This window comes from Poecile atricapillus, chromosome 1, assembly GCF_030490865.1.
Source record: "Poecile atricapillus isolate bPoeAtr1 chromosome 1, bPoeAtr1.hap1, whole genome shotgun sequence".
Lineage (NCBI taxonomy): Eukaryota > Metazoa > Chordata > Aves > Passeriformes > Paridae > Poecile > Poecile atricapillus.
The window spans coordinates 167,371,632-167,659,989 of record NC_081249.1 but is presented as its reverse complement, the minus strand read 5'-3'; the positions used below and the strand labels follow the sequence as shown (position 1 = coordinate 167,659,989).

At 38.2% G+C, this 288,358-nt stretch overlaps 6 protein-coding genes across 24 annotated transcripts; 1 reads left to right on the top strand and 5 right to left on the bottom strand.

Annotated features, from left to right (window-relative positions):
* Nucleotides 1-97,581: 97,581 nt before the first annotated feature.
* PAPOLA (poly(A) polymerase alpha) lies at nt 97,582-141,203 on the bottom strand. Of its 9 annotated transcripts, none has more exons than XM_058833296.1 (22): nt 141,068-141,203; nt 132,253-132,423; nt 131,566-131,632; nt 130,196-130,277; nt 129,616-129,725; nt 127,652-127,705; nt 124,377-124,488; nt 123,136-123,225; nt 122,903-123,041; nt 121,332-121,404; nt 119,759-119,879; nt 118,789-118,873; nt 114,298-114,351; nt 113,414-113,533; nt 111,899-112,008; nt 109,184-109,305; nt 108,019-108,161; nt 106,620-106,720; nt 103,933-104,153; nt 103,497-103,562; nt 101,853-101,927; nt 97,582-99,772 (listed from the first exon to the last, which is right to left on the bottom strand). In XM_058833296.1, the coding sequence occupies exons 1-22, from the start codon at nt 141,073-141,075 to the stop codon at nt 99,677-99,679; spliced, it is 2,220 nt and encodes a 739-aa protein (XP_058689279.1). In that variant the 5' UTR covers nt 141,076-141,203; the 3' UTR covers nt 97,582-99,676. The 9 variants fall into 9 exon arrangements, with proteins under 9 accessions (XP_058689279.1, XP_058689288.1, XP_058689296.1 ...); XM_058833305.1 differs by having other exon boundaries at nt 103,497-103,559; XM_058833313.1 differs by having other exon boundaries at nt 106,620-106,717.
* A 1,672-nt stretch (nt 141,204-142,875) lies between these two features.
* Nucleotides 142,876-171,306, bottom strand: AK7 (adenylate kinase 7). Its single transcript, XM_058848985.1, has 18 exons — nt 171,232-171,306; nt 170,505-170,681; nt 169,350-169,458; nt 168,274-168,368; nt 167,441-167,551; nt 162,666-162,749; nt 162,063-162,151; nt 161,453-161,543; nt 158,992-159,069; nt 158,080-158,229; nt 156,510-156,638; nt 156,059-156,209; nt 153,055-153,183; nt 151,959-152,030; nt 151,076-151,273; nt 146,962-147,182; nt 144,676-144,834; nt 142,876-142,962 (listed from the first exon to the last, which is right to left on the bottom strand). Exons 1-18 carry the CDS (start codon nt 171,304-171,306, stop codon nt 142,912-142,914), a joined length of 2,169 nt encoding a protein of 722 aa, XP_058704968.1. The 3' UTR covers nt 142,876-142,911.
* An 851-nt stretch (nt 171,307-172,157) lies between these two features.
* GSKIP (GSK3B interacting protein) lies at nt 172,158-176,041 on the bottom strand. Of its 3 annotated transcripts, none has more exons than XM_058829925.1 (3): nt 175,844-176,041; nt 174,641-174,899; nt 172,158-174,033 (listed from the first exon to the last, which is right to left on the bottom strand). In XM_058829925.1, the coding sequence occupies exons 2-3, from the start codon at nt 174,896-174,898 to the stop codon at nt 173,872-173,874; spliced, it is 420 nt and encodes a 139-aa protein (XP_058685908.1). In that variant the 5' UTR covers nt 174,899; nt 175,844-176,041; the 3' UTR covers nt 172,158-173,871. The 3 variants fall into 3 exon arrangements, with proteins under 3 accessions (XP_058685908.1, XP_058685907.1, XP_058685906.1); XM_058829924.1 differs by having other exon boundaries at nt 175,848-175,980; XM_058829923.1 differs by lacking the exon at nt 175,844-176,041 and adding an exon at nt 175,731-175,805.
* A 258-nt stretch (nt 176,042-176,299) lies between these two features.
* Nucleotides 176,300-229,573, top strand: ATG2B (autophagy related 2B). 7 transcript variants are annotated; one of them, XR_009276630.1, is made up of 44 exons: nt 176,300-176,693; nt 180,151-180,313; nt 182,137-182,289; nt 183,256-183,358; nt 184,234-184,396; nt 184,878-185,057; nt 186,033-186,129; nt 187,197-187,379; nt 188,037-188,194; nt 188,858-188,969; nt 189,123-189,384; nt 190,250-190,400; nt 191,004-191,096; nt 191,264-191,452; nt 192,738-193,011; nt 194,133-194,238; nt 195,266-195,458; nt 195,650-195,792; nt 196,880-197,037; nt 197,302-197,474; nt 197,779-197,929; nt 198,770-198,969; nt 199,655-199,735; nt 201,395-201,501; nt 201,757-201,849; nt 202,638-202,708; nt 203,686-203,762; nt 203,993-204,163; nt 204,628-204,769; nt 205,557-205,759; nt 206,680-206,903; nt 207,520-207,628; nt 209,348-209,542; nt 210,119-210,220; nt 211,835-211,913; nt 212,699-212,903; nt 213,861-213,930; nt 214,874-214,956; nt 215,448-215,569; nt 215,751-215,905; nt 216,936-217,085; nt 217,856-218,570; nt 223,575-223,721; nt 227,921-229,573. XR_009276630.1 is itself a non-coding variant. In XM_058829922.1 (42 exons), exons 1-42 carry the CDS (start codon nt 176,532-176,534, stop codon nt 218,084-218,086), a joined length of 6,234 nt encoding a protein of 2,077 aa, XP_058685905.1. In that variant the 5' UTR covers nt 176,300-176,531; the 3' UTR covers nt 218,087-222,274. The 7 variants fall into 7 exon arrangements, 3 of the variants coding, with proteins under 3 accessions (XP_058685905.1, XP_058685904.1, XP_058685903.1); XR_009276632.1 differs by lacking the exon at nt 223,575-223,721 and having other exon boundaries at nt 227,924-229,573; XR_009276631.1 differs by lacking the exon at nt 223,575-223,721.
* An 18,363-nt stretch (nt 229,574-247,936) lies between these two features.
* On the bottom strand, nt 247,937-286,982 carry BDKRB1 (bradykinin receptor B1). 2 transcript variants are annotated; one of them, XM_058851390.1, is made up of 2 exons: nt 286,911-286,982; nt 247,937-250,712 (listed from the first exon to the last, which is right to left on the bottom strand). In XM_058851390.1, exon 2 carries the CDS (start codon nt 250,656-250,658, stop codon nt 249,573-249,575), a length of 1,086 nt encoding a protein of 361 aa, XP_058707373.1. In that variant the 5' UTR covers nt 250,659-250,712; nt 286,911-286,982; the 3' UTR covers nt 247,937-249,572. The 2 variants fall into 2 exon arrangements, with proteins under 2 accessions (XP_058707373.1, XP_058707384.1); XM_058851401.1 differs by lacking the exon at nt 286,911-286,982 and adding an exon at nt 253,252-253,297.
* Nucleotides 257,075-287,975, bottom strand: BDKRB2 (bradykinin receptor B2). 2 transcript variants are annotated; one of them, XM_058851375.1, is made up of 2 exons: nt 287,960-287,975; nt 257,075-259,968 (listed from the first exon to the last, which is right to left on the bottom strand). In XM_058851375.1, exon 2 carries the CDS (start codon nt 259,964-259,966, stop codon nt 258,824-258,826), a length of 1,143 nt encoding a protein of 380 aa, XP_058707358.1. In that variant the 5' UTR covers nt 259,967-259,968; nt 287,960-287,975; the 3' UTR covers nt 257,075-258,823. The 2 variants fall into 2 exon arrangements, with proteins under 2 accessions (XP_058707358.1, XP_058707349.1); XM_058851366.1 differs by lacking the exon at nt 287,960-287,975 and adding an exon at nt 286,911-286,988.
* Nucleotides 287,976-288,358: the final 383 nt, after the last annotated feature.

Genomic DNA, 288,358 nt, shown 5'->3' with positions numbered 1-288,358 from the left:
AGTGGATTTTTAAACAATGCAGTATTAACTCTTTTCCTTGAAAATAGAAAAAATAGCATCTTTCTGCACACTTTGAAAATGTATTTGCGTGTTGGGAAAAATAAAGAATCACCACATACTTGTTACTTCCTCTAGCAATCTATTCCATTCTTTCCAGAGAAAATAAATGAGTATGCTACCTTTATATATTTTTTATCTTTCACTTTATTCTATTAGATTGCATCTTATTTGTGTATTTTTGCCATCTATACCTTGCCAAGAAGCAAAGTTTATTGCATGTTACCCAGATACAGAGGAAAACATAGCACTTGTTCAAAGATATTAGAGTCAGTAAATACCAAATAAATTCAAAAGCCTTGTTAGTTGCTCTACCCTGTCTCCTTACTCCCCAAAATAGAACAAATATAGGTAACCTGGTTTCTGACATGTCAGTGGTTATACACTGTTAAAAGGGAATAAAATCTGGGTCGAGGGAAGAATATTGGCCTAGAATGGATTTTGCAGTTGTAAGGGACACATTTGAAAGGACAGTAAAACTTGTGGAAGAGATGTGCAGGCAAAATATCAAGGTTAGCAGATATCAGCAGAACCATGAAGAAACACAGTTTTGAGTCAATTATATTGTGTGGCACCTTGAATTATTTAAATCTAGGAAATAATAACTTCTTATCTCTGCATTTATCCATCAGTTTCATGAGAGAGAGCACTAAGAATTTATAATTTAGGTAATATTTGTTCTTCTAAAGTACATGCTAAAACATGTAAGATCTTTATAAGACTGGAGACAGCAGTTTTTGTCTGAGGAGCATGTTCAGAGAAAAAAAAATGCTAATAAAAATTATCACATTTCATCCTTCTTTAATATCAAAAGTTAATCCATATTCACATAAATAGTTTTTCTGGTGAACTAATTGTCTCATACAAACTTCCTTTGAGGAAGTAAAAGGGGCAGAAGTCACTGACTGTTTCCTTGGAAGGAGATGTAATACAATGAAAATTAAAAATAAACCACTGCAATTCCTTGTAATTCATACTTGTCTGTCTTCTGGCAAGTTTTACTATACAGAAGTAACTGTTTGGAGAAGAAAAAGTACTTACAGAGCTGCTATTCTATACTTCAACATTGCATGGAATCCTTCCTGTCATGCCACTGTACTCCATTGTGTTGGTGTTCATGACCATGCTAATCTACATAAAATTTACATGGCATGTAACAAAATATATGATTTGCATAAGAGCTGGTTTTCCCCAACATCTAATGGCACTAAGAAACTCTAAAAAAATGCTACCACTAGGTGTCTCATTGGTTTCAATGTACTGCAACCCAAGAACAAGAAATGCTCAACAAAATTTAACAAAAATACAGTTAATTACCACTGACATTCCCTCCTTCATTACACCAGCACACCCTGAATTTAATCACATGCATTATTGTAATCAAGCTGTCAATCAGATTTTGAAATATTTCATTTTTTGACATAATTACAGCAGAATCCCTACAGCCCGTCTAGAACATGGGTATGGCAAGATTGATACTGTGTTACAAAATGTGATCTGACAAAAAAAAATATGCTTCTGTGCAAAAATTAAGGAAACACTAAACTGTTAATGCATTTTCCCTGAAAATGTGTTGCATAAGGTAGATTGTAAAGAGTTAATATTACTGCCTGCTCATTCACAGTTCTTGTGCTTTAAGATTTAAATGTTTAAATGTTTAAATGTTGTCTGTGTCATTTTTATTTTTGTTTAAAAATATATAGCTTTAATTTTCTTAATTGGAATCAACTGTATGAAGAGCTTTCTTGCTTTTAGGCTTACAGCAAAAGATTTAGAGAACCAATCAGAGGAGAAAGCGGATGCCAAGGAGAGACTTGGGCTGATGTTGATATTCCTCTGAGACAAAGCCATCTATGAAAAGCCACAAAGCCAATGGGGCGTTTCATTAGCATTTGTAAACAGCTCATTGATAAGACATCTATAGTATATATTGATAGCTTTTCCAAGAATTTCATGTTCCTGTTTTTTGATGTAGAGTGGAGAAGGTAATTTTTGTTGTTAACATTTCAAAACATGAGAGATGCAAGTGGAGGTGGAAAGGGTCTCTAGATGGAAATCCATCTGTCAGCAATTACAAGGGTTCCCCCAAACGCATATGTTACAAACTTCAGCCTGGCTCAGGTGAGCATTAGTCAGATAGATCTCTCTCACTTTTGGGACAGCAGTTTGTGTTTTAACCAAGAAGGTAATTTTTACCATCTGATGACTCTTTCATGTCCTCTGTGAATGAGTTGCAGACCCCAGCCTGATTTTATGTAGACAGATGTCCCCCTTCATAAAAACAACTGTCACAATTGGCAATGGCTGTCGCACGTGCTGGCAGCAGCACAGGCTCAGGATGAATGGAAGGGAGACAGGAAAGCATCCTCTGGCTACACAGAGGCAGGTGAGGATGGTGGATGTTTACAGTCCCACAGACAGTGCTGCCTTTTCAGTGCACAGTACCATTAGTGCTGGGATCTTCTGTGTGACCAGTGCTCTTTGCTTTAAAGGCCACTAGTTCGGAAATTTGTAGACAGGCATTCCACTAGAATAACTTGATGCAAATGTGCTTAGATAACTTAGGACAGCTTCTTGTCTGATAATAAATTAATAATTGCTTTCTTTCCAATGGTAGGTGGGGAAAATTGCAAACACATTTTTCACTGAAGAGTTATGCAAGTCTTTTAAGAAGCCGCAGAAACACACATGTAGTATCACACACAATCTCAGCACTTTTCCAACCTCGACTTCAGGAGACACAGTGCAACTCTGCTCCTTCTCTCCATCTTCTTTCTGTCCTCGGGGTCTCATTTGCTTATTTTCCATATCACAGGCACTGGCCCTGTTATTCAGAGAACTACTGTTTTACTTGAGTATTATCTCACCTCCTAAGACCTCTGTTTTTAAGATCTGTTTTTTCAAGTTGAGTTGCTGTATTTTCATGCAGACATCTGCTGAAAGCATTGAATTAATTAATATAGTAGTAACAACTAGGAAAACATGATAATCAGTTTTGTCCTCTGCCACAGTGAAATTACCAGGGCAGAGAAAAATTGTGTAGAATCTGATGGGCTCTCTGTTTTACGATTTGTTATTGGAACAATAGGTTAAATTTCTGCCTTTTCCTTCCATTCCTCCACCTCCTTTCACTTCACATACTTGAACCTGACTCCATCCACACATAAGAAAGATGACCTTGCATATCTCATGGTGGAGGTGAGGAGTTCCGCATTCCCTGCAGACTGGCTGCTTTTGGACAGGAGATGCTAAGCTTTGTCCCTGTCCAGCTGCCTAGAGCTCATATTTGGTTGAAGCACACTAGGGGGAAAGTGTTTACCATCTATTGTTGAAACAGCTACTTTTTTCAGTTATGACGTGGCTTTGAAGATATGTAAATGCTATTAAACCTACATCAGTGATATAAATAAAGAAGCAAGTTCAGCATTTTTTGTGACACTGTATACTGTGACAGTATTCTAAACTGTCCACTAAACATTTTTCATTCTCCCTGGAATATCGACATTCTGACTGCAATATTTCTATCAGTGTTCTTTTACTTGCTAATAATCAAATTGAAGCCATCAACCTTTTCATTTGGAACTACTTGCTCCAAAAAGTAAGCACAGCCATTTGAAACAATTTTGTAGCTATGTCAGATGGAATGTAAGCTTTAAATTTTTGAATTGTAAGACTGCCACCTCGTAAACATATTATAATGTATATTGGTCTATTTTGGTGAACAGCTGAATAATAATGTACTTTAAAAACAGTTTGAAATGCATCTTCTGAGATATAAAGCAGAGAGGATGACTAATATGAGAGCATGGCATTTCACAGCAAACCTAATGAAAGCTTGTGAAAACTACAGTATCTCATCACCACACTGGCTGCATTGGCTGCAATACAGTCAATACTATATATTGACTGCTAGAAAGGCTATGAGTATAAAGCATTCCATCTCTCCTGATGAAAGTAACTTAGCTGGGTCAAAATTGATGGGTAAAAGAGTAAATATTCCAGCTTCATGAATTTTATATAACATATTCTTGAATATTTCTTAGAATTGTGTCCTGTCTCCCTGACCAAAGTAAACTTTGCTTTTCCTTCATTTTCAAAGAGCCTTTTGAGAATGATCGTTAAAGTAGGAGCATATTTTTAATACATAATTTATCTGCAGAGCCCCAAAATAGACCCTGCTTTGCCTGCATTTCTAGTTGTAAAAAGTTAAGAGAGTACAACTACTTTTAAAAGGAGCAGATTGCCTGATGAGGTGTTTTACCCTTTTTATTTAAAGTTGAAAATGTTTCCTGGGTGCTTGCTATTTACTTGGCTTTATATTGTTTGTGTGTGAGATCGCCTTCTAAGCAGAGGGACAGTGGCTCAGGCATGAAATCATTGGTGCTGTTTACTTGACCCTGCATGCAGACAGCTGAATTATCCCAAAGTGCACATGCTGTCTCTCTCTCCTGCTTGTGTAGGATGTTATTCAAGCACTTGTTTGGGGATGAAAAGCTCCTTTCCTGTAGTCAACTATCATGGAATACCTATTCAACATAGATGACCCATCTCCTCTCACCCTTAATCAGGACCCCATGGTATGGCACTCAGCACTCACGCCCCAGACATCAACAAACAAATACAACTGTTCTAGAAATTTAAGAAAACCCCTAACAATATAACCAATATAACCTATATAACTAAAAACAATATAACCTATATAACTAGCTATAGATACACTTGCTGCCACTTCAGCACCAATATCTTTGTTCTGATGTTTAGATGAAGCTCAAATTTTAATTGTTTAGTTACCAGTTTTTGTGTCATGTGGAAGAGAGAAAGGAATGTTTGGGAATGGTCAGAATGAGTTGCAAGAAAAATTTCTTATATAAAAAAATGAAAGGGGTAATCATGTGCATGGAAGTTTACCATTTCTGTATGCAATTGGTCAGAAAGGATATATAACCTTTTCTAGCAAATGTTGTTTGTCACATCTCTGAATTGCCAGAGCATCTGCTGGAAATAATAAAACTATTATATCATCATAGAATCACAAAGGTAAATGAAAGGAAGAGGGATGCATGTGTAGGTGTGTACCTTCCTAGGGGTGTCTTGAAAAACCCCTAGGTGAAAAAATTTTTACCTGGTCTTTAGAAAAAGCCAGTTGTGAGCAATTAATTCACATTACAGGTATAATCTACTTGGTAGAAGTATTTGAAATTTTATTACTGATTAAGATTCTAATTTATTATGTATAATAATCTTTAGTTACTAAACACTCAAAAGATGGAAAGCATAAAAGACTGAAAGGACATATGGATAATTTTCTTTATAGAATGACATATTTAACTCACAGCCTCAAGGTTGTTGGTTTATTTTTCCCCCAGTGGAAAGCTAAGCATAAGGTAAGGAATGCAGATTATTATAAAGCATGTGAAAGTTCTGTGTGAAACCCCATTTTTAGAGCTTAATGCAAATCAACCTATCTGCCCTTGTGTGGTCATTTGTACTAGGGCAATACGATCCTGGATTGAACATGAATCATTAAAAGTGTGGTCCAGCAGTGTTTTATTCACCTTTGATACATTGTGAATTTATATTTCACATCAATAATGAGCTGCTAAACCTTTCAGGGTACTAATGAGCAAAATAGAACATTAAAATAGTCTAGTTCCCTACTGTATAATAACAGAGGAAGTAACACCAAAAAAAAAATCAAAACTATCATGAGAAATATACACACAGAAATATTCAGAAAACCCAAAAGAGGTGTTCCAAGAAAGAACCAGAAGGGACATTTGCCTAGGAATAAAAGAAGCCTGGGGATTTAACAGATGAGTGACAGAGATGACAGCAGGTAGGAGTGGGCAGCTGAGGGGTTTGGTCTGGTGGCAAGGAGAAAAGAATTGCACCTGGTGTTCTGGGCACAAAAGTTGTTGGGAAATAGATAAAGCACAAAGAGGGCAGAGAGTCCAGACAGAAGAGGGCAAGGAGAACAAAACTGGAGTTTCTGGAGAGAAGACATGGCCAACTGAAAAACCTTTTCAAATTAGCACAGATTGTGAAGCAATGGACAAGCAGAGGCAGGAAGAAGAATCAGAAAACAAGACTCTTGCAAAGATATCCACTACTCTAGTAAGTAAGATTTTTCCAGCTGAGGAAATAGAGAAACTGAAGCAGACAAGGCAGCAGGTAGAAGATACTTGCCAACTTCAAGTTTTGCAGCCAAGTTTGTTTAGCATGGTCACACATGCTACTCTTGGCACCTGCCAAGTTGACCATTTATAATGGTTCAGAATTTTACTTGTTCCCTTTTCAGTGCTTGAAATGATCCTGGGTCACTTGCATCAAAATGTAGTTTAGAATGTTATATGATGAGTATCTGTAAAAACGTGAATTGTACAAGTAAAATTAGGTATGTATTAAGGAACAGCTTTTTGCCTGCTACAATGCAGCTCTGCCAATGCACTTCAGGCTTGACTTGCAATACCCTGCATAAAAATCAGTGCTGTCTCTCTTCAGAGCAGTGACTCAGTCATGCTGAACTATGCCACCTCTGTGGCAGAATATAGTCTATTGTATCTCTTTTATAACCTTTATGACTCAGAATCCAACACAGTTATCACAAAAAACAGAGGAGCTCCAAAAGCATATTTATAATGCAGACAATTTAATACATCATCATTCAAAGAGCAGTTTCATGCTGGTACAGCAAACTATATCTTAAATAAAGACTTACATTATTAACAAGCTGCATCATGTTTTCCAAGGTCATGGCAGAGGACAGGAAGGGGTAAGTTTGGTTTCTTTTTCCTGCCATCATTACTAACCAAAACACATAGGACTAGACAGCTCTGGGACCTGAAACATGGGAAGTTTTACTTTCTAATCTTGGGCTGGATTACAGCTATTGACCTCAGTAAGACTGGTAAAAAAAACAATGATTGCCAACTTATGTAAGCAACTGCAAAGAGTTTGGTTGTTTCGGTACATTTCCTAGAGGAAAACAGGGTACAAATAACAAAAATATCCCTATCTGTTTTGAAGTCAGTGTTGCAGACTGAAGAGCAGCAAACTTCTAGAGTTTGTCTAAGCAGGGAACTATTCTGAAGTGTGTCTCTACTTTTATGGTTTAATTTCACACACAGACACATGCTCCAACATACACCTAACTTGGTCCCTATTTAAGCCAGTGGTAAGGAGCAGCCTTAACATTTCTTGCCAAGTCCATGAATAGGCACATTTTGAACCACCAAGTTAGTGTTTACCTACTGTTCTTGATTCCTTAATATCAAAAAGCAAACTCAGCTGCCCAAATCCATTTTTGCTCTCCATGGAGAAGAATTTATATCCATCTTTTACAGGAGGTTTTGAAAATGGTATTACAGAATTGTAGATAAAGGAAACTTCACAGTTCGCAATAACATGGCTGGTGTGATCTTCATACCTTTAGCAAAATATATTCAGATCCTCCTGGAGAAGTAGCTTCTTCACAAACTGAATAACTGAATTTAACTTATACTGCTAACAGAGATTTCTTTTGTGACACATTGAGCCATCCAGTGGCACAGGCTGAAAAGACTACTGCATGTATTTGTCAATGCATTTCTCCAGTGCCTTTCTTTATATCAGAGATGTATCAGTGATTAAAAAAGAAAAAAAAAAAAGTTACATATCCCCCACCAAAAAAAACCCAAGCCAACAAACACAAAAAAAGCTACAAGAAAATATCAAATATCTGTTTAGTGATAAGTGAAAAGACCCAAAGGTAATGAACATTTCTATTCATTTGAGGTCAGACAGAAGTAGTCTCTTGACATTGATTTAATAGAGAAGGGAGATAGGGGAAAAAAGAAAGAAGCAATGAAAAATTCCAAAACATAAAATTTTAATTTCCAGGTTGAGGCTGCATATCTGCCCCCAAGCCACCTCTTTACAGATCTATGCTTTTCCAAGGAGAATAGTTAAAATCAGATCTCAGTCTTTGGTCACCTGCATATTCTTGTCATACCAGTCTGAGTTAATTAATTTACCCTGTATCACCACACTTTTTTCAATGCCAGAATCTTATGATTGCAAAACAATACTTTAGTATTTGAAACAGGTAGAGATAAGTATCTGTACACAGGAGAACCAACTATTGAGAGTTTAAATGAGCAACTAATTAAATATAGAGTAAATTTTTTATTATTTTTCATTTTTTTAAGATTGTAAGAAATTAAATGCTGAATAATGGTGTTATAGCAGTAGTTGGTAGAGCTTGGCTTAGTGTGGGCAATGAAGAACAATCATTAACAAATAAAATAGGGAGCACCTCAGGGGACACGCCTACAAACAGTCTGTCACCCACTGGTTTTAACATTTCATTTCAAAATTTAATTAGATACCAATTTCTGAATGCCTAAATAAAACCAGCCTCTTTCCATTGCACCAACATGCATCAGCTTTTAGTGATAAATTTAAGGCTGTAACAAAATTCCTCTTTCTAAATTTTGAGGGGAAAGAATAACAACAGAGGAATAGCCAGAAATTACATTCCAGGTTCTAGCAATCAACAAACCATCCAACAAAAGTAAGCAATTTTAATACCACTAGTTAACTCATTACTGATGCACTAGAAGCAGTAGTAAGGCCTTACAAAAATACATAAGAAGCAATGTATTATTTTTCACTGACTTCAGAAAGGACAGGACTGGTGTCCCGGGTTAATAAGGAAATGCTTCATTGATCACAAAAGCAATGTGAGTCTTCTATCATTCTAGTAAAATTTATGACATGTAAGTCAGTAAGAACTATTGTAGACTTCATGGGACTCCCTACTGTCAAATAGATCATTGCAGAATCTGGCTATAGCTACTTTAGGATGTCATAAAGAATGAAAAGTGTTCTATTCTGGAAACAAAATAAGCACTAGTCAGTGTTTCCTTTTCTAAAGTAAGCAAGCCAGTTCAATGTCCAGATGATGGAGCAGGTGTACTCCATGTCACAATGTAGTCTTGACATCTGTTTTCTTACTGAGTCAACCAGTGTTTGGAAGAGACCAGCAGCATGGATCGTATCAGTATTTCAAGTCTTTGTGTGCTAAAAAATTGACATAGCCACATCTTTTTTAAGTAATTGCTAGCTAGTGGGAAATATGAACTGTTGTGCAAATGTGAGATCTGCCTTCATTACTGCTGTCATTGCATTTTTCACTGGGGTTTTTTGGGCCAGCAGTTCCTATGCTTTACAAATAACACAGTTGTAGTAGGCTTAGCTGTGTTCTGCAGCAGGTGGGCAGGATGGGACTGTAAACCATCTGTCCATTCATCTATCTTAGACACATATCTCCCCTATTTTGGTTATACTCAGAAATCGTTTCATTAGATGACTGATAAAATCATCTCCATGTATGCATAGGGAATGAAAGGCCTGGGTGCTTCCATGCTTCCTTCAGACTGCAGCTCAAGTCTGTAGTGTCCATTCATTCTGCAATAGTGTTCCACTCACTGGACATCACTTCATCCTCTACAGCATCTTTCCCTATCTGAGGCTCCCTATTTACCCCTTTGTGTGGGCTGCACACAGAGTGAGTCAGTTTACAGAGTTTGCCTCTTCATGTTAATTCACTTTATTCTGGATATTCAGCATATAAGGTATTCATAGACACGTTAATGCAAATGGACTGATCCAGTCTCCAAGTTTCATAGTTGCACTATTCCCATTTCAGTGTAATCATACCATTACTCCAAGTATTGCGGTGAACTACACTGAAGTAGCATACAGTATCCTGGGGTGATGTTAACTGTGGACTGTGTCAATCTAAAGTGAAACATCAGGGGGTTCATGCTCCTTCCAGCACAGGAAATTTTACACAGGGTTGTTGAGTTCCTGTCAAAGAGCAGATAGCTGTGCCAGTAGTGGGAGGAGTGGCTGCATGGAGATCCAAGGGTGAGCAACTGCTCCCTGGGGCTGCAGAATCTGAGCCTGGGGCAGAGGCACCTTCCTACTGCAAGGGTGGATGGAGCTGTGCTGAGGCTGCTGGTTCAAACAGGCTTGAAAGCTGTGCCTGTGCAGCCCAATAGCCCTGCCGTGCCTCTGCAGAAGAGAGCTTCTAAGAATCATATGTCTTTTTTTATTTTTTTTTTAATTTTAAATTATCACAAATATTCCTTACCTGATTTGAAAGCAAAAGGAGGACAAAAGGAGAATCTTTTCAGTAATGCTTACTGTCAAGTACATATTCCTACAAAAAATTGCAAAATTTCCACATGGAGCTGAACATGTTTGGACAAGGTCTTACCAGGAAAGCATCCTGTCTGCAGGCAGCTGACTGTGCAGTCAGAACAGGAGCAGTCAGCTGAGAAGCTGCACCTCCTCTGATTAGTAGTGCCCAATATGACCCTGTTCCTGAGCAGATCAGCAGTGAACATTGTGTCTCTGTCTTTCCCATAGACGCTGCAATGTGCTAATGCGAGGAACATGTATGTCTTATTTGCAAGAAACCTTGCAAACAGAGAAATGATTAAACTGCAGAGGATAGGCACTAGGCTCAGCCCCACAACCCTGTTAATTGCTTAATATGGTGTCGTGTGTAACAGATTCTCTCTGCCATGGTAAGGGGCTCTTTGTTGGGCACTTAGCCCAGTAGCAAACACAAGCTGGTTCAGCTTCACAGGGCCCATGGTACAGTGCAGGGGGGCTTCAAAGTCTTCAGAGAGATTGCTTCCAAACAAAGTTTCTGCCTGTGTTCTGAATCAGAGGGAGGTTTCTGATGGGAATTCCTGTGGGTAGAAGGGGCTGCACGTTCTCAAACAGACAGTGGACAGCAATAGCCCACTCACGCTCTGCAGCAGCAGTTGTGGTTGCAGCATTGAATTGATCTCTAAATTGTGAGACACTCTGAGGGTGCAAATCCTACTGCTGGCAGCACCTGCAGCCACTTTAAGGCCTCTGTTTTACTTAAACCTGAGCAACCTGCTAATGCACAGTGAGAAATGTCACCTGGCCTTAGACTATTGCCACATTTCCTGGTGTCCTCCTTAGCCTCTGCCCAGACCCCTCACCAGACACGCAGAGAAATCGAGGCCCCTTCACGCAGCGCGAAACTCCTTTATTCTGGCACAAGAACAAGAGAGCCCTGTTGTTCTCAAAGCAGCACAAACACACCGTACCAGTGGAGAAGCCAACAAGGTGTTTCCCGGGCCGGCAGTGCATCCGGAGCTGCGTTCCCCGGAAGGCAGTGGGGTCTCGGCGAGGCGCAGACCGCCGGGAGCGCCCGTGGGAGCGGAGCGATGAAGAGGAGGGTGAGCGGAGCCTCAGCGAGCGCTGCCCTGAGCGCCGCACCGCTGCAAACGCTGCATCCTCCTGCTGGGAGCGCGCTGCTGCTGCTGCTGCCAGCCTTGGGACCGAAGCGAAATTAAATTAAACTCTCTTCCTAGCGAACGGGAAGGTGAGGCAAACTTGGAGCTGGAAATTGGATATCGTGCACAGCTCTCGCTTGCGGATGTGTTACGCACAGGCACACACAGGCAAAGTCACACTCACCTGGGGGTCACGCAGCAGTAACACCGACACTCCATCTGCTTACCAAGAAAGCCAACATAGTGTTAAAAAGCAGCCAGGATGCTCAGACCAGATTGGACTTTAGACAGGAAATTATCTTTTCAAATTTTGGTTGAACGATAAGAAGCTTTTAAAACTAAAGAAATGAATGATGTATGCAAAGCTGTACTTGAAATGATTCTGGTGTTGCAAATTGCCATGCTCTTACTGTGGAGCTGATGAAAATAAATGAAGCTCTGCGTTGCTGGGCTTTTTCCTCCCCCTTCTAATAAATGAAATGAAAAAGCCCCATTATTGAGCCACCTGCTTCAAATTCCTAATTGTGGTAACTGAATTCTGAAATTATTTGTTAGCTGTGTAATATCACAGGCATTAAAAATACTGAGAGGCTATTAAGTTCTTTAAAACCCAGCACTGGATAAAAAGGTGCAGCTATCTTCAGATTTTTATTTCCATGAAATAACTTTTCCAGTAGAGAAATATGTTCAAATCCTACAAGTGCACCCTGAAAAAATCCCTGTTATTTTACCAGTTAGAGAAGCTGCAAAGTAAGGACCCAGAAGAGGTCCATTGGCATATTTAAATATTTTTTAAATAGAGCTGTATGCCTTTCTGTTCATATTTTTCTAGCATATAAATATAAATGTTTCAGAACACAATAGAAATCACATGAAATATAAATGTAATATTTCTAATTAGCAGGTGAGTGCTGTGTATCATAGGAGCACGTATGTATCTCTAAAGTGTCTATAATAATTGAATCTTTTAGTATGCTTGAACTATTGCTGCATACATGTATAAAGCATCTCATTTAATTCCTAACAGTTTCTCATTTTAATAATGTTCCAACTTAGATATCTATTTAGGTATTTTTAACAAATTAAAAAAATATATAATTATCAGGACAAACTGGAAAGGGTTGTTTCTTGAAATATTTTTTTAATCAAAATAATGTTTCTAGTTAAAACTCATTGTTTTGATCTTTTGAATGTGACAGGACTGAAATCTTCTAAAAAGATCTGCAAAAAGTTGTTCCACACACATCCTATATGGTCTTTTTTTTTTCTCCTCACAAATATAAATATACACACACAAATTTCTAGACAAGATGCAACCATTTCTCTTAGATTAACATCTTATATGTAAAATCTCAGCACAGAAATGAGTAAAGGGTTAAAATAACAATCTCAGAATTCAAGTCAGCTGTGACAATATTCAGCACATAGAACTGCTGAAATCTACATGGAATTAGACATCCCTTTGCCCATCGAACCAAATTAACTGGTTTGTTATTGCCTTGCATAAGCAGTATTTTCGAGGACAGGGCACAGGAGGAAAAGGGAGTCTATTGCCTCACGCTTATCACGGGCAGCTCTCACAGACTCGCCCACTCGCTGCCTTCCTCACTCCCCAGCTCTGGAGCCAGAAGTTACCAAGCAGCCTGAGAACAAATCCCAGTAACAACAATTCTCTCTCAGCTTTACACTGGCACACGGAGGTGTCCTGTTGGCAGGAAAACCTGGCTTCATCAAACAAGAGGCTATTTCAAACACAAGTGCAAACACTTGTAATCTGAATATTTTAAAAAGAAACAACAACATAAGAGGAAGGCAGCAACCAAAGGGCTTCGTCGATAAAAGTGGATTTAACAAAAAAAGTTAACTCTAAATTGATTAAAACAGAGTAATTGCAAGTGGAATATAGCAGATGCTATTTAAATAACATTGTAAAAATGCTGCAAACAAGGAACAAATACAGATCTTGTGAGGATTAAGAGGAAAGGAAAAGTTACACATTCTCAGTTAATTTATTTGATTATTTTACCTCTTTGTTATATACAGATTGACAAATTCAGAGTTGTGTTTTGATTGAAATTTAAAATGATATGATGATTAATTTGTACGTACATATTTTAGCTCTTGACTTGCTTGCAAACTAGTTATTACAATTGCTGATTTGATTATGTGCTGGTTGTACTTCACAAAGAGCCTGAACCAAGGTGCTGGCAAATCATGCCTGGCTTGGAAGCTGTGCTACCACACTGCATGCTTGGCCACCTAGGCCATATGCTGTTATTCCTGCCCCTCAGTTGGAAAATGTTCTCCACAAAGAACTCCCAGAATGGCCACACAAAGATCTGTGCACTTTGACTTGCTGGAGCTGAAGATTTCCACGCATGCACATCTAGAAACATCGCACTATATTAATTTCGGAGCAACATTTTCAAACAAAATTTTGGTGAGAAAGTATTTGTGAAAAATGTACAGAAGAGGGCAAAAATGTGAGTGATCCTAGTCTTGTGGCTCTTACACAAACAAATGTTTGTGAGTATTTCTGTAAAACTAACCACATCTTGTTTATAATACACTGCATGACATTAGAAAGAGAATATTTAAAAATACAGGCTCACATCTGCAGAAAGAGCAGCGCTAATTATGAGAAAACTCAGAAAATGGACATAAAATGCAGTAATACATGCAAAGGGTTTTTTAACTCCTCTAAAAGTAAAAGAAATGAAAAACTGGTAAAAGGGGAATAAACCAAGCATTAAATATAAACATGCGTGACTATCTGTCCACAGTATCTTATTTAGATTTTTCAGCTATTTATTGTCTGTTAATATCCTGTGTTCCTGTTCTTCTATTGAAGCATCAAACACCAAAGCACAAACCTTCGAACTGCTTCTGCATATTTAATAAATACACACACACACACACACACACACACTTTCTCTGTGCTTCGTTAGATGCTAAGGGTATGTGCTATATGTTCTGAAATATCTACATTTTGGAGAGTGGCTAACACAGATCAGCAGTCTTTTTAATTCATCTCGTGTAAAAGCCAAACTTTTCCTAACATGATTCCCTTTCAGTCTTTTGTAACGAACTTCAACAGAAAGCTGTAGGTAGCAAGTTTCATCTATATATCTAAGGCTCAATATGATTTTTTGTATTAAAAATAAAGGGAAAAAGCAGGGGAAATATTTTGAAAGTCAATTAAAATTTTGTGTACGTTTTCATTTTTTAATGATAAATTAAGTTACTAATTTTGTCCGTGCTCTTTGTAGACACTGCAGGTTTAATTGCTAATTGTTAACTGCGAATGAATACATTTGCATATTAATTAGCTCCCAATTTACATTTTTAATTTGCTTCCTTCAAAAGGTGCAAGATAAAAGGTCGTGTTATTTTAAATAATTTATGCTTTATTGCATGAAATACGCTAATATGAAATGTGCCTACTAATTTTAACCCCTTTTCTAAGAAGCAAAGTGAAGAACATTAAAAAGAAAGACAAATCTGGGGGTGTTTTGAAAAACAACATTATGCCATGTTGTTCTTCAGCATTAGAACTTGCTTTTTTCCTGAAGCCCAATCTGGTTGAAAATTAATGCATTCTTTCCTTCACCATCAGTTTAAAAAGTGATAGGATATTTGAAGAACAAAACAGCTGCCGAAGGGGGATTGATTGTTGTGGTTTCCTGCAGAGGATTAACAAAAAAGGTTCTCTCTCTCTCCCTCCCCCCCATCCCATTCCTCACCCCAATATATTTTCCAAGGAAATGAAAACATATTCAGCAAAAGGATAATTTCCCAAAAGTGTCTTGCATATTAAGAAAAATCCCACATTTTTAAATGAACATGTATACTTAACATGTCAGGCTTTTGATTTTAATAGTCTAGGATAAGCAAACAGGAGAAGGATGTCCCACCTTGCATGATCACAACAAGATAAGCTTAAGGAAGAAAAGTCTGTCTGTGTATTTGTTTGTTTATTTTATGTGACCTCAAGCATCTTCATAGAGGGAAATTTCAACACGCTGTTCTATACATATCAATACAAATATGGCTAGGCAAAGATGTTATTACAAGTGATCCTACTGTTTCATAAGAAAGTGTCAAATGGAAGCCTAAAAACACAGAGGCACAGAGCTGATCACATATTACCACTGATTACATAAATATCTTCTTTTATTTTGATTTCCTTTTGTGTGCTACAGCAAATTTACTCTGAAGAGGGTTGTGCTTAGTAAGGCTTTTGTTCCCATAATTGTTGTACAAGTACAAAAGAATACTATTACTTGTATAATGTCACAGAAAAAATATATATATTTACTTAGCTTGAGAAATAATCTTTCTTGTTAGGAAAAAAGCAGGTATACAGCCTGAACACTGTAATGCCTTTGACAGGAAGACTAGACCTGAAAACAAGTTGTGTGTCATGCTTTCTCCTGAACCAGTATTAAATACTCATAACTGTGACCAATATATACGTGAGAGATATTTGTGTCCTACATGGCAGAAGAAAACATAAGAAGCCTGAGGAACAAAATTTGCAGCATAATGGAAAACACCTGTTTCCCTCAGCCTCCTAACCTGAATCCCTTTTCCTTTCTAGATTAAAAAGTCTTCCAGCCATATTCAGTAAAGTAGCTTTGATTAGATTTCCAGTAGTATATCAACTGCATTAGAGAATTTTAAACAGAACTTGTGGTTTTAGTTGCTTGACAAGTATAAAAAAATCTCCGTAGTTCTACCACACACAAAATACTGGGAGAAATAACAGCAATGAAGTATTATTCCTGCTAGATGTGTCAGCTGCATAATCAGATCTTCAACTGTATTGGTACAGTTCTTGAATTTGTGGAACTCTTTCCTTATATCTACACTAGCATAAGTAAAGCACTGCCAATTTGTCCAGTTAGAGCAATCAAGGTAACTATGAAAGTCTTAATATTTTTAATTTCAAACGACACTGACATTACATGAAAACAACCGAGACCGTCAAAACCCATCAGATTCCAACAACCATAATCTGCTAAAAGTAAGATTCTAATAACTGGAGATAGCTGGAAAGAAATTGCCTTTACTAAGGAAGGGTGGAAAAGGAAGAAGAGAAAGGGAAGAAGACAAGAGAGCTGTGTTAATACATATCCAGTTACTTGGATACAGCTGATAGGGACTTTTCATAATGTACATAAAGCATGTAGTGAAGTTTGGAGCACTGTGATTTAAGAAAATCTCGGAGAACATCTTCCTTTTATATGTCTTGTTCTTATCATATCAGCATGATTGATGCTTCAGTGCATTGTACATAACACAGTGCTTCCAAAAATCAAAGACTAACTGTAATTCTTTTAGATTTGTTCTTTTACCTTGATCATAGATACAAAAAAATTCTGAAATGCACAAAAAAATGTGCAAAACTATAACTGTGGAAAAATAGCACAGTGCTCTTTGCCACTGTTTACTTTTGAAGTTTTCCCAAACAAGCACGGAAATTTAGCAGTCAACTTCAGTTAATAAAGCTACTTATAAACAGCATAAAACATGCAGCTATGGATTTGTGCACGCAAGGATAATCTATGACATCCATCCTGATTTTGCTTAGAGTAGTAGTCAAAACATTTTTGCTTCTTGCAGGTCATGCTGATCTGTGGCATAATTTGAATTCTCAAGCTGTTATCCATACATCATTCCCAACAACTTTCCAAAATAGAAAATAATTTCCACTTCTTTAATTAAAACAGGGAGCTACAGTGCACATTTGGCTGGGTCCTGAGTTGCTGCTGGGGAGAGACTTGAGTTTAGGGGTCAGATCCTCAAGATCCTCAGCTGAGATAAACTGGTAAGGCTCAGCTGGAATTAATAGGGCTATCCCATTTCACCTAACTGAGGGTATCGTCATTCTGTATTTCTAGCACCCAGCACTGCCAACTGTTTTCAAATACACCTGAAGTGCCTGAATGTCATTATTGCTAATTGGTATCTATACAGCACCTTTGATGCAGATGGGTATAGAGCTCTTTACATATTTTTTATGCCAGATTCCACCCACAGGAAAACTAGACTAAATCAGGAGGAATGCCACAAAAAAAAAAAAACAGAGTGAAGAGAGGGAGCAGCACATCTTGAAACAGAAAGTGCATCTGGCTGTTAGTGGAGTGATTTTTTGCACACTGTTTGCAAATATAACCAGTTCTAGGGTAGAACAAGGCAGCAGTTCAACTGTATCCACGTACAACTAAACAAGTTGTGCATGGTAGTAATTCCTTGATTTTACTTATGACAAACAGTAATTAGCTCGTGATTATGTAAATATATTCTTATCCAGGTAGCATTTTTCACTGCTTGTATTACAGACAGCAGCTCTGCAGCTAAGAAATGTGCACAATTAGTAGGAAAAAAAAAGTTTTTAAATTATGATAAAGAGCTTCTCAGATTTACCGTGTCACAAAACCTCCCAGTGTTTCTCACAGTTTCCTGCTACCTATATAGTTAATCAAGCAATAATTGATCTGTAAAAAAGCCACAAGGCATGCTGCAGTACAATCAGAGTGAGACTTTCTGCTGAGGAAGACTGTTCTGTCCTGGGATAGAGGTTCTCCATCATAAGCCAGAATGGTTATGTCCATTTCCCACACAATTCATGCAGAGGGAAGTTGGCTGTATGACTGAGGAGGTGCATGGCTCTCACTCACCAAGAGGTACTTCTTCATATAGAGGAGCATTAATCAGTTGAGGATTTACAGATGAAGAGTGGCGGTACAGAGCCCTGCTACATGTTCCACACTTGTCCTGGTGGAGAACTGAGCCACTGTATTCTGCAGCGCCATAATCTCTGTGTTGCTACTTCATTTAGCTTTGCATGCAATGAATCAAAGTTATCCACTTCAGATTTGGTAGACTAGTTTCAGTGGCCTGAATCCAGGTGGAAATACCCTTATCCATGGTGGAAGAGGTGCAGGATTTTGGCAACGTTCTGGGTATGTCTGTATGGCACATGTGCTAGGGCTGCTGCCCTGTGAGCCCTCGCATCAGCACAGTCCTGCACATGAGCCAAGGGAGTACAGCAAAGAACGCAGTATAGTGTGTGTGTATGTGTATACACATATTTATGTGTGTGTGTGTGTGTGTGTGTGTGTGTGTGTACACAAGGATTAGTTCAGAGTTTAATCACCAGAGTCCACAGAAGCATTTGGCCAGACACCCTGTGTGGAGGGTCTGGTTAACCCTCCAGAGTTCTTCCACCCCTGCTAGTTGCATAAACAGATTAGCAACATTTTGTGGTCAGCTTGGCAGACATTACAGAGGTAGAGCAATGTAGTATAAATGTCTGAGAGCTGATATTTGTACTACAATTAGAAGAAAGAGATAAAGAAGTGACAAACATGCAACAGTCAAGAAAAGCTTGAGACAAGAGCAGAGAAGAGAAGGAGCTGCAAGAGATGGAGTGAAAGTTATTTCAAAGCTGATATTTCTAGTGCTATTTTATTTTTATGATATATAAATGGAGCCTGACATTTTAGAATACACTGTGACAGTAATGGCTGTCAGAGTATGCAGCTGACCATTTTCAATCTATAAGACCCTGTAGCATCTGTGACTAGTTTAAAAGGCCCATTGTAGTGCGTAAATGTGGGACACTGTGACGAATGTGTGTCACTTATGAAATGGTGGACTAGCCGTGAGAAATTATTTCATAGCAGAGGTTCGTGCAAAAGAATCACAGATGAGTAAAGGGTTCCTTTCTTGAACTGTTGAACTGTCACTTGCTCCAGCATCCTTCTGGGACACAGAGGTAGGTTTACTTCCTCGTGAAATTGCCTTTTTTCAAATACTTCCCAGAACTCATAAAGAGCATTACTTTTAACAAAATGCTCAATGATATTGAAAGTAGGAAGCCTGATTCTCCTTATGCTGGGTTGAGCCTTAGGACTAAAGCAACAACACAAAACAATTTGTCTGGTTTGTAAACTGAGAACATTTTCCATGTGACTGACTGGAACAGGAAGCACATGTTGAGAGCCCCCAAGTACCATTTCCGCAGAAGGATTCTGTTCACTGCAATGAGACCTTTAAAAAATATCCAAGATGTGAAAAGATATTTGAGAAATTTTCATGAAGAATTTTTAGTACCCTCTGCTGTAATAAGCAGAAGGTGTTTAATAAACATGATATGCAGCAGTTGCTAAGCAGAATCTGATTTATGTACAGTAGCAGTTAGAAGCATCTACACATCAGGGTTGTACACTTTATTTGACTGTGAATTCTGATTTTCTGATGGAAGCAATTCTGCTGAACTTTATTTATAATCAGCTTACAACATGGGTAGCAGTATTATAAATGCTTCTCAAATTACATAGCAAATCTTGTTGTCTTCTTGGGCAAATAATCATGAGCTTTAATTTTAATACAGGTCACTGTCAAGGGTATAACACTTTCAAACCCTTCTGATAGTTGAAATCATACAGCATTTTTAAACAGAATGCATGTCAACTCAGTGTACCTGAGATGGCATGGCATCTGCTCAGTACTTATATTTCAAAACAAATTGTTCCTAATTTTTAATTCCCCCCCATTAAATTAATTATTAAAATTTAATTAATTCCTGTATGGATCACATTTGGGTTTGTGCAAGTGGAGAAGAGGGAGCCAGGAGCCCTAGTCTGTGCTCCATCAGTGTAAACAGAGCACAGTTTCCAAACCAACATAAACCTGTTAGCTGTGGATCAGGGAAACAGAGATCAGGGCCTGACCCAGAAAGAGAGCAAGGGACACGAGTACAGGTTCACTTAGTGGTGTTCAAGAATCAAATATACATTTTGTCTGTAGGCAGAACAAAAATGAGGATGCAAGCTGTGCCTCATATGGCATTATATGATTACCGTGCTCTGTCTTTATCTTACTAAAAATCAGTAAAATCAATGGAATAATGTTTATTTTCATCAGATGAAAAACTTGACAAAGAGAAAGCAGACATAGTATAGGGAAGTCTCCAAACCTGTCTTCCCCTTCCACTTCTCTTTCCAATTCCCTTTTCCTTCCTCAATATATTAGAATTATTTTTAATGAAAAGAGACTTAATAGAGCCCCACAATGAATTTTCAGTACCAGCAAGTAGATAATGACATTCATATCATTCAAGTCAAACAGACAAAAAAATCCTGCTTTAGAATGTTTCCTAAAACAAATGAAAACATTTCTGGGCATGAATCTGTCTGCCACATTGAAAGTAAAGAAGCAACAGAACCCTGTCAAGGAATAAGCTTTACTTTTATCTAAATTAATTTGATGTTATCAGGTGGCTATCATAATAATATTATATATAAATATATATACATGCTTTTTTACCCTTCTAAACTGTCTGATTTATTTTTTTTTAAGTTTCTTTCCATTCATAAGATTCCCCTAATTTTCCAAGTAGGCCACTCCTATAAGCCATTTGATGCACAGACCCTAGCATCCCTCTCCCATTGAGGGATTCTTCAAAGACCATGGGTTCTGCAGCAGAGCACGTGCACACGGCTATTTCTTGGGGTCAAAACAATATATGCATGGAAAAAAAAAAAATAAAGGGACTTCAGGAGACAGAACAAGAGGGAGTCGAAAGGATTCTTGCCTGAAGTGAGGTGGGATTGGATGTTGGGTCCTTGGCCAAATATTCTGTTCTCCTTTGTAGATGCAGAAACTTAGATTTTCCCTGCATCATGCAGGTTCCAGGAAAATCTGTTACAATGCAGTGACATAAATAAACACATCCATGGCCATGGGAGGACAGCACTCAGTCTAAACCCAGCCAGACCTAACTTTGGCACATACACAGGTATCACACAGCCCTCTCTGGCAAGGGCTACCTGAGCTACACCAGTGCTGCCACAGTGTACAGAAGCCAGAGAAGGATCTTGCCCCATATTTTTGCTGAATTAGAGGATGTTTATTTCTAGAGAAAATTTTTTCCCTTGTCAAAATCTGCAGAATGACCATTGATGAGGACACCTCCTTCTTGCACGTGCCAAGTGTGCTGGTGTTCCACCTGTGCACACACAGTGCAATCCTCCCTGTTGGTGTCCCACAACAAGACAGATCCTGCACTACAGCACACAGTGGTCGTACATAATAACCTTCAAAGTCTACTTTGTTTACAGTGTTCATGTGTTATGTCAAGCTAAGTTCTCACCCTTTGTCCTACCAGCCTGGTCTGTGAGGTTTGTATTTCCCTCTCTCAATCAATAACTGCTTAAGTAGCAAATAGAGTTCCCATCCCCCAGCACTAATAGACTCTCATGCAGCCAGGAAGCATCAAGATGAACCCTCAGTTACCACTGTGGACCCTGTTTAATGTATGCATTTTTATGGCTTCTGATGTATATGGTTCCATTACTGTCTATGAATGCAGAGTGCTGGAGCTAGTTAATGTATTATTTATTTTATTACCCCTTTGTATAAGCTGGTATTTGCAATTTGAAATTTTATATACTTTGGTTCTATAATGGTTTCATAATGTGTACACAGCTCAATAATTAAAAAAATATATCTTACCACCTCGCCTCCAGAGCCAAGTGTGTTTGTGCTGCTAACTGCACATTCCGGCCAGCACCGGTCCCTCTGCTGGCCCCCAAAGCCTTGCCAGTCCCCATGTCAGGACCCAGCCCTCTCCTGACCCTGAGAAATGCAGCAGCATTTTGTTCTTCCTCTATAGGACCAGAGGTAGGCTTTTTAGACTTTTAGAGTTTTCAGATTTTTTAGAACTAATATGTGGTTGTCTGGCATGTCCTCTTCATTCCCAAGGATGGAGCCCCATGAGCTCAAGGGCTGCCTGTCTGCCCCAGGCTCAGCCCCATGCTGGATTTCACCTGAGCAGCAGAGGCAGAGGCTTCCCTCACCAGCAAAGCAAGTTCCTGCCAGTACAAGCCATCATGCAGCACACTGGGCAACAGGAGGGACTGAAAAGAGGACGTGATTTCTCTCCTGACAGGGTGATCAGCATGTCCTATATCCAGCTCCACTCTTAGCCTGGACATCCTGCAGCTCTGCTGATTCTCCTGCTGGCTCACCATGAGCTTGTCACTCCTCCAAATGGCCTGGAAGTTTACTTCCAAAAGTTTACAGCCATATGCCTTGAGATATCACAGCCTTGCTGCATGACTGTGGTTATGAATTTGATTAAGTACTTTTTGCCTGGTTCAGATTTTCAAGCTCAACTATGATCTATCCAAATACATAGGTATAAGAAAGCATAGCACACTATTATTTTCTATCTTCCTCCTCACAGATGCCAGACAATCCACATGGCACCTGCACAGAAACCCTTTGGTTTCAGTACTGGGTCTGCAAAATGCCACTCTGCTGCTTTGAACCTCAGTTCCTTGGCTGGTAGAGGGCCTGCCCTTAAACTGTCTTGTCCGCTGGACAAGAAGATAAATGTTGGGGGTTGTTTGATTGTGATTCTCTGCAGCAGCACAAGCACATGTTGGTTTTGGCTAAAAAGGCACCAGTAATTCAATGTCTGCAGAGGATTGTGTCTTACTGCTGCTGGGAGCAATTGGAGGCATTGTGAAGCTCTGTGACAATATATTAAGGAAGTGGGGGAAAAAAAGAAGTTATTGCACAGAAATAATTGTGGCATAAGTAATTGAGGAGTAAGAATATGTGAGAGGAACAGCTCTGCAGGCACTCAGGTCAATGAAGAAGTGGGAGGAAGGGCTCCAGATGCTGGAGTGTGCTTCCCCTGCAAGGAAGCAGCTGTGGTGCATGGTGAAGCAGCTGTGCCCCTGCAGCTCATGAAGGTCCACGGGGATGTCTGCATCCCCTGGAGAACAGACCACAGAGATCCACCCACAGCCCCTGGAGGAGCCCCACCCCAGAGCAGGTAGATGCCCAAAAGGAGACTGTGACCCTAAGGGGAACCCATTCAGCCTGTTCCTGAAGGATTGCACAGAGCAGGGGGAGAAAAGAGACCACACTGTAGCAGTTCATGAAGAAGTGTAGCCTGTGGGAAGGATTGACAGTGGAGAAGTTCATGGAGGACTGTCTCTTGTGTGAGGAAGCCCATACTGGAGGAGGGGAAGGACTCCTGAGGAGGAAGCAGCTGCAGAAAAAAACATGTGATGAACTGACCATAACCTCCATTCCCCTGCACCATTGAGAGGGGAGAAGGTAGAGAATTGAGAATAAAGTTAACTCTGGGAAGGAGGGAGGGGCAAGGGGAAGGTGTTTTTAATAACCATTTTACCTGTCATTATCCTGCTCTGGTTTGATTGGCAATAAATTCAATTAAATCAAGTCTGTTTTGCCCATGATAGTAATCAGTGAGTGATTTCTCCCTGTCTTTATCTCAACTCATGAACCATTCATGAAATTTTCTCACCTCTCTCCAGTTGAGGAGGGGAGTGGTAGAGCAGCTTTGGTGGGCAGCTGGCCTCCAGCCAGGGTCCAAGCACCACAGACAGATGCAATCCTAAAAACACCAAACTGACACAGAAAGCATTAAGGCAGCATCAGGCAGCCTGACACAGGTCCTTGCACCCAGGCAAGTCACCAGGGGCCACCTTGCCCCAACAGAGACATCTAGCAGTGACCCTGTGCACACAGGGAACAGGGGCCAGAGGAGAGGAGCTGAGGTGCTCAGAGCACAGTTCAAATCTGAGGAAGAACTGTGGGAAAATAATTACCTGGGAAAGACTGAAATGAAGAAGCCTTAATCATGTCAGTGTTCATCACACAGAGGAGTGTGAACACTCACTTTTTTCTCTCCATTGAATAAAATATCAAAGTAAACAATACTCGTACGCAAGGGAAAAAAAAAAAAACCAACCAAACTTAATTATGCAGGTCTTTAGGAGAAAGAAAAAACAAAGATGAGGTGAGGAGAGTTCCAGGTTGTATGGCATCAAAACAGGGAAAGATATGAATCCAGACCCCCTAACCCACAAAGACTGACAACACCTGGTAAAGAGGGTTAGACACTAGAAAAGATAATGGTGTCCCAGACTGTCAGCACTTATATCCAAAATATTTGTGTCAGCGTGTTAGGTGGACAGAGGACTAGATGAAACCCCTGGGTTCAGTTTCAGTGTCTCCTGTAACCTTTCTGGGTGAGCCTGGCCATGTTCTCCCTCCACTCACCATCTCTGACTCAGATGGTGAGTACCACACCACAGAGGTTGCCTTGCTGTGTGTGTTCACATTCCTCCTGGCAGAGCCCACTCTGCTATCAGGTGGGGCCAACAAGCAACTCAAAGAACTATTGCCAGTCATAAATTGTTTTAAACCAGTTTCTACCCCACAAAACTGAGTTGTTATATATAACCAGTGCTAGTAACAGGTGATAGAAGCAGCAGAGTGTTTCAGAAAGAGAGCAGCTTTCCCTGTTTAATTTAACCAAGTACACACACACACATGCAAACGAGACAGTTTTTCAAAAATGAGGATGCAGATGAGAGACTCAAGGACAGTTCTAACTTGCCCTCTGTCAATTTACAAGAGAATTTATTCCAGACTATTCATACATGAATATTTAGCATGGCAACAATTACATCCAATGACACCCATGAGATGCAGAGTACTGAAGACCCTCTCCAAGGAACACACACAGTGCTTTAACTGGACTGAACATTTGATTTTTAAGAATTATTTTTCTTTAGACCTTTCAATAATATTTCCTTTAATTATTATATTAATTTCATATATATTGCTGCCATATGTTATAAATGAGAGGTATGATTGATTCACATGAGTAGAAATGGATACGTGACAGGAAGTAAAGGGGAGAGACAGTGGCTGCTGAGGCATGTTAAAGTAGCCTGTGGTCAATCTTATTCTTAATGCAAAGACCTTGTTTTTGTTGTATAAAGGAAAAAGGAGGGGGAAGGGAGAGAGTCAGTTAGGAGCAATCACTCAGGGCTTAAATAGCACAAACCTGAAGACACATAAAAAAGAAAAGTCATTTCAAGTCCTCAAATAAGATTTAACACCAAAACCACAAAAAGAGGGAATATAAGGTCTATATATGGATGGGCAGAATGCTCTTCTATATGGATAACTCATTTATTTTCAGTATGAAGCTCTCTGGTTATCATGCTCTATTATAAGCTCTTGCTGTGGAACACATTATTAGTTAGGGAGAAGAAAAAAAAAGGCAATGAATATTCATGCCACCATTCCAGATAAAACCTCTGACAAATCCAGTAAAATGGAAGCCTGGGAATACTGAGGTCACAACACATGCAACTAGAGTTGTGACAACTTATAATTCAAGGTCTACATTAAACTGGACATCATTCCAAAGAAAATGTTTACCCAGGTTTGAGATGACTATGGAGCGTGCTTCCAAAGCAGGCAGTTCAGTGTCTGTGATCTTAAATTCACATGGATGCTGACTCCACTGCAGAAATAAATGCAACAGGCAAAGCCTCAAACCAACACCTAGAATCAGCTTTCTAGTTAAAGTAGAACCTTTCTCACTTCCAACATCTTTCTAGTAACCCCTAAAAGAGCCATCCAGAGCCTGGATGACCACCCATCTCTTCTGCTTTGTGCCAAGGAGAAAATCCTTTGCCAGGAGCAGAGTGGATTTTAGCAGTTTTACTAAGTGTACTGACATGCAGTGAAAGAGGCATCTTAGCAGGTTAGTGTTCTGCTGGCCCACATTACTCAGTAAAGGACATTTATGGTAGTCCACTTAATGTTTTCCACAAAACACAGAAGACTATATAACAATAATCCTTGGTTTAGAACAATTAAATTTCATTAAACACTCTAATGAGGTTTTACAGCCTTCTGAAAATGTGTTTTTTAGGGGAATGACAAGTTGCTTTACCTAAAAAAGTGGTCCTGGAATTCTTTCACAAGGCATGGGAGTGTATCTGCATCTGTGGCCTGAGGAATACAATCCTCAGAGAAATCCACTCAAAACTCCACCTGCCAGTTGCATGGTTGGATTTGATAGTATAAACCCCAGACACTATGGGACTGTCTTCTAGGCAAAAGTATTAAGTTGCAGCACATTATTCACTGAGTTAGAAAAGAACAAACATTTAATTATTGCAAATTTAAAAGCAAAATTCTGTAGGACTGGGATAAGGAGATAAACCATTAAGGGATTAGATACTGCTGAACAGAGTAATGCAACAAGGTCAGGAGATGAAACTAAGCCTTTGGCTCATCAGCATTCCCCTAAAAAAGCAATGGCACTTCCTCTCTGAAATTAATTTAGCCCTGTCCATGCCACCCCTTAGACATTGTGGGAAAAGTCAGATATTCGCCTCTGTTCACTCATTTCTAAAAGAGTTTGTGTGGTAAAAAGTCTGCATCTCTGTCCTGTCTGTCCGAGAGCTATGAGATTGGTGGCACTATTTACCAAAATTATTCAGTAACATTTTATTCACATATTGCACCTAGTTTCTTGTTTTCCCACTAAAGAGTCCAGATGGTGACTGCTCTTTGTAAGAGGACTGTTTCATAGTTTTCTACAGGCAAAGGTTTCATCTGTGGCAGGCATTTGAATTTGGGACTATGTCTCATGTAGACTGTTTACCACTTACAGTTTAGCCAAGGCAGCAGGGACAAACATGAATATTTCAGGATAAGACTTATCTCCTGTCTCTAGTATAGGCCTCTCCAAAACCCTGACAACTTATCCTACAATATGAAAGCCTTAAAAACTTTAATACAGCAATAATCAGGACCAGCTGAAGTCTCATTTCTTATTGGGACAATACCATGAAGTCATACCATGAGGCAAAGGAGCAGCTGATGCTGATTTGGACTCAGCAGCAGCACCACCACCCTTTCCCAATCAGCTAATAACAGTGTTAATAAGGTCAGAATACAGAGATAGCAAATTATATAAATTTAAGGAAATCCTATCTGAAAGAGAATGATGCAATTCTGCCCACTCTCTGTAAGGTTTATCTTAAATAGTTATTGTTTTCTTGAGTAGGCATTAATCCAAGATTGGAAAAAAGATACAAAATGCAGTTTATTTTTAATATGCATGTTTTTCTATCAGTCAAACAACTTTCCTCTCAGGTGAGACTCTTACTAATACTTGCAACTCTTTCTGTGACGAGCCATGCACATTGTGGCTTTTGATATCCTGACAGAGTCCAGGGAGGATTAGGCATTTTGAGCCTAATTGAAGATTTTACAGAAAAGCCTAAAATAAGGCTAGAGCCTATTCCTGGTTCACTCTGGGTTGTCAAGGGAGGGGAGAAGCCCTCCCAAATGTAATTTATCCCTTGAGATCTCAGCCACTCTGTAGAAATGTGTTTCTGTTTCCACTTGGTTACTTAGGGTGCCTTTGGCAATTAGGCTCTTTCTGAAACTCAGATGTGTAAATTTAGGGACCAGCTCAAGGCTTTGTGCCTTAGGGAAGAAGGTTAATGTATGCAAATGAGATTTACTTGAACTGTTTTGTCATTGTATTGCCAGAATTTTCATTTGGGCAATCAAAGTGTAATAAGGTTTTACTGGGCACTTAGGTTACAATACCAGGAAGTTTACAACTGCTTGAATATAGAGAAATAGTTACATATTTGTGCTATTATGGCATACAGGAGCTTTCTGATTTTGTTGCATAACCCTGACCCTATGACACCATTTTCAGGTTTTATCTCTCTGCTCAGCATTTCTTCCTCTCATGGAGTGTTATCACTCTTGATTCATCCCCCTCAGCGACAGCTCATTCTGCTCAGTACAATTCCTGGTCTCGTACACTTTCTATTGCTTCTTCATTCTTAACAGGACTTCTCTATTTATTTCTAATCCTGAATAAATTTGAAATAACTTGAGCTATTCTGGACAAATAAACAATGAAGTCTTTAAAAATCAAATAAAACCATCTTAATCTCTCCATCTATCATTGTAAGGAAATTGAGATTTTAATTTTTGGAGCTGCAGTCTGAGAAGAAAATAATTTTGTGCTGTACTGACAACCATCTTTCTCAACTATGTTTGAAATACTGATTTCCTTGACTGTAAGCCACAGAATCAGATCCTATTGAATTCATTTAGAGGAGTGGCTGAGGGAACCATTTGGTGCCGTGTCTTTCATGACTTATGCCAGGTCACCCTCCTCCCAAGTTGTAACCACAATTCTGCAACTACTTAGGCAGGCTCCTTAATCTTCATGAAAGCTCACTGAAGACCTGTTTTCAAATGAAGCATTTTCCTGTGCACTGCTGTTTGTAAGACTGGGGCCACTGTGAAGCCAAACAAGTCCTATTCCCTCTCTGTGCTTCAAAATTTCCTGGATTTATGTTACCAGATAGAGAACAGCTTCTCAAGTATACCTCTTGTATGTTGTGAAATTATACACACATATGCAGAACCATCACTCATACATTTAATTCAGGAAAATTATGATTTAAAAAAAAAAAATCTTCTCCAAAATATTTTGACTACACAATAAAATAACAATACCACTGGTAATAGAGAGATCATAAAGCAGGGCGGGGATTCAAGAGTCAAGAAGTAAGAAATTATACAGTTGAATTCAGAGGTTTACATATGTCCCTGTGAATGCAAAAATTTACATCCAAATTTTTTTTTTAAATGCAGCATACTGACAAGAACAGGTATTTCAACGAGCACATCAGTCTCTTTCTCCTCCTTTTCTTAAGAAACCATTCAATTCAGGAAAATTGCACAAAAGTTTTTACTTTTGTAAGAATTATCTATTATTATTATTATTATTATTATTATTATGAAAACAATCCACCAAACGGCTGATAGGGAATCAGAAAGGTAGGATCATTTTCCTTTGGCTCACCTCCCTCTGAAGGTCCATCAAAAGGCCCCTTATTTTCCATCTCACTTCTCAGCAAATCCACATCCACAGTCACTCCAGTCCAACACCACCCTGGCTTCATCCCTAGCATGAAGTTCCTGTCCAGCTGCTGTAATTGAACATACACTCCCTCCCTTATTTCAGCATTAAAAAAAGATAGCCCTCCAAAAGCACACCCTCTGCTTTCTTTAGGTCAGGTGGACAACTGGAGGTTTGCTGGTGATATTTCCAGCAAGTCCCCCCTCTCCCAATACTGTGAAAACAATTACCATTGTACAAGAGGTACCAGCCAGTTCACACTGAAACCTGTGATTCATGCAAATAGCATCCTTCCAGAAGTCTATGGACTTTAAAAGCACACGTGCAGTGACTCAATAGAGCCATGCTGTGAATAGCTGGCATTGTAAATATGGAATTTATGGCCTTTCTAGCTGTGATTTTTCTAACAAGCCTTTAGCCATGGTTACTCATTCTTTCTTTGCATCTTTCAGTCTGGATTTATCTCAATGGCAGAAAAAGTCTGGGGAAATTAAAAACTGGGGCAACGCTAGACAGCCTCTAGATCACAGGTTGGAAAGCCAGGTGCAAAGCAGTGGGTGGAAGCATTTGCTGTGTGAGAGGAGAGCTGGATAAAGCAGCTTTGCGTGTCAGAGGTGGGGATGTCCCCACTGCCATGAGTGGCAATTATCCCAATAATGGAAAGTGAGGCAGAGATACAGAGTGCTATTTCTTGCCCTGTCCTTTGTATGAGTCAGGTAGAAAAATTAGTTCTTGCAGATATATTTGTGCTAAATCTGTTTCTCTGTAGTGTTTTCTTTCTGGCAGGAGCCCTGGCAGTCATCAGCAAGAGGAATTCCTCTGGCTCAGAGGGGCAGCAAGCAGCAGGTGCCACTCTGAGAGACCTGGATGTGTCCCCTGTGCCTCCCTACCTGGCTGCAGACCTGCAGGCTGGTGCCTGGCTCAGGCAGGGCTCTTCATTGCTCCACGTCATCCTGCCCTCAGCTGGGAGCTTGAAGGCCACTCCAGGAGTTTAGGCCACCTTCTTGGCATGTTTGGCCAGAGGTCTTGCTGTGTACAGGCAGCATGTGGCACCTTCAGTTTCATCCCAATCCCCTAGATATCTACCCAAATCTCAAGGCCCTTTAAATTCCCTGTTTGCCCAGCCCTTTGCTATCTACCTCTTTTCAGCATCACCAAATTTCCTCCCGTTTCTGCCAGATTTGTGTCAGAAAGGGAAGGAGACAAGATTTCTGAGTCCCTCAAAGTCTCAGTGGTTGATGCTGCAAAAATCTTATTAAAAATAAAAATGTGTATTGCACATATATTCCAAATGTTGTCCAGCCTGGGATCAATAGAAGTATTTTTTTCCATATTAAAATTATTGGGAAAAGAACAGCCTTTTATTGGAGCTATGATAATTTACACCAACTGATGTTCTGTCGCTTTATCCTCTTCTTATTTTCAGAACAGCAGGGAAAATTTCACTATTATAGAAAAACCCCACAGATGCTGTTATTAATTTCCTGTAAGTTCTGGAGGCTAGTAGTTGTGTTTTCTTCTCTTTTGCTCTCTCATTCTCTCTCTCCCAAGAACAATCAGAATAATAGAAAAATATACAATGTTGTTATGATTACATCTTTTTTTCATGCCTTGGTCTAATTTTTTCTACACTTTTGTTTATACTCTTCTAGAAGAAGGAATTCTTTGAGCAAGAGTCCTTACAAAGAGAAATTATAGTCATCTTACACCTAATGTATCACTGAAGAAGAAAGAGGATTTATTATCCTTCAAGTATCTTTTCATGAAGAATTTATCTCAGCAGGTGGACTCAATCTATGTAGGGTAGGTAAGCATAAAATATGGTCCACAGATTTTAGAACTACTTTAAAATAGCTATTTATGCTGGTACCTTTACTAATAAGTGTTTCACTTTATACTGAAAGAGATTAAATTGAAGTTCCTCTACTCCTTGATGAAGTATACTATGGCAAATAAGTGTTAAAACTATTCTGTGGCTGGAAAGGTTTATTTTCTTGCACAAAACTAATACATTAAAAAAAATAAAGTCCTTTTTGTGTTTCATTTTATTCCTCCATTCCTTCATCTTTCCTTTCTTTCCTCTTAAATCTTCCCCTGCTGTAATTTTCACACACACTCTATTAGCTTCACATTTTTTAGATTATCATCTATAAGCAGAAATAGCTTACATGTTTGCAATACTGGTCAAGGATAACATTCATACCCTTGACAAGAGACTCTCTCAGTTATAATCTACTTCAATTCTAATTGCTATGTTATTAAAGCCAGAGACCCTCTTGTGCTCTGTCAGTACCTACCTTGCTGCTGAAATACCAGCAGCGATGACAGTGCTGCTGCCAGCTTTGGGTTGCATCACATCTGCCTTGGAATCATTTGGTAAGGGTCAGTAATTTCACATGAGCATGAAAAGAACCCCTTTGTTTGAACCAGTTAGGGGAAAAATTCTGTGTCTTCCAAACAGTGTGTCTGATGTGAAGGAATAGCTGTTGCAAAATATTAAGTACTCTTCAGCTACCAAAAAAAAAACCTCTTATAAGGAAAATTGAGCTATCTACTTACTCGGGCTATTAAATAGCCTCCTCATTGATTTGAAAGTGCCTGACAATAAACATGAACGTCTGAGGATACACCATGTCCTTCTCATATCCAAGCAATACTCAGATGGGCCCAGAACTGCAGCATCTGGGACATGGTCAAACCTGCTTTTCATAACCAGAAGAGCCATTTCTCGTTGTGCTCTTGCATGTGCACTGGAGTAAAGCACAGACTGGAAGGAAGCCAAGGGGCTGAGGTGGGGCCATGGTTGCATGTGCCACTCCTGCTGCCCGCTCGTAAAGACCACTGCGAGAGCTCAGACTGCACAGCATTTCCTGGCTGCTCTGCCTTCATTGTTTGCAACTGATCTCAAACAACAGAGACCAGACAGTGTGATTTGTTTGCCTGGTGCCTGACTTTCAGTCCCTTCTGGACCCATTCATGACAGCTGGAACAGCAGTTCAAGTTGTGATATTACATTATCTGTAGGCATTGTAGAGGAAATGCGTTTGTGCCATGGTATTGTGTGGCAAGCACATTCTCACCACCCTGGTGACCTTTTCAAGAGCAAACCAGAATTACCCTAATCTTAGCAAAGCTAATGTTGTTATTGCAAAGGCTGTATTGAACTTATTGTTTCTATGTTTATTTTTTACTTTTTTTTAAATTGTTTTCTGCTGGCCTTAGCGCCAGAAAACACTTTTTGGCTTTTTTTAATGAAACCTGTAATTTGAGTCTAATTTGACCTGACAGAGTCAACTGACCATGCAGTTACTTGGCACCTGCTGAATGCCTCCCCATTAAGCCAAATTTACATTAATAAACAACAGTCATCACCATTCACTGTCACTGGCATAAATGAGTTACCTGAGACACCTCCCAGTCAACATAAATCTCGATGAGGTACATTCCAGTTAAGAGCCAAATTCTTCATTCTCATCCCTTTTCACTGCTCATGCCTTTAAGGCCCAGCTGCCCACCAGGCACGTGGGCCGCTGTCGTCGCGCCTCTCGCGTGGCAGATCCGCGGCAGAGGGAAGGATGGGCCGCGTGCTGCTGACACACGCTCACTGCCAGCTGGGATGGCTCTCTGGCAGCCTCATCTGATTGAAATCATGATGATTTCAATCAACATGCCCAGCAAGTTGGGAGGCACACCTCAGGCTTCTATTTTCTCCGTCCCCACCGTGTTCAGGAGAAAAGCAGGATCGATTGCGGACCTAGCTGAAGCCTTCGTTTTCCTATGTTTTTAATTTGCTTTTATTTTCTATAGATGTATTTTAATTTATGTTTCCAAAAGTTCTGAAACATACCTGCTTCAACCACTGTAATATTTTGTTTCATTTTAAGATTGTTTTCTGCATTACTTTAGGACATGCCAGAAGTAGAAATGCATAATATGATTTATACAGTTCAAAGCTGTTGTGCTGTATTCTGTCCAGACATGACACAAATATTAAAATATTAACAAAATTTTTTTTATGGTTTATTGATTTTAGCTTACTGTAAGAATAATTAAGTCTAACTACTCCATAGTACAGTTTGAAATGCTGTCATTTGCAGATGAAAGTGTGTCTTATTGGATGACAATGACATTGCCTGACAATTTGCTTTTATTTTGTTTCAGATGTGTTCTGTTTTCATTGAAGTCAAATGAAATTAAATAGTTTGTTGAATAAGTTAATGTAAAACTTCTCTTTCAACACAAAATTTTATGTTGGAAAGAAATATTTATATAGGTATTTTATAATTTAAGTTGCCTTAAATTATTTAGAAAACAAAATACAGCAAAATATAAAGAATGTTTCAGCTATCTTCAAGTTAATATCAGAATTAGTAAGGAACAACTATGACTTAACAAAGTGACAGTACATTTTAGTGGTTGTTTTTTTTTCCATAAAACTAAGTCCTATGTCCTAAATTTTAAAAAAAATTTAAAACATTAACTTAGGTGCAAAACTTTGTTGGAAGTGACACCACACACTCAGAAAACGTTTTCCAAAATACTTTTTCTTCCAATCAAAGCTTTACAGGCACCTCCCAAACATTTCCCTTACATCATGATCTGGATAGCTCACATGGAGATAGAAAGAAGCTTTTTACTTTTACTCTTTACTAATATTCTTATGTTTTGATTGAGACATCCAGTGGTCCAGGCCCACATCTCCCTCCTCCTAGGTGATAGTGTTGGAGTTTGCACCATCTACCCCCTTCAGCAACTCAGTGAACTGGTTTGAGTTGAAAACACTCATTTTTCAATCGCATACAGCAGGGGAGATGGTTCACTGAGGTGGGAAAAAGCAGCTGGAGTCAAACACACGTAAATTCATCACGTGTATGCAGGAGGGGTTTGCTGGGTTGTGAAGGCACAGTGACGAGCATTAAGCATGTGGTCTCTGGCCTTGTGGAGTCATTGAATGGTTTGGACTGGAAGGAACCTTCAAAGGTCATCTAGTCCAACCCCCCTTGTCGCTCTATTAGGAACGGCGAGAAGAACGACACAGACTCTCTTGGGAGTCGATCAGGAGAATTTCTCTCAGTTTATTGCCTCAGGTCTTTTTTATAGACCGATACGTGAAAAGTACAGAAAAGAAACTCTTATTGGCTAGTAAACTAACACATCACCATCATTGGTCACTGGGGTACACCACCCCTCGACTTTCTCTTACAAGAAAACAAGGAACAGACAAACAGCACCTGCAAGGCTGTTCTCTATCTTTGAGGATTGTTTTAATTTCTCCTTATGAATTCCCAGGCCACTTTCCCAGGCAAGACTGAGAAAGCTATGTGGCCTGCAATTTCCACAGGCACCGTGCTCTCTGTTTCAGAGTTAGCATCCATACCCTCTGATACATGCTGGGACACCTTTCACTAGATCATGTTGCTGAAAGTCCCATCCAATCTGATCTTGAACACTTCCAGCTATGAGACATCCACAGATCCTCTGGGCAACCCATTTCAGTGTCTCCCATCCTCATTGTAAAAAATTTCTTCCTTAAATCCAGTCTAAATCTACTCTCATTTTAAATTTATTGTCCCTTGTGCCCTGCAGGCAGTAGTATAAAATCCCTCTCCATCAATCCTGCAAGCCTTGCTTAAGCCTTGGAAGGTCACAATAAGTGCTCCTCAGAGTCTTCTCTTCACCAGGCATTAAAGACTTCAGCTCTCTCAGCCTTTTCTTCACAAACAAGATGTTCCAGCCTTCTGACAGTCATCATCAAATCTGTATCTCTGAAAGTTAGAGGCAAAAATCTGGGGGACCACATCAAAGGCCCTGCAGAAGCCAAATTATCTGATATCAGCTGGTAGTCCTTTCTTTGTCCAGTGGTGCAGTCACTCCATTCCTATGCAAGGCATGGGAAAAACAAACCCCAAATTCTTTGTCAATATGTATCTTCAGATATGTGGGAGAGTTTTTTTATCTTGAGTTTGAGGAACTTTTTTCCACTTATCCAAGATTCCCATGGGCTAGCCAGAGGCATAGGTGTTGTGTGTTCACTAAAAATGTGCAACACTTCTTAGAAACACTGAACCTAATGATGTGACATGGGCACATTTTGTCCCCAGGAAATCTTTACTGTAAATATGGAGGCCTTAGCACGTGCATGTTTCTAGTAGCAGTCATCATGTTTTTCCAGGTAACCAAGCAGTTTGAAATGACAGACTAAGCCTCTTCCCCCATGACCCAATTAGCACACAGGACCACATTAATCCTACAGCAAAACACAGGCGCCACTTGTATACACAAATTTAAATCCTTTCAATATTAGCGATGGTACCTGGCTCCTAGGACATGAGATCTGAATGCTTTACAAAGGAGCAGTACCTATCTCACAGCTTTTTAGATGGAGGAACAAAGGTATCACAGGGCAAGATGACTTGTCCCAATTCACCCTCAAGGCCAGCAGCAGAGCTGGGAACAACAATTCAAGTCTTTCTGATGCTAAAATTCCCACCTTCTCAAATAAAGCAAATGTTCTCATTGCCATTTGTGATGAGTAACCCATTTATCATATACAATGAATGGAGCATAACAGCAGCACAAATCTGTCATTCTCCCCTGTAGTGGATTCCTTTTTGGCTGTCATGAAGTGTCACTTGAAAATGCCTTTTTTTTACCCAGATGTATACCCAGGGTTAAAATTCTCTGTATGCAGATGTTTATTTTTAGGTATCATCTGTATTAGTTCCTAGTGAATGCTTAACTTTCACAGAGGGTCAGAAAAGGTCATCACTATAGTAAAGCTTTGTATAAACTAACAACTCTGTCTTGGTTTCTTATTTAAAGGGAATAATATATTGCACAAAAAATACTCTGAAAATGTTCTATTGAAAAAAGAGATGAAAAATCTATGTTTATGTAAGCCTGCAGCATGTCATAAAAATTTGGGGGTTTTGAATATGCTGAATGACATACACTCATAGACATATCAGATAATTTACACTGTATCTAATGAGAGCAATAGTGATCTTACATCCTCAGAAAAAACCTTTGTTAAAGCAAAGTAAACTTCATGTATACAAAACAATTAAACTGAAGAGCAAACGTGGCTCTGGTTCTAAAAAGAAAATATTAGCATACATGGAAATTCCCTGTTAATGCCAAACTCAGATTTTTAATACCTGAAAGACAAGGATTTCATTCTTTATGTTCTGCAATCAATGAGTATCCCTTCCTACCTGGCACTGATCTCGACCAGCTGTTTAGCTCACTGTAAACGGAGGCCATACCTTGACTTTGCTAATCCAGAGTATCACAATCACACATAAATTTGATTCCTACTAACTGCCTGCTTGTTTCATGTTACCTGATATCCTTACAATCCCACCAGGAGGATGTCTTGAACTGCTGGGGGCATGGAAAACCATTTTGTTGACATATCCTCTTCCAACATGTTTGGAGAAGGACTTTACACCTTTCTTTAGAAAAGAAATGGAAAACGCCATTTGTGTGCAAGCTTATTTGGAACCCACAGGCCCTGAGTCTCTTCTTCTAGAAAGGAGCCCTGTACTGACCTGGAGATTTCTATCCTCTTCTCTTCTATATGTGTTGATTGGGCTTTCTAGACCATTCTGGATCTTGAGGTCAAAGGCTTCAAGTTTTCAAATAACTGGCTTAGATATCTGTGCACACTGTAACTTCATGCACTGACATTCTGAAGGATAAAAAGTGAATTATTAGTAGCAGCTTAAGTCACATCAGGAACTAAAATATGAACATGATTTTGTGGTCCTTGTGTGAGACAAAGCAAGAGACAATATGGTTCTGTGGTCTGGATGATGGTTATTGGGAATAAGTGGGAAAAAAATCATGCTGGTTCAGGATTAGGCAATCCCTGGAGTTCAGCCTATGTATTTGCAGGTTTAATGTGCTTGTTCAGGGCATTGCTTTTGAAGAGGCTTGAATGACTAACAAGTTAAGTTTAGGCAACATTTGTCTGAGCAGCGCTATGTCAGCTTGGAAGGAACAGGGACAAAGGTACAGAAAGTCAAACCAAGGAGACTTATTTGGCGTAGGGTGTCACTTGCACTAGAGTTACTCAGATAGAGGGAACTTTTGGAATTTTGTCCAGTCCTATTCTAGTCCCTCAGATTTCCCCACTCAAAAGTGTTTTATACTGCTGAAGCCGAATGCCTTTTAGAGTAATCAGACAATTTTGGACACAGCTGGACAAAGTCATTTTCTGGCTTATATTTCTGTACAAGAGTGCATGAAATGTACATGACTTACAAGAAAACATGTTGCTCAGTGTTCCCTGTAAGGAAGGAGGGAAGAAAAATAAACCCTGTCAGTGCTGAAGAGTTTAAAACACTTAGATTTAACTGACAAAAACAAGATATTTTTAAATGTTGCCTTTTGTGAAGTTTTTTTCTTCAAGCTGTGTCAAGTGGCGTAATAAAGTTGCCTAAGACATGAGAGGTTGTAGCAATTTCCCCCAGCTTTTCTTTTCCTTTCTATAGCAGCCCTGGGCACTGTTAGTTGTGCTCATTTTGTAGCAAAGCTTCTTGCAGTGGGAGGGAAATTGTGGGAGAGCACTTGTGGAACGAGAAAATTAAAATAACAATGGAGTCGTGTTGTGAGGTGCAACCTTCTGTCACTGACTCCGCACGTTCTTGTACATGTGGGTGATGGTCTGCGTGACCTGTACTGACCTAGTTGACTCAGTCAAAGAATTTGAAATGAAATGGTGCTAACAACTTTGGGATTTCAAGGGTTATTAAAAGTGTCTACAAAAATCTTGGGCACATTGGGATAGAAAAGGAAGGACACAAATGTAGAAGCAGGATGTGAAGGAAGAATTCAAGATAGAATTGTAAAATAAGCATGAATACTATTTAGTATTTCTAATTTTAAAAGTTAGAAATACTGGTTAGAACTAGACAAAAACTGGTTAGAACTCATAATTTTAGTATGGCTTAATGTGTGAATTTTTTTGCCAAGGATTAGGTTCTTCACTTGCCTTTAACAGAAAGTATGGGGCAATGGACACCTTTTCTCCACATCAATTAACAGCAGAAAAAAACCTTGGGGGAACATCTGGGATGCTGAGACTGTCAAGAAGGGATGTGGTATTAACAAAAGACAACAAGCAAGCACATGGTCTAGGAAAAACCCTCCATCAGTTTGAAAATGTGATGAAACAAAGCAGCAGGAGACTATTGGTTTTGGAATAGTCTTCTTATCCTGCCTTCTTCAGCATTCTGACTTTGTCCCTGTCTCTCTTGGTCCTTTTTCTATTACAGTGCTGCATTTGTCTGACTTCAGCAGGAGGTGCATGGAGATAAAAAGGGAGTTTACCCTGTTCCATGAAACCAGACATTCATCTGTCCTCAGCAGTCTAGAGAAACCCACAGTCCAGCACACTGCAACAAACCTAAATTGTATGGCAAAAAAAAGATGGAAATCACACTTCCCAAGTATCCCAAAATGAGTGTGGGTTGGCATGGCCATACCTCGTAGCAGTGGCAGAGGGGTGCTCAGTCCCATTCAGGCCTGTGTGATGTTATGGGAGAGGGCAGAGGGCAGGAGGAGGGAGTGCAGTAATAGCTGGAGCTGGGGTGAGCGGGAAGGCTGGGCCATGGCTGGAGGCACACAGAGAGATGGGCAGTCCAGCTCTCACAGGTGCTGCCACACTGACACCTGCCTCCACCTGCCTTTGCTAGCAGCCCACTTCCTCACTTCCATGAGCAAGACAGTGCCACATCCTGCTGTGCCTATGCACGCTGGGCATGAGGACTGAAATCCTGAGGCATTGCATAGGGCAGCATTAGCCAGAAAAGGGAATTTTCAATTGTCCTCTGAAAACTTCCTCACTTGCCTTGAGGAAATTGTCTGTAGAAGCATGCACGGTATATACACCTGTCTCCTTGTTCAGAGAGAATGTGTAGGGAAGGACGTAGGATTTGTGGGAAGGAAAGCATCAGTATGACTTTATCAGCGTGAGTTAAAAGGGAACAAATTTGGATTAAATAAAAAAAATATTCAGGTAAGGGAGAAATGTACCTTTCACCAAACTTAGACTATTGTTAGCTGCACTTAGACTCAATTCTTAGTTTGTCTGGGACATGTGAAAACATAAAGAGATGTGTGACACATACTGAGGTGTGTCCTCAGTTCTGTCTGTAAGGTTTCATTGCAGCTACCAGGATTAGATTTTTATTGTTGTTGGAGTTTCTTTTTTTGTTTCTTTTTGTTTTGGTTTGTTTTTTTTTCTTTTTGTGTTGTTGTTGTTGTTTTGGGGTTTTTTTGGGGGGGGAATTGTTTTTGTTTGTTTTTGGTTTTGTTTTCTTTTTTGGTAAGGAAAAGAGAAACACTGTGGAAAATTACTAGGCTTCTAAGGAAGTGCAGCTAGTGGAATACAGTTATCAGCAGATTGCATGCTTTGATTTGGTCTGAATAAGTTAGGTGCATGAAAAAAAATGTGATTTACAGATTTCTCTGCAGTTTGCCTCTTTTGTGAGGACTAATGTGCAGCAGATCAGATTGGTTTGGAATAATCACTCTGGGAAAACATGTTGCATTTTTAAATGGTCTCCCTTTGAAGAAACACTGTACAATGTACAAGTTGGATCTGAAGTAAGTGTTCATTCTGAGTAAATCATTCTTGATTAGATATATACTTTATTTTTGTGGATTAGTGACCCACAGAAAACCACTTCTCTTCATACAACTTTTTGTTAAACTTCCCTTTTTTGCAAATGTATTTCAATCTTGATTTTGCTTCACTGAGATAATTGCTGTTAGGAAGCATTTGATAACTGCAACACTAAATTCTAAATTGGGCTGTCAGAGGCTCAGGCTATTGTTTTTATTCTCTGAATGTAAAACAGCACATTTAAAGCTAACCTAGTATTCTGTAACATTCATGCCCTTCCCTCTTCTGCATCCTTGTATAAAATGGATTATTACTACGTACATGTATTTCAGACTTTTATATGTTCTGTGGTCCTTCCAGCCATTCCCTGGCTTCCATCCTCATCTAGAATCTTTCCCTCTGTGTTGAGTGGCCAAACAATTGCATTTATGTTCCAATTTTTTTGTTGCAATGGCCGACTCTTAGACTGATACACCAGGAACTATAAACAGGGGCCTCCAAGACTAAATTAACTGGCTCAGCATATGGCTGAGAGCTCAGACCTTGCCAATTCCCATCCTCTACAGATCTCAACAGGGCTTTCAATTCACCAGAGGGTTTTATTCTCCCTCATTCCACTTTCAATATCGTTATTCTTGGATATATCTTCATTGTCTCTGAAAATACATGTGGTCTGTTTCTATTAACAGGAGCCTTGCACGACAGGTGCCTTCCACCACATCTGCCCTTGTGTATTTCTGTGGTGAATTGACCCTGGCTGCATGCCAGATGCCCACCAAAGCAACTCTGTCAGCTGGAAAGCTCCTTCCTCAGTTGGATAGGGAAGAGAAAATATAAGGAAATTATGATGGTCGAGATAAGAACAGGGAGAGATCATTCACCACTTACTGTCACAGGCATAGCAGACTCAACTCAGGGAAATCAGTCTAATTTATCAACAATCAAATCTGGATAAGGTAATGAGAAAACCAAATCTTAAAAGCAACTTATTCCCACCCCTCCCTTTTTCCTGTCCTTAGCTTCATTCCCAAATCCAATACTTCCCCCACACCAGTGGCTTAGGGGAACCAGGACTGGGGGCTGTGGTCAGTCCATCACATGCTCTGTGTGCTGCTCCTTCCTCTTATGTGGGATGATCCCATTCCAGCAAGGAACCCCTTCTACAGGAGACAATCCTCCACAAACTGGCACAGGTCCCTTCCTCAGGATTTAGTCCTTCAGGTACAGGCTGCTCTAGCACGGGTCCCTTGCACAGGATTCAGTCCTTCAGGCACAGGCTGCTGCATTGTGGGTCCTTCCACAGGATTCAGTCCTTCAGGCACAGGCTGCTCCATTGTGGGTCCCTTGCACAGGATTCAGTCCTTCAGGCACAGGCTGCTCCATTGTGGGTCCCTTGCACAGGATTCAGTCCTTCAGGCACAGGCTGCTCCAGCACGGGTCCCCCACAGGGTCACAAGTCCAGGCATCAAACCTGCTCTAGCGTGGGCTCCTCTCTTCATGGGTCTGCAGGTCCTGCCAGGAGTGTGCTGCAGTGTGGGCTTCCCATGGGGTCACAGCCTCCTTCTGGACACCCACCTGCTCTGGTGTGGGGTGCTCCCCAGGCTGCAGGTGGATCTCTGCATGCCATGGACCTCCATGGCTGCAGGGGCACAGCTGCCTCACCATGGGCTGCACCATGGGCTGGGGGAGAGTCTCAGCTCTGGTGCCTGGAGCAGCTCCTGCCTCCTCTTCTCCATTGACTTGAGTGTGCATGTTTCTCTCACAGATTCTCACTCCTCTCTTTGGCTGCATCTATGCAGTGTTTGTATCCAGCACTGGTGAGGCCATACCTTGAACCTCTGGACTCATTCCACTGTCCACCCTGGGCCATGGAATGTGTCCAGAGAACGGCACTGGAGCTGGTGAAGGGAGTTCCTTATCAGAAGCAGCTGAGGGAGCTGGGGGTGTTTCTCCTGTGTTTCTGGGGGACAAAAGGAGGCTCAAGCGGGGCCTTGTCACTCTCCTCAATCACCTGAAAGAAGGCGCTGTAGCCAGACAAGGATCAGTCTCATCTCCCAAGTAACAAGCAATAGAACAGGATGAAAGGGCCTCAGATTGCACCAGGGGAGGTTTAAACTGGATATGAAGAAAAAATCTTTCACTGAAAGGATTGTCAAGCATTAGAACAGGCTGCTCAGGGAAATGGTGGACTCACCATCCCTGGAGTTATTTGAAAGATCCATGGGTCTTGGGGGCAAGGTGCTTACAGACATGGTTTAGTGTTGGACTTGGCAGTGCTGGGTTAATGGTTGTACTTTATAGTCCTAAAAAGTTCTTTTTCTAAAAATTCTAAAGGATTCTATGAGTCTATTCTATATGTGATTTTATGATATCTTGGTTGTGCCTTAAAGAAAAGAAAATTATGAGACATTTTTCTAAGACAAGATTCACCCTTTGTGCCAGAAGGTGAAAGTTGACCTTTGGATGCTAGAAACTTCATCCACAAATAACATTCATATTGTATCTGCCCATGAACAAGTTTTCCCTATTTGGAAAAAAAATCTTTTCTATCTCAGTATTTTCTGAATTTATACAGTTCTTTTGTTAATGTGAAAGCTTTAGCAGGGGCTCACACACTCTAGTGTAAACACTCAGTGCAAGTGAGGACCAGAAGTGTATGCTTCTATGAAACTGCCCTCCTCAGTTTTCACTTTATCAAATAAATTAAAGGTGTTTCATCTATACTTATAAGTACATCATTACTTCTAAGTGCTATATTATTACTATCGAAGTGTTCTTACACTGTCACAGAAAGACCTTGACATGCTGTAAATAACTTTGCCTCTCGCTTTGATACTACATAGACTCCTGCAATTGTGTTTATTGTCTGCAGGCATTATGGAAACCTAATATGAAAGAAGTGGAGAGCTCACACTCAGAATGAATGGATATACATTCTCTTTCTATTTAAGCTGATTTGCTAACTCAAGGAATGTTTGATACATCATCTTGGGCTTTGGGACTGAAAAGGCAGAAAGGGAAAGGGAAATAAAACCCATAAACTGAGATTTTCAGAGCCTATTTTTCTTTACCACTCCTTCAGTAAAAGAAGGAGAGGCAAAGTATTATGGAGGTAGCAGTGGCTGAACTTCAAAAGCTTCTCAGGCACAGGGTGGATGTTTAATTATCCACTCTTGTGGAGGAAACCCTCTGATCACTAATCTTGTACTAAACTCTCATATGATATTTGGTAGTTGCTGGCTTGAGCTGGGCAAGACAGCCTGCAAAAAGTAATTGAAATATAACAGTAATTTAGTATTTTGGTGTCCAGTACTAGAGCAGAGAGACAAATAAACAGAAGTCATACCACCCAAATGACACAGTAGTGGATCGAACTGCAAGATACATTAAATATCAAATTTTGATCTGTGAATACAAAATTCTAAACAAAATCTGTGGCAGCAGAAGAAAGAATGCTCATAACCATGAGTGTCTAACTAGGGAACAAAAATAAAGAATGGACAAATACATAGCCACATCACCTTCCACAAAGGTCTGAAAACTTTTCTTGGTGAAAGAGCTTCTTCATAGCATAGAAACTTGCATCTCTTCACACAGCTGCAGCCAGGGACTTGATGAAGCCTGTAAGAGCCTTTATTGTACTGCACACTGTTTACAAATGAGACAGATATATGGAAGAACAATGACATAAATTCCCTAGAAAGAGAGTTTGCATTATTTCCAGCAACCAGAAAATTTTTACAAGATATTCTATAATAACCTGTACATTATAATGGAATCACTTTCCAGCTATTGAGAAATCTGATATTTATACAGAGTGACACAGAATCCTTGAACCTGTTTCTTTCACCAGCCACTGTAGCTATGTCTTCCTATTAATGGCTGAGTTTCTGTTATAACCATTCCCATATTTTAGCTTCCATATAAACCAGATGTTGAGAGAAAAAGACTGAAAATAACAACAGTATTAGATGTAAGATAAATAACCATACTGGCTTTATATAGAAAGGCACCCTCCCCACTACATCAAGAAAAGGCTACATTTACAACTGGCAGTGATTAAAATACCCAAATGGATATATAGAGAATATGAAAGAAGTTGCTTATAGTGACTTCTAGCTGTCAGCTCTAGAATAACTTTCCAATATAAGAATCATGTACAAAACCTCCAGGCAATTAGTTTTCTAATGAAGCTTGATACATACAAGAACAGGATTATACAGCTTCACTGCTTGTAACTGGGGGCCTGCTGATGACCTGAAGGGTCCCTTCTGGTGCTGTATCCTAATTTGCAACTAGGTTTGTTTCTGCTCAGATAGCAGAGCCAACCCAGGGCTTGAAAAGTTGGCTGGTTCAGATCTGCTTTCCTTTAACAAACAGCAGTTGCAGAATTTTTGTTTTTACTGAGATGTAAGCCAGAAAGAAGTCCCCTTAGGACAGAGAAAAAGGCCACTGTGCTTTTACTTCTGTTTTACTTACTGTGTCTGTGGGCAAAAGCTGCTCCTAGAATATTCTTTATTGAAATGTACTGATTTATTAGATTATGTATTGGATTGAGTTTAAGAAGCATAATTAGTTTAATCCCTGATTATCCACCTTTAAATGCTGTGCCCATCACAAGGGTATCTGCACACTTTGGTAACTGAGTTGCAAGCTAGAAATCATCATCAAAAATGCTGATTTTGACTTGTCACTCCAAAAGATGCCAGCAGTTTATTTGGATGTTTGTCTGAGGAAAACATGAGTGACATCATTAGAATTTTGTATCTCTCCTACTGATTAATGTAGAGAAAAAAAATTTATTTTTATGTGAATAGAAGATAATTTGCTTTCAAAAGTAGATATGCCTGAGCTGCACTGAAAGTAGCTGGAGTTTGTGGTCACATCAGACAGAAAAAAATTATGCTGCTCAGAGGTATATTGATCATACAAAACAAATATCTAAAATATTGCCTTTTTCAGAGCCAAAATTTTAATTCCGTGCACTAATGAGGTACAAATCTCTGTTCCAAAAGACTGTAATGACATCCTCTGTAATGCCTGCTGGGGTGGTGGGTTTTTCAGTGGATTGAACGAGATAGAGAGCAAACCTCTGCATGGCCTTCATAGGTCTATGGAAAATAATTTCAAATTTCAATGGCAATGCACATTATATGATCACTACCACCTAGGCAATGACATTAGTTGCTATAGTAACCTCAGGTTGCATCATTAAGAATTTTAAATGTTGACAGTTGGGAAGCATAGCTTGAAACACTGGGAGAAGAGCAGGAAAGAGGCAGGTTTGACAGAAGTGTACAAAGAAATCAGGGGCTTGAGTGCTTTCTGTTGTGCCAAGCCAGGATAGGGAACAATGGAGGAAACCAACAGAATGGATGTATCAAGTGTCTTTTCTGTTTTCTTCTCAGATCATTGAAAGAGAGGGGGGAAAAGCTGTTTTCCATCTTTTTTATTCCTCTCTTTTTCTAGGCAAAAAAAGAAAGGGAGCATGTCCATTTGAAACTGGTTTCTGATGATCTCATTTTGCATTTTAGACAAACTAGAAGTACATGTGTGTGTGGCTGGGGAACCACATCTGGCTTCTCTGGACATGGTGTAGTTTTTTAGAACTTGGTTATTCTGAGTCACAGATTGTTTGCACTGGTGTTGCTTTGTTGATTCTGATCACTAATGCATTAAAATCTCCTTTCACCAGGACATTTACACCATTCCCTTTGCCACAGCATAATGTGGGCTAGTAAGTGTCAGGAATATCCAGCTGTCATCTATAATAAGCCATCTCTCCATCAGTTCACTCTTCAGCCACTAATTCACACAGGCAACTCAGCTTTTAGAAGTACATTCCATTTAAATTGTAAGTGAGCAGATCCAAAGAATTAGTGATTTCTTTTCAGACATACTCCCATTTGATCCCACATTCCAAAACTCTGCTTTTCCCAGTGGTTTTGTGGTGAAAATAGGGGAATGCCATGATGAGAGCCAGAGGAGCTGAATGAGGAGCTGGTGTTGCAGTGTTCAGACCCTTATTATACCCTGTCCCTCTTGGATTTTTTTTCTGTAGAACTCAAAAGCTGTTAGTAACAGACTGACTTTGGAAAAGTATACTGGAACATGAATGTTTGTTCAGGAAAATCCTGAAAGAGGTCAAGTGTAGCAGGAAAGTTTCATGTTTTCATTCTTAAGTTACTTGGCAAAAATGAATATGATTATATTTGAATGTTATAATAAACATGTGAAGGAATGTCCAAGTTCCAAACGCAGTTTCTGGATGAAGTATGAACAGCCCATAGTTTTTCAAGGCATGTCATATGGAACATACTTTACTTTAATTCTTCCCGTTTTTCTTTTTCTTTTCTTTTTTTTTTTAATTTCTGCATCTTTTTTTTTCTATCTGTGTTCCAAGTATCTGTCTGTCCTGGTGAGCAAGAACCTCTCACCACACCTACACATAAAACTTTCCACATGACAAGGGACAACAACATCAGCAGGTTAAAAAATCCCAGGTTCCACAACTGTACTGGCGATAATAAAATAACTAGTACTCAAAATACATCAACAAATTGTCTTCCATGAAGCCTCCAGGTATAACATTGCATTCTGTATGAATGAAGTGCCCTGTTGTCAAGACCAGCTGTTTTAGGTGCAGATGTTTCACTCCCATGCCATGTCCCCAGCTCACAGCAGAGGCAAAGCACTCTAAGCGCATCAGTGTCTGCCTGCCTTCAGGAGGGCTTCAGCACTCTGCCAGTCTTGCTCAGAGCTGACTCTAGCCCATTCATGTCAACTAGTTTTAAGCATACTTTTGTCTTGGCTCGAGCAAAACAGTGCTCACATTCCTTTACCAACTCCCATAAAAACTGGGCACTTCTGTTAAAGACCCTCCCCTGAGATGTCTGCACAAGTGTTTCCTGTAACCTCCACCAGTCATGTGTAGTCATTCACACAGCTGAAGTCACACTTTATTTTGATGCTTTGGGATTATAAAATATAAATTTCCACCCTTGATTTATCACTAATTTGGGATATAAGAATCCAAATGGGACATTAGACAAGCATATTAGTGCAAAGCCTAGCTGCTATGAAATGGCTATTAGAGATTACCTTTTAAATATATTTTACAGCAGATATGCTCATCTTGTTGTTGAATAATCAGTGGTTGCACCTCTGTGTTAAATTTATTAGCATATCTACAAGGTGCAAGTGAACTTTCATTATAGAAAAATGTACTGGAAGGCTATTTTCAAATTAAGAGTAATCACACGGTGAGATATATTAAGCAAAATGGAATTGATATTAGCACTGATGTGTCGCATACACTGCTATTGGTTTTGCATTAGAAAGTATATTTCTTTGCTGTTGGTTGAAGTTTTTTTAAACACACTAAATTGGCTGACAAGCATATGCATTTCTATGAGTCTTAATAAATGATAAAATCTCCCTTAGTCAAAGTAATTCTTGACTTGGGTGCTTGCAAATAAACTATACTCAACAGAATCAGAAAATCAGGAGTTTTGTGCTATTCTTGACAAACATGTATTGTGACTAAGTCAACTTATTCTACCATAGGCACAAATGTCCGAGTTCACTTTAATAATTGAGGGCTTAATTGAAATTGTTCAGATTAAAGGCTAAAGAATAAAGCAATCTTGTCAATTGTTTGCTGTCAGTAATGACTGATGTTTACCATGGAAGTGCAACACACTGAATGAAGATGTTTTTCTCATCAGAATCTGTTAAAAGCTCTACCAGTCTCTTGCAAGAAAGTGCTCATGAAGAATGACCACATCAGTGTGTTTCTTGTCCCATTCCAGCAAACCCCTGGGCTATGCACAGCATCCTTCTGTGAGCTTTCCAAGCCTCTCATGTTCAGGAATTGGATAGTGTGACTCACATGCCAGCACTGTCCTAAGCATGGTTCACAATAGCCATATCCAAAGGCCAGTGGAAAGTTGTCCTTTGGCTGGCTGTGTTGAGCCCACTGCACAGGCATATGGCTTTACCTCACCCCATGGACCTCTGGCAAGGCAGGCCTCTGGACCTGAGTCCCATCATCCATGCATTTAACAGCCTCGATATGGTGTCTAAATTGCCTTGCTGACCAGACAAGAACACGTCCTTTCTGATCCCTTCAAGCAATTAGGACAAGGAAGTATCCTAGAGGAACTCCCAGATACATTTTCACATGAATAGGCAGGAGGTTTCTCAGTGGGCTTAGTAAGCAACAACTTTGTGATGTGTCAGGAGGGATGACCTGTGTCTGAAGGGCTGCAAACAACTGTTGATGGCCTACACATCAGATTCCTTGTTTTTCAGTTTTATTGTAAGGCAGTGGTTGTTCCACATGTTGAGGAAGTGTGAGCTAGACTTCAGAATACACTCTCTGACAGCAACCTCTCTCCCTTGCTGCTTGAAAGTGACAACAGGAAAGCAGCAGCAAAGTAGTGGGTTGTGGGATGGGTCTTTTTTGGGGTGGCAGGATGTAGTGTGATATCTATATTTGTACTATTCATGGGACCTCTAAAATCCATAAGAACACCCCTTCCAGGACTCTCCGTACATGTTTCCTACTTGTTCAGATTAAAGGTGTCTTTCTTTGGTGTTTTTACAGCATGGACCTCAGCATTTTCACCTCATAGACCATGATCCCAGGTCTGTGGGCATGTAACTCAAGGACATGTTGATCCTTGAGCTGAGGTTCATGCACAGTGTTGTCACTTGCACCACTTCCATTACAGGGACCATGTCCAGAGAGCCTGAAGGCACTCCATCCAGAAGGACTCTGCTTCTCAGCCTTGTATGATGACTGCTATGACATTTTCTACAGTAGTCAGGCATGCCAAGCTGATCTAGGTATCACAAAAAAACCTTGAACTGAGAGCATTCAAAAGACACAGGAAAGGATTTGAGAATGCAACTCCTTATGGGCACTATGGTTACTGAGATAATGCTGGATACAGGATTCATCAGGAGACAAGCTCTGCTGGCAGTTTGTATGGCCAGTGGATGCCAGGGGGAGGAGGATGTCAAAATATCTCAAGGGACAGAGACATTGCAGAAGGCAGAAGCCTCATGCACACACATCTATGGTGGCTGGCATGAGTGCCATGATCATGGAAAGTGACAGAGGAGGGCAAGGAGTGTTCACAGTGACCCATGCAATCAGGCTGAAGGCCAGGAAGCTCCTGTAGGGGAGCATCTTGTGAAGCCATGTCCCATTAATGCACAGTGGGTGTAACAGGGCACAGTGTTCTGAAATCTGAGATAAAGTTTGTGGTAGAATGAATGATGTAAGAGAATGGTGGCTTTCCAGATCTCTTTTGTACTGGCCAAACTGGATGGTTTTGCAAAAGGCCATCACTGGGAGTGATCTAACAGAGGAGTACAGAGGCACCAGCAGCAAGTGAGTTCTCTGAACAGACTTGGTGTTGGGCCCTGACACAAGGACTGGAGAACTGGTTCAGTGCTCTAGTACAAAGGGCACTAATATAAATATAAAAATGCTGTGGTGGGAGAATAAATGTTCTCTGAGGTATATGGCTGACCCTGCCCTGACAGGCACTCCTGAAACCATCTCTGCAGGCAGGAGAACTCTTGCACTTGGCTCTGCCTTGGGAAGACAGCTCAGTTCTCACACTATTTTTTTTTTTAGTCTGTTAATGAAAGTGCTTTCCTAGGGTGCAAAAAGTAAAAGGCAACAGGACATAATAACATGTATTAGCAGTCTCTGATATTAATAGTACAGATTGTCACATGATATGACAGTGATTAAAGTGGGCATGGATTGAGGTCTCCCTTTCTTCTGGGAGGCACAGTTCCCCTTTGCAAACAGAAAATAAACACAGCCCTTTCAGAGCATAAATGCCAATAACTGTGAAATTTTGATTAAATAATAGATATGTGTTCAGAAGAACTTTTTATAGTGTGTGATTAAGAAAGATAACTAGACATCCTTACAGCTATAATGATAATAATTACTGCAATGTATAAAGTGCAGAATATGACACTGGAAAGGCCACTATTAACCTTTCCAAGGGTTATTTTTGTTGTGGTTTTGACACCATGGACAGCAGTGTTCAGAGGACTAAATAAAACTATAGCTGTGATAGTTCTTTTCAGGCATTCTCTGGTATGTTAAAAAGGAGGTGTAGGGGGAAGTGAAATACCTTCTATGCAAAAAAGATGTTTTTTTAATATCTAGAATCTGTGTAGTCTTAAAAAAACTGTTTTGCTAAGACTTCTGCAACTCTTGGTAATTCAGAAAACTGACAACAGTGTTTCTCCGTTTAAAATAAGCTATAAATAACAGCTCCATGTCCCAGACCAAAGGCTTTTTTACTCCTAGCAAGTAAATTTGTTGCCTCTAAAGTGTGATGTCACATTGTCCAGCAAATCACATCCATTATCGGGTAATGTTAATCTGTGAATTCCACGTTATGACATCTCTGTGCCTTGCAGCTCTGGTGGAGAATTACAGACCAAACACCACTGTTCATAAAAACTGAACTGCTATTTTAGATCCTACCAGAATTACTTGGTGTGCAAGGGCTGGGTAAGGAGGTTGGGAAGGGCAGAAAATATTGGCTGATGGCATCAGGTGTTCCAGTAATAAAATGGGGAGTGGATAAATTCCAGAAGTCTAAACATGAGTTGAAGCAGAACATGTGAATAGAATGAATAAGTAATATTGGTAAAAATCCCTTCAAAATTCCTGTAACTGGGAAAGGGGAGTTGGCTCTGGAGCTTTGTAATTCACCTATCTGTAATAGAGTCTGGTCTCTGTACATCAGTCAAGCTGCAAACACGCCACTGATGTGCAGTTCTGCTTTCTATATGATAAAAAAGTCCCTATTAGTCAGAGTCTCCACAGCTGCAAAAATTATTTTTTATGAAGGCAAGAGGATGCCATTATTTTAAATGATGGCATTGCAACGTAATAGATGGTGTGAAAGAAGGCTGTAAATTCTGGGTCACTGCTCTCTGTAGAGACCTGCAAATAACATAGGCAATCCAATAGTCCAAGCTGCTCAGAGTACTGTTTTTTAAACACATTAATTAAATCATATTGAAGTAAATTCAGCTAAGCCAGGATTTCTTCAACAATTTATTATTGAAAACACAATTAGCTGGAGGCATTTGGAGGAGTTTTGTGAAATCAAAGACTGCACTGCTACTGAGAGTAAGTTCTCCAAACATCAACTCATTAATAGCAGAAAATGGATGTGCTGCTTCAAGGCACCAAATCAGAAGTAAAAATATGGAACTTGTTTCTGTGATTTCAGGAACAAATTCTATATGCTAGAATATTTTCAAGCTACTGTTGCCACTTTCCTAACTTCATTCTTAAAGTTGAAACTGAGACCCCCTTATACCCAAAATTGTTGGTCTTTGGGGCAGATTAAGGAGTTAATGGGTACAGCTATTGGGTTCAAATATTTTTTGGCAACAGAATTGATTTTTCAGAGCTGATTTTTCAGGATTGTTTTCCTGACTCTAATTTCTCTCAATTTTGCTATGATTTCTCATTTTACTCACATTCTGCGTTTTGCTGGATGCATCAAAAATAACTGTTGCTGGAATAAGGCATGTTAGCCAAACGTAGGCCATAAGAAAGAAACCTGCTGCTCTCATCCATGCCATCCTGGGAACCATGTACTCTGGCAGCTCAGCTTCTCTGTGAAAGGAGCTGAGAGTTCAGTCCACAATAGCTGCTGAAAGGAGCAAATAACAGAGGCAGCAAAATGTTCTCTAACCAGCAGAGCAGGGCCTGACACTCTCTGCAGGAGAGAGTAGCTGCATAGGCACAAAGGAAAAGCAATATTGCATTTAATATCTGTGGGTAGTGAGGACAGAAACCACCATTCCCATGTTAAAGCTGTAAGAGTGGTCCAAATATCTACAGTCCCATGAAACTTTTGTCCTAATAGGGAGAAAATTTAAGCTCAACTGACCCTTAGTATCCGAATCTCATTTTCTTTTTCATTCCTACAGCTGAAAATGTAAAGTAAATCTTGTCTATGTAGACATGGATCCTACTTCATTTAAAGTTGTGAATTGTCTTCTGTGTTGCTTCCTTTCCTGTAATACATTGAAAGCAGGGGTAACAGAATTAAGGAATTTTGCCTTCTCACCTTCAGATGCTCTTAAATGAATCAACCGAGAAGAAAAATGTGTTCAGTACCTTACTTTTTTTTAAGTCCTACTGACTTTCACTGCTGTTTGCTTTCAGAATAGAAGTGCAAATGTAATTTAAGGAACTCCTAAAACTACCTCAAGTGACTGAGTAGGAAGTACTAGGAATCACAGGCAAGTCCTTATCACAGGCAAGGCTACATTCATTTAAATATTTTGTTGAGGCTCTAGGTTCTGTTATTGGATCCCAGCTTAGCATCAGCTTTGATGTCACGGCATTGCAGGATTTATTTTAGTCTGATTTGACAAGGAAATTAGAGTTAAGGTGTTTGTAGGCTCATTCCTCTTTATGACATGGCAACCTAGTGGCCAGTTTCGGGCAAAATTACTTAGAAGATCCTATCAACTGTCCTAACTCTCAATGAGTTCTGTGGAAATAGTTGATCAGAGGGACAAACACTTGTGCATGTTCCAATAGGACATAACAGGATAGTCCTCCCACCGAAGGACATACTTTTTACTGCCATGAGTGTGTGGGCTGCTCTTGCTGGTTTGGATTGTCCTGTGGTTCCATGTGGGAATCTCTAACACACTCAATTCTCAGGTTTGCTGGGCTTGTCACTTTTAAGCAGCCCCCTGCTACTACCCAGGGCTCCAGGTACTTCCCTTTAATTTATGCATGGATTCAGGACAAAGCAGGTAAAGGAATCAAAATCTCAAAGTACAGATCCTGTTACAAAGCAGAGGAAAAGGAGGAAAACTAGCCTTTAAAAGTCCTGCAGAAACATGGGGTCCTATAGAATGCACCATTGATGTGGAAAGCTATGAATTACATAATTTAGCAAACATACATACATGTAACTTATTTTTCAATCACTGAGGGTGATAAGTAGGCATTTATGAAATGGCCCTCACCTAATCATCTTTGCCTATTTGCAGAGGTGCCTTACAGCCTTCAGACAACACAAGTCACATTTAGGAGCCAAGTGAAGTAAGCTGAACAAACTGGGTATATGGCATGGATTGATTACAGAGCTCTTCTGAATTTCACTGCTCATACACCCATAAGTGGCCTGACAAAGCATTTTTTTATGTTTCACAATGAATGCTTTACTTTACACTGATATAATAAGCACATGGAAAATGCTCTGATATCTGAGAGTGAAACATCCAATAAGCAGTTAAGAAACTTCTAAGAGCACATCTACAAACTTGAGGCAGCCCCATAGAAAGCAAAGCCTGAGCAATGAAGAGTAAAAATTAGCCTGGAATTATTTTCATGTTTTCACTGGTCTCAATTCTGACCCCCTGGAAGCTGCTAGAAATATTATCACTGGCAGTAGTAAAACATGAGAAGACCTCAAGCTGCTCTTGAGATATTACTACTGATTTCCTGATGTGAACTCCCTGACTTCAGACAGCAATGGAATTTGGTCATGTGTGTTTAAGCTACATTTAAAATTTCTAAGTGTGAGATATGTCTGGAAAACAATACATCCACATATGTACATACGGGTATGTGTCTCAATTAGTAATGGAAAAATTTGCTTTTTGGCAACATTCAGCATGGTAAGATTTTTCTGTCTCCTTTATCAAATGCTAAAATGTCCACATAAAATATATGCTAGGATTAGTTTATTATTAGTTATGCTAGGATGTGGCTTTTCCAAGACATTATACAGGTGTTTTCCCTGGGCAGAAAATGGGGTGGAACAGTGGCCATGCCTATGCTTTGCTACTCCTCAGGTCAAATTCCAACCCCTGAAAGTGTGTTGTGCTGACACCATTGGTGTTGGAAAGACAGCTGTAACAGGATTTCCATGTTTAGTGGAAAAGTTTTATGTTGTCTAATTCCAAAAGTTTAAGACCTCAAGATCCAAATAAACAAATGAGCATTGTTTTGTATGAGGCATGTACTTGATATGTAAAATAATTTGAGCAATATTTTCTTGATAGAAAAGTGTGGTGGTTTAACCCCAGCTGGCAAAAAAAAGCATCACACAGCTGCTTGTTCACCTACCCTCATCCTGCAGGAAGGAAAAGTGAGAAAACTCAGGGATTGAAATAAGAACAATTAAAGAATAGAAATATAAAATTATAATAGCAATAATAGAAATATTAACCATTATAATAAAAATTAATAATACAATCTAATAAAATAATAATGTTATTAATAATAAAAGAATAATATTATTAATAATAAAATAATATTATTAATAATAATAAAATAATAGTAATGAAAGGAAAATAACACAGAAATAAAACCCAAGAAAGACAGGTGATGTAAATGAAGATAGTTGGTCATCACCAACAGGCTGATGACCAGACAGACCCTCAGCAGAAACCCCCAGTCAAGCTTCCCTATGGTTTGGTTCCTGAGCATGGCATCATTTAGTGTGGGACTTTCTTTTGGTCACTTTGGGTCAACCATCCCAGCTGTGTCCCTTCCCAAATCCTTGTGCACCCCTAGCCCACTTTCTGGGGGGATGAGAGGGAGAAAAGTCCTTGGCTCTGTGCAAGTTCTGCTCAGTGAGAATTCAAACATTATCAACAGGTTTCAGCACAAATCCATAGCACAGCCCCATGTCAGCTACTGTGAAGAAAATTAACTCTACCCGAGAAAAAACAATCACAAAATGCAGCCTAAATTTCACAACTCCCTTTTGTGAACACCAACAAAATTGTTAAAAATTATAGTGTTATAAAAAAGGCTATAACTGTTCATGACTTGTGAGCTTGCCAACTTCAGGTACCAAAATCATCGATAGGACACCTGTCCTGCACAGCAGAAGCCACAGCACCCCAAGCTGCACAGCTGCTCTGATATCCAAAACTTCCTTTTTCACCCAACACACTCTTACCAGGACACTTTGCACATGTGCTCAGAGGTTAGATATTGTGATATTAGACAGGATATATTTCCTAATATGTGGAGGAGAGTATAAACCCTCTCCCTTCTGTTCATGGTTTGCATTTCTAATAACAGACAGTACGTACTGCCTGGGTGTGTTGGTGTAGATTTGTAACAAAACTTGAACTGAAAACCTGACCTGAACCACAGTTCTGGAGTTAGTTTGGGTACAGGCAGACCCCCAGAGCACTTGGATGTTTTCTTAGAACAGTCCTGGACACTTGACTGTGTGAGATTCCAAAAATATCACACGGCGTCAAACTGACTTTAAATTTGCATTGGGGAACTACTGCTCCCTTGTCTAAGATATTCATAACAAAACAACAACATCAACAACAACAAAACCCTACCCAAAAAAAGTCCTGCAGGGATGACTAAGTTGCATTAGTTGTCCCAGAGGTATAACGTATACAAATCAAATCAAAATATAAATCATTCCACCCTGTTGTGGGGTTTATGCACAGTTTCTTTTAATAAAATATGCAAATATTTTGCAGTAAATTGATTTCCCAGTTTCAGTTCTCTTATCTCCATATTTATTATTCATGATTCTTCTACTCCCCTACTTGAGCAGATAAAAAAGAGAAAAAAAAAAAAAAAAAAAAAAGAGGGGAAAAAAGCTGTGTAGAGTTCACTTGCTTTTAGGAACTAGCTTTATTATTGTTATTATTAGCACAATTTTATACTCCTAGGAGTGAAAGATAAATGTAGATATTACTTCTAATCTCAACCAAAGCTAAGAGGTAATACAATGACACTCTTTAATGCAAATCACTGCAATAAATGACTACATAGCCCAAGTGTTCTGCTGCATTACAAATTGTAATGAAAGTTTGAATTGCTGAGCAAAATGACTGTTGTTTAACCTGTGACCAAGCTGGATGGTACCAGTTCTGTTGTTAAAGGTATACACACCATGACTGTACAGGAAATAAACCCAAATATTTCAGGTATCTAAAGTTGTTGCCAAATAGGCTTTCTGGTTTAAAAGAAAAAAAAAATGAAATGCTGGTCAGTTTTCTATTGCATTAGCTGATGTCTGCAATTGCTGTTTTCCATCACTCTGTGGTTAACAAGTCCTGCAGCACAGAACAAAAACTGAGCAAACGTGGGTGCACCCTTCTGGTTGCTGGTGCTGGAGGTGTGTGTGGGATAAAGGACACAGAGTTGAGGGAACCAGCAAAGGTCAGGGCAGCAGAGCAGCCACAGCTCATTGTATGTCAAGAAAAGGTCAAAGACAAAGTCAAGCAAAGGGGGAATGAGACTCCAAAACCAAAGCAATGTTGGGTTTCACTCCTGTATAAAGATTCTGTCACAGTACAAGTATAAATTATTACAAACATATGCTCCAAGTAAGCTCCATTTTCCTGCTACTTTCAATTTAGATGTAATGCTTTCTTTCCATTAAGATCCTCAGTGGATTACAGGTCTCATTTTTAAAAATGTGTCTGAGATTTAGCAATCCAATCACTTTTTGAAGGATTTAAAAGTTTTATTCCTTTATGAATGAAGAATCAGACCTGTAAATATTCCAATAGGAATCACCATTAAGTAATAAGCCCTAGAGGAAAAGGAAGATTTTTCACAGATATTCTAGGTTTTTTTGGACTGGATGAAGAATTAAACTACATTTTGTTCTGTTAGTACATTGCTTTACAGGAGTTTGGGTGACTATAACCATGAATTCTGATCTTTGTAGAAACAACATATTCATCTAAAAATTCCTCACAAGAGAAATTCCCAACAAGACCCTAAGGTGGGCTATTTGTGAGAAGAGGGCTCTGCAAGGTTTGGCCCAAAGCACTGAAGATCAAATTCTCTCTCAAGTCAAAGAAATTGTGTCAGCACAGAATCTGGCCTTAGGTATAAGCAGTGAAAAGAGACTGCATTGCAACTGCATTGGCATTGCAAATCAGATGGGGAAAGAAGGAAAATTCACAGAAAGACTTTAGATTTCTTTCTAATTATTCCATTTCTTCTCTGCTAAAAAAAAAACGCCAAAACATAATTTGGTTTGTCTCTGCAACTCAGCGTCACCTTTCACCTGGCACAAATGCCTGCTTTAAATTGAATAACATCATTAAACTAATGTGAAAAGTTGCACTCCTCTCTCCAGAAAAGACTTGCAGGTTTATTCGACAGTAGAAAAATCCTCTTTGTAGGATGAAAACAATTATTTTCTGTAGGCAGGTTTTGCAATGTTTACCTTCTTGACAAGCAAATAAGATGGTTTTTCATCAGATAACTGGACACGTTATTAGAAATTATGATTGGCCATCTGCTTGTTCTCTTCAGTCTCACTCATGATGCTCCCAAGGTTTCTCTTCTCTGCTTTGGTGCATGCCAGGACCTAAAGCAGAGGTCAGGCATGGCAATGGGTCAGGGTGAAAGGGGGCACAGACTGCTGGATTTCTTACTGCAGTCAACTACTACTCACTGCTGCTTGGTTACATCCAGTACAGTACTTTTTTATTATTATTTTATTAAGATGTAAATTAAATCTAAAAAAATTCTGAGAAAGAAAAGTCTGCTTGAAAAAGTTTGTTCATGTTGCAGAGTATTATCTGTAAGTCCTCCAGCTAGGCTAAAAGCCTATCCCACTGCTCCTTGGGATTTCTAGTGAATTAATAATGTCACTGATGAATATTCAAAAGTAGGCAGCTATTGTGCCTCCAAGCACATAATTAATTATTCATTACACATTTTTATTCACTGAATTAAAAAACACAGGGTGCTCTGGGAAATGAAGTGTAGTTCACTGCAGGGGCATGAAATTCTACACTGCCCCTTTAAGGATTATTACTCTGTATTTATAGTTGCCAGGGCAACATAAATGCCGGGCAATTAGATCATGGGTTGTCCCTGAAGACTGATGGGATAATAAGCAGTAGTCAAGTATTAAGTTGACCCAGTAAATGTCCCACATGAATAAACCTGGGCTAGGACCACAGCTGGCATCTTTCAAATAAAACTTTTACATTAATATAGTTTAAAAGGTGCATTTATCCGGGAATTGAGCATGCATCCACAGTGGGAAGGCTGCGGAGAGGACTAATACCACTTCCCCGTGGTGGTCCACAGGCTTTGTTCCTCGGGCCGGGCTTTGTGCAAAGTTAGGAGCATATTCAGCCTCTAAAAAGCTCAGAAGTGGGGAGAGCCCCACATTTACCCCCTAAGAGCCAATGTTCTGTGTTGGTGGAAGGTATTTCTTTTTCTTACTTATTCTGCAAAACTCACCAGCAGGGGAGAAAACCAGTTTAGTTCTGAGCTTTAAAAAACAGGTATTAAAATTTGACAAAAAAGAAAACAAAAAACAACCCTGCAACTATTTAACTGGGTATGATTTTGCCTTAAAAACAGTTTAACAGAAACATAACATCAAGATAACCCCTGTAAATTATTACCTGTGAGATGTTACCAAGGGCATTTAAAAGGATCAGAAAGATTCCCCTAAACTACTTTTTTTCTTGTGTGCTTTTTTTTTGGCTTTTTTTTTTTTTTTTTTTTTTGCAAATATAACCTTCAAATTCTTGCTGGCTACTGGCCATCTTTTTTTTCACTGAATTAATTTTCTGCAAATCCTTCTCTGCAAGCTCAGAAATTTATCTTTCTCTCAAAACTATTTTCAAGTTAAAAAAAAAAAACAACACAAACTGTGGAGAACCCACACGTATATATTATTCAATTTTTTTCCCCATTAATACTTGTTATATAAATATTTTTTAAATTTAATTCTTTCCACTATCCCCGCTGGTGACACAAGGTGATGGTTTTATTGTGCTTTTAGATCACTAATTTTGTAGAGAAAAATGGGAAATCATAGCTTATCTCTGCCTGCAGACACTTGGCCATGCTAAAGCATAAAATAGTTCTCAGTTAGAGATACAGTCATGCTTTCTATACTTTTGTAATACAGGGGAAGAAAAAATTCCCAGGAAGTATTATACATCCCTCAGTGTAAGAGAAAAGACATCTTATCAGTGACTGTGTGTGTGCATAGATTTATCCTTAACATATAGATACACATCACACTTCCCCAGACAGCTGAATGCATTTGGTCATTTATTAAAATTATGGTTATATATAATGAAATGACTGGCTTTGTAGAGAAAATAGTTTGAGGAAGAAAGTAAGTGCTCAGATACAATTTTTTAATAATAGTATTATTTTTCATAGCTTTCAGCAGGCTACACTTTTTTACACTTAATTATTCGGGTATAATTCTGACTGGCAAGAAGAGACGGGAACCTTTCCCCTGAAGGAGAAAAGGATGGACACCATAAAGAGCTGAGGGGACAAACATGCACAGACTGCTTGGTCAGACACTGGACAATGTGTGTTTGAGACAGCAGGGCTTACATGCTTAAAGTTAAGCATGTGCTTAATTATTTTTATGGCATCAGATCCTGAGAGCTGAACAGCTCTTGTTTTCAGATGCCTCGGCCTGGTCACAGGTGTGGGTCACCTCTGTCATCTGGGATGAGAACATCATTCACATGTGCTCAGGTGGGAATTTGTTCGGGAGCTGTAGCAGAATTGCCCCTCAGCATAGCCCGAACCCCTGAGCTGCAGGTTCAGGACACACATTCAAGGATATTCATCCTGTCAGGGCTCCCCTCCACCTTATAACCAATCTGTGGGGATAGCAAACCCTAGGATATCACCTCTGCTGCTTTTACTACTTATTGTTGAGTACTGTCTGTGCTTCTCAATGACAAGTCAAAAGGTACGTGGGAATATTTCTAGGTACAAAATACATTCATTTTCATACTTATAAATATGGATGTGGTTATATTTTATATATATGTGTACAGACACTAAAATGGAAAATGTCTAGTGCAAATTAATTCATTTGCATTTGTGGATTTGAAATATCAGCAAAATATCATTTCTAGCAATTATTTTTAGCTACAGGTAAATGATAGAGGACTGGCTGCTTCAGTAGCTTGTATCTGTTTATTAATTAGAAGAATGAAAAAAATTGACAAAAACAATTGAGATTTCTTTCATGGAATTGTGAATCTCAGGACAATATCCTGCAGAATTAGTCAGTAATTCTCCTCTTGGATGTAGTCCATGAGGAGAATTGCTGCAAAAAATCAGCTGCAATGGATGCTTCTGCAGCATTCTGGTCCGGTCTGCCATTGCAGGAACATGCAAAATAATAAGAAGTTCATGGGGAATCTCTGTCTTACTTAATGCTTAGGAAAATTAGGAACTGTCCTAGTCTGCAAAACCTAGGAAGAAAAACAGCATGATCAAATAGAGATGTTGATTTTGCTGGAAGGAACACATTATCCAAAGTTCAAAGTAGGCTCATGTGGAGATAACCAATCACTATATTAATAGCAGCACCAGAGGTGTGATTTACAAGGCTGCAGCTTTGGCCAGAGAGGTTAAAATGAGTGATCTCCCAAAAGTTACATTTTAGCTGCATGACCTGGTAGATCTCACCCCAAAGTCCCAGCAAGGTCAGCACCAAACAAGGGGATATTTTCACCACTATTTCTAGATCTCCTCAAAGAAGGGATGGGTTTTGTGAGTAACACTTCACTGCTGGTGAAACACATAGATGGGCATAGAGTTCCTTTGGTAACATTCATCTCAGAACAAATTCCTTGGCATTCACACTTTCTATGTCAGAAAGAAAATCCTCTTTCAAGGCTGATATATCCATTCTTTGGTCCTCCTCTCACAGCAGTGCACCTGAATTTATGGCAAAGTAAGTGTTTATAATGCAAAAAATATGATTTCCTCACTGAGGAAAACAAGGCGCCTCCTTTGTTTTACATCCCTGGCTTTCCTGGTGATTCATCACTAAGTTTGTCAGCTGTGTGACACATGGAGCAAAAGCTCCTTCAGATAGTCAGGTTGTCTTTGGTCTCTCTAGGAAGTACTGGGCACACATGAAGAGCTCTGTATCAGGGCTAAAAGGAGAGGAACAGCACTGTGAAAATAACCCACTAAATTGAAGTTTCTAGTACTCGCCTTTTTTTCCTAGAAGAGGAAGTTTTCCTACACTAACTGGAAGTGTCTGTGTAGTAAGGCATCAGGTCTTGAAATCAACAAAAGTGGCTGGCTCTTTAGCCACAGATATCACACAGAAACCAAAGGTACATTTACAGTGTTGACACTAACACTGCAGATGTGCCTCCACCAGTTGCGACTCTTGCACACTCAGGGTCCAGAAGGTCCTCTTCAATGGCACCAGCACCTGAGCTAATTCACTCTCAATTGCACAGGGCTAATAAAGCTGGAACCTTTGCAAGGTGCTGCACTTCCCAGTGTGGATACAGGAGCATGCCTGAAGGCATGTCAACCTTTGAGTCAACCTGACTCAAAGGATTAATCAAAGGTCATGGAGGGGAAAAGTGACAAAGCCAGGATGAGAAACACAGGTTTCATAAATTCTCTTTCAGTGTTTAATTCCTCTGTTCCTTTGAGGAGTTTGAGAATTTAACTGGACAGGTTATTGTGGGGTGATGTGTGGGCTGTTTTTCTCCATTGAAGAAAATCTTGATTTACAAAGGAGGAGTTGACACTCAGAAAATCACATCCCACAGTCACTGTGTTATATGGGTTAAAGCAAAAATGGTTCCGGAGATGCACATTTGCCTTCTAGGGCATCCAGAGTGCAGCATAAAGGGGGCAGAGGATAGAAAGAACAGGAGGAAAGACTGAACTAAGAGAAAGGTAAATTGTGCTTTACTGAAATAGCATTACAGAAATTATCAGGAAGGTATATCTATATTCCAGGCAATGTAGAACAGTCGACTTAGTTCATATATTTGATCAGGAGCACTTGATGAAATTTTCTGCTGAAGTGTCTATTATATGATTTAACAGATCTGGTTACATACAATCTTATATCTAAATACATAGAGATATATGTGTGCATGTATCTCCATATGTATATTGAGAGAATAATAAAAGACATTTTTAACTGTCTGTTTCAAGAAATGCATCTATATTAGACAGTAGCAAAATGAAGGGGGAGAGAAGAAAAGAATGTGAAAAGAAATTTCTATCTCCCTTAACTCCCAGTCTTTAATTACAATACACAGGTAAATAAGGAGACAGGCAGACGAGTAGGCAGAAGGGCACAGATAAAAGGCCATGTATGTTCAAAGGAAACATAATTACCTGCTATTCCCTTGCTCTCTGGAAAAAAGTTCAGAGTTTCCATACTGACAGAAGCTAAAAATTGATCCACAGAAAATGTTCACTTCACTAGAGGCTGCAAAAGAGCCTTAGCAACTGACACAGAGGAAAGTTGTTCTGAATTCCTTCAGGCAGGTTGGAAGGCAGCTCTGACTTGAATAACGCAAGAGGCCTTTGAGGCATACAGATGCCCTCCTTTCTGAAAAGTTTTTCTTGGAAAGCAAACTTCCTCCTCTCAACTCACACTTGGCAGAGAGGATTGCAGTCCAGACTTGCTGTGTACATTATTTCCTTCCAGAATCAGTGGACACAACTCAACAAAAGTTAATAGCTCTTTCCTGCTTAGAGCTTTTTATATCAAACACAAGTAATCATCCAGTCTGCCCCTTCCTCCTTCCATTCTTCTTAATCTCTATTTCCTGACCATGCTAACTAAATTCTCCTTCCCTACTCTGCCTTCAGACAAACTCAGCCTGAGAAAATCAAATATTTATTCCTTTCCAAGACCGTCCCCTTGTAACATGAAGGATGCAATACATCTGGAGGTGAACAGACTACAAACTTTCATCTCTGCAGTGTAACATGTGGTATTAATCCTTCTGTCCCCTTCCCCTAAATCTCTCTATGGGGCAGGGAATAGCTATTTGTCCATGTTTCAGCAACACCCAGTGAGATGAAATCCTGACTGAATCTTTGGGCGTATTGGTGAACCCAGGGCTGGGACAGAGCGTGCAGTCAGCAGGGCTCTGCTTGCTTTACATGTGTTCCTGCTGCTCCTCCTCTGCTCCAGCTCAGCACCAAGCCTCTCCAACTAGTTTTCAATGTTCAGGGACAACTTCTACAAGGCAGTATTAGAGGTTCTTCTCCGTCATCATCGTCAGCCATGTCTATATTTTCTTTGGAGCAATAATTAAAACAACATATTCAGCAGCTGGGTTATTTTTTTCCCTAGATTTAATCTGTTCAGGCTCTGATTTACATATTAAAAGCACTAATTAGCCCCTCAGAGTGTCTGAGCACGGATAGTGCAATAACTGGTCATGTAGTCACTAGAGACCACTCCCTAGTGCTTTTGGTAAGATCTCATGTATACAGCCTCAGTCTCTGGATGGCAGGAATGGCCATGTGTAGAGGGTTGTCTGCTTTGTTTCACAGCATTGAGGGACCGTAGTGCCGGATTGCTTCATTCTTGCGTTTTTTCTTCTCTTTGAAGTGTTGTGTTTGATCTGTCTGCTTGTCTGTCAGGTTTTCCCCCTCCCCCATTCCCCATTGCGTCATGTGCGAGAGCCTGAGAGAGGACGGACCGCCTTTGGCCAATGCTGGTGCAGAAAATTCCAATCCAATCAAAGGCACAATGGCCTTTTCTCTCAGCTTAGATGCAGCATTCAAATAAACAAGAACAGTGCATTCAAAAAGAAAAAAAATTCAATAACCCTCTGAGCCATTCTTCTGGCTAAGGATATTCGAAGGAATCGTTTAATTTTCTTTGCATGTTTAGAAGTCACCTACAAAATTGCTCAGTGGTCTGGAAGCAATGTTGCATAGCCCCAGGTGAGAGGCCTGAGACTGAATCCTGATTGAGCTTGTTTCCAAAGCTGCCAGAAGCTATCAAGCCTCCAGGGTGGGAAGAAAGTCTCTCCAAACCCAACTAACAGAGTTTTGATACTCAGCTTCTTCCTGGAAACGTGTAAAGGTAAGACAAGCACCTCATCCCCGGCAATCACTGTGAATACCCCACGGTTTTGGGAGATCCAGAAGGTCCCATTACTCTGGAAAAGGCACGGGGCTTTTTTCCTCACATGCCATGCTGCAACATGAACATGACATTTTTAGCTTGGGCACTGGGAGCCACAAGCCACACTGGTATCACCACAAGCACTGAACTGCATTGCCTTGTAGCACCTGGCCCCTTGGAGGGATATTTGCACCATGTTTCATCAGTAAATTCCTTTGGGAAACACAACAGAGCAATTGGGCACCAGGCAGGGGCACTCCCCCCCTCTTCTCAAGCTGTGCCATGGATCAAAGTGGTTTTTTGAAACAAAGTTAGGGAGAAAGCAAGAATGAACCACCTAAATCAGTGCCAAGGGGCTCAAGAGGAGATGAAATTCTCCCCATTTCTCCACTTATGTATCTCAAATAATCTTACATGAATATCCTAACTCCATCATCAGGCAAACCAGACATGATTTTCAGAGCAAGAAACACTTGAACATCAGTTTGAGAAAGAATATAGAATCATAGAACTATTATGGTTGTAAAAGACCCCCAAGATCATTGAGTCCAGCTAGGAAAGGGATTACTGGACAGTATTCTCCTTGCTGTCTTTGCTAGCTAACCAGAGAAAACCAGTGTTTTTGTTGTGGTCCCCTAAAGCAGTTAAGGCAACGTGAATGGTAGTGTGGACTCCTGGGTGCAAGAGCCACGCAAGTGCTCAGCACAGCAATGTTACAAGCCAGGAGGAGGTCACATTTAGGTAGATGGAAACAAGCCTGGGATGAAGAAAAAATGAGTATTCCTTGGGGTTGTTGTCCTGAACAAAACTCAGGGCTGTGATTCAAGTAATGATTTTTGTGCAATTATGTCTCTTTGCCCAAAAGAACCTAAAGCCTAGGAGGAGCTGCAATACCGTAGAGAAAAGATACAGATGGCATCTACAGAAGTACCAGAGGGTTTGGCCAAAAACCAAGGGGAAATTGTCTTGGATGTGCCACCATCTTTGCTAACTATTTGCTGCATAACACTATACTTTTCCAAGACTCCCATTTCAGAACAGGTTTTCTAAAAAGCTTGGATTCCACTGTTACCAGGAGCCAAAGCTGCAAGAGAGCCCAGGAGACTGTAAAACTATAGCTTCTAAAACTGTTGACTTCTCTTCAAGTTAAAGAGAGGAAATGACAGTGATATGTAGGTCTGGTGACACAAGTGTGTAAACCACCCCTTGCTTCCAGCAGAGGCAAAATATTCTTCTCTGACATATTTAGAAACTTCATGCGAAGAATACGAGTCAACAAAATCCATTTGATTTAAACTATAGGCTCCCTGAGGCTATCAGAACAGACCCTCTGTCTGCGGAGGGGAGGGAGCTGCTTGACTAATGCCAGCTCTTGTGAGATGCCTCTCCAACCTTTAAATGGGTGGGGAATGCTCACAGACGTGCTGTTCTGATTAGTAACTTTGAAATAACAACTGACTATGCAAACGCCATCATCCACAGACTGTCTCGTGGTTTCAGTGAGAAAGTCCCAGTCACAGCTGGCCATAGCCTACAAATAAGAAGAGAATGACTGCATTTAGGAACTCCTCCTCCAGGACAGAGCAAATATTGTCATGGATGGATGAGAGCTTATGAGGGTTTTCCAAGAAAAACCTATAGTTTTTCTGTCAAACCTTTGTAAAGCAGTAGCTCAGAGACCTCTAGAGGAGTGAAGACCTTCAGTCCTCAAAGGACATAATTTCTTACTCAAATTTCCTTTTAAAGAGTGTCTCAAGAATTGTTTGTCAGCTCCTCTGATAATCCAGGCAGCTAATTTTTCCCAGACTTCTCAATAACTGAAACCATATGTTTTGCTTTGATGCAAGTTCTATGGAATGAAAAGATTTATCAAGAAACATAATTATAGCCAGTATTTACTGTTAACTAGAGAACAGCTGAAAGTCAGAGTTTTTAGTATGTGCATTCAGTTTGTATTGGTCTGCTAGAGTAGTAGGTTGGAGTGTTCTGTGTAGCCAATGCCATTTGCTAGTGCAAAAACTTCAGGAAGCAGAATCACAGAGTCATAGAAAGGTTTGGGTTGGAAGAGACTTGAAAGATCATCTAGTTCCAATCCTACTGCCATAGGCAAGGACACCTTCCACTAGACCAGGTGGCCCAGGGCCCCAGCCTATAATAATTTTCTTTTCTTTTTTTTTAAGCACCTTTCTGCTTCTCTGATGCACCTGCCTTAGAAGCTCATGGTCTCATGCTTTCTCCTTCCTCTCCTTCTCTCATGCTTTTATCACCTCCAGCTGTCAAATTAGATATCCCCTCCATTCACAGCACACTTAAATAACTTGTCCACTTCTTCCCTGCTCTTTAGATATTTCTGCTATCACTCAACCAATATCTATCTGGACTTCTTATTTCTCTAGTCCAAGTCTCTGCAATCTCAGCACTCATTTTCAGTGTCCAGATGCTTTGTGAGACTCAGTATTTTATGCAGTCTTTTTTTTCTTTTTTTCAGTCTTCATAAAAGCTAGACTTTAGGAGACAATAAAATAAACAGAAAAGCATGTTCTATTTCCCATTGCCAAGGTGTCACAGCAGGCTGTCCCTTCATGCTGTGCCTCAGGTTATCATTCTCGGGGCACTGTTATCTGTAAGCACATTATGGATACGTTACTTTGAGAGGGGTAGGGGACAGAGGCTCATTAAAGGCTTCTGTGCCTCTTGTGGTGTCCAGTACAGAAGCAGCAGTCATCAAGTTTCATTCTATAGCCATCCTTTCCATCTTCCTAAACTGGCAAAGCAAAACTCACCTGCCACCATCAAAACCACACAAATTCTTGCCTTAAAACACAGTGGTGTAAATTCTCAGCTGACTCACAAACTACATCAATGAGACTTATTGCAAAGTATCCATATTAGCCACCACTGTCTTGGCAGACCTGGCCCGACTGTGATGTTTGTGGTCAAGCAAAACCAGCTGAGCATCCTGTGATGTGAACTGTGCTGGGAACATTTCTCCAACAAATCAGCTCTATGATCTCACAACCTTCTCTAGACCTCCAGAACTGTTTCTCCATGAAATTTTCTCTTTGCTGTGTTAATGCTCCATGTACATCCAAAATTGGGATAATTAAGACTTTAAATTGCATCACTTGTTTGTAGCCTCATCCTGAAGAATGCAAGGCTTTCCTTCAACTGCTTGCTGCAGTTACATGCAACATATGTGGAATTTGCTTAAAATAAAACTTGGGCTTAATGACCACCACTGCTAGTTTCTGGTTAAAACACAGCCTTGTGCTGATGACCAGTGAGAGTATCCTGCTCTCCATACTGTGCAGGCCTGTTTCAAGGCCTGCAGTCTGGATTGTGCTCATCAGCGAACTCACAGTGTATCTCTTACCAAGCAGGCCAAAGTCTACACTGACACATTTTGGTAACAGAAAGATGTTGCTGAAAATAATTGGGCCTGGCAGCACTTAATTGTTTTCCAAAACCAGTCCATTAGTTCCAAAGCTCACTGAGTGTTTGGTTGCTCTGTAAACCAGCCACATGCCTAGATATTGTGCCCAATTCATCTGGAATGAGTTTGATTTAACAATGTGTATTTGCAACAAGCTGCTTCTGTTAAAAAAAAATCCTTTGTTTCATCCCAGTTACACCTTTTTCCCTTTCTCTCAGCTGTGTGGCTGCCAGTGCCCACAGGTATTCCTCAGGGATGTGGCAGGAGACAACAGAACAATTGGCTTCTTGACAAGGGAGAGGTGGCTTGCCAACTGCTACCCATTGACTGGAGTGTGTGCTTGGCTCTGGGAGGCAAACACTGCTGCAATATGCTCTCCCTGGAGAAATCCATCCTCAAAAATCATGACTTTTGCTGAAATATTCAGAGATCTCACTACGCTTTTAAAGTGTAGAAGTTGAGCACCAGAAGAGCCAGATAAAAAAGTGTGTGTTTAAGTTATTGGAAAGAGTTATACTGTGCTTCCTCCCAACAACATTTCTGTAGGTTTTGAGTTGGCTTTCTCTGCATTGAACCCCCCATCACCAGAAACTGCACAGATAAGGCAGATCCAGGCTCCAAGCGAATGCTGTCTCCTGCTTGGATTTAAAACCCCCTCTCCCTGAAGGAATTAAGATTCTCCATTCAAACAGGTTTGCAGATATGTGGCAATGCAACCTTTTTACTGTTGCTTTGCTGGACACCTCCTGCCCCTAAGTTCAGTCACCTGTAGATCAGTTCTGTTAGCATTACACATCCACACAGACTCAAGATGTGCAAACAGGCACACATCCTCTCTAGCTTGGAACATGGAATTTATGGTGTTAGAGATGTCTGATTTAGTCTAGTGAGCACATTCATTAGGCTGTGGGTAGCACAGACACCCTGATGTAACTGCAAGCTCACCACTCACTGGATATAGAAAAACACAAGCTAGTTGCTAACTTGAGTTGTTTCTCTAAAAGCAGCTTATGGTTACAATGATTCCTAATAGCCTCCAGTGTTAACACAGACAGAATCTACCTACATGAAAGTTGAAGAATGCCAGAACACAAACACTGGGTAGCATTCTTGCATCTCAAGTGCACCATGTTTCAGCAGCAGGGGTGCACAGGCTTTATTCGTTGCCTCTATGACCTTGAGTACAAAACAGAGGAAACTAGATTTAGTTTCTCACTCAGGAGGACAATAAATTTACTCTATTTTTCCCTAGCCTACTTCACCTTGCACTTTTTGATGGAAGTATTGGTCAGAAAAAGCAGGAATATTGCATTAGTGAGAGCATAAAAGAATTAATTAAATTACTTAATGCATTACGCCTCATGAGACATCAGCAACTTTTAACCAGCATGTGAGATATTTCTTTTCACTTGTTAACTAGTTTGGGAGGAAGGAAGCTGGATTTAAATACAACTGTCCAAGTTCAACCTGCCCAGCCTTAACTTCTGAGCAGTGTTACCAACTCCGCTCAGTCAATGCTCAAGGAGTTTTGCTAAATTGGCTGCTTCCAAATCCTACATCCTTCAAACAGCCCCCACTTTCCTTCCAGCAGACAAAGTCTGGAGTGGGGAGTTTGCTTCTATCATTTGGCTTACACTGTAGCCAAAAGAGACAGTACGGAGCACACACCACCTCCAGGCACCAAAAGTCCCCTTCTCTATGCAACATGGGACTGGAGCAGAAAAGGGTTTGCTTTTGCATGATTTCCAGACCAAAATTTCCTTGTGAGGGAGGGGGATGACAGTGCTGGCACACAGTTATCCTCTTGGAGCATTTTATCCTTTCACAAAGCTCTCCCCAAGCTGTGCACGATCCAGCCCTCCAGGACAGCTCACATTTCTGACCAGATTGTGCACAAGGTTCCAGCAACCGCCTGGAAAGTCACTCCAGCAATTAAGTGTTGGTAGGTTTTTTTTTTTAAATACGAAGGATATGGCCCACTGTGCAGGGTATTGCAGCCACCCTCCCTGTCAGGCCGTTTCACAGTAGTATTGTGGCGCCATGGAGAGGAGCTAATTGGATTTGTTGTCACCTCCCAAAGCTGCCAGGAGCTCACGTCTGCTCTGGTTACAGATGAAGACATCACGGTGACAGGCTTAGAGATGGCTCAGCTGGCATCCTAGGGCCACTAATAGAGCCATGTTGATTTAATGTCCGAGTGGAGAGGTGCAGACAAGCTGTTCAAGTTTTCTATTCCAAACAAAGCAGAGATCTGTTATCAGTTGTCTGTGGATCAGTAAATAAACTTCCATGTGGCTCTCACAGCACCTAACCATCGCTACAGAAGAATGACAAAGTATTTTAACATTGAGATGGTACTTTTAAATGAGAGCACTCTCTCTATGGTTTATATTGCCCTCAGGGAAATCAGTTAATTCCTTCATACATAAATTTTACTTAACTATGTAATTATGGATGAATCCTATTAGTCTTTAAATTGCTCACTAGTTAAAAGGTGTGTGTGTGTTTTCTACAGCTCTTTTTTGTGGAATGTACAGATCATCTGCACTTATGAAGATTAAAAGCCTATTTGGGGATTTTTGGTTGGTTGGTTGGTTTTTCTGCTTTTAAGTAAAAGTATAAAATTTATTAGAAGACTCAAGCATAATTTTTTTGCCTTTTCTGTATAGTACTATCTACCCAGAGCACAAAACTGGGCTCAGGCAGCATTCCCTTTATCCTCAGCACTCTCAGTATCTCTGTCAGCACTCACCCTGGCCCCTGGCTGCCTTCACGTGGTATCACCCACCTCTCTGCTGTGCTCCATATTAAGTGATCACTCGTGCCAGCATGATGAGCATGTGAAAGACAGCTCAGACACAACAGTGTCCTTTGATACCCATTTTCACAGCTCTGAGCCATGGCTGAAGTACAGCTCTGAGTCACATTTTCTACTTCTCAGCACCCTATGCTATATCAGACTTTCTCCCAGCAGCGCTCGGGTCCTATTCATACATTTCAGGCTTAGGTTTCCTGAGAGAAGCAGAAGTCCTGCTCATCCCACAGCCACATTTGCAGCCAGAGTTTCAAAGGAGCTCAGCATCTCCCACCTTAGTGCCAAAATGAGAACATTCCCTTGATGGCTCAAGGCTAGTGGAATATTTTGAATAATCCACTCCTGACTAAAGCTGCAGGCATATATGAAACAGGTCTGTGGTTGTTGACATTTCTTGTACTTCCATTGCTCCAGTTCTTTCATTGCACACCCCATGGTCACTCAGGGTCTGAACAGGCCCATCCCTGCCCAAGTGATGACTGTGCTTAAGAGCAGGAAACACAGTCCTGCAGGCAAGGGTGCCTATTACCCTCAAAGATGATAAAAATGGTTGTGGTTTAACCGCAGACAGCAGCCAAGCCCCAGCAGCCACTTGCTCATTCCCCCACCAGTGGCACTGGGCAGAGATTCAGAAGGGTAAAAGGTAGGAAACCCATGGGTTGAGATAAAGACAGTTTAATAGGGAAAGCAAAAGCCATGCACACACTCCAAGCAAAACAAGGAATTAGGCAGGTGCTCAGCTATCTCCCTGAGAGCAGAGCCCCATCACATGTAACTGAAAACAAACACTATCACTCCTTCTTCCCCTCACTTTATACACTGAGCATGATGTCACATGGAATATCCCTTTGGTCAGTTTGGGTCACCTGTCCTGGCTGTGTCTCCTCCCAGCCTCCCAGGCACCCCCAGTCTCCTCCCCAGCATCACAGTATGAAAAGCAAAAAAGCCATGGCTCTTTATAAACCCTGCTCAGCAATAACAAAAATATCTCTTTGTTATCAACCCTGTGTTCAGCACAAATCCAAAACACAGCCCCGTACCAGCCACTGTGAAGAAAATTACTCTAGCCAAAACCAGCACAATATTTAATTTAGTACTGCTCAGACCATGTTCCACAGACCCCAGTCAGATTGTGGAGCCAGGGAGTGGTGGAAGACTGAAGAACAAATACAGGGGAGATAAATGAACACCAAATGAGGGCAAGCACCTCTTGGTAGTGAGGATCTGCCTCTTTGCAGAGACAGCTGGACAATTACTTGTCCAATAGATGTGGAGATAATGGAGGAAGAGGCCCACTGGAAAACCATTCTGAAAATTTACATCTGACCTTAAAACACAGTTTTCCTCTGCATGTTGTCTTCTGAGGTGTGGAAGGAGGTTCCACATAACACAATGAAAACAAGGGAAAGCCTTTGACAAACTGACTACAAGTCCATGCCAGAAGCCACCTCAAGAATGGTTTTAAGGACACGAGCAAAAGTAGTTTGTGGTGGCTTTGAAAACTCAGCTGTGTTCCTTCATTTCTAAGAAATGCAGATTGAGATTTTCTGTGGAAATCTCACTTAAAGAGGGACACTTAAGATTTAGGTCATGAGGATAGGACAAGCTTAGACTGAATCCTCCTCACCCAGTGGGCCTTTAGAAAGTCACCAGCTCCCACAAGCTGATCTCTTACACTTCCAAACTACACTTTTCATGGGGTATTAGAGGCATCCCTTTCTGTCCAGGCAATAAATTTTCATCTTGAACACATCTTCATTGTTCTGGCACAGCAAAAACTGTACTTAGAGAAGTTGTACAAAGAAGTGACACCACTTCCTTTTTTTCTAAAAGGAAACCTCCTATGTGGTTACCATAGTCAGTAATTTCTGTTGACAGTGATAGTCTGGACAGATTTTCCTTCTCTCCCCTCTACGTTCCAGTTCTAGTTCCTTTTTATAATCTCCCCAAAAGCTGTTAGGACAAATGATTCCAGCTTCCTCTACATTGTCTCATATTAAATGAGATAATTTGTGTATTGTAGAGCCACTGAGTAGATTAAACAAAGCCACCTGGCTGGAGATATGATGCAGTACTCCAGATTTTTCAGGCTAACCATTTCTTCTGAAAAAGTAATTCAAAAGGATTTGGACTGAGATCTGGACTAACTGAATTAAGATAACTCTGGCTTCCAAGGGCTGTATGGGATGTTTCATTTTCTTTTCAGGTATAAGGAAAAAAGTGTTAAAAAGAAAATGTCATGAAAACTACAATTCTAGATATAGTACAAAGGAGGAAGGGCAACAGATAGGACAGGTAAAATTACTATTTCATCATCTGCCTACTGGTCTCCACACCAGATGTAGACTTAGCTGAGAGAACAGTTAGCAGTATAAACCTTGGCAAAGGGGGCAATACACTCCACAGTGCTTGGTAAGTAGCAGGCTTCAAATTCCCACATTTGGATTGGCCAGAAGCAGCATGAAAAAACCTCACAAGTGACCTCTGAGCAGCAGGACTCTCATTACTCCTGTGTGCTAGCTGCAATCACCTTTCCCAGGGCTGCAGTATGCATGCCAGGTCTATACCTCTGTGCTGTTGCTTTATTCTTGGAGCTGACCCCATACTCCCAGTGTCACCTGGGTGATTCCAACCAATCTCTGTCTTGGCCAAATGACCAGCACAGTCCCTCATTACAAGGCACACCTTGCTCTCCTTTCATTTTTGTCCACTAAGCCCCAAAAATCTTAACAGGGAACAATTAACACCTAGACAGTAACTGTTTGTATGTGTGTTGGCACAGACTGCACTGCCTGTGTCTGGAATTTGGTTTAAAGTCAAGTAATCAGAAGCCAGCTTCATCAGTGAGAAGGCAGGACATGAGGAACACTATTTGAATGAACAAAATGATCCAATATCATTCCTCATGATACAGGATAGCACTTCTTCATATTTCTAAGGAAGGTAAACCCAGCTCATTTCCAGCTTCCCACCTTTCATTCTATTAAGAAAGCAGTGAAACACATGACCATGTGGTCTTCTTTCCTAGCTACGCTATTTCTTGTTTATCTAGATTAATTTGCTTTTATTTCCAGTGATGTCTGGCTCCAGAACTCTGCTGCAAAATGCTGCACCATTGTTCCTCCCGCCTCCTGGGGATTTATCACTCAGGGCTCCCCTAAATTTCTCTTTCCTCCTACCACAAAGAGCAGGCATGCTTTGCCAAAACTAGGACAAGTCTAAGAAGAGGCTGTTTCTTTTCTGTACAGGTGGTTCAAACAAGTGGGTTAAGATTTAGTCACAGAAATAGCCAAGGATATTTCATGCAAGTTCACCCTAGAGCCAGAAGCAACAAAAAGTTGTTTCTCTTAAACAGAAATGAGTGTTCACCTCCCCAAATGCTTTTTTCTCAGTTTTAGCAATTCATCCAGTGTTCACTAGGATAAGGTCCCAGTAGCCACAGACTCATTGCTATCCAGCTGTCTCTCCAATGAAGTCAGACCTGTCTGCAAAGAGACATAAATGTAGTAACCAGAGCTCACTGTAACAGCCAGCACCCACAGTGTGCAAGAAGCAGGCTAGGGCAGCTGATCAAAGCACATCACTGAGTGTAAGTGATCATGGGCTGAAGTCTTGAATAACAATTTCTAATATGAAAATCACAGGAAAATGTATTCAAAAAGGGCTGAAAAGTGGTGGCAGAGCAACACAGTGTTGTGCTATGCACCCCATTACATTGTTCAAGTGTAGGTTGGTAGATTTTCTTACAATAACCGATGACATAAAAATTGTGTCTTTAGCCAAACCATGCTCAGAAAACTGAAGTTCAATTCTAAACACTTGAGATTCATCCATCACTGAAATGAAGTCGTTAGTGCCAATGAAGATCAATGTCCAAACAAGGCAAAGCAACATGATACAGCAACGTGCCACAGAACACAAGGAATGCTGCATGCAGGTGTTGAGGGTTAGGCGGGAATTTTTACCCATTATGTGCTGGGACAACCTAACTACCGGTACTTAGGGGTGCTCACAAAGGACAAAGAGTGGCCGGGCCCAGGGTGGCAGGGGAAGGGGGCAGAAAAAGGAGGGTGGGGACAGTTTTTGGCTGGCTTTTCCTCGGCTTCGGGGAAGAAGGACGTTCCTGCGCTGGGTCGCGGAGCTGCTTCTTCTCCTTCTCCCCTCTTTGTTGGTGGCCTCGCACCCCCTGTCCTGCCAGGCATCGCCGTGGAGCTGCTGATCCACCTCATCCACCAGCCCAGGATCTCAGCTCATCCCTGCTGATACACCTCATCCACCAGCCCAGGATCTCAGCTCATCCCTGCTGATACACCTCATCCACCAGCCCAGGATCTCAGCTCATCCCTGCTGATCCACCTCATCCACCAGCCCAGGATCTCAGCTCATCCCTGCTGATACACCTCATCCACCAGCCCAGGATCTCAGCTCATCCCTGCTGATACACCTCATCCACCAGCCCAGGATCGCAGCTCGTCCCTGCTGTCCCAGCTGACTGTTTTCCTCGGAGCCCTGCAGGAGCACCGGGACTGACTGCCCGAGGGGTTTGTGAAAACAAAGCCTCTCCTCCATCCCGTCTCAGCCGAGAAAGCTGTCCCGGGGTCCCTGTTTCTGTTTTCTTGTTATTGCTGTAGTTATTGTTTGTTTGTTTGCCTGGTTATACTAGTAAAGAACTGTTATTCCTATCCCCAGATCTCTGCCTGAAAGCCCCCTTGATTTCAAAATTATAATAATTCGGAGGGAGGGGGTCTACATTCTTCCATCCCAAGGGAGGCTCCTGCTCTCCCTAGCAGACACCTGTCTTCTAGAACCAAGACAGCAGGTAGGAAAGCAGGAGTATGTTTTACATGTGCTCAGCATGGTTACCTGAATCTGTGGCCAGGAGCGGGATGCAGCAAAAGTCCCTGTTCTTACAAGTAGCACCATAAGGTGTCAGTGCCAAAGACCCTGGCTGTGCCTCACTCAGACACCAGACACTGCGTCCTTTCTGCCATGAGGGAGAATTAGAAGCTTCTGAATGGGAAGAGTGTCCTTGTTAAGCACCAGTGTATATTGCCCTGGGAGCTTCCTTTTGCCTTGCCACAGGATTTGAGCAGGTCACAACTTGAGCTGCCACTGCACCAGTCAGTTCCAGCTCAGTTTTCCTGTGCTCTAACCCTGACATTGTTGATTATCATCTTTATATAATGGCAGAAATATGCATATATTTTTAATATTTGGAGACATTAATTCTAAAATGAGTCATCAAATAGTTTATGGCCAAAATGAAAAATGTTAGAATCAGTAACACAGAAGGTGTAAAAGAAACCCCTATCCTATTCTAGCTGTCATTTATCTTTAGAGATTACTTTTAAGCAAAGTTCATTCATTACATTTCATAGTCAGGACCCCTGTGCAAGCATTCATATGCTCACCTCCAAGCCAGGAGTCATTTTGTATCAGACCCAGCACTGACAGTGCAGTGAAATATTAGAAAAATGCTGCACTTCATCTTCACCTGTGGGCTTGCTAAGCCTCTCCCAAAAATCAGAAATATTGTTTTTTCCTCTGCAGAGGACACCTGACTCCAAGTCCTGCTGCTCTGAGAGCACCACAATAACTGTGGGAAGGGGACACAGCCAGGCCCTCTGTGGCTAGGAGAGATCCAGGTGTAGCAGCTCCAGCTAAGCTAAGTTTTGCCTTCCTACTACTAACACAGTGGAAGAGACCAATGCTGGGAAAGGGCAAGGACAACCTGGCTTTCTCTCCCTGCTGACCAGCTGCTCATGTGGGGACTAGCTATGATGCCCAGCTGGTTCCCATTCCTGGAAGCTGAGCAGCACCTGGGGCATTTTGTCTCTCAAGTTTCAAGGTGTCCAGCACAGACCTGCCCTTGGCCCTGGTGCTTCCCGCCCAGGCTGTGCACTGCTGGGAGCAGCAAGATAAGTTCCTGCATGCCTTCAGCTGCACCAAGGCCACAGATGTGCCTGCACAGACCTCAGCACACCTCCCTTCACCACTCCCAGCTTTGGTGCAGCTTGCAGAGACATGAAGGATATTGTAATTACGCTTTGTCTCTCAGTCAGAAAAGGAGAATTTCAGCCCCATATCTCACACTCTCTCCTGCTTCACTCAATTGTTCTGCACCTCCAGAATGGGCAACAAGTATCCCCTATTAAGTTGAAAGGGAAGCCTTAAGGAACTGCTCAAATTAGTCCTGGCCAGTCTGAGAGGCTGTTCTTGATGTGCAGGCTTTAAGTCAAAAATCCTTATACCTGATACTTGACCCAAATCTCCACTTGAATGTGACTATGAGAGTGTTATTTCAGTAATGCCAGTGCCCTGAGCCTTCTGGTGATTATTTGAAGAAAATACTCTCATACTTTTATAAACGTCCACTTTTATAATACGTCTACTTTTTCAGTGTTAAAAAGAGAAACTTCTGAAACTCAGCTCTAACAACAGGGCTACGTGAGCCTAAATGACAGACCTTAAATTCATAGGTGGACATTTGTATCTGTAACTACAGCCAGTTAGAAGTAAAAACACACACACACAAAATACCATGCTCTTCTTTCTTGTCACCAAAGGCTCCCAGGCACCTCATTTACCTGAACTTTTATTTTACTGCTCCTCCATATCCACATGTGATCTGGCATCACGCTGCTAAGTGTATTCCCTCTCTGCAATGTTGTAGTGTCCAGAACAATCATTAGAAACCTTCGAGCTGTTGAGCAAACAAAGAGAAGTCCAGTGCAAAAGGCTTTCTTATGTCTTCACTCTTCAGTGGGTTTCCCTTAGCTCCAGAAAGTGAGTTTGCTTTCAGTAGTACAGATATGCCTGGCAAAGCTCCGTTTTCTGTGCTTTGCTGAACTCCTGAACACAGATGTCCCATTTGTGTTTCATTAGTACATCAGCCTCTCTGAGGCTTTCGACCTCTGCACTAGGCAATAATTACCTGGCGCAGACCCATTCCCTCGCCAGCTGGCCTGGGAGCTGCTCTGCTCAGACCAGGGCTCTCTCTGCTGTCAGCCCTTTCCAGTCAACTGGACAGCTCAATCAGCAGAAAATATCAAATATGGTTGTTGTTTAAGCTCAGCCAGCGTTATTTCTACTTGATCTGACAATGCCTCTCCAAAGGAAGATTACGCTTCCCAAGGTCTAGCCATGAGACAGCAGAGTTAAGATGTCTGACAGAGTTTGATGAGTTTAGAAGCTCTTTTGCCAGCAGTTTGGACTGATCATGTCCTTCCCTTCCTGCAAGCAGTGTTGTAGATGCCTCCCTCTCACAGGCCCAATGACAAGTTAATTATTTGTACAAAGTGGAATAGCTCTGAGAAGAGCAAGAGAGGGTGGGTGAGCCTGACTTTAGTCTGGGTCTGAGGATGCTTGCCTGGGACATAAATAGGAAATTTGCCTCTGTTCCAAGTTTTTGTCCCCTCCCACGTGTGTATTCAGGGTGATGGGCATCATTTTGCTTTTTCAAAGGAGTTGCAGATTTGCCTCATCATAGAAATTAAAATCTTGGAGTTGGTGCCAAGCCATCCTTCTCTGCTGCACCAGAAACTACAAACCATAGCAAAGGGAAATCCCGAGCCCAAACCAGAGCATTGCTGGCCTCCCTGTCATGCTTATTGCACAGCAGCCCTCACTTTAGGGGCTCTGCTACCACGTACCCAGGGAACTTGCAGGAGTTAGGATTAAGGATCAATTTTTATACAACAGTCATCATGTTTCCTGCCACAAGATAATGTAGACTAAGAGACAGGAACAGACGAAATGATGGAGCAGCTGACACAGAGTCACAGACAAATCTACATTCCCAAGACATGTTCCCAGTACATTTCAGAGCATATGAGACTGAGCAGCACCCAAAAGCAGAACGAGAACCGTGGCTGAAAGGGGAGAAGATAAACAAGAAAAAAAAAAAAATCACTGGGGCTGACTGGAGACTCTGCTCAAAGAGTGCAGTCAGATACATCGTAATAGGAATAACAAGATATGGTACTTCCTGACTTGCATGATAGCAGCACTGCAGCAAGAGTTTCTGGATGAGCAGAAAAGTTCTGGGGAATTCCTACTACTTGTTTCACTCAGCAAATCCAGTGCCATCCATAGAAGCAAAGGAAGGTTTCATGGAGTCAAAGAGAACTGCTAAAAGAAGGAAAAAATATATAGTTCATGATGGTGATCCAGAAGAGAGGTATTGGAGGCCAGCTGGTCAGGTGACTTCTGCTGAGGGTTCTGCTGTTTTCAGTAGGTAATGCCACAGACTTTAAAGAAGATTTTACTTTAGCTAAAAGATCAGGAACTATCACCTTGCTCAAAGACCGCTGTGTACTCTAAATTTTAATATTAAAAAAGATGGAAGCATTCTGAAACAAAAAGTGAATCCTTTATTTATAGGAATATATGGTGTTTATGTGTGTATTCTCAAAGGGAGGAAGGTAGAAATAAGCCAGAGGAACAAGAGGGTAGAGTGAGTGATGGATAAAATGATCTAGTCAAATTAATTGAAAAATGGTAGGGTAAGATTTATAATTGAAATACCGATATTGATGAGTTCAATCTGTACAGGAGAAGAACAACAATAATATTTAGCAATGATGCAGCACTTTTCATCTTCACAGCTCATTAACTAATTAATCTTCACAACACCCCTGAGAGGCAGGTAAGTATTATTATTATTAGACCATAAGAAAGATAAATCCACAACAGAAGCAGAGAAAGGTGGAATTAAGAGCTTGAAGTGACTTTGTAAGGGGGAGGAGAGTGGAAAATAACTCCCTTGTTCAGCCACAGCAAGGGGCAATTCCATTACCAGAGGAAGGTAGCCTGGCACAGGAAATATTCATATAGGAGATCCATCCTTTATTCCACACCAGAGTAAAAGGCAGAAAAGATAAGGCAGGAACTCGATCAGTGAAGTAAAATTCATAAAAAGAAAGTAAGGTGAGTCCAAAGGCAGCAGAATGAGTTAATGCAAGCCAAGAATGGCAAAAGGCAACAAGAAACCTTGAAACCTAACGCCAAAGCCGTGCCATTTCATGCTGGAAACGAGCTATTGGACTCTATTTGAGTAGGAAAAATAATAACAAGGACTGTGTTTGTAGACGCTGAAGAATTAGCAAAGGCCTTGTTGATAAAGCTAGCGATAAAACACAGGAACTTGGCTATGCTGAATGGCAGGCTGGCAGCAGGCTCCGATCACAGAAATCCCACATATTAAAATGAGATAATTCATGACATTTAAGTCTTATTCTCTCCTCTTCAGTGTGACAGAAAACAGAAATATTGAAGGGAAAAAAATAGGAAGTAGGCAAAACAATAATCTCCCAGAGAAGGTAGGAGCCTGTGTGGGCAAGATCGGAAGAACCCTGGATCGAACCATTTGAGATTTGTCTTGATTTTTGTGCTCTGAGGGCCCTGTATTTTAGAGTCAGAGCAAGCAGAGATACTGCTGGAAGTAAGACAAATGTGCAATGCTTAGAAATTTTGCCTTAGATCTGCCCAATTTTGGCAGTTAAAAAAAAAAAGAAGAAAAAAATCACAAAATATTTTGGCCGATTTGAAGAAGCGCTTCCTATTATTTCTCTGCACTTTTCTGTCGGTAAAATGGATATAGATCCAAATCTAACTTGAAGTTTAATTTGATGTGTTACTACAATGTTCCTGTATGCTAAAAATTACCAGTCATATTATTTTAAAACACAGAGATTCTCAAATTTACAAATGAGTATTCACTGAGGCTTGAATTTCTGTTATGAACAAACCAGAGAGCCTAAAGACAAATGACCATAAGGATAAGAGGAAATCTAATGAGATAATAGCAGCTCTCTATAAAGCTTGGCTCTGTAGGTCAAAACAAACTGATGATTCCTTAAGTTTTTCTATCAAAGCAGGAAAAGAGTGTGGCTGTGATGAGGAATTCCACAATTACTTATGGAGATAGTCAGGGGAGAGACCTGGGAGACTGCAGGTTCTCCTTCACATCGGCACCAAGACTGGATTTTTTCTACATCCTTTTTATAGGTTTTCCATTTTAAACCTAGCTGAAGCCTTATATTTGTTTTTTTGATAATGTGGTTAACAAAAAAAGAAAAAAATATTGCACTTTTTTTCTCCAGAGAAAATCTTATGCATATTTAATTGACATGCAAGACTTGTTTCTTGTCACTCTACTTCATGCACACAGGGGTCACCTAAGAATTTTTAAGAAAGCAAACCTTTCCCTGGGACACATCCCAAAGCAAAAGGCCTGGTTTGGACCAAAAGCTCATACAACACACATTCTTGCAGCAGCCTGCTGGAAAAGGGAACCCCAGTGGTTTTTTCCTTTAGATGTTAGAATTTAGCTCTTGCACTCCTTTAGCTTCTCCTATTTTTTTTTTTTTAAGGGAAAAGTGAGATACTGTTTTGTTTTGAAGCGGCAGGGGAGGAAGTTCCTCCCCTGCCTCCCTGTACACAAGAAGAATCACAGCTGGGGCCAGCGATTAGAGGCCTCCATGAAAGCTGGATCCTTTTGCACCTTAACGGTGTGCCACCAAGATGCCCACAGTGTTTTATCAATCCATGTGTTTTCATGGCTGTGTCAGAGATGTTATAGACCTTGATATGTGACTTATGCAGCAATATCACAACTTCACACCAAGTCTGGTCATCCAGGGTGAGAGGCAGCACTCCTGCCCTTGAAATTGTGCTGTTCTAAAGGTCCATGGAGCTCTCACCACTGTGTTTCTCCCAGGGGCATCGTTGTTCTGCCCTTGTTTCTTTGAAAGATAAAAAATGCTTAAAAGAAGGTTTGTGTTTTTCCTCACAAGAGCCAGACTTGGGAGGTGAATTTGTCTTTAGGAACACTTTGGCACCCTCACTACAGGGCTGATCCCGGCAGCATGCACAGTTGTCTCCTTGCTGTGCCATGACACCTGCAGAGCAGCTGGAATAGGTTTCTGCTACAGCAAGGAGCTGCACAACATGTAATGCAGAATATGTAATTTCCACAAAGCACTCTTTTAAAGGGAGGAGGAAAAAGGGAAAATACACTATCCTGTGTGCTTTGGCCCTCTGTGGGATATGGTTTGTTTATTCCTGAACCAAGGATAGCAAAGAAATCTTTCTGCCTTATTCCAGAATTTCCATGTTTCTTACTTATTATGAGAATGACTTTTCATTTAATAAGCTCTTTTGCGCTGCAACAGAAATCTTTCTCCTAAAGAAGGAGGAGTGAGGAGAAGCATTTTCTGTGCTTTTTATTGAGTAAGCCAAATGTAAAAAGATCTGAATAATCTTTGGAGGGAAAAAAATAAAAAACCAGGACATGAATTTCAGAGCATGTGCTTTTGTGTTATTCAATATGACTGATAGAGAAGGATAAGGTTGAAGTTCAAGGCAAGTATGGAAAGTAATTTCTCTCTGCAGAGTCACAAATAAAATGAGTCACAGCTCTATAGGATTAAATTAATTAAAGATGGATCTTGTGCTTGATGCTAGTTTGATAGAACTAGGGTTTGTAGTGGTTGTATCATGAACATAAGTGGATATCTCTAGTGGCTAGCTAGTATTTTCTTTATACTCATGAGTGTTTACTATGGCACACAAATGCTAACCGGTTTTATCACACAGTCATTATCATATCTTCTTCCCTTTCTCTCTACTCTTCAGGTGTTGCTGCTACAAAATGATTTCATATCAATTAGGAATTCCATTTCCTTCAAGGGGCTACTGAAGGAACAGCCACCTGTAATGCATGCTGTTAGACTTCAGGTGCTCTCTTTCCTCACATCAAGATCAGTGTTTTTTAAATCCATGTTCAAAACTGCAAACATTAGCAGAGTATATTTCCTATTAAAAAGAAAAAGAAAAAAACTATACTTTCCCTGGAAAATTTAATTCTTAAGACAATATACGTTGCAAGAAAAATCTAAAGTGACTTTAAAAAAAAAATATATCAGACTTTTCATTCAGTGCAAAAGTGAAACAATAGCAATGAAGTACTATGAAGTTTCTGTGCTGCTGTTAAAAGCAAAGGCATTTCATAAAGCACGGTGTAAAGATGACAACTGCTTATCTAAAGGACAATGATAAGAAACCAAACCCAAACAAACAACTCTCAAACTATTTTTAGTGGTGGACCTCTAGTTTCTCTGTAATTTCATGGCAAAAAACAATTTTTTTTCTTCAAATCCACAAAAAAATCCATTTGAGAACAAGCATTCCAAGTGTACCTTAGCACCAGTTCCTAAGTAACATTAAGGGGATCTGGCATTTGGAAGGTTAATTTTCTTATCAAAACTATACAAAATCCTAATTTTGCAGAGTAGCAATTTGGAAAAAAAAATCAGCAATGGGAAAATGTTGGTTATGCAGCACTAGACATTCAGTACTCAGGGGATCAATTATAAAAACACTCATTCAGCTATTTCTATTCAAATGAACACCTGAAGAGGAGGTCTCAATGGTTTTAAAAGTGTGTGGATATTAGTGGATAAATGTTAGTCCAATAAAAGAGATCATCATCTGCTATTTGTGTGCATTTAAGTTGACACTAAAAAGATCTTTGTGGAATATTGCTGCTTCTTTTTCTTTTTGTGTGTGTGCATCTTTTATCTCATATTCCCTTAACACTTTGTGAACTGAAGAAAATAGACCAAATGAGCTGTTCTTTAAGATTAAAGGGGTAGCATTTAGTTGAACACACCTGAATGTGGAAGGAGTCTATTTTCCTCTCACTTATGAATATGTAATGATGTGCTTGGAGGCACAGTCACGAACCCCTAATAAGAATGCACGAGTCTGTGTTTGAAAACAGACATTTGCATTTGCCCTCTGGTCACAGTACATGGGTCATTCTTATTCAAAAATTTATTTGCTTTATTTTTCTATTCCCCCTCCCTTTCCTGCCCACCTCAAAATATTTTTTCATTCTAGGTTTTGTTTAGAGAAAAATTAAAAAGGGAGGGCTAAATCCCTCCAGAATGGTCAGGATTCAATTAGAGTGAGCTTACTCAGTGATATATACATTTATTTGTGCAACTGGAAAACTCCATTGTCTGCTTTGAGAAGGGAGTATTTTTCTGTCTCAAAAATGCATTTCCTTTAGCAAAAGATTTTGGCAAGATTCGAGAAGAAACAAAAAATAAAAATCCCACATAGGTGCGTAACACATTTTAAAAAGTGAAAATTGGGAATAAGGTAATAGAAATAAAGTGATCTAGACAAGGGATATACTTCATAAATTGCATAAATACTTTAGGAAAGCTACTGCCAAGAAAGAAACAACAAAGCATGGTGAATGTTAATACAGGGAGCAATCAATGTCATGCACCAGACTACCAGTGTTGAAGGCATGGTATTCAGGTGGGGAAGAACAGGCTGTGAAGATTGGTACTTAATGAGAATATTGCATTTCTCTTAAAATTTCGTTTAAAAAGCTATTGAGGAGCTACTCCAAAACACATTCAGAATTGTTGTGGGTTTTTTGCTGCTTCCTAAACAATACAATAGATTCAAATTAGGCACTAAAGAGTTTGCTAAGAGTTTATAACTCCTTTTCTTCAGTTCTTTCTCACTCCCTCTTTTTTTCCTTCAAAGAAGAGTGAAAAAAGGAAAAGTAATAAGAGAGAGTAAACTCACAGCACTTTATTCACTATCTGAATAAAAATGCTGGAAAAATCAGGCCTGTTTGTTCAAAAACAAAAAAGAAAAATAAATAAACAGACAAAAAAACCACGAAGTCCGAGCAAATTCATTTGCAGAGACAGAATTACTGAGCTACTGCAAATCACAGCAAACCATTTCAGCTGCTGTCTATATTAAAGATTTCATCATCACTTTGCTAAGGGTCAGAGAAGTTAAATATCCATCCTAAAGCACAGAAGGAATTCAAAACCTTCGGAGCAGAAGTTGTAAGTGTAATTTGCAGGGGTATTTGAGCTCGCTGCAGCGGGGATGGCTCCTGCTGGGCCAGAGGTGTGCAGCACACGGCACACACCGACACACACCTCACTACACACACACTGCCGGATCGCACCTCACTACACACACACTGCCGGATCGCACCTCACTACACACACACTGCCGGATCGCACCTCCCTACACACACACTGCCGGATCGCACCTCACTACACATTGTCGCGATTTCCCATTCCCATCACAAGCGGGACTTTGGATAAGAAAAAAGAGCCTATTGTGAGTGCGCCGCAGCCGCCGAGCAGCCCATTATTTGAGATCTAACAGTGACACCTGCAGTTGAGCCCCACACACTGACACAAACATCTCCCTCAGAGAAACAGAGCCCTGCTTTTGAACCCTACACATCTCCTGCTTCATTATCCCCGTGTACCTCAAGTTTACCTCTCCCACTGGCAGCACAATCAGCTTCCACACCAGCATGAGTCAGCTTTTCCACTGCGAAAGCAAGCAGCCTGCCATAAAGTATATAAATAGCCCACAGAATCTTCCTTGAGCTGCTCGGTGGGAGCAGAGCTGCCCATGCACACACACACATCTCCACAATCAGGGGTTTCAGAAGAGCCAGCTGCATGTCTGAAAGGCTCACCTCCATGTTTCACAGATTTAATCACTTTTCTGTTAATTTCAACGTAAAACTTTATGTTTGATACGAATGAAGACCAGATAACGTGGTGATTTGGATGAAACCCCGTCATCACTGCTGCCTCCCTGGTTCTGGTTACCAGCTGGTGAGCATCTGCAAAATGGTCATTTGGTCTCCCTTCACTCCCAGATAATCCAAGATTTTCACCATTATTTAAAGTACTTTGTTTTGTTCCGTTTGTTTGTTTGCTTTAAGAGAAGCAATGTTGTACTTTAACCACTGCTCTGAATGCTACTTTGAGAGGCCTGACTCTCCATTTAAAACAAATAGTATGTAAAGGTCTATATTTCATTTTTTCCTTGTCACTGTTCTCAAAATTTACTGCTTCTTCAGCTTCCTTCAATATACCAGAAAACAAGCTCCTCTTTCTCTCTTAAAACCAGAAACTATAACAATAAGGTCTTCTTTGCTGTAAGATTTTTGTATCACCAGATCTCTTGACCCACAACAACAGTTTCTAACCAAGACCAGTACTGGTATTTCATAAAAGTACAGTATGAATTTGATTTTAATTTACAACTCTTGGAGATGCTTCTTTTGTCATGTAAGTTTTTAGACCTCAGATATAAACATGTGTTCACTTGAAAAAAAAGATTTCTTTATAACTTTTGTCAATATTCTGCTGATTGCTAGTTCAGTACCAGATGTGCTATGCTTAATGGTGCATATACAAGAAGCATTCCCTAATCCCTAAATGAACTTCTTATCTCTAAATATATACAGGATAAGCTATCTAAACTCAATTTAGCAACTATGCTATTAAATCTACCAGAACCAAAGAGTGAAAGAGTATTGTTAAAGCCAAGTGCCTGTTAGCAAAAATCCAAAGAATCCTCTTGAAACAAAACATGGCTAACCATAGATCAAAATCAATCAGACATAGATTAATTTCTCCTATCAGGGCATCTTGAACCCCCACATCTTCACTTCATAAGTGCATACACCCAGTTTTAAATGTCTCTCGTTTTGTTAGCACCACACTCTGTCAGTCACAATTTGCTGCAGAGAAATGAGTTGTCATCAGATCAGACTTTTTAACTGCACATGAATGCAGATGGATCCATTATGGGATTTAAGAGAAGAAAAAAAAAAAAAAAGTGTCATCTGCTGGTTGGATTACAGCACCTGGAAGCATTGCATCACCAGTTCCCTTTGTGACCCTGGGACATAGGTTGATACAGCACCTGGATATCTTCATTGCTAAAACTACAGCACTTTCACCTACTTCACCTACATTCACAGCCAGACACTGGCCCATCAACCCCCCAGCAATAATCACTCCTGCCTCTGGACTGTGCAGAGGGGGATGCTTGGGACAAAAGGGAAGAATGCCCATTATATACTTCTGATGTCCCTTACACCCCTGATTTCATAATTTCCTGACCCCCAAAAAACCTAGACACAGCTATTTTATTCCACACAAGGTTTCTTAAAATAGTTCACTATCTGTGAAGGCAACAAAAGCAAGAAAGCACACAGGAAGCAAGAAGGGGCAAGTTACACTCAGGCCCACCAAAGAGATGACTCCTGATGTTTTCTGCCTATAGGATGCTATATGCTGTGGTGGGTAACTCCATGATAGTCCACAGGGCTCTCTTCTACTTTCCCTGCATTCCCTTCACCCCTCTTATTTCTCCTTCCCTCAGCATGAAGGGTGCTCAGTACCAGTTGTATACAAGGGACCTCAAAAATCCACTTTTTCAACCTTTGGGAAAGGAGCACAAGAACTTTTAGGTTTGCAGAGTTTGGTCTAAAGTACAACAAAATGCTAAGCAAAATGGTTGACTGTCTTCTCAGAAAAAGTTGCACCTGGAAGAACAGAATCTCATGTCAGTAGGAGAGTTATGCTTTGGAATCAGAGAAAGGGATGGAAAGTTGTCACAGAGGTTACAAAATCACCACATTAAAAAAAAAAAAAAAAAAAAAAGAAAAAGAAAAAGAAAAAAGAAAAAAAATAGAGGGGTGAAAAAACCAGGGGAAAAAACCAAGGAAAAATATAATTTTAAAAGAAAAGGCTATGCATATGCAAAGTTGATTCAAATGCTTTCAGATTGCGCCATAGAAAAGCTGTGGCCTAGTTTTGGAAATACATATTTCACTTTATTTTGCACACAGCTGGGTTTATGTTGGCACTCACACTAATATGCAAAATGCAGTATCTTATATTCATGAATGACTCTTTATAAAATGCCAGCAGGGCACCTGCTTTCTTTTCTTTAAGTCTATATCATGACAAAGAAGCAGCCTGTATTAATGGCCAGCTTCCAGCTCTGACCACAGCCTGGAGGGATTTATGCCAGCTGTACACAGGTTTGGAAGTAAACAACATGCCCCGGTCAAAAGGAGTTTCTTACACTCCACGGAAAGAGACTGCTAATGAGATGCAACGGACTGAAGGAGGGAGCACACGGCAGCCCTGACTGTGCAGGGAGCTCTCACAAACAAGTCTATCTGCTGCATCCTGGTCCTCTCCATGGTGCAAGCCCAGTATCGCACATGCATCATCCAGTCCTTGCAGCATTGCTCCCATTCCCGTGGTTCTCAAGGCTCAGGGTCAGTAAGTGCCAGATAAATCGGCAAACTAATAAAACATACCCTGTCCAGCAATAGGTGTTGGCATTTCTTTCTTTTCAGATACACGTATCATGTCTTAGCGCTTTAGAAGGAAGCCTGTTGAAACTACTCCTCATCTTAAGAAGTTGCTTTGTCTGCTATCCAAATCTGACAGGATCTGTGTGCTACAAATTTCAGATCGTGATGCAAAACTTATCTCTCAGGATTTTGTCCCCCAAACCAGAATAACATACATGAGACAGCTTGATAAAGATTTTTCTTTAATTAAAGTTGATTAAACATGCACTTAAGAAAAAAAATGTTTCTAAATGAGATGTGGACAACAAAAATTAGATAAATTTCACAGATATTTGTGCAAATAATTAGAACTTCAGATCAGAATTTTAAAATTAGACTGTATTAGATGTACACTCATTATATGGTCAAGTTAAAAAAATGACCAATTCAATTCTAGCTTACAAAATAGAGTTGGTTAAAATATATTAAAATATTAATTCATTTTATTATATTCTGCAAGATTATTCCTACTATGTGCTTTTTGTGTCTGATTAGGATTAATTCTTTTTCCTGACTAAACAAGGCCACTGCAATAATTTTTGTGTGCAGTTCTGAGTTAAGCAAGGTACTGTAAGGTCAAATCAGCCTGAGTTTGCACAGGATGTTATTGACCTAATAGCATTCCTTATTACTGCACTGCACTTGATATACTGTTTGATTGCCAGACCAGAAATAGTCACATTTCCACCACGCATCAACTGATGTATTTTGCCAGATGTTAGAAGAAACTGAAAAGTAACAACAAACACAATGCAGTTATAATAAAACAAGCACATGTATAATATTACATCAAATTTCCTAACTAAACCTTCAAGAAAATTATATGAAGACAGAATTGTATTGGTGATCAGTTCTTCAAGAATAGTCTCTCTTCTACTTCCCAACCCCTAAGTAAGCTATGTCCCTATTCCTGCACCAGGAATAGGCAGAACCAAAAAGCAAGAGAATCACTGACTGGAGAACAAAACTTGTTAAATTGAGCTGTGTTCACACATTTACCTTTGTCTCCCAAGACCCTGCAGCAGCCTACAAAATGCTTGTTGCCAAATGTTTTGCCATTTTCAGCAAGTATCAGAACAATTGGAGGTGTTTATTCCTGGACCAGTAGACTGCATACAAAGTATGAATCTTCCTGCAGAAGCTAATTTGTAACTGCTTGGAGATCTCCCTCTGCAGTCTGCACTGCAAGGCGTGAGTTTAGCAGCACAGCATCTGCAACAATCTCTTCAGAAACACACAGCAGCAGAGTTAGGACACTGTTCACTAGTGCTTATTGATGCAGCAAGCAAAAACTGATCAATTATCACTGATCATATCATATATCACTATTATAACTAGCAGCATTAACTATTCCTCTAGTAGGAAAAAGAATCAAACCAGAGGCTGCAAGTCTGACACATCCCAAAAGAACATTTCATGCACTAAAAGAACTATGAGAAATGAAGTCACCCTTCTCAAGGCAAGAGCAGTGTCCAGTGTGAAGGTAATACTCTCACATGCTGTACTGTTTTGTACACACAGTGTTTGCATATACTGTAAACTGCAAATCAGATTTCTGCACTTTTCAAACCAGCAGCAAAAATAGGCACATACTTTCTGTATTCAGGTGACATGCTAGTTTCAACAAAGTTCTGATGAGAAATAAACTCATTGCAAGTACTAAGCTTAAGGTCTTCTGAGATCTATCTCCATTTTTGTTTATTTCCTCAGCTGTCTTTCATATTCCTGCTAGTCCCATTCTTGATATGTAATGTTTATAAAGGATTGGATAGTCTTTTCTTGGATGCAGATGAGCAAGCCATGAAGAGACATGTTTTACATGCCTTAAGAGATATTAGGTAAAAACAGGAAATATTAAACACAGAGAACTACAGTTTTGAGTCATGACTATTTTTTTATTACTATTTAATTCTTTCACTGGGCTAATTGCACAAGGCAGATAATTGTTTTTGCAAAGACTAGGAACAATTTAGTATTGTAGAAAAGCTCTGGTCATTGTCAGAATACAAATTGCAATTATGGCGCTGTATCTGTCTTTCCCCTTGTGAAAGTCTGGTTGTTGTTTGCATTTATCTGAGAGAATCTGATTTAACCCTAGCAATTGCAAAGGGGAGTCAGGCAGACAGTTTCCTACCTCTTAGCTCCACTGCTGAATTAGCAGGCGACCTTGCACAAAACAACTACTCTGTATCTTCATTTACCCATCTAAACCACACCTATTGTATTTATTTAGCTCACAGGGGCATCAACAGGCTTAATTAATGTTTGCAAAAAGCTTTGAGATCATCAGATGAAAGGTCCAAAATATTTTAGAGTCAATGAGAAAAAAATGGATAGGTGCCAAGAGAGTCAATTGGACAAACGGCTTCTCCTATCAGTATTGTCCATATTTCAGTTTCTAGTTTATCAGTGGAATATACACGGCTGTTTAAATAAAGTCTCACACATGTTCCACTGTGTACAGAACCAGCCACCACAGTTTGTAGATCCAAAAACAGTTTGAAAGCTGTAAAAGAACACTTGGGAAGATATATTTCAACTCCAACACAAAAGAAGTCCTTTCTCCAGAGTGTTTCTGTACTCAGTAGAAAAATTCCCAGTGGCATTAGCAGCATATACATGGAGTTTGATTTAATATTTTTATACACTGTGATTTTTTGATCAATGGACACTGAGAAGCATCTTCACTTGACTGTTTTATGAAGAAGAGCTTGAATTTAATATCTGCAGGCATATAACCAGTGCTTCAATAAATAAGAAACTCCCCTTTCCCCAAGGATCCTAATGCTATAGCATCTAGGTCACTGCTATTAACCTCTTCCCTAAGGATTTAGAAATAAATCCAAGAACCCAAGTAAACTCTATTCCTCAGCTGACTGCATCCCCATCAGATGATGCTGTTCTCAAAATTTTTCTCCTAACCTGGTGATAAGCAGTTTTAACTTAGACTTGCTCACAGAACAGATCTCAGATATTGCAACACTGTCCTATTCCAGGCAGGACCAGGCCAGTTGAAGATGGACTTGCTCACCCACTCCAAAGCCAAGCCCATCTTCTGTATTTATAGGTTTTAATCGCAACCTGTCTCCCAGAAACAATGCTTTTAAACATGTTCATGTGGGAAGGGCAAGTGCTGCGTTAACCTCTCTCACAAAAATACACCTAAAGAGGCCAAGCTTTGTATACTGTGTGGTGCCTCTTACTAAGACAGGCAAGGATAATAAGATGTGGATAGCAAGCAAAGCATTATTGGCAATCATTCAGTAAGGCACACATTAACATAACTCCCACTAGGTTCAGTTTTTGCAGTCTCAGTTCAGACCCCCAGGTAGAATAAAGTAGGAGTAGTTATTTCAAAATACCAGGACTACTTAGAAGAGTGCTGAAAGCAAACAACAAAACATTGGAAGGTGTTCAGATCTGAGGGATAATGGGATCACCATAGGGCACATCCTACTTCCTAGTATAGGAATACTGACACTCGTTCCTGGATTAAGTCAGCCAGCCTACACCTAATTGTCAAAATGACAGAGGAATCTCTGTGTTACTTCCACATTTTCTTCTGTGGTGTTGCACAAGCTAACCCTCAAAAGGTGGTGGATTTGAACTTCCAATCTTTGCTTAGGCTAACACCAATATAAACCAAGGTAGTGCTGCTGTGCAGTGGTGGAGCAAAGCACTGCCTTCTGCTGCTCTGACATACTTTATTAGAAAACATGTGGGTTTGGGTCTTCTTTTTAATCATCACAAAAATAGAAATGCAATGAACAGACTCATACAATAATGCCTCCTCCAATTTTCAGACATGCTTCCATATGAAAAATCTGAAGCTTGGACCACTAGAAAAATTCCTAAGTTGAACATAAGAAGCCAGTCTTCCAAAGACATCCTCAACCTCACTGGTTTGGTTCACAAGGTGAAACAGATCACAGATCAGCATCTTTAAGGAAAGGGTTAATAACATTTGGTGCATGTGCCTTAAACAAGGCTCTGTTGTGAAAGTTGTGGCAGAAAACATTGACCTTTGTGGAGAAACTTGTTGCAGAAACAAAGCAGCAAAGTTTCAGTTTTGCCCTTGATACTTTTTGCAGCAACCTTCCACTGTCATCAGACAAGTGCAAACTGTGCCAGCTGGGTCACAAATGGGACACTTGACTTTGGGGGTATTTGCCTCATATGACCCCCAGGGCAGACCCCTAATGACCACCAAACCAAGACCAGAACATGTGACATGACGAGACCCCACCCTACCTTCACCTTGCGCTAATGAGGGAGCATAAAAGAGCAATTTGGTGAGTGAACCGGGCTGGACCCACCATCACAAAGGGGACCAGGGCACTGAAGGACCAACGGGACACTGCTGGATCCATGGAGGTGACCATTTTCTGCTTGCTCTCTGTCACCTTTTCTTTTCCCTACACACTTATCATTACAAATAAAGTCAGTATTATCAAGCTGGTATTTGGTCTCATTTGCACTTTAATTTGAGCAGAGGGCTTTCATAGCAACATCTTTAGTTTGCATTATCAGAAGCTGAAAAACAGAGTAGCTAAAATTTATTTTCATATATGTTATACTCAATATGCATCACACCAATGTATCAGTGAGCCAGAGAGCCTTGAGACCATATACAAGCTAACAGAAAGGACAGGATCAAGTAGCTGATGACCAGAGTGAAAAACATAGAGCTAAACCTCTGTTTTTCCTGGGGAAAAAACACCAAATGCGGGTGTGTTTATATTAAAATACTTTTTTTTTGAAAGCAGAATAGGATGCAGTGTGTCTTCAAATAAAAACAGCACCCAATTGCCCAATTTTGTTGTTTTCCTCTACTGGAAGATTGTTCTAATAGCATGCACACGAACCTTTCCTCCTTCGTGCTCCTTAGAACTAATTTACAGCAGGATATAAAGATGATATATCCATTACAAAACAAAGATTGGAAAACTAGAATACAAGTGTCAAGTGGTGTGTGATTCATGCCTACAGGAGAAACCAACAGAACAAAGTATCTACTATATGAAAATCCCAAGACAGTCTCAAATGCCAACAGTCAGTCTTTGTGAAATGTCTGATAACCACTAATCTCATTTCTTATAAAAAAGGTTGAAGCAAGGAGTCACTAGCCCCGCCAAGGTCACACATACCCAAGTCTGGATCACAGTTTAGGTTTGGCTTTGCCGTGAGCCAGCCTTTCAAACAAACTGCTTTGAACTACTGCAGTGATGAGTTATTGTTGGGATTTGTGTGTTTTGCTGACACATTATATAATACTTCTTATAAAAATCGTTTCACCTTTAAAATAATATACATTCCCTTTTAATTTTGAAGGAAATAAATCACTAGAACTATTTCATAAGAGGAAGCATCAAAATGAGGTGCTACAGCTGAAGAACAAACACGCTGATGACACATGGCATTGATGAAATGCACAAGAACGGACAATTCATTCCAAAAATTATTTGAAAGTTTTTGATGTTTTCAGGTAAAGCATGTTTCATTCAGTTTGACACATAACAGTGGGTGCTGAAAATACAAGTTAGTGATACTGGAACACTAAATAATAATAAAAGCTAAAGACATCTCTATTTTAAACAAACCTAGAAGTCTATTTGCCTAATGAATGCTCAGATTACCCTTGAAAATCTAACAGGCCAGAAAGGAAAAAACACACTACAGTAATTGCAACAACTCAAAGTGTGGCTTCCATGCATTTTTAAAAGTACAGCTTATAGTATATCAAACATAAAGGCATTCTTTAAGCCTTAAAAACAACAAAAAAAACCCTAATAGTACTACATCAAACTTGCATTTTGACTTTATCTGCAAAGACACAACATCTGGTGTGCTTCTGTCTAGACAGCTCCTATTCAGAGCAACCACTGTTGAGGCTATGAACCATATCAGCCAATTCCTATACCTTAGAACAAATATAAATGCAAGTGTGTTAGCCTGCAACCCTACCTAAAAAAAAAAACCAAACAAAAAACAACAACAAAACAAAACATCTTAGAGCAATTAATTTACAGACTTGAGATTCTCCAATATTAAGCTTGCATTTTCAGGAAACATAATTTGCCCCACTTTTAAAGTAGCCTAAGACAAAAAAATTAAAAAGTAGGAAAAAATGCCTTGTGCCCACACCAACTACTAAAAAAATTCTACTAAATTAACTGAACACTTTTTATACACAGCAATTACTATAAATATTATTTCTTCCCTTTTAAAGTCATAAGTTCATGGAACAGAAGCAGCTCTTTTCTTAGTGTTTTGTTGTTTGAGAAAGATTAATTCATTAGTAAACTACTAAAAAAAAAAGAAATTACATCCTGTGGGAAATATCCTAGAAAAGTCTATACTAGTATTTGTATAATTTGTCCACAGAAAATGATCTACCACCTCTTAAACTGCAATCAGACCAAAAGATTGATCTTCTTCCCATAAATACATTGAAAAGCAAAACACTGAAACTGCTTTTTAAGGCAGTTTTCTTGACTCAGGTTGTGAGGATCTTTTTTATCTCACTGCCTCCAAGGACTAGATGCTACAAGAAAAAAAAATACTTCCAGTTGAGACACTGCATTTAGTAATCACTAGCAAACCGAAAATCCACACACTGTTCTGGGTAATTGTAAGAAACAGTAGGAACAATCACTAATAACTCTAATATACGGTGTGAGCAGATGGCCTAAACTATCAAACATTTTATCAGTCTCACTGTTTTTTACATTGTAAGGGATAAAACTTACAGATAATAAACTGTGGCTGAGACAATGAATGCTTCCATCCATCATCCTGGGCTTCTCTTATTCCAACCATGTGACTTAGTTGAATCAAGTTTATGATATCTTGGCACGAGATTCTTACAGAAGCTAGTATCTAGACTGAGTACATGTATAATTCATTTATTCCCCATAAAAGCAAAAAATGTTCATTTTAAGAATCTCCATTTCACTTAATTGAACCAGATCACAACGAAATATTTCAAAATGCTTAGATCATTCTCAAAAAGTCCAGCCTTTATATCACTGTTGAAACTGTGTTTATTCTCAAGAGGACATCAAGTTTTTAAAAAATTGCATGCTGATCCTAAATAAGAGAAATCTCACTTTAAGAGCACAAGCTCAAAATCTAATTGAAATCCTTGGTACAAGCTGCAGCTCCTCTCCCCACACGCTGAACAGGCTTGGCACAGCGTCCAGGCATGGCCGGCTCTCTGCTGGGGGCAGCGTTCTCGGCTGTGAAGGCAGAGCGTGCCCTCTGTCACTCATGGCGAGCAGTCCTGTCCAACTGTCTCTTTTCAACAACTTTATCATCAATCTCTTTATTAACAGCTCCGCTGCAGACTGAGAACGCAAACAAGGACAGCGCGCATGCCAGATTTCTGGAAGCACACGGCACGAGACACAGCTCAGGGCACGGAGCGAGGAATTCTGGAGCAGAAGATGTAGCACAACTCTTCCATGTTCTTTCAAGAAGTATCATATTTATTATGGTTACTTAGAAATTTGATTCTATTTGGGGAGAGATGGGGAGACAGGGAAGTTGTTTCTCAAACATCAAGGACTGCCCACCTTGCTTTCAGTTTTGTCTTTATGCCATTTGAAGCACCCGATCAACAAAGGGTACTTGACCCAAGATTCCATTCAACTTCAATAATTCTGTTTTAGGTCAGTGAAGCACTGAAGCAAGTGCCAAAGAAATAACCTCAGACAAACTGAAAAGTTTCACAAATGTGTAGACTTTAGGCATGCAAAAATTTACTCGAGTAACCTTATTCATAGATAGGAGAGCAAAAAGGGCATTTGCACCTGTAAACTGCCCAGTGTCCGTGTGGGCCACAGTCATCATGGGGCAGTTTAAATGCACTGGCTAGTTTCTTAAATAAATAAATGCAGTTTTTCTTACCTAATAAGCCAGGGCTTTTATCACCTTATATCAACAATAATTTTCCTCTTTATCCCTTCCTATTACTTTCATGGATTCTAGCTCTTTAGAGACAGTAACTTAATACAAAACCAAAGCTCAATATTATCTACATATACCACAAAATATTTTTTCCCAACCATTACTAGACCCTTAAATTTGACTTTACAGTGTGCAGAAAATTTGTCATTATTTTATTTCACACATTGCACTAGAATAGAGACTGTAAAAATATTGAGGTAATTAAGATATATAGACTTGCTGATAGGACTTGTGATCTGGTTAATTCATTAATATAATTCATAATTAAGTGTGGACGGCAGAAAAAAACGTTACCTAAAGACAGCATTCCAGAATTTAGTTAGCACAACAAAAATATACCTAAACTTTATTTTAAAAAAATCCTTAGTTTTAATATCCAAAACACAGATGGATATCCAGGAGTGGTTCACCATATTATCTTTTTCATAAAACATGTCCTCTGAAGTTTCATATTAGTTTGCATTCTTTTGGTGACAGTATTAGCTGATGTTTGTAGATATTTCAAATTATTATTTTGCACTTTGTAGGTGTATCAAACTGCATCTGCCTCTACCAACAAAATCAAGATGGTTTATTTCTACTGAACAGACACTTAATACTACTATGATTATTAAACTAGATTCAGTTTAATGATTTGTATGAATTACTTACATTTTTCCAATATTAATACTGGTTCTGTAAAAAAAGTGAACCCACTAAGTATTCATAAGTGTATATATAATATATATGCATTCAGACATTTCTGACTGTACCATCAAGACCTGCATAATCTGGTAAGTATTGTTCTGTCACAATGATGGCAGAGAGATTAATCATAGCAAAGGTACTTGACTAGTGTGTTCATCAACTTACATAAATGATGCCAGCACCACCACAACATGCAAAATATCTTTTGTATAAATGCACACAGCTTCCAAATAATATCTATTATGAGGATAAACATACTCTGCTTCCTCAGTAACTATCACAGTAGTTTTTCGTGCATTTAAGTATAGGTTCTGGCTCAGAACCAGTATTGTATGTTCTTGCTATGATGAATTACTTTTGGTTATTCTAGATGCTGAAGAACTGTTTCATCTTTCAGTGTTGATTAAAATTAATTCCCCCATTAAGATACATTTACTAACAATTGAAATTCATTACTACTTAGTTACCATATACTTGTAGCTACAAGTTTAAAAAATTTGCAGTTTAAGAAAAACCCAAAACAAAGACACCGCCCCACAAAACTAAGAAATGCACTAAGAACTGCATTTAATAAGAAGTGGCATGCACACATACTACCTACAAGGAAGCAAGGAAGCACAACTTTAGCTAGAACTCATCAACTCAAATGTCTGATTCCAATCAGTATGTCTAAAGCCATCTGTTACACCATGGCTTATTAATGTTAATTATTTTGGCTACTACAGTAATTTTCAGCTTCTTGTTTGCAGATCCTTATGAGTCAGTGAACTTAATTCAGGAGGTTGCTGATGGGCAACTTAGAAAAACAAGCAATTGGCAGTAGCCTGAAAAACACTGAAGAGAAATTTGTGTATCTACTAGCAGATCTTTACTGGTCAGAAAAAAATAAAAGACAAATAAAAGCCAAAAGTAACATCATCAGCTGTGATGAAAGGGAGATGTGGTGGGCAGGATATAAAAATGATGAATCTGTTTTAAACAAGACAATCAATTGCATGCTATGAAAAATATATACAATAGAAAGGTTTATTGTTTTAGGCAGGGCAATTATAATATGAAGACCATAATCATCAGTGGTTTTAGCAGTTAAAGAAATTTTAGCCAAAAGGAGGCTACTTAGTAAAGTTACTCACATCAAGCATTTGGAGGATTGGGCTCATGCTGATACAAAGATCAATCAAGTGATGCATAGCTACTTGCAACTTTTATTTCAGGACACGCTTAAACTACTTAATAAGAAGAGAAATAGTGCCATCTGCTGACGTAAGGAATAGGCACTTGCAAGAAAAGCCTGAGGTACCAAAACTCTTGCAGCCAATGTTTTTAAAAAATGAAGTTCAAACTTTTGCAGAAAAAAGTGTACCTCCAAATTGTCTAGGCACATGATTCTTCTAGTTTTGTCCACTTCTAAGAATTTAGGAATGGAAGGCCTTAAAATGTTTTGTGTGTTTTTGGCAACTCTGCCCCGGTCAAAACACTGCACAATTCACAAGTTTTCCCTTTAATAGCTAGAACCCAACATCCTTCTCAGTGTCACTTCCACTTCCTATAGCAAACGTAAATGAATGCTCTCTAAATAAGCATTACCTACTATATTTCCTTTAGGCCATACCGTATTTTGCCTTAGCAGAAAATTTAAGAGCTAAGTAAGAATTAAGAAAGTAAAACCAGTTTAGTACATTCAGAAAAAGCAGACAACCATGGGATTGTGCTGTTTTTTATTGTGTTTTCAATGGAGAAATACATCATCTGTTTACAAAATAGCTCTTGAAAAATACAAGGAGTACAGATACTATAAAACAAAGCAAACTCCAGTCATGAGACACTACGTACATCATGCGAAAGCAACAGTCTGATCTCCAGGTTATGAAAACTAGAATTAAAAAGTCACTATACAGAAAGGTTCCAAGTTTCCAGCTTGGCAAAACTTGGGTGCAGTTACATGAAACGTTTAATAAAATGAAAAAAGATTTTCCGATGTGTAAACAAAATGACAAGACTAAATTTGTGCCTGGCAATTTCGATCTAAACTCCATAGCTACACAAAATACACAGACAGCTTGTACACTTCAACTGTTAAGATATAACCTTCTTTGGGGGTGGACGACAGCAGGCTGCACAGGGCAAGGAAAAGAGAAATATTGTATACTAGACATATTAGACAAATGGCAAAAAAAAAAAAAAAAAACCCTTCAGTTACTGCACAGCCTAAGTAAAAGATAAGCTACACTCTGACTTTGGAGAATTAATTTAGAAGGATAAGGGGAAGAGTGTAAGTAATTTAACTTGTAACATGAAAGATGCATGTGTAATAGGATGGAGCACAATGGGAGAAGGGAGTTCATAAAACATGCTAATCAAAGTATGGGAAGTATGATTTGACATCCCACATATTTCAGACTTAAGTAATAGTAACATGAAGTTTGTTATCTACATCTGGTATTACTGTTGGTATCCCTCATGTTCCTCAAATACTGCTGTTCTTTGCCATGAGAGCTTCAGTTCTTTCAAAAGAAAAAGTTCTTACTTTTTTGATAGGACTACAAGAACAAAAAAATAGGAGTAAGAGAGCTTACTAGATGTCAAGTGCTTACTAGAAATATGATTTTTAAAAATTTGGTGTTGTTCAGTATGTAAAACTACTTGTGATGAACTATCTAAAAATAAAAAGGTTAAAATTCTTAGGGAAAAATCTTTTTGCCTTTATTTAAAATTTTAAGCTTTTTAATGCATACGGGATCTTTATGGAGTGTACAAAAATCATATTTAGTGATTCAAAGGCCATCAAGACAGGTGGTGTATTTCACAGGCACACAATATTTACCTAAACACTTTAGTCATGGGACAATTTTTTAATTTGTGCCTAGAGGCCACAAGGTATTGCAACTAGGTAAGGGGCAGGGGGGAACCCAAATGAGTACATGGCTTGTTTTTATTCTGTATAAATAACTATTGTTCTCTGTGGTGCATACAAGCTGAAAAAAAACAATTAAAAAAAACAACAAAGAAAACCCCCAACATTAAATGCAAAAGCTTTCCCCAAGAAATAAAGGGATAAAAAAAGGGAATAAGGAGTTCAATTAGCTCAAAAGAAAGTTTATTTACTGTTTGATTGCTGATTTGTATGCACCTTAAAACAATCCTATAAATAAAAGTAGACCACATCTTAATCATGTCCCACCAATACCAAAACTTCCCAATTACTTTCTCAACTTACGTCTTATGACCCCAAGATTTGACAATACATTTTAAAGACTTACTGCTGCTTGATGGCAGTTGAACTAAATACATACTATACACTTTGTTTTCAATGTATAGTATATCACAGAATGTCATCCAATTTGCAAATTACTACTATTGAAGAGACTCTTCAATAAAATGAATTTCATCAGCTAAAGAGCTAAAATTAGTCATACTCCAATAAAAAAGTACATAAAAGTGCATTTAAGGGATTCTTATGCCAGTTTTATCTCAATTTTGAAACAATGCATCAAACAAATTCAATCAGAATGTCAAATATGGCTACAAATAGTGTTCATGTTTTTAAAGGCAGTAATCCTTCGAAATATTTAATGTAACTGTTGCTAACACATTAATTGTACTCCTGGCTTCACATACTAACCTGGACTTCCAATCAAGCGGCGACTTTAGTCCAGAAAGGGAAGTGCACAACATATACCTAAATCCATTTGCGATTATGTTCTAGTCTTGCACCCTCCGTTCTCCTTTTTTTTCTAGCATTAGAAGACAACAGGTTGAGTTGGCAGATACTGTTTATGGACCCCTGAGGTGGTTTTTACCGGTTCAATCTCAATTTTATTGAATTCTTGATAACAGGAATAGGATTTGCAGGAAGAGCAGGGATATCTGAAAGGTCTGTACTGGGTGTTTTCTGAAAAGAAAAGAAGTTTGGTTGTATTTTAACTCTGCAAATATAAAAACAAAAATATTGTAGTAATTGGCATTAACTTTCAAAAAAAAAAGATATTTAGAAGACCTTTTAGGAATATATGAAGATAATTACAGATTATAAAGAGAGAAGCAGGTATTTCCTTTGCCTACACAGTCTTTACTAAGGAAAATGTCTACAAGGATCTTAGTGTGCATTTCCTTTTTTGATAACTGCAAGAAATTAGAAAGTGCTGCACATAAAGTTGGGCCTACTAACCTGTATTATAGTAAAATATCCACATAATAAGGGTACTTGATCAGTCACATCTACTGTCTGAGCTACATGTTTAGTATTTAAAAACGCCTCTTAACAATTCAGTGTTAAGTCTCTGCCCTTACACATGAGTAATGAAAAACAGTTCCCAATCCCAAGTGTCTGTGTTTGTACATTCACATTCCAGACTGTTGAAAAACTCTACCGTGAAATTTCCAATTTTTCATATTGGTTCAGATTTACATGAAAAAAGTATAAGAAACTCTAAAAAGGTACTGTATGAATGTGTTAAGAATTCCACCTTGATAAAAATCTGAACACTTCTTTCTCACTTAAAAGACTTAAATAGCATTCAGCAAAATTATAGCTAAAACAAACAAAAGGAAAATGCAGAAAAGAAACACTCTCAAGATTCAGTGAGATCCATTAATTTCTCACTACATGCCTCTATGGCTGGGGTGGTTTATTTTTTAAAGTATTTTCACTTCCACTGTGGCACATTATTTGCCATCCCAATAACCCAGTTTATTATACAATACTTCACATCATTTATCATAAAATGTTTTCTTACATTATAAACGTTCAAAATTTATATAAAGTACATTTGATACATGGGGAAAAATGCATTAAAATGACTGTTCTTAATTGCTGCTTTATTAAAAATAAATCAATCAAGGTAACACTGACTGACAGTAGCAAAGCACAAAGTAGCAAGGACCCAGGGCAAAATAGCTCTAAACCCTGCCCCTGTTTGGTGCTGATCTGCAGTTTGATGTGTTGCTATTTTCTGCAACATGGGCAGTGTTTTAAACAAAGCCAACAAGAACACTGAAAAATGACAGAGGAGGCTCACCATCATTTGTAGTTTCCAGATTACCTTTGCTAAAGTAACAACCACACAATCTGTAAAAAAACTACAAAGCTTTATATAATCCCCAACACCAATACACAAAATAAAACTGGTGTACTTACTAAATGATCTAAAAACTTCCCCGAAGCAGTTTAGGAAGTCCATGTAGCATCTACAGTTTTTGCCAAACAATTTTGCTATCTTTATTCAGTACTGCTCATACAGTTCAAAATGTCCAGTAAGAAATACCATTATTATTATTGCAACAATCTTCATTTTCAACCAAGACATTCACTACACATACTTTAACGATTCAAGCATGCATAAAGTGCTTGATAGCGATACTTGAATCAGGGGAGTATTAAGAGAAGTTTAAAAATGGTAGTAAGAAACAGATGGGCTTTCTAGAAGTTGTTACAATACTAGAAACAAAAATTTAAGTCAGTAGTACAGAATTCTTGCTGTTTTCCAAAGGACTTTACACTGCTAATACCAGCTGGCTAAGGAGTGACAAGGTTACAACTTGTCTCTCATACCACATACTAGCATCTGAAGTTACATTTCAGTTATCCTCAACCTGTACCTGGATATCTTTGAGCAGCAGCTATTTAAAGCATTTGTTTCCTTGTTAGAAAGGACTATTCTGTGATGTGCAAAGCACAAAGGAATAAACTGAGCCCCTTACTTTGAAGGCACAATTCAGCAGAGCGAATCCAGCTTCAGTCAGTTTGTATGGCAAGCCATACATGTTTAGCTACAATGCACATTCATTAAGATCAATGACCATCTAAAACACAAAAATTGTGACAGTAACAACAAGTAGCTTTCCATACAATGAATTTATATTTAAAATTATACATTTATTTTTAACATCTGGACTCATTTCAGTTTCAACTCTTTCACCACAGATTAGCACACAAACATATTGCATGGCAGTATTGCTATTAAAAACAGTACCTGAGGAGCTTGAAGAGAAGTTGTCTGAAGAGTTTCTGTTTGAGAATTAACATTCATTTCTGTCTCAATTTGCTCCTGAAAAAAACCCAAAAGCATCACCACAGTTACTCCACTTCCAATGAGCTACTTATATAGAACACCTAGAACTCCAAAATGTTTTACATTGTGCATATACAGCAAAAGAAAAAAAAAGCATCAGTGCTTGCTGCATTGACACCTTTCCTTTTATGATGCAGGAATCATCACACTGGAGAACGTTTCACTTATTAGGGATTTTACATCAACACAAGCTATATCACTCATCAGTTGTCACTTGTTTAACCAATTAACACCTTTTATATAGAGTCCTATAGCAAAATATTACATGTCATACAACTCACTGAAGACAAAAAGTGTATTCTCAAGGAAAATAATTTGAAAAGCTACAGAATTTGTTTAAAAATTCAACAGCTTTTGCCAATCTGCCAGGAAAGTTTTCCTGCTGCTTTAATGGGTTGAATCAGCTTTCTAAATGAATAGGTGAGTGTCAGAGATTGATTTTCAGGTACAACAGTGGGACTACAAGCCTAAAGCAGGACAATGGCACATTCTGATTTTAATAAAAACAGTCTGCTAGTTCAAAGTGTACAATTTAGTAAACATACCCTAAAAAACACAATGCATTTCAATGGATGAAAACCTATGTTTACGTTAAGAAATTTAATTCCAGCATTTCTTTCAATAAATATTAAAGACAGAGACTTAGAGGAGACTGACAATAAAAACTAACAGGATTACCTATGTCTTTTATAACAATCTGTATCCAGTGGATCTATTTTTGAAGTGAGGATTAAGTGCTTACATGTATTTCTGCCCTCACCTATTTTAAGTTCAGAGACATTGCAAGGTGACTGCCTAACAAGATACAACTCCTTGCTTAAGGGTGTTGGAGCTATAAACCAAAGAACTTACTTTCAGCATAAGCATAATTTCAAGAGTATTCCAGAGACAACAGAATGTGCCCCATTAAACCTGCAAAATCCCAACTGGAGAGCTGCTATCGTAAAGCTTGAAAGAAAGCAGAAAAATTGTCTCCTAATTACAAGATACTGGAGGGGCACATTGAATCTCCACAGTCCCCAAACAGTGTGCTGTAACCTCACACAATAATTTCACTGCCAGAGAAGATTTACTTACTATCACTTAAAATTTCTTTATCTAAAAAGTGAACAAGGTGGCTGGATTTAGGATTCTCAACCCAATGTGCAAACTCCAAATAGAACACATAGGACAACTGTTCTTTCACTAATTAACATACATCAGGTTTGGAATGCAGGAAAAACATGGCATATTGACATATCCTTGATCTAAAGTAACAAACTGAAATAAAAATATCATGACTAATTTTTTCACCATGCATAATACCATGTGAATGACTAGCAAAGGAATGACAATCCTATGTGGCTAGGGATTCGGGCTCAACTTAGCATGGCAGCAGCAAAGGACTCCATCAATACACACATAAACATCAAAAAAATTAAGATTTCATTTTGATATCTTTCCTGGAGAGTCTATATCTAGACACACTCTTAGTGATTCCTAGAGAGAAACACAGTAATTTTCCCAATCAATATACACAAAATGATATAGTGTAGGAATAGATACCTTAGTTTCCATTTTTTCATTTTCATTCAAATCTATACAGCTAGTATCTTCACTTATTTCATCCTGCTGAAAAGCAAATACAATAGCTATCACAATTCATAAAATTGTATTTTTAAAAAATCAACAAGAAAATAAGGCCAAAGTGTTTAAAAGGACAGAATTAGTTCTAAGACTTAGCATATTATAGGCTTACCAAAATAATTACTTTTAAGATAAGAATTTAGATTCTAAGCATTTGTGCTAATGCAATATGTGTCATGTGATGACTATCAACAAAATAAAAATACTAACACCTTGGCAAGCTGAAAACATCAAGCAGCAATGCAATCAGAATAGGAAATATCTGAAACTTGGAATATGAGAATCAGCACTCTGTGCGAAATGAATAGTCAATGTTTTGAACACTGCTATGGTACGATCTCAAAATCTCAAATACCTCTTCAATTTTAATTTTCTTAGGAGACTCTTCTTTATGGGGAGAAGATGTCCTTTTCACTGCTGCGACAGGGCTAGGCATTTTTGTTGCAACATTTCCTGAACTTCTTGGTGATGGATTTAATAGATACGCTGAGGGAACAATTCTAGAGATGGTAGGCTTTGGTGGTGGAGAAATGGCTGGTTGTGTGGCAGTTTGAGGAATGCTTTCATTTGAAGTACCTACGGACAAATAATTTAAAGATCTTCAACAAGAGAAGTCGACACAATCATTTCAGTTCAATCACTGGTATTTTTGGTCTCTAATCAAAACCCCTGACATCAAGCAGGCATCAAGGAAGTGATACAGTTAATGGTGTAAGCATCATGTATGGAACAGCAAGTGGGCATACACTACACAGTTTAGTTTCAAGCTCATTCCTGAGCTTGAGTGCACCCTCAGCAAGTTCACTGATGGCACCAGGCTGTGTGGTGCAGCTGACACACTGGAGGGACAGGATGCCATCCAAAGGGACCTGGACAGGCTGGACAGGTGGGTGAATGCAAACCTCTGGAAGTTCAATAGAGCGAGTGCAAAGTCCTGTGGCTGGGTTGTGGCAATCCCAGGCACACCCACAGGTGGGGCAGAGAAGTGACTGAGAGCAGCCCTGAGGAGAAAGACTTGGGGCCAGTGGTTGATGAAAAACTCAACATGAGCAGGCAAATGTGCTCACAGCCCAGAAAACCAAACGTGTCCTGGGTTGCAGCCCAAGGAGTGTGGGCAGCAGGTGGAAGATTTTTCCCCTCTATCCTGCTCATGTGAGACCCCGCCTGGAGTGCTGTGTACAGTTCTGGTGTCCCCAATATAAAAAGGACGTGGAACTGTTGCAGCAAGTCCAGAGGAGGCCATGAAGTTGACAAGAGGACTGGAGCACCTCCCCTACAAAGACGGGCTGAGCAAGCTGGGGCTGGTCAGCCTGGAGAAGAGAAGGTTGCACAGAGAGCTCACAGCAACCTTCCAGTACTGGAAGGGGGCCTACAGGGAAGCCAAAGAGGGGTTCTTTGTCAGGAACTGAAGTCATAGGACAAAGAACAATGGAGACAAACTGAAAGAGGTGTTAGGAAGAAATTCTTTAGTGCGAGGCAGTGAGACACTGGAACAGGTTGTCCAGGGAGTTTTTGGATGCCCTGACCCTGGCAGTATTCAAAGCAAGGTCAGTTAAGGCCACGAACAAACTGGTCTAGTGGGAAGTGTCCCTGCCCATGACAGGAGGGGTTGGGTTAGATGATCTTTTAGGTCCATTCCAAGCCCTTAACACATAACCCTGAGAAAGAATTCCTGTAAAAGACACAGGGTAGCCATGGCAATGACTCTCTGCTTAGCCTAATTAACCCTGCTCAAGGCAGGCTATATGAGCCCAGACAGAGCTCTGCATAAAACAGTTGTAGTATTTGTGGTAACTGAAGAAATTCTACTGCTTCTGTACTCAGCCATATATATGCATTGCCAAGACTGCATTAAATCAAATCCAAGAGCAGCATGATACTCCCTTTTTCACTCAAAAATGAAGTTTATCCCTTCTCAGGCTTAGATTACCCAGTGACAAACATGAAGTCATCACAGAGCATCAAATAAAGAATTGATATTATATACATCCTTTTGAAAAATGCTCCATATGACAAAGCTCTATCTCATCAATTGCCTACCTCAAACCAATAAGCGCACATAGGGAGATGCTCCAGGATGAGAAAAAATACATTGAGGAAATTTTTCATTAACAACTATCAGGTGATTAACATTTTGATTAACCAAAATATAAGAATGAACAACTTCTGATATGCTTCCAAATCCAAAAACCAGTCACGCCATTTAAGCTCCATTTAGTGCTCATGGACAAACTTACTCACATTGATGCACCTGTGACACGATAAAAATCAGAGAGAAGTAAGACTAAACCATGCCACACATCAAGAGTGAAATGAGAGATTTCATTTTGAAAGGCTAACCAGTCGCTCCCCTTTTCCATCTATTTCTGACTTGCTCCTTGTACACCGCTAAAGCTCCATTAAAAAAGAAGAGTAGCTGATTCTAATAGAGTATTTTCATCAGATGCTTTTATTCTTTGACTAAAGAGTCAATTTTTTAAATTATTTTTAAGTAAAGTGTAGTTTTTCTTGCAGAAAATAGAGGATAAAGTCAGCACATACAGCGGGACATATCTGAACAGACATCAGTAAGGAACATGAGTTTCTGCTTACATCTGAGTCTTTTGCATTCCTAGAATCAATTTCATGAAGCGCAAGGAGCAGAAACATGGGAGCACAGACTACATATAGACAGTACAGAACCACCTTCATTTTAACTACAAAATCAATTAAAAGTAAACACGAAAATTGTTCTTCCAGCTTTAGATAATTTTTTCCTCATTTAGCTAACCAAACTGCAGACCTACATTAGGTCATTGCAACACTACTGTTATTGCGAATGGCAAATATAAAGAAATAAATATAAGAATAAAAGAAGTAAACATCACAGCAAATATTCCTCTGTGATATTCTGAATCCTTAAGATATTATTGAACTGTAAGATGGAGAACACATTACAGCATGTGTTAAGTAAAGACTAGAAGACTCAAGCTGGAAGAAAAACTGCCTTATAAACATTACCAAAAATTCAATAGAAACAATATGCTATGCCTTTTTCCTTACCCCCTGAGCTTTCACTGGAATTTATTTGTGGCACAGTGACTTCAGAAGCCTGTGTGTTGGTCACAGATGCTGCTGTTACAGCTGGCGCAGGACTGCTTCTGCTAAAAAGAGAAAAATTATGAAATGCTAAAGACATTAGTAAAGCTATGGTGTTACATGATCTGCCTTTCATCACATCATATATGTGACCATAGCTGGTATTTTACCTACATTACAGAGTAGAGCTTATGCCAGTAAAAAGGTAAACATGAGATTGTCAATCTACTATCAAACTCAAGCAATGGAAGCTATTTAAAATATTTCATTTAAATCACCCAATGACAGTTTTTGAGACCAGAAAAATGATGTATTTAAAAGACTGGCAAAAATTAATGCAGTGTCCGCCCAAATAATGTGCAGGGGAAGACAGCAACTATTTACTGAAGGATGAAACAAAACCAGTGTGGAAGGACTAGAACAAAATGTTTATTTTTAACCGACACACTGTTACAATGATGATTTGAGTCTAAAATCATCCCAAACAAAGGCCTGGGGCTTCAAGCGACCAACCGCAAAAACAATCCTTTTTCCATCTTCAAGAAATTTGGAAGCAGTGTGCGCCTAAAATCAGCCAAGGGCAATTTCCACTTTACCTGTGACATCCTAGGTAACACAGACTTATTTCAATAGCATAGATAGTGGTATCAACTACTGTTAACCATTTACCAAGGAAGACTAACTAAAAGAACACCTGTCAAAAGGACTAAGTATTTCATCCTACACAACATCCTATAATATATGTGTAATAGTGCTGAACTGTAGGAGATTGATGATAACTTCTACGTGTATCAAACATGAGACTCTTGAAAGAGGAGAGTACCCTCATTTATTGGGGCAAACTGGAGAAAAGGTAGGAAAGAATTAATACAGAAAGCTAGTATTAAGAAAACGTTAATATGTACACTTTGAAGCTACAGTGGGAAATTATGTTCTTAAACATAACTTGCATAGGTACCATCAGTAACAGCAGTAAACTACTCATTTCCCAGACAAAAAATCTAAACCTCTCTACTGTCTCACACTTGAATCCAAAACCCACAAAATACTTCTTCATCCTCACAACTACTGCTCACTACTTCTCAGCCTCCTACTGCAGGGCCCAAGCTTTCCTATCATCATGTTCTTCTACGCATTTTTACCCAACTTTATAATTCCTCATTTCAAGTCTAATGCCATGCTCCCTTTATCCCTCAAATTTTACTCTAGTGCTCAAAATGAAATAAGTGTTTACAATCTCCATCCAACTTGGAACATTCACAACTTGGTAGAGGTAGTATTGCACGTGTGCAGATTCTGTCATGTGTTTAACCCAAGTAATTCAGGAAGAGAGAGCAGCAACAAGACTGAAAGACTTCATTACCCCTGAGAACTTCCGGAACTGTTCAACGGACTTGTCTTCATAGCACTGGTAGGTGAAGGCACAGACGTGCTGTTATCACTGTCCATAGACAAGTCTAGGCTGCTGTCATTCAAAGCTGTCAACCTGATCCCTTCTGTTGAGTGCTGCAAGTCACAAGGCAAAGGAAAATTTTGTTAGTCTAATCAAAGGTTTAAAAATCAACAAAAATGCAAGTTATTTCGAAATGCAAACTTAAATGGACAATTTTCAAATCGTTTTACATGTAAATAATCCACTATCCTCTCACTACACGCATTTACATTTTCATGTTTGCAGCTCTGGTACAGATTTGTCTGAACCAATCATGTTCAAAAACAAACTGCTATTGTATTTGATGATTATATTTTCAGCTTTATTTCAAATTTCTTCAGTTTTGTGGACTTAGAAATACTTTTATTAACTTTAAAGTAAATTATATACATCAAAACAAACTGATGTACATAAAAAGAATTTAAAGAGGATTTGAACTTAGCCTGTGGAGAAGAAAAACCCTTTTCTGACATGGTACTACTAAAAGAGATGTATTACTTAATATTTACATTGTTCTCTTAAACAGATCTACACTTGGTGTCAATAAAGTCTTCCTAGACCTTAAAATAGCATCCAATATAAAACAACTATAGAAATAAATCATGTTATACAGCTATACTTAAAAGAGAATACATAGCAGTGGTTTAGCTATTAAAAAATCCAACAAACCTGTATTGCTCTCAGATTAAGCTAATACAAATCAGCAGGGATTTTGAATCAGACTGAATTGTTCAATCCAAAATTCCAGCCCTTCTTCCTGACTCCACTGAAATTAAACAATAATCCAGTGCAGTATCTTAATTAAAAACTAATGCTACCATTCTCATATATGGCCACAGTTAAATTATCCAGCCAGACGAGGCATTATTCACATTGTTGATATTCTGAGAAATGTAGTATTATATTTAGTGCACCTAATAATACTGCTACACTCAAATGTGATCATTTGCAGGTAAAATTAAGATGTTAAAATGTGATTTTAATTCTTCAATTAGTAAACCTAAAAATCTAAGTAAACCTAAATTAGTAAACGAAAAAATCAAAAATTTTGAGAGCAATGGCATTTTCATTGCTCTCAAATATTAGTGAAGTTTACCTTTTTCTTTTTCTGAAGCACGTGATTAGGTAGCAGTTGGTGAAGTTGCTTACGTTTCACATGCCTTGCAGCAATCTTCATATCCATCTCAAACATCTTGCTGTTTATTGCTTGCCTATAAACTACACAATTAGAATAACATTAAGACATATTGAAATATTTTGCAAAGCCCACTTACTTGCCCAGGCAGAAACAATTTGCATTTCAGAGCACTTACTACCCTCAAGAACAAGAATAATGTTTCCTTGTTCTGGAGGAAGAAAAGGAACTGCCTACCACACCAGCACTGATAGTACAAACACAGACATTAGTTTGGAAACAGGTGACCTGTTTTTCGAGAAAAATGTCTTGCAAGCACACGGTTCTCTGTATTTTTAAAAAGTTTTAACTGTAAGAGCTCTGAAGCAAATTAGTTTCATCTCAAGGGGACTAAAGACAGAAATAAAATTTCCTCATATAGCACTTACTTAAAATTATTTTCCTTACAGATGGTTTTGTTTATGCAGCTCCTGCAACAAATGGCTTTTAATTTAGGAGTTAAGTGCTCATGTGCCACCTTATGTATTAAAACTACCCTGGCAACTCACAAACCACTACATTTTTATACAAAAATAATTACAGTTTCTATTTTTGCTGCTTGGTTGGGCTTTTTTGTTGCTTTGTTTTTTGTTTTTTTTTAATTTTGTACAGTCATTTTGGTGGTTTTGCTTCTTTTAATTTTGTCTAGTGTAACGAGTTAGTTCTCTTCACCTCAGAACATTTGCTTCTGGTAAGTTATCACGGTAAGCGCTTGTACAAGAATTGCGCTAGAACGCAGGATGCAGGGTTGACGCAAAGCCAGGTAAAAATCCAAAGGTTGTTCTTTCACACTGTCTCCACAACATTGAATAAAAGCTGGGGCAGATGCATGAATAAAAAATGGTTCTGTAGCTCTTAAATACGAAAACTCAAGAGGTATCTCCCTTGTTCACTGTCTACCTTACAAACATTAAGGAATTGCACTGAACAGGCTGTGAACAGGTAATTTAAAAAGTGTTAAGAGAGAGGCACACAGAGTTTAATGAATACTGAGTATCAAAGCGAGTACTGCACTATTTCTTGTTATTGAAGAAGCTCATAAAGCCTCTCAATAAAAAAATTATACAGGTTACAGCTAAGGTAGAATCATGCTCAATGAAACCAAACATGGTTAAAGCATTCCACATTCCTGACATTAGGTCTTATCAAAGTTTCCATACAAGGAAAACCTAGACCACTCTTCATGTCTCTCTTCCTCCTCCACTAAAAAGCAAGCTTTTTTTAATCTTAGGATCTATTCCAAAAGACAGGGCAAAGAAGTCTTTAGGATGGATTACAAACAATGAAGACAGACCCACACTAATTTCAGATTAACAAAACGCCCCCCCCACACAAACAGAAATTGTTTACTAGATCGTTACTTCTGGAAGCAGATTCACAAATTGAAAGCTGCACCAGTTTCTAAGGATCTTGATGAAATGCTACTCCACTTGTAAGTGCATACATTTAGACAAACTTCAGGAATATAGTGAAAATAAATCACATCAAAAATCCTAAGTGCAAGTTTTAGTCTTTTCATACCAAAAATCTCTGACAAGTATACTACTGAAATATCTGTTTATAAACAATGAAAGACCTGAGAAACTAACTTCTGAATTCCTTCTCTCCTTCAAAGCAGCAGCCAAGCCACTGTCTTTTCTAAATTCTCAAAAAGTAGAATGATGTTCCTATAGTTTCTACAGTTTCTCCCTCATCAATAATAACTACAAGAAATATTTCAACTCTCAAGAAAGAGATGCCCCTCTGCAGCTATACATGACAATAAACAACTTTAAAAATGTTGGCATGATTTATAAATATGCCTATTAATTTATTACGTTCATAAGTGTTAGGTAGAAGTGGGGGGTCAAGGTGTTCAATTGCCTTGCTTCCTCAGACTGAGTCTTAGAAATTCAGAGACTGGCTGCTTTAGGTAATACTTGAACTTACTCCTTCAACTATGTAAACACAGAATACTTCAGCCTCAACTGTTGTTGTTAAAAAAAAAAACAACCTATAAAATTATTAGATAAATCTGTCAAAGCTACTGTTCCTGACACTCTGGTGTCACTCTCCAGCTGTTACCAATTCTTTGCTTACAAAACTTCTTATGTGTGTACTATTTTTGTGAACCAAAAAGCAAACATCAGAAAGTCAAAAAGCTCTCTTCCACTGAGTGTTGGACATTAAAGTAAAGGTTACTGAATCAATTATCTAGTATGAAATACCATGGAATAAAAGACATTTTGTTAATCCACTGAAAAATTCAGTTTCACCAAGTAACAAAAATGTTTAAACTATACTCAAAATTTTTGAGGTTAAGCTTGCTCGCTTGTATATGATAACTAATTCATCTGTTCAATAAAGATTACAAAATAATGCACCACACTTTTAGTGAGATCTGCAAGATGTGTGTAAAATTTTTATCACTTTTAATGAGAACAAACTGAAAGTGATTAGTCTGAAGTGTTTAGGAGCATTAAAACTCATTGAAAATGTGTTTCATTGAATAAAATCCGTAACTCCTTAGCTGAAAGCCTCTGTGTAGATAGAATTCTACTATTATTATGAGCATTATGAATAAAGACTACATTTTGAGCAAAGTCAGTAACTTCAACAAGTTTATTAATACCAGAACACCTAGAAAGCAAAACTCACCTGTGTCTGTAAAAGACTGAATGTCGTAGGTAAGATCGACACTTAAATTTTCAGAGTTTTCAGTTTTCTTAAACACCAACCCAATCACCCACATTGTACGGTATTCTTCCCTGGAAAATTTTATATAAAAAAGTCATGTAATACTGACAGAATTAAATAGCTTAATAAATTATTTGCTGCAATAGACAACTGTTGTACATTTTAGCTCCAGTAGCAGTAGGAAACTGGGCACAGAAAGGCAAAACCCAAAGATGACTAAAAATATTCCTTTTTCATTCACAATAGAAAAGTCATTAAACACTACACATCTACCTCCAGCGAATGAACTAAGATCATCAGTAGATTACTCCATTCAACTGGATGAGAGTAACCGGTTCTCAATTAGCCATAGCAACTATAAAGGCACTGAAAGTAATTAGAATCTATTACCCAATTAAGCAACTTCCATTTTGCAACCTAAATGTGTCTTCAACGCTCAAATTTCTTAGCTGTAACTGACCACAAACTGCAGGTTTCAGTTAAAACCCTCCCTTTGACAGCTCCCCTTCACAGGTGAAAGAATGTCCTTTGTATATATTGGGAAGACAACGTTTGCTGAAGTGCTGGCTGCATCAAGTCCTCTGAAATAAGAGCTAATTGGAGCCTCTGATTATGCAGGCAGATGTAACTTATATCCACCCACTAAAACAGTGATGAGGAGGTACTGCCCGCTTTTGTCCAATTTTACTCAGAACACAGGTGTAACAACTATATAACCTCTAAAAAAAGTAGCCCCATACTGTACTTGAAGCAGTTAATGTGCGGAAAAGACCCTGTTCAAGGCTAACAAGGCTTTTCACATATCCCAGTAGTAACACATTTCTCCCCTATTCTCACATTTTACACAAAAATATGACTCCTTACAAATTAATTACAATGCTATCTTTAAATAAAGTCTTAAAAGAGTTTTCAGCCCCCACACACCTGGAATCACTGTTTTAAGTGGGGGAGGAAAGAGACAAAAAACATCTAAAATCCTCAATAATCTGAAGCACTTGATAGTCTCTCCGCTGTTTCCACAACCTGACAAATTCTAACCACCGTCATGATTTTAATGATATTCATCCCAACCGCTAAATTTTATAACATCAAATGAACTTAGTTACTCAAGAGCTCCATTCTACAGTTCCTGATGTTCTCCCAGATTCTCAGTGCTTCCTCACAATTAAAACAGCATCAACTAAGTAGCGGTAACTTATACAGGTTGGCAGGAAATCATGCAATTAATAGAGTTATTAACAAAAATACATTTCCCCTTATTTTCTGATTTAGAGGCATGCGAATACAGAATTAAAAAGTGTCTATTTCACAAATAGCACTTAAGACGAGCTGAGTATTGTTTGTTTGCCTTTAGGTGCTGTCATTAAAAATTAATCCTTTTAAGATTCTATAAAAATGTCCGCTTATTTATTAATGAAATCTTATTTTAGTTAAGTTAGCTTCTCCCTACTAAATGAAGAAAATGTGTTTGCTTACTTGTCAGGATTCTCCTTGGGTGCTGGGAATGACTGTGGATTCACATGAGCCAGTGTAATGAATTCATTCTTCTCCAGGTTTCCAACTAGAATACGGATTTTTGATTCCACCAAGCCTACCCTGTATAAATGTCATTTATTAGCAAGATCTCATTAACAGGAAATAACAGAAGTATCTAACATCATGTATCAGGATAAAATCCTCAATATTCTCCTAACATTAATACTTGAGACTACTAATGAATTAGTGCACATCAGATTAATTCAGATCAATAATTTCAGTTAAGGTGTTACAAAAGCTGACAAGGGAAGCTTAAGAATGCCCTGCAGCTCTCTCTGCGGCCTGATTTTACAAATGGAATTAAATCCAAGACATTACACATTAAGTAAAAGGCAGTCAAAGAACCACCACATATTCATCCAATATTCCTTTGGCTTCAGATGATGAATTTTAGAAGTCAAGAAATTCCCAATACCTGCCAATCTTAAAATTTCACAAATAAAAGAGAGCAGAAATATGGGAAAGGGGAATTTTTGTTTTGAGAAACAGCATTTCAAGTGACTGAAAACAAACCTCCTCACACTGCTTATTTTAAAGAGTGCACAAGGCATTCATAAAGTAAACCTGAGAATGATGTTAAGGAAAAATTCAAGCAACAGCCTTCACTCAACATTTTTTCATTTTTTTCCATTTTTCAGAACTTGACAACCTTTATTCATTTAATTTTGAAACACTGAAGGTCCACTTTCATTCATTAAGAAGACACCTGATACACTAGGATACTTTCTTGTGTCCAAGGTTGATGGTGGGGGGGAAGGGAGCTGCTGGTTTTGCTTTTTGGTGGGGGGGCTGTTTTGTTTTTTTAAATCTCAAGGATTACTCACCATTCTAGCCGCTGTTTTTCTGTCGGTGCGCTTGCTAGAAGTACAATATAATGCCTTTGGAGATAAAGACAATATGCTATTCTATATGTATTTCTAAAACTAGACATTCAAACCTTAATATTAAAACTTTGCATTAAATTCTATATTAAAAAATACAGATTATTATCTTAAGTATATACCTTACATTAAATTAAGCTTTGTTAAGTAGAAGAAGGGGCTATGTCCCAAGCGTATGACTAAGACACTTCAAAACATTTTGGAGTTGAGGGCCATTTGCAATTCCACTGTAATAGCAGTAACCTTAATAAGAGGTTAGGAATGTAGTACTGGCTGAAATATTTCAATACCTGATGAGACATGGGATTTAACTAACTAGAAATCAACAGAAAAGTTGTTCACAACTACCTTTACATGTCAGCTGTCTTAGTTGCAACACTACTTCTCAATAGTGAGAAGAGTGGTTAGCACGTAAGTATTTGTTCAAAATCTGAAACAACACTATGAAATGTGGTTTAAAAAATTTGTATCTGCATTTTGGAATTCTCTGAAGACACTTATCTGAAATATTTCATAAGGAATGCTTCCTCTAATGCTAATCCTTAAACTCTCAATTATTTTCCAGGCTATTCAGTGTATACCCACTGCAAGTAGATTTCAAAGAACCAGGATACAAAACAAGAATGGCATTTTAAACAAAGAAGCCCAAGGACAGCAGAATGGGACATGATTACTTTTGAGTTCCTAATGAGGGTACTGAGGCAATCTCACATGCTTACAGGCAGGTTTTTCAGAAGCTTAGCTGGGAAGTCTTTAACATGCTAAGTCATCCAATGCCACACTACTCTAATGCAGATATGACAAGTTTAGGTACCTTCACAGCAGGATTTAAGGAACAGTAGTAATACAAGAGACTAGTCACTAGCATATAGCTCATGGAGAGGAAAGCAAGGTCAATGACACTGAAAAACTACGGTACAGAGCCCTCTGGTGCTAAAGGCCTTCAAATGACAACAACAAATCCAAATCAACAGATCAAATTAGCAGCTACACATTGCTCTACTTTCGGTAGCAAGAGCCAAAACACTGCTACATGCTACAATCCTCTGATTTCAGTCAGAGATTGTCAATGAAACAAGAGAACTGCAAGGGAGAAAACTGCAGAAATTTCTTCCCTGTTCTGAACAATATAGAGATAAAATCACCTATTCATTTCGCATTTTGGAAATATTAACTGCTCACAAGAAAATGTTATGGAAAAAGATAATAAGGGCCCTCTAATTCTGTATGAGAAGTTACTAATTACTAATACTAATTTATTCTATGGAAAACTACACTTTCAGTAAGATTCCTACATCACACACATCACACACTTGCAGAATGTTTCATTCAGTAGGCACAACAATGTTTAAGCTTTTTGATATTTTTAGCCATGTCTGAATTTAAAAAGAAATTTCAAACCTGCAGATTTTTGAAGAAACTGATTTTTCAGTTACTTATTAAAAGCATCCCTATTAAACAAACTTCTGAAGAACTATTAAAAAAAAAAGTAACTTGGCTATGTCTAAGAGCCTCAACTAGCTGGTAAGCACCTAGAAAAAAACCCTAAACCTTATTTATGAAAAAAATAAGTGATAATTAACTATTTTAGCTCAGGTAGTGTTCGCTAAAAATGAAAAAAGAACAGGATTCAATTTCTCCTCACTAACCTACCAGTTGTTAGTGCTGAGAGGGAATTATTCTCTAGAAATTTCCTACTACCATTTTCAATAAAATTAAATAATTCATGTTAAAACTTAAGGTACACTTAGTTTTAAGAGTCCAAGACCTCACTGCTATATTTTGCTAAGACAAGACTTTTTGTCAGTGCCTCATTCATAATTTTATCAAAAGCACATGTGTAATTCAGAAGTATCTATCACCTCATTACACACAAAAAACGGTCTTAGCTTAAGCTTCTGCCTCTCAATGATGACTTCCAGATCCTGGGTATTATTCTGAAGTATATCAGTTTGGAGTTTTGTTTGTTTGGGGGCTTGGATGTTTTCTCACTGTCTTCTTTTAAGCATTCTTTTCATAAAAGTTATCTGATGTAGATAGTATGGAATTGTAATACATCATTAATACAAATACTAAGAAAAAAAATAAATAGTTAATTTAGAGTCATATTACTTTTTGGGAAGAAAAAAAAAACCAAAAATAAAAAAAGCCAAAGAAACCAAAAAACACCAACTGAGAACACCTGCACATGTTAATTTCAATTTTTCTTTATTACCTGCCTGGGAATTATACTTTTATTCAGTACTTTAAAGTCCTATAAAGCCAAGAACTTAAACCAGCTTTTCAAAAGTTGTATTTATATTCTACTTATTTAGCAGAATTATCTCTTTTAACGACACAGAAAGAATATGCTAAAGGCCATTAAATGAGTGCTATTTCTCTCGAAACACTGCTCTCTTGGTCTTAAGCTATAACAATTTCATTTCTCATACAACACTTCAAACTCTTATCCATTTGAAATTCTTGTCACTTCCCTGTAAAATATCCTATCTACATGCTCTTTGTTGCTGCTTTCCCCTCCTAAAAATTGAAATCCATACAAAGGGCAGCTAATACATGTTGCTACTCCCTAACTCCAAGTAATTGCTGACATTTAAAAAGTATGAAAAAAATAACTAAAAGCAGATGTCCTAATTTTCCTAATTTCTAATCTTCTCCTACTATGCAGGTATGCAGTAGCCTCTAGATTTCCAAAGTCACACATCACTGAGGTTTATTTTAAACACAGCAAGTCAAAAGTGCTTATGAACAATAGATATTCAGCATCTAATTGCTACTGAGAGTGATAGAGAACTGAAGCTATGCTTTCAGAGAGTAAAACAAATGCTTGTCTCAGAGCAAGGATCAATGTTCTCTTATCTGGCAGAGCATTACACACTGCTATGAATTTTAGTAGAACATGCCGAGGCATCTACAATTTAAAGAGAAGAGTGTGAAGAGGGGAAAAAATTTCAAAATATTTATCTTTTAGATGGAGATCTGACCAAGACAGCCAGATTTACTGCATACAGATGACTACATGTAATTATTTACTTTGTAAAGGCTACTAACCAAACTTGTACAATTAACCTACTAAGGGAAAACAGAGAAAATCCTGGGTAATTTAAATTAAAGCAGGTTCCATAATACTATTCCATTTAAAAAAATCTAATTAGAGCAAAGACATCTTGTGCAAAACAGAAACCCTGGATATATAATATTGAGCAAAAGCTTTTATTGCTACACCTGAAAAAATGGCTTAAGTTGGTACACAAAAAAACCTGCATTAAAATGGTGATTATTTCAAATGACAATAAATGCTTCCTAATTTTTTCTACTTTTGAAAGAAACAAAGATGTACTAGGGAACTTGTTAGCAACTTCTTGAGCAGAAACTGATTTGTCTGCAGCCCATTTTTTACTTCAAAAAATAAGATAACTTAACAGTGTTTTTTTAAATGTTTTCTATCTTAAGCTCCAAGGAACAACATAAAAGCCATCCAAATGTTTTAAAGCTTTTATCATGCAAAAGGTATAGAAACAAAACACAGACACATTATGAAGGTCATCAGTCTCTTTTAATGGGGGAACTGTATATTTCAATATTGTTTAGATTAGTACAAAACCAACCAACCACCCAACACAAACAAGTGTAAAATATATTTGATTCAAGAAAAATGGGTCTCCAATTTCAACTGAGGGCAAAGAAGATGTAGTCCATATTTTAATAATTCATATTTATTATAAAAATACAACTTTCAGCAAGCCCGTATACATTTAACAAGCTTCTGCCCCATAAGCATATCACTAGAAACCCTAAGAGTGTGAAGTATGAATTTCAGTATTTCTCTCAGAGACGTTACAAAATTAGCAAAGCTAGGAGTGAGTTAATAAAGATCCAAAAGCCTTAAGCTTTAATGAAAAAAAAACTAGTAATAACTAGTACAAGTGGTAGTTAGTCAACACAATTGCAAAGATATCTTTTATTATTGGAGTAAACTGTTGACTATATTGACAGAAGAAAACATACAGTTTCAAGTACTTATTCACCTTCAGAATAAGTTCTTTTAATGTCTTTTTTTTCTTGGGAAGACCCATTTTTAGAATGCTTACTGACAGGACTAAAGAACATTTCTATTAGTCAAACCAGATGAAACTTCTTCAATGTTATTGGTAGCATATCAATTCTAGAGTTAACTGGTGACATTCTAGTTACCTGGTCAGGGACTAACTGGTTTCTGAAATACAGGTTTAAGACACAAAATGTACCTGAAGAGATTATATACTTTCCAAGAGAAAGGACAGCAGTATTCTCTCTCCCATGCTATAGAAAAATCCTAACAAAACACGTTTTGGACATCTAATGTACGTATACTTATGAGCCTGTGCTACAGAGCATTATGAGGTAGTTCAACTGATATACTTAAAATATTCTGCCATGCCATAAAATACATACTTGTACTTCTGAAAGAAGTTTGGAGCTTCAAAAAGTTTGGACCACTCTGCCTTACTCAGCAAAATTTCATCTGTGATAGCAAGACCTAAATTATAAAAACAAAAAAATTTAAACTTTTTTTTAAAAATACAGTTTAGTATCCAGAGTAAAGACAGTTTATTAACTTAGCAAAAACTACTACAAATTATTTCCTCCCTCTGAATTCACAGCAATTTATAATTCATACTTTCACTTGTCATTAATTAAACAAATATTACTACAAAAACCTCAATCTGTGTAGAAATGTAAGTTAATTGATCAGACCGATTATTTCACATATTTTTGCTCTGTGGTGTAACATAACTCCATTTAGGCTTTTGCATATGCCACACTAACTATACAGTTCAAAGACAACAGATCCTTTTCCTTACAGTATTTGAATCACGTCCTGTGCAAGGCATTTTACAAGACAAAGTTACTGTGAGACAAATAGGTACCCCTCTGACTAAGCTACTTGTAGCTGCTCCCTGCATCGAATCTACTTCTTGCTTTGATAACCTCTTATCTGCTATAATTATTCAAGTACATTACTTCAATAAATCCAGAGGACTCATCTTCAAGAGAGTATATTATATTAAGCCTTGAAACAGGCATCAAGTGGAACTACTATTGCTAATTCTTCATGTAACATGACACAAACTAAGCCACTAAAATAATTACACCATTAGTTGTGATTTTCACAGCACAAGACATTTTCTTTCACTACCTTCAGTTTCTAAGAGTGAAGGACAGACCTGCAGAAGGATCTAGTAAGTTTATAGTGTTAAGCAACATTAAGCGTAATAGGCCAAGTTCTACGTCCCTCAAATCAGTCTTGTGTCAATAAGCTTGTTGACATCGACCCACCTCCCCCTTACAAACCATACTAGCAATGAAACTATTTTAAATCTGTCTGAAAACATCTATAGAGAGAGCATAAGATAATACTTACCTTGTTTAAACTCCTCAACCATGACCATCCGTGTGGAAACGGACACATTGTACGTAGAGTTCTGCTGTGGGTATGCTGGTGTAATTATAGGCATAAGATGGTACCTATCACTGGGGTTTACCTACATATAACAACAGCCAATCAGTTTCCTTCAAGCATACACATCAGTTAACAAATTTGGATTTCTCCCTTTACTACAACCAAGTTTTAAGTTCTAAGAGACCTTAGTTTTCAGACCAAGAGTACAGAGAAAGTTTAGAAAACAAGAATAATGCTTTCACAAAGGACATCTTTCTGAGCGACAGTGATGTGGGAGGGCTGTAAACCTGTCAGCACATCAAGATCAAGTTGCAGGCATTTCTAAACCCAGAAATGCCAACCAAACAGAACAACTTCCCTCTTTAATAGAAATTAGTTTGTGATCACATGAAACCAAGGACATCTCATCACATATGTGCACCTTCTGCAGAATGACTGTCTTCGGACCTTGCGAAAGGTAGTTCATTTCTGTAACACTACTGAAAACTAAGAGCCATTTTAAGAAAAGAGGCTCTATGCAACCTGACAGAAGCATCACTTGCATTAACGTACTTTTATTTAACAGCAGACAGGGTAACAAAAAAGAAAAGACACAGCATACACACGCAAAGTACATTAAAATATTATTAGGGTAACAATCTTGTAGAAGGTAAATAAAAGATAAATCCCTGCCATGATCTTAGCCCACTTTGGTTAACTACTTCAACAGTTCCCATCACTGACCTCAAACCTCCTATCTCAGGAATAACAGACTCAAGAACATGTTTTCAACTGTTTCACATATTTAAATGTGAACTTTTGTCAATCATAAAAAAACCAGATTCGAAGTACAAAAGGGAATACAACTCAACCTCTGATGCTTACACTATTCATCAAAATAAAGATTAGTTGAATATCAATCGTTCTATGATTGACAAACAGCATTGAGCACATTCATATTATGTCCTATTGAAAGCTCACAATGGGAGCCATGCATCTGCTGCAAACTGTTCCACTGACTGAAGGACAATCATGCCCAATATCCTCCATGTAAGTGCTACAAAGATGGAAATCAAGTATTATAAACAATACACAAAACAACTAGAAGACTTCAAGTTATGATCTTCCTTGGTGCAAAATGAAAAGACACTTTACTACAGCTATATGGAACCAAGCCAATCCAGCTGTAACTTGCACTGAAGTGAATTCAAGATACTTGCAAAAGTAACAGGCTTTAAATAAGCAAACTATTTTAAGATTACCAATTTCCCAAAAATGTCTCACTTTAAGATGTAACTATTTATGCTGAATTTTATTAAGATCACTTATGCAAAAATTGGGAGATAAAGTACAGTGTTTAGCAAGTGTGCTTCAAGAGGTCAATTCAGAAAATTAAGGTAAGTGTTCTATAATCAGGAGAATTAGTGTTTACTTACAAAGATATAAGACCACAACATTAAGTTCAATAAACCCAAAATGAAGTTCACCTAGAATTTTTTAAGCAACCGAATTTATTGTACAGTGTGACTTAGAGGGGAAAAAATAACACACTAACCCTTGGGTCCCATACAGGCAAATTAAGATTGCATTCTTCTGGCTGTTTCAATAGCACTGGATTTGGCCATTCCCTGTTCAAAAAGATTGTAGCACTGAATAAGACTATTGGATACAACCATGTATGTTACATAAACAATACTTTTGAATGTGATCCCTCTTAAATCTGCTTTCAAAATTAAAGCACCATTTCCTCACGACTAAACTGATCTAACTGGGGTTGCTTAAATAAGCTGTATTGCTGAACAAAAATAAAACTGCAATTAGCTTCTCCAGGGCATCAAGGAATTTCCTGTAGTCTTGAAGGTTTATAACCACTGGTTTAGATGACTAATTTAAACTCCTCTAAATTCTTCCTGAAATATACCAATTAAAGAGAAATTTCTCTGTGAAGATTGACACTGGGTCCATCTTCAGGCTAGCTGTTTCATGGACAAACTACAGACCAAACAGCCAGCACAATTACAGCATCATTACAAACCATATGTATTAAAACAAAATTATAATCAAGAAAGAAATAAACCTTGTTGAATGAAACACTAAAAAAATAACATTTGTTCTTTAAGTCATCTTACCCCCTGAATAAAAGTTACCTTCCTATAAAGAGCAGAAGTCAGCTAATTTCTTGAAATGTGTACATTACAGTCCTATGCTATGCATGTACAAACTGGAGAGAAGTCCAAGAAACACATTAAAAAGAGATTGCAGCCAATTCCCCTCTATTACCTTAGTGTGGCAAAATATTACTAAACACTACATACCTCAAGGAGGCTATAAAGCCTACGAATGCAAGACAGTGAAAGTGTGCAAACTGTATTCACATTAAGAAGAACAGACACTATACTTGGAGTAAAGCAACACCTTAACAAATGATTCTTAAAGTCTGTAAGTGTCTCATGAAGAATATAAGCATCCAAACATGGGACTTTCAAGAAAAACTGTATTTATTTGTAATCTGCAGAGTTCACCTTTCTCCCATTTGTCCTAAATTTACTTGGAATGTTCCCATCAGAGTTATTCAAACCATCTTTCTGAGCTAACTAGCTCAAGAGTATGAAATAGCATGTAATTCTTAAAGACCTACCACTCCACACTGACAAGATTAAAACCCACATTTTTGCCATTGGTTCTCTTAAATTGCATTTAAGCTATGTGCCTAAACCAGATACTGGCGTATCTCCTTTATCCACTATCCCAGTATCTAATTAAAAGACTTTAAATTTTGGGGTATATGCTACTATTTTGTACTATTTAAGTATTTTATCTGAAGAGTATTGTTGAATTACAAAAAATACTTGAGAAAATCTTAATTAAGAACAGGGTGGTTTTGGTTTGGATACTTTAAAAACAAGACATGTTGGATGACTTACTGAAAAACTAAGCTGACAATTTCTCGTGGCAAGAACAATGCTTCCAATTTATCTTAATCTGGTAACAGCTGAAAATGGTACCATAAAAACAGGACTAAAATTTAGTGTCTACAAACAATTTTATTTTAGTTTAATCTAAATTAAAAACAAACCAAAAAAAAAAAAAGAAAAAAAAAAACCACAAAAAAAAAAACAAACATACCATTTAGAAAATACCAAGAAAAATTTATGTACAAGAGTTGATGCTATTGCATTTGGATAAAGCTGGCAAGTTCTTGCTACTAGCATAGCCCAGGAAACACCGCCAAGGAAACCTAGTATATTGGAATAGATGTTGTGGCCTGTGGATCGAAAGGAAAGAGACAAAAGGAAAGAGATGTCAGTAACCAGAAGATGTAGTGAAAACTTCACAAATTTTGGAAAAAAACTGCTTACGTTTTGCCCACAATTTGATAGCTCTCAGTGTTAACCTGAAGTTGTCAATGTTTGGTACTAGATGCAGAATTTCATCGGTTACCCGGCAACCTGCAAAAGAAAGAATTAATTACAGTTGCTGCTTCCGAAGTTTTTCACTTGTTTCTTCTCCCCCACCGTCAACACCACCAAACTTTTTAGGTAAGTATGCTGGAAACTCATTTCATATTCTGATCACTTTTGTCTTGAATTAGAAAGCTTAACATATTTTCATGTGCCTTTTTTAATTTTTGGTCTTTTATGGCTATACTCAAGTAGGCAATTCATGAGCACTTGACTACAAACCTGCCAGCCATAGGCAAAAGCTTTGAATTTTTAAGAACAGGCGTTATTATTTTCTTATTATATTTAATATTTTATTTATTATTTAAAGGCTGAAAATAATAGTTTTTAAACATACTAGCTGCACTGCTACTTTGAGAGCATTATTTTCAGACTGTAACATTATAGATGGCAATATTAACTGCTTGATTTTCGGGGGTTTATAATAAAGAATAAGTAGTACTTCATTGTTACTAAATAGTTGCAGAGAGCTGTTTGCAAGAAAATAGTATTATATAAGACTATTTTTAAAGTAAGAAGCAACTATAAATTCTAGAGATTACATAGATGGGAATTTTACAAAACAGTTTAAAGCAGCTGTGATGATCTCAAATTATCAAGTTTTTAGCTCATAAAAACAATCAGTGCTCCTCATGCAAACATGCTCCTTTTCCCTATCAAGCTGCAGCCAGGATGAAGCCACTACCATCCTGTACATAAACAACCATTTTTTAAGCAAATCTATTATAGAGCAGTTAAGGGCTATGCGAGCTAGTAAGCTACTAAAGAACCGACCTCAAACTGACACCATTTTGATATATCCAGTATATCACGAAGCAGTTTCATGTATATTTATGCAAACACAAATTAAAAAACAAGCACACATCTTTATTTAGATAAACAGGTAATGCTCCACACAAGTAGTGCGAGTCCCATTAACTTCTAGAACTATATACCAACCAAACAAGTGAAAAAATCATAAATAGTCTAGACAACAAGCAACAACTCTTTTCTCCAGAAAGATATACAAAACTGGCAATAACTTTATTTCCAGATACAGAGTTACTGTATTTTCAGTTAAATCTACAACTACTGTATCAAAGAACTTAGGATAGTTATTTAAAGATTAGACAAGTTGATGCAAAACAGGATATACATACCATTAAGACTTCGTATGCATCTAATGTCTAAATTTTTAAGTAGGCTGTCATCTCGTAGATCTAAGTCCTCAGGAATAGTTTGCAGTGCTAATCTTGCAAACAAAATATCAATCTTAAGAACAAAAAAAGAGGCAAGACATTAGAAAACTGTTCTTCTGTAGGATTCTGTAAGTTATTTTCATTAAGTTTACTAATGGCAGTCATGCTAGTACAAAGGATCCCTTTAAAATATACATAGTAACATCCTTCACACACACCTAAAGAAACACTTTCAGATGCTTCATCTATCTTAGGCCTTTTTTTTTCTTTTTTTCAAAAGGATAAAAAACACATTTAGATTAATATACACCCAGCCCACACACAAAACCTATGCTGACTGCCAATGTAAATATAATAAATTGGAAACAAGCATCACTTCAACATCCAAAATACAAAAACCTACGAACATCACAACATGCCACAAAAACATAAACCCTGATTTTAACTTAAATATCCTCAAATATTCTAGAGAAGAATTCTGGAGAAGACTGAAGGGAGTCCTCATTGCATCCCCTCATGAGGATGTTGAAGATGACAAAGGGGCAGGTACAGATCTCCTCGCTCTCATAACTAGTGACAGGACTCGAGGAAAGAGCACAAAGCTGAGCCAGGGAAGTCTTAGATTACATATCAGGGTAAGTTTTTTCACCCAGAGGGTGGTTGGGCACTGGAACAAGCTCCTCAGGTCAGCGATCACAGCCCCAAGGCTGACAGAGCTCAAGGAACATTTGAAAACCCTCTCAGGCTCATGGTGTGACACTTAGGATGTCCTACACACAGCCAGGAGTCAGACTTCAATGATCCTGATGGGTCCCTTCCAACCCAGCATATTCTGTGATTCCACGAAAATTATCATGTAATTACAGAAAGAGTAAGATACCTTTCCCCATCCCTTGTAAAGCACATGTCTAACTAGTTGACTCTGTGTAAGCCCAGTATCTATGAAGAGTCTACATACCTGATTACAGAAACTGTTCTGAAAATTCAGCAAGCTGCTGAGCAAGTGTATACATTTTGAAACTATATCAAATTTCCTTGCTATTACTTATGCAATACTTAAAACATAACACTTGTTCTAGGCCAAGAAGATCTAAAATACTATTCAGTACTGAGTCAGTTTTGCATTGCCCCACACATAAGGACACTGCACAGTGCAGAAGTCAGTTTGCCTTTCCATCAGTCAGTTGATGAGAATATCAAGTGCATATCAGCAGACTGTCTGCAAGGCAACAAAAAAGGCCCTTCACCAAATGAGGCTTTTAACCAAAGTGGCTATCACTTGACCTACAAGACAAAATACCGAGTACTATTGCACCAAGAACAAAACTGGTTTAGTTACATTAAAATTATTTCAGATAAAGTGAAGCTGAAGACACAAAGGCTTTTTGTAGGTACTTAAAACTTCGCATCCATCCATTTTAAACTATGAATCCCTTCTCCACAGAAAAGTATTTCCAAAGTATTCAGTGCATTTTCTATTTCAAAATCCTTAATAGCTGATCTTATCAACAGTATATATTACACGCAGAAGTTCCTACTTGAATCAAAAGTGCTACTTCTCACTGTAAAACAAGTTCAAAATTACCTTCAGCTTGAAATTCTGCTCCGATCTCTAGAAGGTCTAGTACCTCTAAAGATTCAAAGCTCATTGACACTTATTTTCAAATAAAGAAATTAATAGTCTATCTTATGTAACTGGGGGAGAGGTAGCTGACAATCAAATACAAAGTACTCTACAAAGAACAAAAACATTAAGAAAGTTGTTTATTTTAAACAAGAACATAAAATGGCCATGTAAAAACTAAAGTCCTTTTCCTCAGTTCTACCTTCTGGCATGTTTTGTCCGGGTTAGCAAAAGGAAAATAAAATTAAAATCTTTTGATACTGACATAGTTGGGCACAAACACAGCTGTCAGAAACTGTGGCCCAACAACACTGGTATATACAAAGAGTATGCTTATGATATAAGAAAAAGAACTCTCATGCACTGTCAGCAACATGAGTTAAGTAGTTAAGTCTCAATAATAAACCTAAGCCCATTGAAGTCCATTATAAATTACTATATTGGAAGAAGATGTTAATTTTTTTAGAGGAAACAGTCTTCCCCCCCCCCCCCCCCATTTGGTCTTGTATTTCAAATTTCATTTTTTAGAAAAGAGAGACAACTCCAGCTTGAATGACTGGATGCAAAGAAAAAAAAAACTACAAAAAAACCAAACAACAAAAAAAAAACCCAACATACAAAACCATACTGTTCAGAGGACAGCTATGTCAAGTTTCAAGATCTAGAATGAATGCCTAAGCTAAGTAAACAGCAAACAGATTCTCCAGAAAAACGCTCCTTAATACTCGATTGGACATATATGGCTTATATGCATATGGACATATTGGCATATGGACAGTATAAAATGGCTAGCAGATACAAACTCACAGACTGGGAGAGAAGAAATTGCCAATCTTGTGTACAATCTGACATGTCGTTTGTCAGATTAGCATGGGAATGAATTCCTTCCCCTCTGTAAACTAACCTTCTTGTACCCACCAGTTACTGGTTGACATAATCCAACAATAAGTCTCATTAACTGTGTGTATAAACAGTTCATATGTTTCTGTCTTGAAACCAAAAGATGACAGTTTGACTATGTAACAGTCTGAGAAGAATAAACAGTATCTCTTGAATCACCATTCCTGTTTCCTTAGCATAAATCAAATTAAGCAAATTCAGTGCTCCAAGACAACTGATCCATCAGGCTACAGCCACCAAAACCATTGTTTTGGTCATGTGTTTATAGACATGTTAAGAGATCAGGACAAAAGGAATACCCAGCTTGCCTTCAGCAGCTCACTTTTGAGAACTAGTTAAAGACCACAGCTTTACAAAATTCTGAAGCTGCATTATTTACAAATACAATTTCTATTAAATGTTAAGCCTAAATAATGTCTATACTGGTAGTCTACCGGTCAGTAAACTAATCAGTAAACTAAGTGGGCAGCAGAGCCAAAAATAAAATGACAGGAAGATATTCTGCATGCAGTTTTAAGTCCAACAAAAAAAACTTATTTCAGTCTTAAATCTCCACTTTGAATTACACAACTAAGGACTGTTCACAAAACCTTAGGTGTGAACTTTGGAGAGGCACTTTAATAGCACAGCTATTAATGAACAATGTTATTAAGATATTAAAAACTTTGTTTTAACCACATTCTACCAAAACAAATCAAAAAAGGATCTTTACCTCTATTCCATCAAAACAAAGTTTAATAACTGGGACAAAAGCTTCTTCAACAGCCTGGGGGAAAAAAGTTGCATTTTATTTTCAATATAGAGAACATTTATAAACAATAGCTACCAGGTCTAGACAATCATAATTAAATGCTATTTATATCAATGCTTTTCTCTTTTCAGGTTGATTTTTGTCACCAGTATCTCTCCACCACTGAGAATTTATGCAGTAAGCACTGACCTACTATGTGTAGCAGCTCTCTGGATGTTAATTATGATCCAAACTTGTACCAACCAACTCTGATGGTGCTATCCAAGGTCCAACCCTCTTTCTCCCTACACATAAGACACAATCAAGCATCTTTAACTCCTCATAAGTATCTCTAAGTATTCCAAGTCTAAGCTATGGTGATTCTTGCTCTAAAAGGCCTATTATTTCTGCTTGTAGAGTTGGTATAAGAAATGAGAAGACTGTGTAACTATGCAGCCTGACATCACCTAATGCAGTTGCAAGTCACCAGTCTCCAGAGACCAAGCATGTTTTTAAAACATGGTCAATAATATGGTATTCTAATTAAGAATATCACAATGAAACTATGGAACTTCACGTCTCCTCTGGAATCACCTATGAGTATCCTTGTACTGAACTGAGCATCTGAACTAAATGCAGATCTGCAGAACACTGTTTTAGCAAAAGCAAAGAATGCTGCCTACCTCCAAATAAGAAATACTCTGAACTGTTGGAGGATAAACTGTTCCAAGAGTGTTTCCATTCTTATCAAGAAGAGGAAACAACATTACTGTCTGTGCTAAAACCTTAGTTAAGGTTAACTTAACATTACTGGTTGGCAGGATGGACCAATCCTAAGGAAAAACCAAATTCTCAAGTGTCTCATACTCACTCCAGTGACCACTAAGAAAGTCTGTTCCCCTAAAGATGTATATGTACAAACTCCTCATACTAGCTGGAATGATTTAAAAGTATTATGACACCCTAACATAAAGGTTATTTGCATCACTGCAGAGCTACACTGAATACCATACATACGTTGCTGCTAAATCAACTACATTACCTGGAGTTAGAGTTTACAGCAAAGTTGAATGGAAATCTGAAAATCTGAATCCTCTCAAATATCACATATCAACTTAAAGATTACTAAATGTGTTCAGATAATAAAGCCTTGAAAACAGTTGTTTCACTGAATATAATGTTACCACCAGATGTTTGCACTACTCTGGTAGTTACCAACTACAGGGTGTATAAGTTGGAAGAATGCTGCAGAGACAGTTGAGCTTATTTTATGAGAGCAGGACTAAACCAAACAAAGACTTGCCAGCAACTATCTTCATCTAAAAAAAGAAAACGGAGCAGTGAAAATCTACTCTGAGCCAATTAAAGCTCCCACGAGTTGATTCAGAGAGGTGTGTCAGTGAGGTATAACAGAAACAAAATACTCCATTACTATAGTCTTCCACTACTCTAAGGGAAACCTTCACCTTTAGAAACTAAAAATCATGCACAAGCATTTAGAAACAAGACATACTAAAAATATAGCTTCCCTTTTTGAAATGCACAGTTGACAGCCAGTAAAAAAAGTTTAGTTAATATCAACCATCATTACTGTTTACATAAGCATGAAGTTACAAAAAAGCAGCATAAAAACTTCATTAAAACCAAACGAGTTTGGTCCTGAACTCTGTCAAGATAACATTTACATTTTGCCATACTAACACACATGCTAGGAGATCATTCTACCACCCAAATTTTAGATTTTATCTATTATGTAAGTGAGATCACAGAAAATTCAGAAGAACCTCTATTTATTTCAACTCTAATGACAGGCTTTGCTACAGGTTAACAAGAAATCCTTTGCAAGTCTTAACAGTAAAGTTTATTTGCTTATTTAAAGCATCATTTTTCACTACTGAATTTTTCTAATCCTCAGGTCAGTAAGCTGTATCAGGTGTTTCACATACCCTCAGATCTTTCACTTCTTCTTGTTGTTTTAACTTTTCATAAAAGGATGTGAAAAAATCACTTCTTTCAACATGTCTTGGTGCAACACACAGGGCATCAATATCAGCACCTGAAATTGTTAATTAGCAGAAGGCAATTACTCAATAATTCACATGCATGGAATGCCAGCAATAGACATATTTTTATTAGTAATTAAGTACGAAAATTTAGTTTCTCGTCATGTGGAATGGTGTTTTTTTGAAATACTAAGTCAAACCAAATGAAAAAAATTCATGGCCATTAAACATAGAGAACACATACACACACTCTTGCTTCAACTGTGGAACACTTGTGATTTTCAAAGAACAAAACACAAAAATTTATGTATACAACTTCCTCTATCTTCAAATAATTTTCAACTTTTTTGTCTGTTTCTCAATCCATGATGAAAACATAATATGGGAATATATTCATTTTGTTTAGAATGAAGACTAGAGATAGTTAACCAAAAAAACTAAGAAATCTAATACCACCTCAAAATACAGCAAAATCAAACATTACCTCAAACACATGGATTTTTATCACAAAAGGAAATGTTACCTTTTGTATGAACCCCTAATCTATAGGATCCAAATGTAAAAATCTTTCCTCCAACGTTTTCTATTACCGATTGTGGAAGATTCTAAATGGAGCAAAAAAAAAAAAAATTGTTATTTTACCTTAACAACTTATAACAACACAAACCATTTATTTTGAAACAAGAGGAAAAATATTGCACGAAATTTATGCTGTCGAATTAAGGAAATAATCTCAGTATTTACAGAAAAGACTGAGATATGTTTGCAACTTTGATCATTTGTAACATTTCAACTACATTACCGCCTCAGACCTGGTAATTGTTGCACCAATTCTACACTTCAGGCTCACTACAGAGTTGAAACACACTTTGCTTACCACTCAGGCATTTTAGACTGACACAGGAGTAGATGATTAATTCCAATTTAGAGCAACACAAAACACAGTCTACTGTACCAGTGTTCATTACATTACTTTCAGAGACATTCCTACCACAGCCTTTAAACAAAAATACCTTTGGGAAAGGTACTGTATGTTTAAATTGTTAAGGTACATCTACTAAAATTCCTAGCTTTTAAAAAACTGTTGAATCCACAGTACTGTGGACAAAGACAGCCATCCTTTCATAACAGGATGCAAAGGTACAATCTGAAACACTACATGAATGTTTACACAGCAGAAGACAAAATAAATCAAAACTTCTATTTTGCAATATACATGAGAATAATTTAAGCTGCTTTCCACCTTACACCAGTCATGATATTCTCACTATTTTGTTTTCAAGAATCAAGACACACAGAGTAGGGCTGCCGCAGCTCATAATCTTTTTCATATATAAATTATCATTGCATAAGGGAAGTGTACAGAAAACATAAAATCCCAAATACACACAAAGCAAAATAGCTTAAAAAATTATGCATTTCCTCTGAAAAAAAAAAAATCTATCATCATGCAAGTCTACAACTCTTCAAAGAAGATGTGCGGAAGCAGGGATTACTACAACCTGGCAAAAACACTATCAGCATTATCAGTCTACAAAAGTAACATTAAAGGACCAACATTAAAGAAAAAGACCACAGACCACAAAGATGCAGGAAGTACATTTTAAGATCTAGCACTGTTCCACAGAGGCAAATAATCTAAGCCTGTAATTAATACAGTACTGTATGCATGAATTTTGAGAAAAAGTCAAGTTACATCTATCAGTTTCTTTCTTTGACAAGGCTCTACAATGAAGGGGCAATGCTGCTTGTAAACAAAAGAAACTACACAAGGATGGTATCTGTTCTGATCCCCAAATCTAAGGTTCATCCCGGAATGTATTTTGGAATAATCTTCCTAACAGCACTCTTAGAATCACAATATTGACGACTCCATGTAAAATATTTCCATACCTTGCTTTCACTGATTTCCCGTATCCACTCCTTTACCAAGTTATTTAATTTTCCCAAAATTAGAATCCTATTAATAAAAAAGCAGAATGACAGGTCACAAATTTAGACAAAACTAGTAGAATTTTTTAAAGACTGTGATCATCATTACACACTAAGTCAAGAACAGTAACATTACAGATATAATTATAGATCTTGTTATATATACATATACACTGAAAGAAAGTTACTCCTACAACATTCCCACTATTTTTCGCCCCTAAGAGACATTCAAGAGGTTTAAGCTCCAAAAAACGAAAGCATGAAAGGCATACACACATGAATTCAACTAATTTTTAAAATAAAACTTTAATTCATATAACACATGCATCTAAAAGAATAGTGATAAGCAGTACTGAGAGTAAAAAAAAAACCTCCAGAAAGCTTAATAAGGGAAAAAAAAGTATAAGGTCCATTACAATAAAGTAGGGATGAAGGGGATAATGGCAGACCAGCCATTTAAAGACCTGAAATTTAAAGACCATTTTAACTCATCTTTGTGTTTTGAGGTATTACTCTTAATTGAGAAAAATTAAGCTTACAATTCCACTAGGCTTTTAAGAACGCATTTGAAAGAACACAAACACACTTTGCTCTTCAATATTCACACATGAACCTCATGACAGGACACAAAATGGAGTATTTACTCACCTGCGTTGCAGCTCTTCTTCCTCTTCAAATACGCCATAAGGTTTTAGGGTTTCGATTAATTTCTGGGTAAGCATGCAGTCAAACTCCTTGGGGGCAGCTAAACTGATAGGTGAGGTAATGCCATAATGCTTCTGTAGTTGCTGTGTTTGTGATCCCTGGGTTGTAACGGGACTAATAAAGGCAATTAGATAAAGTTACTGACAGAAACAGAACAAAAACAATTTTTTTTTTTTTTTTCTCATCTGAGTAGCAGACAAGACAGACATACTAAGAGAAAAAAAAAAGTTAAGCCTAGTGTTAGCATTTTCATCCCAAATCACTGCGTTAAATCTGTCCTATTAAGGACACTAACTGAATTACCTTTCACCAACTCTTAATATGCATTAACTTTCTGGCCCTAAACTATTTTTTTCATTCTACTAGGGCAAAAGCTATATCAGTTTGGGCTCCTTCACTTTCATAAAGTCTAAAGTAAAGACTGCCCTTCATGTCAAAAAGTCAAGCTGATAGCAAAAATCAAAGTCCCACTCTTGGCAGGCATAACATTTCTTGGTATGCTGCTGCAGTATCAGTCCTTCGTGTTTATACCTATCATATACTATTTCTATCATACAAAATGAGAAATATTTTTATAAAGCTATCTATCACATGTGGAAAAACTACAACATTACTTCAATTTTACTTCCATTATTTGTCATCATCATCTCCTCAAGACTTCATTCCTCATTTCCACAAGCACTTAAAAAAAACCCACATTAATTGAATATTGACTAGAAACAACAAAACATGATATAGTTTTCCACAAGTTAAACCCATTTTATAACAAATCTAAGTACTATCATCTAAGTACTATCATAGTATCATTGTACTATCATACAATCAAGAACTTAGTCACAATGCAAGCTTAAGCACATCTGTCCCTTTGCTCATCAGCAAAATAAATAAATAAATAAATAAATAAATAAATGGCACACCTGGAAAAATATATTTAAAAGTGTACATTTAAAAAACAGACCTTCAAGTAACTGTGGGGACTGGGGTATATGTGAAAATTATTTTCTACTGTTTTCTTGTTTCCTTTAGCTATGAGATTTTAATCCACTAATGAAGAATCTGGTAGCAGTTGAACAGATCATATAGATTCTTAGGACTTGAGGTGTCAACAAAAACATTGTTTTTTAAAAGGCTGTTCAGACTAATAACATAAAATAGTAATTCAAATTAAGGACAAAGGAAGGCCCTACAACACTTTTTCTTCTCTTAAAAAACAACTTTCGGAATGTCAACACGAATAGGAGTTTCAGCCACTTAACTGCCTCTACCAAAAGCAGCCAGAAAACAAAAAGTGTCAGTATATAAACATCCTTGGAATATTTTAACTTATACCACAAAGCAAGTTGTTTGAACTACATTTTCTCCCCTTTTGCTAACTGTTAATTTGGGAAAAAAAAATAAAAATAAAGATTTTAAATTTAAGATTTTTCAGTTTACTTTTGCAGGTTTTTTAAAGTAGCAATACAAAACAATATTTTAGCTTTGTATAAAAATTTCCTGATAGACTAACTTTTGCCCATAGCAAGAAACTGAATCCAATTCAACAGATATTAGACTTCATTAAAAGGGCTGGAAAAACACAACCTGGCAGATGCTGTTACTAGATTTCAAAAAAGACTCAATGCCACTGAAATCCAGATTCTGCTGAGCTAATTCCTGAAGACAGCAATGCTGACAGAGGCCTCTGCATTCCCCCTACTTGTAAAGGCCATGATTTACAAATTCAAGAACTAACAACTTAAACATAATCCTTTATGTTGTTTATAAAATCCCAGTACATAAACCCCAGCCAAACATCAGATCTCTTCCCCCGTCTGGTTTACACACAGCCCTGGCAGTGCAATGAGCAGCTCTGCCTTCAAAGCACCACACTGCAATGATTGAAACCAGTGCTCCTCCAACCCCTACAGGGCAACCAGAGCACAGCCACAGCCAAAACAAGCTCTGAAACTGCTCATTGAAACAACAGCTTCAAACAACCAATTAAATCGGTCACCAGATATACATCTGAGGGAATTGTTACATAAAGCCAGCTACAGCTCTTATATTTACTTTTAAAATAATGAAATAACTATGTTATCAACAGAACAGGACTTCCCCAATACAAGTGTTCCATCTCTTTTTGAGAGTTGATTTGAGTTAGTAAGTACCCTTTCACTGGGTTAGTGTGTAACGATTCTCAGAACAGCTGCCCTCAAGACTTCACAGTCGCAGAAGACAGTTCACATATATTAACACTGAAGAAAATATAGGTAATTTCCAGATAGAAATATTTAAATTGAAGCTCTGCCATTTGCACCTACTAAATTAACTCTAGTCTAAGGTTTCTGCAGCTCAACAAAGAATATGAAAAAAAATCCTTTGGAAAATTAAAGAAAAAATGCTATGGCAAGAAGGTTTGTTAAACTTAATGAAGGTCAGATTAAAGTAACTTACTCTGTTCACCTATTCATTTAAAAGGCAGCATGAAAGTTAATATAAACAAACAAGGAAAGCTATATCCTCTCCCTGCCTCCTACCTCCCATAAAACAAAGAAACACCAGAGAAAGCATTTGCTACCTAACTTTTAATGTAGAAGTAAATTATCTCTGAGAAAAAACTTCTGGTGCTCATTAGCCCAACTATAATGCTGTATTTATACACCACATTTTAGCCAGAAAATGCTAGTGATAAATGCTCCTATACTTCTACGTTTTTCCTAAAACCATGAAGATCATACTGACATTCCAGTATCTTCCCTTAGTCACATGTGGGCATTTTTATTTGTGACATGTGCAGAGAAGAGCTTAAACTACCAAATTTATTCAAAAAGAAAGATGAAAAGCCAGGGAAATATCTAAACTTCTACCCAAACGGATTAGGGACTGGTCTTGTTGGGGAGTCAACACCTTGATGGTATGACACATCTGGTATTCACTAAGTTAAACATTAACAAAAAGCAAAGTATTAAACAGCAACTGGAAGTTCCATCTCAGCTACTCGCTCTTAACAACAGCAGAGACAGATTTGGCAGATCATATCTGGGTCTGACAGCTGAAAGCCTGAAAGCATGTTTAGGGCTTGTTGGGTTTTTTAGTTTTTGCTTTGGTTCTTTTGTGTGTGTGGCTTTTTTTTTCTTTTTGGGGGGATGGTGTTTGTTTTTTAATAAAAAGAAAAGAAACAAAATACCCAAATAAACAAAAAAAAACCACCCTCAAAATAAAGAATAAAACAAAAACCCTAAGCTTTGCTTTTCAAGATCACAAAGAAAATTAAGATACTGTTTGAGACTTTTGGGTTTGTTTCTCGTAAACCTTATATGAAGATCATATATGAAGATCATTCTATCACTCTGATATGACCATGAGCTATCTGTCAATTGTACAAATACAAAACAAAGTTACAGAAAATTATGCAGAGTTAAATTTGACATGCTATTGTTGCAGCTCTGGTTCAACCTGAATTTTTGAATAACATATACCGACAATTTACCATGTGCAAATTGGGCAACAGCTACAGTAGAATTACTCTAGAGTGTTATGATTCAGTATTTCATATTCAAATACTTATTTAATTAGTGAGAAATGCACATCCTTTTATAAATATATTTATTATATATATTATTTCTATATTTTTATATTTTACATACAAAAACACAGACACACAGCTCTAGTTTGTGCTAACCTGAAGGTAGTGCAGCCAAACAACTTTGTCTTCAGAGCCTTACGTTTTGGTAGGAAGTATCTTTTTATACTGTTACCAGTAACTACCAAACTAAAAGAACAGACCTTGGCTATATGGTTACTGCTAAACCCCATTTTAAACAGAGAGCAGAAGTGGAAGAAAAAATAACCCAAATAAAACTTGTTGGAAGCTTTACAGTTTCCAGAGCACACACCTCTAAATTCTTTTATATGGAAATGACTAAATGTTGTTTTAAGGTAGAGGAGGGATTATAATGCATCTTTTGAAGATCAGGTGATAGCCTGAACACTTCTATTTAAACTGAACATAGAGCAAATACAGCTATACCTATGTAACACTGTCCCATATATAACTAAGACCTGGATACTAATTCCAAGTTCTGTATTATTGTTTGCTTCTACAACACTAGAACCTTTCTCCATCCTCAGAAAAATCAACAATCCTGTTATAAACTTCTTTTTCAGAATGCTTTGTATTTAAACTACCCACACAAATCCTATCCCCACACAAAATGCTGTCTTTCTAAACATTTGTTCCTCTTCTCTCCCACTATTCTATGTCCATTCTAATAGTATTTTTTAGTGCTATTTGTGTTAAGATTGTACATTTTTTGTCACAAACAAAATACAGTTGCCATCAGCACCACACTGTCTAAATATCATGCTACTGAAATTTAGGAAACTTCACAAAAGTAAAAGACAATACAACTGAAATATTAAAAATACATAGCATAATACTGAACAAATCATAACTATTTAAATCCCCCTAAGTTTCAAACTCATCTAGATACTGAGACAAAATACACAACTTAAGGATTCTCAATGATTATCCTCACTTCTCTATTTGACTCTACTGATTATCTCAGCAAAATTTACTCCTTCCTATTTGTTGATGTAAGACACCCAACTCATATTCCTGAAACAATACTGGTCATCACACCATCTGGTTAACCAGCTGGAGATGAATTCATGGAACTCAAGCTCCACTGTGTCCAGATTCAGAGAAACTCTGTTGAGGGGGTTTTGCTTCTTTTTACGTTTCCTTCCACAATGAGTGACTGGCAATTTAGACTCAAGATTCTAGCTTAACCTTATCGCCATTACTCCACGTGAAGTTTCAAAAATCTAGGCAGGAAACATCAATGAAGTCTACACAAATCAGTTACTGGGGAACATATGTCTTAAATGGATAAGACAATACAGCTGTCCCTCCTCAACGAAAAGTTTCGATATCTAGCAGAATATCACTGGACCATTCAGGCATGAATTAAGTCTTCAACTGTCAGTATGAGGTGTTCATGATACAGAAAACTGATTTGAAGAAAGGTGTTGGAGCACCAGCAGGCAACAGGGCAACAGAAGAGGCTCCCCTACAGCAAAAGGGAGATCATTCATACACATTCCTTGGACACTTTCCTGTGCTCTTCGGCTCTTCTGTTCACACAGAAAAATAGGGAAGGTAGTATGTGCAAATAAAAACCCATCCACAATAGTCTTGAGAAGTTTCTCAAGTAAAATGCTAATGAACTGCACAGGCAGCAGTGGAACCAAAAATTATGTTTACTGCTACGCGGGAGACAAAAAACTTGAGAGCAATTGAAGAAATTCAGTAAGGCTGAATCAAAAGATAACAAGGACTATAAACTGAGAACTAGGAATCCCACAAAGAGTTTCTGTTAAGAGATTAATTTGTCTCAGAGGTGAAATCTGCTAAGCCCAAAATAACTGGGTTTCCAGTACCTTTGCAGTACTCTCTATGCAGTACCATTATATTAACAGGTATAAACTCTGTCCTTTTTTAGAGTGATACTGAAAGACTGAAAGCTATTCCAAAACCACATATCCTTGCCATCCAACAAATTAATTCTCTGCACAGATTTTTATATTAACTACTTCTCAATCAAGAAAGCTATCACTTCATATTTTGGCAACTATTCTAAAGTCAGTCCATTGCTTTGCAAAGTTAATAATTTAATTCCTTTCCTAGCAGCCTATAAAATTCTCAACTCTCTCTGCTCAGAAACACACTACTTACCCATTCCCAAACAGCACAAGCCATTTTAAACAGTGCTGTACTTCTGACACATAAGCTGACACTCTCTAATGAAAAGTGAAGAAAAGAATGACTTCCCCCATGTCTACAACAAAGTTCAGTGAAAGGAAAAATGAACAGTCTTACTTTAGAAGTGAGAATCAGCTTGACTGTCCACTGGAAAAAGTAATTCTTCATGACATTCCAAAACTCTAATACAGAAGTTACCAACAATACTTAAAATTTACAGAACTTATGGCACTTTAAAATGTTCATGTATATGATTCAATGCACTTTTCCACTTCTGGTTACAGAACAAAACAAAGCATTTCAGAAGTGTTTTGCCATGAATTCAGTAGACACGGATGTTCAGCAGCTTAGCAATGGAACAGATTCATGTTTTCTCTATGTGGAGGGTTAGAAAGCCCCAGGTTACAAGAAAAGACTAAACCATCATTCCCATAGACATAGCTCCAGCTTGACTGAGTCAGTAGCCCTTCTGTATAAACCCCAGATCCAACCAAAACACATGAATAGCTTAGTGAGCTTCATTCTTCCCTGGCATCTTATGTTTCAGATAATGCACAGGAACACTGTATACCAAACTGTGAACTGAGATATATCCTTACGACAGGGGAAGTAGTCATCTTTGTTTCTAATAAGCTTTTGTTTAAAGACTTCTTCCTTACACAGCTTCCCACATGAGAATTTTAACAAAAAGTCACATAAGTTTCTAGGATAAATTTTAATATTTAAAAAAATACTAAAGGCTTCTGTAAATGCCAGATATCAGTCAGCATCAGCAGTCTTACTACTAATGTACCATCATGTACAGAATGAATTTGCTTGGTTTTACACTTTTGTATCTTACTGTTAATAAGCACAACCACAGTTCTGGAGAACCTGGAACTCCAAGTCAAGAATAATGACAATCTCCAGTTGTATGAGAAATCAGTTTTGACAAGGCCTGTCAATTGTAAACACCAGTGGTGAAAATTAAGTTTGAATGACATATTAAAAAATCAGGGGGAAAAAAAATAATGGAAAAAAACCCACAAAAAAACCACCAAAAACAAACAAAAAAATTTGTCACCATATAAGTTTGACAATAACATAGGGTTGTTCCACTTTCATTCAAAAAGATTATTGCCCAGAAGACAGAATCAACTGGAAAGAATTATAGAGGAAAAAATCTTCCCAAGCTGCCACTTTCCTCTAATGCCAGAGGTATAATTTCACAAACTCAAAAATTAGCATTACCAGCATTTCTCTTACTGGAATTACAATACTCTCTTTAAAGTCCTGACTGGATGATACCAAGTCAGGAATGTCAAACATACAAATGACAGAACAAATGCATAAACTGAGAAAGCTTCCTTTTTGCTAATTACAATAAATCTTCTGTACTAGTTGTCAAGTAATGTTTATACTGAAAATAGCAATAACTTGGTGCCATTGTATCTATGTTCTGTTATTTAAGTGCTTCTAGTTAAAATATAAAAGATACCTACATCAAGATAAATTATCAAATCATTCCAAACTTTTCACAGTTGAAGATAGCTATTATTACAACTCATAAAAGTAGCCCAAACTTTTTAAGTGTTGTTACTAAGCCTTTGGAATTTATATAGTCACAACACAAACTAAGAATGAAAGCAAGCAGAATAAACACCCTCCCATTTTCCTGAGGCTGAAAAGCCTAGACAACTTCAAAGCTGACTTCTGGTAACTTTTCACTGCCATAATGAACATGTACAAAACCTACCTACAAGAACATTGGCGCGTCGTTATACAAGCATTAGAACCTACTAAGCATAAGTATTTTCCTTCCTGCATTCATCCACTGGTCCTTTCCCTGCCATAAACCCTTTCAGATAAGTTTCTATCATGCTATCTACCCCATGACTAACTTTGCAGTACTTTAGACTGAATTGACAACCACAACAGACAACCTTGGCTATTCTCCACTTAAAAGTTTACATATTTAAAACCACAGTGAATAATCCCAAATTATAACAGTGAGAAGAAGAGTGTATATTTACAAATTCTTATATTTCTCCTTCAGTGAAAGAAAAAAAACCACACAAACAAAAACAAACAGACCAACTGAACAAAATATATGAACATCCCTTAGTCCGAAGTCACTTGATCACCTACACATCACTGTTTTCCTCGATTTATATAACGTAAAAAAATAATAAGATCATGAACTTCAGGAGGAGCTGCAATTTTTATCGTCTCAATCGAATTCGTAAAAACAGCAGCGATGGGAAAAGAAAGAAAAAAAAAAAAAGCGAAAAAAAAAAAAAAAAGCCGGGGTGGGGTGAAAGAAAACAGCGAACCAACTGGGATTAATAAGGTCACACTTGGTTATTCCTGACTGCCAGCGGGGTGACGGCATGGCACGTCCAGCGCAGAAGCGCCCCGGGTTCCCGGCGGCGGGCAGTGGGGGACACGGGCCTGCAGCCCGCTCTGCCGGCCGGGGGCGCTGCCGGAGCCACCGGGAGCGGGGGGTTCCAAGGGCAGCGCGCTGGGCTCAGGGCACCCACAGGAACCAGAGGCCCAGGGTCCCCTGCCCCCAGAACGGTGAAAAATTGCCCGCGTGGTCACAGAGGGAGACTTCGACGGGGCTCTTGGGGGAAAAAGCGTTTCACCCTTAGCGGCCAGGGCGAGAAAGGGACAAACACGCGGGTCTCGGCCCTTCGTGCGCCCTGACCCAGCAGTGGAGAGCGGAGGCCGCCGCACGCGTCCGCTCCGTCCCGCACGTTGTCTTTACGCGATCGCAAATGCGGCGACAACAACGCAAAAGCCACATCACCATCACCTCCGGGGCTCACGGCCATGGGGGGCGAGAAAGGCAGCTCCCGGCGGCGCGGGCAGTGGCGCCAGGGCCGCACACTGCGGCAGCGGAAGCGCCCAGGCCGAGGGGACCGCGAGGGGGAAGGGCCCGAGCCCCGGCAGGAAGAGCCCGGGCATGCGGGGAGCGCCGGGCCGAGGCCGGCACAACGCGAGCCCCGAGCGCGCCCCGCGAGCTCCCGGACTTACAACGGCATCGTCTCTCCGGCCCCTCCTCCTCCTCCTCCGCCGCCGCCGCCGCCGCCACCACCGCCGCCGCGTCGTCCCCTTCTTCCTCCTCCCCCACCGCCGCCGCCTGCGGACCGGTCACTCGTCCCGCGGAGCGGCGGGAGCCGCGACCATGGCACGGGCCGGGGCCAGGCCCCGGGAGCGGAAGGAGCGGCTGTGCCAGGCCCGGCAGCCGCCGCCGCTTCACTCGCCTCTTCCCCTCCGGCCTTCTAACATGGCGCCCGGACGCTACCACAGCAACGTCCCGGGGCGGGGGGGCCCTGACGCAGCGCGGCGAACACCCCCGCACGGCGCGCACGCTCGCCTGGCCGCGCGTGCGCAGGCGGGGGCGGGGCCGCGGGGCACGCTGGGGAATGTAGTCACAGCGGCGGCGGCAGCGGCGCCGGCCCGAGGTTTGAAAACAAAGCGCCAACGGCCGCGGGGCGGCGCGTGCGCGGGGCCGCGCGGGGCGGGGCTGGCGGGCAGGGCTGGCCCCGGCGCTCCGGGCTCGGCCCGCTGCGGGCGCGGCGGGGACTCCCTCACAGGCAGCCACGTGCGGGCCTTTGGCTACCGCGTCGGGATCGCTCTGCATCCGTGCCCTGCGCAAACCAAACGGATTCTTTTCTAAAAGTTGTTCTTGAAACATCTGCCTGGAGTAGTCTGTATAAACTTTCAGGTTATTAAAAAAATATTCACACTCTTTATAGATCAGCTCAAAACTTTATTCTTGGAAAAGTAAACGCATTACAGTAACTGGAGAAAACCTGGTTTACTCTCTCTATTTAAGTGACAAGGTTTCATCTTTATTCTGAAAAAAATTGCGCTTTCAAACTAAGAAATTTTCTAAAGCTACCAGTTACTTCATCTTCAACTGCCTCACAGGATAAATGGTAACTTGGGCTGAGAGCATATAGGACATAGAGATCACAAATATATGTGTTTCTTTAGAGTAGGAGATGATGGTTCTGAACTCCATTCCCAACTTGTCTGTGAGACTATGAAAACAGATGAAATAAGATACTCTATAAAAACACTAATATATCTTGAAGAAAAACATTTGCCATTAACACATCTAAAATTCTGATACTCAAAGTTACAGAAAAAATAGCTGTGAAATGTTTCTATATCACTATTCTTTCAGCTCTTCCACTTTTCCCCCCTCCTTTTGCACAAAGGGTCCTTGCCTTCTGTTTTGACAAAATCCTGTATTTGTTTAACACCACGTATGCAATCAATTTCAGCTCAGCACAGATATAATTCCTGTGACATCTGGATGAAGTCATCAAAATTGAGGACAGCCATGTGCTAGAAAGTCTAGATTCTTCAAGAATCTCTAAAAAATATGTTATCTAGAGTTGAACGCTGAAGATTATTAAATGAGTTCTACAGCCATGTATTTGATACCAAAGTGAAACACAGGTTTTCTGACATACCTGTGCTGGGAAACTATTTACCAGTCAGTCTTCAGTGCAGCACAAGAAGACTGTACTGCGTGACTTTTTGCCTCTTGGTTACTTGGAAGGGAAATAGGACAGAGAAACTTTTATTTCTGGATAAAGGTTTTTCTCATACTAGCTGCCTACATTCACTAAGGATTAGGAAAATAATATAGAGACATGTAAATGTATCAATCCATACATGCAGCAAGTGGAAATGTAGAAGAGTGTTAAAAACTCAGCACAAAATAGTAATAAAGTATGAGAAATAAAAATGAAGATGACATAATAAGCCTAAACAAAAATAACATCAGAAACAAAGTATTTTTATCTGAAATGTATTAGGAATTTTCTCCCTTTTTGTTTCACAATTCCTATTGCTGCTAGGATTTAAGGTTTACTCCAGTCGATATCAGGACTGTTCTTGAAGAGATATTCTGCCTATAAACAGAAGAGTTTCAAAATTACAGCTATTTTCACATCTCCAACTTTGAAATATATTCAAAATAACAAAGATATAGTGGAAAACATTGCTTTAAACAAAACTGCAGTAGATATTAAATAATCCTAAAATGTAACTTATGGTAGCAAATGTCTCTATGTCAGATAAATCTCTTTCCCCCAAATACAATCCAAAATACCATTGACCTCACTCTCCCTCTTCATTGCAGACACCCTGTTTCTATTGTGGGCAAGAGAAGGAAGTGAGCCATCTATAACAGTTTTTGTCACTCTGAATGTCTAGGGAGTACCCTAGAACCTGGTTTCTGGACCCACTGATACTGATCTTTAAAAGCTATGCAGATATTAGGGAAGATCTCATACTCCTACAGCTGCAGGTAGTTGTCACTCACCAGTAGGCAAAAAGGTCAAACTGAGAAAACATCTCTTAATGCCTGAAGTGGGATTGTAATGCCATTGCTTTCATTTCAAGTTTTTGCTTTATTAATAAAATGCTCTGTTTCAGCTTGTAAACAGCTTGGTTAGGATTTGCAGGTAGTAATAACATTTCAGCACCTGGATTCTTGTCTGAATGCAATGCTGAACCTGCTTGCAGCCAAAAGCTGAGTTGGATAACGTCCTGAGGTCATTTGCAACTGGAATTAGTCATGTCCTACAAGATTTTCTCCATCATTTATGTGTGTATTGTGAAGGGAATTACCAAAGAGCTTGCATTTATCATTATGACAATATGCTCAGTTGCATCTGAGGGGATGGGGAGAGTGATATCTGAAGTGATTCTGAAGAGTGAAAAGTTTTGAATCATTTGAAAGTAGGCATAAGTAGCTAGAATTTTTAGGCCTCAGGTTGAACTTTATCTGAACCATATGGATATGTTTTTCAGTCAAAGATGGATTACAGTGAAACCTGGCACTAACAATCTGAACATTAATAATAGAATAGACAAAGCTGCAGCTTAAACATTACTTAAAAATTAATAGCTGGAGTGGACAGCCCATAGATCATGGTATATGAACCGTAACAACCACATTATCGTAACTACCAGAACCAACCAAAAGCCCACTGAAACCAATGTGAGAGGGTATGGAGGTGACCCTTTAGCAAACTCTTTGGTAACAGACAGTAAACCAATGGAGGGCAACCAGATCTCAGACCCTCATAGAGCTCCTGGTCCCATGAGGGATGGCCTGTGAGGGATGAGGAGTCTAGATTGTAAGGGTATAATTGTCCAGGGATTTCTTTGTGTATCCTCTTTTGAGGCACCTAACTCCAGCTATCAGATATCATAATAGGTTAATTGGCACAAATCAATCTAATGGAAGTTAAAGCCCAATGTAAGAAAGTTCTTTAACTTGTAGTCCTGTATGACACAGCAGAATTGTCAGGGTACATAAGATGTGCAGAGTGCACCTACCAAGGGGAAATAGATTCTGGTAGTGATTTTTTGTCCTATTACTGTTTAACTACACTGGATACTTCTCTTGATACACAGTATCAACTGATCCCATAAAGAGTAGCTTCTGGGTTTTAATTTTCACTATAATTGCTGCTCAACAGAATTGCAGGTTCTAATCCTTAATGAGTTGCTAGCCTGAAAGTGGGGAGGAAATTTTAATCCTTTCATTAAGAGAGATTCTTTGGCTCTTGATGAGTATTCAAAAATATTTAAGAAACAAAACATAATCACCTTACCAGAAAATTGACTGGATCATCTGGCCTGATCATACAACATGCATTTATCCCTTGCATAAGTGTTGGCATGACATTCTGCATTAAATAGTTCCGTAATGGAACAGACTGGGCCTCCAAGAACTCTTGTTCTTGTCTTTTCACTTCCTCCTGCTGTTTATTCTACAAGTAATAAAGAAAAAGATAAAATAATAAATATTTTTATAGCATCTATCAAATATCATTTGGTTAAATAACAGTGCTGGTCTAGAGGGAAAAGATAATGTTAGACTCTGTGGACAGAACTTTAAAGAACAAGTTGACAAGAAAAATTATTAACTGCTTATTAAATTTAGAGCATAAAACACACAGAGGACAAAGAACTTAACATAATAGGGACTGATATAATCTCCTTACTAAAATTATTTTATTTTTCTTCCTTAATACCTAAAAGGAGGTTTATTTTCGAGTCTTCCAGCGGTCCTGTTTCCTAAAGGTATTTGGCAAAATGGTTACATTTTGAAGTGCTACACTGTAGCACTTCAAAACTTAGTGCTACTGCAAACACAGGTGGTTTATTGAGGTGTCCTTGAACTGGAGGGAAAGAAGTGTATTTTTAGTTTGTAGAGAGCTCTGGGCTTCTAAACTTTTAATTTGTTTATTGTGTTGGGCTTGATTCTCTTTGGTTTCCTTGGTTTGTTTTATTCTTATTTCATTGATGTTTTCGAGGGGCTTTGAGAGTCAAATAGATTAAAACCACAGTGAATTGCATCTGTTTCCAGCAGCCAAATTTCTTTCTGAATTCAGCTGAAATAAAATGCAATTTTCACACTCAAAAAGTAAGAGGGATGAGGAAATAAAACTGCTACAAGCTTTTCTTCTATTCAGTAGCACTTAAGTAGCATGCATACTTGCAGCAGCTTTAGCCAGATTACTTCAGGTCATTTTCTTTGTCCTCTCTTCACTCATTTTATTCAACAGTAGCCTGAATCATACATTGCTACAGCAAACAGATGATATTCTGAAGACTGTTTTTCTATACTCGAAGCATAACACAAAAGCAATAATCATACAAAATAGGTACACCCATTTTTACCTTATTCACTCAATCCAGGAGAGCTATTTAATAAATCTTGCAAGTGGTCTATGGCCACTACTCAGAGACAGCAGCTAATCTACAGTGCCAAGGGCAAATGAACAGTTGCTTAGATTTCCTGATCATCTGCTTATTTTAAAGGATAACCTTAAACACATGTTTTATTTAAACACCTACTTCAGTTTTGATTAATGCATAGTTTGCACTTTTAAAGGTAGATGGTTTGGATTGAATCTACCTAAAATGTGTTAGCTAACCTTAAGAATTTTACAGAGTACAAAATGCTGTTTAATGTTGAATGAAGCTGTAAATAATCAGAGATTAAAAACCGCTTATTTACAAGCCAGCATCAGAGGACCGGAAACACTTCTTTAAAAGTCAGTAATTTCAGCATATTATTACCCCATAAATGCGTATGGGCATTCAAATATAAGAAAAGGACTTCTCGGTGGAATGATCAGTTTGTTTTTAAATAGCTCTACAAGAAGACAATAGACCTGTCTTCTGGTGAAATGGCCTGACTTTGGGTGTGAACAGGGGCATTCTCACAGTATGCATTTCAGGTCATTTAACTAAAAATGTCCTTTTGTGTGGCAAAGTAAATAAGGAAAAAGCATCACTGCAAGTTTTCTGCGGTCAGGTAGCCTAAATACCAAGTACTTATTAGATTACTAGCAAAAAAAAAAACATCCTTCAGACTGCATCAGGTAGTCCTTATTGAACCAACTACTTAGCTCTCACACATGCTCTTGCAGGCTCAGAAATATTTCTGAAATGTAGGCTGGAAGTTTAGGTCAGTGTTGAGTTAAAAATCTAGTTTGATAATTAAGACTTAGGTGCTTAGAAGTAAACTGAGCAAAATGCAAAAGTGCTATTAGATTTGGTAAGGAAAATCTCCACTGATTATAGTAGGTATATAGAAATGGTAAAATAGAAGAGATATGGCACAGCAGCAACCAGAGTACCATAAAAGTATTTTAAAGACATGCTGATACCAAAATGCAAAATGCTATGTCTGTAATGAAAAAGACATTATATTCTGTAAGATGGGCTTCAAAATGCACTATGAAGATAGCCTAACCCAGACTTAAAGCAGGATATAAGGAATGAGAGAATTTATACTACATTTCCCAAGTATATTTATATATAACAAATTACTTGAAGCCATCTAAAACACATAAATAAAAATGTTTTCCCAAAGTGGGTTAACATACCCACTCTTCACATCTTGCCATTCTTTCTTCCCTTTCCTTAGCTTCTTTGTACTCTTGTTCAGCTTTTTCTTGAGCTTCTTTGACAAGGCGTTCCTCTGCTGCTTGACGTTCCAAAGCCTCATTTTCTTCATCTGTCAAACCATAATTCCGAGGTTCTCCAACTTCTTTGATGATCTTTGGTACAGTAAGTCTGTTCTCAGCATCTTCATATACAGCTATATCTTTTAAACAATACAAGAGAGAACCATTTCAAGCCTTTTGTCAACTATTGTCAATTATTTTGCAAGACCTAAATATATGTTGTGTTCATGTTGTTTGAATTTTAAAGTAAAAGATGTTTTCAATTGCTTATAAATGTCAAATTTTTGTTACATAGAATGAAGTTTTCTAAATCTGACTTTCTTTACCAGTTTCAGCTAAAATAGTTTGCCTTTTAAGGTAATGTAAGAAAGAAACATACTAAAATAAATTTTACAACTATTGTTGAACAATTGCAGCTTGCTCAGGTTTTGAAACACAAATAAGAAGTCAACCACCAACTCTCAGAGATGTTCCTGACAGCAATCTCAGGTCAATTTATCGAGATGCACAAAACCATCAGTTTTGTCATTCTCTCCCCACTGAATGCTACATAATAGGTTGTTAGGATGTGGCACAAGATCCAACGTTTTCACCCATACAGATTTACAAATACACAGACATTACTCTAGTCGATCTCTTACTGTGTTATATTTACAAAACAAATTTGTAGCTTCATGTAGGAACATGAAGACTGAACAAGACCTTCTCTTTCATTTTATTCCTTCTCCCATTTTAATTGCTGGAAGTTACTTGCACATTAAACTTGACAAGAAAGAAGAAAAATAAAAAATACAAATGAAGACATTCTCCAGGGCTCTCTGGTTTCTGTATGCATTCAGTGTGGAGAGGCAGAAACAGTACAGGAATGTACATAGAAAAGAGGAAAAGTGGATGTTTGAGGTAGAGAATACTGAGGTAAAGGGCTTGTCCAGAGGCATGAAATGGAAATTGTAAAAACACAGAAACGGGTAAAGAGAGCATACAGATGAAGGGAAAAAGAGGAATTTGGATATAGAAGTTAGATGAGAATCCAGTAGCCCCTCCTTCATAGTTCTTTAGGAAATTATTTTGAAAGTCATTGGCAAAACATTTTTCTCATCTCTTTCTAATCACCGACTCAGGCAGGATCAGACTCTCAAATACTAACACCATTTTTCAAAGGGTTAAAGTGTTTGTGATTTGGACCTCAAATCCAAACTCTGATCATGAATTGAAGAGGGAACCAATATAATTCTATATGATAAAACTTATTTTACAGATTCTTCTTTCAAAAAATCAGGAATTACATTCCTGAATTACTCTGAATTAAAGCAATACATTTGCTATGGCAAGCAGCCCATAATTTTTAGAATTTTAGCAGCACCTGGATATACAAATTACAATAAGAATCACTTTTCTAGCCATTTAAAGTATTTCTAAGAATGGTATCAGTGTTGAATTTGATCTTTTTCTAAGATAGCCACAGAAGAGTACAATGTACATTTTACAACAATCATAATTAACTACATTTATCCTCAAAAACTGATGTGTTTTAAATGAAAAATGAAGCTAGCACTTATGCTAGCTGAGAGGAAAGATCACTGGAGAAGGAGTTCATAAATTAAGGTCTTCAAAGGAAATTGCTGTTGTAACTTTAACGTGTCTTTTTGTATAATATCTAACATGCCTGTCACCATTCCCAATTTGCAAATGAGAAAAATGAGACACAAGATAACCAACTTGCAGTCTTCATACAGTGAGTCATCAAAGCAAAGTTGAGTTTCCAGAATCTTGAAGCCCACTCCTTTGTAGTAATCATATTTCAGACTCAGAAAAAATAATAATCATAAAAATGATACATAAAACCATATGTTACGATTTTTTTTAATTTAAGGTAGAAGAAAACTTTTATTATTTTGAAACAATATTGAACAAATCAAGCATAATTTTTAACCCCTTCTTCAGAATATAACTGAGAAAGCAGTTGGGTCTCTGATTAAATCCATTGCTACTTAATTCTGTGCATCTGAAAATCCAGCTGGGGCATCAACTAGAATGGAGGGGTATTGATTGACAGAGCTGAAGGATCCTTAGTGGAGTTTGTAACCCGTTCCTGACATTTTACAGCAGAAGCAACACACCTGCATACTTCCATGGTAACAACCAGGAACGTGAACATGGGTAAAGAGGCAGTTCTGAGACAAACAGGACCTTTAAGATGATGCTCATTTGAACATGAGAATCAATGCTAACACTCAATGTGAAAACCATCTGGAATATCACAGCTGTGATACTGCAATAATTCAAATCAGTAGGCAAATGAGTTTCTGTATTTGGAATGAGCTACAGTTAAAGAATCATCTTTTGGCATAATTCTTTGACAGTGCCTCTACTTGCATATCTAGAAGTGTATAAGCTAAGAATATGACCAATTGATGGCATCAGATCTTAATATTTACCATTTCATACATTTGCTTTCTGCAGTAGAATTTCCTCAATTCTAAAATAATTCTACTATCTCACTATTTTTTTCCCACTACTACACTTTTTAAAAGTGTATCTTATTATTTTCTAAATAATCTCCATAACTGACAATAAATAAAAAAACCTTAGAAACTCAGTTATGGCTAAGGGGGTTGAACAATTATCTTTTCATCATTCATCTCAAATAGACATTCCAAATATCAGCAGTTTTAGTTGCAGAGGTCTCACCCTTCTTTCTTTCCTCTCCTCTCCCCTCAAAGACCCACCTTTTCATTAGAATACTGTCACTCTGATCTCACTGGCACTGAATAATCAGATTATAGTTATTTTCTCAAGATTTCCCAGTGATCACAATTTTCTAGATATTATGTAGGGAAGGAAAGTATCCTCACATACAGGTGTAGTGCAAAACAGATTCAGTCACAGCCTTCCACTTTTAATTTCTAATAATCTTCTTAAATGCTTCTAAATTTACAGATTACACACATACTGTCATGGTGTTGCAAAATGTAAAAATTTTCTTGAGAAATTATATTCTTTGATGTTTCATCTTTGTAAATTTTCAAGCTTGATCAACAAGAAGGTGGATTTAACCCATGAAACAGACAGAAAGCTCTAAATGATGTCCAGGTGTTAGAAAAACAAATTACTTTTTGGTAGAATTACCTCGTTAATGTTTAGTCCTGGAGAAGACTCAATGGTCTCAGACCAATGGGCCGCTAACAAAGCTCAGGAAGAAGGGTGTACCACTGACAGGACACAAAGAGTGCAGAATTTACAAGCTATAAGGACATTTGGCAGAATGCCCAAGAGAATGAAGAAACTAATAAAGTCAACTCAGAAATTGTGCTGAAATCACCTCCAGCTGGGTAAAAGTAAATGCCAGCAGTGAAGAACTCACAACCATAGACTCAAGGACCACCAACAGAAGAAACCCACTGACCCAAAAGAAGGAAACACTGAGCATGGGAAGCAAGAGAATAATTATCCAGTAGAAGATTGAATACTAATTAATAAGAGAACTGTAATATTTAGCCAATAAACACTAATCCCTTTGTTTGGTAAAATGTAGAAATAGTGAAAAGTTTTGATAGTAAGGGTGTTTGATTTGTGACGTACCACCAAGCACAGAGGTTAGCGCAACTCTGAAATAAACAGTCAATGCACCTTTTCAGGGTGTAATTATTAGCTTGTTGCCCACCAGGTAACAAATCTGATTTTTATGGACAACAATAGCATCTAACAATAAGTCTAAACAAATAAATATGAAGAACCATGTTTATGTCCATTAAAATGTACGCTTGCACCTATCTAAAAAAGTGCCAGTGTAGAGATCTGTAACCTAAGTCATAAAATTATTTTAATAATTAACTTTACAAAAATGAAAAACTAACACTCATAGTTTTACAAACAGGTTAACTGTAAAAGAACATTTTTTGCAGGTATATAATTAAATGCTTGTTGTATATGTATTCTGCAATGTTAATAAAAATATTATTTATATATAGAAAATTTGTAAGAACAAAAATTTTTTATTCATGTTATATCTACTAATTTTATTATTCCATACCAATAAACTGAGGATGTATTTCAAGTTCATCAAAATAGTTGAGAACTGTCGTATCATCGGTATTTAACTTGCGGAAGTGTTTCAGACTTTGCAGGAACTGGTCCTCAGTATAATGCGTTCCAGCAACTTCGATCTCTGGCAGGTTTATTATTCTGTTTATAAGGAAGTCATCAGGTGCGGTCAAAGAAAAAATAAATTCTGTGAAGAAGAACATGTTGTTTGAATATATACAAAATTTCCAATGGAATCAAGCAAAAACAGCAGGATAAAGCAATTTTGACATAGATGAAAACCACTCTATTTTAATTCCCAGCATAACCAATGCATTACAATTTTATCCATTAAGCTTCTGTAATCATAAGAAGAATATTTTATAAGAATAAAAATTCAGCCACTACTGCTGTTATCAGCCAACAGTTGATGGCATTTTCACAAAAAAACACAAACAAACAAACAACCCAGAAACTGCACCAAACCCTTCCTTTTGATTAAGGAAAACTTTGACAAAAAGTTGGTCAAGCATTGGAACAGGCTGTCTGGAGAAGTGATTGAGTCACCATGCCTGGAGGTATTTAAGACTTCTGGGGATGTGGCACTTAAGGACATGGTTTAATGGTGAACTTGGAAGTGCTGGGTTAACAGTTTGTCTTGATGCTCTTACTGGTCTTTTCCAACCTAAATGATTCTATGATTAATTATTCACTTTTAAATACAAGGGCAGCAGCATTACATGAAATAGATTTTTTTTTTTTAAGTTAAATTAAATAGGAAGAGATGGAGTAATATTTTAGACTTCTTGTTGGTGGCAGCAATATTTCCTCAGTTTATTTAATTAGAAAATAAAACTCCTCAGTTTATTTAAAAAGAAATCTATCAAACTTACCAGGTATAATTATTTCATTAAATTTAGGCATTATGCCTTTTGCTTCTTCCTCCTCTTCTGCTTCATCGTCTTCTTCTAAAACAAAAGTAAGAAATTATTGACATTTTCATTTGAAGCAATAATATCACTATATTTGCTAAAAATGTGCCCAGTAAAACACAGGTTTGCCAACATCCAAATGATACTAAGAATTGGAAATTAATCTAATCTTGACACCAGTTTAGAGAATTCAGTAGGTGATTCATGTAGCCAGGCACCACAGAATTGTACCTTGGGACACTAGTAGTTGTTTTCCTATACCACAGACATGTGTACATGCACACACAATTTTTTAATACGTCCAGTCTTAAAACTGCTGTCTTATCTTTGGCCCCTCTTCCTGCCTAATAAATTATTCTGCAAAAAATAGAGACAAGGCTCAGAACAGCAAGCAGAAATATTTTACAACTCTATGGTCAAAATTTTTTTTGCCACTAAGAGTCTGCTGTTACGAATAGCCAGTAAAACCACCTATAGAGTATCAGTTGAGCATGACCATTTGCAGAACAGCTAAGCTGAACAAGATTGTTTTTTCTGTACCTTCAAACCCCAGTTGTAATTTAAACATGAAGATGATTCTTGGTCTTAATATATAGACAGTGCTTGCTCACAATTTGAAATGTTTGTTGCAGAGCTTCTCTGAAGTCATATCTACTGTAGCTCATCTAATAAATACACTCTAATTTGGCTCAAAAAATATGTATTGGTGCACTGGCTGGGTGCCCTCATTAAGTAGCCCTTAAACATTATGAAGAAATTCTACTGTAGAGCTGGCTTAAGTAGACCCACACTGGACAAGAAAGCATCCTCCATGTTTGTGCATTTACTTTTTACTATAGTCTAAAAATTATCTTGTGCATAAATGTAATAAGGTACATTTCAATCCTTCTTACATTATAGTAATCACAATCACAAAACTTTGTTTTGTATCTTGCACTGCAGTCATTACAGTGCTGATGCACTCCAGTAGTATGGCTCTGAGAACAATGATGGTAATTACAACACCAGCAGCAATAAAAACAAAAGCAGTAACAAAACCAAACCAAGCAGTACCTACCTTTAAAAAGATCCGTTGCCTGCTCATAGGTCTCTGGGAACCCATCTAAAACATATCCTTGATTCCTACAAGGCATAGACATGAGCTTGTCCTTCATAATTTTAATAAGATACTCATCACCTAGTTGGCCTAAGACAAAGAAGGTTAATAGGTACCTAGCTTAAAGAAACAAGAGATCTGAAATTATTTTACTAACATTTAATACATTTTAATACATTTTTCTTCTACTTAGACCCTAAAAAGTTAAATATTTTGAGCTACTATTTGTATATTAAGGTGAAGATATAAAATAAAATTACCTTTGTGTTTACAAGGATATTATTTAATGATCTAAACATGAAGTTAGTTTTATTTGAATAATACAATCAGATTTTAATAGAAGCAGTAAAGAAATACTTATAGAAAAAAAACACAAGAAAGCAATAATTTTCTATTTTCATTTTACAGTAAGACTTAGAGTCTTGCAAAAAGATGTGAGGTAGGATCTACAAGTTTCATTTTCAGACAGGTGGAGATATGAATTGGTTTATTTACTTGTCCTACATTGTTGAGAAAATATGTAGGAGGAAAAAGGTTTGACTTGATTTTTTGTCCTTTTGCAAATATTAACTGCAGTTTCCTACTTTATTTTGCATTGGCTATTAGAAGTCAGATATTTCTAAACTGTTTTAAAAGTATGTAACTATTTTAAAAGGCATTGTTATTTTAAACAACACATCAAATCATGCAGAAGAGGTGCTGCCATAGATCTCATTACAGAAGCTTCCAGGTGTGTAAGAAATTCATTTCTTTGCAGATACCCAAGATCCAAATCAGTTAAACCCTTAGAAGGAGATTGCATTTTTAAGGGGGATCACTTTATATCCATCTTGGGTTGCAATGCAAGATGTAACCAAAAGTACTTATTCTATTACCATCTCTTAAGATGAGGTGTGGCAGTGTTCTTTATATCTTCCATGACCCACTCTCCCTCCAGGGGGATGTCTTCTGTTAATGGGCCATTGAGTCTCACTACTTGACTGATAAAATTACATCATCCCATTGTGAGGTGCTCCAGCGAGGGGAAGGAGCCAAGCATTCTTGCCCGGATAGAAATTGACACTTGGAACAATGCAGTCAGCCTTTCTCCACCGGATTCCCAGAGAAAGACTGGACCCATCTACACCACCAATGGACCTTCAGAAGAAAACTACACCCTTCTACAGGATCATTGCTTCAACAGAACCATATTTGTCTCTGCAGGAGGACTACACCACCACTTAATCAGTCTGCTACCAACACCCTGACCAACAGGGAGTCAGGTTATATTCTGACTCAGTGTTTTGTTTTTTTACTACTTCATTTTTATTTTAATATTTCTAGTAAACAACTGTTATTCCTATTCCCATATCTTTGCCTGACAGCCCCTTGATTTCGAGATTATAATAATTTGGAGGGGGAGGAGATTTACATTTTTCCATGTAAAAGAAAGGTACTTCCTTAGAGGACACCTGTCTTTTCAAACCAAGACAATACCACATAGAAAATGTTAAGCACTACGACCAAGACTACATGGTATTATTCATATACAGATGGTAACTAATGCTTTTCAGCAAGGAACCTTTTTTCAATCTACAAACTTTGAAATTCCTTCTGGGCTTCCATAAACAGTATTTACTTTCTAATGATGAATGAGGTTCTTAAACAACCCCCACAATTTCATATGAGCACGCACTTTTTTTACTAGAATACTTTTATTTTTGCAATTTTGACAAAGATATATTCCACCAGCTTTTCAATTTATATTATATAATTTTATGCTCTCTGCTCTGAGAAAAAAAACACATCATTTAAAAAGTCTGAAGTAGAAAGATGAAAGTGCTACAATTAAGGAAGCACCAAAACATTTAAAAAAACATATCACTTTTAATATATGAGATGTATGGTTGCATTGGTTTTGTATGGACAGGTTTTGTTAGCCAGGGGAACTACAGAAGTGGCTTCTCTAAGAAGCTGGTAGAAGCTTCCCCCATATCCGACCAAGCCAATGCCAGATGGCTCCAAGATAGATCTGCTGCTGACCAAATTTAAGCCAATCAGTGATAGTAGTAATGCCTCTATGACAAAATATCTGTATAGGGAAAAAGTCTTTGTGCAGAAGTAAATGTGGCCAGGGAAGACAGAAGAGAGAATCTGTGCAAAAAACTTCTCTGCAGACACCCAGTAGGCAAAGAAGCAGGGGAGGTCCAGGGGAGAGCTGAGATTCACCTACAGCCGAGGTGTATGGCAGGTGGGTGTCCAGAAGGAGGCTGTGACCCCATGGGAAGCCCACACTGGAGCACACTCCTGGCAGGACCTGTAGACCCAAGAGAGGAGCCCACACTAGAGCAGGTTTGATGCCTGGACTTGTGACCCCGTGGGGGACCCGTGCTGGAGCAGCCTGTGCCTGAAGGACTGAATCCTGTGCAAGGGACCCACAATGGAGCAGCCTGTGCCTGAAGGACTGAATCCTGTGGAAGGACCCACAATGGAGCAGTTTATAAAAAGCTGTAGTCCATGGGAAGGACTCACACTGGAGAAGTTCATGGAGGACTGCCTTCTTTGTGAGGAGCCCCAGACTGGAGCAGGAAAAAGACTCCTCTCCCTGAAGGGGAATCAGCAGCAGAAACAACATGTGATGAACTGACTATAACCCCTATTCTTCATCTGCCTGTGTAAATTCAGGAGAGAAGGGGGAGGTGGGTTTTCTGATTTTGATTACATTTAAGTAATTTTCCCAGGTCAGGCCTGTTTTGCCTATGACAGTACTCAGTTTGTGATCTCTCCCTGTCTTTATCTCAACTCTTCATTAACAAACTCAACTCTTCATTTATAAACCCTTTGTTATAGTTCCTCTCCCTTGTCCAGTTGATTCTTGATTTTAATAGGAAGTAAAAGTCTAGACTACAATTTTATTTCCTGATTTCCATTTGCACAGAGTTCCATTAGCTGCCTGAATCCCATCATCATACTTTGTATTTCCTACCTTTATTCTGCTGCATGTTTTCTTTTATTGCATCTAATAATTCCTTTGCTGCTTCTGCATTTTCACCCTCCTCCTGCACATCATCTTCTCCTTCTCCTTCTCTTTCTACTTTTCCTTCCACCCTGTCAGGTTCTTTAGCCACAATTTGTTCCTGATGACAAGAACAGAAATATGAATTGGCTCAGAAATTCCATAACCAAATTTATTTTATACACAGATGTAGTAAAAGAAAAAAATAAATAATTCCTTTCATGTGTGCCCATGAACAGTGAGAATACTGAGCAACTTTAATTCTCTAGAAAGATTTTAGTGCAACCACTAGACATGATCAGTAAGTTGAAAGATATTTCCATTCTAAAATAATGGGATTATAAGTAATTTTTAAATGCTGCCAAACATTGTAATATCAGAGAAATTAAGATAACAGGAATATTAGAAAATAGCAACACACCAGATCTGCAATTTTTTCAGAAATCACATCATTTATCGTAACATAATGTAGCTTATAGTGTTTGCAGAGCTCCTTAGCAATGGTAGATTTGCCAGACGCAGGAGGACCATGAATGCAAATTTTGAGAGGCTGGAAAACAGGATAAAGATATAACATTATTCAAATAGCGTATTTTTTCTTAGGTAAAAGCAACAATATTTTTAATATAACTCATAGGAAATAGCAATTGTACTTGAAACTAAAGATTTTTTTTTTTATTAATTTATTTATTGCTGAATATCTTCTCTATCACCCACTGGTCTTGAGTAACATAGTTACTTAAATGAAGAAATTTACTGTTGAAGAAAAAGCATGCTTCTATTTAGTAGACTTACAGACAAATTTGTTGTGGTTAATTAATGTTTGAATAATCCAAAGAGATGAAACACAATCCCACAGATAGGATGCAGTGTATTTTGGAATGTGGTAGCAGATATTCCACTATAAATAGATATTCTACTACATGCAATAGTCCTACTTCCCAACTGAGGTAGAGTTGCTGTCATCAAAATTATTATTTTGACCTCAAAAATTCCAGATCCATCACAGTCTTAAATTATGTCTTATTTCAACCTACCTAACCTGAGGATGAGTAAGTGCAATTAGGATTCCAGTATATACTTATTAAATATATTATGCACTAAACTCAAAATCATACATAATTAAGTGACTACCTTAATTTAGTAAATCTGACACTACAAACTCTGCAACAGAACAGTGACAGAGACAATCTTGCTAGTCTTCCTTCCTGCAACCTGGTATGTACTGTTTTTTTTAGTTACATGCATATGTACTTAGATGCAATAGTTTAACCCAAGCGTAGACCTGATAATCCTTTCAGAGCCAAGGGACTTTCAATAAATAACTTATAACAAAAGTAGCTTCACCTTGTTTTACATGCCCTGAACTCTTATTCAAAGTTTGAACCAGATATAGACATGCTAAGCAGCTTTATCAATACTTGAATGTAAACAAGCGTATTTCTGCACATTTCAATAACCTATACATTAGAATACAGAAGTTCTAAATACCAAGCTAACATAGGAAATAGTGAAGTTGCCCTGTAAATTACACAACAGAACAGAGTAAAATGAAGGCTGTATTGCATTGGAATATCCACACTCAATGAATATATAAAGGGCAAAAAATACTCACCTAACTATTGACTATTATATAAATAAAATATAAACTTATTGTATTATTGAAGCAAAATATATCAAGAGTGCTATATACTGCATAAAGAAGCCAGCACCAGAATAGCAGTTTTCCATCATTAAACTAATTTGCATTTACAGAATTCCAGTTTTAGGCATAAAGGAAATAAAACTCAGTCATTATTTTTTTTAACTTATATTGTCTCTTATTTAACTTCTTCAATTTAATTTTAAGTTTTTATGTTCATTTATTTTGCATCTATATCCATCTTCTATGTACTTTTACTTAATTAATTTAAGACTTGTGTTTATATAACCATTTCTCTTGGGGATAAAGAGAGAAAGGTGGTTTAAAATAGTATATACCAAAGCATTACCAGTAATCCTCGAGTTTGCTTGTATTCCATGATGACTTGTGCAATGTTCTCTATCAGTCCTTCCTCAGCAACCCACTTAATATTGAAATTCTCTTTCAGATAAGTAGGTTCAAATCGCAGGTTCACAAACAACATATCCAATTGCATTTGCTGAGGGAACAAAGCTACATTTATTTACAGACTTAAGCTATGCACGTTAAAAGAGAAGCTGGAACAAGAGACCAGAATGGATGTGGAGAATAGAAAGAATTAAAGCATTGGGAAAGAAGGTTTGCATACAAAGCAAAACAGACATTTTAAGCTTTTTAGAAATATTGTTTTTCAATGTATATTTGTATTTGAGTGTTCTCATGTTGGATTAGAACACGCAACAGTAAACAATTATTCTGTGCAACGAGATGTTTTCATGTAATTGCAAGGAATCACCCCTTTCATAAATTTATTAAGTACCATCTTAAAACTTTCTGGGTTGTATTTTGTTTATTTCTCCTTTGAACAGTTTATTCCAGATAAATTGATGAATACAACACAATTTTTGTATTCTGTGTTCATCAGCCTTAGCAGCACTGCATTATCAACTTTTTCGTTGTTATTTTTATCATTTTGTGTAGGTTTTGTTAGAGTGCTCCCATATGCTAAGGAGAACAGTGACATCAGAGCTTCTGTGTTTAATTCTTTTGAATGAGGCTGTAACTCTTCAAAATTCTGTCTTTTATGATGGCTAGATTTTATTTTTAAGGGTGACCTTAAACCAACTCACCCAAATTGAAATTCACTTGAAATATTTTTAGGCATATTTTGGGGCTAAATTTTTCCAGTGAAATAAAGAAACAATAAATTATATATTTCATTATATTATACTTTTAAGTTTAAATACTTTCCTCAAGTAATAAAACAAAGACAAGTACTGACTGTTAGTTCTTTGCTCAGGAATGCATTTTCTTTAGGAACCTTCTCAATTTTTCCAGGTCCAAGATTTTTACTGATACACTATCAGAAAAACAAACAAACAAATAAATAAACAAGAAACCCACACAAAAACCACTTAACAAATCAGATTCTTAGGAAAAAATTGAACAGGATTCCTGTGGATAAAGTATATGCTTTAAATTTTATGTTATGCTGTACCTGGAAAATCAGGATATTGATTTGAAATAAATGTAAGAACAATATATTCATGTTAGTATTAAATAGCTTTTGATTGCTAAGCAACACTTCTTCCTTAGTACCTGCAATAAAAAACAAACAACCCAAAACCACAGAAAATTTTATATCGCTCTTCAAAGTATGAATAGATTCCTAGTGTTTAAGATCTATTTGGAGATCTTTATTTCCCCAGCACTTTCACTTCAGGTTCTTGAGGTATTTAATTAATAATTGGGAAGGGTTTTCAGATCAATGCCACTGATAACTCTCTATATATCATTTATATGTATATATCATCATTAGACAGAAATTGTTAGTTACTCCTACAGCCCTTTAAAATAGATTTAAATCCCACTACATTCCATAAAATCATAAACATTTATATAGACCATTGTCGGAGAAAGAAATATTATAGTTTATGACTTAAACATTTTCATGAAGGACGTTTGCCTATTATAGCAAAAACTGTTACAAGGGCTTCAGAGAAGACTACCACACCCTGAACGGGGCTCCAACTGAGGCTGTGAGCAGCTCGCTGATGAAGATAAGATAAAGTAACAACTCGGGGTGGGGGAAAAAGGATACATTCACAGAACACAAGCCTAACACGTTCTGAGTGGTGACCGCAGCCTCAGGGCTATCAGCTGCCCGGCTCCTCGCAGACCCTCCCAGCAGAAGGTGTGTCTTGGCGGGGGGAGGGATGTTTTGGGTGTGCAGCGAAGAAGCCTCTGGCGAGAAGCAGTGACCGCCCAGATTCTGCTGTGCCGATCAGCTCAGCTGACGGGCCCTTCACCCGGGGAAAAGATTATCCACAGCAGAGGGGGTGTCATGGCCCACCAGAGGCCTCACCAAAGGGGTCCCCAGATCCTGCACCAGAGCACTGCAGCATGAGGCAATAGATCCGTAGTGTTGCAAGGGACGGTGTCAAACTGGCCCCCTCCAAGGGAGGCACGGGGACGTTCCCACCTGCCCAAAGTGCGTGTTGACCCACTGGATTCTATACTCTATAGCACGGCGGCAGTGGTGGGGGACCCTCATCACCAGAAGTTCAGATGGAGAGGAGCAATGAGACCTCGCTGGTCTCATTGCTTCCACCTAACTCTTGTCACCCTCTCCTTGCCTCACCTAGCCTCTTTGCCTCTTTGCCTCTTTTACTATTAAATAAAATATATCAATTTTTGGGCACCCACATCTACCCTCATTTGGTTTTTATCACGTTTTTGGGGTACATTTTGAACCTTCAAAGTTCTTTCCATTTCATACACAGACTTAGTTTTTCTTGCTCTTTTGGGTTTAAACTGGACCATAACAACATCAGATCAAATAATCCAGCATTACATCTTCAATGATGTCAGTTAGTGGACACCCAAATGAAAGTAAGCATGAAAAAGGCATATATGATACTGCTTCCCCTCTTCTAATCTTCAGCTATTTTCAACTACAAATCTCAAAGTGTTTCTTTCCCATGCACCTTTCCAGTCTTCCCCTGGGCTGGTACAGCTCCCTACCAAGGCGACACTATAGCATCCTCTCTGCTGGCAACTTCCTGTCCCCAAAAACTGTCTACTTACTCTTGTCCTCTATTTCGCATTTCTAAACAGCCACATACCCTTGAAAGAACACTAACCACTCTCCTTGGGATGTCTACCTGGACCAAAGCACAGTTTTCATCTTCTACTGAAGCACCTGTTTAATGAAACTCTATTTGATACAATCAAAAAAAAAAAAAAAAAAAAAAGCACTCCTATTTGGTACTTGTGTAACAGTTCCTCAATCTACATAAGCAAGTATTCTATGAATTGACTCTCACTATCACGGTGTATCATTCAGTGTCATTCAGACTACTTCTAGACTTAATTTCAAAACTCTTGGAAAAACAAGCTATTTTCCACAACATGAAGGGAAACATATGGTAAAGACTCAGTATCCAATCACAGTTCTGAGAACCTCATAACACTTCTCCATAACTTTCTTAGCTAAAATTTCTATTTAAGTTAATGACAACATTGCAAAAATTGTAGCAAGATCAAATAAACTATTTTGTTTAAAGGACAGAAGTCTTAGAGAATTTCATAGTAATCTTCCATGTAATTTACTACTCAAGATAATTGAGGAAGACATAGGAACTTCTACTTCAGTAAAATGCATAGTTTTAAAACCTTACATACACATATACTAAAGAACAAAAAAAGAAACACAAATCCCTTATTTTCACCAACGCTCTTACCTTTATTAATTGTTCAAGGGTGTGCATCGATGTATCTACTGCAAGAACATACTGAAAGTCTGGCCTGTGGTCTGCTACATTTTGTAACACTCTGAAACATAGCAAGTACAGACCAGGCTGGTACTTGGAGAAGCATCCATGGCTTTCCTTGTTAAATGCATTTCATGAAATAGTACCAAGAGTCTGCAAATTCTTGCAGAACATTTCAGAGTATGACACTTTCATATATATTTTACTTAATAAAGAAGTACAGCTACAAATCTTATTTGAAAAGGGAAAAAAAGCTATATCTATAGAAGATATTATGTTAGTCTGCTACAGAGTCCACAATCCATTTCCAGTTCTGTGTAGTTAACTGGTATCACACTCTAGACTGAGCATGACTCGTCATTTATTAAAAGCAAAGCATCAGTGCAACAGTCATAAGTTTTCCAGAAGGCACATCTACTTCTAAAGAAACAGAAAGCTCAGTTTGACTCAGTTAAAATGGCCCAAGAGTGACCTTAAACCAACTCACCCAATTTAAAAGCCTCAGTACTCTCTAGTGGATTTGGATTTGTTATCTAGCTAGGTATCAATTATTACTCAGAGAATTTTTTTTTCCACTTACCCTGCTAAATCACGAATATGAATGGTTGGAATAATATTATTTCCATCTCCAAAAACAGGTATTGCAGGAGTCTCACCAACCCAACACATCTGAAAATACAAAGAATAAAGTGAGAAAAAAAATTAACTAGAACTAAAAAAGGAACATTTGATTACTAGGAAAATCGGTATATTCAAGATTTAAAGTTCAGTTTATTGAAGAATTACTACAACTGCAGTAAAGGAGACCATTCTTGAAAATGGTTCTTGCCAGCCTACTTAAAAAAAAAAAAAAAAAAAGAATGAGAGAGAGAAAAAAAAGAGAGACTGTAATGTTGAGAAGAACATTCCTCTGGATTCCATTTAGATGACAGATGTGTTCTCACTGCTGGAAAGTACATGTGGAGATACTGTTCAAAAGCCAGAGAAATATCTAAGAAAAAATAGAGACAAAAAAGAGAAAAACACTTCCACTGTAGCTAAAATATTTGAAAAGGACCAAACAAACAGTTCTGCTCATGAAAGCGTTGAGCTTACGATACCAAGACTGCTAAAAATGGATTCAATTCCAGTGCAGTTTGCCCCTAGAAATAAAATGATCCTTCAAATGTAGTTGGATGTCTACCTTAAAAAAGTAGTGAAAGAGTCCTTCCTCAGCTCCATATTGATGTCCTGAGGCAACAACGTAAGTTGAAAACTTTTCATTGTTCTGTAAAGTGAAATCAGCATGAAAGTTTTTATTAAAATATGGTACTACAATTGGGATACAGGTTTACACTGACTCTTGAATACATGTACACTAAATATACAAAGTGTGCCAACTGTATCACTTCTAAATTGTAACTAGATCAGTTGTTGCATATCCTGTAGCTTCCGGAGTCATATTATTATTTCTTTGTTCAAAAAAAGCTGTCTACATTTCTCTTCCAAAAAATAGGCCTATCTACATTTGAATAAAAAAATTAAAATATTAAAATTAATTAAGATGTAAAACTTGGAAGTGATGTAAATCAATTAAGTAAATGGGATAACGCATGCTTCTACTTCCTGTTTTCAAGAAAAAAACCCTCAGAAATTCATTGCAGCTATTTTGTCAATGCATCCCATTTGCATTTGGCTATCTAAAGGAGCAGAAAATGTTAGATTAATGATTTTACAATTTCTTAACTTTAATTTTCACACACAATTAAGAAAAAATATATCTTTGAGCCATTTAAATGTTTTCCTAACTACACATCATGATTAACCCACATATTTTTGTCTTATCATTATTGTGTAATGTCACAAATTTGCCTGTCTGTTTGGACATACATGTTACTCTTTGTATCAATGGTGAGGATGGTTATAAAAAAAAAAAAAATCATCTGAAAGGAAAAAAACTTTCAAAGAAGTTTTTTGAATTAATCACTTCGAAATTTTTAAGATGAAACAAAATTATTAAATAATTTCCATGTTGTAAAGATCCTAGGCAATATATATCTTCATCATACAATGTAAAAGAACCTGCCGTTATCAGCAATGGGAATACATGTGCAGATTTGGGATCTACTTTTTTTGGGGGGGAGGGAATGGACCTTTTGTTATCATCTTTATAATATTTTAAAAGCAGAAGAATAAGACAGGTCTTAGCAAATCTTTGATCATATAAGTAAAGCATCATACAACTTGATGACAAGTTGCAAAATCAGTGTGCTGTATCCATGCAGTTTTATCTGTACACTTACAAAGTGTATAGATAAAGTGAAACTTTGTTGTAAAAACTATTTCATCTCAACTGAATTCAACAGCTTGTTATTAATCATGAGAAACACTAAAATTAGCAGACATTACAGATAGCAGAAGACCTTCCACACTGTAAAGACAGCTGCCTGTTTCAAACACTACTAGGGCCACAGAAGGACTTTGCTATGGGGTAAACACAGAAGGGAGCAACAGCAGAATTGCACTAACTCTAGACATGGGTGATCTGGTTAGTACATCCTGGTTAATGCATCTGGACAAAAATTCCCAGTGTGGCCAGAAGCATAATGAAACAACTGCTCATATGTATATCAGTAGTCAAACAAAGATCACCCCTAGTTACGGGTCAGATGGCAACCACCAGCCATCACTGAAATCCCCCTGAATATGCCTCTGTGAATACCTGGAACTTGGACTGTAAGATAAGCCACCACAGTGGCAACTTGAGATAAGAAAAGATAAAGGTGGTATTATTGTCTGGTTGTTATCCCAGGGGGACATTTAACAAAGCTTGGGAAGAAGAATGCTTTGCTGATAATGATCACAAAGAATGCAGAATTTACAGGCCATAAGGAGATCGAGCTCAGCAAGTGTGCTGAAATCAGCTCCAACTGAATAAGGTAAGGTAATTCTGGCAGGGGGAAGGTCATGACCACTAACTCATGGCCTTCTGACCCAAGAAACCCATCAACTCAAAAGAAGACAAAGAATGAGCATGGGACTAATTAGCACTGGAAGTGAGGGAATAATTTAACCAATAGATTAAGATAACTGTGTAGCCAATAAACATTAATTCCTCTGTTTGCTACAGTTTATAAATGTGTAAAATTTTGAATGATCTTGGGAACCTCATCACTGAGTAGCCCAGTATGAAGAAGGACCAACAGGATGCCACTGGATCCTTGGGTGGTGACTATCTTCTGATTGATCTCTCTCCTCTGTTTTCTATTTCTATCTCTCTACCTCACATTGTTAAATAAAATCTATATGATTGACTTCAGTTTATGGTCTTGTTTGCATATTAATTTGGGCAGAGGTATCTCTTACTACTCAGATCTTAACACACACTGAGTTTGCTTGGGTAATACCATGACAGATACTGTTTGCACTTAAGAGCAGCAGCTCCCAGGGTTGCTCTGGACAGACTGCAGACATTTCCCAGAAGACACGTTGTCATTTCGGTCTTGTAGCAGGAAAAACCTGCCTCTTCTGAGTGCATAGGAGATGCTATTTCTCATTTCTCTTAAAAAGAATGCAACACGGGATTTTCTTCCATGTATCTTGTGCTAACTCATGCCCACAGGAAGACAAACCATAGTTTTGCACAGACTGCCGTATATCACTGAATACACACCTCTAAAACAGGTTCAGTTCCTCTAACAATAGCTACTTAGTGTCACAAGCCACCCATTGAGAAGGTACTACTTGGCGTTACTTGGCTATAGGTAATTTTAAAAGTAAGGCAATTCTTAAGCTTGTTTAGTCGCGGGTAAGGAACGTCACTGTCCCGTGTATGGTTCAATTAAAGCCACTAGATGTCACTTTGGAGCTGGGATCGTCAGTTCCAGGCTGCAGTTGTTTTACGCTTTGCTCTAATTTTGTTCCAATAAATTGCTTGAAATGAGAAACAGGTCTAAATAGATTCAGGAGCTGTGATGGCACTGAGAACAGAGCTAGGGGATGAAGAGCCTTTCTGTCCTTGTTGGGCAGATATTTCTCCAAGGATTCGGAATTTGCCAGGACCCCAGAGACTGCAACTTTTGAGAAAAGTGACACAGCTTGAATGCCCTGAATGCCACAAAGGTAAAGGTAAACTGCTAGTGATAAAAAACAAGGACTCTTAAACTCTCAGACTGTTATTGATTTTTTAATCAAAAAATAGGTGAGAGGTACACTAATGCAGAGGGGTGAAATCTTGCTTTAAGAAACGACTTCCATTAAATTGCACTCTGAACAGGCAAACAAGGCTTAGAAAACCTTCTATTCTTGGTGCAAGAGCTTTTTTACCTGGCTGGCAAGACTGATGAATCCCAGTGTCTGAATTCTTTGCAGGGAACGATAACACTGTAATTTCTTTCACTGATAGCACATTCCCTAGATACCACTGGATTTAGAAATGAGTAAAGACTGTAATTCAGAAGTCTCCAGCCATCACAGGAAACCAAAGCTGATTTTATGGGAAGAACAGATGTTTTGGAGCCCTCCTGTTCCAAAGTGCTGACAGGAACCATCCAGGGGCAGTGATTGCTGATCCAGGGGCATTGGTGCTGACACTGGGATTCTGGAGGAAAAGGGCTCCTTTTGAAAGGGCTACAGCAGGTAGGTGCTGAAACATTCAAGCTCCTTTATAATGTACTGCTACATATCTATCTTCTCAACAGATGTTCAGCCTGACAAACACTTAGAAGCTAATTATATAAATACTTTTGGTATGCAGTGACTCAGTGCTTTGGACTACTCAGAAAAATAGTCAATAATTCATCTGGATATTAAGTGGAGGCAGTAGTTAACATGAGGTTTGATGGATGCTGTTTAAAATGTTCATGTTTTTGATATCACAAGTGTGAAACTTTCCCCATGATCTTATAAATCCACGTTAGCACAGTAAAAGAAAAACCAATTCACCACTGCTTTTACAAGCTGTAAAACAAACTTTTAATTCTATTCTGTAATTATTAAATCCAGAGTAGAAAAGAGTATAATTTCTAGTGCTATTTTCTCAGCAGGGCATAAGATGGCAACTATATGCTCAAATCAGAGAAAAGTTTTTTCACAATAAACTCTGTTATTAGCTGGATAAAGTTTTGCAATGGACATTGGATTATATTGATTATGGGAGACTCTAACACAGAAAAAGAATGACCAAATGGCACCTTCATCATCCAGTGTATTTTGTTCTCTTCTCACGTCCTCACTATTCCACCACTAATGACAACATATTTCATTTTCCTGAATTGTAAGCTGAGCCACTGCTGGTATTTCTTTAATAATAGCTCTTAAATACAAATAGAGGCATAGTCTGTTCTCTAGTAAGATTAATAGTCTAATCAGACCAAAGCAAGCAAAGCTGAAGGAGGGAATTCTAAAACATATAAAGTGATAATATATTTTAGCTATTCTGTGTCAGCTCTGTGGCCGAGATTTTAAAGTGAATTATAGGGTGGAACAAAAGTCAACAAGGCCTCTGCTCTAAGAGCACAAACTACCCAGGGACATGTTAGGTGTGGCCAGAACATCTAAGTATTTAAATGAAATGTAATACTAACATAGCTTGCTAATATTTAAAGATGTTGCTTTCCTTTAGAGCTGTACTGATATCCCATTCCTCTACAACCTTTCTTCCTCAAATATTTCCACACAGACCCCAGCTTTGATTGTACAATCAAAGAAAGTATTTTTTTTAAGATGAATATGGTTTACTCCCTACCTAAGAAAAAAAATTAAATTGGGATTTTTATTATGCATGCACTTGGGTTTCAAAAGACACTATAGTATTCTCTATGCTATTGTATTTTATTAATAATTTGTGTCATCCATATTTATAAAGAAAATACTATATTCTTAAAAGGTATTCAAATGGTTGATAATTTCCATTACTATGATAAGGCTCTAAATAAGGAGACAAATCAACTTATTTTTATAAAAAAGTTCTATACATACAGTTTTCCCAAGTTTTGCAATGTGTTTTTCAGCATTTATGTAATCCGTAAAGCTAGGATGAGATTTTCTTTTGCGAAAATTGCTTTCATTAAAAGGATTCTCAGGATTTTCCTATGAAGAAAAAAATAAGACCAATACACATTTTTTAGAACAATTTTTAAAGGTCTAGATGGTTAAAGGAAGTTCTTTAAAAGTATTTTAAAATCTGTTTTAACTTTGTCTTCATTTGAAGTTCTTCAAGGTTCTGAATTTGCTGGTTGAGGTTCAACATTTTGAAAATGTCATTAATTCAATTTCAAATTTCATAGTAAAAGATTTTTAACTACTTTTTGTATTTTAAAAAAAATTAGTTTTTTGGTATATAGCATTACACAAGGTTGAAAAACCCTATTTCTGTAACACTGAATTTGAGAATTGCAATAGTATACTACAAAGCACCCAGCATGGTTACTGAAAATACATATATTGATATAAAGATGTATCTATTTTAATTATGTATTTCATTAAATATGCAGTTAACATAGGATTTTTTTAATGACTGAAAGACAGTGCATATTGTGGTTAGCATTTGTTTTGTCTCTTGACCAAGCAACTCCTTATGTCTTCCTGTATCATTATAGCCCAATACCTAAACTTTTCTGTTGGTGAATTACATCTAGCAATTCTGGCAGTAGGTAGTGAGTAAGGGTGAAAGAATCCTAAAACCCCGCTTCACTTTACTAGCCATCTTTGAAGTACACACCTGAAATATGTTGTGTAATTGAATGTAGTGAATATTTTCCATTAAATGGCAACATTTGTTTAAAAAAAAATAATGTTTTGGTATTACTTACAGGGTCAAAGGGTTTGGTATTTCCCCAGGTCATTATTGTTGAAATGAGGATGAATATCTTTTGTTTTGCAAAAGTCTCTATTTCCTTATGTAGGGCTGTTAAATGAAAGCAAGGATTTTATTTTAAACTGTATTATTCAAACTGTATTTTTGCTTTTATATAAAGGACCTGCATACCAATGCAGGACTCATACCAATGTTTTATGTGATGTGTTTTTAAGCAAATGCTCCTTGAGTTAAAAATAAAAAATCGGGAAAGAGTACAAATAGAGAAATAATAGTAAAAAAGAATCAAATTATTGGGAATTGACATAATTGCTACAGAGCTAAATGTTATGGGGAAGTAAATCCCCACCAAAACAATCTATACTAGGAAATGATTCATCTTACTGACAGCTGAAGTACTTAAAGAAAATAAAAAAGTGTGGTTTTTTTGTGATAGGAAAAAAAAAGCTACTGAATGCAAACAAAGTTTATTTTAATATCAAAAAAGATAATGAATTTTTTTGATATGCAAATTATTCTGTTTTCTGAGTGTTCATACTGTAAAGAGTAAAGCATAATTTAGTTTAGCTGTCATGTAAAGAATGATACTGCACTCTCACCATAAAAGGATTCCAGCTGCCTATTAGAATTTGGGTGTAACAATAAGGAGAAAGCTTCCAAAACACAATTAGCAATATTTTTTTATTGGACTATTAAGAAAAATAAACTCAAAATAATTATATAAAATATTAAAACATTCTTTGAATATCACATGAGAAAATTTTCTACCCACCTCCCAATGCAAAGAGATGAGAATGGTTGACAGTTATTTAAGGAAATTACTGCCTACACAGATGTGTCATTTAAAGAGCTGGACCATTCCATGCCAGGTTCTCTCCCTTCTGAATGTGATAGTGCATACCATGGTTCCTTGTTATTTAACCAAACACCTTGTGCAGCTTTTCTCCATGAAGTAACTCAATTTTCATATTAAAGTGAACTATGAATCCCTGATAATTTCATTATACAATTTTGGCAAGCTTTGATGGCTAAAAAGAAACCAAATTTCTGTTCAGGTATAGCTATACTAACCAGAAGCAGCCCACATTGCTTCCTCAATTTGGTTTGCATCTTCAGTGATATTATATAAAACAATTTCACACTCAAGCAAGTGACTTAAGAGTGCTTCTCGAGAAGAAACCTGAGGGAACAACAGTTAGATTCTCTCATTAGGGGAAAAATATTAAATAATTTTCAGGTTCAGTTTCTGGATAGAATGTGGTTTTCTAACACTAGGATGATGGAATTACTCATAAGATAGTTATCAAACTTTTATCTGTCAGATACAAGCAAGCTGATGAAAATTTGCGAGCATAAAAAAATATCTACTGCTTATCCAGGTATTTTAAACAACTATTCACCGGCAGAATGGAGAAGGCATAAAAAATTGTCCATTTTCTTGCAAGGTAGCATCCCGTAATTTTTATTAAGTGCAGATTGTCTGTATCACTCAACCAAATCCAGCAAACACTTTGGGCAAAGGCAGTGGTTAAAACTAAACACCGCCAGCCGTAATTTCCTGATTGAACAGTTCAGCTGCATAGACAACTGAATCAAAATTTTCAAGTTTTGGAAGAGAATCTTCAATAAGAAGAATAATAATCAGTTTATAACAAGTAGTTTGAGACAGAGGCAATTCTAGTTTCAGAAAACTAAATCAAGCAATAAGCAATCACATTCATAAGAGCAAGCCTCCTTTAGTTAATTAAGAGTTAATTAAACTCTGGACATACACATCTTTTTACAAAGATGGAGGTATTCAGACAATTAGCTGCTGTGATTTCAGAGAACAGTTAAGGGAATCACTAACTTTGATTCCAGCATCACTACTTTCAAAATGGTGATAAAAGACAAAAAGAAGATGAGAGATACTTGAAGTGTAAGCTTTGAGAGAAAAAGAAAGACCTGTGGATCATCTAGATTTTTAAAAAAAGTTATGAAGAGGATATATCATCTATTGAAGAGGAAATATCATCTATTTTCTGAGTTCTTTCCTTTTACTATTTACTGTATCAGAACTAGAAGAGAGTAAGGCAGAGCGCATGCAGGAAGCAGAAGGAATAAAACAGATACATATACAGCTTCCAGCAGGAACAACAGACCATTTCATTAGTGCAGGTCATTTTACATTACCTGCGATATTTCTAATGTTGCCTAAAGGCAATCTGAAATCAGACTCATACTTACTGCATACGTTTCCTTTGCAAAACGTGGATTAGTACTCTCTGGTTTAGAAAGAGTACCCACTATTTCGTAGACTTCGTTCTTTGAGGCCCCGGGAACCTCATCTGAACCATTTTCATCTCCCTCCTCTTCTTCATCTGGGCTTACAAGGGTCGCCCCAACAAAACAGGTTGATAAATACTGCAATATACAAGACACGAAATTTGTATACGAATATCTGTTGAGCCCCACACAGCTTCTCGTGATCTCCAGAAGGCACCAGCACCGTCTGACCAGCCCTGCTCCTGTTGTTGATAATGCACTGAAACAGCTTCCCGTTGAAGGGAAAACCTTAGGCACTGCTCAGCCTCAGCTGGAATGTTTTGTCTCGGCTTGTGTCCTACGCCTCAAAGCCGGAGGTGCTCCCGCTCCGCACCCGGCTCCTCTCGGGAGGGGTTACCTCACGGGGAAGTTGGTTATTGCCCTCCACAGCGATCAGCTGCTATCTGAACGCTCACGACCGGCTTTATCCACACCTCCTCCTCTTAACCCTTTATTTTTACTCCTCATTTTTACTCTATCTTATCCCTTCAATTGCTCCGGCGCCTCTCCTTAGCAGCTATTTCAGCTGACCCTACTGCCCGCCCGGCCGAGCTCCCCGGGGACCAGCGGCGGCTTCCCGGCGGGCGGAGGTGCCTGAGGCAGAAAGAAGCCGCGGCCGGGAGCAGTTGCGGGTTCACTCCGCGATCACCTGGCCGATGCTGCGGCCGCAGTAAGAGTCGAGGTGATTGAGGAAGACGCGGCGGCTCCGCAGCGCCTCCGCCATGGCCGCAGCCCGGGACGCGGCCCGTTGCCGCGCGACCGGCGGCGGGCGCACCTCCCCCGGCCGCCGCTGGGGGTGCGCCCCGCGCAGCGCCGCCCCTGCACGGGCGCTCACGCGTTAGGCGCAGGCGCTGTGGGCACCCGGCCCGGGACACGCGGGGCGGCGGCGGCCCCTCAGTCTGGGGCTTTGCTCCGGACGGCACAAGACCCGTGTGGTGCTGCCGAGACAAAAATAGATTTTAATTAGGTTATCAGCCGTCCTTTCCGGCAGCAGACAGGCTCTGGGGCTGCTTAAGCGATTCGCGGATTAACAGCTACATCAGCAGCGCTTACTCGAGGCTCTGGACAATGGAAACAACTGGCAGCTGAAGGAAACCTGAAATTCTCCCTCCTCAGTACTGCACAGAAGTTCCCTCCATAGAGGCAGTAATACCCCAGGACAGGCATGGGTGAGCATTTTGGTCATCCTCAGTAACCACGAAGTGGTAGAACGACATTTTTAACACTGCAATACAATTTAAGAAATAGAAATTTTGTCTGTTAACGCCTACAAAATATGTTGCATATGTTTTGAAAATATGCTTATAATAACCACACAAAAATTTAAAGGCCTTTAAGACAAAAAAAATCCCAAACCAAACCCCATTTCTTTGGCATTTTTCCCACTTGGATTTCTAACACTCCTTTACAATCATATATCTTACCTTGCTTTTTCATTACAAAGTTTCAGCTGATACACATTTGCAGCCAGTTTTCCAAATATTTAACAGTTATTGAAGATTTTTCTAAGGGCATTATGACTTCAGTTGTTCACTCTCCACTTAGCAGTAGCTCCGCCCCCCATAAGAAAACTAGAACGCACTGGTCCATTTATTTAATTCTTGAGTCGTTGAAATTGGACAAGTAAATCAGTTGCAAGGAAAAATATTCAAATATAAATTGCTAAAGTACATTCTCCTCACAGAGGACTAACCACGTGCCACAGACCTGTGTGCAAAAGAGAGCCTATGAACGATTTTTGGAGCATGGAAGCATACCCTAGGGCAGTGGACTACTTTCAAAAATTTCAACCCAAATAGATAATAAGCACGAAATTAAGCTCTTGAAAACAGAAGCACTAATTACAGTTGTCATGGTTGCTCATTGCTGACCCAAAGCCATTACAAAAGATCTACTAGGCTTGTCTGATCAGTATGACTAACCCATAGCAGGTAGAAGTCAACATACCTCTACTGAAGTCACTGGAATCTGTGAGAACCAATAGATCCCTAAAGATGGCTCTAAAAATGCTACTGCATGTACTTGTCACAAAACCATAGAAGAATAATGGCAGGATTGTTTAAATAAAGACACACAAATACAGAATAATAGAATACAGAAAGTATGAATGTCACAGAATGTCATTTCAACTGTACAAGCATTTCTACCCAACTCTAAATTTTAAAAAGTCTACCATTCAGTACATACTTGAAAAGTTATAGCAGAACAACAGATTTATAAAGAGAGTTGTACCAGTTTTTAAGTAGAAAATACAAGTTATATCTTCCAGCTTGTATTAGTCTTAGCAAATTTCATACAGCCTTTGGTTTCAAACCAATACAATGCAATTAACATTACAGTGCTTACTTTAGTATTCACTAGGAGAGGACACTGTACAATTGAGGGAGAAGAACGTGAAAATTTGGAGTACCAAAGTACTGTATTATAGAAAGTAAAGGCTGAAGCAAAAATACTCTTGAGTATATCCTGTACATTATGTAAACACACATTCAAAATAGTAAACAGGCCTTCTAAGCCTCTCAACCAGTTGCAGTATATCATACATATATAGAGCATATATAACATCATTTTAGGAAATGTAATTCTGTGCTTAATCATTCGTGGTTCAGACAATACATTCATATATAAGCAGTTCCTCCCGTGTATTATTTGGACCTTGCTGGTTGCCATAGACAAGGACAGATCAATTGATGCTGAGCCTTGCTTTTAATTCAGATACTGCCACTATATAAGCAATGCTCAACTGTTGAAGAACCATCTTTCTAGCTACAAAGCTGACAACTTTCAGATTTATGTATAGCAAATCAAGGAGAAATTCTTTGCAGAAGTTTTCCAGTTATTTTTTTCATTAACTGGGTAGAGCAAATAGTTACTTTCTATTTTGAAAAAAGGCATGAAAATTATCAGCACACACACAAAGAAATACTACTTATATCTATAACATTCAGTCTCTATTCTTTTAGTTTTGAATACTAAAATTAGGAAAAGAGACCAAGGTTTTTGAACATGGTATGGAGCAACTTACGTGCTCATTTACAACAAAAAATAAAATTAAGAATTTTTTCCGCTATTTATCCAAGTGGCTTTTAACAATATTGTGATATATGCAAATCCATGGTAGCAAAATGTTATATAATATACTTGGTATAACATATAAACATTATTAATAATGTACTAGCATGAAGCAGACTAATGCAAGAAATGAAGCTTAAGATGTTTGCAAGGAAGATCTCAGTGCTTCATACAAAGAATTCCTTCTGGTACTAAATCTTCCTCTTATCTGGGTAAATCATGACTGACTTTCTTTCTTCAAAGCTTCCAGTCTTTGTAGTATTGCATTTCCAAACACCTCTCGATATGCAGGGCTGAGAGAGTCCAACAAGGAGTAGACAGTTTCATGATACGGAGTTTGCAGTCTGTCATCAGTCTGATCAAAATCATAAGCTACCACCTGCAACAAAGAATTGCATGGTTAAATTTCTGTAGTGATGATCACCTTGGCACATCTAGCACAACATTTAACTTCGCTAGTCAGTGTAGTACAGTAATGTAAGAACAAAAAATACTGGTTTTAAATTGTTGTCTCTGCTTTCTACTGTGGAGCTTACTGGTTATACAGTATTTAAGACAATTTCAAATACTGTTTGTCCAAAGTCAGAGTATTAGTAAAATACATCCTTTGCAAATAAGTCTCACATCTACATGCCTGTACAAAAATTACAAGTGGTGCAAAAAAATTAATTGTATAGATGTTGTATTATTGACTTCTTTGGGTATCTGAGAAACTCAAAGATTGACACACCTGTAACAAATTGCTGATTCTATCTTCACCATTTCATGTCTTAAATAAACTCCTGTTTTACTACTAACCTCCCTTCTTGCTTTGTTGGAAGTAACTAGCTAAAGTTCCCTCCTCTAGAAGAAAACATGTAGATCAGGCTTTCATAAAAGTACAAGAGGAATATGTATGGTTGTCAGTGAAGTATTTTTAGGCACCTTTTGAATATGGTCATTTTTCAAAACAAGAAGTTTAAGAAATAATAAACAAATTCATTTACCCTGAGTCCTGCTTCAGTGAGCTCCAGACAGTATCTGTTCCTTTCCCTGGTTTCCACATTGATATATGCCACATCCTCTGCACAGGGAAGAGTTTTTGACACAAACATGTTGCTGACAGCAAACAAAACATCATTTACAACAGCTTCGGCTTCTAGTCTCATATCTTTCACGTCCGTTCCTTCAAAGTCTCTATAATCAGAATCCTCTTCAAACCCTGCGTTACCAGGTAACTCCATAGGATTGCAATCAGTCTCCATTCTGCACATAGAAACATTTATTTTAGATTTATGATACCACTGCACTCAATATATATTAACACCATAAAATACAAGTTATATTTTAAACAGACATATTTAACACTGTCCAAAAAAAGGAGAAAACTATGAAATCCAGTAACTTGCATAACTTATGAAATGACAGTCTAGAGAGCTCAAGATATTCAGGAAAAGTGTTGAAGCAGATTACATGAACATTTAAAAGTGGTATCAGTATCAATGAAGCTAGTTTTTCTCAGGCAAGTTAACTCGCATTCTGTGGTGTAAGACTCTGTTACGATTCAGCGGTCATTAATTCTGTCCTTTGCCGATCCAGAATGCGGGAGGAAGACAAATCATGCCTGGAAAAAGTGAAATCAATAGCTGCAGAAAACAAAAAACCTACTGTTGATGAATTTATGGAAGACTTGGAAAAGTCTTTGAACTAAATGGATTATCAGAGATTTTAGAAATTAAAGCTGCTTGTTACAGTCACTAAAGAATAAAGCTCCTGTTCATCTTTCACGCACAAGTGCCGATACATTTCAGAAACAGAGGCTGCTGGTGTTTGCGAGCAACTGGTACCAAAACGGGACAGCCCCAGCGGGGCTATCACCGCGGCTCCGGCAGTGGCCCCGCGGGTACCAGTGTCGCCAGGAGGCCTCAGCTGACACCCGTGGAACCTGCCTGAGGCAGCAGGGAAAGCCCCTTTGGACGCCGCCCCGAGAGCTCTGGTAGCTGAGCAATGCTGGGCTCAGCCAATCGAAATGGGGGCTACTAATCAACATGCGGGAGATTCACTCCATGGGACCCACCGCTTCCTACCAATCCCCACCTTCGACCTAGAAACAAATTCCGAAGAAGCTAAAGGCAACAGAGGAGCTGGATACCCAGCTGCGCAGCCTCCCGCTCCCACGGACCGCACCCCCGCCGCGCTCCGGAGCGCACCCACCAGCGCCGGCGGGCAGCTGCGGCCCCGTCCCCGACCCTGCACGGCTCCGGACGCGCCCGCCGCGCCGCTCCGCCCCACTCTGCTCTGCTCGGCGAACAGGGCCCGCCCCGCTGCTTCCCGGGCCGCTCCCCGGAGAGGCGGCCCCGGCGCCACCGGCTGCGCGACGCCTTCCGGCCGTACCGCCCCCTCCCGCGGCCGCTTCCGCCCCCGCCTCCTCCGCTCGGCGACGCCACTTCCCGCACGTCACGCTGCCGGTGGTCGGCGGGGGGACGCCGGGAGGAAGGAGACGAGCAGCCGTGATCGGCCCGGCCGCCCTCGCCGGCGGGGCAGAGCTGACCCGGAGGGGCTGCCCGCCCGCCGGACCCCGGCCCCTTCCCCGCGCAGCGCAGCGCGGCTGCAGCGGCCCCTCCGCGCCCGCTGCCGCCGAGAAGATGGCGGCGGTGTCCGAGTGAGGATGGAGCTGCCTGTCAGCGCCTCTTCGCCCTAGGGCGGGCAGTGCCGCCCCGCCGGGGCGTGAGGGGCGGCGGCGGTGCCGCCCGGCAGCGGGGAGCCCCCGCTGTAGCCCGCGTCGAGGGGCGAGGCTTGGCCTGACGGTCCCCGCTCAGCTCCCTCGCGTCTCCGCCCGCCGCCCGGCCCCGGCCCCGTCCCGCCGCCCGGCCTTGCGGCCCCCGGCGTGCAGCCGCCATGCCGTGGCCTTTCTCGGAGTCCATCAAGAAGAGAGCCTGCAGGTACCTGCTGCAGAGGTACCTGGGCCATTTCTTGCAGGAGAAGCTCAGCCTGGAACAGCTCAGTCTGGATCTCTACCAGGGCACCGGATCCTTGACGCAGGTCCCTCTGGATAAGTGGGTAAGAGATGCTGGCGCTTGACCCCTTCGGCTCTTGCTGCGTTTGAGGGACCAGCTGTTTCTCTGTCCCCGGCTGCCATCCACTTTATTTTCGATACCCAGCCTATTTTGTGCAAAAGGTTATAGCCATAATTAACATTTCATCCAGGGAACTGTTGTCTGATATGCTAGCACTTTAAGAAAAAAAAATAAAAATCTTGGCATTTATTACAGATACGTTTTTCTAGCCACACTTGGATTGCATAATTTTTAACTATGAGAAAGGCAAGAAAAACTGAAAGAAGGCAATAACTGCTGATATTTCAGGGAGAGCGAGCTAGTGTAGCCCAAACTGCTAGAAATCTCTGTAGTTAATGAGGAATGTATTTACTGACTACTTGAGATGGTGAAAACAAAGTAATCTCTGTGGTATCTATGCTTTGTCTTTGTCTTGGAGACATTTTGGTTCTTAGTGTTATGGTGGGTTTAGTCTGTGTAGATCTCTAAAGATTGTCCCCTCGTCTTGTAGTGGTCAAAGTACCTGTTGACAGAAAGAAGGTTGATTTTAGCTGGAGTTTGCTCAGCAGGTGGCCGGTCACACTCCAGTCCTGGCATGTATGTTTTTTCATATGTATGTGTCTATACGCAGGTATGTATATTTCCAGGCTACTGTAGAGACAGGCCTTTGGATTACTGGGTTTGTAATTTTCTGTAAAGGTTCTTGGTTTAATTGCCAATGTTACTGAATTCTGACCTGTCAGTCAAGTCATGAGAAGACTTAAGCACTGTAGTGTATCAGTCACTGACATCCAGGGTAGCATAGATAATGAGCTAGGTCCTTTGCTTTAATGTTTTCCAAACCACATTTTAACTAGAGTATGTACTGGTATTAGGCCACACAGGGTATATTTTAAAATACTTGTGAATATATGATGTTTTCAGGTAATGCTTTTTAATGTTGTTTGTGTGAAAATATGTTTGAAAGGGGTAGAGGACAGACGCTTGCAGAAATGCTCAATGTTACCAGTGTTTGAGTGTGGACTTTTTTTGTTGTTTGCTTGTTTGTTTCCTTCTTTTCTTTTCTGGCTGTGTCTGCAGCTTGTTTTCTGTGACAGGCTTGCAGTGAGGCTGCCTCCCTTTAATTGATTTGTTATGCCCTCTAGTGGGTATCGAGCGCTCTTTACGAATCAAAGTGATATTTAAAATGTAAAATACTTAATAAGAAAACAGTTAAGGGCCAGTACTAAATGAAGTGTGCATAACATATATACAGTGATTAAATGAATATGCTGTAATGCTTAGGTGATCTTCCCCATTTGTGGATCAGCATTTTTCTGTTCAACTTGTAAACAATTACATGTTTGAGGTTCTCTGCACGTGACTCTCATGTATGACAGATTGCAAAAGCAGATGTCACGGAAGTACTACAACTCTTTTTTTTCCCCCTAGTCATTGTAACCTTGTTCTCAGTGAATCACCAGGATGACTGCATTTTTACATGGTATCCATTTTTGCAGATATTTATGTTCATATCAGCACTGTAGATACTCTAGCCAATATTGTATTTGTTTATAGATTGTAGAGATACGTAGGAATTCCTGGGGCTGTTAATGTAATGCCTTTGCCTTTTGGGGCCAGGGCTCTAAAGAAGAATCAAAATGTAATGCATAATGTTTGGTTGAATTTTAGTATGCATTAAATACTACTGTTGTGGACTGTTGGTCAATAATATGAAAACAAGTCCTGATATGAAGGCTCTGCTTCAGTTTTAAAATTACACTTGGAATGCTCTAATTACTTCCTTCTAGGAATAGCTGGCCTATTTATGAAGCAATTTAGCTCAAGAGTGCTTCAGTTTTTCTGCTTTTAGATAGAAAATTTCTATTTTAAAATAATAAGCAGTGTACTAAAATACACTTTTTTTTATCACCATGCACATGGGTAGCAAAAAGACATACGATTCAGATTTATTCAAACTATGGTAGCTAGCTTACTTCCTGCTAAAGCAAATTACTTTGTAAATTCGTTCAAGTAATTTAAATGAACCTGTGGTATTTTAAAATGCAGTTTTCATCTCTAATAATTATTTTTGCCTTCTTGTGTTATTGCCACATGTATAGTTCTTGAATATAAGTTCAAATATGTTAGAGCTTTTCTATTTATTTTATAAAATTTTAATGTCACTGAATTATAGTTGATTATATGATTCCTAAATAAATTCCCAATAGGACTGTTCAGGTTCTGTTTCTTGAAAGCTGGTGTCTTTTTTTGCTGCTTGAGTGGACTTTGGAACAGAAACTAGAAAAGCTGAACATGCAAGGCAAACAGAATTCTAAAAGCAAGGTTATTAAGAGCATTAAGGAGAGTAACAAGGTAATATGATGGGAAAGTTGCACCTGGAGATATAAGAATTAAAAATGTAATTTTCTGTCATCTTATGTTCTTTATTTTTAGATTGTTCTGTGTAATTGGAATATCATTTTAAATACAATTAAAATGGAAAACAACTTTTAAATCCTTATTTTTTGTCAAAACTTCTGATGTTGAATTTATGCATTTTCTCAGGTAAAATCAGTGGCCTTGTTCAAAACTCAGGAAGGTCAAAACCACACTTTTTCTTGCCAGTTAAAAATTATGTCCTATTATTACAACCAGTCTTTAGTAGGGCCTTGTTTACAATGCAAAGTTGCACACGCTGAATTTGATATGTGATAAGATTGGGATTTGTTTCATTAAAGCAGCTTAAGTACTTCTTGTCTGAGAACTTAAGTTTTAACTACATTTTAAATTCAAAGCACAGGCAGGAACTCGCTTTTTTATTAGCCTAAGCGTGGAGAATATATTTCATGTGTATGGAGGTAATGAACTCTATATAGAGCAACAAGAGTCTTCTGAGGATTAAAGAAAACTTGAAAATCCTAAATTACTACATTAGAGCTGGTATGATATTTTGGGCAACTTGATGGTAGCAGCGTTTATAATGCCACTATAAAGATAGGATTTAGAAATGGCAAGTATGGTACACAACAATAGAGGATTGTTTGGGTCCATGGTTCCACTGTCACAGACAAATAAATAATGAACTTTACATTGAAATTAGATGCTATGATATACTCATGTCATAGAAACTAGGTACTTTTGTACTTTTTCTGTCAGCCTGTTTTCAGTTTTCTTCAAGTACTGCCAGAGAAAGACTAGATTTTGTTAGTATTCTGGTATTTACAAGAGTAAGTTAGCAGACTTTTTTTTCTTGTATAATGCAAAAGTACAGATTATATAGCCACCACAGAGCAATTCTGAAAGCTAGGCAGTGTGTAACTGCAATGGAATTGAAACACTTGAGAGTGTCTGGTGTTTTTTTTGTCTGAGCAGAATTAATTTTCTAGTAGCATCAAAGTGTTTTATTTGTTAGATGTAAAATTATGGATGTGATTTTAAAAAACTTTGTAATTTTTAAATTTTATTTTATTGTTTTCTAGTGTCTTAATGAGATCCTGGAGTCTGCTGATGCCCCTCTGGAAGTCACAGATGGATTTATCCAATCAATTTCTTTATCTGTCCCTTGGGGGTCATTGCTGCAGGATAACTGTGCATTAGAAGTGAAAGGATTAGAGATGGTCTTCAGGCCAAGACCAAGGCTTGGTAGGCTTATTTTTTTCCTTTTAGAAAAGGATATTTACAGGTTTTCATTGTCAAAAGTCTTGCTTTAGTCAATTCTTATCCTTATTTAAAATGTCATTTAGCTTCCATATGTTAATGATTGAGAATTAATAAAAAAAGAAACTGTCAGATGTTTGTCAGTTGGTCATCGACTCAGTTGTTGCTCTGTTAAGTAACTTGAAATGGTTATGATGTTTCTACTGTTGTATGTCTTCCAAGCTGTTTCAGACCTATAGAAATGGAAGTGTGGGAAGGAGTTTTTGCAGATTTTCGGTGTTGTTTGTGCAGTGCTGTGAGGCAGTGTTAGTAGCTGGCTGTTGGATGGCAGCAGGACAACACCATGGTGTAAGACTGGGGGGAGGGTTATGGGAGGTTCTGGTTTTCTTTGTCTAATTTAGGCTAAAAGATGCATCTCCTTGTATCTTGAGAACAACAAATGCAATTTAATTGCTACTGCAGTGTGAAATAATGACTTTTAAGTACTCTAAATACATACTTACTTTGATTGGAATGCTGAGGGGATTGTCTGAGTTCTAGCCTGTCTGTGTCCAGATACTTATTACTGATCTAGTTTAGATTGTCCTGGTGATAAATTTTTACTGATCATCAAACTCCCATAAATTCAGTGGAACACATAGTGCATTTTTGGTTGTGAAAATTTTTTGAATGTCTGAAGACTTTTAATATGGTTTACTTCTTACAGTGTAGAGAAGGTGGAAGAAAACATTTTTTTAAACATAAACAGAGGAAAAAAAAATGCATAAAACCTATGTCTCATCTTTTGTGAGTTACCTTAAATGACTTGCTTGCTTACATGTACTCTGCATTTCATTCTTAGTTGTTTAACTGAAATTAAGTTTTGAGCTGTATTACTTTCTGGTAGAAGATTATTGCTTTGAAGAAATGGTAGTATTAGGAAGAAACTTTCATTTCTTCACCTGTATCCAATTAGTTCTCTTTGATGTACAGTGCTTTTTAATAGATCAAATAGTGTAGAAAAAACCCCATGGGGCTGGTTTTATCACACATCTATAGCCATGTGGATGTTTCCAGACCTGAAAGCTTAACTGAAATGTTTTGCCCGTTTAACACATTTATATTTGAGCTAGTTTTATTTTTGTCTGCCTGTATTAGAGTGTGATAGTTGAATTTGGTTAACATTTCTAATCCATAGTTTTATTTGCTCACAATGGCCTTGACATTAGCTGGTAGGAGTGCATTGTCAATTAAGTTAATCTGGCTGATGAAAAACTTGTTCAGCTTAATACCTGCTGTCCTCTTGGATTTTATTATGTTTCACTTACTATGTCAGGTCTGTGTTAGACATTTAAAACATGTTTTAATATGCTAAGATAACATTTTAAACTTTGCATAGTGTTTCTCCATGCGGGATATGTTTCAAGAGGAGTAAGAAACTTTGAAATAATTCTTAAAAATTTAACTTGCTTCATTTTGCCACATATGCCTGCAAAAACATGCCAATACAGTAAAAGAACTCCAGAAATTATTTAATTGCTTAAATTACTTAAACCACCACTGCAAATTGCTTACACTGTTGATTACTTGATTTAATCTTGTTTATACTAAGTTTTCAAATACCAGAATCTTACCAGTGCAGTCTAAATAGATTACATTAATTTTAAAGTAGTAAAGTCTATAATGAGAGATTATAACTAAATTTGTTTTTAAGTATAATTCTTACTAAGCTGTTGAAACTCTGGATGTGCCAAATGTATTGCGCTGTTTTCTCTTTATAGTTTCATAAAGTTCATGTTTAATTTATTAAGACTTATTTTATTCCACAGCGTCTGGTTCTGAGCCTATGTATTGGTCAAGTTTTATGACCAGTAGCATGCAGCTTGCAAAAGAGTGTCTTAGCCAAAAATTGACAGATGAACAAGGAGAAGGGTCCCAGCCTTTTGAAGGACTTGAGAAGTTTGCAGAAACTATTGAAACAGGTATGAATCAATTATTGACATCTGAATTAACATCTGAGATTTAATTGCTTTATGTTGTGTCTCAGTTTTACAAAATGGCATCTCAACTGCCTTAACTTATCTGACTAATTTTTGCTTGTTAACATAGCTTGTAAAATCTAGAGAGAAATTCAGGACGTGATCTTGATTTTGAAGTGGGGAAAAAAGCCCCATTTACTTCCTAAAATATTTGTGTACTTCCCTTAGTGGACACATTGAACTCTGTTTCAGAGCAAGTTGGTGTTTGTTTTCACCATATTAAATCCAGCTAAATCTGTCCTGAGAGATTGCTGTCATGTTTTCATTTTGGAGATGGCTGTTTTAGTGATGCTGTTGAAGGAGAAATGGAGAAATGTTTTTTCAGCTGTGTTTATGCAAAGCTGACCTGTTATTTTGTATGGATCTCCATAATCACACCATGTTGATAGAAGTAATTTAGAAACTGTTTTTTGTTGGAGGTAGTTTCTGTAAGTGGACGGAACTAAGGGCTTATGACTCTATTCTGTGGTGGAGAACCTAGTGCAGAAATGTCTGAGCTAAGGGAAATGTTTGAAGTTCCATCTAGAGGTGGAATTACTCAGTCCAGACAGTCTGCTTATGCAGCAATGCTTAATAGTTCAGACATGGTGTACAGTGAAGGTGTTATTTTCCTTGAGGATCATCCACACTGAGCTACAGGAGAACTTGGCTTGAACTGTCACTTGCTCAAATGTCTGAACCTTAGACAGCAGTTGTATGCTATGGATATACATACTGGTCATTTAATACGAGTTTATATTGTCTCTTGAAGTCATGTTACCTTATTAAACTCAAGTGATAATTTCCCCTGAAATAAACATTGAGAGCTTAAAATGAAAGACCCTTTAATATGGTTACAAAAGTAACCATATTTATATTTAGTAACTTGACTTAATAGTCTACACTGTATTTTTTGTTTTCTCTTTTAAGTTCTAAGAAGAGTGAAAGTTACCTTTTTAGATACTGTGTTACGAATAGAACACGTGCCGGAAAACTCTAAAAGTGGAACTGCACTTGAAATCAGAGTTGAAAGGTAATTTTTTTTTTTTTTTAAATCTGTGGATTTTTTTTTCTAAGACACTTTTTGTCATTTCCTGTAAAATACATTTTACTTGCACAGACGTGTTCTTAGTATATAGTTAGACACTTTAGAGCATCTCTTTTATAATGCTAGTGAGCACTATCTTCACTCAGATTCCACATAGCATATTTATGTTAAAATTATGTAACCATCAAATTGGAAGAGAGAGTTCTGATTTTTCCCAATATACATTATCATCAACTTCTACAGTTAATGAGTAACATTTCTCAGACATTTAACAGTCAGTGTATATTGTTGACCATGTGTGCAATTAGAAAAGGGAACTGACCCTTTTGAGTAAGACACTTTAAATCTTTTTAGAAAAGAAGGTACAGTCCCAAAAAAAATCCAAAACCCTGAAAGAATTTAGGTTCTGTATGAGCTTTCAGAAGAGCCCATGTGAATTCTGTAATTACATTGAACATGAATACTGTACATGTTCTTAATGTAGATTTTCAACCTATGGGAGAGTGTAATCCTACTTTCTTGCAAAGTTTTGAGATCAGCATCAAATAAAACTGATGCTTACTGAGAATTGCTAATAAAGTATTTTTTTCCTAAACATTGATAAGCTTCAGGTTATTGTGTTCTCTGGGATGTGTTCACACTGGATGCATGTATTGGTTTTCTGGTGGTGTCCCATAGAAAAATTAAGATGTCCATCCATTCACAGAGAGTGGTGGGTTTTCATTTCATGACAGTGAACAGCACTGCCAAAGTGAGGCGAGAGGAGAGAGACCGTGTACAAACTTAAAGCCTAAAAGGCACAAGAGAAGTACCAATTTTCATGCACCCACTGTCTTTATTTCCTTTCTTTTGCCTCCCAGAACTATGTACTGTGATGAAACTGCAGATGAGTGCTCTGGAATTAATGTACATCAGCCCACAGCTTTTGCTCGCAAATTACTGCAGCTCTCAGGTGTCTCTTTCTTCTGGGATGAGTTTCCTGCATCGGCAAAGTCCTCCCCAGTGTGTTCAGCTACACAGCTGGTAAAAATAAATACATTTTATAAGGATGTTAATTGATGAAAGAATATACTATTACACTAATAGTTTAATTCTGAAGGTTAGAGGGGTTGAACTTGTACTTAAATCTGTGTTTGGGAAGTTTTATAATTAGTTCCTGTTGGTTTTGAGGAGAGGCAAGGAAATGGACTTTAGGACTGAGTAGAAATTAGGATGTATTGTACTGGAATCTGGTTGCAACTTTAAGAACTAGAAATTTAAGAACCATGCAATTCACTATTCTCTGGGAGCTTGCTCTTCTTTTTTCAAAGGCCTAATGCTTCATATTCATATTCTATGTGCCTTGTTTTTTCAGTTATCAATACACGTTTTTAATACCTTAGTCAAATTTATAGTTTCTAAAGTGATTATTTGTGTGATAGGCTTATTCGAAATGCTTGTGTTTTGCATTTTTTTCCTAAGAAATGGGATACATTCTTATTCCTTTTTTCTGTAACTTTTTAAGGCAACTGAACCAAAGCTTTCACCTAGCTGGAATCCAAAAATCATTTATGAACCACATCCACAATTAACAAGAAATTTGCCAGAAGTTACTCCTTCTGACCCTGTACAGATCTGTAAGCTGATTGGTAGAATGGCATTAAGCCTAACGTTAAAGCAAAATGAAGTACTTCTTGGAGCTAAGGTTAGTCATGCTTTCCTGGTCTTTAACTAAATGAATAGTTCTGTAGAATTTTTTTTTCTAGTACATATGAAAAAGGCGTAATAGTCTCAGGGGAACAGAATTGCCATAGTTTTCATGTTGATTCTTTCCATTCTAACCCAATAAATATGTGAAAAAAGATAACTTTATGGTAGCCAGATAAGTCAGGGCACATTGAAATCTGTTAAGTGAGAATTCCTGTATGAGGAGAGACTGAATTAAGTGTTCAAAAAACAAGTAGATACGGTAGTGAGTATATAAGTAAAGCTGTGTAATATATTCCCCTTCTCTCAAGTTTTTAAATTGGCTGTTGATCTGTTTTATATAGTGTATAATATTTTATAGAAAGCATGAAGTTTCTACTGTAGTAGAGAAGGTTTTTTTTTCCTGTCCAGCAGTTTCTAGTCAATCTTTATTTGTTCTTGTTATTCAGTTAGGAAGAGTCCTTGAAAAGAAAAATAACATTTTCCTTGGTGTGAAATAGAGAAATGCTGCCAATTAAAAAAGTACATATATATATATACACACACATATATGTATATATACACGTATACATACACAAAACGGAAGACCTTTATAGTTTAAGGTCTATTTCAAAAGGTGCTTACTTGAATATCTCATAATTAATAAGTAAAACTAACTTTATTTTTGATTACTTTGGGAATTATTAAAGAAAAATATTAGCAGATTAATGGAATTCTTGATTTTTTTTCTGTCATGAGATTGTGTATTTATTTTAAGCTAATAGTCAGTGACATATCTGCATTTATCCTGCCAAGCTACAGGTTGGAAGGAAGACAAAATTAAATTTCTAGCTGTTTTATAGAGGATGAAGATACTGGTGGAATGACTGTATTCTTTCTAGCATAAAAATCTGTTATCCAAATAATTGACTCAAGTCGTATAAAGAAAAATTCCTTGCGTGTTCTTGACATCATTCTTTCCTTTTCTTTTTAGTTGGATATAAATGGACAAATCGATTCTGTACATCTGTTTCTGTCACCAAGGCAGGTTCATCTTCTATTGGACATGGTAGCAGCTATTGCTGGACCAGGTAAGTGAACATTCTATAAAAGTTAAATATGTATTACAAAAAGCAAAAAAAATAAAAATTTGCAAGATAAAAAAGCTTTCCTCCAAGATAAAAATTTTTTTTTCCTCAGCTGAAAAAAAAACTGTGGTGGTACATTATTATGAGTTTTTATCTGATATTAGTAAAATGCTTTGTATCTGCTGTGAGTTAGGACTGATTTATTTATTGTCTTCAGTTGCAAATTGTACATCTAGTAATGAAAAAAAACAACAAATAAGGCTTGACACATGACTGTATAATAATACAAGAAATTAGGAACTGGGAGACCAAACAAATTCTGCTTCTTGTAGCTTGTTTCAGAAGAGGAACTTAACGTCTCTGTCCTGTGTTTTAGTGACAGGCACACAAAATGTAGAACAGAGTGTAATTGAGCTTGTTTGTCTTTGTGAAGAATTTGTTTGTGTTTGTGAAGAATTAAGAGCAGTGTTTCAACTAGTGCAGTAGAAGTATGAGTGTTTTGGTTTGTTCCCCTCATCTACTTTATGTAACACTTCTAAGGGTAGATAATCCTTTTGAAAGATCTGTCGTATCTTGGGTAGGTGCTTAATATTCTTCCAATACTGATATATGTGGTTTTTTGGACGTGTTCATTGTTTTTGGACAACTGGAAATGTATTACATACAGGTGTGATACAGATGATGTCATACAGATTATGTGTGTCATCTTCAAAACTGAAACTTTTGTAATTCCTTAATAATACCTCTAAGAGGTTGTGGCCTTAGTCCCTAAAGCCGGTTGAGAAAAGAAATGTATGCATATTATATACCAACACTGCATATATAGCCTTGAAATATTTCCATCAGATGTGAAGTTAATAAATGCTTGGAAAGAGTAATCTGTTCCGAACAAGTAAAACTTTCAACCCAACAAAATGCTCAAATATACACGTCTGATGTATAACAGGCGTGTATATAACTACACATGCAAATATATACACCAATGATTCATTTCCAGATTGATTTTTGAATTTTCTTAGGGATACTCTTAAAGAAATTACATTAGGATTTCTGTCCTTTTTTGAATTCAGAGAGTCTAAGCAGGATAGAATTGTCAAATAAAGATAGGAAGAACCGGCCAATGCAACAGGAGGATGAGTATCGGATTCAGATGGAGCTGAAACGTTATTTAAGGAAAGAGTCTTTGTCTGCAGGAGCGTCATCTGAACAAAGCTTCTATGAGACAGACAGTGCCAGAACACCTTCTAGTCGTGGCAAGTATAAAAGATAATACAAAATAGCAAATAACCTGTTGTTAAGATTGTTTAAATTGATTGCTTGACTTTTAATCTTACCAATTTATGTATTAAAATGACTTTGACCTAAAGTAATGATATGCCATTCTTTGTAAAGTTCAGTAAAAAATTAACTAGTTTAAGTATCAGGCTGGACTTGTTTCAGTATTTCCTTAAAACTTTTCTGTTTATGTTAATATGCAACCTGCTAAAAACACATACAGCATGACATCTTTCTAAATGTGTGGTTGAGGAAATGGCATCTAGAATAATACTTGTGTTTACATGATTTTATATGAATACTTTTTTGCTAATTATTTTTAATGTGAAATACTTTGATTTGCCAAAAGGAGAATGTATCAATATATAGAAATTATACCAACTTAAATATGAAAATGAGATATTTAACTGTTTTAATATTAACACGGCTTTTTGACTTTTGATGTTTATTTAAACCTCTCTTCATAGACACTACTAGTCTCACGTCAAGAAAATTTAGAACTTCTGTAAATGATGTATTTAGCTTGTTATTCCGTCTAGCAGTTACATTTCTGGACTTAAGAATACATTTCTGGTAGAAATAAAGGCTTTTTTTAATTAGTAAATAACTCTTTACTATTTGTGGTTCTCTACTAGAGGAAGAAGTTTTCTTCTCAATGGCTGAAATGGATATGTCACACAGTCTGATTTCCTCCCTTCCACCTCTCGGAGATCCTCCAACCATGGATCTAGACTTGTCCTTAACCAGTACATACACAACTACACCAGCAGGATCTCCACTGAGTACTACAGTGGTATAGTATTAACTGCATTTGGAATCTTCTGTCTGAAACTGTTGCATAATTGCTGCATTCTTTATGATGTTAGGAACTATTGCAACATTCAAGAACATCTGAAATGTTTAGACCTCAGTTTTCCTTTTCTGCTATGGAAATTGTATTGGAATTATTCTCATTTATTTGGCTACTAAGCTAGGAAATGTGTTTTCAAATGCCTTGAAGCTTACATAGGATACTTCATGATTTATTTTCTTTTTAATTACTGCATGTGTACCACTGGGTTTTATTTTAAAATAGACTACACAGGCAATGTTGTATGAAATTGTTGTATTAATTTTTCCTCAAACAGTATAAAAACTATGCTGTTATTATCATAATCTTTCCCAAATCTGTTGTGTACTTAATGTTTTCCTTATTGAAAACCATGGAAAGTTATGGAGCTAGAAAATACATGCTCATGGGACTGCAACTTTGGCTTTAAAAACCTGAGGAATTAATAAACGTATCTCAAAATATAGCATACATTTATTGATAAGTTGAGCACTAATTTTTCATGAAATGCTGTGCTATTGATTAGTTACGCATCTTGGATTTTTTTGTTGATTTACCTCATTATGTTTGATCTGATGTCTTAAGAACTCTTTGCAAATTTAAGGCCATACATATTTTTTATTTTAGCTGCAACCAACTTGGGGTGATTTTCTTGATCGTAACAAGCAAGAATTACAGCCTCCAAGAGGTTCCTCGCTAACAGCCAATATGGTTCACCAGACTTCCTTAAGAAGGACATGTAAGTAACAGCAGATAGATAGTTCTCCCTAGATAATTATGAAAATGAATTGTTATGCAGCTGCTTGGTAAAAAGAAATGAAAATCAAAAGTAAGATGATTTTATAAATGTGTTATTGCTGAAAAATTACGTGAACTTAATTTTGTATTTCAGCTATTCCATCCAGATCTGTTTCTGTGGATGAATCCAGACCTGAGCTACTTTTTAGACTGGCAGTTGGAACTTTCTCAGTGTCTGTACTTCATATTGACCCTTTACCCCCACCTGAAAGTTCACTGAACCTTAACCCATTGACACCAATGGCTCGGGATTTCTTTGCCCGAATAGAAAAGATTGAGCCAGTTAAGTTTTCAACAGAAGATTTTCTGTCCTTCCGAGAAGTATTTGCAGAAGCTTGTTCTCATGATCACCTTAGGTATAACTTTGCTTATTAATAAATATAATTAACAAAAATATATTTTAAGTAAATTTGAATAAAGTAAGTTTATTTCCATAGGAATTGTGTCACTTAATATTTGAATTGCATTAGACTTCTTTAATAATTTCAAAATAGTCTTGAATTTTGACATCTGTTGTCCAAGACTTCTTTTTAAAAAAAACTTAGAAGAAGAAAGGAGAAGCATTAAAATCATCTAGCTTTTTAATAGATGAAATAAATTAGGTACAGTTTCTATGACAAAAGCCTAGAGAGTCGAAAATCATTAAGTAAATTGTTTCTGTAGAACTAGCTGTGTTTTCCAGAACTATTGTTATTCCAATATAGTGATTACTGCTTGAAGGAGCTTAGGATTTTACTTAGCGCAAAATATGCTATCAGTAGGGATAAAGCCTAAGTGAGAACAAGATAATAAAGTCAGGCAACAGTCTTTTGTTTTCAGAAATTTTTACCATCCCAGTACAGTGTATGGAGTAAAATATTTAAGGGTGTATATACCTTTTCTTACCGTATGTATGTAATTTAGACTTTGTGAGACATTTGACTTCTTCATTGTCTATCTAAGGATGTTAGTTTTATATGAACTGCACCTCAGGTTAGATGCCTAAAATGTTCTTTACTAATTTCTTTGTGCTGACCATTGTTGATTATGTAACGTGAGCTTCATTGTCTTTGTTGCTAAATCTGTTTTAATTAGATATTTTCATATATTTGGAGAAATTATGGTGTTTTAATGATTTTAAAAGGATTGTAGTGACCCTTTCTTTGCATTCTTAAGTTTTAACTTCTCATCATTGTTATTGATTTATGCTAATTTTAATAATTATTAATTTTAATAATCCAGGTTTATAGGTACTGGCATCAAAGTGTCTTATGAGCAAAGACAAAGGACTGCCTCTCGAAGTTTTAGTACTGACTTATCTATTGGAGATATGGAGTTCCTGGAATGCCTTTTTTCTACTGACTCTCATTCCATGCAGCCTCACTATACAGAGGTATGTTAAAAATAAAGGGAGTTCCATAAAAATGAAATGTTAATTGTATAGCTGAGAATGCTAGATTTTAAAATGGTTTTCATTTAATGTTTCTTAATATTTTTTAGTTTTTTAAATATGTTATAGTTTTAAGGTAAGATTTACTATTTAATTCTGAGCTCAGATAGTGAACTCAACTTCTGTCATACCTGACAGGAACAGCACCAAGAAGCCAAACTTCGTTAGTTACTTCTTCTAAATATTAAAATAAATTAAAATATTTTAAAATATTTAATGTTTTTAAATGTTAAAGCTTTTAAATATTAATATTAAATATATAATATGGGCATTAGAGGAAATGTTTTCCAAAAACTAAACAATGGAGTTGAGCAATGCAAAGATTTCTTGTGGTGGTGATTATTTTTCCGGCTCTTTTAGTGGTCAGAGACATCCAGTAAGGTAGGTGAATATGTGGATTGAGTAAACAGTTGTGCAGGGGCTCTGTTCACTGACTTCAATGTGGGGCTACCTGTCTGTTCTAGGTAAAATGTCATAAATACATTTTCCTGTGGGAACTCTTTCCTTCTTATTTATTAAGCATTTTTAACTATTTTTTTTCTGAAGCTGCTGACATTTCATTCTGAAGAAAGAAATGATTCTCACTCTATGCCATGCCTTCAGCTGCATTATAAACATTTAGATAACAGAGGACCTCAGGTAAGGTCAGATATTAAAAAGATCAAGTCTCTGTACAGTAACCTTTGTCTAATTTGGTTCATTTGAACAGAAAATTGACTGTAAAAAAAGAGTTCTGAACTCCTAATTATTATTATTTGTTTCACTGTGTTGTGTTGAAGATTTTAGTGCTTTTTCTTTCTTTTCAGGGTAGCCAAGGGAGACTCAGTTCTGTTCCACAGAAAGCAGAGTTGCAAATAAAGTTAAGTCCAGTGTTTTGTGAGCTGGATATTAGTATTGTAGACAGATTAAATTCCCTACTTCAACCCCAGAAACTAACTACAGTGGAGATGATGGCATCTCACATGTATGCTTCATACAATAAGCACATAAGTCTGGTAAGTTTAAAGTGAAATTGATTAGTAAACTTGCTGGGTTTTTTTTCAGGAGGAAGAAGGGTGACAATAAGCCTGATATTGTTAGTTTTGATTGATTTGTGGTGGCTGAGGTGCTTTTTTTTTTAGTGTGAGAGATTTCTTTTTGTTTATTTGGTTGACTGGGGTTTGTTTTTTTCCAACTTCTGACACAGAGTAGTAGCCATCTGACACAGTCTCATTTTGCATTCAGTGATTGTGTGCTTGAAACAGACTGAAAGACAGTAGTAGATGCTTCACAAACTGCTCAAGTTCTCAGCTTCTTGAAGCAAGGAGAACTGGGTAAAAAAGAGTACTCTTGACTGACTTCTCATCCCTAATCTGTCCCATCATGCTCTCCATCTGCTGATATAAAACATTGCTAACAATTCCATTTATATGTTGAAATGTTTAGTTGTCATAAGCAGCCCACTTGCCTCTGCTGTGCATTTCCTGCTTTTGGGATAGGTAATAGAGAGGATGGGAGGCATATGCATTACATTCTAGTGATCTGGAACCAACAGAAAGAAGCTGAAGCTGATTTGCCTTGGTTTGGGTTGTCCCAATAGTATTAAAGACTTTTCTTAAAACACTTGAGGAATGATAAATGCAATTAACTGATTTTCTGCACAGCAATGAAAATCTTCATGTAATTTTATTGCTGCATTTGATGATTAGAGAAAAATCAACTTTCAAAACTACTTAAGAGAATCTTTATTTTAAAAATATTGTAAGACATCAATCATTTCTGTAAATATTATTGTCTTGCAAGTTTGATTCCTTTCAATGATCAGAAAAAAGGCGAGGATGTGAAGGACATGAAAGTGACAGGAGCTGGAAACCCTGACTTCCTGAATGGGACAGATACACGATAGTAATTCCTACCTTTTCAACAGCAGCAATTTTTAAACAAGTGTCTGAGACCCAGTATTTCCTAACTGCAGCTGAGTATTGTTTGGTGCTCTCACTATCTAATTTAAGAGGGTTAAAAAATGGCAAAAATAGGTGTTTTTTTTTAAAGATTGCTAATCTTTGCAAAAATTTGTGAGTAGAATCTTTATGATACCAATAATAGAAAAGTATGCTAAAGACAGTAGCAGTTGGTCTTGATGTGCTTTTTCTAGGTTATATAAATAATATTTTTAATTTTTGGATATCACATCATCAAAAGCTTTCCCCATAGTCACTTCTAATGCTATTTTCTCTAATTCAAAAGGGGTTTTTATTCACTTTGGTTTGTGTTTTGTTTTTTATTGTTTGTTTTTTTTAGCATAAAGCATTTACTGAAGTTTTTCTGGATGATTCACATACTCCTGCAAACTGCCAAGTTTCAGTTCAAGTCACTGCCCCAGCATTAAATCTCTCTGTTCGCTTCCCAATACCTGATCTACGGTCAGATCAAGAAAGAGGACCATGGTTTAAGAAATCACTTCAGAAGGAGATTCTTCATCTTGAATTTACAGATATTGAATTTAAAACTGAATTTATAGGAGGGTCAACTCCAGAACAAGTTAAATTAGAGCTTACCTTTAAAGAGCTAACTGGTAAGAATGTTAATATTGTATGCAAAAGTCCTTTCTGATTTTCCTAGGTAGTATATAGTTGAGAGAAAGTTTCTCTCTTATGGAGTAACCCAGGGAGTGTCTTTCCACCTGAATTTTGGTGTAGATATGATATCTCTATTGCAGTTTTGTATTCTGTACTAAATACCAACATAAGTCCCAACAATACTACTAGGATGAGAGGCTGTGTTTCCAGTTCTGGGCTCCGCAGTACTAGAAAGACAAGGAGCTTCTGGAGGGGGTCCAGTGGAGACCACAAAGATAATGGGGGGTCTGGAGCATCTTTCATATGATGAGAGGCTGCAGGAGCTGGGCCTGTTCGGTCTGCAGAAGAGAAGACTGAGGGGGGATCTCATAAATATATAAATATCTCAAAGACAGGTGCCAAGAGGATGGTGCCAGACTCTCTTCAGTGGTGCCCAGAGACAGGACGAGGAGCAATGGCCATAAAGTGAAACACAAGAAGTTTCACAATAGCATGAGAAAGAACTTCTGTATGTTGAGCGTGGCTGAGCACTGGAACAGGTGCCCAGGGGGGTTGTGGAGTCTCCCTGTCTGCAGACATTCAGAACCCACCTGGACATGTTCCTGTGTAATCTGCTCCAGGTGACCCTGCATTGGCAGAGGGGTTGGGCGAGACCATCTCCAGAGGTCATTTTCAGCTCTAAAAAGCTGTGATGCTGAGATTGTTTCCCTAAATAACTATAATTGAAAAACTTTAATACTTTCATGCCTCTAATATCTTTCAAAGTAATAAATCTATGAGACTGGTTTATATTTGCAATCTTCTCTGTTGTCTCATTTTGTGTACTTAAGGCTGTGACAAAATATAGTGATGCTATAAACGTAAATGTTGATATGTATGCATTTGAAGCATCTGATTTTCTACCTACTGCTAGCTAGAAAGTGCTGCGAAATATTTTTTGTTTCTAAAAGTTAATAATATTAATATTTTGGAAGAAGAGATGACAAAATTTGCCTAAGTAGCTTAGTAAGTAGCATTGACTAGTTAGTTTTGTTAGACTTCAACCTGAGGAGTGGCTAACCTGAAGTTAGCAGTGGTCATTCCTCTGTTAATTTCTAAAAAATCTCTTTCTATTCAGGTTCATTTGAAGAAGATAATGCAGAAACACCAGTAAAATTTTTTCAGGTGTCAGGTGGCACGGATGGAGATATGGCATCATCATCAGACAATTTTGACTGGCCTCGGTAAAACAAATTTTCATGTTTCTAATGCAGACTGATTCAATTTTTATAAAGCACTGTTGTTTTTCTGATTTTAATTCGGAATCCTTGTGTGGTAAATGACTGAAAATAATTTGCAAAGAAAGAGCATGTAACTATTGAAAAGGCCCCAGGAATTTATAAAAAAAACCCTGGAACTTCTACACTTAGACTCATGCAATGTGTTTTTTAATATATAATGGCTTCTGCATAGACTTGAGTAAATTTCAGTGAAAGTTAGGTAAATGATTAGAGACTTGTGACTTTTTCCCATTTTTTTTTACTTAACCTTTTTTCCTGCATTCATGACTGAATACCAAACAACCCATCCTAGCTGAATTTTGTTTCATGATAATATAAGCCATAAGAACAGTAAGAATAATTATGTTGTGACTGAATTATTGCAGCTTACATTACATGCAATACAGTACTTCAGAATTACTGAAGAGAAGGACCTGTCAGCCTAAGCATGTAATAAGATGTTTAAAGAGGCAATTTTAGATTTGCTACAGAATTTGCTGTGTATATTTTCTGCCAAAAAATGCAGTGTCTTTCTGCCAGCAAGTCTATATGGACATTTTTTCTTTTATAATGGCACAAATGAATTTTTCTATAACAGTGTTCAAATATAAGAAGCTATACCTTGCAGTACAGCATGTTTAATAGCTGTTAATGGTCTTAGTGAAACAAGCTTTATTTTGGGAGTGTACTGGGTTTTTCTTAGGTCACCTATATGGTCACCTGATGTGAGTTGGAAAAAGCAGAATTTAACGTTTTCTTTCACCTGATGGAACCTTTTCCATGTCCCTTTGATTGTGTTAGTTTATTCGTAGCAATATTGCTTTGGGTAATAAAATGTTATTATCTAATAAAAAAGCTCCTGAACTTTTGAGTTATTTAGTCTGTGTATTTAATGGCAAGCCAGTAGAACTAGTGGACATGTGACAGAACATAAATATAAACATTATAAGCAACTCTAATGACTTATTCTGCATGACTTCTCCAATGTCAGGATTGTATTGAAAATAAACCCTCTGGCTGTGCACTCTATTCTGGAAAGGATAGCAGCTGAGGAGGAAGAAGGTGATAATAACTTTCAGGAGGAAGAAGAAGGAGGGTCTCATTCTTTGAAGGATGTCTGTGATATTAGAAGACCAGAGCCTTCTCCATTTTCTTCTCGTAGGGTCATGTTTGAAAATGAAGAGGTACTATAAAATTTTGTCATTGCTTTGTGCTTGTGATAGGAAAAATGAATACCTTCTCATGACTTTATATGCAACTTCTGGCTTCCACTTCTGGTTTTGTTTTGGGGTGGTTTTTTGTTGTTGTTGTTTTGGTGGGGGTTTTTGTTTGTTTATTTTCTTTTTTGTTTTAACTTAAGAATTTTTTCTTTCAGATGGTGATGCCAGGAGATGTAGTTGAAATGACTGAATTTCAGGATAAAACAATTAGCAATTCTCATTATGTACTGGAACTCATGTTACCAAACATTCACTTAACATTACCAAACAAAAGCTTTTATGAAAAACTTTATAACAGGCAAGTATAATTATTTTGTTTGTTTATCATGACCTGTACTCTCAGTTCTGTGTCACTTTTGACAAAAGCAATTGTCTAAGCAGGTATAGCAGGAACTCATTTGTATAGTTTATTTAAAAACAAAAAGTGCTATATAAATATTTTTCCAAGTTAATATGACACCATTGTGTTATGTATCTGATTGCTGCCATGGCAGCTGTCTCCTAAAAAGTTTTTGGCAGATTTTATGAGCAAAGGGTGGAGCTGAATGGTCTTTGGCTCTCAGCGAATACTTTGTTCAGATCTCTGTGTAATGTTTCATTTTGTTCTAATCTTTGATTTCTTCTTTAAACAGATTATTATACTTCAAAAACTTGCACTCAATTTTATTCTTTCCATCTAAAAATCTAGAGCTTGCAAGGCAGTCAGGAAAAAAACAACCCTAATCCACATTTGTAAGGCTCACAAAAATGTAGAGAAAATGAGCCAAATTTACAGATGGGTGTTAACCATTTATTTTTTAGTTTGCTGACTGAAAAACAACAAAATACTACTAGATTGTTACTGTGCTATGTGATATGCAAGAGATATTCTGATCTATTTTAGTCTTTGATAGGTGTTACTTTACTGTGAGTATTTTCACTTCCAAAGTGACAGAGCAGAACCTTCCATTGAATATTCTGATGGAATACTTCTGTACTGAATATCATGTATGTCCTTACCCTGACACTCACTTCAAATCAAAAGAATGAATGTTTCCTTCAACTTAATTGAAAATTGATGTGATCAAAATAGGGATTTCTCAACTCCCCCTCCAACCTACTGAGCTAATAGATACCTACTTATAGAGGCTTTTGTGTCACTATCACATGCCAGACTTTGATATGTGCTTACCATAATTAGAGAATAAAAGTTACTTCCATTTTTATTGCTTTTACTCATGAATATATTATTGTTTCTTGTGCTTGTGAACTTTATTTTCTCTATTTTATTTATGGAATCTGGAATCTGTTATTTAAAGTCTGCAAAGGATTTATGCTTGGCTGACTTAATATAAAATGGGACTATAGTAATTTATTTTGTCTAATATTAATGTATTTCTTCCTAGGATCAGCAATGATTTATTATTGTGGGAACCCACAGCTCCATCTCCTGTAGAAACATTTGAAAACCTTTCTTATGGTGTTGGACTATCTGTGGCCAGCCAGCTCATCAACACTTTCAGTAAAGACAGCTTTAGTCAATTTAAATCTGCAGTTCATTATGGTAATACACTTAATAAATCATCTATAACTGTAGTGCTTTAGAAGCATAATTGGCTGAAGTGATTAAGGTGGAAGGATTAAGTGGAAAGATTTTGTAAACTTACGGGAAAACATAAACCAAGAAAAAAAAAAAGGTATATTGCTGTTTAATTGGGTAAAATATGTGTGCAATTTAATTGCATTACCAATGGAGAAGCAGTGAGTTATTGACATAATGTGTGTACTAGCTGGAGAATGAGTTTTTGTTCTTCATTTTATCTACTAGATGATGAAAGTGGATCTGAGGAAGAAACACTCCAGTATTATTCCACTGTTGATCCAAACTATCGTTCACGCAGAAGGAAAAAGCTTGACTCACAGAATAAGAACTCACAAAGCTTTCTGTCTGTTCTGCTAAATGTGACACATGGATTAGTGTCAATATTTACAGATGTAAAGGTGAGGCACTGGGGCTGGAATAAGTTTTTTGTTGTTTTGACCATGGATCCCCTTCATGCTGTATGTACTTACCTGGAAAGAAGGAGGTAGTGTGTTTTATAGTTGTTCTGTAGTCTTTATACTACTATATAACTAGGCAGTAAAGCAACACAGTATTTTGCAAATTCTGTTTACTTTGCTTCACGTGAGAATAACTGAAATGCAAGAAGGGAAACATGTATTGATATCAAGTGTTGTGTTAGTTTAAAATGCCTAAATGCAGCAAACTGTGAGCAAACAATCATTTTATCATTTCTTCCTTCAGCAGGATGATGGAAATACACTGGAAGGAAAATACGGCGAATTTTGGTTTGAGTTCAACAGCGGTTCCCTTTTCAGTGTGACTAAATACGAAGGCTTTGAGGACAGACACTATGTTTGTCTCCACTCTAGCAGCCTCAATTTATATCATCAAGGTAGGGGTGGGATTGAGGTGGCTTTGGGATTAAATTTGAAATTAACTAAGCTTGAAGCTTTTTGAGGAAAAAGGCTGATTTTTTTTCTCTTTTCTCTCAGAGTGTGTTATTTGGCACAAAGTATATAATTTATAGCTAATGTTTCTAAATGCTGCAATAATGCAACTTCATTATAGCTGAATTTAGTTACAGTTTAGCTCCAACTTTCCTGACAACAGCTGGTCTTTAGAGGTATTGTGATCCTCTGGCAAATTAGCCATACAGCCTATTCTTTACTATGAAAATACACTCTTCTTCCATGTTATTGGTTGTTTAATTGAAAAAGCTATTGTGGCTGCTGTATTTTTCCCAAGTAGCTAGTTGTAGTCCGGAGATGAAGAATTTTGACCGTGTAGTTTATGTTTGTCTGGTAACCCCCATGTAGTTAAACTTTTTAAGGTTTCTCCCTCAGATGCCTCTGAATCAGTGGTACTCATGTTTCCGTGCAAGGCTTAGCTATTGTGTATTTAGATGTTAGTCTGGAACTATCTCATAAAATGAAGAGGAGATACATGTTCCTCCATGTAACCTCTAGGAGATTTCTGTCCTTTATTTCAACTTTGCTATTTTGTTGGGCAAATAAAAAACTCACTCCCTAATAGCCACATTAAAGATTATAGCTTTATACTATACTGTGGTTTTAAATATTGGATCACCCATAACCTTCCCTTCACAGTTCTTGGTTGTGCATGACTAACTTTGGTAATTAAAATAACTTCGTAGGCATTAAGCATAAAAAGGATTTTCCTTAACACTTCATCAGTAACAGCTTTGGTAATTCACTCCAAAATCTGTTTACAGGTTTGGTAGATGGGGTCGTCCCTTCCTCTGAAGTACGACTGCCCAGCACAATACGTCCCCATTGGTTAGAGCCTACTATTTGTTTTTCTGAAGAGGATGGTCTTAGTAGGACTACTTCAGATGGTGTAGGAGTGGATAGCCCAAGTATGCTGACTGTTGCAGTCAAAATCCAATCAGATAAAATAGAGAGCAATACAAAGGTTTGTGTTATTTGTACTTTTTAAAGTTGAATTATATCAGTTTATATAGAAGCATCTAGACATGGAGTTAGAAGGGTTGTAGATAAAGAAACCATATAGTTCTAAGACATTAATTTTCAAACTATAATTTTGTTAGGATCATTTGGGTGGATTTCAAAATTTAAGCAGCAGCTTAATTTACTAATTCTTCCAATGCTTTGCTATCATGCTATTTCTTTATTGAACGCATTTTTTGAACAGCTGACTTTTTTGTTTGTTTTTATTGAGTTTCTCTGGTGTCAAAACAGGCAAGAACAAATATAGAGTTACACTGCACTTAACTAGCAGTGTCATCTAGGAGGCAGCCTTTGCTTACCTATTTGGAATGTGACTGGTAAATGACAGTAGCATTCATTAATGTGGCTGAGAAATGACCTCTTAGCTGGCATAGTGGTAACAAGCAGGTTGATTGAATTATCTAAGGAATGGTTCTGCAGCCTTCCTACTACCACCTAAAGCTGCCATTTCTACACTACCCTGCTGCAAAAAGTATGATACTGTACTATACAGGGTTTCTGTATTGGGAAGCAGGGTTTCTCTAGACACCTGGAGATTTTTGGGAGCAGGATGACACCATTTCACAATCTAGGTGTGAAATAGTTACGTGCGTTTCATGTAAGCCAAGTCAAGCAACTTTGTTGTGCAGGAATTTCTGGTTGCTGTTGGACTACGAGGAGCCACCCTTCAGCACCGAGTGCTGCCTTCAGGTTTAAGCTGGCATGAACAGGTCAGGTTGCTACAGTTTTCTTGACTACATCTTCAATTTCAGTCTCATTGTCTTAACTATCAAACTAAATCTTGATCGAAAATCTTGATGTTAGGCTGTGCCATGTTACCATACTCTGCTCTTGAAAGTGTTATTCTTTCTTTCCTGTTTCTCTTTGAGACCATTGACAGATGATAATCCTACTTTTAAATAATTTTTGTCTATTCACTTGGTACTGTTCCTCTCATCATCCTATCTTTCTGCCCATAACATGTCAGGGAGACTCTTGATGGAGTTTACTTCATTCTGTTGCAGTCTGAATTTCAGGTTTTGTTTAAAATTCAGATGAAAAATCTCAGTAGTGCAATACTATTCAAGTACATAATTAATCCTTACATTAAAAATACCCTCAAAACAAGCAAACATGTTATTTGTAGTACTGAAAGCATTTCTGTATTTTCCCCTTTTTCTCACTTTATCCCTCAAGTGTCATTTCTCAGTTGTACATTTCCTGTTTTGTGTTGCTGGAATAGCAGTACTGGAGGACTTTGGGGAGGCAGTGAGCAGCAGTTTACACAAACACTTCTGAGTGAGAAGGGTTGTAGTCATAGGTGTGGATGCAGAAGTAGAGCACAGCTGACAGGCCTGGAGCCCCTTGATCTGTGTTTGTGCAGGAGGCAAGACATGCCATTAGCACATGAACAGTGTTGTTGCATGTTCCTGCCCCATACCGTATTACAGATAGTAACCCTTGACACTCAAGCTTCTCCTGTGTATCCTCCAGTCTGTATAATATGCTGATTTTTACATGCATTGTTACTGTATAGCTGTGTGGAACTGAACTTGGGGCTTTGGACTCTGCTGTGCCGTTACTTTCTCCTCAGCATAATATTCCCATGGGTTTGTGTAGCCTGCTTTACACCATGTTGCTTCCTTGCTCTATGAAATTTTTCTCAAGTAACATCCCCAAGTGCATCACAGGCAATCTTTTTTTGGAAGGGAAGGGATCAAATAAAGAAATTGTCCAAAAGGGTAGTTAGAAGAAAAAATTTAAGACTAGCAGTGATGGTATGCCCCAGGCTTGGAATATTTTAAGAACTTTGATAGTGTAACATATTGGAGAGGCAACTATGACAGATCTTACAGAGGAGGATAGCAGCTAGTTTTGTACATGAAAAAGCTGTTTATATGGTGAATGTGCACATGATTCTGAGTGTATTTCCTACGCCTACCCCTCAAGAAAGACTTGAAAATAACTATATGTGGACTGTTACAAGAAAAGATAACTTTTCAGAGAGACAGCAAAGCAAATGCAAACACTGTAATAACAGCTACAAAGAGGAATGAATAAGACTGTATTTGGGCAGTATTTTAAAAATGCATTGTGAAGCTTTGTTGCAAGGAGCCATTTGAATGTATGTGGACTGGTCTTTTCCATACCTTTGAAGCTGCAGTGTTTATAGGTTTTTTTTGGTGGTGTTTGCATTTCATGCTTCTCTCTATAAAGATATTGAGTAAGCATCTTTAAATATCTGAGGCTGTTCACACCTTTTCCATCTACTAATCTAACATCTTATTGTCATACCTGTTACAGATTTTCTCTTTTGTGATGCATAATTTTTTTGTTAATTGAAGTATATATAGATATTGAAGTATTAATATTATGTTTGTGATTTTTAGATTTTATATTTTTTGAATATTTCTGATGAGCCTGTTCTGGGATATAATCCTCCAGCTACAATTACAACTTTTCATGTACATCTGTGGAGTTGTGCTCTTGATTACAGGTAAGTAAAATGCAAGTGTGTCACTTGGCGCTGCAGCTATGTATTTAGTCTTCAGGAGTGTTTGAGTTTGCATACTATAAATAATACTTATTTAGGTACTTTTGGAAAAAGTACTTAACAGAGATCCCTTAACTGGAAGGAATTTAAAGTAGGATATGACTTGCCTGGAAAGATGGAGTTAGGTAATCTCTAAGGCTTTGAATGAGCTTCCAAATAGGTACAGAGCACTAATTTGTTTTTCCTGTTTGTTACTAGGCCTTTGTTTTTGCCAGTCAGATCTCTACTTACTGTTGAAACTTTCAGCATTTCCAGCAGTGTTGCAGTAGATAAATCCTCTTCTACTCTCAGGTATGATTTAAAAGATTGTGAATCATGTAAGCTCCTGTAAAACTTGTAATGCCCGTCTGCTTTTTTGACCTCAGAAGCATTCGTGTTGTGTGAATGATCACACTGGTTTCCATATTTTGACGTACACTTTGCTCACATGTAATCATTCTGTTTTATTAGAATAAATAATTTTGTTTATTTATACTTTTTAGTTGGATTGCTTCCTTTAATAACAAGCATTTCTTAATTTTTAATAAGATTGGAATGTCCTGAAATAAAGTTATGTCTATTTTATGATTTAGTAAGACCTTAAGATTTCTTATAATTTACTTGGAGACAATGTATTAATTAATTTAATATTTAATGACTAATGAAAATATCTGGAACTAATTTTCTTGCAACTTCAGTTGAATATTCATTCTGTTTTACCTATTCTGTTTGAAATGTCTACCAAGTTGACTGTTTATATTGATAAAACCTTTTAAGCCACCTTTGAAACAAATGTTAAGTTTATTAAGAGAAAAATATAAAAATGTGTTAAGGATTAAGGCATTATTTCCTATTCTAGGAAGGATCAAATATATAAATTTAAATGTAAGAAATATATAATTAGCAATGGGGAAAATATTTTACAGTGGTTAATTGTCAATAGATTTGGAAATTATAAAAGGTTAAAGTGAAGAGTTTGTATTTAAGGTATGCTAGATATATTTGTGTTTAAAAATATCTTTTTATATACTAATTTCTTTTGATTTACTAATTGTACTGCATTTCTAGCATTTTCATTTCATCTTGTTTTTGTCTCTTAGGATAATTTTAGATGAAGCTGCTTTGCATTTGTCTGACAAGTGCAACACTGTCATGGTGAACCTCCATAGAGGTAAGGATGCTTCAGATGTGACTAATCAACTGCAGAGCCTAAAGAAACATAATTACAGGCATATACACCATATATAAATGTTATTGAAGAGGACTTAGCTGATATGGAGCAGCAAGTCGAGTATGAGAGAATAGTGCAATGTTGATAAAAATCTGAGTGCTCTGGTTTAGATTTGTGGATCCAAAAGTATGTCAGAGAAAAGCATCTTGCAATTCCTCTAGTATCTTCTTACAGTTTAAATAATGGGTATTTGAAAAAGCATATACTTGAAAATCTGTAGTTTCACAGAAAGACATTTTCTTAGAAAAGAGATCTCATGAGATATATATTCTACATAGTTGAACTTGAAAGGTTCTATATGGCACAAGTTGTAGGTTCAAAAAAGAATCATACCAGCCGGGTTGCTCTCATTGAAATAGTAAGAACCTTTAAGGACTGAGGAACTTGAATCAATATTTAACAAATCAGTTGGAGAAATAATGAGGCTTTGTGCCAACAAATGTGTATTTAGCTTAAGTAAGAGATCTCTAGCAGGGGCACAGTAAAGGTATGCCTGTTTTGTTTAAGTAACAAAAGATAACAAAGAAGTTATTAATGGCACTGAAAGATTAGTAGAATATGAGCATGTGTTTTCTCTCACTTTAGCTAAAAAAACTGATAAAACGTTTAGTCATTCAGCTTCTGTGTGCCTTGGTTTCTTTAACTCACACAGATGGAATGAAGACAAATATCTTAAAAGATTACAGTGCACACAGATGGTGGTAGTGGGAGTGATACATTGGACTGAAAAGATTCAAGTTCTTGATCTGAGTAGCTGAAACTTGAACTCTGAAAGTAATCCTCATAAAAGAAGGAAATGCAGAGATATAAAAGGTTTTGATTCCTTTACAGCTCATGCTGGTTTTAATAATTTTATAACTGCAGGTATATAGGGTTTTGTTATATCCTTAGTAATTTCTAAAATTATTGTATTTCAGATTATGTTCGTGTTATGGATATGGGACTGCTGGAACTAACCATTACAGCAGTAAAATCTGATTCTGAGGGAGAGAGAGTAAGTATTTAATCACAAACAAAATAAAATGTGAAATCTTCATGAGAGATTGTGATTTGAATATTACTTTATTATACTTAAAAGTAAACTGAAAAACCTTCTTTGATTTTATTTTTTAACTCTTTTGACTAGTTAAGTAAAATAATTTAAAACAGCTATGTATATGACATCTTTATGGAACTTCAGGATAATTTGAAGTTTATTCTTGTTTTTTTGTTGTTGCTATCTAGACTAAACCACGTTTTGAGCTGCACTGTTCGAGTGATGTAATCCATATTCGTACCTGCTCTGATTCATGTGCTGCACTAATGAATCTCATACAGTATATTGCAAGTTATGGTGATTTACATCCACCTGCTAAGACAGAAGTTAAACGTGGAGTTAGCAAGCCAAAAATGAAGGTATAGAATTGCAAAATGATAGCAATTTAACTTCCTGCTTCTTGGTAATATATTTTAATTTTAATCCCTGTTCTATTTACAAATAATATGATATTTTCTACGAAAAATTTAACAAATTATATCTAATTAAAAATCTATTTCAGAGTTAAAATAACATTTTTTTTCTGCTTTGGTCACTAAATATTTCAAAACATTACTCTGTTTGCCTCTTGCACTTTATTCTTATCTAAAGAAGAAAATTCCAGGACACATATGAGCTATCCAGGTACTCTGATGATCTAAATACCATGACCCATAATGTTCTAACCTACTTTATGAATCATCCAGCTTAGATCGTTTGACTATTTAACAAGTTAAGATGGTTTTTTTCACAGTTTAAGAGCTGTGAATCAAGCTGTTCTAGCAAAATTTTTTTGACATTTGTTGTTTTTGAGATATAACTATGTATAGTTCCTCTCTAACAGGTAGAGACCTTTAGCCAACCATCTTCCCACGGACCAGGCCTTGCTGAATCAGAGCAGCAGATTTTACGGGATTTGATGAGTGATGCAATGGAAGAAATTGAGACTCAACAGACTGCTTCTGCCATGAAGCAAGAGTCTAATGGTAATAATCCTCTGAAGGTCTAACTACATATAAAGTACAACTTTTCTGGGAAGAACATGGGATTGAAAGTTTGTGTATGTAGAGGTGCTGCAGTAAGAATGGGAGCAGGTACTTAGGATGTCTGAAGTCTTCAAACTGTGGAACAGATTCTTGCTTTTAATACTAGTAATGCAGAAGTGCTTTGAGATTCTAGTCGAAGACAGACACATTTTCTGAGGTACTGAAAGCAGCAGGGAAGAAATCTGTCTCTGGGACTCTGTCAAGACTCCAAATTCTCTAGGAGTATAAGTTAGTGTGGAGGAGTCAAAGACCTCTCTTCTGTATATGAGGGAGGTCCAGGAAGATGTTACAGTTCCGGGACAGAGGAAGAACTTCCATAAAGAATTTTTTCAGTTAGTAGATAGAACAAGATAGTTGATTTTATCACAGGATTATGGCTTCTGTATCATGGCTAGAATGTAATTCAGTTTTAGATTTTATAAGGATTTTGTACTGCAAGTAGATTTCTATTCCATTACTATTTCCATGATGTCTGGTCTTCTTTTCTGTGGTGGAAAGTAAGCAGTCACTGTAGTACTGAAAGTTTTTGATGCTGTGGTCTTCTTACCAGAATGAGAAGCTTGAGAATTGTTTATTATTTATAGTTGGAATTGATTCAAGATATAATAAGCAAATTTCCTTGATATAATTGAAGTAACAAACATTAGTTTACCTTTACCCAATTTTCATATTTTGTAAGGATTTTTCACGGAAACATGCTTTTTCTTCATCCTCTTTCAACTCCCAGGACTTTTGGATGACAGATCTCAAACTCAGGAGCCATCTTGCTCAGATCTCTTCCTGTTTCCAGATGAAAGTGGAAATGTCTCACAAGAACCAAGTCCTACTTACGCCTCGTTTACTCATCACCTGATAAGTGAGGCCATGGGAGATGTTCCAGCAGAAAGTGATGATTTCTGCATTCTTTTTGCTCCTAAAGTTGCTGTTGCTGTAAGATCCTTTGAAAATTACTAAAACAAAATCCATATATAAACTGAATTAGAGAAAAGCCTATGTAAAACCTGGACAAATAAGATATCATAGATTCCCATGATTGCTTAGTGATGCTTTTCTATTGGAAAGGAATTAATACATTGTTACCATTAGGAATGGTTGCAAATATTTTCAAATAGGTATGATTTTTTATATCTCAGCACTTTGTAATTGTTCTCTCATCTGAATATTACATTAAACTGTATTGGCAGTTTTCCTACATTTTAGTCATGTTTAATCATTGTGATATTGACTTAAAATAATGGCATAGTTAGGAAAAATGTGTTAAGCAAAAACCAGGATTTATCAAAATAGCAGCTTTGCATGTCTTCTAATCTTTTGTTCATTTCTTTCTTCATCTGAGCTCTCAGTGTTTCTAAGGACCTAAGATCCTTGCCAAACCTCAGAGAAAAGCTTGTGTGTTGCTTTACACCAATGTCTGTCCTCTGCGTGTTGTCTGGTGGTATTCTTCTTAATAGAGAGAGGCAGTTCCTGGGTCCCTGATTAGAAGCTGCATTTTCCTAGTTATTGTTGAGCTTGTTTGTTTCCACAAGAGGTAATAGGGTATCCTGGGCTCTTCTGTGGTTTTCTGTTTGCTTTCAACTAGGACTTCATTTTGTTTATAGTTTAGGTGGAGAAGATTTTTGTTTAGTTTGGGTTTTTTATTGTTGTTTTTAACTGCTTTGCAGCCTCAACGTTTTTTCATATGCTTTTGTCTGTACTTTATAAGAAACATTTCTAAGTGAATCATGTATTGTATAAGCTCTAACAGTACAGAAAAGTTTTCCCTTTAATAGGAAGGAATTAGACATCTCAATAAAGAAAATAAAGAAAGCAGATTTCATCTTCTCAATGCCATGTGTTTTTTTTTTAATTAGGAAAAAGAGGAAGAGCCGGTTATAAAAATAATGGTTGATGATGCAATTATCATAAAGGAAAATCATTTCAGTCAACCTATTAAGAAAACGGATACAAGCAAAGCTCCTCTTCATTTTCCTGTTCCTCTGGTACGCTATGTTGTAAAGGAAATATCTCTTATTTGGCATCTTTATGGTGGAAGGGATTTTGGGACTGCACCACCTTCTCCAGCTAAAAGTTTCATGTAAGTGTTGGATCTAATTATGTGGATTAGAAAATTAAGAATAGCTTTCTTTTGATTTGGAGTAATCTTATTGTTCAGTCTCATGTCTTCCTTGCTTCCTTCTTGGCTCCCTTCTTACAAGGAATCAATCGTAGAATGGTTCAGGTTGAAAGGGGTCTTAAAGATCATTTGATTCTTTTTCAGTTTGACTCCACGCATCAGAGTGTGTTTTCCCTGTGTCTTAACCTGGACAGGCTGGGTTTGATTCTGCTGATTTTTGGAGGGGGGTGGAGGAATGGATTTTGTTTTAGGGTAATAGTAGTCAGATATTCCTGAAGAGATCAGGACTTAAGGAGCATAAGACTCGGATTTACAGGATGTCACGTGAGATAGAGAAAAAAATTACAGCCAAAATTAAAGAAATGTTTTATGAATGTTAATTTGGTGGGATAAATGCACCTGGCATTCTGCTTAGCTGTATATTACTTGAACAGAAACAGAACAGTAACATAATTTTGATGTTCTTTTGAATATAATTAAAATAGTAAGCTAAGTTATATCCAGTGCATTTAGTTTTAGATTTACAGGGTTATAACTTTAACCTGCAAAAGTGTATTTTTCTTTTTTATTTCCCCAGAAGTCCCCATAGTTCTCCTTCTCATACCCCAACAAGGCATGGACGGAATACAGCATGTGGAGGAAGAGGAAGAAACCCAGACTTCTTAATGGAAATACAGTTAAGCAAGGTCAGTAACAGAAACAGTTTCAGCCATGACTGTGTGGATATCTTTACATGTTGTACTCTTTTGATAACACCTTTCCATTAGAGTTCAGTATTATTTCTTTCAACAGTAGCTACATCTAAGCAATCACTTTAATGGTGATGAATGTAGAATTTCTTCAATAAAAACTGTTAGTATTAGCACAGTATTTACTTGCTGAATAAGCTTGTTTCTAAAGATGGAGGATATCCATTACAATATTTTTAAGTTTTTGTTTATTATAACCAAGTTTTGCAACTGCTGTTCTGTTTTTCTCTCTTCAGTTCCATGCTGAATAGGTACACCTGATATGAAACTAAGTGTTCTAAGAAAATAAGCAAAACATATATCTGTTGAGAATATTCAATGTATCAGTTTGATAACTGGATATGAAATGGCATCTAGTTATATCACAGTACTGTTTCTATATTTCCCCTAACATATTTAGCACCTTTCAGGCATAAGTATCTTACTGTTGTTTTTAAGGCTATGCTTACCTCTAACATAGGAAGATAGATGCTTTTCTCTGGTGCTGTGAATAATATTGGTAAGAAGTTGGTAAGAGCATATTTCATGTTAAATGGATCAATAACAGAATCTTTTTAGAATGAGATGTTTTCAAACGTTTCCATAAACATGAAAGACACTACATAAAAACACAAAGGCCTTTTTATAGTCTATGTGTATTTCCAAAACTTAAAATTCATCCCATTAGCACTACAAGCTTGCCAGAAATATGTGATACTTAAGGTAGCCTTCTCTAGAAAAAACATGACATTGGGATAAAAAAGAGGAAAAGGGGAAGCAATTAATATTCCATGTGGAAAACTTCATATGTAGAATTATAGCCATCTCTAAATTTGCAGATATTTAATGAGAGTTGGAGTTAGCACTGAAGCAGTGTAAAGGTTTTTTCCCCTACTTGGACCCCTAACTTGGTACAAGGCTGAACAGTAACGTTTAAAGAAATGAAGGAGAGTAAAAGGTGTCACAAGTGGTGTTGCCTTGGAGCTCAGTGTGGGGCTGGCAGGGGCGGCTGCGGTGTTCGCTGTGTGCACTCAGCAGCATTTCCCTGCCAGCCAGGATGCGGGGTTTGGGGGGCAAGGGATGGTTTGTAGGTCACCACGGCTGGAAATGAGAGCTACACCAAGGAGTGACCAAACAAAAATAACTTTGAATGTAAGAAGAATGCTGAATTAGATTTATATGGAGTAAAGTGAGTAAGAACAAGGAAACAAAACCACAAGAAGCCACTTAAGAAGTCAGTTGGTAAGGAAGAAGAAACATTTTTTCCTTAAGTATTAGAGATTGCAAGATTCAAGAACTGCAATATTGTGTGGTACAGGCTTCACCATGATGTGAGAAAGATGTCAGGATTGAGAGGAAAAAGCAGAGTCAATGTTATAACAAGTGAAATTCATTCCTTATTTCGTACCGACTCTTTGTTTTGGCTTGAACTTCATGCTAAAATATGAGCATGTACACAACTAGAAACTGGAAGATTTCTGCTGCTATATATGTGAAAACCTGAATAGAGTTCAGAAATCTTAGTAGTATTTCTGTAAATTTAAAATAGTAGACAGCTTTAAAAGTGTATGTGATATACTTCCCTGATTTTTCTTTATTTTTTTAAAGAACTATTCTGCTGCTAAATGGTGTTTTTCAAGGAGACTGATTATGCTGGTTTTCTTTCCTTTTTAAAAGGTGAAATTCCAGCATGAGGTGTATCCTCCAGGTGGTGCAGAAGGTGAATCCTGTCTGTTGGAGCAGCCAGTGTCACGACAAGTTTTTATTGTTCAAGACCTGGAAATCAGAGATCGCTTAGCTACATCACAAATGAATAAATTTCTCTATCTTTACTGCAGTAAGGAGATGCCCAGAAAAGCACATTCAAACATGGTATAGCTATGAAATGTTAATTTCTTTCTATTGCAGCAGTGGAATTATCACTGTGGGGGCTATGTGCACTTCTTAATCTTGCAGAAGCAGAAACATGAGTTCACAGAACACTGAAGTAATATAATTTGTTGCTAGTTATTTGCTTGACTCTGTGGATATTAAAACTAATTCAAAAGTCAGTTTGAATGTCAACATGTCAGGTATTAATGGGTTTGAGATTGTTAGTTAAAAAAATAGATATGCATGACTACTTTGGTAGTTTTTGCAATTTGGTTTTGAGCAAATGTCTGCTTGTATCAGTGATGAGACTTTTTTCACTAAACCTGCATTTTGTATTTTTATGGTATACTGTAGTCTTACTGATTCTATAAAGGATTTAATAAGTTTTTGGGGAGTTTCTTTTAACTTAATCTTTTTATAACATTCAGCGTAAGTTTTTATTCAATACTGTAATTGCTAAGTGGAATCATACCAGTACAGAGATTGTGCTGTAAATGTTTTTCCTAGCTGGTGTTCTGAGATTTAATAATTGTGAATGTTAGTGCTTTTATTTATATATTTTTTTTTTTTTTCCAGTTAACAGTTAAAGCGTTACATGTCCGCCCAGAGTCTGGCAGATCCCCACAGGAATGTTGTTTACGTGTTTCACTAATGCCGCTTCGCCTCAATATTGACCAGGTTGGTTGTGCCAGTGCAAAAAATAAAATAATTTTTTCTTTATTGAATGATACTTGGGATTTGTTTTAACCAGATACTTCTAGCCATCATACCTATTTTATGTTTTACATTTTCTTGGTATGATACCTTTCTTATTTAATCTTTGGATCTCTGTTCTTTAATTTTTATCTATGCTAGAACTTGCCTTCTGCGCCAGCTATGAGAGACTAGATTTTTTTATTTAAAAGCTCAGAATATCTTTAGGCAAAACTGTTTTCTCAGTAAGTTTTCCTCTTGAAACTTCTGATAATCTCAAAGGGTTTGAAGTCACAGCTTTTAAAAATAACTAGTTATTCTTGAATGATCTGGTTTTGTTTGTTCATGAAGTGACTTCATTGTTTTTAATTGAAAAAGGTTAATCATTAATCCAGAAGTGGTTCACAACGTTTTGGTCAAGGGCACTTGACACTTGAGAAATGCTTCTATAATCTGAAGGCTTTGTCTTGCTATCAAATGCAGTGGCAGGAAGAGCAGAAATTGTTTTACTTTCTTCAGCAGACCTTTGTGCAAGATACTCTCGATATATTCAAGAAACATTTGGGTTCTTTCTAAACCAGTAAGAGATATATGTTTGTGCTGGCAAATGTGAAGTGCAGTTACTACTCTTCATTGAGGCATTTCTTCCTTAATTTGACATCTTCAGAGAGCTATGTGGGGTTTGGGTTTTTGAGGAGCATTATTAGGATTTCCATACCTTTTCTTTCTTTAAATACACATTAGAGACCAGGTTTTCATTTCGCTCTTATCAAAACTGAGCTCTGTCTAGTTTGCAATAATTTCATCTAGAAAAAAATGTCCTGGAAATACTGCCATCTAGGGAGGAAATGTGTTCCCTCTTGGTTACTTTCTAAAGTCTTCTATGTTTTGTACCATAAACAAAATTCACCTTTACAACTTCCATGAAATTAACCACAGCTTTTTTGGAAGCACAAGGCTGCATGCAGTCATTAGAAATACTTGTTATTAGTACTTAAGCTGTTATTCTTACCAGCTGGAAGTAAAAATGGAAAAGAAAGCCCAGTTGTCAATCAGTGATAGGATGAATAAGGCACCAGTGTGATGCATCTGTCTGAAAAAGAAGCTGGGATGTAATAGCTTTATGATATTATTAAGACATTAATACCGTAGGTACTAGTGACTTTCAATGAAGCAGTGATGAACCCTGATTTGTAATGATTTGTTTGACTTTGACAGTACTAGAGAAGAATATAAACTATATTTAAATACCTTCTACTGCAAATCAGAGAAAAGTTTATAGCCATTGAAACATCTGGGTTCTGGTGCAGTCTTCAACAATGAGAGCAGAAATGATGAAAATAAGCCTGAATTTTTAAGACAGAGCTAGTTAGATCATGAAATATTATGTGGAGCAGGGTGTAGTAGCTAAGAGGGTCTTCCTGGTTTCTGTCCTAGATTTGTATGTGTTTTGTGCATATGTTAAAGGATCAAAAAAAAAAAATATACCTTTTGTTTCATATCTGCATAGAAATAGATCTGGAATCCTAGATAATGTTTTTAGAGAATTAAGTCTTTGTATTTATTTTAACCTGATTATATTTTACTCTTTGCCATTAGGATGCCTTGTTTTTCCTGAAGGACTTTTTCACTAGCCTTTCTACAGAAGTAGAACTCTTAGTTACTCCAGATCCTGAAGGTATATTTCTAAAAAAAAAAAATCTAACATGAAAGTGCTGCTTCTTTTTTCTTTAATTTGTGTACATGTCTATGAATTCACAGTGAATCTTGTTTGTATAAAAACTTGTGTTGGGGTTTTAGCACTAACATCAATGCTGATTTTTTAGAAGTCAAAAGCCATAGGAATTTAAGCATTTTATTTTAGAAATATGAGCAAAGGTCTTCAACACCTGAAGTCTTAATTCTATAAAAGCTTTAACCAAAATTGGAGCATATTTAGGACTCTGTATATGCTATTGAGAGTTATTATTAGATAAAACTAGTACATTGTGCTGCTTATTTATAAAATTGATTTCTATATTAGACAACTTCAAGCTATTAGATGAACATAATATTTTATGCAAGGTATGTTAAATAATGTATGTATGCAGTTGAAGCAGTACTTCTTATCAATTACATTATCAGTTGCAAAAGCTCTATATATTGAAAAGTATATTTTCACTATTTACTATATTTGGATATTTCTTAGCAGCCCGACCGTACCTATTTCTGTTGAGATGTCATGCTGAAATGCGTAGGTGAAGCACTCTGCAGTAGACATTAGAACCAGATACATTATTTATGCTGATGCACTAACCTCAACATCAGCTGCATGTAATAACTTCTGTAGAAAACTTAGAGAATCTGAATACTGCCCTGCTAGTAATTCCTACTCATAGGCATTAGAACTTACTAAGGATGCAGTAATCTCTGTAATCACTGAAAAATATGAGTCACTTTACTATGTATAACTTCTTTTCTTAGTTAAAAAGTCCCCTGGTGCTGAAGTTACGTGTAGTTTGCCCAGGCATGTCAGCAGCCTTAAGGAACCAAGTCCAGTAATTTCTTTTGCATCACACAAGCAAGCAAATGAAAATGGCAGTGTTGATTCTATGGATGCGGTTAATGGAGATGATGATCATTTCTCACAGGAAACGACATCATACAGTGACCAGCCAGTATTTTTCAGGTAAACTTCTGTTACAAAATTTCCAGTGACAAATAGCTGAAGATTTTAAGGAAGTGTGATGATAAACTATTCAGACCTTCAGGCAAAGTGCATTTTTTTGTTTATTGGCTGCTTGTACAAAGCAAATATATTTGTTTCTATCGCTGGAAGGTCACCAATGATTTTTATTAACTTTTGCACAATACTGTGCACAAGGAAATAAAAACTAAATCTCTGCCCCGTACAGAACAGTAATGAGATGTTTTACAAAGAAAAAGAGCAGTGTTTGTACTCTTATGTCTAACTATGAGTTATCTAATATAATCGGAGATGAGCATATATAAAGGAAGAGGATATAAGAATATAATGGAAGAGAGGTATGTAATAAAAATATCACAAGACAAACTCTAATGTAGCCCTGACTGGGAAGTGACTATGAAAATTGTAGTTTGTTATGCAGAAGTTCTTTCATGTGTATTCAGATCATAAGTGCCTCAAACAATAGATGTGTTCTGTGGTAATCAGTGCAGAGTTAAATTGTAATAGCATGGCTGGGGTTCTATTTCACCACATACATTACCAACAGAATTTTTTATTAAGTTCCACTTGCAGGACTAAATTTTGCCCACAAAACCATCATTTTGTGGGTGTTTGCTTGGGTTTTTTTTTTTTAACATAAAGGTACTCATTTGCAGGATTAGTAGCACATTTGCAGGACTTTCAAATTGATTACAAAAGCTAGACTGAAATAGATGTGAATAAACCGAGAAAAGCTGAATTTGCCACTGTATTTTGTACATTTATTCTGAAGTACTAACTTAGTAGTAATACTTAGTACTAATAGTAACCTAAGTATTTATGGTTTACAGAAAAGAGTATGACATATTCCAGGAGAATGGGAAGCCATGAGTTTCTTTTCAGAAGGATAATTTTATTTCCTGTTCATGTTTCTCACTATATTTTCTTTGCATCTCCCAGAGAATTTCGCTTTACATCAGAAGTTCCAATACGGCTTGATTACCACGGCAAACATGTATCAATGGATCAGGTTTGTGTATAATGCTGATGCTATAGAAAAAAAATTTGATGTTGTTTGTTTTGGTTTCCCCTCCCTGCTCCCCATGAATGGGGGTATATTTTTATGCTCCATACTCATTAATAATGTAATCATGACAAATATAAAACACTTTTTTTTCCCCCTTAGTTTTAGTTAAGCTTCACCTTGTTTCACTCTTAACTGGAAAACAAGGGGGTGGATCCCCCAAATATGATTAACCCAGGATGGAACTTGAATGTGACATTTATGAGCTCAGTGATTGGTTTGCAGTCATAGTGTATAGCTGCAGTGCCCCTCAAAGTATGATACCACTGTCTGATGCCAGAATCGTGCATTTTCTTTTTCTTCATTAATGCCAGAACAAAATATTGTTTGTTCTTGTTTCCTTTCCTTTCAGTCTAGTAAGCTATGGGCCTCAGTGGCAATGGCAGAATCTACTACAGATGAAAAGAATGCTCATGGTTCTTGTTAAAACAGGCATTCTTTATCACACTGAGTTTAGAAGCCGACATCAAAAAATCCTATTTGCACAACAAGATTTGTACTTTGTCATGGCAAATCAGTAAGAAAATACAGAAAGCAGCAACTTCTTGAATTTGCTTGGCTATCAGAAATTGACACATGAAGTATGGTAGCTTTAGAATGCTTGAAAAAAAGCACTGAAGCCAGAACTATGTTTACATAATTTATTTTCGCTTATTATGTCTGAAGAAGGCCTTTTGTTGTCCAGGTGTTTTCCTTTGAGTAGCAGGTTAAGCCAAGTTTCCTATTTTGCAAGTTTCCATGTAACGCAATTCATAGCACTGTAACGAGTCACATCTGGGAGACTGGGGGAGAATGTTTAGACAGAATACTTGTTGAAATGATGATGTTATTTCTCTCAGGTTGTATAGGTTGAGTAAATGTATGTGATAAAGAAATATTTCACTTACAGGGAACATTAGCTGGGATTCTTATTGGGCTTGCTCAGCTGAACTGCTCAGAATTAAAGCTGAAGAGGCTTTGTTACAGACACGGGTAAGTTTCTCAAAATGTAGATCAGCACAGCTATTGCAAGTTGGACATGTTTGTGGGGAATAACAACATTGCAAATGCAAAGCAAATTTTCTCCTAAGATGCCCTTCTAAAATCCAAAATACTTTTTGACTTTTCTTGATTCTAGGTTTATTTTATATTTCTTGATTCTAGGTTTTTTTCAAATGTATGTAATTTCAGAAGAACTTCTAACTCATAATAGAATTTAATATATATGCCATTCTTGATGATAAACTCTTCATTTTAGTTTCATGTTCACTTCCTATGGGACTGGATGTGATGATACAGTTCTGAGTTTGTTTTGTGAAGCATATATATTTGAAATACATAGCTTAGCCAACTGCAATAAAAGACAACATTTGAAGAAGCTTTCCTTTTGTTTAAATGACATCCTTTACTTTGGTGAATAATGAATGCATTTTTCTTACTAGGAATTGTTTGTTTAAAAAAATTAATAATTGTATTTACTTTAGTTTATTAGGTGTGGATAAATTGTTCTCCTATGCCATCAGTGAATGGCTTAATGATATAAAGAAAAACCAGCTACCAGGAATTTTGGGAGGAGTAGGGCCTATGCATTCACTTGTGCAGTTAGGTAAGTTAATTCTTTTATTCAGCTACATATGAATGTATTTGTTTCTTTAAAAACCAAACAACACCTCTCCCCTCTCAAAAAAACAACACAAACCATGTTGACTCTTGTTTTCACTTCCTTTCAAGGCATTCTGCATATCTGTGAGAACTGTCTGACTCTGGTGTTGTGTCTTCATTTTCAGTGCAAGGTCTGAAGGACCTGGTGTGGTTGCCAATAGAGCAGTACCGCAAGGATGGTCGTATTGTCAGAGGCTTTCAAAGAGGAGCAGCTTCTTTTGGCACTTCCACTGCAATGGCAGCACTGGAGCTAACAAACAGAATGGTTCAGACTATACAGGTAGAGTGTATTACTCCTGAAGTTAGATGTAAAATGAGAGGTGTGGCTAGTAAGTGCTCTGTATTAAGCTAATATCTTAATGCTATAGATTGAAGGTTGGGAGCATCTATTAAAAAAGAAAAGGCAGCTGTATAAATAGGAGAGCAGAGACTAGGCAAAGTTTGCAGCAGTCTGTGAGGTGAGAACTATGGCATCAAATGCAGTGATTAGAAAACTGTGTTAAAATACTGCTGAACACCCGAGCTGCTGCTTGTTTCTTAATGTCTTTAATGTATTACGGTGTACAATTTAATATAAAAATGTTCAGCTTCACTAAAATCACTGATGATGAGAAAGATGAGTCCTTTGTGCATGTGTGTTATCCAGTAGTAGATTCTTATCTTTTTTTAAAAACATCAGTTTATATGTGCTCATTAAAAAAAAAACCAAGCCCACAAAATCAACAACAACAACAAAAAAAACCCAAACCAATACTATTTCTGTAGGTCTACACAAAGTCTATAAAGCTTCCTGCATTTTACCCTAAAGTAATCTTTGGTTAAAGTGTTAATGAATTCGTTTCTTAATGTAAAATATACAAAAATACAATGAAAACACACTTTTTACCACCTGATCTTGCAAAAATAGTATATGTGCCTAAGCTTGAACATATATAGTCAGAAAACCAATGCTATTAATCACAAGAGGCATTACATGTGTACTTGTGTGTTTGTAAGAAATACCATTGATCAAATGTTCAGTTTCTATTTTGAGCATTTTATGCAGTTTAGGAGAATGCTTTTGAAGAGACAACAATTAGGAGGAGAGAAAACCCCCACCCAAACCTACAACATTCATTCTTTAATTCTGGAATTAATGTATAATTAGAGCTGCACATTCCGGAAGTTCTTGTATAAAACTGTAATTTGATGCAAATAAATATTATTTGTGGAATAAGAATTCTTTTATTTCAATGACATCACGCTATTAGTAGTTTAAATTTGTGATCAGGTGCTGTAACACGTGTTTTGCATTTGCTCCTGATGTGCAGGCAGCTGCAGAAACTGCTTATGACATGGTATCACCAGGGCCTACCTTCATTGAAGCAAAAAAGATCAAACGGTTGCATCGCCATCGCTTGGCTCCGCAGCCGGTTGACCTGCGGGAGGGTGTGGCCAAAGCGTACAGCGTTGTGAAAGAGGTGAGTGCAGAAGCAGTTGTTGGCAACCAAAGTTATTGCCTAAAATGGCGAATAAAATAACGGATGTTAGTTTAGGCTGGGCAAATGGAGAAGAAGATGTCAGCTCTGAACAAGACTATTGTCATCAATTATCTTAAACCAACAGAAATTTTGAATTGAAAAAGTAGGAAAAAACCTAAGGTATGCAGGTGAGTGTGAATAGGACTTAATGCTCTGTGGTTGCGATGATTTACAATTATTGTGAGCCGCATGAACTTGATTTCCTGGGCCATCCATCCTTCCCTTTCTGCTTGATCACCTTTGCAGTTACTGTTACTTCTGAGGGAGGTAGAGTTTAAACATAATGCCAGATTTAAAAGAAGTGAAACCTTTCTCTACTATGACAGTGTACTATAAATCAGAATTATGACCTGTTTTTATTATATTTTGTATTACACTTTGTTAGTTGCACCTTATGTAGTGTCTATGAAGTAAGGTGTCAGCTGAGTTTCCAGTGAATTTTGTAATTTTTTCAACAGTTCACAGTACCCTGAAGTTTCTTCCCTTATGCACAAGATGTGCCACCAGAAGTTGCATGAAATATTTACATCTCTAATAGGAGACTGTTGTTTTAAATCTCATTAGAAGAACTAAATCATATGTATGTTTTACTACAGTTATAATACAATTCACCAAGAAGAAAAATGCTGAGCAGTGTAAAATCGCTCTTAAAACTAGGAGAGGTTGCCTTTTCTTTTTCAGTGTAACTGATTTCCTTTATTTTCTTAAAGGGGATTACGGACACAGCCCAAACCATCTATGAGACTGCTGCTCGTGAGCATGAGAACAGAGGAGTCACTGGAGCAGTAGGAGGAGTCCTCCGCCAAATCCCTCCAACTGTGGTGAAACCTTTCATTGTTGCAACAGAGGCGACCTCAAATGTTCTGGGTGGAATGAGAAACCAGATCAGGCCAGATGTGCGTCAAGAAGAGTCTCAGAAGTGGCGCCTTGGGGAGGACTGAGATTGTAAATCTGGCTCAGCAGGCAGGTAGCAAGGCTGGAAATGCAGAAGAATGTCCTGTTGGCAGCTTTAGATGGAGCTCACTTTGTTTTGTCACGCTCATCTCAGGATCAAATGAGGTTTTCCAACTGTTACTAGCAAAACATCCAACCAAAAATATTTATGAAGTGAAAAGCAAATTGGTACGTGCTTATACTGTGTGTTACCAATACATTTGGTAGATAGTGCCAAACATAGTGAAGCATGCGCTGCCAACTCAGAGACATGCTTGCTCTGTTCCATTTACCATATTTTTCTTGGTAGATTTGACATCTGAAGCAGTAGCCTGTGTGGTGAAGCCAAGTGGACTTTAAAGAGGTTTTCTGAGCATAAGTCAAAGAACTGTATTCAATAAAGGGCTCTGCAGATGCTCTTCACTGACTAAAGGATAAAACCTTTCATTGTGGATATGAGACATGAGGCTGTCTAATATGGAAGCAGATAAGGTAACACTGTTTAGTGGTCATAAGCATCGCTTTTAGCGTGGCACTTACAGCAAGGACAAGCTTGATAGCCATTCAGAGTTTAGATTCAGTGTCAATACACCTACGAACAGAATTTGTTCCTAAATATTAAATACCTACTTTTGTGGGTTTTTGAAGAACCTGAATGTTGCAGAAATGTTCTGTTGTGTTGCACTTTAAAGGATACGGCCTGTATATTGTGCTTTTTTTATAGTGTGAATAAAATGTAATGTGCATTATCCTTTATGTGGTTTAGAAGCTTACACAAATTATTGAAAAGAGCATCATTTGATGATGATCCTACAGAAAAGTGTCTTAAATTTATTTAAACTCATTATATGTAAAGACTTTTTTTGTCTACTGTTATACTAATTACAATGCTAAAAGTACCTACACTTCAGGAAAACAATTAATTATAATTGTCACCAACAGTTCTTTGTAAGAATGAAAAATCATAAGTAAAAACGAATTATTTCATAATTTCATACTTAAAATACTTTATTTTAGTAATCTGCTTTTATTTAAAGTTCATATTGTTGCAAAGTTGCTGCTCTCACAAGGTTTTCTTAATTTAGATTGTGTGTCATCAGTTCTTTGACAGTGAGTATTTGGGGTCCTTTAACTGAAACTGGGAATGGGTGAGAGGTTTTTAAAAAAGCAAAACTTGAAAAATCAAAGTTGGTACTGACATTATTTACCATTTAGTAGGTGACATGTGTCTCCACAGAGCTTTATTAAGCACGTGACATTGCACCATTTTGGGGCAGTTAAAAGTCTTGGCAATAGATGTGCAATAATGAACTCTTTTGTCTTGTATTAGCAAAAACTGGAGAATAAAAAGATTCTTTTGAATAGAAAAATACTAATTTTGAATTTCGTAGATTAAACTTTAAATGACTAGCCAATATGTATGTTTGTCATAGTTCTGTGCTAGTCATAAGTGGAAATCCTGCCCATATGCCATCTGGAAAATCCCCACTGAAAGGGGGACATCGGATGCTGTTGATCAGACTTCAGTCTCAAAGGGTGATGAGGAAGTATTTTCACTCTCTTTGTTCAATTAACCTGACTCTAGCAGACACTTTGCTGATGGGCCTTAAGGGACAAGCAGGAGTGTATGAAGGAAAAAAAAAGTGCTGCTTGTTCATGCTGGTACTATACTAGCTATTTCTGAACACCAAAGAATCTGGCTGGACAGTAAATGATTTGAAAATGTTCCCTCTGTTGGGAAGACTTTTGCTATCTGCTTTATTATTTTTCATAAAACAAAGCTCCAGGTAAAAACAAACTCTTGCATAGGGTGACAGGTGATATGGTAAAGTTTTGTTTCAATTCACTGGAATCATTGAAGTTGTGGGTACACTTTGAAGACCTGGTTATTTCAGCTAATTGACTTGCAAGCATGAGGAGATTTTTGAGAGGAGAAAATACCTGCATATTTAATAACATAAAATGTAAAAAATACTTGCTATAGTGCATACTTCTGCTCAGTAATTAGAGAGCTCTGCTTTAGTGAGAGCTCAAAGCACGAGCATTTTGCACAGGAATGAATTCAATGTTTGCAATGTGGCACCTCCTGAATGCCTTCTCAAGAAGTGGTGGTGAATCAATGCAAGTAAGTAGCAATGCACCTTTTTCATTGGCAATTACTATACTAGTAATTAGCTAGTACTAGTAACTAGCTAGTCCAGTTCATCCCTTTAATTAAGAGTACACTTCAGTAGCATAAATCTACATATTTGCCTTTCAGACACTGCTGAGAAAAAGTGGTGACATTTCAGTGTTCTTTCTCAATTCTGTCAAGATCTGATTGTAGTGCAAGGCAGTTAGAATATATTTTTATACGAGGGCATGATATCAAGGTAAAACATTTTTGTAGCTGTCTCTCATTGTCAGCAATATAGATTGTACAGATTTATTAAACTTCACTTTTCACTATGTAAACCCTCTCATTTGCTGCTTGCACTTTATTGAGCCTTTTCAGTGAAATTGACTAAATTTTTTTCAACATTTTATTTTGGAAATGTTTTTTTAATTGTTGGGTGTACATTCTGCATTGTTGCAATGTTTAAAATACTAAAAAAATCATAGAACTTATCAAACGAGTCAACATTAAGACTAGTGTGCAGAACATGTCTTGTAGGGCTTGGCTTGTGTTTTAATTCAAAAAGTATCATGTATGAGAAGGGATTCATCAAATGCTCTGCTCAGTACTGTAAGAGTTTTCAAGCACTTAAAAAATACACAAAATGAAATTTGACTCTGGACATATTTCTTGGATATGGAAGCTTATGGATGACGTTACTGTTTTCTGTTAGCACAAGGAGATTGGCAAAAATATTATTGTACTTGAATTTTCCATTGAAATCAGTTGCTATTGATACGGACAGTTTTCATATTTGTAGAGGCTGTAAACTGGCATAGACAATGTTTTAATTCTCTCCCAAATTCTCTAACACTACTACTGCTATTCCTGTTACTTAGCCCAGCACTATCCTAGTAGACAGAACTGTCATCCTGGGTTTTCTTAAGTATCTAGGTGTTTCAAATAATACATTGATGAGTGCCTCGTAAGTACCTGAAAAAAAGACAGCCATCTTTTGTAAAACAAACCATTCTTGCTAAGAATTTTAGCAGTGACTAAGGGCAGCAAGTCGTCACACCGATGGCAGCTTCCATTTTCTTTTCACTTTCTCTTCTTAATCCTGCAGGTTTTTAGCCATGCAGTGTACCCTATGTGAACTTGCCTAATGATCAGCATTGCCAGTTACTCACTGGAAAATCCCCCATGAGTTCATCTGTGCTTAAGGGATGTGTCTACTTCTGTTTGCTCACTAAGTGGTTGATAGTGAACATCCATTGCTTGCTTTCGTTTTCTGTTCCTTAATTGAGTGGCGAAGAAAGTCTTCTTAATATACCAAAAAGCTATTAAATGGTTATGAACAACATTTACCAAACATGAAACATACACCTGCAGATGTGATTCTGATTTTCCTTTAAATATTAAAATGTATGCATTTTAGAAAACAGTGAAATCCAAGAATTTGTTTAAAGTAGATGAATACTTCTAAATCTTTTAAGTACCCTAAATGCCTCTGCAAGATAAGTCAGAAAATGTGTGGGTGTGTGTCAGTTTGGATCCTAGTGTGCACAGTTCTTCAGTCTCCAGGCCTCATGATTTAAGCTTCTGACAACTGTTTTAAGTTGCTCTACATGCTGAATCTTGTTTACAATTAAATATTAGATACTTACAAATCAAATACATAAATACAAATAATGCATTTGTACTGGATTTCTTAACTGTAAGGTAGCTCAGACAGAAACATGGCAATTTGTGTATATGTTTGTGTATATTTTTTACATTTTTGCACTTACGGTAGTTTTGTGGTATTGTTTGTATATAGTTTGCTAGCATAAAGAATATAATCTCATGAAATAGAAACCACTGTTGAAAGGAATTGACTATTTCAACTTGAGTTATTTTGCTTAAAGTTCTTGTCCCCTCAGTATGTCCTTGACAATTATTTTTAACCATAATTTGTATGGCACCAAAAGTATATATTTTAGCGTATTAAAATGCTGAAAGGCCTGAGTGCAAATAGGTTGTCTGTTAAATATATTTAATGGAAAAATCCCTCCACAAATTTGTAACAATGCAAAAATAAATACCTTAATTTGTTCCTTGAGTTGGTTTTCTCTACCTGTGAATATAACTGACACAGAAAACAGCCTCCTAAAGTACCTGAATTAACTGTTACAGCTAAGAGTTGTACCTCAAAAAAAAATTTCACTAACTCAAAAAGAGAAAATTTTAAAATTACATGGAGGTCAAAAGGTAGGAAATTAATTAAGCTGGCTGTTTCAACCTGAAATTTGTGCATCAAAAAAGCTCTTACCTGAATGATCAGATTTTGTGTCCCCCATAGGCCTGTTGCTGCATTTAGTTATTAAGAATGTATTTTTTATCTCTGCATTTAGTGGAGGCTTTTAAAGCTTCATCAGCTTCCAAACCCTGTGAAGAATGCAAATTAATTAATTCCCTTTTGGATTCTTCTCTCATGCCCACTTCATGCATGTTTAATTACAAGCATCTGAAAAGAGATCTTAGAATTGTGAGTACTGGGCAATATTGAATGCTGGTGCCAGTACCAGATCCCTGAATAATGTGACAGGTGGAAACAATTTTCTGCTGTGTTTTGTAATGATGTTATAATGTGTGGGGGTGAGGGGTGGTCACTGTATAAGGCTGGATAACTATTCTGGCAAACGGTGACCTTTCATTTAAGACAGGAGCTGACTCTCACCCTCTGTAGCTTCTTTTCCCCCAACCCCTTGTTTTAAATAAGACCTCATTGTGGATTAAAGGAAAGTATCCAAGTTCTTTATCTCTTTACAATACTAGGGTGTACCAGGGGGATAATCCTGATGTCTCTAGCTTAGCCTCCAGATGAGCAGAGGAGATTAATGACACTCCAACTACCTGAGAATTTAGAAAACCACCAGGAAGTCATACCAATCCAGAGCAACATAAGCTGGTATCCTTGATCTCTATTCCTAACTGAGAATGACCCAGGCTCAAGTTTTTTTTTCCCATTAGTGAATTTTATTAGTGGCATTTGAAATGTGATATTAAATAGTGGGGTATTTTCTGCCAATTTCGTATTTCTAGGAAATAGTATCTCTATTACCAGAGATTATAAAAAGTAATAAAGTTGACTTTTTATGACAGATACTGAGGTTTCAGAGCTGTCTCAACCTGAAACAGTGATTAGATTAAAGCAGAACTTAGTGAAGGGCAACAATGGAGTATTCATGACCTCACAGGCTAGGAAGCAGTTCAGGCTTCTTAGGTGTTTGTCATGAGGATTTGTGAGATATATATAGTGTAGTTCTGTTTTCAGGCTTTTATTTGTGTATCTAATTACTTGCTCTTTTGTTGATTTCTTTCTTTATTAAGAGCACAAGTGTTAAATTTGATTCTTGCAGGTTGAAGATTGAGAAGGAGGCCTCTAAGGAGGAAAAGAGATGTGAAACCATTAGAGCAGGAGGCAGGTTACTTCAGTTTTGGAGATACACCACATAACTCAGTAAGATGGAGTTTGGTCCACTGTAGCTCATGAGAACAAAGATAAAGTAAGTAGGAGCTGTTTCAATTAGAAACCTTTAACTTGCACCTTTAGACTTCAACACTTAGTTGTTTGGTACTGAAGATTTGTTGGTGGCCCCAACAACTCCATGAATCTCCCAGGATGACTTTCTTTCCCTTCTTCTCCCTGATGAGTTTGAGGATGTTTGACAGCTCTGCACCATCAGCACAGCACTGGCAGTCCTTGGCCAAATGTCAGGTGCAGGCATGGTGAGCTGAATCACAAAAGATGAAATGGCACAGGGTGTGCTCTGAGAGTGCTGATAAGGCCACAGGATGAGTATATGCTTTTTTGTGGTGAGTACTGTACAGATCTGGATGCATTGCAGCTGATGGAAAGATACAGAGACCTGGCAGTGATCAGTAGAGGTGTGTACATAACACTTGGTAGTGTGGATGGAAAAGTGATAGAAAAGCAGAGTATGCCATGAGAGGATAGCAAAAGTAGTGCTCAGTTTTATAATCAGGTTATTTATATTGACACAAGTTTTTAAGTTAAAATTCCCGGTATCATTTATCTCTTTAGTAATATTTAACAGATCTGAAACATTTCCTGGAATTACTCAATAAAATAATATGCTTCACCTTCATTATGGCCTATCTCTGTGGACGCAGTGCCAAACTGTCTTTTAGAGCCCTAAAAGTATTTATATTAGACATGAGGCTTTCATTGTTGTTCAAGTTCCATTTTCTCTTGGCCTTTCAATTGCTTTGTTGTAATAGTGTTTGCTCCATTTCTTCCTTTCCATGTCCGTTCTATCTCCGAGTGCTTTTCCTCAGAATTGCTGGCAGGCCACATGCAACAAATGTAAATGAGGGGAGCAATTACACCAATTCCATTACAGGAAAACCCCCTTACTTGATAGCTGAATTCTGTTTTTTCTGTGCCAAAAGTATTCTCCCAGGTCATGACTTTTTGTTTTTGTAATTTATTGGCAAAAAGGCTCTTTTTTTCTTTTTCCAACCAGAGGTGATGCCCCTCCAGGTAAATTAGTTAATACAATGGAGTTTGATGATTCATTCAGAAAGAAAAATTTCCTCTGAGTTTGAGAAAATCCATTGATGTGGGATTGTAAACTGGGGTCTGTTTCTTCACAATATCTCACAGGCAGTGCAGCAATGACAGGATGCAATTATAAGGGAGCATGTCCCACTACATTAACCATTAATGCCTCTACATCGCTGCCCTAAGCCTCTCATATAATTTAATGTGAAGATCCACACTGACGTTAAGAGAGAAGGTTTTCAGATGCAATTTTCATCATAACCATCTTGCCTTGTTGTCCTCGACCTGAATTTTTACTGATGCTGCTTCCTATTAAGCAGGAAGCCCCAAGAATAGTTTTAACAGATATTTGTGAAGATGCAGAAAAAGCAAATAAGGTTAATGAATAAAGTTGAGCAGTGTTGTTATTTCTGTCACCCCTGAGGTTTGCTGGTAAGTGCTCTTGTGTCTGAATTTCCTGATCAATCTGGCTACTTCAGGGGGAATCACATGAATTTAAGCTTGCCATGCAGACAGGATGAAGAGACAATAGATTTTTCAGAGTAACATTGAATATCTGCAAAATATTTGGGGTTTGTTTGGTTTTTTTTCTCACTACACATTTTAGGGTTAGCTATACAAACGGGTTCACTGGAATTCTCTTTGTGTTGCTGAGTACCAGCTTTGGTGCTTTTGCAAAACTCCAAAAAACTCTGCAGCCAAGTTGATGTAGAGAAAGGACAGTGAGGTGAGTTCACCTGCCTGAGCAGAGGCTGCTAGCTAAGGAGGAAGCTGAAAGTCAGCATCCAGCCATCCTGAGGAAGGACAGAGGTGTTTGTTTCCAAAGCAGTGTCCTTTTTAGTTGGTAGGAAAACAGAGCTTTTCTGAGCTTCCCCTGTGTTTTAGTGAGCCAACCCTGAGTGCTTTGCAGTGGGTCCTGGGGCAGGGCCATCTGGTGCAGGGGGTGATAAGGGCACAGCTTTCTCCTTCCTCAGTATGGTATGTGTCAGGAAAAGTCTAAACTGTCAGAGAATGCTAAGCAAAACCAGCTTCTCAGTACACCTTTTTTTTACTGTAAAATCCAAATTGGGTTTGTCCTATTATTGTTTAAAAATATATATATAATGTCTTGATCTTGCATTGCACAAATAAATAAATGTGGTGATGCCGGGACTCTTGATTTTACACCAGATACACATGGAGGCAGGTGTCAGGCTGCTCTTACCTTCTCCTGTGTTCTCAGCTGCTGAAATCCATAGCAAAACTGAAAAACTGAAACTGTGTCCTTGCCTATTTTTAGCAAGGCTAAAGTGAGAACTTGAGGAGAACTGAAAGAGAAGACTCCTTCAAATTCTTTACTGTTTGAAAATTGAAGGACCTGCTTAGAGTAAGGCAGAGGACTGGGAGCTTTTTGACAGAGTTTGGTTAGTCTCCAGGGTAACTTCCACATGACTGAGTCTGCTTTGCTGAAAGCTGTTTCCTTCTTCACATCGCTTTTCTGTTTAAGACCAAGTCCACTGTGTTAGGTTCCAAGCAGCAAGAATTTACATTCCTCTGACATGTAAAAATCCTGAATTTGTCTAGAGTGTTTCCGTAAACAGCAGCTCTCTCTATGGTAAAAAAAGAAAAAAAAAAATTGAAATGTGTTTTCAGACTAATTAGTGTTTACATAAAAATTGGCGAATAATGTTGTATTTTATGAATCAAACTTCATCCCATGTATCATATCTATTGTGGGACAGAAACTACTTGTGTAGAGGACAACACATGAGCTCTTGTCACTCAGGACACGAAGTGCCATATAGTTACCACTGAGATCTATGGTTGATGCTAAAGTCAATTTTAGGTGTATTATATGTACCTCTAGCTGGAAAAATTTACATCCTTATATGGATTACAATTGTGATTATGATAATAATATTCCAGGAAGTCAAGATATGTGTGAAAGAGCAATAAACATTGCATTTTATGCAATGAAAAGGGAAATGTTTTATACGGCTTATCAATTTTTCCCAAATTTTCTCCTTTTCAGAGGGGAAGTTTTTAGTTATTTGTGATGAAATGCTGAGGTTATGACTTCAGAAGAAAGTGATCATAATGACAGAAAATTCTAACAAGGAAGTGACTGCTTTAATAAGAAAATTAAGTGTCTTAATCATTCACAGAGACCAGGGAAAGTCACAGCAAATTAAGTAGTGCCATCTCCCAAGGCATTCACAACTAAGTGATGTGTCTTAATATAACCAAAGTTGCATAAATTACTGACAATACATTAGCTCCTCTTTAAACAGAGAAAATGACTAAAGGTTTATTTAGAAAATATGTATATATCTACATGGCTGCTCAAAGAACAATGATAATTGCTTTGAATTGCAATGTTAAAAATAGTTATATGCATTGTTTAGAATGAAGAGACTCTGAAAACTGCATTAAGAATATCTGAGAACTGAAAATTCTATTACAGTCAAATAACTGGAATCATGATGGTGCAGTGACACATTAACTTTGGGAGATGTTGTTCTCTTCCATAATGGAACACACCATCATGATGCAGTTTAGTGGCCTGACTCCCACTCATGTGGTCTGACGCTGTTAAAAAGCTTGTGTGCATTTGGGCAGTTCAGGACATGGTTTCCCTTAGTAAATTAATTTTCCATCAGAGGACACTCAGTCAAAAGGGGAAGATGGTGAAAATGAGAAATATGAGGAAATACAGGAAAATATTTTTCCTGCTCACCAGCTTTTGGTCTAGTTTTGGCACCTTGTTTTGTGGCCTTGATGTCAGGGTTGATTCCTGCATTGAAGTTCCTACCCTGAAAGGACAACATTACAGCAACTTTGTGATTTCTCTGGATTCATTTCAGTTTCTATTTTGAAAATATGTTAGTTCACTTTTACCCAGCAACTGAGGAGATGGGGGGTTGTTTTACAAATGTGATGTTTTGTTGTGATGCTGTTCTACTAGAAAAAAATGTTATTGTGCACATCTATAATTGGCAAAAACACATAAGATACATAGAAATATGTTGAATTGATGATAAAACAGTTATTTCCAGAAAAATACCATCTCTAAGAAAGAGGCAGGAGCCATGATTTTACCTGAGAAGAACAAGTTATTTCTATGTAATTCCTGTGACATTGTACTGTATGTTTTTTATGCATTACAGAGTGGTTTAAGCTGCCCTTGACCCCTCTTTCCAGCAGCTACTCCATCCACATCCTGCTTTGGCTCCTAAGCTGTGCCCGGATACCTGGTTTTGTGCTTACATGGTGCATTGGAACTGGATAATGGGTTTTAATCTGGATCACTTTCCTGATTCAGTTCATCCCTCTGTCCTGCCTCAGCTAAAGAAAAAAGATCAAATGAGTGGAGAAAAAGTCAATCTGGGGCATGATAAACCAACAGAGTCCTTGAAAAAAATATGAGAAACTGTGGCCTCAACAAAGATCAGTTACTTTTATGTCTTAATTTGCTCTCTGGAAGAAATTAGAGAGAGTTTACCAACTTGTAAGCAGACTGCCTATGAGCACTGTTGTTATCTGTCATAGCGGGATATGACTTATTTCTGCTTTCGGTAATACAGTCTGACATTTGTTTATCAAGCTCATTCTCTCTGTTAACCAAAGCACAATTTAAAAAAATCTCTTTTCCTCCTTTTCTTCTCTTTCTATGAAATATAAAGCTCTCATTATCTTGCTGTTATCTGATTGTGAGATTTACTAGTCAGCACTGATATGCATGTGTTTATTTGTATTGAAGTATGTGAATTGGCCTTGACAAAAATTTTGCATGATATGATCTCTTTTCTTTGTATTTCTTTTGCTACATTAATTTAGTAGAAAAAGCATTGATATTTAGCATCTTGCAACAATGCTTTTTATTCTGCCTGCATCTCCATTTGTGCTGGGATAAATAATACTCTGCTATCTTGGTTAGATTACACCAATGCAGTTTTTATGCTGATTGTGACAGTAGTCTAATTGTCAGATTCTGCCAATAGTTCAGGGTATAGTGAGGAGACTGGTAAATACTCAATAACATTAAAATAAGTAACTTGCTTTGCCTACACCACAGGTAACTTAGAAAGTGCATTTTATGTGCTATTATTGTTTTTACATGGTTAAACCCCAAAAAGTTTGTGTCCACAAAGCCTGACTGTGAGTAATCTTGTCTAATGTTTAGATTTAGCAAAACAGTTAAACAGAAGTCAATCGAAGTTAGCAATACATGTAAGCATGTAAGTGGTTTTCATAATAAAGGAAAAAATGTCCTTAAGTATTTGCTTGAAAAAGGATTTCAATTTCTATACAAATAACTGAAATTCACAGCAGTGTGTGGAGTGTGACATATTGAGGGTCATGAACTGTTTGAAGCAATGGATGGTTCATCTTCTCAGATACCTGATTTTATAGTAGCACTTTTGGATCTTCACCAAAATTCAGCTTAACATGATTTTCTAGAGTGTGTTTTAAATCCTTTCAGATTTTCACTGACAGCATGGTTAAGTGTTAGAGAATAACTTAGTTTCAGTGACTGTAGCTGGAATTACAAACTTGAATTACAATTCTTGTGGAAAAGCAGTAATTCATTTCTACCAGGAGAGGCTGCTCAGCAACTGCTCCTTGGCTGCAAAACAAGCTCAAGAAAAAAACCTAGCTGGGCTCCAGATCTGTGTATGTCAGATGTTTACGTATGCGGCCCAAATTTCCAGAGGAAAGGTTCCTTCCTTCTGTGTGTGTGCATATTCTCATCAAGCCTCGTGTGATATTCTGAAACTTCAGCCACAGGATAGAGTCTTCCTCTCAAGAATAGCAATGGTTCTGATTTGGGTCTTCATGCCTCTATGCCTCAGCTTTCATTAATTTAAATAATAATAAAGCTCAATGATTAAATAATCTTTTGAAGTATTATTATTATAATAAATAAAATAGTATTTTTAAAAACTCCTTTTCCTACCATTATGGTTCTTCCTATTACACTGAGTGATTTACATCACTTTATTTTGGCAGAGAAGAGGAAGTGAGAATTCAAAGCATTGCAATACTTCCAAAAAAATCCCATGCTGTCTTTCCTTCACATTGCCCTACCCATGTACCAGAGTTGACCTTACTCTTGAAACACTGAATGAAAAGTTGCCTTAGACATCCATAAAAGTGGTCTTTGAAATGTTGTCAGACTTCATGGCTTTCTTAGATTTGTTCACAAAGTCTGCTCTGATATTTTTGGTTGTGCTCCAAAGCAATCTGAGCCTCCTCATCTGCCAGCCTGGACCAGCCAAGCTCCCCGCATGGCCACTTGCCCTTCAAAGCTGTTGATCATGACTGTAGCCAGCTCCTGGCAAGGCAGGCACATTTCCTCAGCATCCAGGAGCAGATGCCCTCACATATGGGAGGAGTTATGCATCATCTCTGTCCAAGGACTTCCTTGGTAAAGGATTTCTAGCTGTGCTCTTCAAGAAAGACTACATGTGTAATTCTCACACAATTGTCTTGGATGTTCTTGTCTTTGGTGTGTGGCCCTGGGCAGGCACAGTGACTCCCTGTGATGTGTCTGATCAGTTGGAGTAAGACACCCACCTCCTGGAGGTGAATGCAGACTGGGAAAGCTGTGCCTCTGCAGGCCTGGGTGTCTGGTCTCTAATCAAGGACGGGGCAAATGGAAGAGAGAGATGGTGAGCTCTTGTGGGAGAGCTAGGCAGGAGGGAATGTAGGTCAGTGGTGACTTTTGGGACCTGCTGAACACAGCCTGTCACCTGGTGACCTGTGTTTTCCCTTGTGGCGCAGGGGCCTCTCCCTGTGGAGAGGGCGGCAACTCTCTCCACATTGTCCTCCTACCCTACTGCAGCTGTACCCAACACAAGCCACTCCTCAGTCACACTTGCCTCTGCTACATTCTTGGAGGACTCTCAGGTCAGTGGACCTGTCCTGGGGCCATAGGTTCACACTGAGTGTCAGTGACAGGAGCCTGTGGGGAGTGTCTGTGCCCAGACTCTGGAACAGGGGACAGGAGGGATCCCTCTGTGAGCAAACTGGCCCAGAGGCAGTGGTGACAGCCAGCTTTGAGGATTACCCTCTTGTCAAAGCTGTAGACAAGATTTGTGACTGAGCAGGGATTTGGTTCCTGCTTGACAGAGTCAGAGGTGCTAAAGCATTAGAAAAAAGGGTAGTTGTAACACCCCAAAGCTCTGTGTATGTGCAGTTTTAGTGTCTGCTCTTTGTCCACATACAACAGGAATGAATTTGACTGGCCAAAGTGTTAAACTTATGAACATGCTCTTGAAAGATGATTTTGATTTACACTGTCAAAGCAAATAAGGTAGAGGAGCCTTGCACGTCCACACATCATGAGTTATAAATGAGACAGTTCTGTTAATTCATTCATTGTCTTTAATGGATGCAAGCTAGAACACAGTACTGAAAAGAATTCTCTTTCTGTCACCAGGAATCTGAGCCTGACTGGCTTCAAAACTTCTGAGCAAAATGTGTGCATTATTCTCTGCCTGCATAGAATAATGGTGTACCTTTCATTCTTTTTTATTCCCTTTTTTTAGCTACAGCCCCTCTTATGTTTAGGTTTTGTTGTTAGGGTTTTTTTTGGCCTCAGGGACCTTATCTTTCCAGGACACCTTGCTTTTTGTCTGTAAGACTTCTGTTTGCTGCCCTCCATGATCACTGAGTCAAGACTAAGCACAAGATACAGAAGTGTAAGCTTAAATTTTTTATTCTCAGATGTTTTTTACAGAAAATCAGTGCTTTGGCTTTGAGCTCACACTTTTTAAGTATGTTAAAGATGACCATCTTCACCTGTCCAGGACCTCTTTCATTACCCTTTATCTGCAGAGGTGAGGTGAAGGCTGTGTCTACATGAGCTTTCTTTTCTAACTCCAAATGGTGCCTTAAACTCCAAGCCATCTGTAAAAGCTTCCAGCTTTCTTTAAATGGGTGTCTAGTGCTCAGTTACCATCCATTCAAGAGACTGAGTCAGTGTTCAATTCAGGGTTTGCAATCCATACAGTGTTGTGTGGATGTGAAAATCAGGCTGGATGCTGGTCCAGAAACATTCCCCTGAGCACACTTGATTGTCATGAAAACCAGTCAAATAGCTACCATCATTCTCCACCTCACAGAGATGTGCTCTCCACAGGCTGCTTCACACCATGTAAACTCACGTTTAGTGTCCGTTTGCAGTCCAGAGCTTTGCACCTATTATTTTAGAATCCTTTGCATGTATTTGCATAGACATTTACATTAGGAAGTAGGCAAGAGGGAAAGTGGAAGGGAAATGCAGTCATTAGAGTTTGTGCTCTGATAATGTTTCATGGTGTTTGATTCCAGAGCTCCTGCTTCATAATTTGTTTGTCCAATAATGTAGGCAGTGGCAATTTTGAATTCTTAATAGATCTTTTCTCATCAGACCTGCTCTGGAATTATTCTGGGTCAGCTCAGACAGGACAGAGCAGTCTCTATTGCTGTTCTTCCATAGGACATATGGCAGCTAAGGGCTTGGGAAGCAAGTCAGTGAGTTCTGCATGGTGTTAGAATCCATCAGCGTCCAGCTCTGTGTTGCCAAGCACAACTATGTTGTGTGCAACTCTGTTGCTTCCTTGAGTGCTTCTTTTTGAGCAGAGAGTGCATGGCAAGGCAATAAATGTATTTTTAAAAACTGCATTGGAATGTTTGAGAGTAACCAAGCAACACAGGTAATACGTATTAAAAATGCAGTACACAAAAGGACGAGGCAGCAAGAATTGTTCCACTAACATCTAAGTTACATGATTCATTCTCTGTGTCCTCACAGAGGTGCAAACCAGACTGGCTTTGTTGCAGACAAAGGATCTATGCTGTTGGAGACACCCTCTGTAGCCTTCAAGTTTTCCAAACTCGCACCTGGCATTGCCTTTAATTAGACATGAGTCTGTAAGAGATCATCCCTTGGAGAAGGGAGTTAATGGGCAGCAGTGCTTTGGAAGTGTTTTTGCGATGCTTCACTGTTGCCTGGGGAACCTGTGTTTCTGCCAAAAGAACTTTAAAAATGCCATGGCATTCTGCCCCAGGGTCTTCTAGAGCTGAGCAAGGGTGCAAACCACATTCCAGTAAAGTTACTTAAGCAAGTTGTTTGCCATCACCTTAGGTCTGTTCCAGTTTTATTAAATTTGCTGTGCATTATTTACAGCTGAGAGGAAAAAGGAAGACAAGATTAAAGCAATTGTATTGGTGACCATCCACAGGGATAATTTGGCCTTTCGTTTCCTTACACCAATGTACATTCACCACTGTCACTGATACTGCTTTGCCGACTAATCGTATAGGTGTTTAAACTTCTGCTCCTAAAAATCCCATTGGAATTGGTTACTCTTGTCAGTGAACTCACAGAGTCATGCAACCCTTGGCAGAGCCTAACTTTTGGGTGGATATCCTGATCCTAAATTCTGCTGGGAGCCCCAGGACAGGAGTTTCCAACCTGTGCAGGAGGTCAGGAGCCTGCCCAGTGTGGCATGAGCTCAGAGCCCATGGAAAGGGCTCTTCTTCCTGCTAGCTCTTGGATTAGGTGTGTTCATGTCTTCCTCAGCTAAAACAGACTGGAAACCTAAACTTGGTGATCTCAGGATGTCCCAACATAAATGATTCTGTGATTTCATAATGTGAACTTTAGTCCTAGGTACACAGTTTTTGGAAGCAATCTGTCTATGGTTACAGAATATTTATAAAGCAGGATGCTGAAGTCTCAGGAGATTGCTAACATTACATTTGGCAGTGTTCTTTCCTCATCTTTTATCTGTGAACAGGGAGAAAATACTTTAAAATATTTAAACTAAACAGTTTTAAGGATTTGCTTCACACAAAATATGCACTTAGCAAAAGTAATGCAAAACAATTTAGGTTACCACAAAATTCTGCATAAGCATCTTTAGGAGCTTCTTCAGGCTTCTTCAGTTGTTCAGAGGCCTTCCCATCTCTCTTTCTTGGCAACAGCATTTCTGACTGTGTTTCTGCAGGAAGGACATTAACTGTTACCTGTTACCATGGGAGCCAAGCACATATCCTTAGAAGTTATCAATCCCCCAGCTCCTCTCTCATGCATGCTCAAGCACACAGTCTTTCTGCTTCCCTCTGTCCCATTTCTTGAGGATTCAGATGCATCTCCTGTAAAAGACAAGGTTTCCACTGTGGTACACTGATGTTGTCCCTGAAGCAGCTCAAATGTGGCTGAAGAATGACATTCCTCTTTCCTGAGGAGTTGATAACATTGTCACTTCATCCCTGGGAAGGCAATAATATCCTCAGTTACTCGGCATCCACTCGAGTCATCTTGCACCAGTTGTTGGAATTTCAGCACTGTGTGGCTCAAGAATTCACTGGCACAGAGCAATATCATTGACTATTACATTGGTGGAAAGAAATGGGCATCCTGATGATCCCCTAAAATTCACAGGTCTTAGGAAGTTGTTTACAGACAGTAGGTGATAGGCAAGTCTCTCTCATGCCTTTGAAACGAGCAGGAGTTGTTCAGTGCAAACCTGCTCAGTGAGCACACCTTGCTTTGGATCATAAGCTTCTGCTTTTAATTTTAGTTTTTGTGTTTTAACAGAGCTCTGCTTTCCATTTGTGGGCCTAAGTAATAATGCCAGAAGTTTCTCAGGCAGCAAAGAGAGAGAGAGAAAGTGAGAGTACAGATGTTCTACAGAGGACAGAGATGGAGTGCAGGTATTTACTGCCTGGCTACTACCTGACTACTAGGTCAATCACATCAACCCAAAACCCTTCAGAACAATCACATCAACCCAAAACAGACTGTAATTAGAAAGGGATTTTCAACAGCTAAGAAGAGAAGAAGTAGGAGTTTTCATCAAATCTGAAAGGAAAACATGAGTGTTGTACTTACTTCCCCAACATGCCTATACCCATCCCCAGCAACTGCCTCTGCACTTGAACTCACTATCAGAAATCTTCTTTACCTTGTCTTTCAATCCTCCTTTGATGCAAATGAAAGATGGCTGAGCAGCCAGAGGACATCTAAGACAAGGATCATCTACCAAAGCTGATGACACTGGGAGCTGCCTGATGCTGCAGTGTTTTCCTCTAATACAGGCCATCAAGGTAAACGAAGAAATTTAAGGCTTGGAATGAATCAGGAAGATCTAGCCTCATCTGACTGCTCCTGAATCACTTTTCTGGTCCCTCTACATTGCTATTTAAGTGCAATTCCCCTTAATCTTTCTTTCAGGTGAATTAACTCTAATGGTATGTTTTATATATAAACATTGGTGATTTCACTGCTGAAATAGGCAGTTCTGGTCATGGTTCTATCAGTGTGGGCATAGCTGGAGACCTGGCTTGCCCTGTGGCATTGTCATGTCTCATACTGGTAGCATCTAATCTAAGCTGTCAGAGTTGCTGCAGTGACAGCTTGTGTGCTCTGTGAGTGATGTGAAGGTGTGCAGAAGAACTGGGATTGAACAAGGGGGCCATGCCAGCATTGCTGCACCCTTTAATTTGGTGACACAGGCTATGCTGGGCAGTGCTGCTGTTTGGGAGCACTGGGCAGGAGTGAGGCACAACACAGCTCACAGACACTGCCTGTAAGAGCATGCCCACAGAGGCAGGGCAAACAGTGGGTTTCTAGCTTGTCAGTTCACACAGGGCAAAAATTGATATGGATCAATGCTCCTTGCACAGAGTTCTGCAGCAGTGGTCTAGGCTGCAACACAAGAGACCTGCTGTGATGGCTTTTGAAATTCTGTCTATGTGTTATAAATTGCAGTTGTAAATTTGTATAAGTTACAATTGCAATGTTAAAAGGCTTAGAGAAATTAGGCATTCATGAAGCTTTATGTTGCTTTACTAATCATATTCACTAGGAGATATTTCTTTTTTTTTTTTTTTTTTTTTTCCTCAGAGAAGGCCATCTCATGGGGTGGTCTGAACTCTTGATGAGATTACCATGAAAATATTGTGTTCAAATGTGGATGAAGCACTGTAAATATCATTAGTCTTTCGGAGACACACTTGGCAGGCAGCACAATAAGCTGCATAGAGCAGCAAGCAGAATGTGCAACATGGCCTTTACTTGAGACTGAAGAGATGCATTTCAGCAAAAGCCCTTAATACCTGTCAATATTTCAATAGCTCAGGCTAACAGCTGCTGGTAAAACTATGCTGAAGGTCCTTTAGGACACAACACAGTGCTGTGTATGCAGCTTGCCACTGTTTATGCCAGTCTGTTGGGAAGCTCTCCTCCAGCTCGGTAAATGCTGCTGCAAAAAACAGACAAATTCTGAATTAATTTCCATGTATGTAGACTGAGTGGAGACACAGAAATTGCTTCAAAGAGATTGGGTGGAAGAAAACCTGATAGGTTCCAGGAGGAGTGTCCAGCTGAACCACAGAGGCAGAGCAGTTTTAGGGGCTGCTACTAATCCAGCAAAGCAAAAGAGCCACCTTTTTTTCTTTCCCATATTCACATATTCCTCCCCCCACTTCCTTAACATTTCTGTCACATGCCAGTCTGAACAAAATGACTTGACTATTCCTGTGGAAGGGTGCTCCTGTCAAAAGAGATGCTGCTTAGTGGGTCTGAAAGCATCCTGGCTCATGGAAGAAAAAGGAAAGTAGGTGCTTTGGATGGTTGTCCACACCGAAAATCAGCATCTGAAACTGCCAGCAGCAAGATTAAAGAGTTAATCATTCTTCAGTATGCTGCAACATATACCATCTACTGCATGATTCCAAACAATGAGCATTTGAAACATGTAAAGCATGTTCATTATCTAGGTATTTGGTAAGGAAAAAAAGTGGCTGTATTTTTCAAATAAAATGCTTGTCTAGAAACAGTTCACTAACTCTAATCAAACCCATCTATCTTCTTCTAACTCAGTGTCAGACAGTAATTACAGTCAGTTATGCTAGCAGACACTAAAAACAAATTTACTGAAAGGGAACTTAAGGGCATTTATTGTAGTGCATATGTGGAGGGAGGAAGAGCTAATGCCCTAGAATATTGCAAATGGTAAATTGATGGGTTTTAGACTTCCTGAATTAGAAAATATAGTGCCTTATAGAGCGCTGTAGCTTCTCTCCATTTTCCTGTAGAAGTAGAAATGGATTATTAAACACTAAAAGGTATTTTATTCCTAGTTCCATATGTATACAAAAACATGGAAACTATTCATAGCAAAATAATGCAAATAACACTAGCAAGACAAATGGCAGAAAGCAACCAAATGCAACAGCCTCCACTGTCTGCCCTACCTTAAATTGCCTTCCTTAGTGGGCTTGTGCTGTGAGATGATCTCTGTACACATAAATAATTATTGCCACACAGTCCTGCTGTCACTCTCAGGGCCTAGACTGACAAGAGGGGGCAAGTCTTCTAGTTTTCTGTCTGTTTATTCTTTAGCTTCTTTCAACAAGGAAACACAGCTGTAAACTCTGTGTCAGATGGAGTGGCCCATTTGCCTTCCACCAACACCCCTGCTCTCACAGTCAAGTTGTGAGACATTTAACTTTTCCTTCCATGACACACACATTTTTTTCCAAACATTGAAATGTTTTGGTATACTTGCAATGAGTTTTGCACTAATATTCATTACTCTAATTTTGGCTAACAGCACCAGAGCTGTTCAGTGTTTCTCATACCTCAAGAGACTGTGTGTCTCAGTTCAGAGAGCTGAGTGTGTCCTGCTGTCTTGTTTACTCCTGAAAGGTGTACAGAAAACATCACTTCTTATAGCAATAGCCTTGGGCACACAAAGGGATTTCCCTATTAGCCTGTGTGGGAAAAAAAAGTATTTTTGACATCTAGGAAGATACTGCTGGTGATTTCTAAAGGAAGATGACTTGACTGGTCCATCACATGTGTCTCGTACTGTTGGCTCCTGTCTCCTGGTTCTCTGCCCTCAGAGTAGTCCCTTACTACAGAGTTGCAGGGGCTTTCCTGCTCTGGGCCAGCCTTTGCTGGATACAACTGGCTCATGGGGAGAGCTGTGGGGCCCTGCTGGAGGACATCATGTGCCATTACCTACTGGTTTCCACTGGTGACCAGGGACTCCAGACAAACATCCCACAACATGAGTGGATACGATATTGCCCAGTGCATCAGAAAACAACATATTGAGCTGAAAAGGGATGAGTTCCACTAAAATCAGGACACAGGATAACTCCACTGATATTAGTCTGGGTAGTTAGAATTTGACAAAAAAGCAGACAAAGAATCCAGTGCCTAAAGAGAGTTGTATTTTACATCAGTATTCCAAAAGTCTGGGACAGTATCCCAAAATAACTTTTCCAGACCCTTCACACCTCATCTGAATAAACAGGATGGGTTGTGTAGAATGCCTGGAAGTGAAGCAGAAAAGGGGCAGGAAGAACAATGCATGTCTAACATCACATACCTAATTTTACTCTGCTGAAACTGTGCCCTTGCTTTACATGTTTTCTCCATGGACTACTCTTTTTAAAGTGAACCATTGGTGGTGTTTTGTGCAGTTTCTCAGGGACATCAAGTGCTGTTTAGAAGAGTTATGATTTGGACTACGTGTGGTGTACTTATAAGATATTTGATTTTTGGCAGAACATGAAAGATGGAATATGTATAATTCTAGCAAAGCTTATTTTTGTCCTGCTGTTCCAAGTAAATGGTTATTCCAAAGTAAAACAAATAGAATACTTCTATGTACTATAAATATTACAATATATAATATTATATGTATATATATAATATATATACACAAATTATATACAATGCAAAAATACAAGAATACTTCTTTTATAGATAATATTTTATTGGCAAATATAAACTTATACATTTACCTAGAACATAGGTAGGAAAGCAACAGCCTCTGAGGATGCAATAACCAGCAAGACAGGTATTGTGAGAAAGTTCTGGGCAAGCATTCCACATTAAAGTAAGTGCCATATACTCACAGACAATAGGTGGAATACCTTTTATTGTCTTAATGACACAATGTATTTATACACATTATATATACGTATACATATTTATACATAATATATATAATTTATATATAGTTTATATATATATTACACTTGGTAATCTCTGTTGTTATAGTATCTGATACCAGACAATGCCCTCAGGCACATGGTTTGATTCTTGGGGTGTCCTGTGCAAGTCAGAGTTGGACTCCACGATCCTGATGTCTCCCAACTCAGCTCATTCTATGATTGGTATTATGATATAATAAAACAGGTATAGGATCATGTATCTGTTTTATTTTGAGGTGTCACAAGAGATCAAGATATCTGTGAAATTTGGAAGCCTCATTATGTTGGTTGCCTGACACATATTGGTGTCAGTGATCCTGCTATGTGTAGGGCAGACCACAGCAGCCTCAAAACCAAAGTGCCTTTTTGGCTACCCTGTTTGGCTCACCTCTGGGGTGACTACTGGCACATTTAGGAGTAAATCCAGGTCTGCACACAGAGCTCAGAGTAGCCTACAAGGCTGCAATTAGAGTCCCATCTACCCCATCTGCTGATCTAAAAAATAAAGGCTATAGAAGGGGAGACAGCTGAAACTGTCTCAGAAACCCCCCTTGTGCCTTAGTCACTGGAATACTTTTGACCACAATCTTGCTGCTGAAAGCCAACCCTCAAGGGCAGCTGAGAAGTGCTAAAAAAGCTGCTGCAGGAAGCCAAAGGGCTGAGTAGGTACAGCTGGTACCAGAGCTGGTGCACTGTGGTTTTAGGGAACTTAGATACTGGATGTATAATTGGTAGTTAGACCACTAACTTCCCTCCTTGGGCTACCAAGTGTGTGTGTCAGCCTAAGAAAGACAACAAGTCTTGGTTCAAACAGGGCCATGTGTGAAGGCAAGTGTGTCTTCAATGCATCCCTGAGCACCTGCATGTTGCTCTTGATCTGCAGTAACAATTTAGCAAGGAATTGCCTTGAAGTTCAGGATGTGTGAAGTCTCAGTAGTCTGCATACCTATGAGTTCTTTTCAAAAAGTAATACTTTTTCTTTTCTGGAATTGGCTTCTATTAAGTATTTTCCCATTAGCTTGAATTTGTTTCTCTTCCTCTTTTATGATCCAGTCATGAAAAGCATACTAGGACTGGCTGTAGGGGTTTTAATACCATTGAGAAATGTAATGTTCCTCATGTTCCATATACCTGCAAGTCAGTTTGCTGCATAAATCTGCCATCATTAGTTCCTTGTTCTCTTAACTGGGCAATGATAACCATTTCCATGATATCCTGATAGTGATGGTTTATTATTTAAGAGCTCTGCAGTTGTTGCCAAATGAAGCAGAACATTTCTTTTCAGCCACACCATGAGAAGAAGAAAGTTTGCTGACAATTTTAGGACAGCTATAAACTCTATTTAGCTAACCCATTGGTGTTTTGCAGCCCTTCACATCCAAAAGCCTGAGGCAAGGAAGGAGAAAAAGCTGTGCTAGACCTCCTAACACCTTCTTACAAATAATTTTGGTTATTTTAGTGGATTACTATTTATCTGCAATAAATGTCTGCCTTAGACAGAAGGATATTTGTAGGGTGTTAAGGCCCATCAGATGTACCATCATCCATTCTCTGAAGACCACTCGCCACGTCAGAGAAATTCAATGTTCTGGCTGTGGGTGATTTGCCTTATGAATTCCTGCCATCCATGCTGGGGGGCTGGCATGCAACCAGCAGATAAGAGTAGAGCAGTGCTGGCAAGGGGCCTCACTCAAGGGCTCAGTGCTTCTTTTGATTCATAAGACTGACTAAAGTTTTGCAGAATAGGCAGCCTAATCTTTAAATTTTCTTGGGTTTCTCATTTTTTGAAAATCTTAGCTGCTTTTTAATTTGTTAAATGCACTATCTTACCTTTTTAAAAGAAATTGCTTATCTTTTTAAAATCTGAGCTTACCAAGTGTCTCAATTCATCATTGGAGGCTGAACTTTCTTATTATGATTTGTCCTGAGCAAATCCTCATCACCCCCAATAACTTCTACAGCGTGTACCAGCAGTTTTGTCACATGAAAAAATATTTTTATCAGAAGCTTAACAGCTAAGGAGCATAGCAGAAAAAAAACAACCAGACAGAGACGTGCTTATTATGCTAAGATGATGTAATTTCTTTGTCTCTGAAAAAGTTATAATAACTTCATTATGCTGCAATGATCAGCACTCAGGGTCACTATCTCTGTTCAGGACTAGCCCTTTGTCTGGTACAAATATGTGCAGCTTTCAATTACTGTGATGTACATTAGGTGAAGTTTTGGCCTCTAACCTGTTATTCACAGCACAGTTCTGTCACTGAGATAAGGAATGCTTGGGGCATTAAATATTTCTACTTATCCTCCTTCCAGTGCTGAAGAGCATTTCTCACTCTGTGATACTCCAGAGCTACATAGCACATACATTTATCCATACACCAAAAATGGGACAATTTGAAAAGTTTTGTCAGGAATTGGACCTTACAGTTTATCTATTGAGTTAGTCTTGTGTGATGGATGTGAGATTTATTCCAGCTCTTCCTGTGGGAAATGGTGGCGGCTGGTTTCATTCCTAATGTGTGCCTGGAGATTTGCTGTGCAGGAGCTGAAAGCCAAATGTCAGCTTTTCTATGTGTGAATTACTTCCCAGAGGAGAACATCTCTTCCAGCTGTAGCTGTACACTGGAGTAATAATGGAAAACAAGCTTCGACTACTGAAAGAAAATATTACTAGCAGACAGTGAAGATTTTGCTGGAACAAACCTCAAGTGCACAGTGTTAAGGTGGCAGCAGAGGGTTTTCTCAAGTAGTTGCTTCATGTTTTTTTCCTAATGTGTTTTCCTGTAGAATGCACTGCAACCAGCCACACATAGGCAGAAAACTAGGAAGTTTTGAATTAGTGGATTCCTTATACCGTGTCTTGTCATTTAACAACTCTCCATGAGCAGTACTTGATAGCACAAGGGACTTAGTTTGTGGCAACAGCATGGCCAAAATAGAGTGTGTGGACAAAATTCTCCAGCCAGAAGTTGAGGAGCACTGCTAAAGCAGGCTTCCTCCCTCTTAGTATTCACACAAGCCAGTATGATGTAGTTTTGTTTTAATCCCGGCAGGAAACTAGACACCCTACTGACAGTGTGAGGGGGAGGAGAATTAGGAAAAAAAAGATGAAACTCATGGGTTGAGATAATAACAGTGATAATTGAAGCAAAGTAAAATATAATATTACAAATGATAATAGTAACAACAATAATAACAATAATGAAAAGGGGAGAAAGAAATAAACCCCAAGAAAAGCAAATGATGCACAGTAAGTTGCTCACAGCTCCTTAACCAATGCCCAGTCTGTTCCCTGTCTGAAATCAATTTGATATCAATAGTATTCTTAAAGCTAAACACGGTGGTGTGGCAGCTGCTAAAAAGAAAACTAACTATCCCAGCCAAAATCAGGACAGATGCACTGCTGCCCATGGGTTGAGCCTGTGATGGAGATTGATCTGCTCAAGCTGCGCTTACTAACCAAGGTGAAACTCGAGAATGGGCTTTGCTAGCATTTTCTCTTGTTCACCATGATGGGTATTTGTGGTGCAGTGTCCTCTGGAGAATTCAAGTAGGACATGGCAATTGTGGCCAAATGGGTCCATAGCTGTTGTGAGGTGCCTTAGGGAGGCAAAGAGTTAGTTTCAGATAAGCATTGTTAACATGAGAGGCATGGCTGTAAGCCAAGCTAGTGAATTTTGTCCTCCTGCTTTGCGGGATGGGCAATGTGAGCCCTGGATGAAGTTGTCCCATCCCAAGCCCCTCGTGAAGGGCGGCCCAGGAGTTCTGATTGGGTTTGAGTTCCTGGGGGGTTTCTCCCTTGCTGTGTTTCTGGTGGTGCCCGACCCTGAACTCCACCCTCAAAGGTGGAGACCCTCAAGGGTTCCGTCCTTCAAAACCCCTCATCCTGCATTTGTTCAGAGCTCTTTGTCTCTGAATGAGTTTATTCCCACGCTGAATAAATGATTTCATGAACAGAGGCCTGTCTCTTTTCTGTCCCATGCTGGTTCTCAGTAACTGTATCTTCCCTGGGCATGATCCTGCAGATGCAGGCTGCCACACATAGCCACTCTCCACCAGGGATAAACATACTAGTTGTGAGAGCTTCCTGTGGTTTGCGGCTGAGGAAAGAGGGGGCAGGTTCCTCACCTAGCCCAGTAGGATGGGAAAGATATGAGGATTTTACTGAGTCATGTGTGAAATAAAAGCCTTGGAAATGAACACCAACTACTGAAAACTCAAAGGAAAAAACAGCTAAAATAGTAAAATAAACTATCTTATTCAGATGGGTTTGTTTTGCACAAGAATTTCACATTCCCTTATGAAAGGGTAAAACAAACCCAAGCCAAATTGATCTTGCATGGTCCAATCTCAGGATGTGTATTTCCATCTGTTCTTTCAGCTGCCAGAGGAGGATTTCTTATTAAACCAAATTTTTCTCTTCATCTGCTCTCCTGACAGACCCAAAGCCCAGCCCTGCTCTTCTGTGATGAAGGTGTTTCAACAGATCCTTTCCAGTGACCAAAAGGGGTGTCTACTCTTTGTCAGGAGTCTTCCTGTGCTACAAGGATAGGGGGATGTTTCTTCCTGCATTTTTGTGGACATTGATGTAATATTCTTTAGTGATGCAAAATTGCATTGATGACAATATTCTTCCTATATTCTCTTATCTGAGAATGTCTTCTAATCTTTTCAGTTGTGATCAAACATGATTATTAGACTCATTTTCTTCTAGATAATCTTACTGAAAAAAATTTTTTAGTTTAATTGTCTGTTATCTTGAAGATTTCTTAGTGTAAAATTCAAGGCAGTATGTGTGTTATCAACACCATTGTTTTTATTTAATATGCAGGATGGATGATTTAATTTCTTGTGGGTGTTGTTTGCCTAATGTGTGTTACTCTCATACATAAGGCAGGGTGACACAAGGCTAAACCAGAAGTGGATAAATTGCAATGTTGGAAATTCAAAGCTTAGTCATAAGATCATAAGACTGTATAATAACTCATAATCTGAAGAAGACCACACTGAGATTCCAGGGACATTCTTAGGTCAAATATTTCCTGGCCCTTGGATGTTTGATTTCCTAAATTCAAATTTCTTTGACTTCTTTTAGTGTTTGCAATCCTGACAGGGTTTTTTTAAGGGAATGCAATGTCCCATGTCCCATCCTGAGATATCTACTGCTTCTTCCCTTTTTTTACACTTTGCTCTGACCTCTTTGCTATCAGATCCCAACTCTGTTCCATTTCATTGTCAAGGTAATTTCCCTTTCACATGCACATAGTTGTCCCCTGGTCCAGCCAGTCTCTGTCTCCTCCTCCCTCAATGTTTTCTTTTGGTCACTGTGACCTCTCTGCTCGTCCCCACACTCTGGCACCAGGAAGTTGCTGACAGAGGCACTGATTTCTTCTCTCACCTCACCTTTCCCTCTGTTTCTTGACTCCCAGTCTCCAATCAGCTATTTCTCTGTTCTCCATTAACTCCACCCATTTCCCCAGTATGATTTTGGTCCTGTCACCTTGGTGCAGCTTTTGTCACTTGTCCCTGTCCTGTTGCTGGGAGAGCACCAAGAGCTGACTGGGACAATGAACAGGCAGTTTCTCTGACACCCTCCACCCCTGGCCCATGGGCAGTGAAGTGGGTCCTGTTGCTGTGTGACCAGGTCTCCCGTGAAACTCTGTCACAGACAACTGCAGAGGTGTAAGCATCTCTGTGAGGATTTGACTGCTGGAAGCTGCAGAGCATCTGACCTGTGAGCAAAGTGCTTTTTTCCATCCAAGAATCAATATTTTTACTTGATGTGGTACAATTTGACAGGGATGACAAACAGCTCTCTTCCCAGGAACATGACTCCTGGCAGGTTAGAAATCCATGTGGCTATGGATCTCTGAAAATGCTTATGTCTTTATTTTTAGTGATCTATGTATTTTCTTCAATTTTCTGTTTTAGAAATTGATCAACTGGGTTTGGTCATGTTTTTCTTGTTGTTGTTAAAGGCGAAGGTTCTCTGATATGAGAACTGTCTGTATTTACAGTTAGAGATTTTAATATTGAAAAGACTTGTCAAAATGTTTTGATATTACAAATGTAAGTCCAGGCTGTATTATTCCTTAGGATGAGTTTCAGTGAGTCATAAATATTGCATTATTACATTAGTGCTAGGAGTCCTGTATGATGAACTAAGAACTGGGCATTAAGCAAGGCCTGAACAGATAATGCAAATATAATCCTTGTCCTAGAGAAATTAAGAGTAAAATATAAATTCAATATAGACAGATGAGAACAAGTTAAATTATACTTGCAAGCTCTTAAGGTTCAGGAATTAGTTTTGCGGCAGAGAAGTTTTTTAACGATTAATGCTTGACAGTGTTTATCAGAAGTTTGAGAGGTAACATGAGAAAAGGTAAAAATGATGCTTATTCAAAAGAACAACCCATGGGCAGTGGAGTTTTGCAGTATTGGTCTACTGGCTACCGGAGCTGACATTTCAGTACTGATTGAGAGGTGATCAGTGAAGAACCCTGAAAGGGCAAACAAGTAAACTGTATTTATTGACCACAAGAGAAGGAATCATTGGAGAGGTACACACTCCCCTGTGCTGGGGCAGAACCAACTATGTTGATATTTTCCCCAACAATGCTGTCTAAAGAGGGCTCCAAGGGTCCCATTGCTGCCATGCTGGATTCTCTCCAAGGCAGCCTGTCACTGGCTTCACCAGGAGCTTTTTATTAATTCTTATCCTGATATTTCCTTGCTGCAATTCAAGTTCATTCTCTATTTTCACCTTCAAGGCAGAAAAAGCATGGCACTCCTGGGTCAGCTTTGTCAAGATCTAACCCCAGCCAGCTGCCAAGCCCCAGGCAGACACTTGCTTATTCCCCCAGCTGAGGGATCTATGAAACAATCAAAAGGGTCAAAGCTGGAAAACGGATGTGTTGAGATACAGACAATTTAATAGGGAGAGCAAAAGCCACACACATTAACACAGAAAAATAAGGAAGAAATTTACTGCTTCCCATGCACAGGCAGGTGTTCAGTCACCTCCAGGAGAGCAGGGCCCCATCACATATAACAGATACTTGGAAAGACAAATGCCATCACTAGAAATGTACCCTCAATCTTCCTCCTTCCTTCTTTTTCTTCCTTTTTCCTCCCATTTTATATACTGAGTATGATGTCATATGGTCTGGAATATCCCTTTGGTCAGTTTGGGTCACCTATCCTGGCTATGTCTCCTTCCAATTTCCAGTCTTCTCTCCAGTGTGGCAGCATGGAAAACAGAAAAGGCCTTGGTTCTGTGTAAACCCTGCTCAGCAATAGCAAAATATATCTCTATGTCATTAACCCCATGTTCAGGAAATCCAAAACACAGCTCCATACCAGCCACTGTGAAGAGAATTAATTCTACCCCCAGCCCAAACCAGCATATTCCATCACTTATTCCATACCATTTTCATCATGCCCAGGTCCCACGCTATTCAATACAACTTAATTAACCACCACCCTTCTTCCCATCCTTTGACATAATACAAAGAAGTAATTTCTTTAGTCAATGGACCATGCCTAGCAAATAATCATAAAATATCCACAAATGTTTACAAAACATCATTTGAGTTCATTTAGGCTCCATCTGTTCTGGTGGTCACTCAGTACAGGAATGGTGCTGTCTTTCTTGGAGCTGCTGGGCACCAAAGCCAGCTCTCAGGTCACTGATGCTCTTAAACTTCTTTTTGTAATGCCTCTCCTCCTTTGATATGGGTGGTTTCTGCTGTACTAATTCCTGTAACATGCAACTCAAATCATTGCTTACAACAATTTAAAGGCACATCCATTACAATCTCCACCCTTGGCCCTTTTTGGACCAGGTTATCTGGTTTAACATTGCAATGAACTCCTCCTCCTGTCTCCAGCCTGGCTGCAATAAGGGTTGACTCCCTGAAATCCACTATCAATATAGTCTACATCAACATCCTCCTCCATGGGCTGCAGGGGCACACTGCTTCACCATGATCTTCACCATGGGCTGGGAGGGATTCCCTACTGTCCCTGATCCAGCAGGGGTTCCCACCCACAGGAAACAGTCCTCCTTGAACTTCTCCAGCCTGGGTCCTTCTCAAGGGCTGCAGTTTTTCGGAAACTGCTCCACTGTGGGTGCCCCATGAGGTCATAAGTCCTGCCATAAAACCAAGTCCAGCAGAGGCTTCTCACAGGATCACGCCACATTCTCCTTCAGGCATCCACCTGCTCCAGCCCGGCGTCATCCAAGAGCTGCAGGTGAATCTCTGCTCCATCATGGGCTCACCCACATCCCTTCAACTCGAGATCACTCTGAGAACCACGTTCCAGCCTGTCCAGTACAGCAGCACAGAAACAGCAGCAATACTCTGGCCAGCTGTCAGCCCAGGAGCACCATGGCTGTCACCAGAACCTTCCTGGGCACAGGTCAGTGAGGTGAGTGTGGCACAGCATCACAGCAAAAAGTGGCCAGCGATGAGCACAAGACCCTAACACAGTCAGAAATGCATACATTTACAGACATCCATAATGGAGGGTAAAGCCATTGATTTGCAAGATTCTGTTAAGAGGTTTAAAGCAGTATTTAAACTACAGATGTTTTTCCTGACAGTTGAGAATGTATAAAAGAAACAGTGCTATGAAAGCCCTTGTCACTTGCTCACAGATGGAAACAGGAGGTTTTTCATTAAATTCAGATCTCATACTGATTTTCAATCTATTATCTCATAGCCTAAATATGCCACACACTCAAAAATTGTTTTTCCCTTCATTTGTATATATTGCATAACATGGAAAGAATTAGTCAAATATGACTAGATATTTTTCCCTTTAAAGGTCCTCATCTGTAAAAATCTGTGGGAAAATGGAATTTCCTTTCCTTTCCTTTCCTTTCCTTTCCTTTCCTTTCCTTTCCTTTCCTTTCCTTTCCTTTCCTTTCCTTTCCTTTCCTTTCCTTTCCTTTCCTTTCCTTTCCTTTCCTTTCCTTTCCTTTCCTTTCCTTTCCTTTCCTTTCCTTTCCTTTCCTTTCCTTTCCTTTCCTTTCCTTTCCTTTCCTTTCCTTTCCTTTCCTTTCCTTTCCTTTCCTTTCCTTTCCTTTCCTTTCCTTTCCTTTCCTTTCCTTTCCTTTCCTTTCCTTTCCCTTTCCTTTCCTTTCCTTTCCTTTCCTCAGAAAATATCTCTGCACGGAAGTTTTTTTGAATTAAAGATTCAGCTGGGGATTTGTTAAAAAGATACAAGTGTTTAACAGTTTAAAACAGACAGGAATTAGGAATTTGATTTCAGATGAGTCAGAGAACTTCACATATTATTGTTACTACTGGTGTTTAAACCTGTTTATTTTAAAATCATCTGTCACAGAAGGACTGGAAGTAGTAAATTTATGAGAGATTCTTCCTCCCTGATCCCTTAATCCACCCTTAATTCTTAAACCACCATTGCAGGAAGATAGACTTTTAAGTCTTCAAAAGGCTTCCATGGTTCAGATACAAAAAGTTTTAAAGAACCATTAAAAAATTAACACTAATCTCATTGCAATGAAGTTGAATAGACATATTTCTATAATAAAATAAGAGATTAATTACATATTCAAAATGGAAACACTAAAAAGAACAGCGGAGAATGCAGTGCCATTACAGTGAGTACAGGACTAAACAGGCTTTACAATGAGTAGTTAAATGAATTGTTACACAAATGATGTGTCTGGATGCTCCCTTTTTATTGCTCTGCACCAATATCTTTCTGGCTGAACAGGCTGCACTGTCTTCTTCCATGTTTGTACATACAAATAATTTAAGAGTTGCAGAAACAGATATCTGTTGTCTTACATCTACTCTGCCATTGTGGCTGTGATGGAAAAGAAGTTTACTTCTGCTATGAGAGTTTGTGTTCTGGTAGCAACAAGGATTTTTAATCACAGAACTATATGTTTGCTCTTACCCAAAGGAATAAGGGGAAAAGAGACAAAATATAAAAATAAATATAAGAAAGAAAAAAACCCTATGAAGTAAAATGTTACCTGTTTTATTAATTTTGATTCATCAAAATATAAATATGAATCTAAGTATTTACCTCAAAATAATACAGTATCAATGGCCATCACTGATATATTCACATATACAAAATAAAAAGGATCTTTACAGTACTTAATGAGCAATTTTGTAATACTTTACTGGATCAGCAAAAGTCAGGTTTTGAGGAGGCTACTGTGTTACCTTGCTTTTTTACAATTTATATACACTTCTTTGTGTTCCATCATCTTGTAAAATAGTTATGCACTGCATATAATTAAAGTGCACAAAAAATATAAAGTCCTCTATATCTTACTGTGAAAATGCAAACCAGTTAAAATATTGTTCAAAATAACCAAAGTTATTATCTACCTTTTCAAATGCATTTATCAGCCAAAGAATAAGCTCATATTTGCTCTGTAATACCTGTTGTAATTTTATGAATAATGTTATAGGGGGTATAGCAGCTGTCATCACAGATACAATGCAGCAAAACATTCAGCTGGCTTATGGATTTCTGGAAAGAAACCGGATTTCTGGAAAGAAACCACTTTTCTGCTATTTTGTCAAAAAGATTTTCTTGTAAGCCACTGTTAATAGGTAAAACAGGTTAGATAATTTGGTGTAAAATTCTGGTATCACACACATGTCATGCGTTTGGATGGATAACACAGAACTAAGAAAGCAAACCTGAGGAAAAAGTTAACAATCAAGTGATTTACTTTAATAGATAATTAGCTTGGTCTGTGAAGGCCACATCAGAGCATTTCATATTAATTTTTAATGCCATTTGCAGTGGCATAAAATAAGTTGTAATATCAAAATGAAGATGGAACTGTGAACCATTATGTTGAATCATTCTTGACTGTAACCATGCTGAAATTTGAAGACATTTCTTTGAAAGATACCCATCTCGAAGGAAATCCACAGGGAATAAACTGTGAAAAAACTTCTAAAGCCTTTTGCCTGAAGTATTTCCCAACAAAGACATAAATCACAGGGTTAATGCAGCTGTTGGTGGTAGCCAACATATAAGAAAACTGCTGCCCAAAGTTGATCAGTTCCCCCCAGAAGCAGCCTTTGATCACTTCTGTATTGTATAATAGATCAAGGAATACAAAAAAATGGTAAGGAGTCCAGCAGAAAAGAAACATCAGTACCACAGTGGTGATCAGCCTCGTTGCCCTCATGCCTTTCTGCCCCATGCAACCCTTTGCTCTGAGTGCTCTTCGTTCTCTTGCTGTTTTCTTTAGGGATCTAATGGTGGAGAAATTGAGGAAGATGATTGCTGTGGATGGCAGCAGAAACCCCACCACGTTAAATACCAGGCGTTCAGCTGTTATCCATGACGAGTTGGGGAACTCCAAATAGCACGCTGAGATATTCCACAGGGAAAACTCTTTCACAGTCCGGTACATGAAATTTGGGACACTGAGAAGAATGCAAAAGAACCAGATGAGCAAGCAGATCCCTTTGGTCATAGTTTTGCTCCATATCTCTCTGTGGTTCAAGGTATGGACAAAAGTCAGGTAGCGATCCGTGCTGACGGCCACGAGCAGGTAGATGCTGGTGTACATGTTCAGGACGATGGAGGTGCTGACGCTGCGGCACAGGAAGATGCCAAACGGCCAGTTAAACCTATTATTGGTGTTCTCTGCCCAGAATGGCAGGCACATGAGGAAGATAAGATCAGCAATAGCCAGATTCATAAGATAGATTTCAGCTGTCTTCAGGGGGCCCTTGTGCAGTGAATAAATGAGGAGAACAAACACATTTCCAAGCATACCAATAACACAGACAGTGTTGAGGTACTTGGGTACTATATAGAATACAATGTCCCACCAGTCATTTAAGTCTGGGCAAGCAGTTGAGTTGCTCTGGTTTTCACTCTGGTTTGAGGACGGAATACTCAGTAGAGGAGTTTCAGTCATCTTTTAAAAAATTCCAAAGTGAGCAGGAGATGTCTTTGAAATGAGAGAAAATGACTGCAAAAAAGAAGCATAAAAATGTAAAAGTTGCCTCCCATGAGTGGTGTAAACAACATTTAACTGCTGCCAATTCTTTATTAGTTCTTACTGATTATTACAGGCTAGATCAATCCATACTTGATAAGTGCAGTGGTGGGAAATGTTCCCAGTATTAGCAAGGATAGAATTTCCTCTACATCCTATGAAATTTCCTCTTCTTGCTTCTATTGTTTAAAGTGGCACAGAGGAAGGAAAGTGACAAATTAGTAGTTCTGTACATCTTCTCCAGACTGCTGACAGACACATATGTAGGAGAATTCCATCTCCCTGAGAGTAGTAGGAGTCGTGCTGGTGACACAAAGCCAGCTCTGCATCCTTCCCTGCCCTTTCTCTTACTCTTGTTTACCATGCTATGTATATTATTATATTACTGTATTATATACTATGTTATATACACATTAGTATATCATTATGTCCTGCTGAAGCAGGATCCTGCCTGTTTCCCTGAGTTGGGAAAGCTGCTCACTCTCCGTATGCGCCACTTGCTGCCTGAACTTTGCATTCTTTTGTTCCTTCTCAGTTCCTCCTACCCTGAACTTTGGGTTCAAAATTGCTGTTAGATTAGATAGCTTATTGCCTCCAAATGTCAGCAGTTGGAATAATAAAACAGACTCCTCCAAAATACTACGCTAAAAAACTTGCCTGGAGGGAAGGCCTCTGCAGCTCCAAATTTACAGCACTCCTCCAGTTGAAAAATTTCATTTGAGTTCAGCTGGAGAGAGGCTGTCTCAGGCTCCAAAGTGTTTAGTCCATCATAGCACTGGCAATACCTTTATTTATTTCTGGTAACTCAGATTGAGACCGTGCAGGATTAAGAACATGGGTAAAACCTTATCCTCCCATGAAAATCCACTGGACTTTCTGTCAGAGATCCGCTGTCAGAGCTGCCTCCTGCTTCATTCTTCTGGTGCTGCCATGCTTGATGATAGTGCCTGGATCTTGGTTTTTGCAGGCTTTCAGTCTCAGAGAATTATAGTAGGAAAGTTATTATTGAGCCAGTTCTGCCATCTGACATTTCAATATTTCATATGCAAGTGGGGCAAGTCAATCACAAAATATGTATTTGAAAAAATCAATATTTTGCAATCAGTCATTGTAAATGCTGACTTTCTGCTGCAGCTATTTAACTCTGCCATTTCAGCTTCTTTATTTTACACCTAGGAGACAGCTAATGATGGAATTTCTGAAGACAGAATTTAGGACCACCATTCATCTCTTTTACATATATGTACAGCCTCAGTGACATCTGTATATGAGCACCTTGCAGTACTTATTTTTGGGATGCCCCTACGAATAAGTTAAGTATTAATATTCCACATCAGGCTATCTGGTACTAGTGCACAGAAATTTCTTCATCACTGCAGAGTTAGGTGAGCAGCAAAGTTGTATCTGAGTTCATAAACTCACTCAAGCTGACAGCTTTGATGTGGCACAGAGCTATAATTCAAGTTAGCACAGCTTCCTGGATTTCCCTCCCAGCAACCTGAATGTTACCTAGTTAACAGACCTCTCATGCAAACTAAGATAACTTGAGAGGATCTTAAACTACAGACAAAATACATATAGCAAATAAATGGCTGATTAGCATCAAAGAGGTTCTTTGTGAGAGAGCAGAAACCTAATGCTGTTATAGCAGGAGACTGGCTAAGACATGAGGGAGCAGTGACAGAAAATCTATATAGTTCAAAAGTAATGTAGAAGAAAGATAACATTTAAACCTAAACAGAATTATTTATTTTACTAAATATAGAATAAAAAGAAATTCTTATTGTCCTTGCTTGCCCTTTTCCTGATGACTTCTTGCTATCAGCTTATGCCAGTCACTCTGCACACTTCAGACATGATCTCTCAGCTGGAGCCACAAATTCCTTCATGCTCAGCTAAAAACACCAGGAAGTTTTATTTTTCATTGCAACTTAGATTTTATTCACAGCTAAATCCATATTCTTGTTCAGCTAGCAATGGTACCTCAGAATTCTGTAGAGTTTTTCATTGCAAAACTTTCTTCAGAGTCTACTAATCATTGTCTGAGCACTACCACAAGCCATGAGCCTTTTAGAGAGTTCCAAATGTTCTCTTGACAGAAAATGCACTTTATTTTCCGTAATTTCTGTAAGTATTTTGAAGTATTTAGTGCTAATGGACAATTAACTGCATGAATGGTTTTCAATTTCTGTCCTTAACACATTCCAGTCATCTTTTATACAAATAATGACATATTTTTCTTACTTTGAACTGATTTCTGAAGAATTTCCATGCACAGTTCATCTATCACCCTTTTTACTATTAATACTCATTAGTCAGAGCAATTAGGTAAATGGATCATGGCTTTACACATAAACTAATACTGAGCTTCAGAATTCCTTTTGTGGTGAAAAAGAAAGGGAAATTCTTATTAGACTGCACAGATCAGAGCTGAGAGCACAAAAAAATATTTTTTATATAAAATATAGAAATGATTTTTAGAAAGATAATACATTTAAAAAGATAGGCATACCTACACCTTGTCCTTCCTCTCAATCCAGGCAAAGTTTCAAATTTGGAAACAGTTGATAAACAGCAGTACAGAGGTTACTGAGAGAATTCAAAGATGCATCCTGAGGCACAACTGGTTGACTGAGGGCTGTCCTGAGTGTTTTGCTGGCCACACACCATGTGTGTGATGTTACATTTTGGAAGAAAGCCCCAGAATTTTTTTTTTTTTTTAACTTTCCCAAATGTCAGCTGTAGTAATTTTCAAGACATGTGAAATATTTCATTCTCATTGTGAAATAATACAAGCCATTTGTCATGACTCTTGTCATCCTTTGACCGCTAATTAAAGCTCTCAAATTGTCCTTGGCAATTAAAAGTTCCATTGTGTGAATGTCTTTAAAAATAATAATAATAATGTCATTAACAGCCTTCTCTGTGCCAATGTACACAGGGAGAAACTTAGAATTCAGTTTTTGTGATGGGAGCTTCTTTCCCTGCTGGATATGAGGGGAAGCCATGCCAAGGAGCTGGGGCAAAGCAGTACAGGTAGGTGGGAATGGCTGCTGAAACACAAACCTTGCTCAACCTCATTTCCACTCTTTTTGAAAAGCAGTGTCTTTTGCACCCCACGATAGGTGTCCAGGCCATGAATCTCAGTGACTATTACTTCTCAGTAATATTCATGATGACTGCTGTACTTTCTCAGGCTTGCAACAAAATAAGATTCTTATTTTTTTGATTACTTTCTGGGACCAAGTATCTTGAGAGTGGTTGTTTAAAAATAATTTTTATCTTTTTTATTCTGATTGTACACTCACTAGAATAATATTCTAAAAAGATAATATCTTGCCTCTCAGACTTTGTATGCAAACCTGTCTTAAATATAGCCATGTAAACAATGTGTGTTTTCAATTAAAAAAAAAAAAAAAAAAGAAAAATTGTCATGGGACAGGAATGTTATCTACTTATAGGAAAGCATTCCTCTCATTGGCTACTTAACCAAGATATGCACCATCTATCTCAATTCTTATTCAATTGTGTCCATTATTGTTTGATAATTAAGTTAAAATGAAAAGGCAGGGGAGGCTGAATGGCTTTATTATGAAACTTCCCTATAGTGAAAAATACTTTTATTCCAAATTTTTATTCATTAGAGGATAATAAGTTAGTTATGCAAACAGTGCTAAAATTTATATACAAAAATGTTCCTGTTAACACCATCACAATGGAGAAAACTCTAAATGGCTCAAGATTAAATGTTTGTTTGTTTTTTTTAAATATCTTGTAAAATTTTAATTTTGCAAAGACTTGAAACACAACATGTAATTTGTGAATTACACATTATGTAAGGAATCCTAACAAATTGCAGGAGGAAAATCTTGAAACAGCCCATCTCACACTGACTCATAAAGGTAAGTGCAATGTGACAGGAGATCTTCGTCACAGACTTTCCAAAGCCTCCTCTTTGCTTACACTATTGCATTTCCGTGTTTAAGTTATTTTTTTCCATAATGAAGAACATTTGAGCAATAACAAGAAGTTTGGAATTTGTCCTTGCTTGGACATGAATCTCTAGGATCTGCCAAGTTCCACATTTACTCACAGACTGAATAAAAAACTGCAGCTGCATCTAAAATTTATATGATAAATAACAAATCTTACAAAACTCATCACATCAAAATGGGATCAAAATACTGGTTTTGCAAATCCAAGTCCTCTTAGCAAATCTAGTTTCTTATTTTCTGTTATTTTTCATTGCTGTATTTGGAACATATATTGGTAATGGAGAGAGATTTGAAACTGGAAGGCTATGCATTCGGTAGAAAATGTGAATAGGCACTGCAGTAGCTCCAGCATTTAAAGACCTTAGAACAAGTCTATAGAAGAAGCTGTAACTTTATACAGAAAGGGAATTTAATTTATTATGTCTGTACAACTTCATTCCTCATTTCAACCTATGGAAAGTATATGAAGATCTGGTAGCATTTCAGAGTTTGCACAGAGGTAATGGACCATGAATTGAAAGAATGTGAAGGGTTAGTTAAAAAATATCTAGGAGAGTTGATAGTTAAGTTTTTTGTTTTTACTGTAAAAAACATATCTATTTATGTTTTAAGCTTGAATGATCTTCAATCACACCATCTAGGCAGACTTTCCTGCAGAAAGTAAACATTTTCTAGAGCTGCAGAAGAATTCACAAATGCTAACTGAATCTCTCTGATCAGAATGATTAAACAAACATGTTGATGAACTTAGAGGTAAGACTGCTTAATTATCACACACATTACAAGGTAGACAAATATCAAAATTCCCAAAGGTCTCCAGAGTTCTGGCTCTTGGTCCAGAACTCCAGCCATTAAAAATCTTCTTTTTAAGATATCTAGAGTCTTTAATGATTGGGACAAAATTTTTGGATCAGTATGTTTTAACGATTCATTATTGAAATGTTTGGCAAATCAGCTTAATTATCTTCTGTAACTGTTCATCTGTCCTGAGACAGCAGAAAGATTTTTGAGATGATCTTTTGATGTAAAACTTTGTTCAGCTTAGTTGGATTTCTTCACATATAGTATAGTGATTGCTAAGGAGAGTTTAAACTCTGATGCAGTTATTTACAATTCCCAAAGAATGATCCTGGTACCATCACAGTTTATTACCACAGTGTGGTAATAATCAAGCCCTACTAACTACAGTTTACAGAGCTTGAAACAGCAAAAGGTGAAGGAGCAAATATAGGTTGAAAAAACAGCAATGTGCTGATGGAAGAATGGAATGGAAAGGTGATTCAATGGCTAAAGACATCTTAGGGATTTGGGAGATCTGAAGCAAGATCCTAACTCCTCCACTGAAACCCTGTCTAAAGACTTTCTCCTGTCTGCAGCGAGCACCAGTGGCTTGTGTAACAGCTTTTAAACTCTTAATCTTTCAAATGAAGCCAATAAGCCACTTGAAAATTGAGAGAGTAGAGAAATCAGAATTATTCTTGCCTGTGAATGCTGAAGGCCAGAAATATCATCTGGCTTCTGTCATCCTTGCCCTTCCTCTGGCCGTGGTCCTCACCTCTGTCAGGCTGAATGGGGAGCCAGCTCTTTGCATGGCCAAAGTTTTGATAACAGTTGTGGCAGTCTCAGTAAAAGAGAAGCTAGGAGCAGAGATAAGGGGGGCAGGATAAAGAAGAATTAAAATATATGATTGCTGTCTGACATCTTCAGCTCTGAAATTCTCAGGACAAAGTCTAACCTCATTTTACCAGAAGTCTGCATATTTTTTCATGTTTCTGTAAGAACAGAGCTGAGCCAAGTGTGACCGGAAACTGTCAGTAGGTCAAATGTAGCTTGGACATTACACTTTATTTCTTGGGGGTTTTTGTTGCGTGTATAAATGGTGCATGTGAATACCACAAATGTGTCATCACACTGAAGAGTCAGTAAAATGTGAATTAAATAGTCTGGGAGCTGACACTCTCTGTTCTGTGATGTGCAGAAGCTGCTACAGGGACTTTCCATTGTTGCTGGTGTCTTCACAGGACCTTGAGCTATCAGCAGGCAGAGAAAAGCTACCAAAAATATTTTAGTACTCTTAGCTGCCTTAATTCTGATTTAAACTTCCAAAGGGACTGAGGGCAGTCAAGAGCACTCAGAAATGGGCCCTGAAAAGAAATATCTCAAAGTAGCTAAAATTCTGTTTTTTCAGCTTACTTTCCTTTGGTGTAATGGGAAGTGAAGTAAGCATCTGGAACAGTTGAACTTCTGACAAATCATTCCTTAGTAATAGGATACAGGCTAGAGAAGAAAATTCCAGGAAGTCTTATTTCTCAAAGTACTTTATTTTCTTTTGTACATGCTTACTGCATAAAAAACAAAACAAAACAAAACAAAAAAGTGCCTATATATTTACATTATTTATATTAATGTGATATTACCATAATAACATTTTTATATTTTATATCTCAGTACCAAATACTCACAAATGCCTTCTTTTGCCTCAGTAACCTCTGTACGAAGTTCCTTTTGTGTAAGGGTTGCATGAACAGCACACTCATGGATGAGACAGTATAATAACACTGGATAGAACAGAAAGCCTTTCAGTGTTTCGTCACAGTTGTCCTCGTTGCTTCAGACAATAAAAAGGGTGAGCAAATAGAAGTATTTATGACATAGGATTGTCAAAGAAAAACCATGGAAATTGCATATAAATCATATACAGTGATCTAAATCCCATAGTCTTTAAATCACATCTCCACACTTCTACTTTGCGGTTTAGTTATTTGAAGGTTTAATACAAATTTCTCATTTTAAATAAACTTTATTTCTCCATTCACGCTCTGATGGATAAAGACCATGTAGTTGCCGTGAGTTTACTCATGTCACCAAACTCCATTTCCCTTGGTAGCTTTAAAAGCTGTAACCTTAAGTGCTTTGAAAAGAACAAAGACTGTTAATTTCAGCATATCTTACTTCATCTTCCACTCAGTTTTGAGCAAGGTTCCTAGAGGTTAAAGTGCATACTGACAATTCACTACACTATGAGTGTTTTATGTGTATAATCAAATTATCTCAAAAATACAGTCCAATTGGGGAAAAGCAATCTCATGTTAAAATCTCACAGATTAACTCTACAAATAAAATGTAGGTATTACTAGAATCTGAAAAGACCATTCTTGAATACTCTGAGCTTTCAAGACTCCTGTTATCTTCAGTTAGATTTCTAATGTAGTTAGGTAATGCTCTCCTTCATATTCTCAGTTTCTTCTGTTTGTGAGATTATACCAGTTGTGCTGAGCTTTTGTATATCCATTGAATAAGATTAATTATGCTTTGTGAGTACTAAAAACCTGAGTCTCTGAGCTGAAGTGTAAGCATGAATATAAATAGCATTCACTCACTCAAAAAGTGTAAGTGAATGCTTTGACTCCAAGGCAGAAAGGGTAAAGAATCTTCTTCTACGAAGAAATCCCAGCTAACTTCATGCAGATGGGTGTGGGTCCCCTTCCACTACTGCTTTACCATTTTTTCAGCTACTTTTCATACATACTTTCTTGTGTAAATCTGTAACTAGCCAGAGCAGTTGCAAAAAGGCACTGCTTGTCAATGAAGAAATCAGATGGTTTTGGATCACTGAAAAGAGAAATTAAAAGCCAAATGGATGGACACATCTAAAAACGCATCCTACTGGATTCGCTTAAGAGAACTTACTCAAATACAAACCCCTCCCAGATCAAACATCTTATCTAACTCACTATTAGGGGAGCCATATGTAGCTGCATAATCCTGACAATAGCTTCTGTACTGGGGCTCTCTTCAGAGAATTTTATGTACACCTTAGAAAAACATTACCAATAATGTGTGCCAAGTTTCATTCAGCCATGAAAATAAGTAAACAAGTAAGTAAGCTACAAAATAGGATTCGATCATGAAAAACGTCCATTAACATTAGAAGCAGGTCTCTATGGAATTTTCATTAAGAACAAACCATTGTTTTCCCTCACATAATGAACACTACCATGTTTACTCTGTGGACCTGTAGCAGATGGATATGAGTGGAGGCTGATATGTTAGAAGCCTTTCTTCCTTTAAGGATTTCCTAAAATTATGCTATTGGGGTAATGGCAAAACAGACTTTTTCCTTGGGTATTCACTTGAAATGGAAGTTCTTAAAGTTTCCAGGGAGTTTTCCATTTGCACAGACTGTAATTTTCTGCACCTCCTTGTGAACAAGCCCTTGTAGAATTCCACAGCCTTCTTCTGGAAGTTTTTCCCAATAATCACATACAAGACTGGATTCAGGCAGCTGTTGCTAAAGGAACAGTATGTGGCTATCTGGGTCAGTATGTCATTGACCTCTGCCAGGCATTTGAGAGTGGGTGAGAAGTAACGGATTGTGTCCATGAATGTGGTGATCTGGAACGGAAGCCAGCAAATGATGAACACCAGAAGAACAGCAAGGATCAGCATGGTGGCTCTCCTCTCTGTCTGGACTACCTTCATTTTTCGTAGCTCACTGCTTCGTAGGGCTTTGATGATTTGCACAGTGCAATAGGTAATTACACAGAGTGGGATCACAAACCCCACAATATTCAGCAAGGAGTTGTTGGTGGGCTCCCAGTAACTGGCTGGGTAAAGAAGAGCACAGGCTGTGATGTTGAGCTCTTCAAAATAATGCAAATTTCGAAACACCATTGTAGGTGAACACATGAACAGTGCACATGTCCAAATTATAAAACAATTCCATTTGGCACAGACAGTTCGTCTCATCCGCCCAAGAGACATGGTTTTCACCAAGGCCAGGTAGCGGTCAATGCTCACTAGTGTCAGGAAATAAATGCTAGAATATAAGTTCATGTGACTCATAATGTTGATGGATTTACAGAGAAACAGGCCAAAAGGCCACTGAAAATGGTTAGAAATATTAATGGCCCAGAAAGGTAAAATACAGACCAACAATAGGTCAGCAAATGCCATGTTTGCTAGGTAAATTTCTGCCACTGTGCAACTACTCTTGTGGAAACACAGAACGGTGAGTACAAAGGAATTTTCTATTGATCCCAAAATAAATATAAACCAGAGAAATCCAGGCTGAAAATCCAGTAGCCATTTCCATACATCTGCATTAACACATTCATACTGATCTGTCTGATTCACTCCTGAATTATTGTGGAAATATTCTGGACTGACTGTGAGCTCCTGAGTGGTCATGCTGTACAGCTGAGTAACATTTTCAGTTGTGATGGAAACCATTTCTGTGAAGAGAAAAAACAGGTGACATAAGATTGCTACATCTAGCTCATTGCTGCAAAAGACAAATTATGAAGAGCTGTCTTTTGCTTTTCCTAGTGTCCTAGAAGTGTAGCTTTTGAACAGGCCTACAGTTCCCTGGGTTCTTCCCACAGACACTGGGTGTGTCTGTGGAATATTTTACAGACTGCATTGCTATGGACTGCCTGGACCCACTTTGGGCAAGTAAAACAGGGTGGATGTAGCAACAACAGATATTGTTATGAATGGATTAACTGAAGAGAACATTTAGAAGACTTTATTCATTAGAACTGTGCTGCAGTAAGCCCTTGTTAATTCGTTGAGGATGTTCATCATTAGTTTGTCTTCTTACCTCTTTATTTCATTAGCCATGGTCTCCTAAAGTACCTGGTGTCTCAAGTTGCTCATGGTAAAACTGCTAGTTCTGTGTCACATCCTGCAACATCTTACACCCTCCCCTGCAGAGCAAGAATTGAGTGGAATTCAGTGGTGCTTCCTCCCCAAAGAACACCATATATTTTCCCAAATATTTTGACTGTACAATAAACAGACATTTAGTTTGCAGCTCTAGTTTGCATTGAGAACGATGAGGTGTTTGCCAGCAGTGTGCCTTTCTCAGCTTCCCACTGGAATTGCCTGTGTATTTCTGTCTCTGTGTTACAGTCTCCTTCTGCAGCCAAGTCACAGAAGAGATAAATGGTACAACCTTCATGAGGGAGCTCAGTTTTAAGAGGTGCGCAGTGGATGGGTTGGCAATTTGGTAGAGCCAGTTGCCATCCCGTTAGCCAGGACCTGTTTGCAGTCAGCCAGCTTGGGTGCAAGAGCACAGTCTGAAAACAAGAATACAGTAAGCATTCTACATATCAGAACAGTCTGAGATCATACAGAGAGCTATTTATGGGCAGAAACATCAGATGTGTACTTAAATGTTACTAGAACCAAACAGAAGTTGAGTGTGCAGCGTCATTCACTACTGATAAAATGTTAACTGTGTTTTTTTGTTGCTGTGTTCTTGGATAATGAATGCTGAGATATTATTCAAATGCAAGATTGGCTTCCCAGATCTGTATGTATAATTCTCTGGACTGAGTGATGGAAATTCTGTTATTTTTTCTTCAGGTCTTTATAATAACCACTGTTTATATTATCATTTGATTGGAAGCTTTTCAAATGTATTTTTAATTAAGACATTTGTCCTATTCAATTCGTAACTTGGCAGTGAAAAGGGAACACTTGCAATTCTTCAAAGGATGAGGGTTCTCAACTTGTTTTCTTGTTGCTGGAATTGTTGACTGGTAAGTATCAGTGCTTAATATGGATACAGAAATTTGGCTATTGGTTGCAGAATTGATGAAAAATGATGGTCATATTTTGTGTAGTTTGTGTTAATAAAACACAAATGTAGCACTTAAATATCTCAAAGCCTAGCTTGTATGGATGTGAGAGCTGCAACTAACAAATTGCAAACAGCAGTTTCAAGTCTCCCTTTCTTTCTATGCTGGCACTTTTCATTGTAAAAACACATAGGAAGTGAAATACTAATGGATGGCCAACAAGAGGTCATCTGAGAATAAAGATGTTCTGTTGCCTGATGCAATTATCAGAAACTGTTTCTCCTGTTGGTCGTAGGCTGTGAACCAGCAGAAAAAAAATAAATTGTAAGTGCATTATTTTACACTTTGAGGTTGGATGTATGCACATACTTAACAAGATGAGCATTAGTAATTCAGAGAGTGGTCATAAAGGCCATGTTGGCTTTTTCTGTGATTTTCCCTCATTCCATTAATTTACAGAATTTAATTTACAGCAAATAGCAGTTCCAAAACTACATATTGATTTTTCTGTATTTTCCCTGCAATTAATCTCTTTCAGATTTTGGTTTTAGATGGGAAAGACTTAGAAACTTTAAAATAAGTTAGTTATATTATATTACTATGGTCTAGGAACAGTGTGAAGAGACTAGCTAGGATGTCACCAAGTCCACGACATGGGGCTTCTGGCCATGTCATGCCCAACCTGCCTCCTTGGTCAAGTCTCAAGTCCTTCCTTAATGCATTGCTAGAAATGGGGGAGTGAACAAGGTAAAATGCTAATTATCAATTTACAATGTTTAGGGTTAAAATGATGTGCTCAATGCTATTCTATATCACACAGGAGACTCATTTAAAGTATGTGATTGCTGAATAAACTATGACTGACAAAGCCACAGCTTAGAGAAGGCAGTGATTTGCTATTTTCTTGTCATATTTTGGTGGAAATAAATGTGATCCTTTCACACATTCTCTACAAGTACTTTCTGTGCAATGCAAGACAAGCTAATATCTCGGCAGGGACTTTCAATAAGATTTTATGTGGCAGTCTTGATTGAAATACTGCCCTGCTGGAGTAATCTATCATTACTTATTGTGAGAGACCCCTGTGGGGGCTGAATTTGAACCTGATGGAGTTCACATCCTTTTGTGAGTTATCTGCTCCTTGACAATCTGTAAAACCCACTGTCAGTCATTATCTTGTGTTGTTCTGGAGTATTTTTTTAATAGCATTGGGTACAAATGGCACGGTTTTGATGGAGGGTGTTTCAGGGTGGTGAAACTGGGCACTCACAGGTATCCTGTGTGGGAGGCAGTCATGGCCTGGACAGAGCTGGTGGCAACCAGCCCTGTGTCTCCTGCAGACACTGCCCTTGCCAAGGCAGGAGGGCTTTGGTGCTGGCTCATGGGGGACACTCTCGTGTTGGCACGATCCTGCCAATGCTGCAAATGAGGAACCCTTGCACAGGGACTGGGAGGAAGGGGTTAATCAGCTGTTGGACTGTCATTACAGGCAGGTGGAGAAGGACCCCAAAAAGGTGGTGGTGACCAGTGCCATAGCCTGAAACTCTGAGGGCTGGGCAATCACCAGGGCACCTTAGTGTCGCCTCCCAAACTCACGGGATGTCCTGCTGGTCAAGGACTGACCCACACATATGGCTCTGGAGGAAGCACGCCAGAAGACAGGCATGAGTTAACCAGCAAGCCAAGGAGAACACCTAGAGTCCAGCAGAGTGGTTAATCCTAGAATGTGGAGGGCAAAATCTCCATGTGACAGCAATACATGCTGGGGCCTACAGAAGTTCTTGAAAGAAAAGGAGGGGAACATGTTGAATTGGAACAAAAACTGCTCTAAGGTTGGAGAGATATGGGCTAAGGAAGGGAAGGAGAGTGGAAATGTTAATGCTACTACTGGGTTAATGCAAGATCCAGCACTGCTTTACTCCCCAGATAGAATGCTGCTTCAGGTGAATGTTTTTCACCATCTCTTTTGGGTCTGGGTGAAGCCCTACAGCTGCTGAACTCATGACTATATTACTATTGCCGCTGGTGTTAATCTGTCCTTGTACTATGCTAAATATTTTCATACAGTGAATTACTAAATGTCTCATGATGGTCTCAGTCATGTCTTATACATGGACAAGTTCTGAAATGTGCAGTAGTAGTTCAGGTTATTTCAATGTTACCTGCAGCAATCTACTCTGTGGCAGTAAGAGAGAGACTTTGCAATGTATATTTTACAGCTTTTGTGGCTTTACTGATTACATATTTTGTAGAAACAAGGTGTGAAATTTGTAATTAGTATATACTAAGATTGTTGTAATATTAACCTTGCTAATTTAGTCCTCAGAGCCTAAAGCAGATAAATGCTGTTATGATATTAACTGCTATAATGTTGTTTGCTGGAGCAAAAGAGAGAATATTAAAAAGCATAGGAACACAGTCCTGATGTTTTCCTACACAGTCTAATTTGCAAGGACAGAGTGGGCTCAAGGCCCCAGTAGTCTCCAAATGAGGAATTCCTTTGATGGATGATCATTCATGATGAAAGCTGCTTCGAAAGCCACCTTATTTTCCATTAATTTCAGAGTTGTCTTAGCAGGGTGTGTGGGTATAGGTATGACACCCAGACTGTAGCATCCTTAGAAGAATTTTACAATTACCTGGTTTGCATTAATTGCTATCAGTGGCCAAAAGTGGTTTTGGATACATACAGCTGGCTTGCCATACACACATACAGCTCCATGTACAGCTGGGGCTCAGTGGCACAGAGGAGAGGAAAAGATGGGAGCAAAATTATGGGTTTGAGTGAGTTGCTGCAAACTGAGAGGCACTGACTGGCTTCTGACATGGTGATATTTTAGAAGACGTGTTAGCTGCAGAAATATCAAGGGCTGCCCCAGCCTCTGCTCTGATTCTCTGTTTCTATGCAGAGCCCAGCCTGCTTTGACGCTTTGTATTTTTCAAGTTTGTCCTCCTGAATATCTGTGAGCCCAGCTTGGGCAGCCAAGTGTCCCCTGATGGTGCCTATTTGCCAGGCAGCCTTACTTCTTCATGCTAATAGAAGTCTACATTAAATGTAACACAGGAGCTGCCAGAGCTACGAGAGGAAAAAGGATGTTAGCCTGACAGATCTGCTGTGACTGAAAAGGGAAATAGCTGGAGTTCAAAAGCTGCAGAAGGTAAGGGAGATCTTCTGCAGTGTGGTCTGTGCAAGGATGCCTGGAAGTCCTGCTGACTCTGTGCCAGTACTCCTGCTGCCCTCAGGAACTGGGACTGTAAACCTGAGAGGCCCAGCAAGCGTTAGGAGGCTGTAGAGGTGTCCCCTAAACTGCCTCATTTGTGACCATCAGACAGGTATTTGCTGGCCAAGGAGAGAGAAGTTCATTTTAAGGGCTTTGGAGGATTTGGTTCCAGGACAATGTCCATTTTTGAGGAAAAGGAGTATTTTTTAGTTTAGTATTTTTGTTTAATAATAGATTATAACAAAACAATCTCAATGCATATATTCTTCAGCCACACTGACAGGTCTAGCAGGCCTGATGCACATGTGGGATGGCATAAGCAGAGGCATTGCTCAGCAAGAAGTCAAAGGAGTCCTGGAAGATTGAGTTTCAGTGGTGGATCCTTGCATTCAGAATTTAATGTCAACAAAAATACAGGTAACCCATCCTGTTTATAAATCTATACCTTCTCTATAAGGTTTATTTTCAAAGCTTCTATTTCAACCTGGTCTTCTTGCAACTTTTCCTCCTGAAAAAAAAACACCTTTGTCATCTATCCCCAGTTCACAGATACTTTTGTTTCCACCTAATCCAAGCACAGTGGGACTGACTGCTCATACCCTTTTCTTTGGCTTCAGAATGGGTTGGGTTTCTATCTTTAGCTGGAAGAACACTGGAAGGTAAAACTGTGTCACTCTTGTGGCATCTCTGAAACACGCTCTGAAACATTCTCTGAATGCCCTTTTAATTCTGTTACTGTGGAGGCATGAGTTATTTTGGAGAGGCAGAAGAAGTGTGGGAAACATTCATAAAACGCTCTGCTTTTACGGATCCCACAACATTAATTTTTAATTTCTAATCTGTGTATAATGAATCTCTAATGGGCTTTACTACACTTGAGGTTGTAGATCAGTGGACACTTTCTGTGGCAGTGTTAACTTAAAGATTTCCCGCTTTTCATTCTCTCCTCACTGTCCCTTTTACCCTACGGCTGCCCTCGCGGTTCATGAGGCTTCATGTTGAACCAGATTCAGGAACTTGCCTGGGACAAAAATAACCTTGTAAAAGAAAAAGTTCTTTTTAACACAAGTCAGCTCCACAGTTTGCCAGAAAATCATGTCAGTAAAGAAAATATACAGAGGAGCTACCTCTCAAAAGTGTAACTTTTAGATATTATTTGTTGTGTAAGCTTGAAGCACACCATGAAAAAAAAACTATTGCTCTGCAGTTACTGTTAAAGGTATCTGCATCAACTATGTTAGGAAAAATGGGGGCAGGGAGAAAGTTGTTCTGTTAAAGTAGTTATTTCAATAACAATGGAACTAAAGTGAGAAGAGGCTACTAATTTTCTCCCTGTGTGGGAGATGAAGTCACTCAACTGCAGCTAAAGAAAGGTGTGGAAAGAGCAGAAGTCGAATCAAGGGCAATACAAAACCTATTTTTTACATATAACTTTTATGCAAATCACTTTGCATAACGTATTTTTTTCCAAGTGGAAATCTTGAATATACTTATTTTAAACTCTTCAGGGTTAAAATTTCCTAAAAAAAAAAAATCCTATACGTTTTAGCTTTAGAAACCTGGAATGTTATCTTTCAATGCTCTTTACAGAGCTCAGTCAATAACTGTGATGATTCAGATAAAAGTTATCTCTGTGTTAGGTAGTTATAACTGAAGTGGAGAAGAGCAGCATGGCTGGACTGTGGTGAGAACTGAAAGGAGAAGGAAAATATGAACTAGCTCAGAGAGAAGTACTGTCCTGATCTCAGGACCTTGGTATAAGGGAAAGAACTAATCTCATTATAAAGTTTTGCTTTAGTTCAGACCTGGTGATGATGTTTGAGTCAGTCCATGTTTGACCTCTGACTTGCTACCATCAATATTTTAGAAACTTTTCTATTAAAATGACTTACAAAATATCGCAAATGTCACCAAAGCTGAAATTTGCTGTCATTCTGAACGAGCAATTTTACTAAGATTACTTTACAAAAGTGAGTGGATTCAGTATCTCCTGTGAAAATTTCTCAGATGAGCTGTTACAAGGCTACATGGGCACATCCCATGGGACAGTGGTGAGCACAATGACTAGATGGAGTGCTCTTGCCATAAAGGTTTAGTTGCAATTTTGTTGCATGTTTTAACTCACTGGGCTTTTCTTTGGATCTATGTAACTCCTCCTGAATGGAAATCTTTCACAGATCCTGGCCTGTAGAAAATATCCCAGGAAAATGTTGCTGTTGGTGATACACTGAGTGAGGACCTTCCTTTTGCAGAGAAAGGCTGCATCAAAGCATCATTAAATTAAAAAGGGAAGAGTATGAGTAAATATGTAATAGGAAATGCCAAATCCATTGAACACTGCTCTAGAGTTGTTTTAAAACATATCATAGCAAGGCACAGCTTGGATGAAGGAATGAAATATGAAGATAAACAATGAAATATGAGAATAAACCCTCTGCTAATATTAGAGAGGGTTTATCAAAAAAATAAAGGAGGTCTGCAACTGTGGGGCCATCAAGAACTGAAAATGTGATACCTACAAAACATGTGCATGGTGATGTGCTCACAGTAACAATTCCCTCAGTTAAATTTAGACCCGAATACCTGGTTTAGCATTTAGTTTTCCTGAAGATTTCTATTATGTTAATGCTGTGCAGCTTTCCCCATCCCTTTTGTACATGATGGATTAGTAAATAAAGTAGAATTATCCTGAAGTAGAACTTCTTGTACTTCTCAGGCATTTTTATAATTGTAGTTCCAGAGCAGAGAAAGAATTTTAACTCCAAAATTAACTGCTCTGGAAACAGGTATCACTGCCTTTCACATCCTCCCAGTACACACTTCAATCTCTGCTGTTCAAACAGCTTAGAAAGCTTAAGCTGTTTTGACTTAGAGTTATTTCTTCCCCCATCTCCAGCTTTCTCAAGACAGCTTTCTCAAATCTATGAAAAAATTCAATATAGGAAGGTCTTAAATCTAAGTGTTTAACAAATTTGTTTATTCCATTTGTTCCTCTCTTTTGCCAGTTTGCTCCTTTCTTTATAGTCATTAGGCAGATGAAAGATCTATTTCCAAATCTCTATTCTGTTTAACTTGGAATAAAATCTGGAAATTGGGTGATTCACATGCCTGTGTACTAAGAGGCCACAAGCTTATTGAATAATGTTGATTGAGTGTATTTATCTTTATGAAGATATTTCTAGTTAGTATAAATACTTAAATAAATATCAAATCTGAATCTTCCATCTTTGGAAATATCATCAATTTGGAGGTTTACAATACCAATCTCACAACTCCTTCTCCCTCTCCTTGTGAATACTTGCTACTCTTCTCTTTAGTTATTCAGGATTTTGATCTTCTTGGACCCACCCAACTCCTGCTCCCTTCGACTTAATGTGGCTCTGCTCCACAGCCTGGTGTCCCTGAACCAAGGTGATAACTTTCTGACTCTAACAGCAAAGCACATAAATCTTATACAACACAAGTTACAGCCGGATCTACACTTTTCTGTGTGTATTGTAGTGTGTTTGCTTAAAATGTTTTGACAACTGAGAAGGAAAATACTAAAACAGGAGAAAAGTGACCACAAGCTCGCCCCGCAAGGCTGGCAGGGTATTTTGGTTTGTTTCTTTTGGCATTTCCCATATGAGAACAGGTAAGGAAAACCATGAGTGCTCATTGTCCAGAGCTCCGCCAACAATTAGCATTTAGGTTAGTGTCAGGAGAGTGAGAAATCTAGGAGCTGCAGTAGGAGTGGGACTGCAAAAGCACTGCAGGAATGAAGAACAGTCATCCACATCAATTCATCCTTGAGAACATTTTCATGGGAGCCATGCATGGAGTAATATTCAGCCCACACCTAGAGTTCAGGCTAGGGCTAGGGGAGTCACAGGCTATATCTGCTCTTTCAGAGAGAAGATGAGCCCTGTCAGGCCCGTGTGTTTACGTGTTTATCACACTTCTGACACTGAGTCTTATCAGTCCACTGTGTTTTCACATGTATATGATCTTGGGTCAGCCTACTCTTGCATATTGCTACCTTGAAATTTGTTGTTAGCATTTGCTTTCAGAAAGCTCTGAGCTTAAGGTCTGCAGCCATGTCTGACTTGTGATCTTTTGGGTTTTGTTTACTTGATTTTCCTATTTGGTTCAAAATTATGTTTTGTATTTTCTATTGTTAGCTGGAAGGTCTCCTGTGAAGAGTAACTATAATCAGACTGAGGTTTGCTTACATTTTTAAGATTTGCAGAGTTTATGCTTGACATTGGATTTGTTGCTGAGAAGATGACATATATATTAACAGAATTTACTCCTGTTCCTGGTTCATTGCCTAGCTTGACAATATCTCCCTTGGTTGAACTGTCTTGCAATGCAAACTGCACATTTGTGCAGCGAGAGAAGCAGCCAAAGCAGTGCTCAGAGTGAAAGCAACGTGCCTTGGTCCCAGGAACCTCACAGGGCTCCCTGTTGGGTGTCAGTGACTGTGGGGAAGCCCTGTCTTGTCCAGGGGCAGAAATCTTGTATGTCCCTTAACACTTTGCACTCATGGTATCTGACTACAAAGCTGAATGATCACAGCTTGCACAAATTAACTGAAGTACAAAGACAAATAAGAGACTATAAACTTTACGAGTTTTATAATATGGCATGCAGATTTACCAGGATGGAAAAATGTCAAAGGTGGTTGTATCTACTCCCCCGAGCTCTGCAAGTGCCACAAGAATTCTCTGCTGTAGGCAAGGGATTGCTGTACCCCATCACCACTACAAAATTAAGTGCTTAACACACTAGCATTGTGAGACCAATTTAATATCCATTGCAGAAGTCTGATACCATGTGAAATAGCGGGTCTGATGGTATCAAACAGTACAATGTGCCTCTCAAATGGTGGACAATACCCTGAGCCCAGCGAATAGCTAAGGACTCCAGTGGTAAGGAAATGAAATGTTAGTGATCATATCAAGATTACCTTGTGCACTTAAATTATATTTCTTTCTTAAAGCAAGAATTTCCTGCTTTAGAAAACAGCCTTTCCTGAAACCCACATAGCTCAAACCTATTGCAAAAGCCAGGCCAAAACCAGCTAACCTGGAAAAGGAAAAGGTGAATTTTCACCTGGCTGATGACAGCTTTTGGGACATGAGGTGGGGGAACCGAGCCATTTGTAGTGTGGGTTCTTAAAAATGATCTTGGGGTTCATCTAGTTTAGTTACAGTCTTGATCTCAGTATGGAAGACAGGAGAGCACAGATGAGCCATGCCAATGATGTAAATTGCTTGATGTCTTCATTACAGAGGACAATAGAAATATCCTGCAGAGAGAGGTGGACTGTTATAAATTTGTATTGTGATATTGGCTTTCGCGGATGAATCTTATATGTTAAATACTTTTAGCTATGTATGTACTTTTTTCTTACTAACAAGTCTTAAGCTTAAAAGAATTTCCTAGGTACAATGCAAGGAAACCCCAGAGGGCAAGGACAGTGGGGCCCAAGCTGTTATCAGGAAAACAATAGAGCCCAAACTGTTATCAGCAAGACCAGCTACCCTCAAAAGAAGGATGAGGGGCCTATGCCCTTATCGAACATTTCCAGAGGAGAAGAAACCAAACTCCAAAGTAATGCTGATCAGCATGAATCATGATGACCAGCAAAAATAGTACTGACCAGCAGAAAATAAAATTGTACAAGAACATATCCTAAGAAGGCGGAACCGGGGAGGGAACACGCTTTGAATATGCATTAACCCCTCACAGCAGGGGAAGATAAAAGGGAGAGTCTCTGAGATACCAGGTGTGTTCCTGGCAACTGGCCAGGACACCCGGCCGTTTTAACCCTTTGCTTTATTTCTTTTGTCTCCTAATTGTCTTTTTATTTATATTAAATTATTTTTATATTTTATTAAGTGAATCTCGTTTTTAAGAATTTTGGGGGCTCTGTCCGGGATAAGTACCTCACCTCTAGGACCACCGGAGATCCAGAACGGGGAACAGGCGCGCCCCTGCTGAGTTCAGCAGACCCCGCTCCGTTTCTCCTAGCGTGGGCCGAGCGGCTGCAGGTCAAGACCCCGAGGACAAGAAGGAGAAGAAATAAAGCAAAGGAAAAGGGAAAAAGCTCCCTAAACCGCGGTATTTTTGCTCCATAATTCTTGTGCACGAAGACCCAAAGAAGAAAACGGATTGTAAGTAATCTTTGGGGGAGCGGGAAGCGGGGGTTGCAAGATACCCCCGGGGTTACTGGGACTGGGTCTCAGGGGAGGGGTTAGCCCCTCGGGAAAGGGAGCCGAAGGTTTTCCTGGCACAATCCACTGGGAAAAACAGAGTAAAATGTAGATCTTCTAAAACTTTGTCAAGTTGAGGATTAAATCCAAGAAATTTAGACTTAAAACTGCCAAATTGAGGAATAATCCAAGAAACTTGAGATATTTGACATATTACAGTGCCCATGGGGGGATATTAACAAGTAACTGGGAAATAAAGAGCACCTTATTGTCTTGCTGTGACTGGGTGGAGTGAATGAACAGATGTGAGAATGCGTAAATAGGTGTGATTGTTGTGTTAAAGTTTGGTTTTTTTGAATTGTGTTGCTAAAGAGGAAAGGTTTTTCTGTGCTGTGCTGGAGTAAGAGTGAACACGAGTCGATGTTTCCACAGGGACTGGATCACGGTGGGGACACATTCGCTTCCTCCCTGCGAGCTCCTGTCTTGGAGCCCCAGAGTGGCAAACCAGAACTGGGGCTTGTAACCCAGGAACCGCGGGGGTGTTGTATCAAATCTGTTCTCAGCGGGATGGCAGCTCTGGTCTCAGAGCAGAGCCAAGGTTATCTTTAGTGGTGATCTTCGCGCCTTTCCTCCCCCTGGGCAACAAGAGCTGCTTGTGGGGGTAGGTCGCTTTAGTATGTGATTCAGCGTTTGGAGTTGTTTGTTTTTTGGTTTTTTGGAGGTTTTTTTTTGTTTTGTTTTTTTTTTAGAAGTTTTTTTTGCCCCACTGTGGCGGCAGTGAAAGGTTTTTCTGGGAGATCGTGCTCCCAGAGCTATTCCCCATCGAGCTATTGAGACGTAGTGGCGGGTCAGCCTCAGGAGTGCAGGGGAACTCCTGGAGCTCTGGCCGGCGGTGAGTCAGGCCAAACCCTGATAAGATCCAGGCACGGAGGGTGCCCTGAGGGGATGAGCCCAGCCCGTCCATTTTGAGTAAGGCAAGAGTAAAAGGCCGTCTAGGTCTTGGTGCCCCTGGATTGTTTAAACTTATTTTGGAGCTCTCAAGCCGCAGAGCTGTGTTTGGGTTGTTCTGGTGGCTGCAGGCAGGCTGGATTGAACCACAGATGCTGGTTCGGGTTCCCTGCTCCAGGCACAGGGGGATCGGAGGAGCTCTCAGTGACTCCTGGAACCTCCTGAAGCTGTGAAACAGGCTGAGAACATGCCAAATGGTGAGAGAGCTGAGTGAGTCCCTCTGGGACCCAGGTTTTCTAGGCCGGGGTCTTATGAGACCTCGGGCACATTAAGTTCTGTGATTCCGAGAGTAAAAACTGGTGTCAAACTGTCTCAGAGAGATTTTTCTTAGCCAGATGTGTGAGTGAGATATGGAGCAGTACTGGCGTACGGTATCAGCTCCAAACCAAGGGAGCTGCAAGTTGCAAGCCTTTGTTTTCCCGGGTTCTGAGAGAATTCCGTGTGTGATTGTGCAGTGGGCTTCTGCAGCAGTAAGCTGTGTCGGTGCTTAAAATTTGAAATTTCAGGAAAAACAGAGAAGTTTGGAGGGGTGCTTAGAAGAATTCCAAGAAATGCATCCTGGGAGAAAATAGAAAAAGAAATAAGCTCTGTTTGTTTTTTTCTTGAGTGACTGCAATATTTATTTTGTAGAGAAACAAACCAATTTCTTAGTATGCCTTCCAATTTCTTTACTTTAATGAATATCGTAGAATTTTGTGGTTGATTTTAATTTTAAAGGCAAGTTACAGTAATTTGCATAAGTACTCACTCCTTAAAGTGGAAACTTACCAGTTTGTCAATAAGTGTTAGAGCTGTTAACCCTAATGTTGTTTGTGTCCTGTGCTGATGGGCACAGCCCATGGTTCTTAACAGCAGAACCTGGTGCCAGCCTAAAAGCAAAATCCTGTAGGTTGTTGTAAATCTTTTTTCTGCTGCTGAAAATTATTTTGTCTCTCTTTTCACAATATGAAATGCTGATCATCTCTCTGATGATTTCTAAAGAGTTGTGATGGTGTGTTTAGTTGAAGATCAGGCTCAAAACTGCCATGATTTCTTGTTCTTTTGAATTTGCCAAGAGAGTGCACATGTCTCTAGGAGTTCTTTTGTTGTTTTGTAGCTGTGCTTATTATAGAAGCAGAAGTAGACCCAGTTAAAAGATTAGAATTAAGATTGTTGGTGTTTTGAATTGAGAAGAAAGTTATAAAGACTCTAAACTTGGTCTATTTTAATAAATACATGTGTTAATTTAAAAATGAGTCTTATTTTGTGAAAGAAGAGTTTGAAAACAATTGTAAGACTGGTTCTTACTATAGATGGTTCATAGTATATAAGCTGCAAGTACTGTTGAAACATAAAGGTATTGTCAGAAACTTGTCAATGTATCTAAATGCCTATAAAAATAAAAGACCTGATCATATCTTGTAATGAGAAAAGTTACACTAGAAATTATTCACATTAAGCAGCTGTGTGAGAATAGACTCCTTTGTACTTGTAGAAGAAAATTTAGAGAAGAATGATGTCTGTGTCTTCATTTCTAGCTTGACTGAAGATCTGTTCAAGGGAGTGGAAATAGTAACTGCAGGTTTGTTTTAGTTAGTAAAGGTAGCTGGCTAGCTGACTGGTCTCTGTGTCTAGCGCCTTTGATGGCTTTGGGGAGGGTCCCCAAAAGGAGGTGTTGGAATCTGTAGTTGATTCTGAAGCAGAGTAATTTGTGTAGTAGAGATTCTGGAGGGATGTGGTGTAAAGAGTGGCAAGATGATAGTGGCCGAGAGAGAGAGAACTCTGCGATCCCTTTCATTAGAGTTGTAAAGAATTTTAGAAAGAGAGCGAAACGTGTCTTGTTGGCTCCAAAGAGTGAGCACTGGCTTGTGAGGAGAGAAACTTTCAAGTGCGATTAGAGGTGAGAATTGTGCTCGAAATAAGAGATGTTAGGAGCATCTGGAGCGCTGGGTTTAGGTGTTGTTTTATTGCTTTTATGTAAAGCGGCTGTAGCAGGACCCGGTCCCATGTAAGTGGCGAACAGCGGGGCCCGGAGCGATGGTTCCCGGTCCTCTCCCACCCGATGTGAAGGGTGCAGAGCGCGGTTCGTGAGGGGCGCTGCTGGAGCGGGACCCGCTGTGTCTGTGCCGGGGTCTCGAGGGGTGCGGGGTGCCGGCAGCGCTCGCCGGCCCGGCAGCGGTGTTGGGTGAGGATTGCTGCTGAGGAGTGAGCTGGCCCAGCAGAGGAGCCCCACACCAGAGCACTGTGGACTCCGAGCTCTGCCCCTCGGCTGTGGTGGGAGCTGAGTGTTTAAAAATGCCAGTCCAGTGTGTGAAGGGATGGCGCAGGGGAGGGAGAGGGGACACGGGCTTTGCCCCAGGCTCAGCAGGCAAGTGACAGCCTATGGGCCCCTCCCTGCAGAGCGAGTGGCTGAATAGAACCTGCTCGGCCCCGAGCTGCGGCAGCAGAGGGAGAGAGAAATGGCCTGAAAAAACTGCTGGGAATGAGAAAGAAAGAACGGAACAAAAGCCGAGAAACAAACCGGTGTGATAGGACCAAAGCAAAAACAGTCTTGCTTGTTAGGTTCTGAAAATCTCATCAAGGTGTTTAATTTCTTGAAATAAGATCTTTTTTTCTCTTATTTTTTTCTTTTTTTCCCGTTCCTTTCTTTTACTCTTGTTGTTAAAAGGAAGGGGTTCGTTCTAAGAAACTGATAAAAGAAGTTTGTGAAGCTAAACAAGTAAATATTAACTAAAGAATAAAAAGGTAATAAATGTAATTTATTTGAAGTTAAGACTAACCTAGCCTTTCTTGTTTAACTAATTTGAACATGCAGAAAGAGACTGGCTCCTAAGTTTAATGTTAAATTTCGTTTAACCCAAGAATTTTAAAGAATACTGATGGAAAATTTTAATGTGATGTTTTCACTCTCCCTGTGTTACTAAGAAATCGTTTTCAGGTACTACTGATAATTAAGGCAGAGAAGCTGCAATCTAGACCAAAGAGTGAAGTTGGATCCACGCCAGCAGAATCAAGGGACCTGTGAAAAGACCCGAGGAGTGGACTATAACTTCTGAACCGGGTGATACCAAATTGACTCTAAAGCGGGGGCTGGGTGGTAATGAACTGAGACAATCCACAGGATCCAAGGAATGAGCAAAGAATCACGACTAATTGGGAAGTGAGACCAAGCCTGTATCAGTGGTTTCAAGTCCTGCCTGGACAAGTTCTGAGACACCTTCGATATCCACCTTGGGGAGGAAAACTCCCATTCCAAACAGGAGAACTGGGGCTGTTTTGGTGGGGAAATCCTCGTATATTTTTGCTTTTGCCTGTGATTTGTATAAAGCAGGGGGGAGAACCACAACTTCCATCAGTGCTACATCATATACCTTGTCTAAATCATCCCAATACGAGACATGCTATCTGGATTAAATATAAGTGTTTAAATTAAAGAATAATAGGTATTGTGGGTCACAAAGTTAAGCCTCTCATTGCAGGAAGTGTTAGGTGCCAAATCTATTAAAAATAACTTAAATGATAACTTTTTTTACAGATGGGAAATTACTAGTGCGTGTTGAGTGGAAAATACCTGAGGAACTGTGAGAAATACCTGAGGAACTGTGGGAAACTGCTGTTAAAAGGTGTCGAAAGAAATTTGCTTGGAAATTACAAAAGAGGAAGTGACAAGGAAATAGGGGGCAAGACCAGATTGACCACTACAACTCGCCACCGAGAAGAATATAAACACCTGCTGTGAGCTGCAACCTCATAGGCAGAGTGGGTGGGAGTGTAAGCCATACTGGACCCCTATTATTCCTCCTTATGTCACTTACCCTTTTCCCTTTTGGGACACAAGCAAAGCCATGTTACAAATGCTATTGAAAGCTTTACATGGAATGACACCGGGGTTTCTTTCTTATTACCCACACCAGTATCAATAATCACTGCTATAACCCATCCAAATTAAGTACCTGTATGCATAAAAGAGAAAATATTAGACCACAGAAAATCTAGGAACAAGTATTAACAGATTAGAAAACAACTGCCCAAAAGGAGAAAAAGATGGATTTGCTTCACAGTTGTTGCCAGGAGAAATAGCCAAATTTTGGAGAAATATAAATCAACAGAAAAATGACTATTAGAAAGCACCAGATGTCTTATTTTGGGATATGTGAAAAAAGGGCATACCCAAAGCTCCCTTCGCAATGGAAGGGGAATTGTACTCTGGGAATGATTCAACCAGGATTTTTCCTTTTGTCAGGATGAGATAAATCAATTGGGGGTGTTGGTTTTTGAGGTCCTAAAAAGAAATAAAAGAAAATGGTTTTGAGCACCTCAAAAATGGAGAGATGAGAAATGGCCCCTGAACGCATATTAGAAACATTCTTGGGCACAAGATGGAAGTTGGGGATATCAAACCCCAATTTTTGCATTATGAAATTCCAAGCTGTTGTAGAAATCATAACCAATAAAACAGCTGGGGCTATGGAACTAATAGCCATTCAGAGATAAAAAGCCAGAGCTGCAATATATCAGAATAAGCTGGCTTTAAACTATTTATTGGCTAAAAGAAGGGGTGTTCTGTGAGAAAATTAATACATAAGATTGTTGTTTTCAATGACAATAAAAATGCCATTCTAGATATCGCCAAGGGTATCAGAAAAATAGCCCATGTGCCAGTCCAAAAATGAAAATCAATAATGACCACTAATTGGTGGGATAATGTATTGGGGATAAAGTAGTAGAAGAAGCTAAGTTTCTTCCCCTTGTAGCAGTGCTACAGCTGGTTTAATATTTCTTCTTTGTTTAATCCCCTGTTTAAATTGGCTGATCACCAGTATATTTTAGGGCATAGCAAATGCCTACAGACTTAAAATTAGCTACATCTGGAATGGCAAAAACAAAAAAATCATGGTATTAAGAAAACAAAATAATGTGAAAGATCCGTTGGAAGAAGCTAAATTGATTTGTGAAAAAAAAAAAAAATGAACGAGTGCTAGAAGCTAGAAAACAAGAATTATTGCTCAAGCCAAATGATTTATAAAAAAAGAAGAGGAGGGGTTTGTTATAAATTTGTATTGTGATATTGGCTTTCGCGGATGAATCTTATATGTTAAATACTTTTAGCTATGTATGTACTTTTTTCTTACTAACAAGTCTTAAGCTTAAAAGAATTTCCTAGGTACAATGCAAGGAAACCCCAGAGGGCAAGGACAGTGGGGCCCAAGCTGTTATCAGGAAAACAATAGAGCCCAAACTGTTATCAGCAAGACCAGCTACCCTCAAAAGAAGGATGAGGGGCCTATGCCCTTATCGAACATTTCCAGAGGAGAAGAAACCAAACTCCAAAGTAATGCTGATCAGCATGAATCATGATGACCAGCAAAAATAGTACTGACCAGCAGAAAATAAAATTGTACAAGAACATATCCTAAGAAGGCGGAACCGGGGAGGGAACACGCTTTGAATATGCATTAACCCCTCACAGCAGGGGAAGATAAAAGGGAGAGTCTCTGAGATACCAGGTGTGTTCCTGGCAACTGGCCAGGACACCCGGCCGTTTTAACCCTTTGCTTTATTTCTTTTGTCTCCTAATTGTCTTTTTATTTATATTAAATTATTTTTATATTTTATTAAGTGAATCTCGTTTTTAAGATGGACAATATTATAAAGTCTCAGAGGAAGAATGTTAAGAGGAAAAGGTAAATCCTGAAGCATATCAGTTCCCCAGAATTGTTAGTGATTCTTTTATTCACTTTGCTGTAGTGGAGGCACAGAAGAGCTGTTTGGCAGTGCACAAGCCTCCACTAAAGGCTGCCTCCCTGACATGGATGTCCTCTAAAGCTTTGCTCATTGATGAATTGCTTCCACCAGACCTCCTCAGCCCCGTTTAGCCACACCTTTCTCTTAGCAATTGAAATGTTGCTCTTTTCCCTGGATAACAGCATTAGGTTCTCATGACTATGTAAAATGTGAAGGTCTAATGGCCTAGTAGTATTTGTCAGTATTGGTCCCTCTGAGCATTAAATATTTAATGGAGAGATTTGCCTTTCATATGAACTGGCTCTGTGCCCTGAAAGCACTTTACTTCTAGCACCTTGAGGACATTTTGGCAGCTATTTAGGAAAAAATAAGAGATTTGCCATCTCAAGTGCCTCCAGTCATTATAATATTTACACTATTGTCATGTATTTGCAATAACACAGCATCTCCTGCATATTTTCACCACTGTCTTTCACAGGTGTGGCCTTTGAGGAAAGATCAATTGTCTCCAGCAGTAAAGAGCTCCCAAAGAAGCTCACAGTATATGTGACTGGCTGCTGTCACAAAATCTAATAATGATTTCTTTGACAGCTACTGCTTTCCTCATTTCTTATCATAGAGGTAACTGATGATTTTACTTTGCTGTAATTAGCAAAAACACAAAAGACATTTTGACCTGTCACATTATGTCTGAAAACCACATTTGCAGCTACACAGTCATCCCTGCCAGCAGCTGGATGTTTTAGTCACCACTGCTGTTTCCATTGCTGAGTCACATACTGATGGCTCTGTGCAGGCAGAGGAGGCCTTAGTACAGAAGGCATCACAGGCAGAATCTGTCCTCCTGTAAATCAGTAATAATGCCTTGTGTTCTCTTAATGCCTTTCACCACAGGGATATAAGGACAACTTCACTGAGTAATGGTGCAGTTTCCTAACAGCACTTCAGGCTCTGACAACAGAACAGGCTAAAAGTATCTAACTAAAACTATATAATGCATATTTGTGAAATTTTGAACAGGTGAAATTCAGAAGAGAGGATATTTTCCCAGGTTATTTGGGTTAGCACCTCTAACACACCGTTCCGAAGGTGGTTCTAGTTTAATTTAGAACTTCTGACAACAGCTACACTAAACTATAAGCTCAGTTGTCAACCTCCTGAATAGGATTTCTTGTGGATCATCACAGAACACGGTCCCTAGCTTCGCTGATTTTTGTCATGGAAGGCAATAAAAATGTGACATTATGCTCATTGTCTAAATGACAGGTTGTCTTTATTAAAGAATTTGAGTGTTTTGTTTATTTTAAAATTCATATTCTTTTAAAAACTAAAATCAGAATGTGGCAGTGCAAGCAATGGTGAGTTCCCTTCTCAAGGAGAAGCCTAGTCTGTAATGTGCCTCACTTCTTAAATGCTAAACTTCAGAAAGCCATTTTGCCTTGTCCTTCCTAGGTCAAACACATCCTCTTATGTTGTTGTTTCTTGAGCAGCTGGGACAGTCATTTCATATTATTTTCGTATATCTGCTCCTCACTTTGCCAGTACATGAAATATTTGCAAAGGGAAAGAGGTCAGTTTTCAGATAGCATGGCTAGAAATCACCACACTTTATATATTGTAGAGAAAAGCTCAAACACAGATGTAACTGTTAGAAATGGTGTGTAATTCACACTATAATGAGCTTCAAACTGTATTGCAATTATCTTGATAGTAACAGCAGTAACAGTAATTAGATATAATACAAATGGAGCCTATTTTTCTACTGAAAACCCAGGGGAACTCTAATGACAGTTCTTTAGTAAGAATACACCCTATCTCTATTAGAACTTAAATGTTCAAATGCAAGCTGACAGGGATTTGGTGATTGAACTGTACAAACATGGATATGACTTTCAACACTGAGAGATCTTGAAGGTTCTGGACACTTCTCCAGCCAAGAAGTAGTATAATTTACAATGCTGATTTACAACAGTCAGTGTTTGGATTTCAATTTTAATTTTGCCTTTTCGTGCTTTGCCAGTGTTGAAATTAAATTGTGCATTAATTTATTGTTATCCCTCTGTTAGCAACAAGAGATGACAGAGCCCTGCTGGGACCTGGTGCAGACAGTTTCTTTTTCACTCTGCATATACAGGTTCTGAGCACTGGTGCTCACAAAGAAGATATGTCCTATCTGCTCTTTCCAGAATGTCAGACCCAACAAAAAAATACAGGGTAACAATTTAGTTAGAGAGACAGATTCCCTTAGTATATGCCACAGCTCCTTCAAAGAACTATTTTAGAATCCAAAGCTAACACAAAGACGAAATTTAATGTCTTTATCATTGACACAGACAGTGGGATCAAGTGCACCCTCAGCAAGTTTGCCAATGACCCAAGTTGTGTGATGCAGGTGACTGACACACTGGAGGGAAGGGATGCATCCAGAGGGAAGGAATTCCACCCAGAGGTGAGCCTATGCAGAGATCAGGAGGTTCAAGAAGCCAAGTGCAAGGTGCTGCCCCTGGGTTGGGGCAGCCCCTGATACCAACACAAGCTGGGATGGAGAGCAGCCCTGCCAAGGAGGACTTGGGGCTCTGGTGGATGAGAGTCTGGACATGAGTTCACCTGCAGCCCAGAAAGCCGATTGTGTCCAGGGCTGCATCCAAAGCAGAGTGACCAGCAGGGTGAGGAGGGGTGGTTCTGAACCCCTCTGCTCTGCTACAGTTGCTGGATCATGTTTTCTGGTACCTTAAACTCACATACTACTACAGCTATGTAGGAGATACCTTTTAAAGTGTTGAAGGAGGGGAATTTTCATTTCCTACTAAAATGACTATCAAAACAGAACATTTCTGGAGAAACTTATTTTAAAAGAAAGATTTTTCACAAAAGATTTGGGTAATATAACAGAAAATATTTTAAAGATGTCATTTCTTATCTTGAACAAAGGAGGTGATGTACTGACTGCTCACAGTTTAGCGGGTGACCCAGATCCACTCTTACTCTCTCTGGCCAGCTAAGAGTTTAATATCTTTACTAGTGGAGTAGTTAAAAAAAAAAACAAACCCAAACCCAGAGACTGCAACTTCCCAATTCACTACAGTTTATCCCCCAGGCACTTGCTTAAGAAGGAAGATGCCTCTTTCAAAATCCCTTTTCAGTGCTCCCCAATCCCAGACAGGTTTATCCTTAGTGTGTGCATTTGATCTGTGGTTTGTTTTCTTGCTTTTGTTAAAAATATCAAGACCCTTCACCAATTTTCCTCTGGAACAGAAATGTTGTCTTCTGACCAGCTTTGTTAATTTTGAAAAACATTCGGATTTAAGTTAACCATGTCACTGTTGACCTTGTGTACCATCCCTTTTGCCAGCGCCGTAGAAAAGAGCACTGTGTAGAATTGTGTACGACAGTTTTCTGCAGCAGGCAGCAAAGGCTCGTGGCAGGATGTCAGGGCAGGAACAAGTGAAGGGGAAATGAGTGGATGTGAGTTCTGGAAGGGAACATAATGCTGCTGAAGGAAACAGAGGAGAAGCATTGCTGTCGGGAAGAAAGGAGTTAATGTTGAAATGGAAGAAAGGAAAGAAGGGAAAAAGAAGGGTTTCATTTCCTGAGAGGTTAAAGGGTTCCAAACCAAACCAAATGAATAAGGATTCTTGCCTAAGTCAGGTATATGCCAGGCTTATGGGTGCTTTATCTGAGATTTTCATTTTAAAATGTTAGAAAACTTAGGTAGTTTGCACCATTTGGATCCATATTTTACCCAGCTTCAAAATAGTTCAAAATCTGAAATAGTTTAATTCTTGTATTTAAAGTCAAACTTCTCTTTGATTTTTAAAAGTAATTTGACCAAAGTACATTAATTCTAAGACAAAGTTTATTAATATATTCCATTGAACCCTTTTTTTAAACCCAGAGAGGAAAGTGTGTAGTGGAAACTACTTAACCTGTCTGTAGAAATACACAATGCGAACAGTAGAAGTCTGGAACTCCAGATGTCTCATACTGTACAGTTATGAGCTGCAGTATGATTTAAATGCCAATTTGTAGACTACATCTATTATAGAAGAAAATTAATTGCAGCCTTCTTACATTTCCAAAAAAGACTGTTCATAAAGTGTTGCAGGAAACACCTACACAAAACTGACTCCACTTTGTTACTTCTACTTCCTTCTACTTCTGGGAAATGTCCTTTTTGCTGACCCAGCTTACTGGAATTTATGAGCTATAAGGTGACTATTCTAAAGAAAAAAAAAGAAAAGTTTCTCAGAGGAAGGATATAATCAGAAGGTGAAGGCACATAGTTGTCTTATGGGACCTGCCTCCACATGCTGTTCTTAAAAAAATGCGTATGTTATAGATTAAAACTCCTGTGGACAATATCCCAGCCATTCATGATCTGCATTCATGTCTGATTCATTATAACTGCTTTAGTCAGATTGCACTACTATCATTTTAAAAATAAACTTGCAACTCACAGAGAAGAAAAAAAAATACAGGCATGGAGAAAGCTCTTTAGTTTTAAACTGGTTCCCTTGTTCTGGTAAATAGCTATTCCAAATTCTTTGACTTATTTGAGTTTGCTATTTACTGTAAATCTCTATGCAGATTACAGGCTTGGAAGCAGATAACTGCTTTTGCTTATTTGTCTGCCCATGAGGGATAGTCCCAGCTCCTCATGACTTGGAAATTTTGGCATTAACTGAGAGAAGAAAAGAGATCCTTGTCCAGGCAAAGGAAAATAAATTTAAAAACGCAACTGATGTTTTGATCCTAATAGATACACATATCAGAAATGTCTGATGAAAATATTTAATGGTTGTTTTGCACAATGTAAAAAATCTGGGAGGAAAGTTATAGAGGTTCTATGTAGGATCATCCCCTAGCAATGGGCAGGACAGGGATGCATGGATATGCAAAGGAACAAGTATTTTACTTCCCTGACAAGATTCAAATAATTCTAAATACGTGTTTGTGAGTGTATATATATATATATATATATATATGTCTGTGTATGTATATAGAGAGAAAATTTCCACAAAGCAGACACTTCCTGGTCACCTTCAGTGCCTCACATGTTTTGCCTGCTCTTTTGCTGTTCATTCAGGGAGAAAGTGGCTTGTGTGAACTCCCAGCACTAGTAGGACCAGGCACAGGAATCCTCTCTAGGTGATGCCAAGGTGAGCAGCAATCTGCAAGCTGGTCTTGAGCAGGTAAAACAGGATTCTGCACGAGGAGCATGTGGGAGGGCTCCCCAGAATAGACAGTGTCAGGTAGGTTTGTGTTAGATGACTGAATCTGAACAAATAAAGAAAGAAAAATTCATCCTTGAGCACAGGTGTCATACAGAGATGAAACTGTAATGATAAACACCCTGATGACACTGGTGATTGTAAGGTTCATTGGCTGAATTCAGTGCTGAACTGAAGCTGTACAGTTACAAAGGCTAGAATTTGACTTGGAGCATATTATGTGTCCCAGAGCCAGGTCTGTCTGTTGTGATAGGTAAAGGAAAATGTATCACATACATTTGTTTGTAATCTTCTAATTTCACAGCTAGGAAAATCAGCCTTTCACAGACCATTCTCTCTTGGAGACTGAGGCCAGAACAAGAGGATGTGTCAATGATATGTTTGTTAAGCAGGCTATCAGTGAGCAAGTCGTTCATCTCTGCTGATATATTCATAACACCTTATCTTCTATAATCTGTCATTATGCTGTTGATGCTGATTTGGAGGGCACTGCAAGCATTCAGTCCAACTAGCCTGTGTAGCTACTTGTATCTCTTTTTGTTGTGCCTCCATCTGCTTGTTTTCCTGGTGAGATGTTTGCTGCTGTCTAGCAGGTAGGACCAGGAGCACAGCTCTGGGGACACAGCATGCTGTCTGTGTTACACTGATGGCCAGAGGCTTTGGGGATAATCAGTGTGAAAAAGTCTTGCAAGCACTCAAGGAGCTTCTAATCTAAGCAGAATCCAAATATAATACAGAGTGTAGAATATGACTTATTACAGGGAAAGATTGCTGCAGAATGAGGTGAGAGGTGCATGCAGACTGAGCCAAAATCTAGCAACAGGTACTGCAATATTTCTGTTGTCCTACTTGTTTAAGGATCAGGTCCCACTTTGAATTATGAAGGCTTAACAGTTACTTTTTATAAAAATGCTCAAGGTACCTGATGAAACACCTCCAGTTTATTTGCCTGCCCACTACCTGTAAGGAGTTTATCCTCCACATCAGGAAAGGGCACATTGCTGTGCTCCATGTGTGTGGATAGAGGGACCTGCTGCCCTTCTTTTGTAACCCATGACTCTCCAGAGCAGCAGCCAGCCCTGTGTGACCTTCAGTCAGTCAGACAGCTGATAGGAACTCTTACAACCATGGCAGAGGTTGTAAGAGGTTGCACTGGGGTGCAGTCCCAAATGGCTTATTCCTTTCTGCCAAGCCAGGAACACTGCAGGAGGAAAAGCACCTATGACCAGTTCTGCCTCTGGGCATGCATACATAAATCCTGTTAATGTTAAAAAGACCTGGCCCTCTACCATGGAGCACTCACTTTTTTTTTGTGGCATTTAACTGTAATCTCAGATAAAATGGACGGGAAAAATGGATTTCTGCATTTTGAAAGCCTCATTCTCTGCCAATTAACCATAGTCTGAACTGTGTTTTTGCAATACTATCACCATTCTGGCATACCTTAGTGTGTAAAGCTCCTGAATCTGCAGACCTGTATGATCAGATTTTTTTGCAGGGATCATCACACAAATCAACCCAACCTTGCTGAATTAAGTTGAGGAGCTAACATGTAGGGGACTTAAATACATCAAAGCAGCAAAAGTAAATCAAATCCACCCATTCAGGGAACATCAAAAGTCCTGAAGTGTTTTGGTGAAATTTGATGTAGCAGCTTTGACTTGCCTATCATCAGACTGAAGTGCTTTTAGCAGGCAACTTTGCTCCTTGTACTTCTCTGGTCTGCATCTCATTTGTGCCTGTTCTCCAACATTTAGCTCCTAAGTGGGGTGTTGGACCATGCCCAGAGTCCCTCAGTCCCAGTTCATTAGCTTTACTTCTAAGTAAACGAGGTGTCACCACTGTGGTGATCACATGCAGTTACAGCTTGGTCTGTGCACAGCCAACCTGCGAGGCCCAAATTTAAAGCATTGCTCTCATGCTGTGTGCTTTCCCCCTGCTGGGCCAGGGCTGCGATGTGTCCCTGTGTCCCTGTGTCCCTGTGTCCCTGTGTCCCTGTGTCCCTGCTCAGGGCACCTGGCCGAGGGAAGAGGCTGGTTCAGGTGTGTCTCCAACCCATTCGTGACTGCTCCAGGCTGCGATTCCTCAGCCACCAAACTCTGCTACAGCCCAGAAAGGGCTGGCAAAGGACAGCTTTTGTCTGCACTTTAAAGCACTCTGTTCCTCTACAGCTGTGTCTCAGCCAGGTAGAGGCAGAACTTTCCATCTCCATGTATGAAGTGTGCTAAATGCAAGAAGGAAGGAAGATAAGCCTTTTGATAAGGTAGGAGGAAATTCCTCTCTACGGAGTACTTGAAAGGGAGGTTTAAAAAGCCACGAGTGACAAGAGAACAAGGATTTGAATTATGTTAAAGTGGTCATTTCAGCTAAACAACATTTTTCTCTGCTTGTTCTTTATTTTCAACTTTATATTGATTAGCATTGCTAATGGGTTTAGGTGTAGTTTTGCAGTTGATTTGGTTACTGACAGAGAACTTGTTTTGAAAGCAAAGCTCTATTCTCTGATAAGTGCTCCTAGACTTGTAATATGATTTTTTTTCTCCTTCTGTGATTTTAAAAACAGTGGAATTTGAGTGCCTAAGAGATTTTTACCCCCATCTTTTAATGAAAAACAGATTATCAAATACTGGCCATTCAATAAATTTTAGGGTTTTCATAATGAATGTCCTAAAATTCACCCAAATTCCTTTTGTTTTCTGCCTGAGAAAATACTTGAAATATTAAATAGCTACAAGAATTTTTAGAGCTGTTTTCCTGTGCAAGGATGGGATTTCAGGAAGCTCTAAGTCAGTAGGAAAGGTGGTTCTTTTGTTAGAGTGGAACAAAATGTTCAGGTAACACTGAGTAACTCGATTAATCTTGTTCCCACATGTTCTCAGGGGCCCAATGAAAAACCTGACAAAGATTTTCAGGATCTGCTATTCCAAGGTCTTTATTAAATTGGGGGTATTTATCCATTCTCTTTGTGTTTTCACTATTCACACTGAAAACAAGACAAATACATTTCGAAATCTATAAATGAAACTGGAGTGCTAAGACACTTCTCTTAATTTTTTTCTTAAGGATTGCACATTTTCAGAGACTAGATAAAAGTCATATGGATGATATTACTCAATATGCTGATACTTCAATCTGAGAGACTCATATGTGGAAAAAGAGATTTCTTTTACCTACATAACTGTCTTCTGGTTTCTAGGAAAATATATTACAGCTGTTTAAGATAAACATATCTTAAACATATCTTAGAGGATGGCAACTCTAAGATTACATACAAAATATTAAAACAAGGATTCTAATGGCTAACTATTTGAACACTTTTGGCTTTATGGCTATTTCTATTATTACACTAAGAGAGCTGCTTAGGATACTGAGTAATGGAAAATGAATAGCTAAAAGTATAGCATACATTTCAAGCTTTTTTTTTTTTGTTATTCTAATTACAATACCACTACTAAGCTCTTTGTTTTCATCAGCACCTTAAAAGTCAAGCTCCTAATGTTTTTTTTATTTGCATACAGATTTTAAAAATAAATTAATAATGTAGTTTAAATGTCATCCAAAACCTTTCTTCTTTGTAGTATAAGTTTCAAATGTTTAGCCTTTGCCATTCAATCAGTGCAGATGAGACAGATTAGCAGCGTAAGGTACACACACATGCACTTCCACATCCCGCCCACCAAAGTTTACAATCAAAATAATAAACAGAGAAAAAATTATCAGTATGTACAGAAAAGAATTTGCCCTGGTTTCTCCCTGCTATTTTGTAGGTAATTTTTCAGCCAAAACCAAAGTTAGCTGCTTGTACTTTCTGCTTATTTTTGTGAGATGAAAGAAACAGTGCCTATAGTGTGATTACAGACATGAAGTGTCATCTGGATAGCAGAAATCCTTACCCTCCAGTACATGGGACAGTCTCTGTGACAAGTGAAGTCCCTTTGGCTTTGATACACTGGATACTTTGAAATAAAGCATTTTTCTATAAATATTATAGCTCTGCAAAACCCAATAAGTTACAAAATCACATTAGCAAAAATTATTTTTCTCCTCCATTTTCCTGGAACAATAGTAATATCAGCTCTCTTGTCACTAAACCAGAAACACATTAAGAATGCAAGAAGTGGTTTCCAAGAAGCAAAAAACTGCACTGAATTTAAATAGTGCAGTATAGTGCAAATAACTTTTCATATGGAATAGAAGTGAAAAAATATTACCTTGACTGAAAATTCACCACTGAGCAGATACAAATGAGTGAAGTGCAACACGTCTCTGGGAACAGCTCCTTCACACTGGAGAATGAATGAGTCTAACTCATGGTTTTACTGCCCCTCCCTGAACACAGCAGACTCATCGCTCTCTTGATGACATCATATTCTTGGATTTTCTCCCATAATATATTGTAAAAACAATGTTTATCTACTGTATCCAGTGTGAGACCACTGGTATTTTAATATGGGTGGCAAACACAAACACAGCTAAGATACTGATGTTCCCCATTGTATGTGTATGAAACAGTCATGTGTTTGTACAACAGCTCCCAGAATTGTGCATGAACATGCACACACACACAGCTCTTATCCCCATTTGGGGCAATGACAAGTGCATTTTTTATTTTACTGGTGTTAGAGGTAAGCAAGCCAGCTTTCTGGAGGACTTGGATCTTTAAAACAGAAAAGATCAAATATCTCATTTGCAGTCTATGATATCTTTTTTTCTGTGGGAAAAAATTTACTGTTTGTATTCTGGAAAACACTGCTCTTTCTCTCTGACTGCTCAGTCTGCTGAGAACAAGTACAGAATCCAAATACCACTTAAAGATTTAATTGGGCCAAAATTTCTTCAAGGCTATGGAAGAAATCTCTATATGAATCAGAATTACAGCCAAACTCCAGAGCATACCCTTTTAGTTACTACATTGACTTTTATTCTGGAGGTCAGATAATTAACAGAGAACTAATTTTGGACTGTTTATTAGAGGCATAGATGGTTTTCCTGCAATATTTATGCAATTAAACTGAAATCTGAAATGGCAACCACAGTTGCAGAATTCCACACAAAGAACATATATTCATTCAAAGGAGAACTGAACAGAGAAGAAAACAGTCCACTCCCTTAGTTTGCTTTAAAATTCTAATTCTGAAAGTGAACAATTTAGGGGAAAAAAAGCTGGTCTATACAGTGACTGGTGGTATCCACCAGTGAACATATCTGGCTCCCACTCTCCACTGGTTTGTCATTTACAGTTCTAGTGCAAAACACTTACTTGGTGTGTATTCTGTCAGGAACAGCTGCTTTGTTTTTCAGTGCTTTTCATTTCTTTCTCTTTCTCGGAATAAAGGATGCTTGGTACATTTTCTGTCTTTATTGGATCTAGTTGAGTCATGCTCTACTATCAGCAATACCTCCCCCTGGAGGTATTTCCCTGCACCAGTTCCAGTTTGGTTGTGTAATCCTGAGACTCACAATCTCAAAGATCTTCATTCTATGTGTTTTTTGCAGTACTTTTTTAAACTCCTTATTCATTTGAATAAAAATATTAGGACTACCTCTAGATTTTGGTTTTTTGGCTGGTGATGTATTTAATATTAAATATCAACATAATTTTGCAAATACAGTGCCTCAAAATTCTGCTTTTATTTTAAGATTTTAAATTTTATGTGTT

Excerpts from the sequence above, each read along its gene's own strand:
- PAPOLA (XM_058833264.1), bottom strand. The coding sequence starts at position 140,998 with ATGCCCGGGCTCTTCCTGCCGGGGCTCGGGCCCTTCCCCCTCGCGGTC. Across the intron at positions 108,162-109,183 it reads TGCTTCAGAAAAAGAAAAAG|CACTCAACAGAAGGGATCAG; the intron begins GTAAACTTCACT and ends TGTGACTTGCAG. Across the intron at positions 104,154-106,619 it reads TTCCAGTGAAAGCTCAGGGG|GTACTTCAAATGAAAGCATT; the intron begins GTAAGGAAAAAG and ends ATTTGTCCGTAG.
- GSKIP (XM_058829925.1), bottom strand. The coding sequence starts at position 174,898 with ATGGAGACTGATTGCAATCCTATGGAGTTACCTGGTAACGCAGGGTTT. Across the intron at positions 174,034-174,640 it reads TCACTGAAGCAGGACTCAGG|GTGGTAGCTTATGATTTTGA; the intron begins GTAAATGAATTT and ends TCTTTGTTGCAG.
- BDKRB2 (XM_058851375.1), bottom strand. The coding sequence starts at position 259,966 with ATGGTTTCCATCACAACTGAAAATGTTACTCAGCTGTACAGCATGACC.
- ATG2B (XM_058829920.1), top strand. The coding sequence starts at position 176,532 with ATGCCGTGGCCTTTCTCGGAGTCCATCAAGAAGAGAGCCTGCAGGTAC. Across the intron at positions 185,058-186,032 it reads AAGTACTTCTTGGAGCTAAG|TTGGATATAAATGGACAAAT; the intron begins GTTAGTCATGCT and ends TTTTCTTTTTAG. Across the intron at positions 189,385-190,249 it reads TGTTCTCATGATCACCTTAG|GTTTATAGGTACTGGCATCA; the intron begins GTATAACTTTGC and ends TTAATAATCCAG.
- AK7 (XM_058848985.1), bottom strand. The coding sequence starts at position 171,306 with ATGGCGGAGGCGCTGCGGAGCCGCCGCGTCTTCCTCAATCACCTCGAC. Across the intron at positions 170,682-171,231 it reads GCGGCCGCAGCATCGGCCAG|TATTTATCAACCTGTTTTGT; the intron begins GTGATCGCGGAG and ends TGTATATTGCAG. Across the intron at positions 156,639-158,079 it reads AGCAAACTCGAGGATTACTG|CCTCTCAAAATTTGCATTCA; the intron begins GTAATGCTTTGG and ends CCTGTTTTCCAG.
- BDKRB1 (XM_058851390.1), bottom strand. The coding sequence starts at position 250,658 with ATGACTGAAACTCCTCTACTGAGTATTCCGTCCTCAAACCAGAGTGAA.